The sequence below is a fragment of the Haemorhous mexicanus genome, chromosome 4, assembly GCF_027477595.1.
Source record: "Haemorhous mexicanus isolate bHaeMex1 chromosome 4, bHaeMex1.pri, whole genome shotgun sequence".
NCBI lineage: Eukaryota > Metazoa > Chordata > Aves > Passeriformes > Fringillidae > Haemorhous > Haemorhous mexicanus.
Genome location: NC_082344.1, coordinates 38,152,751 through 38,441,108, shown reverse-complemented (window position 1 = coordinate 38,441,108; position 288,358 = coordinate 38,152,751). Strand labels below are relative to the sequence as shown.

The 288,358-nt window shown below is 37.1% G+C and overlaps 1 protein-coding gene across 1 annotated transcript; it reads right to left on the bottom strand.

The window, feature by feature from the left end:
• Positions 1–156,382: 156,382 nt before the first annotated feature.
• On the bottom strand, positions 156,383–282,168 carry TLL1 (tolloid like 1). Its single transcript, XM_059844491.1, has 21 exons — positions 281,620–282,168; positions 226,574–226,684; positions 222,591–222,671; positions 220,319–220,471; positions 218,124–218,241; positions 210,845–211,023; positions 208,913–209,018; positions 205,844–205,968; positions 199,371–199,486; positions 194,647–194,749; positions 193,325–193,441; positions 192,252–192,397; positions 186,125–186,320; positions 184,555–184,680; positions 181,518–181,678; positions 178,379–178,559; positions 171,712–171,837; positions 170,226–170,353; positions 165,307–165,520; positions 160,024–160,274; positions 156,383–158,389 (listed from the first exon to the last, which is right to left on the bottom strand). The coding sequence occupies exons 1-21, from the start codon at positions 281,879–281,881 to the stop codon at positions 158,255–158,257; spliced, it is 3,135 nt and encodes a 1,044-aa protein (XP_059700474.1). The 5' UTR covers positions 281,882–282,168; the 3' UTR covers positions 156,383–158,254.
• Positions 282,169–288,358: the final 6,190 nt, after the last annotated feature.

The following is a 288,358-nucleotide window of genomic DNA, read 5'->3' as shown; positions in this document are numbered from 1 at the left end:
CATGCACTCTTAGGATCCCAAGCCAAAATACTTGCTAAAATTCCAACATAACTTTTACTCTCATCAGGTTTTATGTCTGTAACCCTGAAGTGTGCTGCCCATGGGAGGACAATGTGATTTCTGCCCCCTCTACCTCTGCCCACAGGATCTCCCTGATCTTCACATAAGGTAAAAAAAAATCCATGTTCTTAAAAGTTTGCCCCACATTTTGTTTTTCGACTAATGCAAGCAGCTTGTTTTTATATTTTCAATATATAATGATATTAAAGGAGCTATCTTTGAGTGCAAGTCTCTGGAAAGTGAAAGCAGGACACATTTCCTCTCCTCCAGCACTGATACTCTAAATAGGAGAAAAGCTTTACTGACTTAATCTTTTAAAAACTCAGGGATTAGAAGGAGGTGGAGTTTTTTAACCATTATTTGAATTTTTCTCCTGTGAAGTTCATGATGCTTTTCAAGAATCATGGTTCTTTAATTTTTTTTAGAACATCTACCTCTTTTACTTGTAATTATCAATAAGTAGAAATTTAAATGTGATGAGATGGGATGTAAATTCAGTTAACCCTTCCACATTGAAATGGACCTCAGAATAAAAGATTTATTCCATGTTTTAACATGGAAAACTAGAGGAGAGAATTACAAATGGAAGGGAGGTGATAATTATAAGGAACCAGCTGATGTTTTGTTCAAAGGTTGATGCAGTGAAATCATTAAGAAACTGCTCCATAAGGGAACAACTATCCCACTGTATAACTTGTAGTAACCAGACTTGTACCTTATCCCCACTCAGCCAAGCACAATTCAACATCATAAATTGGAACAGCAGTGTTCTTGCCAAAGGAAACAAGGAAGAAGAAATATCTCTTACATGTCTGTACAGATATCACCACTCGGTAGCATACATGTAATTGAATATTTGCTACCCAGAAGACATGGACATTGTCCATGGACATCCCAAAATGAAAATCCAAAAAGGTCAAAGGTTGTAGAATATGTCAATATTCTGTTAGGATTTGATTCAATAAGGTGAATGACACTTTAACCTGATTTCACTTTGACTGTCTTCTATTCCACACTCCCTTCATAAGGCTTTTTTGTATTCTACAGGAGCAACTGATACAATCTGGTCTGCTGTGGTAAAGCACATCATAGTCCTTCAAAGTATGCTTAATGAAAGCAAAAATAAAAAGGACTATTTACTTACTGAGAAAAAATATTTCTACAATTTTAAAAGTAAATATAAGTCTGTAATTCTTTTTGTACTCTTTCTTTCTTTTACTTATATAATTTTTCATTACTGGAGGGTCTAGGAGATTTTATTTTAGTACCATCAGATTGTCACTACCACAAAAATCAGTTTTTCATCAGCACTGATTGCAGGAAAGAGACCTGTCTGCTCAATCATGAAGCATAGATCAGCTCAGGATTTTTACCTACCACATGATGTGAATAGGAAGGCATTTACTTGACAGCTCCTTTTCCAAGGGTAAATTGCTGATAACTGTAGTGCTCCATAAAGGCACTGGAGAGCTTGAGAGTTCAGAAGTCTGTTTCTCACACACACACACTCTTCCTTTTCCTTTCCTCCCGTGCTTCTTCTCAAAACCCATCATTCTTCCTGACAGAAGAAAGGAAAAACTGGCCGTAACCTAAGCTTGCATTAGTGGCTCCAGCATATCTGGGCTAATATAATTTCTGGTCTACATTTATGAAATTGATGGTTCAGTAGTTTGTGTCTGTCAAGTCAGTTTCCCTTCTCTTTCTTGTGAGCTATGTGATGGTGGCTTTGTTAAGACTTCTGGTTCTGAGCTATAGAGCATAAGCACTACATAGAGAAAAGATGTATATTGTTGTGAAGGTTAGAAGTATAAGTAAAATTTACCAGTTGATATCTTACTGGGAATTGTTATGTTGTGCCTCAGTGAAGAGGCCACTGAAGTATCTTTACCTCAACCAGTAATCTGTGTAAGCCAATATGTGCGTGTCTGACTTGTCTGTCTCTTGAGCCCACTCATGCTTCTCAGCCTCTGCAAATACCTGGCTGGACCCTGGCCAGCCCAAATCACCCAGCAGTAGGCTCAGCTAGAGTGGGATGAGTGTCCCCTGCTGAGATCCCAAAATCATAAGAGCCACATCAGTGAATGGTGATGAAGTTCACCTGACCTGACCCTAACACTTACAGTTGGGAACCAGCTCAGCTGGTGATAAGGGACAAATCTCTGTCTGATTCTTTCCTCGGGGCAAATAGGATTTGAGGCCAATTATGATTTTTAGCTTTCATCTTCCAATGCTTCTTTTTTGAAATTGTAGCAAAGTTTCCCTCTTTTCTCAGCTGGCAGTCTGAAAACCCTTCATAAGAGGGTGACTACCACAGGTGTTTTCTTCAGCCCCTAAGAGAATGGAGTTCTAATATGGGGTGGAGCATGTATGCACTACCATGACTCAAATGCTACTGACTCTTCCCCAGCTCATTCTTCACCTCAGTTGTGCCATAACAACAGAGGCAATAAGTATCTGACATAACTGAGTACGGTTCAAAACACAAAACACCAAAGGAAATTTACTTCTATAAGGGTGGAAGCATCTTAACTAATATCTTCTTTCCAAACAAGGAAAGAGGCATATAAGCTAGATTTTGCTTTATTAATAATGAAAGGCAAGTAGCTGAAGCTGTACTGTAAACAGAGGGGTACCAAAATGCAGTGCTCACAAAATGTGTTAAGTGAAGTGTTATTGATTGGTCATAGTTAGAAAAAAACACAAAACTAAATTAATTCCTAAAGTAACACTGTTAAAGAGATTTGGGGGAAGCCAAATGATTATAAGCAGAATAAAATAATCTAAATCTGTTTGACTCATAAGACAATACAAGCTAATGAACAGTGTTTTCCAGCACTCTTTATAGAGATGATTAAAAAATGTGAGAGGGAATGAGGCAACAAACTCTGTCAGATAATTTGTTTTTGCTGCCCTTCTAATAGCTCTTTGTTTATAAATGTGCAGTAATTGTTGATCATTTGAGCCTGGATAACAAAATAAAAACCTAAACACTGGATTTTAGCCCCTTGTCTAGTTTCTTAGCATGTGTTTCAGTGTGTGATAGCTGATGATTATTGATCATGAATTTAAGTGATGTTTTCTATTCTGGGTTCCAAAGCAAAAAAAAACCAGGACCAAACTATTTTGTGCCAGACACATTTTGTGAATTTTGTTTTTTGCTTGTATTTCACTGTCATTGTTTTGTTGTTACAAGCTGCCCTGCTTTAATATAGCTTCACATGAGAAATACCATTTGTGTTTTCTTCTAGGGATGATGCTTCTCTCTTCATGATGTCTGTTTTCTCTGGATACTAATAAAAAATACCAATTATTGCAATATCCACACAAATATACCTCATTCACCATCTGAACCACCTATTAGATGATATCAAAGTGCTTTTTGATAAGGTCATGTGTATTAAGGCAGCCTCCAGAAGGTAACAATACTTTATACCTTGAAAGACTATCGTTAACTAGACATCTGTGTATGTGGTTTTCTTTATATATATATGTATCTCAGAATATTACAAAGTGTATCTGAAGTTGGAGAAGCTCTTTTTCTCCTCTAAACTGACCACAAACAATAAGCACTGGTGCACTGTTCAATGGTGCAGCCCTGGCTGGCTGGCCTTACTGCTTAAGCTGAGAAAAAGATACCAAATACATCTTGGATGGACAGGGGCATTGCATGTCAGTGGGCTTCATTTTGTCATACCATGTGGGCACAATAATTTTATTTCTGATAGAAATAAAGAAAGAAGGTGGGAGTAGTATCTGTGCCTTGGAAGGGGATGCAAATAGCTGGATCAAAGCATTCACTGTTGACAACTCATCTGCAGACCCTCAGTTTGACCATATGGATAAAATATGTTTTTGGTAAGGCCACTTAAGAAAAGTATGCATGGACCTCAAAATGTGGACTAGGCTGGTACACTCTGCTAACAGAACTGGCATTTCCCTTCAGTCTTAGAGGCTCCAGCTGGGCTGCCTTTGGGGCAGTATTGCATGTAGAGGCATAGAAGGAATGCTGCCGCAAATACTTGGAACAAATTGGGTCTTTTTCTTGGTCTATTTTGACCAGACATCTAGGATGCTTGGAATATTTCTTTGCACGTTTTCTACACAGTGGAAGAAAAATGATTCAGCATGAGTTCACCAAAACATACTCCTACTGTGTTGAACAAATCCTCCTAATCCTTGCTCTTTTTTTACCTCTTGAGATTTAAAGGACTGTCAGACCTTATATTGCACTGACATGTACAGCCACTTTACAGTCTCAGAACTTTACATTCACTGAGTTTCCATTAATCAGATGCATCCCATCAGCACAGTTTACATATTTTTAAAATACATTATATTCAGTAAGTAGCTTATAGCCTTATTTTTAATACAAGCAGTGTTTTCAAAGAAAGGGGTATTTTAAAGTGTTGCTATGATGATTGCTGCTAGTATATGCATAGTTTCTGAACCTTCAGTTATTTAAACCTTTAAATGACTTTCCACAGAAAAGAATCACTGCACACTGCATTACCCTCGGGATGAGTGAGTAATACATGAGAAAAAAATGGCTAATTCTCTTTGAAATGACATGGTTATCAATATTTAGTACTCCCTTTGTTTCACAAGTGTCAGAAACATTAGAGAAACTACTTAAAATATGAACTTATACTTGCTTTTATGTTTTCTGATTAATCTCTGCAAAGACAGGTATACTGATCAAAGACTGGTAAGGTAAATGGGATGCTTTCCATTCAGCAAAGATGAGAGAACTCGATTTCCAATTAATCTTACAATTACCTGTGTCATGTTTTCAGTAATATAATATTATCTACCTTTACACCTCTTCTGAAAGGGCCAAGGGAACTTCTGGAATATGTATGTCACCCATTACTGATTGCAAGCTCTATTTACTGTTAAATCAACTAATATTTGTGTTAGCTATCTTGTTTCTCAACTGAAAAAATGCTGAAATTTGTAATAATAATAATGAGTTGATAACTTAGGGTTATCAACTCATACCAGTGTAAACTAGGTTAGCAACACTGTGAGAGTGGCAAAACCCAAAAATGTAATTAAAAAGGGCATGCTCTCCTTTGTGTGCCTTCATTTAATTATTCATTTATTTTTAGTATATTAATGGTATCATGGAACTGGTGAAATGTATTTTTCTAGTTTCCCATAGCTTGAAGGCTGCTCCTAAGATAAACAAGGGAAGATAGAGGAAAGGTATCTAAATTCAAATGAAGCTATGAAATTTTATGTAATAACTACAGCTGAGAGCTTTAAGGGAAAATTGCTTTAGAAAATAGTTAGCCATCTTGTATCTGTACTTTAGCAGATACAGGTGTAAGTTGGATGGTAGTAGGAAGCATTTAAAACTTCTTACTGTTGCAGACCCTGCTGCAACAGGGTCTGCTATTAGCCTCAATTTGCAACCTGCAGAACAGATGATATTTCAACCAGATGGAGTGAATGTTAGAATATATACACCTCCATCATGGCATCTGTGGGGAGAGTTCAACACATTGTGCTTTTAGTCCTGAAGAAGAAGAGTTGCCTGCAGGGGCACGGAAGAGATTGAATATCAATTGAGAAAAGTTACTTTATTAGCAGTTCTTCAGTGTAACAGAAAAGTAAAATTAATGAGTTAAGAGGAAAAGGCACTGTCAGTCCCTTAAGGGGCACAGATGCTTGTGTGAATGAGTCATATCACTTAGGGGAGTAGCAGTCTGAATGTACATACATTCTCTTTATCTCTGCACAAAGAAGGGATAAAATACAAAAGGGACATTATTCTGCAGAGGTAAAAAGAATATCAGAACCCAGAGGACTGTATATATTTTTTTCAGAAAGGACAGTTCAGAAGAAAAATTGCTACCATCTAGTTGTTCTTTTTCTTTTATTATGCTACTTTATGGAAATGTAAGTGAGCAGCATAGCCTGCAAATTTAGCATCATAAATAGTGTGAAGATTCAGAGTTGAAGATAACCTTGTTATCTTGCTCTGTCTTCCTGTGCTCATTTCAAATCTCATTAAAATGTGTCATGAATAAAGAAGAAAAAAGTCCTGTTTATACCTGATTCTCTCTCTTCTTTTTTTTTTTTTTTTTTTTTTTCTTCCTGGAGAGATACAGCCAGAATGCTTAAAAAATTGTTTGCGTCATTTTATGCTTCTCTTTCATTTGCCTGCTCTCTTCTTATCACAGTTCTGAATCTTTAGCCCACTGGAATTCTGATGAGAGGGAGACCAGGCAAACTGCAAGGCTGAGGAGCCACAGCTTCCAGGTCTCTCGGTGTCCACATCCTTAGGAACCTGGACATGCAGCACAGTGACACGTGCTGTCTCTGCATTTGACCTGGGTTTGCCTCTGTTGTTGACTCACACACAGGCTGTTCTGTAAAAAGCAGTTGTTTGGCCCATGCCTGAGTGTGTTACATAATGAGAATTCACATCCAGTGCAGGAACTGCTGGGAGCCAGGTAGAGATGGGACTGCTGTGGCTCTGGCTGCAGCTGAATTGTGTTTTTCAGAAATGACAGTGAAAAAATCAGATAGATACAGCAGAAGATAGAGCTGTGAATGCTGCCATAGAAGGCTAGTTGAAGTTGGCAACTGATAATTATTTTCTGTTCCTTGAGACAAAGAAGACAGGGAAGAAAAGAAAACTGCCTTCAACTTCTATATTAATGGGAAGGAGCTTTAGATTTCAAATCTTCTTCAGAAAATTCCAAGGCAGCGCTACTGTGTTTTGCATTAGCTGATTTTGGTTTTATGCTTGAAGTCCTACACTTTTAAATTGCTTGAATGTTTAATCTTTGCAGTGCAGTGCCCATTACAAGAATATAAAGAGAAACAGATATTTTCTTGTAGAGTTACATCCTAATCCTTAATTCACAGAATTATGTAAAAACTGTGGTCCTTCCTAATATGCACTTTCAGAGGTAAAAACCCACATCCTTCTCTTTCAATAGCAGGATACTACAAACCAAGCACTGATTTTATTTTTTTTTTTCCTGAGGCTTACTGCCATGTATTGCTTCATGCCCTTTGATTTAACTGGCAGGACACTGAAGCCTGTGGATTGCTTGCCTGACTGACTAGATAATTCTCTTCTATTTGCTGCCTTTGTCTTTAGATACAGTCTATTCTCAAAGTATGGATAGCTAGTCTACTTTTAGTATATGAAGCCTAAGACATACGGGCAAGGCCAGCTAATTTCACAATCCTGCTCCATTTTGGTGATATTTGATTCAGATCTTCAAGAATTTGACTGATTTTGGAGGAGACTGTGTTCTGCTAATGCGTGCAGGCAGTAGAACATGCTGACTCAAAATAGAGGAAACACTCAAGTGAGGTGAGCAAACATCACGTCAAGTTTCTCTTCCCCAAACTCAGAGAGAAAGAAGTCAATAGGAGAAAGAGCATGAGACACAAAAATTCTTTGCAGTGGGGAATAGGAAGGGAAAGAGCAGATGACCTCCAACTGCCCTGCACTCTCTGCTCTTTGCAAGTCAAAAACCATCCCAAGAAGTGCCACTCAGATACTCATTTCTTTTTCTGGTCTCAGCATCACCAGTCAAACAGCCCTATGGCGCTCTGTTCACTGCCAAATGTTTCTGTCTCTTTCACTTTCAGCTGCCTCTGGAAATGTTTAATGTGGCACTGCAAAATGACTGGCAAAAAAATTCCACAGCATTATTTACTATGGTACTTTGATGTTTTATTGAATGAAACCATCTGTTCAGGAATGTTTTCCAACACTGTGGGCTAGATCTAGAATTTACTGCTGCAATATAGCTTGTCTGAGGGAGTTTCATAACAGGAATGCCACCCAATGTATCACAGATATGTGAGACTCTGAGTAAGAAGAATATTGAGAAAGCTCCTATTTCCTCCCATAAAACAGAGTCAATAGACTTCTTGATGGTAAAGATTCAAAACAGTTTCAATTTTTTCCATTACAGTCTGATAGCTATGTTCTATGTGCTCTGTAAACTTTGATTCAGGACATTTCTGAAATTACTGCAATGGCTCACAGGACATATACTTGTGGCTGATAGCAGAATGCACTATCAACAGATTTATGAGCATTTTATGAAAATATTGGTAGCAGACAGAATATGCAACAAGGTGGCATTTCATTAACTTTTTCTTTTATACTGATAGAAATGGGAGTTTTATACTGAGAAGAATAAGTTTTGGCCTTTTCCTCACCCTCTGAATTACTTGTTCCTTCAAAGTGAAACAAGAGACAGCTGCTGATAGAAGTCAACTGTTTGACTTATTCTGAGGCTTGGGAATTTAAGAATGAACAGCACAGCTCATATATGAACAAAATTAAATAAATTACATAAATAATCGAGTTTGCAGCCTGTCCCTTCCTCATCTAAATGTTTAAATACATCATTGATTTCTTGGACTTTCAAAAGTAAAGAGAAAAGTATACTCAAGTTAAACTCAGGAATTATGCAATATGTGCAATGAGATGGACACAGTCCCAAAGACTCCTGTTTTTCAGAAATGCCATGTACTATATACTCAAGTCAAAAGCTTATAAGTTTATAGATTCAGAATAAGAAACTTAGAACATTTCTTTGACCAAAGTCCTCTGCTAACCATCATAAGCATGAATACTTTAGCCTGGAAATGAATTACTTGCCAAGTCATAATACCTTAGTAGGTTAGTAAAAATGAATACCATGCTGTGTGAGCAGGCAGGATGTAGCTGATACAAAATATAGTCACATAACTATATATATACACACTTATAGCTGAAAAGATAAAACTGGTTTGGAATAGGAGATGATCAGTGCTTTCCCTTGAAACCTATCTATAAAAGAACAGTGGAAAGGTAAAATGGTGCATGGGTATGGCCTTTGCCTATTATTTAAACACTCAAATACCCAAGAAATGACCAAACATATTTGTAGTGAGCCTTTTCTGCAAATTGGCCCATGTAAGTATTAGCAGGGATTTCATAGGGCAAAGGAAAAGTTTGCAATTGTCTTTTTTTTCTGAATTTTTTTAAGAACAGAAGTACTCAAAAACTTAGTCCCAGTCCACCTGAAGCATGAAGCTGAGTTTTCTCCAGGTGAAAAAAGAGTTATGGAGATGATTTACTACCTACACAGAGGAAGCCAGAGGTTTCAGCAGCATTAAAATTTAGGTTGGTCTGCCTCTCCAAGCAGAGATTATTTTGAAATCACAGTTGGGTCGTTCAGGGCTCCTTTTCTTACAGCTTTGAAAATTTCCAAAGAGGATGCTGTGTTTGCATAGCATCTGTGGCACCTGGAGGCCCAGCATCTTCTTCCCATCCCCCCTAACCCCCATAATGGAGCACCAGCCTGACTTTCTGGGACACAGATCCCTGAACCCGTGACACTTTAGGAGGTCACTAAATTCATTGAATTGTTTAATTCACTGAGTTGTTGAACCAGCTCCCCTGTCCTCTTTTTTTTATTGGGTGGACCCAGCAGCTCATTATTCCAAAACTCTGATGTTTACAATGGGAATTTTGCAGCGATATTACCTTTAGAAATTCTTTCATTTTTTTCTCCTTCCTTTCATCCCACGTACAAAAGCCATTCCATCAGCAGCACCACTACAACAGTCTGTGGCACTGCAAGGCAAAACAACCCTGAAATAATTCCTTGGGTCATGGCAATTCACACTTGTATTATCATATGGGTCCCAAATGACTCGTGAATTAAAAAACTTAGATAGGTAAATTAAAAACTAGATAGGGAGGACAACCAAATACATCCTATTGTAAATTCAGTTTATGCACAATATTTTAATAAATTATATTAATATACACTTAATTTTAGGGGATCTTTTTAAGTACCTAACTCTGAAGAGGTCTGGACTTTTCATCAGCTTTAAGAACATGTTTTAAGTAGAATGTCCTAAATTTTAATCCCTTTGAAATTAATTTTTAAGTTGGTTAACTGTGTTTGCTATATTTGACTTTTGCCTTGATTTTGCCTTTCCGTCTTGGGAGTGTGAATAAATACAAGAACCATACACTCAAACCTACCCATCTTCCTTGAGCTGAGATTTCTCACAATGTTAACATGGTTCAAAAGTGGAGCTCCCAGGAGAAATTGTGTTAAATGCTTTGATAAAACTGAATTTTTTAAAACCATCCTGCATGATAGTGATGGCAATACTTAAGGGCAATGGGACATTAATGCAAGCAAAGTATCCAGAAGGCAATAGAGTATGCACTATAGAGTGTACATTTTTGGATACTTTAACAAAATCACTAAGCAAAGGTCATGATCAAAAAAAATTTATGAACCAACAGAAAAAATGCTGTTTCTGCAATCATTTTATGATGTATTAAACTAACAGGTTTGTAAAAATAGAACAGTAGTCATGGTAGTATTCAGGCAAATGCGGAGCTGAAAGCATTCCTTTAAAATATGCTAAACCTAATCCAGAAGCAATTAAAAGCTAAATATTTTCTTCAATAGAGAAAACAGTGAAAAGGGACTTTGATTGTGTGTGCATGTATACGGAAGAAGCATTTCAATCAAAATATATCTATATAGATGTGAATTTGGGATTCCATTACTAACAGGAGTACTTAATAAGTCTTTAATCAAAACAACTGGATACAATTACCTCACTCTCTGAAACAGAATACTTGGTCTACACTTCTGAATCTTTGGGTTTAAACAGTCTTTGTGTTTATATCTTTAAATGGAAATATTGGAAACATTTCCCTACATTTTAATGGATTTTAGGGAAATATTTATTTTACCTTGGATGAAAAACAACTTCTCATTTAACAAATAACAAAATCAATTAATGAATAAAACCACTATAAAATGTTCATAATATTCTTAGTAAGCCAGAACTATGCCTGTTTTACATATATATATATGTAAAGTTACATATATAACCTATTCTATGAAACTGTGGTAAAAGACTTTTCACCTTGGCCAAGTTATGAAATAGGGCTGCATTTGCAAATTGTGACCACATGGCAATGAAATTATTGTTTCTTATTTAATGCACTTGTGATGCTTCCCTACTTATTTGAAAATAGAATGTGCTTTAGAAATAATTTCTATTCTATAAAATCTGATACAATATGAAATAACATCAAAAATTATGTGTATTTATGTGCTTATTTTATTCATTAAGCACTCTAACATTTGTGAAAGATCAATTTACCATCTGCCCAACTACCTAAAATTGCTTTTATGATTCAATTGTTGGTCATAAACTATTAAGATCTGTAGAAAAGATACTCTGAAAAAATCTGAAGTGACCAGAAATAAACCTATGCACTATTTTCATGCAGTAAAATTAATATATTGGCAGATTATTTGAATTGTTGAAGCACTATAAAAGAAAAACAGAGAAAATATGGAATGTTTTTGCAATATTACAAAAGCATTAAAAGTTTTTTTAAAAAAATTAGTATTCTAATTTTACTACTTAGGAATCTCTGAGGGAAAAAGAAGTGAGGATACTACCAAACAATACTCTTGTTATTTTTATTTTTTTAAAATATTCCTTGGAGTCCATTTTGTTAGGCACTGGCATGGTCATTACTAATAACCTTAAAGCCAAGCAGCAAGCTCTGAAAATATCCCCTCTTTTAAATAAGGAAGCAATAGAAAAACCCATGTACTATGAATGTCCTTTAAACTTAGGTAGGACAGTTGACATCAGGTTGTTTGTTTCTCACAGAGCAGTGCAGGAAGGATTACCTGTTCACGTGTTTTTCCCCAAAGTTCATACTAGCCTAGGAAGATTATACTATATTTAAATGTCTCACATCTGAAGAATTAAGTCTGTAGCCATAATTTCTGTAATTTACAGAATTAAGTAGTAACAACACTTTGGTGTGATTGGGATGAGACATGGGGCAAAGTCTCTATTTCCCAAACTGCTTTTATTTACATATGAATAACTAAAGATTCATGGGACCAGACTTTTTAATCTGCTGATCAGGGAATGCACTTGAGTGTTGGAAACGCTCATTTCAGTTCCCAAGTTAATATTGTAAATTTAATGGTTGTCTGAAGGAGGAATTTGAATCCAGGTTTACCTTCTCATGTGAATAAGCACTTTTCAAGCTTGGAATCGATTTATTCCCTGAAAAGCATGAGAGGAGATGAGAACAGATTTCTGAATGTTCTCTAACTCAATGATTGAGATTTTCTGTAGGAAATGAAATACATAAATACTTGAGGTGCTTAGATAAAGAGCATAGTTATCTCGTTTCCCATTTTTTGTCAGGTGTTTGGTCTTCCAAGTGTACATTGAAAGTTCAATTTATCAAATTTTAACATCGCTGAAAAATTTTCATATTTTTTCAAGGAAAGTAAAAATTTGTGGTTTTGTTCCAACTGCAAATTATTTTCTCGATCCTGTTAGTAGTTGGAAGATGGCTGCTGAACCAAAAGAGAATGGTTCTAAAATTTTGAAGATGAATGACTGTATTAATAAGAGAATCTCTCTAATGTAAGCATTTATGTTTTGTTTACAGAAAGTTTAGTTCATTAAGGAACACATGGTGTTCATGCCAAAGACAACTCCTTACTACCCCAACCAGGGGTAGATGGACAGATGGACCGTGGAAAGGCGAAATGAGGTAACTTCTGTTATAATATTTTTTATCATGTTGAATTGTCTGGTGTCCTGTGCAGCAAAAGATTTGAAGCCATGCTGTGCTGTAGAGAAGACCAATACTGTTAAAACTGAGTCACAGACAATGTTTAGTATACAAAGAGAGAAACTAATGTTTACTTAGCCATAGCAGAGCTGGATGTGGCTCCATAAATGGGAAGGCTCTCCCTCATCCTTCTGACAGCCATGGCTCTTGCTTAGGACTATGTTAGCCTGTCAGTGTGAGCTGTTTTACAACCATGTAAAGATTTCATTTTCATACATGAAAAATAATATTTTAAGGGCATAGGATAGTCTTGTGACAAAAGTCAGGCATAATTTCTTATACCCCACTCAAACTAGTATAGGAATGTATCTTCCTCAATGTATACAACAATAGCTGAGTATTTTTTTCTCAGTCTTTCTCTGAAGTTACTTTTCAGAGGGTGTTTCTCATTCTAATTTTTTTTTTTTTTCACAGACACTCATTGTTCTCATGCTTTTGCTCTTTACAACTTAGTTACATCAGAAAATATAAATCACGGTAGGAAGATTAAAAAACACGTTCTAAGAATTTGCAAAACCAGATCTCACTGCATTCTAACACCTCTGCATGAATAATTCACCTCCCCTGACTGCACTGCCATCACAGTTGTCCCAAGCTTCATGTTGCCATGGCTGGACTCTTGCTCTCAGCCAGGCAATGACTCTGAATCTGGTTCAGATTTGTCTGAGGGCACACACAGAGGGCTCATGGTACTAGAGGGACAGACTTACCATGCACTGGGTTCAGTGCTGGTGTCTCAACAGCTGGAGACATGAGCACAGCCCAGGTAGCTGCAGCCTTGCTGGGAGAATCCTAGGGACTGTCCTTTCTCATGAGGTCAGTGTGTAGACTGCATAGGAAACAGCAGGATGCTACGGCTGCAGCTCAGCTCAGCTCAGAGTGTGTTTTCTAATGTCAGACCTAAATATATATTTATATGTAAATCTAAAACTATAAAGAACAATTTTAATAATCTAAAGTGTTCATTTAGCTCTTCATCTCAGTAATACTCTATATGGTTTTTCACTTTATTGATTCTTTGGCTTTGAGATGCAAAAAGTTCACATTAAAATGTCATTGCAAATAGTCATCAGTATAAAAGAAAGCATTCTGGCAATCTGAGAAAATATTTTTTCCCTCTAAGTCCATTCAGAAAATGTTGTTGTTCTTTGTTGTAGGTAAGATCCACATAGAACTGACAATGCTGAACACAGCATTTGGAACTAATAAATGAGGTAAATGAGTGCAATCATTATCTAACAATGAGTCAATGAGTCAATAATGACTTAAAAAATCTATGTGGTTTGAGTGTGACTGTGAATCAATGTAGACTCAATGCACATGCTAGGCAAGTGGACTGGTATTCTGGATAATGCTCCATCTATACATGGGTTAACATTTTTTGTAAATGATCCCAATTTATATCTGCCTATATTCTGTTGGTATATTGCATTTGTGTCAAAGAATACATATGTCAAACTTTGTTATTTCTATAAAAACTCTGCTTAATACTTTCAACACTGTTAATGTTATAGTCATTGTCTATATTCTGCTTTAAAGCAAGAAGATGTGAGTTTTCTTTATGAGTGTATTATTTTCTGCTACATCTTTGAAAAATGTTTTGGATGACTTTGGTGAAGATGGTTTGAAAAGGACGCTATAGAAAATATCCTAATTTCTTTTAGCATAAGGACAGGCTTTGGCTGTCAGGGTAGACATTACAATCGTTTTGTAGTTCCTGAAATATCAAAATATGTAATCATGCAGACTGCCTCGGCTGTGAAATAAATGTTGTGAGAGATGTAGTCAGAATTTAAAGAGTAATAGTAAAAAAAGTAGAGCTTCATCTGAGAAAATTACTCAAAACTTCTCAACAAGACCACATAAAACTCTGACTGCACTGAGACTGTGCCCATCTAGAAATGATGGGGTTATGGTATCTCTCACCATTTCTCTTCTGTCTTCTGTGTTAGAAGATTTGAAAAAAACTCCAGTTTACATAGTCTGGCTATATGGTTGCCTTTGTTTTACTGGCAACCCATTGTCAGGTCATTCTCTAATACCCACTAAGCTGCTTTGGATTTTAGCTTATTGCATTTGAATTTAGTGTACACTGAAGTGCAGAGCTAGCTTCCCTATTTATAATACAAACTACAGTAATACTTTTTAAAAAAAATACTCTCCTGACTGCACTTGTTGCTAACCAACTATTGTAACATTTCAAGTGAGAGACAGAAAGATTGACAAATCATTACCTCTTGAGAATCTGTGAAACTTCTATAAATTCATTGGCTTACCCACCTGTAACTCAGTTCCTACTTGTCTAAAACTATTATGCATCTAAAGATTAAATACCTTTTAAACCATAGTGCCAAGTTCTGGCCTACAATTTTAAGAGGGTTGTGCAACCTGTGTGGTTACAACATCACAGAGTACCAAGACTCACATGAACAGAATCAGCCACGTGCATTGAATTTTTTGTGGTTATTACAATGTGTTGGTTAAATATGGAGAGCAAGAGTGTTTCTGAAGAGGAAACTCTCTGTCTCCATGCAGCTGAATCATAGAAAAGATTCTTTTACTCAGAAGATCACAAAATGAAGACAGAAACAGTTTTCTTCCCAATCGCCCACAACATCTGCAGAAGTTAAAGTCCCTGGTATAGTTTCTGATGGTATGAAATTTTAAAAAATATATCACTTTTTAAAAAGCTATATTTTTACCTTCAAGGTTTGAGCTATTCCATGCATATTCTCCAGTGCTTTGCACCCACAAGCTACATGTATGATTCCCAGGCAGGGGTGATCCACAGACTCCATAGAACAAGAAGAGGAACAAATATCTGAGAGTGGGATTCTATGTGGGTGCATGAGTATGATCACACATAAAGCAGATGTTACTCATTCAAGAAATGACTGTGTGTCAAATGCATTTTCTTGCAATTAGAAACTTCCAAGAGAGGCATTTGGGACTGCCTGGTGGGAGCACCCACCTAAGTGTATGCACTAAGGCAGTAACTGTGCCTGTAACCAGTGGTCACAAAGTTTGCTTCAGCAGTAGAGTTTATATCTACTTTAAACTACTTTAAACATCTCACTTCTTACAAGTAGGACATGAATATAAAAGTTGGTATGAACATGCCCCATTTTTGGAAAACCCTTGAGCTCAGAGACTAGAAAAGCTAGACAAGGGAAGAGTTGCTGGTAATTTGAAAAGTACAAGAATCACTTTACACTATCTATATTTACACACTTTCAGGAAATATTCTTCCAAAAATCTAATTCACATTGAATATTTTCAGTGACATCTAGGAAAATGAATGCTCACCGTCATTCATCAGTGTACAAAATCTCCATTAATAAAGTCATTTAAACCAGTAGGATGATTACAGTGAAGGCCAGTTTTCTTGAAGCCAAGTTGAAAATGACATGCTGAAATATCTTAATGTTTCATTTAAAGAAGGGCATTAGTATGATTTTTACAGTGGATGCTAGTTTTTTCTCTTGAGAATGCTATAGACATATGCTAAGACTTCATCATCTAAATAAATTCCTTCTGGGTTAATTTTCAATCAGCTGTTAGGTTATCTATAAGCTCAAGGAATGTATAGTTGCTGAAAACTGTTTTAGTAAATGCTTTGCTCACAGCCAGTGAGCTTTTATAACTCCTTTCTAGTTGCTAACTTCTCTTTTCTCTGCCTAGAAATGATGGTCTTTCCCCCAGGTTTGACACCATATGTGCTCTCAGAGGTGAAATAAAGAGAACAAATGACGAGATCTGCCTAATCTCACAAAGAAAAGTCCTGAAGGGCTTACAATGACTAAGCACATCCTTGGCACAATGCTAGACAAGTCTCAGAAGTGTTGCTGACATTAGGTAAGTAGGTCTGCCTTAGTCATACCAACTTGAAGAAGTCTATGCTTAAATACACTTTAGCTTCCACTGAACACAAGACAAAAATCTCGGGGAGTCTTTGTGCCTTTTCTTTACAAGAGGGAAGAATTACAGTGGTTTAACCAATTCTTTTCTGCTAAGTCTTTAAAGTAATTCAGAGATTAAAAAAATCAGAGATTAATGGAATATACATACACAGCTGGCAGTTTTTCTTAAACTGGCACGTCCCAGTAAAAAGGCCTAAGGATGTTCAGATGACATCATCCATAGAAAGCTGAAAAATGTTTGTGAAGGCCTCAATAAGTTGCAAAATGAAATTGGAGGATCCAGCATGCCCGAGGCAGCATTTAGGTCAGCTCCATATTTCCCTGAAAGCCTACACCTGTAATTTTCCATGTATCCAGGACTGACCCAATGTGCTGCCTTAGCTCCTTAATAATTTTCCAGCTACATCAGACAAAGACCCTAAAGCTAACATCATGTTCTCTAAGCAAGCTTAGTCTTTTGATAATACTGAGTTCATGGACATTTAGTATAATTGTAATCACTAGTTTTTAGATTTCCACTCTTTACATAGCATTTAGTGTACTGGCTTCAAAGGCAGAAAATGTGGGTTCAATTAATTCCTGGAAGGAGTTGGTTGGGTTGACTGTGCTCCCCTCAGAAAAGATGTCAGGGTGTGAGATAGGCATTAGGCTGTTTGGGTGGGTGGACGGCTTTGGAAGTTTGCATTTCTTCTCCCTCTGCCTCTGCCTTCCTCTCCCAGTCTGCAATGTACACACTGTTCCTGTTTCTTCCAAAGTGATTTTTCCTAGTTTTCTTGTTTTTTTCCTGTGTCTATGAGATGTCATCCTCAATTAAAAAAAAAAAAATACTCAAATACTCCTTAAATAAAATTTTCACAGCTCAACATGTAGATTGAGAGACATAAACAAAATCTTACTACATCTCATACTGATTTGAACTGAACTTCATAGAATCCTGGAGTAGTTTGAGTTGGAAGTGATCTTTAAAGGTTATCTAGTTCAACCCCTTGCAATAAGCAGGGATATCTTCAAAAAGATAAGTTGCTTAAAGCCCTGTTCCACCTGACCTGGAATGTTTTCAGGGGTGGGGCATCTGCCACCTCTCTGAGCAACCATAGTTTCTTTACTGCTGTTCATTGATATATCTGTGTGTATTGTACTAGTACAACTGTTTGGGGCATTGTGCTACAAAAATATCATTCAAATGACTCTTGCTTAATAAAAGTCCCAAGGGGCTGTTTCCAGGGATAGGACATCTACAACCTTTCTTGGCAACCTGTTCTAGTGTTTTACCACCCACATGGTAAAAATATTCTTCCTCATATCTAGTCTGAAACTACCCTTTTTCAGTTTAAAGTAAATATCCCTTGTCCTGCTGCTACAGGCATAACTAAAAGGTCTGTCCCTGCCTTTAAGTTCCTTCAAGGTACTGGAAGGCCATAAAGAGGTCTCCTGGGAGCCTTTCTTCTCAAAGCTGAACAATTCCAACTCTCTTAGCCATTCATCACAGGAGTGGCGTTCCATTCCTCTCGTAAATTTGTGGTTTGAAACTGCAACGGTACACAGAGTGCACATGATGAATCCAAAACTGTGACTGTGATGAAGAACTGAAATTTTTGCTATCTAAATGAATTCTGTGCTTTAGTGACACTGCAGATGTTCTGCTAAATCATCCATGCAGTCCTGAATAATATAAATACAAAGAATAGATCCAGTGTTAACAGTCTTTCCTGCTATTCTCATGTGGAGTCTGCAAACTGAGGCTCACTCATAGAACATCATGCAAATATTTCCCTTAGGAGTACACTTGGGAATTGAAGAGTGACTCAAAAATCTTTGAATGAACTCCTTTGCTTAAAAAATCATAAAGAACGCAGGCTGTTGGGCACTAAGGTCAAAAAGCACGAGATTGCTGCCCCATCTATTACTGCCTTGTCTGCTTTCAGACTTAAATACATATATGGGAAACCCAACTACAAAACTATGGTTTATTTCAGAATAAAAAGGACCAGCCACTAACAGTAAGAACATTTAATCACTACGTGAGATATTAGAAACTGATGAATTATTTATATATAATATGTGGGCATCCATCCATCACCATTTTAATCTTTTTCTTTGTTTAAATATTATTTAATCAAAGTAAGTATGTTACAAAATAATCTGGGTGCCTGGCTTCCTTGCTGGAAGTAACAGTGATGATAGAAAACACAATTGTTTAGGCCACAGAAAAAGTCTTTCTAAAGACCATTAGGTTCTATCAATATTTTTTCAAAGGCAGTAATTAATTAATCAAAAACCTGGGCAAAAGCAACATCGAACTTTCATTTCTTTTGCACCTGGCAGGGACAAAATGGAAATACGTAGGAAAGCAGTCCTTTGAGTGTGAAGCAGGAAATGAAACTAGAAGCAGGATGGTGGCTTTGGTCCCCCACATCATTTTCTTTCTGTTTGGAGACAATAGAGGGAAGTTGTGCACAGACTGGTGGCCATGGCATAAGTGGTTAACACCCATTGCATTGCTCATACACACTTTTATTGCTCATGCTTGCATAGCAGAAATTATTAAAGCACTAATGCTAGACAGCCCAGGATTTTGACAGGAAAACTTTTGTCGTAACTATTCATACCAGACTTTTGTTCTTCTGTCTTGCATATAGCTACCATTAAATATAGGGATTCTTTCCTGCAGTATTTTGCATCAATGCTGTAGTTCTCAGTATGAATTTTAAACTAAATATATATTTTTTATTTAAAAAAATATTTGCCAAGGCCGGTTACATGAATGACTGGGAAGCATTATTAAATTGTTCTATGAACACAGCATCTATTTTAAAATATATATTTTTCATTTCATGAGCTCAACTTGATTGTACAGTGAAATTCTGTAAAGTCAAAACTAATCAAATACAATTTGTTAGATTCATGTAAACACTGTGTTTCACAGGAAGAAAATTTGTCCAATTTGATAGTGGATAACATGATTTGTGTTTATAAAATTTGCAGTTAAAGACATGGTTAAATGCCAACATACTACAATTATTTCACATGATGAAAATTTGTTCCTGAGAAAAATTAACTGGAGGTAAATTAAAATTAATGACTGGGAGCATGTCATATTTTTTCCTAATAATTTCTCCTAGTAAAGAGATAAACTTTGGGAACCTACTCTAAAATATGTGATATTATGTGCAGTATCAGATATTAAGAAAAAGGATTCTCAAACTGTACTCCATTTGGTACAGAAGTTAAAACACAATGCATTTCAGCACTGAAGTTTCTCTGCTGCAGTTTACTTCAATTGGATCAATTTGTTCAAAAAGTTTTGTTACTCAGGTATTCATGGGTACTTGAGAGTCATCTCAAGTATATATTCCATATTGGAATATATATTCCATAGTGGAAGCTATTAAAATATTACCTCTTTATTTCTAGCTGACATATAGCACAGGAAGCATTAAAAATTGAGCATTTTAACCTTCAATAATGAGGATAGCTTGAAATAGGGCTTCCTGCCCTCCCTATTCTCCTTTTTGCCATGGAATTTCAGAATGGTTTGGGTTGAAAGATCATTTAAAGATCATTTTGTTCAACCCTTCTGTGATGAGAAGGAACTACATCAACTGGATTTGGGTAATTCAAAGCTGCATCCAACCTGGCCTGGAATGTTTTCAGAGATGGAACACCTACCACTTCCCTAAGCAACCTGTTCCAACATTGCTTCTCTCAACTGCTACTGTTCACTATATTGCTGTGTATGTTTTACTAATACAACTGTGATATAAAATGTAATTTAAATGATCCCTGCTTAAAAACAACAACAAAAAATCCATTTATTTATGTAGATCAGCTAAGTGCTTTGTTTCACCGTGCCCCAAAGTAATATAGTTTTGTGAGAATGAATAGGGAGGAGGGTGAAGGTCTGAGTATGGGTGAGAGTGAGAAGAATGGGAGAAGGGAAAGTGTTTCTTGGGACATCTCTTTCCTGGGCCAAATGTGTCCCACAGCTATATGCTCAGTTTGCTCTCTGAACTGGCAGGCAAGGCGGTGTTGATAGAAGACTTTTTCACTCTGTCTTTGTCACTACCTCTTAAGTTTGAGATGCCTTTTCCCCCATTCACTGGGAAACCCCGATCTTTTAACTTAACAAAAATTCCTGAGATCCCTCAAAGTTGTTGCCTGGCAAGACTGCAGTGCCTGCCTGCATTTATTTCAGACATTTAAACGTGACATGCATGTCCTTGGCCTCTCATTTCATGCTAGCCCTAGTCCAACTTCACAGTAAGCAGTTAGTTTGGTTTAAAATGGTGTTGCAGGTGGATACTTATGACTGTAAATATGTCTCATTTTGGCCCTCTTTCAGAATTTAAGGATTTGACTATTCTCTGGAGTTGTTCCAAGCCCACTGTTATAGCCAGTTGTTTCAAGGCTATAGAGTAAGTGCACAACTTCAATGCTAAGCCAAAATAGAAGTTCAACTAAAAAGGTGTTGCTGTACAGCAGCATTAGTGGGATAAAATAAGTCTGTTGGCTACTTGGTCCTGCAGAGAGTTGCCTCATTCATTTGTATTTAACTGCACACTCTGCCTGTATTTTTCCATCACATTATCTGTGTGTTCAGCTACTGTATTTTTTGTTCAGCAGCTGTATTTTTTGTTCTTTGATGCATCTTCTTGACAGAAGTGGATGAAAGGTCACCAGTGATGAAGAATTTACACCAATATTTCTTCTCTGATTAGGACGAATGAACAATGGGAACTTTGGAGAAATTGGTCTTGATTCTTTTGTGTCATTTCTGCTGTCTTAAATCTCTACCCAAATCCTGCCATTCTCATTTCAGTTCCCATGAATGAAATTTATATTTTCAGGTTTATTTCTGGCTATTGTTCTGCACAAAATAACACTAAGAAATTATTTAGTTCATTTGATGAAAACAAAATTAAAGCAGTGTGTTCCCAGTAATATGATGGCATTCAATGTTCTTCCAAAAATGATGACTACTAACCATAAATCAAAGTGGATGCACCAAACTGCAGATAAAAATAAGGGAAATGGCTGTCAAACCTGTTCTCTGAAAATAGATCTTCTAGCTATAGTTTCAAATTATGTAAAAAAAATGAACATTCGATTTTCTTGTGTATTCCCAATCTTAAAATGGAATGTTGTTAAAGTGATTATCCTACCACGGCTGGCATCTTTCAAATAGCAATGTCTTTCATAAAAATAATACACTTGCATAATTGGACAGCCTGTCAGAAGTGGAAAGTCTTTTTTCCTGCAGAGATGAAGCAGGTGATCACTCACTCTTCCTATATTTCTTATTGATATTATTTTAATACTAATTTATTTTCTTTTTAAAGTGCCATTTTATTCTCTGAACCAATAATCTTCTCAAGCTGCAGATTAGAGAAAACTAAATTAATCTTCCATTAAAAAGGAAAAGCATTAATGCACTTTTTCACATACATTCAGAAAGTTTTCAGAAGAATGAAATTTCCTACCTAACACATATACCCAAATCTCAGAAACTTGGAAACTAGATGATCCTATTCTTTACCTCAATGATTTTTGAAGAATGTCATGTATTTATCATAAGACATTTGCTGGCAAAAGTCTGGTAGAATAGTAGCATTAGTTGTGAATATCCTACTTCTTGACATTTAAATGATACCATTTGGACATTATTCAAAATCTCTTGACATAGCTACAGCAGGTCCCATCCACTGAAATTAGATAGTTGGAAATTCAGTGACAGAAGAAAAAAGCACCTAAAATGTTTGATTACAATGATGTGTAGCTGCTTCAGTCATTAAAATGTCACAGCAAGGTTATGAGACATTTCCATTTTTAACAGTCTTAATGGGTTTGGGTCTGGAAGTCCTTATTAAATTACAGACTATTTGATTTGTCTGTCTTAGGCTTAGCCTATATATCTGGGATGGAGGAATAAATGGTAATGTGATCTATCTTGGGAATTGAAGTGGATGCTGCTAGTGGTACCAGTACTATTAATGCCTGTTGTACAACACATAAGTAATGTTCTCTCTGTAGAATTTTTATGTGTAATATTGTCACTGGCTGAAAGTTTCTGAAGCAGTGAAGCTGCTTACTTGTCATTTCCCCATAACAATAAACTGTGAATTATTGCCTAATTAACACTTACACAAAGCATGTGAAAAAAATAATTTCATAAGAAGGGTCAAAATTTGTCTAAGCTTAAGGAAAATATAGAAATAATTAATTTTAGACTTCTAAAATGTTTTCCAAACCTTAACACCTCTAAAGTTTTATAAGCAATCATGGAATATTTTTGTCGTGCTTTTTATGTGCATGCCTACACTTATTACCAAGTTACCTTGAGTTTGCCACTTTTTAGAAAATTGCCTGCAGAAAAGTAATAGCAGAGGAAAAAACAAGAAATTATTTTTTATCCTACTTATTTCAGTTCACCATTCTCATTGTGATAATCTTACACTGATTTAATAATAAAAAAAAAGTGAGATTTCTAAATGTTTCCTAAAATTTGTAAAAATAAACCCCAGAATGTTGAGTGTAAATCATATTTAAATACTTTTTAAGTATTTATACAAAAGGGTTTTAAGTCAACTTATCTAAATCAATTCTAAAATACTAAAATTTTATCACTTCAATATCAGAGCCCAAATTTATAAGCAATTTATATAGTACTCACTCTTCTGAATCTATATTGTCTTCTAACTTTCAAGATTAGAATCGTTAAGATTGATATAAGAATTGTTAAGATTCATATAATCCAATGTTTTGCACACAGTAAATTTCATTAATAGAAAATATAGAAGGCAATAATTTTCGGGCAGGGGTGATTGAACTATTAAATTTTTTTTTTCTTAACTTTTACATCACATGTCTCACTATGAATGTGTAAAACTGGTTAAAAAACAATTCTTAGAGAGAACTGAAACTATTTTAGGACTTAGAGAAATTACTTCCAAATGCACAAGTAATTCTAACTGTGATTGTTACTCATGATCTTTAACAACTTGCAAATCCTTTAAAATGTCCATTAATGAAATATGCTTTCAGAATAGTTTTCTGAGAAATAACTGTGCACTCTTATTTTGTGTAGGACTGACTGCTGGTAGTATCTCTAGGTGTACTTTCATTTCTAGCATTTCTGATTTTTGCCTTTGTTGTGTATTTTCATGCAGCTGTGTTTTTATATTGTTATTTTTTATATTCTTTTCTTGTCTTTAAGGAGACTAGCTGAGCTAAACTGTGTACCTTAAAAATACAATAACTAAGATGATAAAAGGCAAAGTGGTTTCTTACTAAAACTGTGTTTTTAATGTCTAGCTAAAGTACAATGGGACCATTAGGGAGGCTAGAATGTGTCTTTGACACCTCATAAAAATAAATCTCTTTATCTCAGAGCTCTATTCAGTAAGGTACATCTGGAGAAAAAAAATCCCTTCCGTGTTCTGCATCAGGAAAAGACTGTCATCCTAAGATCCTAAGAGTACAGAATTGAGCTACAAATTACCATGGGTTTTAGTTTTCTATTTTCCTGCTTTGAAACCTGTCTACTTACCTAGTGAATTCCTTTTAAGGAAAAAATAGTATAGCTAAGATAACCTACCTACACAGCCATGCATTTTTGAAGACCAAAATATATATGTATATATAATATGACATGTTAAGTCACCAAATTGAATTTAGGCATGGTAATATTGGCCACTGCCGCATCAAACCATGGGCATGGAAATGCCCACAAGCAATTCACAAACCATTTTTTGGTATTTGACCTTCTGTAATGAAGGAAAGTGAAAAACTGAAGGGATTTACAGAAGCCAATGTGCTGAGAGGAAAGACACCCTGAAACAACAGCTGGTGCAGATGGAATCTGAATTACATCTCAATGCTTGGAGAACTTAGATGTCTAATGCTGCACTGGACATAGGTGCTTATTTTAATTTGGCTTTTACAAGCCTTAACTTCTCCTGAATGAGAACCATAAATCTTAGAGTGACAACTTTGTTTCTACCACTAAACCATTTCCACACTACTTCATAACTCTCCTGTAGCATAACATTTCTCACACTGGTTCTTGGAAGAGAATTTCTGCTTCAGCAATGATCTGCTCATTTGTTAACTACAAACTTCTTAACAAAAAGAGACATGGAAAATGCAAAACTATACCATTAAATTTTCCTTACAAATATCATATACATTGTGTATGCTGTCATTCCACACTATGTTTTTTTTCACTGGATATCTTAAAATAACTTTTGCTGTAAACACAAACCTGATTTTTATTTTCAGAATATTTATAAATTGTTGCATGGTACCAAGATAACTGTAGACAAGGAATATGTGAGCAAAGTCAAATGCAGATTTTTGGCTTTCCCGTGGCTTTAGTCTAGATTTCAGAACATTTACTATTCTTAGGTTTAAAAAAAATGGATTTTGTGCATTTCTCTAAATATTACATAGCTAACTATCTCTGATTATCACTCTGCTTTTTGATGGGCCATATTTAGTTAAATGCCTTGTTACTTTAGGGGATTGTGGGGGGTTTCCCTTAATAATTCATAACCTGTGATTTACTTTACTTTCCATACATCTTTGAATGTCTGTGTTGATACCTGGATAAGTGTACGTTTCTTGTAGAAACTCTGAGGAAATATTCAATGAAATAAATATTAAAATCAATGGCTTTGGTCATGATGTCAGTTGCTTGACTGTCCTGTGAAAAATGACTTCAAACAGGCCTCCAGTCTGTGTGTGGGAAAACCTGCTTCCAGAACTAACAGCACTGAGGCCAAGGGCATGGAATCTGTCCTAGGATTTTGGCAGTGTCCAGCAGATATTGCTGAAAGATTTGTATGTTCCTGCTGGCTTATTCATTAGATCAGAATCTGAGCTTTTTTCCACTAAATGTGTCAGTGTCTGTGTTTATTTGGTGAGCTATGCCAATGGCACATTTAAATCTGTTCTTTATTATCTCCATACATTTATTCAATTACCAATGGATAATTTGTCTCCTGGTGACCTTTCTCCTAAAGACCATTTTCACTTCAGCACTTTATTGTTTTTCTTAATTTTTTTTTTAACTTTGGGCTATGAGCTTTGGGCACTTCTTACACCCCAAGACATTACAAATGCCCAAAATTACATGGATAGTAGGAAGTAAGGGTGGAATAGCATCAGGCCCTTCATTTCTCTGCTCACCTATTAGCAAGAAAGAATAAAATAAAGATGAAAAAATATATTCCTGTTCTTTCATACATACATTCTCTTTGCATAACACCACTTCTACTACAGTAGAGCTTTGAATAATTCATTATTTTGAATTGTGGGAATATACTATGAGCAAAATAGAAGAAACCAGTAGTACAAACCAAAATTTATGACTTTTTAAAAGGAATGCTTTAAATGGCTTCTCCAAGAAGGGCTAAGCATTTATTTTCATTTACAAATAGCAAGCACTTTGAGTTCTAATTATTCACCATTATGATAAAGGCTTTCTAAAATAAGACATAATAGTTTAAAATAGCAGTTTAAAGAGCAGCTTGATACATTGAAATGAAAAGTGAGAGTATGAAAAATGCATTTCATTACTTCCAGCTGCCTCAGTATCTTGGGGCACTATATTTACAAGGAGAAATATTAAAAATAAAGTAACCTGCAGAGCAATTTTATGGTGGACTTTTTCCCTTGGTGAATATAGTTATTTGACAACAACTTTTCCGTGTATTTGGATGCTGTACTGCTCTACATTTGAAAATCATTTAGTGAGGGAAATGAAGAATTACAAGAAAGGGCTGAGTCCCAGCAGACCTTAGAGAATCAGAGTGCAGAAGAGGAAGCAATTATTTACTTGCAATAAGTGGGGAATGCTATCTGCAATGTCAAGATTGGATTCCTGCATTCATGGGCAACCAATATGACATCTCTGATATGACATTGCCACAATTACAGCTCTGCCTTATTTGAACCATAATGAAGTTGCAGACTGAGCAGCTTAAAATGTTAAAAAACCTTCTGGTAGCCGGTCCTCTGAGAATAGACCGAACCAAAAGTTGCTATTTCTGCATTGTTGGGGTATTGCAGTAATTTTCTCAGCTGCATGGCATTACTTATGGCCTTGAAAGCCAAAGATTCAACTTCCACATTGAATTTCCACTTCCACATTGAAGATTCAACTTTCACATATAATTGTTGTTCTTTCCTCACAAAACAATGCTGCAATTCTTGTTGCCTTTTTCACAATGGCCATCATAGCAGTTCATAGGAGGTGGGAGATCTCCTTGCCATATTCTCTGGAATTATGTCATTGAATTATGGCCTTTTTCCAAGTACATTTCGTAACAACACCAGCAATGAGTCAGTCCCATGGATTGGAGATTTTTTTATACTGCTGTAATGCTGTGGTTCTTCTAGCTCTTCTGCTCTGTCAACCAACCCAGTTCCTAAGGACACCAGGCCTTTGTGAGCAGCAAAAACAGACTATGAGGAAGTCAGCTCAACTTGTATTTTGAACTTCATAAATTCAATGAGGAGCTATTTTTGTACATTGTAAAGAGACTCTTTAACCAAAGCCCCAAGAAAGAAATATTTACACTTTTAATGATATTATTATTTTCTCCTGCTGTATTCTTGGCTCCCTGTCAGGTGCTATTCAGATAGACATTTAAAATGGCTGGGTCTGCAGGTTGTTCCAGATTTATTTGGTACAGTTCCACTACTGCTTAAAGACATTATGAAGCAAATGTTCTTTCACTAACTATTCATAAAACATATATCTCCATCTGAGCCAAAATTGTCCTGCTGGAGGAAATGGCATGCTTATAGAATTAAAGCAATTTCTGATATATCTTCTCCTCTGTCTCAAAATCAATGGCAGAAAAGAAGCCAAAACAAAAAGGAAACACTGGAAGGAAAGTATTTGACAGAAATTGTGTTTCTGGCAACTTGGAACAAATGAGAATGAAAAATTATTTTTGCTGCTAGAGGAGGTTGCTTCAGTCTTACAGTTTGGAACTTTTTGAAAGGAAAAAAACCTCACAAACATAGAAGAAGGCCTGGGAGTGTGATCAAGGTTCCAGGTACACCTGGAACCATAAAAATACAGCACAACAAAAACATTAAACAGAATAGATGCAAGAACAACAGCATTTATTTGAAAATGAACTAGTAGAAATCAACTACATGGTAATCAGAGAAATATGAATAATGCATTTTCAAGCCTAATTGAAAACTAAAAGCTAAAACTTGGCACCGGATTTGAGCACAGGAGGCAGAAAACAATTCTAACATTTTACTGCATAATTTTCTGCCCTATAAATTCCATAACATTTTGTATCTGAATCATGGAAGTAGTGTGGATAATGTGTTTTTAGCATCTTTGATAAAGAGAAAAAAAAATAACTATTAACAATGTTCTATCATTTTTTTCACTGCTGGTGTCGACTTACAATGTCATAATTTAAATAAATTCTATTTTATTATGAGGAATTATGTTTGGCTCAGGGTAATGCTGTTTCTTATAGTTCCAGTTACTTATTAATGATTTCTAGTTCTTCAACTCTATGTATATATTAATGTCACTAAAGCAACCATTTTACAGCCTCTTAGAAATGTCATTTAAAAAATCATATCAGAAATGAGTAAAGCAACTCATATAAGATGAAAATAGACAGCTTGTGCCCTGACTTTTAATTTTCTATTTGCAGATTTTTAAAGGCAATCTTAGGAAGATTTAGGAAAATGAGCCTTTGATACTACTCAATTGTTAAACCAAGGCTGCAGTAATTCCCTGTCATTTTTATTTCGGTTTAACTTAAATTTAAGTGAAGTTTTCTGTTCTTAGTTATTATTTAGGAGTCCAACTCATCTCTGAAAAATCTCTTTCTCATCTCCATGGACAAATGTTATTTGGCAATTATTTTTACCAAATTCTTTCTGTAACTATTTTTTGCTGGTGAAAATCCCAGTGAATGATGACAGTGTGAGACTGAAAAGCATTTCACTTCTAGCAGTAGCAAAACTGTCTACATTTGGTTAATTTTCATTTTATTTTTCCCTAGAGAATTGCTATGTCTCTCCCCTGAAAGGCTATGAAGCTTATGTCTTAGAAGCATGCATAAAACCTTTCAGAAATGATAGATCTCTTACAGAAGTAAGAGGCAGTGAAATGATGATCCATGTATTCTGGGTCACCTTACAGATTGAGAACTCCCAAGAACCTTATCCCATCCTATATTAAATAAAATATAATGTCTTTTTAATTTATAGACAATTGTTCAGGAAGAAATTATAAGAGATTTTTATGCAGCAGAAACTGAGGAAAACATCTGTTATTTTATTACCTACCCTTATACATTTATCATTGGAATTTGGTGTCCTTTCTGCTTTGTAACAGGTACCTCAGCCTTCTGATCACCCTTACTATGCGAATGCCTTCCTTCTGCCTTTTCCATTATTTCTCACTAGGATCAGCCTGAGGGAAACAGTGCTGATAAGCACAGTTTAACTTGTTCAGGCTCCTTCTGTCTGAGATACCCTTCCAACTGTAAGTTCAGCATCATCACTTCCTCACAGCCCACCACTACAGACTCACATGCAGAAGAGAAGCACCTACGGGCACACTCAGGCTGCAAAAGCCCATCTTTAGGGCTGTGACACTGCCATATCATCATCTGGGGAACTCTGACCTGAGAAAACCCCACTACCTCCACTCAGAGAAAACACAGTGTCCAAGAGCTGGAAAGGTCCTGCAGAAGTCCTAGACCAAGAATTATGAGAGCTAGCTGGCTCCAGGCTGCTCCCACTGACAAGTGTGAGCATGGGCCAGCTGGCCCAAGGATTGTCATTTTCTCTCAAATGCTTTACAAAGCACAATCACAGAATGTTGCAAATTACACTGAAAATTAATTAAAGTAATTCAGGGCAGTGTTTATCAGTTTGTGGTCTCTTTGACAACCATAGATTGTAGATATCTATCTGGCTGCTTAAACTATATGATCATCCCTCTGTTCTTACTGTTATTAAATCAGCTCAATCATCAAATATTTTTTTACAGCTACATGATGGAGCAAGTATTTTGAATGAAAGCTATGAAGTCGTGATAGCAAGAAATTATGTAACTGAAATGCGAACAATGTCCATTTGCAGTTTAGAATTGGATTGAAAAACTGCATCCAGAATATGTATCTATGTCTTTTATAAAACAGACTTATTTTTATTAGATAGCGATAGGTACCAGAAGAAAACATTTGGAATATTTAAAAAACACAGAGAAAATTACTAGCAGCTTGATTATTCCCTTTTCTTGAATGGAGAAAGAAGAGAGACAAAAATAGATACTTGTCATACCTTTTCTAGAAGCTGAACCAAGTTGTACCTTCTTGAAAATTGAGAGTTCTTACTCCTTCTTGGCAGATTGCAAGCTACTGTCATGGATGAGAAACATGATGCACTTGAGCGTTCAGGTAACAGGTGGCACTGCAAAATTTCAGGAAGACAAATATCCAGGAGGCATCTAGCAAAAAAATTGAGAACAAGTGTCTAATTTTATTTGGTTATACAGCCAGTGCATTCAATTTGAAGACTGGGAAAATAGCAAAACAACTGTGCCCTAACAAAATTAAATGCTTTAATTGTCCTCTACCTTAACACAACTTTTACATTTCCATGATTCCTTTTATTTCTGTGTAATTTTTCAATTCATTTTCATGTAAAAAAGGAAAATCAGACTTTTTTTGTCTGTTTAGTTGGATGTGATAATACTTAGTTTATCCTCTGCCTTAATGATACTTTCTCTGTCATAAAGTTAAACAGAAAATTGGGCTAAAATCATTATTTGAATTTTATTGTTAGAGAGTTTCAATGGGGAAGAGCTTCCTGAAAATGACTTACTAGGCAGGTCCCAGACATGACACTTATCTACCCAAACCAGCTCAGCATTTCACAATGTCACCCATCTTCTCACATACAAAATGCACAGGGTTAATCATGAAAACCACTGCAGCAAGATTTGATCTCAGTCCCATTAAAGGCACTGTTTTTCTACCAATTCCAAAGAAATTGCTCCAAAAATGGTGTGACAAGTAAATAGCACTACTTCATTGTACTGGGTTATGGTGGCTGGCAGCCTGGGTTGTGCTCTGATGTCGTGGCACTTAGTCCTTCATACACTGCAAGCAGAGCTAATCCTGAAAGCCACATGAGATGTGACTGCGAGGACTGAACAGCCTGTGCACTTGGCAGTGCTTCTAACCTATTTTTTCACACTCTATTTCTCACTGAGAAAACAAACAAGCAAGCAAACAAGAATTTTCAGTCCATAACATAATAAAAAGCTTGTACAAGCTCAAGCAGCAAGATAAGGTGATTATTTTGCCCTTCAGTTCAAGTGTCAGCTTGTTTTCAGCTGCTGTCAAACACTTTGTCACACCAGATGCCTGTCATATTTGTTACATGGCAAAATGTTTCAGTACATAGAAAACAAGATGCATGATTTTCTCATTCTTATCTTTGAAATCTCCAAAGATATTTTCATTGTAGTAGTGTTTGCTTACAGCCACTGCAGTTCACTGCAGCTCCCTTTAAAATCCTTTATCATTTTTTTCTTGTGCTCATATATGTATGTGTTAAAGTTATTTTCAAGGGTAACAAAACCTTAGGCCACAATTTCTTTTTCACCCTCACATTCCTTCCTTTTTGCTAAATAAACTTACTCCAAAGTCCTTATTTCCAATTTACTCCAATGTCCTCAATATTATACACTCATGATACAAAGAGCACATGCTCCTCTTATTCAGTTTTGGTTTATTCTTTACTTCCCAGGACACCTACCTCAAGGAACTTGATTAAATAAAAATAGTGAATGCAAGTGTTCCTGTTGTCTCAACAGAAATATTTGCTTTGCAAAGGATTCCTTTACTCCAGAAATAGTTTTTTTTCAGATTCTCTTTTCCTTCTCTAATTTTTTTCCCTCTTTCCTCATGGCCACAAGAAGCATAATATAATGGCTCATGGCTTTTGCAGTCCATTATTTTGAAGCTAGTTTTGGACCAAGCTACTCCTTCTTTCAATTCTGAGATTACAGTGGCACTGTAAATATACCACTCAAAAACCATTAAAATTTTATTTAGGCAACTATGCAGTATTTTTCCTGCAGTGATTGTCTCTTCTGTCAGCTACAGAATTTTATACAAGCCTGTTCTAATAAAATATACAGCCTATATTGGATTTAAAGGTATTTCTAGAAATGCAACTCTGTTTTTCAAGCTACAGACTCAATATGACTTTCTATTATCCCAAGCAAAGCAATGGCATCAAGCTGAGACATTTCCATGCTGGGCTGGAGTATACATGGCAGAGTGAGCAGAGTCCTGCCCTCAGCTAGTTTTCAGTGGATGAAGGGAAAAGGAGTGTTTTATGCCTTCCCTTCCATCAGTGGAATTTAATGGGAAATGTATGCCTCAGCCAGGGGTCAAGCAAGCAGCCAAACATGATATTGGCTACAGCCAGGATGAGCCCTTCGTTTGGCTGCAGAGGAAAAGTTCTGCAGCACTTTGGAACAGCTGTGCCACAGCTTTTGGTGGGTTGCTCAACACAACAGCAAAGGCCCCCATGCGTTAGAAAACTGGGACAAACCAAACAAATGCAAAAGCAATTAATACCCCAGACGCACCTTTAGACACTAGTGAATTCAAAAAAGAGCAGTCATTTTGAAAACTACTGCTGCATTGTTTCTCCCAGGCCAAAGGACAAGCCAAATAATTTCATTAAATCTACTGCTACAAATTTTCCCCAGCATATTCATACAATAAGTGGGGTTTTTCAGTGTTTTAATTTGAAAACAATAGAAGGAATTCTTTAAAGGAATGAAATAAATTTTTGCATTTAAGTCATCAAAAATTAACATTAATAAGTTATCCATTGTATGCTTTTATGTCTAAGTTGTTAATTGATCTGCAGTTAAAATAAGCCAACTCGGAATGATTTGACTTTCTCTTAAATTCATACTGTGCATTGCTCCAAAAAATAGGGTTTATTCCAAGCATGGCACATAAACTGAGCAGAAGCAGGACTTTTGCTGTAAGCTAAGCTCAGTCTTTCAAAGAGAATTGCTTTCATGGGGATTCTGTTTATTTCCTCTGTTGACCTTACATGGGTCTACAGGCTCTTTTGGTTTGGATGAAGTGTGTCTGAATTCCTCAATTTGAAATACCCACAGAAAGGTTAGCAGAACATCTTTAAACCTTCACAGTAAGAAGGCACAAACAAGTCAAACAAATGCTAAATGACATAAACATAAGATGATGACTGGGTCATGACAGGGACCTTATTACATTGTGTAGTCGAGAAGAGAAGAGAAGAGAAGAGAAGAGAAGAGAAGATAAGAGAAGAGAAGAGAAGAGAAGAGAAGAGAAGAGAAGAGAAGAGAAGAGAAGAGAAGAGAAGAGAAGAGAAGAGAAGAGAAGAGAAGAGAAGAGAAGAGAAGAAGATAATATCTATATATAGCTATATAATATAAATATAAAAAATATCATTTAATCACTATATATTTTAATGATCTACTAGTTGCAGCAATAGTAATGGCATGCCAAAAGGTTGCTGTTATATTGAAAGCAATTTCATTAAAATGTAATGTGCTTTATTTTTTACCAGCAGACAAATATGAAACATTAAAAATGGAGCTCTTTTAATTTGAAGTAGAGAAAGCTTCTTATTTCACCTTAAAATAATCAGTCTTCTTTGTTACTAAGGTAAGAAACAAGTCTCAACTAACTTTAAAAACTTTTCACTACAGCAAATGAAAAGAGGAATATAAAATTAACTTATGTGAACTGTAGTTCTTATATAATGCTGTACTTGCAAAATGCTCATCATATTTTTCAAGAGTAAAAACTGAATTTTTACAAAATGCTTTTGTTCCTACAGGGAAAAAAAAAAAAAAAAAGGAGGAAAATATTTTCTGGGATATCTAACAAATATCTACCAGTTACCATAAATCTGAAGAAAATTGTACACAACTTCAGAGCATAACATGTGTTACCTATCTTCCTTCTAAAGCACAGAAAAGACTGGGTCAGGTGTGCATCTGGTGCACCATTTGATCCACATAGTTAATATCTTGCCCTAAGGTACCTTTTGAAATTCCCTATTCCATTAACTTCTGAACACAGCACAGCCTAAACATAGTCCTTGGAGACTGTCTTTGGTGACTTGGTAAATTATGGACAGTGATGCTGATGAAATTTTTCAATCTTTGCTCTTACCTCTCTGCTGCAGTCGCTCAACAAATGACAGTCTTGCCAACTCTTTTCATCTTGACTATTATGATGCACCAAAATAAAGGGAAATTAGAAGATCAGAAATTAAGACCTTTATTTGCTGATACTTATTTACATGAGATGAAAGTTTTCCATTCTAAAAAACCCAACTTTCAGTCATTAAATTCCAAAACTTTGTTCAGTCAGTTAGATGGACTCATCTCTAAGGACTGACACATTAACACTTATGTAGCAAGTAATGTGTAGCTCTGAAATTTTTATTTATTCTTTTTGATATGTATAGTAATTGAAATGTGTGAAGTGCTCTATAAACTATTTCCTTTCAATTTTTTAAAAACTTTCGATCTCACATTAAAGAATTTTTTAATATCTGAACCTTTCCTACATATTTTTTTGTTATTTTCAGCATCTTCATTTAAACAGTACAGGGGAGGAGTTGTTTTGTTCAAATACTATATAAATTAAGTATTTTGAACTACTTAATTATTTCATATTCTAGGAATAACTTAGAGTTAATTAAATGTCAGTATAATTTGAAATTAAGTCAGGTTTATGTGACACTAGTACTATCTTATGCAGTTCCACTCCTTAAGTATAACACTAAAAGCATATTTAGCATACTTACTATGTTCAGTGATAATGCATTTATGAAGACTTTGATGGTCACTGTATACCAGAAAAGGAGAATATTTTAAGAAATGTTGTTACATTTGTCAAATTAAAGTTTCAACTTCTTTTTAGAAACAGAAGAAATTAGAGTGAAAACTTGAAAAATTGATAAAATTATGCATCCAAGAAAATAATTACCTTTATAAAAAGAAAACTATATATTTATTGCTATAAAATTAATAACACACTATATATTTACCTTTTCACAGCAGTAAGGACAACTTTTAATTTCACTTTCATTTGTTCTCGACTTTGAATACAGTATATAATATAGTAAAAATGAATAGAATCTTTTCAGTAACACTACTTTTCAGAATCATCTGTAAGTTTACAAGAAGACTTACTAGAGTTATAGGAAAAAATTCTCCTGCTTCACAAACCAGTATTTTATAGAATAGAAAAATACTTAATTTCTGTGGGTCCATGAAGGACAAAAGTTACCTGATAGTACTGTGCTGAGCAGTATATCAATAATTACATACTCATTAAAAGAAGGACAAATTAATCTTGGAGTCAAGCAAGGTGCTCAGTACTCACTGCTCAAATTTCACATTATTTCATACTTAGACTATTTAGGTGCCTGTCAGTCACAGTCCAGTTTCTCAAACTAAATCACATTTCCATGATTCCTCTATGCCTTGAAATGAGGTCCCTGAGGAAGGGATTCATAGCAGGATATAAGCAATTAGGAAATTAGAGGTATAGTGGTTTACCCTAAAGCCTTATGCAGGGATGTGAGGGAGGCATTTCTCCTCATATCTAACATCCTATTTCTGAAAGCTGAAGACCTAAGTTATTTTTAAAAACCAAAAAACAACCTGAGGCACTTTCTTTTCAAAACACAGCAAGGACATTTCATCACATTAACAGCTGAGCCTGGGATGTAAATGTCATTGAGATGTATAAAACTTGCACACAATTCTTGCTCCAGCTTAACTTCCTTTCTCACAGATGTGTCCCCACACGTCAACTCAAAGGTCTGGTTTTGGAGTTTTAATGCAAAAGATTTACTGTAAATGATAATACAAAAACAAACAAAATTTTGCAGATTCTGTGATGATTTAATCAGGACACTGTCATTAAGTTAGGCAGCTCAGTCAAGAATGGAGACCCTCCTCAGCTTTCCAAGACAAAGATCTGTTGGGAGGAGGAGAGAGAATTTCAATATGGAAATCATGAATCCTGTTAGACAAGTAATATTGCAGAAGTCCCTCCACAGCTCAATCACCAAATGTTATTCTCTTTCTCATTAGGCCATTAAATTTCTCACTAATTAGAATGTGTAATGAAGGAGTCCAAGAGGGGATTTGGCCAGAGCTGAATATTTAATGAAAAAATCAACATAGAATCAGATAATTGATCTTAATGCCTACCTCTGCACTGATGATTTAGTTTTGAGATACAAACCCAAATTTCTTCTAACAATGAACCTTTTTGTGCAGCTTTAGCATTTTTTTCTTATATAGCATCTGTAAATCTCTCACACTGAATACAAAAGAGCTGTGCATTGCAAAGAGATACTAAAACAAAGAAACCATTGAAGACAAGGCAAAAAGGAATAAACTTAGAAAAAAAAAAGGCAATCACTGAAAGGCTTTATTTGTAGTTTCTCAAGTTCCTATGACATCTCTCTATTTTAATCATACCATTCACATGGTGATTGAGTTATTTGATTGATTTACTTTTGTCAGAGCTTTGGTGAAGGACTCAGTTCTTTCCAGGGAGCTTCTTTATGCATACTAAAATTTTGTGATTGAAAAATGGGATTTTTTAAAGGTAGTGTTAAGGTTTTATGGACATTTTGACCTTGTTTTAAGGTGTAGGTAAAACATCTCTACAATCCTTCAGCTGCCTACCCCTAAATTATAGAGTCACAGTGATTTGAGACAGTATTTCTGCACCTAAGAAACTACATGCAAGCAAGTTATGGGTTTAATCTTGATCATTAGAGGTCTAATCAGGACACCCTGATTACATTACACTTGGGGAAGTTTTCAGAAACCATTGAAAGAATTAGTGCATCCAGTTCTGAGGTCTTCAGTTTCAAAAAGGGCATTGGTAAATTTAAGGTGATTCAGAAGAGTATTCTGAGGTCTGCTGAGTGATATGTCCCATAAATACCAATTAAGTTTCATTTATTTAATTTACCATAAAATATTTAGGTGATGACTTGGAAACAGTGAACCAGTGCTTACAAGGGAAGATAGCTGATAGAAGTTTATTGTACTTAAATAAAGACACAAATAGTATAAAGGGATAAAACAGAAGGAAGCTAAAGCTGGGCAATCTACTTAGAAATAAAATGCAGACAGACAGTCACAGCAAGATTAGGTATCAATGGAACAACATGCTATCCATCAGTATTAGGTGTTCAGTCAAGTCTAATTTCTACTAGAAGACATAGATCCTTTACACTAATGCTATGGACTTGATGTTCTCAGCACATATAAAGGTTGGAAGGCTAAACAGAGCTACAGCCTGATCAGGGAAAAGGATGGACAGAAGCTTGACAAGACATCCAGCCCTGCAGGCAGACCTACTGGGGAGACAGCAGCCTATTTCCCCATGACACATTTTTAAAGGCTGCAACAATGAAGATTATGGAAAGAAAGCAGCTTCCCAGGAAGCTTTCTTGAGCAGTAGAGCCATAGAGTGCCTTTTACGAAGGAAAAAGTGTAAATTTTAAACAACTAATTGTGTACCTTTAATACAAATGTGTGAGGAAGACAGTGTATGATAAGCATCTTATTAGGTGTGTCATACCAACTGGTAGTTCATGGACAAGTTATGGACAAGACATCCCTTTTAAAGGCTGCTGCCTTCTCCAGTCATCATTTCAGCTTTTTTTGTTATCAGTGCATTGTAAGCATAGTTTTAGAGCCCTGTTTTCCTTTCTGTTCCTTTGCCTTTGGTAACCTGTATGAACTGCCATCAGACCACTGCTAATCCTGGTATGTTGGGAAGCAGTGCAAAGGAGAGAGAGGGAGAGAGAAAGGAAGGAAGAGTGAGGAAAAGAGACATTTCTCTCCCTCCTTCTGTCACTCTTCTTTCCACGTGTTCAGGCACAGAGTTGAACATCATTTGGGAAAAAAATGTCCTCTTTAATGAGAGCTGAATAAGGCATTGGAAAATCTGCCAGCATTGACTACTGGCTGGGTTTGAATGGCAAAAGAGCCTCACCATTCTCTTTGAGTTATCAATGGATGTATGAGCTTTTTATATTTATTCCAAACTAAATACAGACTTAATTCTTTCATTCCATCAAACTTGGAGACACCTGTTGGGAATTAGTAATGCACATAGTGTATTTGGTTTTAGAGACGGTGATGTTCTATTTAAAGGTGTCATCAGTACAGTTCTTTAAAAAAATTAAATAGAAACATAAATGTATTGTGTTTTGGTTTGGGTACTTTCTCCTAGCTCCTACAGCAGCTCCTGAGTGGTACTGCTTTTGCAGGCCTTACAGATGTGAAGATAGCAGTTTTGTTTTTAAAAGATTATTAACCACTTAATGAAGTGTAGCTTTAAAATTAATATCCAGTGCTGTGGAACACAACATTCTGACTGTGAAGAAAGTGGGAAATAATTTGTGATACCTGTATGCAGCAGACTGACTACTGCAGTGGGAATAGCCTCAGCTGTGCAGCCTGTTACACACAGCACAATTACTTAGGATCTGTTTGGCATGAGCGTGGGCAGTGTTGTGAAAATGAGCTGTAGAAGTACAGTTCATAAACCACAGAGAAACTAGACCTTATGACAGCTGAGCTATTCAAAAGATTGGTTTTGGGTTTTTTTTAAGAAACCCACAACTACATTGCTTGGCTTCAACACACACTGCACTTGAGATTCCTGTGTACTAATGAGAATCTCTAATCAGGAAGTGTATTTTGAATTAAGTACTTGTTGTTCCAGCTGTACTAGGTGCTTAAAATCACTACAGAAACCATTATCTTCATAACAGAAATACACATCTCTCTGGCACAACCCCTGTAGGCATTATGAAGTTTAAACTCCTAAGGGACTAATGCCCTTAAAACTTGTGAGCCATCCTTTCAGATGAGGCAGAGTACCTACTCTACAGGAGTGGCAATACCCCTTTAGTTGGGTATAGGAAATAAGCACAACATCTAAATTATACCTGTGTTTTGTGGACATGACTATGAGAATATCAGACAGAAGTCCTAAAGTGGTTTTGATTCGTATCTTGTCCCACAAAAATTCTTGAGTCTTTTTTCATATCGTCTTTTACTGCAGCCACACACAAAATGGAGCAGATCCACTGAGACTCTGGGATTCCCAATCCTGTTAAATGCAGAAGGAAACTTTATGTCTGAAACTTGATCTCTGTCTAATCTCTTGTGTAGGAAGTGATCTTCTCCTTTCTCACAGCTTGCAAAATGAGAAAACAATGAAAACTTTCATGTAGTCTTGACGAATACTTGGAAGAATTTATTTTTAATTTCATTGCCTGTAGTACAGCTGGTGAGGAGAGCTGGCCCTCAGGCCCAATTCATTTATCACTGCCCCTTACTTTAGCTAGTATCTTGTTTATCTGATACTGAATAATGCCCACACACAGTTGTGTACACAGTGACATGGGAGATATGCCATGAAGGCTGACCTGTCTACTGAAGGAAAACTAACCTGATTCAAAAGAAGCCTTGTCTGAATGTCATTTATGGAGATGCTAGCTGTGATGGCTGTGTTGCCATTACTTTCAGGAGGTCAGATTTAAGATTGTATTTTGATCAGCAAGTGAGCAATAATTGCTCTCCCTGGGACTGAGAAAGCAAAACAATCCTCATCCAGGTGCTTAGCTCCTATTAGGAAAGCGTGGCAGATGCTTGCATAACTCTTGGTACATGTCACTGAAGCATGCATGACATTGACACTGTCAGTAGCTAAAAGGAGAGAAGTTAGTCCCTAAAGTCCCATTTCCACTGATTGTCAAGAACCCCAAAGAGATTTCTTAAAAGCTGGGACAGTTCTCCAGAGGCGGTCATTCTACGGAGCTATGCAATGTTTTATTTTTCTTATTCTGAAAAAGTCCTGTCAATTATGCACAGCGAAACACTCATTCAATTAAAAATGTCATCTGAAAGTATTTAGAGATAACTTCAGCCCCTTGTAAGAAAGGCCTGTTTTTCACCTAAACTGCACCTAAACTGTAACCTTGTTGTTTTACACTCATATAGTTTATTTGCAGCATGAAATGAAATACCCATTAGCAGTCCCATTTAATTTTTAAATTCAATTTTTAAGGCAATTTCGGATATAATTCATTAATAAGGGCTAAATTAAGAGCCAGGGACTCTAATTCTGTCTTTCACTATGAAGTTTTCTGTGACTCCTGACTCAGTCAGCTTCCAGCTGTCCTATTTACAAACAATCTCTCTATTGACAAAACAGTCTGTCACTAGTTATTTAATGCATTGTGATGATGATCTATATGGTATTAAAAAACATTGCTGCTGGGAAAGTGACTGTTGTGGACTATAGTTCAGTCCTCATTATACAGAGTGTCTGGTTTCATTATTATAGTGCTCTTGCATGAATAAAAAATATAATCCATTCCTTACAAAGTGAATTTCCTGTGGTTGTATCCTGAAAAGTAGGAATTTCCTCATTAGGAAATCTTCAGATTACCTGTACTGTAAATTTTTGCATAACATTTCTGTATATAGTTTAGGACTTGTTCACTTCTACAACTAAGAACCAGATTTTCACTGGGCAGAAGACTGACTCCTTTCTTTGACTGCAATACTGAACAAAGCCAGAAGAGTTACTTTTTCCGGTCTCTGAAATTTTCAGACATATATTTTTTAGGGCAACTCTGCTAGCACATCTTAGAATAACGTCTCCTTTCCATGCTATAATATTACATTATTGAATGATGGTAATTATTTATCTGCCACCATGATTTTCTCCTGTGTACTACTGCTTCATTGGCTTGTTTTTCTAAGGGTGAATAACCTAATCCAAGCATTTAATTTGGCAAATCTTCTTGAATTTCATATTGTTCTAAGGTGAGGGCCAAGGTTTTCAAACTTCCTGACTGCTAAAATAGTTGCAGACTCTAATTTAAGCAGAGCAGTTTATCAGTATTCTGAATAGAATCTCTATGTACCCCTGGAGCATTGCCCTTGAGGTATCACACTGTTTTGGCAGGGTGCTCTTGATAAGTACACAGTAGTGATTTTATGCTTGTGCTCTTCTACTGTCATGGGAGGAAGTATCACAACATTGTTGGAAGACTGGTTAGTTCACACTGCTGTGCCTCATTATTCTAATCCCAGATCCCCAGAGATTGTTCTGTCAAAGGGAAATGTCCAATTTCAATAATTCTCTTCTGTTGATCAAATTATTGTCCTTTCTAATTTTTTTCTGCTCTGAGCTGTTTTTCTAAGAGTAATTTCCAGCAATTTATCTCTTTAAAAATAATAGCTACCTATTAAGGCAAAATATAATCCATACCAATCCTAGAAAAGTCTCTACATCATACTCATGTTTTTCTGCTGACATACCAGAGGCAGGCTGTCACCTAGTGAAATTGAGTGCATTTCACTGACAGGAGTCTTAATATGTGCAGAGCTGGAGGTGATGAACAGTCACCTTGTCCAAGCCCATTTAGGCTATGCAATATTGACAGCTGCTATGGAGCTTGTCCTGTTGTACTCCTAGGGAGCTATTTTTGACTGCTGTGAATATTTGGTATGAATTGGAATGTCATAAGATACATCAAAGCCTAAATTTATCCTCCATTTTTCTTAAAATCTCAAACTAAATGTTGGCATAGGTCTTACCCTCTGTCAGTGAGAAAATTTAAGAATTCCATTACTGTAGAAATAAATTAGAATAATACAACTACAAATATCTTTGTTACTCCAATGTTACACATTGGTCAGAGGTTAATAATGCTGTTTCTCGCTTCTAAATTGCTTTACTTGAACACAAACTGTGTCATATCAGAGTCTGGTAGTGAAGAAAATGGTAAGAATATTAGCAAAGATTGTAAAGTAGACCTTGATGAAGAAGGAAATAACAGTATCTTGCGTAAAAAAGTGGAGCTTTAGGGTACTTTGTGAAAACCAGTAAATTTGATAGACCACTTATGTACAAGAACAACAACAAAAAAAATTTAAAAAGTCATTTCTAATTACAGCAACAACTCCAGACTTTGAAACTCCCATCCCTTCCAACTAAAACAATTCTACGATTCTAAACTCCATTGTTTAAAATTGCTTGTTTAAGGCACGGCACAGCAATAATCTGGATTCTAAAGTGCATCTAACCTGCTGATGTAATTCATATTTACAGCTCTGTCCCAAGGCCCTTAAAAGAAAGTTTCCCATTTCTTTTTATATCTATCTTGAATAAATAGTTCCCTTTCACAGTTTAAATCTCATTGGCTCATTGTGCCAAAAATGTTAGTAAAGCATATCCTCTATGCAGTACTACATACATAAACAGACAGAATTTTGGTATTGATTTATTTCTGTACCACTCTGTTAGGTCACTGCCACAGAGCCAAGTCAGATTTTTCAGTTGCATCAGTTATACTCACAACCTTTTACTGCTTATGCTCTAACCAGGGCATTTATAGAATAATAGAATGGTTTGTGTTGGAAGTTCCTCCTAACATCTACTCTAAACCTACCCTCTGTTGGATTAAATCTACCCTCTTTCTTTGGTCCTATCATATGCTACACCAGATTTTGCAGCTGTCAGCAGAAGCAGTACATTTAGATCTAGGGTCAGCTAGGAACTTGTGATCTTGTGGTGTAGCACAGGTCAGACCATGAAAACTGGAGTTCAGCATCTCGGATTACATTGAAATCACAGAAGTCATCACAATTTTTAATCAGCACCTTGGCTCATTACCATACCTGTTGTACAACTGAGGGTTCACAGAGAGTTGCCATGAGCCCTGTAAGAGCTGTACACTTTGAATTAAGGAGTTCATTTCAGAGTTCCTGCTCTGAATGTATGCTCTTGGAAGAAGCTGGTGGCAAAATTATGGGAGCACAGTTCCCACCCTTCAGAACCCAGGAAAGTTGAAAGTACATTTCTATTTTTACAATACATGCTCTTTAGGAAATGCTGAGAGTGAACTCAGTGGGGTGCACTCCTTGCTGCACTCTGCTGCATTTACTCTGCTGAGTCTCAGCGACACATTTTGCTCCCTACAGAACTGAACCAGCATCTTTAGTCCTGGAGCAGTAATTCTGTCTGGTAGCTGAGAAAACTCATTAATCAGTTCAGAACAGCTGAAACAGAAATGCACGTATGCACACATCACATGGAAACATACACAGGAGATCCCTAGCAGTCTGCTGTTCAAGCTCTAAAACATTTCTCCCAGTTTTCTCCCAAATCCCTTAGAAGGGGACTAGCAGCTTTAGGGTCAGGATCATGCACTAGGTATTTTGCAGGCAGGATCAGGAGAACAACTTTCTAAGAGGAAGTGGTTCTAATTATTTCTTTGAATGTACACTAAATTTCATGAAGTTTTGAGCTTCTGGGGAAAACTAATCACAATTTGCAAATAAAGTTGATGCCATCTTCCAGCCGCTGGAACTTCTGAAGGGTCCATCTCATCAAGCACAAGTACACAGTGCATGCTCAGACATGAGCTATATTAAGACTGCAAGAGCATTACGAAGCTTTTAGGTATTTGACACAGCTCTATGTGTGCAGGGGGGATGAGCAGCACTTGTCTCTATTCAGCAAGGCCTCAGTGTGTCAGCTGGCCTAGTTACATTGTCTTTAGGGGAATTTGACTTACAGTGGTGCCTTTGTCTGTTCTCTTCATTAAAAACAACATAGAAAGCTCTCAGGGCATAAGTCTGTGATGTAAATATGAAACATCAGCTTGTGTGGCCCAAATGCCTTGGGAAATCTCTGAGACTTTTATTTTCGGAGCCAAAATTTTAAACAGATTCCTTTCTCATGTATATACACCACACTACATTCCATATCAGTAATACAAGCACTTGGCACAAGATCTGCAAATGTGCAGTACAAACTCACTTTCAATATACCATACACCTGCACCACTCCTCTCTTTTCAACTATTCCCATCTCAACCCCTTCCTGTCTGCCTACATGAATCCACTCTTACCTTTTATTTTTTCTTTCTTCATTGATTCCTAATGCCCTGGCCTTTGTCTGGGAGGCAGCTTTGTTGTAAGCACTAATATTTTTCTCTTCTGTGAAACCAATGTCAAATTAGTGACCATTTTGCATAGTGTTCCCTATTTGAACATGGTAACCATGGCAAACATTTTCTCCAGCTCTAATATAAAATCTATTTTTAAATGAGCTAAGTCTGTAAAGTCAGATGTTATTATGTATTTGTTTGCTGCGGTTTAAATACATCTGAACTGAGGTGAATACACGGCAAAGCATATCCCAGGTTATTGGTTCCTTGACTTGAAGTCTGAGACTAAAATATCTATCAATCTTTGTTTGCAGAACTAGAGACTTTCTGAGTTAGGGTCTTCTTAAAATTTGGTTGTGGCAGATGTAAATTCTGCCACAAATTTCATATTTGTTTTGCTGTGTAGCAAATTTAAGTCTATAAATATCACTATCATTTTGTACCAAAAAACCCAACCGAAAAATACCCAAACCAAACCAAACAAAAAAAGCAAATCAAGAACAAACAAAAAACCCAACAAAACAAAAAGACCCCAAACCAAAACAACAAAAAACAGTGAAAGAAATTCCAATACAATTTTGTGGATCTACACTTTTTGTCTTAGTTCTAGTGAAATTTTGAAAACTACTTTTTGGTATTGATTAGGTACAGGTAAGCATCTATTTAACTTATGTAATTATTATAATTATAATTAATTATTTTTTTTACTTGTTGAGACTAATATGATCCGGAATGGATTGTTACAACTCTGCATGACAGACCAGGCTGTTTGTTTTATTCCTGTTTATCAGTTTCCAACATGAATTCTAATTTCCTTCCACAACCACAAGATGATCTGAAGAATTGATATATGTCCTTTAATTGGAAACTGGAATTGCAGATGTCTACAAATGGTTTTGTCATTCCCCTTGCTCACTTAAGGAGATGTATTTGGGTAAACTGACAACAGAGACCTACCAAGTGTTCCCCTCTGTAATCTTTTCCATCAGACTTTTGAGTGTTTTGTTAATTTTTATCCATAAAAGGTCAAGAGGTCTAAATGTGTCAAAATTGTTTTCTCTTACTTGACAAATTCATAGCTGAAGCATTTTGCTGAAGGTTACAAGTTTTTCATGTACATTGAAAACTTTCAGCTCTAATTTGAAGTCAGTAAATCATGAGAAAATATCAAGGATGTAAATGATAGCAAGGCCATGACTCATTTTCAATATGAAGTAATGAAGAAATATGACAATCAAGAAGTCAAACAGCCTGTATGAAGATGTAAACTTGGTTGGCTGTTGAATAAAACTAAAGACTTCAGTACCTTCACTGCTGAACTATTCCTAGAGACACACATCATACTTTTCATGCTCAAAAGTACTTTTTTTACCTGGAAGTGCTTTATGTTGGAGACTGGAATACTCCTTGTGGATATTGATATTTTACACATTTGGTAGATAAGACTACCAAGTTTAGGTGTCCCTGAACATGCAACATCCAGGCAACTTCTAAGGTCTCTGGGGAGACATGGTAGCTCAGGGATTCCTCTGCAACATCAGAACAGTGGAAGAAAATGTGCTTTTTTTTTTTTCCCCAAGGCGTGGATTTTGTAATTTGTGTGTCTGTGCAGCTTCATAAAACAAATTTAAGGACCAAGAAAACTCCTGGACAACTATGGGAGACAACAGGCGGCTAAATTAGTACCTCTTGGTACCTTATCTTTAGCCAGAGAAGTTTACTTTCATTCTAGTTAGTTTTGGGAAATTTGTGAAAACACATTCTTTATCCCACAAGACACAAATTTATGAGTGAAGAAAAAAAGTTACACCAGTGTCAAGGTTTTAAAGGAAGAAACTTGATTAAAATAAAGGTACCCTATTCATTTAAAAGCTGGGAAAGGCCAATAGATGCATAAATCCATTTATAATCATATTATGTGATTCTTGTGTCAATTACAGGCAAAAAAGATAAACAGAGAAGGGATTTGAGTTTCAAGTAGGTTCAATGATTGTTTCTAATTATCCTTTGCTATGGATCTCTACAAAGAAGCTTGGTGCCTGCTAAGATCCAGTGCATATTTTTTATTACAAAATAATATGCTGCTGATTTCTCCATTTAAGTTTGAATCTACATCATTGAGTAGTCTCAAGTCATTGATAATTGTAATGATCCACAGCTCTGCTTTAAAGATTGCACAAAGTTCAGGAGCAAGTATTTAGAAAGGAAGCAAACAGACTTCACACGAAGGGAAAAATACCAATGGCAAAGCATTAAATGTACAAAAATCGCACCTATGAAAATAACCTGTGATTGTTTACAGAGCGGAAATGACAAAATGTTTGTCATGACAAAATAAACAATGACAAAATTAAACAATGAAAAGATCCCAAAGGTTTCTTCATTTTAAAGTGGAACTAGAGAGCTGCAGACAGAAATTCAAAGTTAATTCAGTACCTGGCTAAAATGTTGGTAAGGAATGAGCAGGAAAGCGATGCCCATTTCAACCATGAAATGGAACTACTTTTTCTTTAAGAATATCTGTAAAGTTATCTGACAACGTTGGAGCAAAAGTTCAAGACCTACAAACATTCAGCCCAAGATCAGGAAAAAGGTGCCCACGTGTCAGTGGTCTGGCATGCAAAATCAGAGCGTACCTTCAAACGTACTGCCATGGTAGTGCATCGTGTGCATGATGCTAAACACATCTGAATGCATTTCTTACTGAGAAGCAGCACATCATGTTATCTGAACTGCTTAAGGCAAGTCAGACTTTATGTTTTATTTCAAACTAGACTCACTACTTGACATTTTTGTATTTGAGCTGTTTAGAACTTGGAACACACTACAGAATACTGAGATAAAAAGCTTAAGGTTTGTTGGCAAAATTAATTGCTTTCGTATACCTGCTTCTGTTGACTCATAAACTGACTAAAAATACTTTGACTATCCAGCTTACTTAAATGAAAATATGTAAAATTATCTATCCCATAACATGTGACTACATTTTCGTTTTGAAAACCATGTAAAAGTCACATTTATTTTTGGCCCAGGTTACTCTGCTTTTATAGTGTGCAAAAGAATAGTTTCATATATGAAACAAGGTGGGAGATTCACACTTTAGTTGTAAAACCACTCTTCTGATTTGCCCGAGAGTTTAAAAAATGCTATTTTAAGAATTTTAAGTCCTGATGCAATGGTGGAATGTATGATGAGAAGTGCTTATCAGTTTATTTAAGAAGGTATTCTGCAACACTGCTTCAAGTGTTTGTAATATCTCACCCATGCATTTAACTGGCCTTTTTTTGTGGCTTTTGGTTGCGGTTTAGCTTGGGTTTTGTTTGGTCATGTTTTTATAAACAAAAACAGATTAAAGAATTGCCAACCTGATGCAGGGAACTAACTCTACCTGGATTATAGAAAATGATTTTTCCTTGTCAGTCAACAAGGTATTTTGAAAACTTCTACACCATTTTAGCATTTAAAACATAGTAAACAACTCTTTTGGTATTGGCATTATGCAAATGTCATAAAAAGTGAAGTTGCTTTGTGGTGAGAGCTACAGTAGAGTCTGTTACCAAATAGGTTTAAATTCTTACCAATTACCTTGCTTCTGCACCTATACAAATATTCACAGGTGTGAGATCAACAGAAGCATAAATCATTTGAAGAACTGAAAGCTAGCATTTGCAAAATTGTTATGTAGATCTTATTTTGTGGAGTTTTTAAAATGGAAGATACGAGACATCACTTTTTCTTATATTTTTGTGCTAAAACATCAGTGATGTACATGGAAGTACAAAGTCTCAAGAAAGAGTTTTTTTAATTTGCCTAAAAGTGGTTCAGATATTTGTTGAATAAATGAAAGAAGATTATGCTAGTTTAGGGCTGTCAAAATCTATGCTGTCTAGACAAAAAACTTAAATTGAAAGACAAAAATTGGGAAATAATTAAGCTTCAAATCTGCAAACATGTATGCACATGCCTAATATTACTAATAAACCAGTCCACTGGTTCATTTGCATACACAAATTTAAATACATGATTGTTTTAAGGAACTGATCATAGATCTGCAATATTAGATAACTGTTTTGATTCATAGATTTAATATATAATGTAATACTTCACTATGAATCCTTTTCCACTCACAAACTAGAGATCTCCAGTGCCAAAAACTGATCTTTCCTCAGTTCTATTATTGGTTAAAAAATAATATTCTTTAAGACCAATTAAAAATTTGACAACTAATTCTCCAGCAAAATATGTGAGTTTCAAATTTCATATATGGAGAGGCACACCAATCTTTTAATATGTACTTTCAGAAAGGTATTGAAAAACATTGAAGGTATTAAAAGGTGTGACCTTCTATAATATCTTCATATGATTTACCAAGACAGCATTTCAATCAGTCTTTAATAATATTTTCCAAAATGTTAACTGCATCAAGATGTCAGGTCAGGACTAGGCATTGCTCCTGATTTCAGATGGTACTGTGGCACTAAAATGCACAGTAATTTAATTAATGAAAGAACTCAGACGTCTGTTGTACAAAATGATAAACACTACTAAATGTTCTACCAACTTTATTTCCCTAGACAGCGCTCTCTATGGCAAATAATTTTGCCATTAATTAATTCACAGACATTTTAAAAGCTGATTGAAAAGGCAGCTTTTCAACGTCTTCAAATTTCAGTTTATCTTTCTGTAGCTTCGCTTATTTCTATGTCCTCTCACACAATTTTTATCTTCATGTCTTACATTCCTCTCTCAGGTTTCCCATTATTCACTGGTTTCATCGGCTCTTTTTTCCACTCGGTGTTTTCTTTCCTTACATTCTTTGTTTCATAACATCCGTGTTTTAGATGTATTTGGAATGTGGCAATGACTGTGCGCATTATTCACTTCTAAGCTCCTCCGGTCACACCATCCCAATCTGTCTCCAGAGCCCAGAAAACAGCAGCTCTGTCTCCCCATAACAAAAAGCAGCATTAAAGACACAATCTTCTTCAACAGCTCTGCCCTCCACAGCTAACCTGTCATCCTCTTTGGGACCAGTTTTTGGCATCTACCTCTGTGATTTAACTCTGAGACAATAAAACCCTGAGGCATCTCTACTTACACCAGTTCAGGGCTGTATTATCCCAAAACAGACTCCTGAGCTACAAATCTATGGGTTTTCCCTAAAGGGCTTCTTGCCTCTCCTTGAAGCTGTATGTCATTGTGTGAGAATGATGAACTTTATGCTCCTGGCTAGGGGGAAAGTGATACACTTCCATTGGGATGCTTAGTTCAGTGAAGAGGACAGCACTGCACAAACAGGCAGGATGCAAGATGCAATACCCAATGAGAGGCAATGCTTGTGTTGCCCTCGGGCATGCCCTTGAGGCCAAAAGCCATCCAGTACCTGTGCTTGTGACCAAATTGGAGAAACCTTCAGGTCCATTGGGAGTTCACAAACTGCATCTTAGCTCACATGAAGAGGTACTCCTGCCCCGGGTATTGTAAATTCCCCTGTACCTCACATAAACCCTCTTACCTGGTGCATAAGTTCCTTCAGTTCCTATCCCATGAAGCTTCTCCCATTACTTACCTTGGACACCTCACTTAAAGGTTTTCACCACAGTCTTGTGGTGACAACTCCAACACTGCTGACAGAAGCATTGCATGTTGAGCCTGGCAAGGTAAGAAAAGTGCCACCGCGTGCAATCAAGAGACAAGGAGTCACATTGGCTGTAGTTCTCTCAATGGCATAGTCTGTCCTGTGCCAGTTCATAACTTTCTGTCATTCTCCCCTTTACCTCTTCTCTCCTTTTCTGGATGTGTACCTGGCTGTGTTCAAGAGTGATAAAGCACAACTGTATGTGTTTAGATCTGAGTGCCATAGAAACAGTGAAGCTGTGGGAAGTCTTAACTGGGACCCCAACCCATGCGACCTCCTGAGCACTAATTCAGAAGTTGCAGCTGCACTCAGTCTCTGGCTCTAGCCTGAGTTAGCGTGGAGGTGTGCTGTGCCTAGAATTGCATTTTTCTTTGCCTTCCTGACTGGCCATTCTGGCCTGACCTCAGGCATGCCTCTTCACTACAGACTTGCCCCTTCAACACTGGGCCGTTAGCTGAATCTGGTTATTGAACCCTTTCTTTCCTCTTTTTTTAGTGTGCTGTGGGAAAGACTTCAGCCCGGAGTGAGAGCACTGCCTTTCTGGCCTGGCTGTCACCACTGGCTCCTGGCTTGCATTTCCTAATAGAGCAGACTGCTCTGTTTCCTGACAAAACCCTTCAGGGTAAGAAACCCACTCTTGGAGCCTTGAGACAGGCATTATTTTGTCTGTACAGGTAGTGACATCCTTCAATCTGTCCCAGTATTCATGTGCCCCATCCATCCTTTGAAGCATGAGCACCGAGGTACAAGGCAGGAGGTAGATGTATAAAGCCATCAATCATCCTGCCTGCTGTAACTGGAAGGCCTCAGGCAGGTTTTCCCAATCCCACACATATTGAGATGTCAGACCCTTGTAGGTATCCAATATCTGTCATCCAGGTACTTGGCTATGTGCAGGAATGGTTTTTCCTCTCACACAAGAGGCTCGGTCCTCTTGCAGGTTCTTTGCAATGTTGAGGACAGTGGCTGGGTCACTTCAATCAAAGCATGAACTTACTCCAAGGAGAAAATTTATTGTCATGCTGGCTACAGGATGGCATTTTGGGCTCCTTAACAAGCAGCCAACCCAGCGGTATCTTCAGCATCATGATCTATTGAAGTCCCTGGAAACCTGGGAGTGGCTCACTCTCCGAGGAATCAGGAATAGTTCCATCAGGAGCAGAAGTTGTAAGAAATTATTACATGCAATAACTAGTTTTGCTTTGACCAGTACTGTTGGAGGAAATAGACCCAAGATCCATAAGGAAAAAATAAATGTGGCATCAGAGATTGAGCAATAATGTTGCCAGGTGAGTTAATTTCAGCACATATTATTAAGGAACTTACTGTTTCAAAATTTCCTTTAATTTTTAGGTTTATGACACTGAAATTTGGAAATAGATGGAAATAAGTCACTTCTAAGAAGTCCTAAAAAACATTTTCCATTTTTCATTTGTGCAGATTGTTTCTAGTATATTCTGATTAGTTTCTAGTATATTCTTCAGTATTTTAAATTGAACTGGAGGTGAAGTAAAAAAGAAATCTATTATTCACTTGGCAACTACCATTACCATAAGAGCTATTATATCTCACTACTTCCAATGGATATATAAAATACAGTTCCCGATACAACTGAAACCTTTGATCCTTTGACAGAGACTGGAGCTGTTATTTACATAAATGTAACAGCTCAGAAAGCAGAAGAAAATTGATTTTCCTGCAATGTACCATGCACATTAGGATTATCAAGGAGTTTTCAAAAGAAAAAAACAAGAACAGAAATTCAAAGGAAGAAAAGCCTCCTCACACCGTATTTCCAGCTATCCACAAGCAGGTGCATGTATAGAGATACACATACAGTTCAGAGTTGCCTTACTGCATTCATATAGGAAAGGCAAAAACTGCTGCTGGAAACAAGGAAAGAAAAATAATTTCACACTGGGCAGTTTTTTACAATTCAGTTTAAATGAACAAATCTGAGGCAAAATATATTAACTTGGCACTCATTTATTCCCCCCATCTTTATGTTTCTTTATGTTTCATCTTTATTATGTTATCGTCATAAACTGAAAGAGAAATAAGCTCCTTTTTAAACTAGTGATTATGAGAGCTTGCCAGTGAATGTGATATTGCATGAGTTGTGGCAATCTGTGTCCTAGGGCTTTATGCACTTGCAATGGGGTATGATAGTCTCAAAAAGGGCTGTAAAAAAAGCAGGGTATCATGCTAAGAAAATAAATTACCATAATTACCATTACAATCTCCATTGTAAATGGAGACACAGCCACAAGGGCCAACAGCCTAGGGATTGCTAAATTATGAGCTTGTGCCTGAAAATTCAAACACTAAAATGCAGCTGCCAGGTATAACGTACAGGAACATTTCACTCAGTCTCAATCTTCTATTGCAAAGCACGTCTCCTTATGTCAAGCATGCAGGTACATAGCTTGCCTGATTAAAGATGCATTCAATTACCTTCTGAAATTGTATCAAGGAGAAATATAAAATTACAGAGAAACACTTGAAGAGCTGTAGAATTTCAGAAACCAACCATTTAACAAAGCAAAGCATAGATTTGTAAGTGTGCCATTTGCGACTTCAAATACATTTTAAAGCTTGTCTTTTCTTTGGAGTAATTGCCCTGGTTTTTTTTTGTTTTGTTTTGTTTTTCAGTCAACAGGTGTATTACACCTGTTTTCAGGTATAAAAACTTGCTTTTGACATAAACAAATTAGCTTTATTTTGCTTTATTTTGTATTTGGTTAAAAATATAAAGAGACAGTACTTGACAACTACTTGATACAATACTGACAAGTATAAAAAATATTTATTTGTCTTTCTTAAGTGATTAATACTTCACGTGGAGGTACATGATTAACCAAGTGCTTTTTGGTTAAAGCATCTGGAGTTGAAGGGATTGTGCAGTTATACAGCCAGTATTAATTAATGAATGTTTTTTACTGTGAGATCCAATGTTGCATTTCAGTTAGGGACATCTTACAGGCACTCGTATTCTAAAGGCAAAAGTTATTTGCTGAATTGAAAAGATAAATTCTGTATTGCATGCATTTCCCTCACAACCTGAAGTGCAAATCTAGCCATGCTCTGTCTTCTATTGATGCACTGTAAAAGTTCTCTGTTTTACCTCCCACTCCTCAGACTTCCCTAGTAAATTTCTCATGTCAAGAAAGAAAAAACAGAAAAGACCACTGACTTTTAATTGTGATTCTTCAAAATTATAAGCCCTAAGCTTTGAAGGTCCTTTCTTAAAAATTCTGAAAACTTCTAAAGACTAAAGATATTTCTGGAAAAATTTATGTCTTCATCATGTAAATTCATTCAAGCAGAAAAAATTAGCTTTATCAGGGAACCTGGGGTTTTAAATGTACACCAAGAGGTAAAATGAATTGTCCTAATTACTTACAACTGTAAAATCATTGACGTGCTAGGTCAGAGAAAAGGTCTGTCTAACGAAAGGTGCTGTTTTCAGCAGTGGTCATAACAGATGTTCAAAAGCACCAGGGTAAGAAACTGCAAGCCTTCATGAATCTTCCCTGTGACACCTTGCCAGGTGCCCTGACTATCACTGGGGCACTGTGCTGAGGGGTATGCTAAAGACAAATCTACTCTCTAGCTTAGAATCCAAGGTATAAACTCACTGCTGTTCTTGGAGAAGTGGCATTCCTTGCTTTGGAATAAAAGGATGCCTCCTACTTTTATTCCACCAAGGCCCTGGGGTGTTTTTTGCTGATATTATACATTAGTATGTTGGTGGCAGACAGGAACTTGATCTACCCGTGATCTGAACAGATGCAAGTTCTCTTTGGTACACCAAGAAAAGACCAAAAGCCTACTGAGAAGGAAGGCACACTGGCACAGGATCAATGCCAAAATATCTGCATTTGCATGACTCCCTGATGTCTTGGACTGTGAACAGTGACTGTGGCTTGGCTGCAAAAGGCCAAGACGCACTTTTCTGTTTGCTTTAAAGAGAAATTCTGAATTTCCTATCTCTGTGGAAATCTTTGAAGGCAAGTTGGGGGATGGAGGCTGGGGCTGTTGCGAGGAGAGAATTTTTTTACTGAAATACAAGGGCATAAAAGCAAAGACCTCCAGGGCGTATCAATGAAGTTCAATCATTTGATCAGGTGATTACCGCCAGAAAAAGATGGCATTGTGTTTTACAGAGAAAAAATTCCACTAATATTCTTCTTAGACAACAAGAATAGATAGTTAGTTTGCCCAAGGAAAACAAGAAATCTGTGGCAACATCTGAAAAGTAAAGATTTTATGTAAAGTTCCTGAGTTTAATAGCAGACAGTCCTCTATGTCTTATTCAATGTGACTGAAGTATTCTTTAAGAACTGACAAACTGAAATCCTCTGAAACATTAAAAATGTTATTATTTTGTTTACAGTTAATGAAATATCCTTCATACTGAATTATTCAAACATCATCAAGAAATTGGTTAAAATGTAGTTTCATCTACCCATGAGATTTCAGATTATATGGAAAATGACAATATTTTCACTCCTCTTTTCTTTCCTCTGCCAAACTACCAAAAATGCAGCACCATGGGAGAAGCAGAGTGACAGGGGAGTGCTTAACTATGGCCCATATGTAGGAGGTGAAAATAGCCAGAAAGATATTGGTTAGGTGCACTTACTTTGGAGTGGAGCACAGCATAGAACACGGGTTGTGAATTCTTCACCGTTCGTGGTGCAGCCTTTGTCTGGGGGAGCAGAGCAGCAGTTCCTTGCTTGGGGCAGAGCCAGAGTTGAGTCCACAGCCAGCAAAGTCCATCTGTCATATCTGCAACAGATTGGCCAAGTTTGTAGCACAGATTTGCACCATGGGCTACATCTGTGAAGAAACACAGAATTACAGTAATTTTCACTGATTTAAAATTGAAACTTTCTTAAATAGAGGCGCACCATTATTTTTTTCAGTGTGGGAAAAATAAATACAGATATAATCAAGTCTCATTGGAAAAGCTGCAAAAGTGGAATTAGACTGGAATATGATTCCCACCTTTAGTTTCTTGGCTGTAGAATCATGTTGATTGTTACTCAATTTCTGCCCTAGTAAATCTCACCATTTATCCATTTTTAATGAGACAATTTTAAAAGAGGCATAGGGACACACCTAGTTCCTCTCTTAGAACGAGTTTCAGAATAAACAGCAGAACTCTGTGGAGAAGAGCTATGTGGTTGAAATTTTTATAAAAGAGCAATTGGTAAGTCAACTCACAGCAGTAAATAATTCACTGAGGAGCCAAGGGAGTTTGCCTATTTCTATTCCATTTCAGCTTCTAAAGGAAAGGTTACTCTTGCCTCCCTAAATCAGCAGCTTTAGGAAAACCTCACGACAGTCTTGAAATCATACCTCCACCCTAGAAAGCAGCAACCTAAAGTCAGACTGGCATTAGCTGAAGTGCCCTAAAAAAGCCAAATTTTTCTAATTTGAGGTAGCCCCTTACTCAGTCTAAAGCCCCATGCACTGAGTGATATTGACAACAGGGTTTCAGAATTAATCACTTTGTGTTCCAACACCTGTGTGTGACAAAGTGCCTCTTTGAATCTACTTTTAAACCTGACCTATGCTGAAATGATGAACATTTTCAATGATCAGCTATGCAATTATTAAGGATGGTTTATCTGAATATAATTTTAAGTAAATTCTGAGAAGATATCTTTAAATAGTCAATCTTTTTTTCCACTGCAATGCACGTACATTAATTTATGTTATTTAAAATTCTATAAAATTATTCTGTTATACCATATATTAAGAACGTAATTGAATCAGTAAAATTCTACATCATCATTTGTTTATTCACAAATGTGGAAAGGATTAATTAATTTTGAGTAAAGTCATTGTAGATTTGTGATATCCACTCTTTGTGGATATTATTACTTTTCCTGATATTTTTCCTGACATTTTCCTTTCAGTTCTTAATTTTTCACATAATTTGTGCTTATCTTTATTTGGAAGAGGTATTTCCACAACTGAACCCACCATCCATGTGCAGTCTGAATCTCTTATTTTATGTGTTTATCCCAGCAAATACTCCACAAAGCACTCTGACTCCTCTTACATATTTTAATTTCTTCTGTTATTTTAAGAAATATGCTTCAACAATGTTGTTATTAAGATTTTTCTTGTCTGATTTTCCTGTCTATTCTTATAGCACCTGAAATACCATACAAATACGTTTCCCCAGTTCCCAATTTCTATCTGTTCCTGGCAATTAATTTCCTACATCTGATTTACTGTCAATCATTTCTGCTTAACACCTGCCTGTTTCATTTTAGATGGTATTCCTGGGCACCTCTAATACTCTTTTTTCTTATGATTGCTAATGAAGTCTAGACTTCTCTAAAGGAGAGGATGATAAAATGGGAGAAATTATATTCAAGCTCTGTTAGCAGCTGCTACCATTCAAGAAGACAGCTGCAGAAAGGTACTACAACCAGTCTAAGGCCACATAGACTGAAAGAATAACCACATTTTTTTCTCTGCCTTATTTCTCTCCAGATTTTTTCTTTTTTGCATCTGTTCTACCCCATGGGATCACCTGCCCTTCTCTCCTTCCTTACAGGTCTATATTCTATTTCTGTACTTACTTGCCACATCCTTCACTATTGTAAGGTTATTTTGCTACTCTATTTGTCACTAGCAGACTTTTTCAGAGAATCATAGGTTGACTTGGGTTGGACAGGACCTAAAAGATCATCTAGTTTAAGGATAGCTCACTTTCAGCATGTTGTACATCTCAGCATCCTATGACCTTCCTGTGCCCTTTCATTTCTGTTGATGCCGAGCCCCTGTCTACCATATTCTATACCTAGCCCATCTCCAAAAAAATTCACAAAAACTCTCTTTATTAACGGGGTCATTGGGCTGGATGCCATGGCTGAAACTCTCAGCTTTGGTCAACAAAAGGAGCATTAACCATCCATCAACTGTGAGCAGAGATTTCCCCCAGCAATAAGTCCACTGTCACTAAATGCAGACTGTACAAAGCCCAACCAAGTTCTGCCATCATAGATATTCACTTTAGAAAAAGAAAAAAATAAGCTATATCCATATCCAGGAGAAGATTCAATTATGCTATTTTTTTAAAGTGAGGTGTTGGCGTTTTTCCCTTCAAGGCAGGATCTTCCCTTTATTTAAGTTGTTGACTATCATATCCCACTAAGTCTATGATCAAAGCTAGGAATTCTGTTTACTGTCACATGAACCACACAGAGCTTGACAGAGACTTTGTCAAAATCTGACAGGCTCTGCAATGGAAAGTATTACACACTGTGAACAGAGAAATCTAGCGTAGCACTAGGGAAAAGCAGAAATAAAAACCCATACAAGGCTTTGACTGAATTGTATAAACCAGCCCACTCTTGCCATTAGGCTTTCAGCTTTGATTTCAGCATGCATGTTGTTTGTGGGGTGCAGCTGGGGGATGCACCTCACCGGCAGCTCACCTCTGGTGACTTCCATCTGTAAGTGTGCTCCAGCTGATGGTGCAAAATGAAATCAATACCAAAGTATTTCAAATGATGAGAATAAAGTTTCAACTTGTATCTACCCTACTATCTACCTGTATGTAGCTCTATATCTATAAAGGCAAATAACCTAACTACTTCCTAAAATTTTAATATGCATCTTTCTTAATAGCACATGCCATTACAAGCTTTAGTGAAAATGCAGAAGAAGAAAAATGAAGGCAATGCTTTTATTGCTCTTAACACACTGTTCTGCAAGCCATTATTTGGTCGACAAACCTCCAGCGTGTTGAAATTAATATTGTTCTGAAGAACTTATGTGGCCCCTAGTCTTTGAATTCAGCTGAAGTATTAAACAATACTGTACAAGAAACAAATTATGATTGGGGGGAAAAAAGGGAAGAAATTAGAAAAAAACCACATGAATTGTTTCCTCATTGAACTCCATGCACTTTATTAATGATTTCAGCAGAAACAGGATTATACTTGAGGGAAAAAGTTTTGTCCCTTTGGTCAGGTACAAAAGGGGTCACGAATATGAACAGCTATTGCACTAACATTTTATCTGACATTATTCAGTGCCATTTATGCCTTATCTTATGCCAGAAACAGTTCCAAGGAGCTTTCCCAGGGCAGCCCTATTAGCCCATACAAACACAGCTGTACCATTTTCAGGTGGAGTGACAGAGTGCTTTGTAAGCTTGCTGTCTCAGGTGCACTGAGTTGAGGTTCCTTTCTCCAGGGAAAATGCATAAAGTAACGAACATGTTCTGAGTGCAAAGTCCTCTCAGGATTTTGGAGACAACTAAAGGAAAAAGAAGCAGCTGCACAACAACAATCACAAAGCATTTCTCAGAGTGTGTGATTACAGCTTTCCAAATGTGTCAGATAGAGAAATAGTCAAGGTCATCGATAGAAATGCAAGGAAGAAGTACAATGGCAAAGGAAAAATGGGCTTGGTGTCATCAAAGGGATTTAGGTGAAGCTCATGGGAGAGCACAATGGAGAAGACGCAGGAAGCTGGGCTGACAAAGAGAAAGATGTGTTCACCAATAAACTAGAAGGATAAAAGGACTGGAGTTTTACTGAGGAATAGCCTTAAGACCATAGTGTTAAAATTAAAGCTAAGAGAGGACAGATAAAATCTCTGACAGAGAAAGGAAATCCTAAAGGCCTCTACCTATTCAAATGTCACACTGAGGAGAGCAGAGGCCACAGAAGTAATGCTTCTGTCTCACATACAGACTCCAGAATAAAACCAGAGGTATCTTCATCGAGAAAAAAGTTAAATTTATTTATGAAAAGCTAGTACTGTGTTTAGACAGAATATTATTACTAAGAGGCCTAAATTATTGGTGATTTACTTATAACTACATGTAGAAAATATACGATAATCTGCCTCTAATATCAGGTGAGTGGCAGAAGCATGGAAAGCAGCTACTACTAAAAATTTCCACAGGTTTTGACTTTCTTAAAAGCAGTAACAAAATTCTAATGTCATTAATGTTGGATTTCCTAAATGAGAATATTTATCAGATTTTCAGTACAAGGCCAACCTGCTCAGACAACATCTAATTTAAATCCTGAAACCACGGAGATGAGAGCTATAAAGTAAATGAGGAAAAAAAACCCCACCCCAAAAATAACATCCTGGGCTTTCACTGGACACAGATTTTTTCATGTTTTCACTCTGATTTGTATGAATAGCAAGAGAACAATCAATATTAGGATATGAATCGTGTAGAGCTAATTGTTAACAGTAATGTTAAAGGCTTTATCACAAGATTGTGAGCAACAATAAATGGCTTTTGTTGCTTGTTATATGTTAATGTGCAGCTGAACTATTTAAGAATCTCATATGGTCATTACAACTACACTCCATTTCCAAGAACACTCTCCCAGGTATTTAAACTGAAAAAAGAGACAACACAATGAATATAACAGATTAATATTTCTTCTTTTATGAAAAAGGTGTTACTTAAGAATTATCTTCTTGAAATATTTAGTATATCTTGCAAATCAGCATATTACAAACTATCCTCCAAAACCTGACTCTGCAAGAAGCATTTTCATTTCAGTTCAGGTTTACTCTAAGTGGTGCAGATTTGAAAAGGCCCAAGATGCTGAGTATGAAGACAGATAAAGTCATTCCTTTTCTTGAAAGAGTCCTATCACTAGTAAAGATTACAAGCAAATATTACAAGTTTTATATCCTTTCACAGATGCCTTCCGTGATATCCATCCAACTGTTAAAGCTTTCTCCTGAGGCTTTGTGCCTTTTGATATTTCAATCACATTTTAAGAATTGAAACTCTTACATCTCCCATACTAAAAGTTTAGCATCTTTCAAGGCATCTGTGTAACAGTCTGGATTTGTACAGAGAGAGAATCAGCAGCTGGATTTGTTCTGGTGAGACAAGTACATTTAGAGGTTGAGATCAGAGATTTGATTCACAGCTATCTGATTTAGATAGGTTTCCAGTCCAGAAATAAGAAAGATGGATATTGGCTGCCTACCAGCTAAAAAATCCATGAATGGATGGTCATTGGGGTGGGCCATAAATACAGGTGGCTGTCCTTTTAGCAATTTGGGAGAATATTTATGCTGATGAGAAGGAGGGCAGAAAGTCACTTTGCTCTGTTCTTCAGCTGCAGTGAGCCAGTGTGACTGCCAGTCACTTCTAGTCCTGCCTGGCACCACCTAGCTGTTTACATGAATATGGAGGCAAAACACACAGACATAAGCCCTTAAATACATACCCACATTTTCTGATATTCATTCTCCTGGTGGGCTTTGTTAAGTTGGTATTCTAAATGTTCATGAAGTACAAGCCTTCCAACACAGAAAACATATTGTGTACAAAGCCCAGAGACAACAGCATGATTTAGTGTCCATCACTGTGCCTTTATTTAACTAGAAATAATATTGACTCTCTTTAGTATAATCTTGCAGTCACACATATTTCTGTTAATGCTGGGAGTCAGATGACCATATCACTCCAGAAAAAATAAAGGTATGCTCACCCTAGTAAGATTTACTCTTTGGCCTGCTCTGGCATAATCAGTGTTGTGGTTTTACTCCCTCAGAAAAACTCAATGTTGCAAATTTTGTGCAGATGACCACTACCAGTGACATTCAGGCTGTTCTCACAGCTCATTTCCAGGAGTAAATGTCCTGGAATGCATGGGGAATAGTGTTTGTGCCTTTAGTAGCACTGCCTCTCTCTCTTTTCACACCCAACTACAAGACAGGTCACAGTGGGACAGTGGTGATGCCCTAAATTAGTTAAATTCAGAGTATACAGGATTCAAGCTAAGCCTTCTATTTTGCTGCATAAGACAGGGGAATTAATGCACAATCTTTTAGTTATTCAAATTACAGTTATTTGATTAAAATTACAATCACTCCATAAGCTTACCAATAAGAGTGGAAGTGAACATAATGGAAAGTAGCTTGAACAAAAATAAAAACTGCACACATGAAGAGACAGTAAAAAATGGTTGCAATTAAAATCAAATGAAAACATAATTGAATTTCAGGAAGCCTGAATATGACTTATTACAGGAACTTTGTTTGACATTGGAACATGTGCTTTCGTTCAACAATCAGCATCCATAATGCACATCGCCATTTAAGTTCATATGAGTTGAAGAAAAGATTCACACTGCTATTTTAAAATTAGCTAAACTATGTAGAAAATATTTATTTTGTGTTTTTCCTTCAGAAATGGCTGGGCAAAAAAACTGGCAAAGGCTTCATGATTTTCAGAGGTGCAATTAGCTCCAGGGCATGCCTTTGTAAAATATCAACCACTGTGAATGTGATAAACCCCAGATAAGGATTTACATTAAGAAAAGGCAGATGCAATAGTTAGAGATTCATGATGGAACAGCTAACATGAACATAGATAAAAACAAGCTACAATGTACCTGTGCTAAAGGATCTTTTAATTCCCAATTAATTTATTTTATCCCCTACCGTCAGAAAAAAATGCATATTTATTTGAAGAGCAGCATAATTTCTTATATAGGCCATACAATAATTTTTCAGACACAAGGGATTGGAAAAAAAATAGAGTTTTGTTATTTAAAAGAACTGGTTTTTTCTCCCTTTTCCACAAAATTTTTTCTGCATCAGCTGTGTACAACTTCAATATTACATACGTACCTTCTTTTTTGCAGGAGAAAATTTGTCAGGAAGAAGACACGCTGTGTTCTTCCTCTTCATATGTAAATTTGCTGTAACTCCATAATTTACTGACATCACATCTGGCATGACAACCAAAACTACCTTCCCACAGAACATCTGACCAGAGAGAGGTACACAAGGGAGTGGAGAAAAAATAAAAAAAAGAAAACCTCCTTGCCAGAAAAGATAAAGAAATTGCATTTCTGCTATGTGTAATTCAAAGAATACAAGAATGCAAAATCCATTTAGAAGACAGTATTCTGGATGCTAAACATCATCACACATGAAACTGCAATTTAAAATATATACAGAATCAATGTTTAAACAGGTGAGTAAATTCTAGGTGAAAATACCTTCTTGAAAACTAAGATGTACATATAAAGGGGTCTAATCTGACAAACAGATTAATTACAAACCTGTTTTTTTTTCAGGTTTTGTTAAAACACAAACACTGTGGTGGAGTTGGAAAAAGAAATAAAACTGGCCAGAAAGATGGAAATTTGAGAAGCTCAACCACTAGTAAACTGTCAGCAAAGATGTACAAGAATATTCTAAACCAAGGCAATGAAAAACTGGTTTCTTTACTGTGAAGGTATATTACTGGTGGTGTTATAACATTGTTACAGTGATAGCTGTGTCACTACTGACAGATGAACTCCTAAACTCAGAGCAATTGGTGATCTTATTCCATGGCACTTGGCAAAACAAAACCACAAGTATTACATAATAAATGCAAATCCTTTTCTTCTTGAGTGCGAAAAAAGCAATGATTACATAACTGAAAAAAGAAAGCAGAAGGATGTGTCACAGTAAATCTTAAAGCTTTTAAAGTCTGTAAGGTAACAGAATAAAATATTTTAAGGAAACAAACAGATATTGTGATAAAAGTAACTGTTGCCTGTGAACGATCTGAAGTGTGAAATCTGATCTGACACAACATTTTGAGCCAAGAACCCATTAGCTCTTGGGTGAAAATGTGTTATTTTTCCTTTTACAAGTTAAATCTTAATCTAAAAATTACTTAAAATCATAAGAATGCAAAAAAGTCATAGGCATAAAGTATCTATACACAAGCATAATTCTGTTGTTCTCTAAGGATAATTTATACAGTTACTCATGCATACTAGCATTTCCAGAATCATTAATTCTGCACCATTTGGGGGTATCTTTCACTTTCTGCCTTAAATGATTTTAAAGGCAATTTAACTTGGATCTCTCATATTCAAAACTGAGTCTCAAAATTTTCAGGCAGTAACCTCCTCATGGTAAAACAGTCCTTTTCTACTTCAGATTTTCCCATATTGAGATACTTTCCCATACTGAGACACTGGTCTAGGTACCTAGCTTATGTCCAAAAGAAGCCTCAAAGGAATGCTGCCTGCCTGTCTTTTCTCCATCTTTTATAGCTCTCACGCAGTATCAGGAAGACAGACATTTAGTTCTATTTTCTGGATAGTGAAGTTGAAACTGAAATATTTTTCTACAGCAGGATAATGAAGCTCAAACACCACTCAGACTACGCTCCAGTTAACTCCTGCCATAGTATCTCAGTACTTTTAGGTCTCTCCTGATACACAGGGAAAACCAAACCCTTCATTTCCTAATGTAGTAAGGCATCAATATAAAGATTTTCAGCTCGATTTCATAGTTACTATCAGTTCACAATAAATAATACATGACTGTCTTTTAAATAGAAGCTTATACCTTTGTGCCATGCTTCAAGTTTGACTCAGAAAGCCCCTTAGAACATCCTCAGTGCAATTGATGCAAATAAGCAACTCTTTAATGAGGAGCTTTTACTGGTTATTTCTGCTAGTCAGCAAGTTTATGTCAAGCACAGTTGGATTACATGAAGAATAAAAGTGGTTCTGACCGTGAATAAAGATTTTCAGTTCATGTCTATGGCTTAATTTTGGTATCCTCACTAGCACTAAGCCATTCTTCATCCTGCTAGTAGTCTCACTAGCATGAAGATGATTCATGTCTTCATGTTCACAACTAAAGGTACAACTGACTGTACACAAAAGTTCATAAAGAGAGAATGACCTATTCACTCCATACCCTGAAAACTATATGAACCCGTTCAAAAATAGCTGCTATTAACTGAAAGGGAAAAGTTTATTGTATTTTATAACACCAACTGCCCTGGTGTTTTTAACTTTGAAATACTAATTTTACAATTGTGCAAGTTAATACAAGTTGATACAAGTCTTTCATTCTGTATGGACAGGGACTACAAAAAGGTTATAGGAGGTGCAATAGTCTATCAAAGTTGATTCCCAAAAGCTTTAGAAAAACCCCAAGGCTATGGAGAGGAAATGCAGAGATAGATGAGAAAATACAACCCAGATTAGTTCTGAGATCTATTTTTTTTTAAGCCCCAGGAAAAGACACATTATTCTATAAGCAATTTTTCAAGCTAATTTTCAATGAATGAAAAAGTGAAACTAAATGAAATTGCCTGTATGTTTTCACATTAGAAAAACCCCACCAAACTTAGAAAGGACATAAAATCTCACCAAACTTATAAAGGACATAAAATTTCAGCACTATAATCAAACTATCTGAATACCTTGAAGACAATTTGATGTTAGGATATGATTCAGCAAATTTAGCAAACTATAATGCATTGCTCAATTAGTACATCTTGATAATGCATATTGTATTGAAGATCATAGTTTTTAATGAAGTTGCTTTAAATAAAATAAAAATTCCTCAGGGGATCTTCTCTTTTTTTAATTGGAATTTAGTTTTAAATTAAAAACAAATAATAACCAAATAATGCCTTGATAAAAATTCTTGAAATCTATGTTCTTTTACACAATTATTTATACATTTATGTGTTTCTGTTTCTATACTAAATATATCATTTCAGCCCCACAAATGAAACATGCAAAAAGCAGTATTTAATCATTAAGTCTACAAACCAACTTTTTACCAGCATCCAGAGAGACTATATTAATTCTTTCACATTTTTTGTTTTCTCATAATAACCTTCCCAGATTTTGGTCAGTTCCTGAATGTATTCATTGCATTTTGTCATATTTGATCTCCTAGTGACTCCTCCCTTACGGTGAAATGAAAAAAGAATTTTTTCACTCTTTGAATTTCATCATATTTTATTGGACAGTACACCAGATACTTTCAAGACTGAAATAATTATTTTTCAGGTTTAGCTGCTAGATACGTAGAAAGTGAATCCTTTATCACTGCATTTTATCAACCTCAAGATAGTGCCTCTTTCAGACTTTCTCACAAACCATCAGCTTTAGAAATGTGAAAGATTTATGGGTCCATACCTGAGAAAATTTTCTTCTTCAACCCCAAGGTGTGCAGGGTCTTCAGTCAAGATTCATCTCTTGTCTAAATAATTGCAGTGCTGTTTACCAGTACTTTATGGCCTTGAGTAGAGAAAGCTGTGTTTTTCCCTTGTTCCAGTAGGGTTGGGAGAAGTTTCTGTTCTAAACAACCTTTGCAAAAGCTCTGTTATGAAATAAATCATGCTGCCTCATATGTTCTCCACAGAGATGACAATTATCCACAAATTGGATCTCTGGCTGTGTTTTACAAGACTTTCGGTCATGTTCACAACCTCTTAATTATGCCCTTGGAGATATTGTCTTCAATTCTCCTGTCCTTATCAAACCCAAATTTTTCACATGATGTGTCACTCCTATGCCCTCAAATGCTGATTTTCATAAGTTAGAATTTTTTCCCATTTCATCATTTGATGTTTTTGTGTACAGCTGTTGTGAAAACCATGCTTCTTTGTAGCAGCTATTACTGGGGAGGAGAGTGTTTGTCTTGCACTGGCTTCCTTAGCCGAAACGGAAAGCTTGTCTACAGTGCTGGGAGAGTTTTCCATAGCTCACAGCTTTTTCCATGACCTGAATGCACACTGGACTATCAGTACATGCTAATCCCAGCTACCCTGGTCAGCCAGTTGAGAGTTTGTAACAAGCAATTGAGGGAGCAGCAGCTTCTTGACCCACCTCTGACTGGTAGACCCTTTGAAGCCATTCTTCAGCAGACAGCTCAGCTGTTCAGTTTTACATTGGCCCTACAATATACCAAAAACTTGGCACTGTCACACACAAATTTTGGTGGAGCACAGGAAGTACAGGTCTGGTCACAGTACAAATTTCTGATCCCCATCAACCACCTCCTATTTTGTGAGGCTTAAATTGAACTTAAACCTACCTTGTTTCCCTTGCACATATGTGGTGTGTTAAAACGTTGTCAAAGGCTGCTAACAGGTACATGCTTTCAGACAAAACATCATTTTCTATTGCCAATATGTGATCACTTACTAACTTCCTTAATTTTTTGCTTAACCTTTTAATTCAAGTAAAGTTTTGATTTTGATTCACGTAATTTAACTGGAAAAGATTACAAAAAATGTGCAGGCTTCCTATTTAGCTCTCTCACTTAAATAAAATTTGTCACGTGACAGCAACAGTGTCATTCTTATTAGTTAGGCTCAGCCTCAGTTGGTATCTCATGAGACCAAATCCCTGCACTCATTCAGAAAATCCACAGATAAAGCACTTGGCTGTGGTGAACAAACTTGTGTTTGGGTTCAACTCCTTCAATAGGCAGAGTAGTGAATGATAAAGGAGCTCTAAAAATTATGTTTTATGCTATTACTATTTTCTATAGTAATTATTTCTGTGCATTAAAAAAAACCAAGGAACTATCACAAAGTAAATTGTCCCTGTTCATTAGGTGTGTTTTGGAATAAAAACTTGTTTTCTTGTGTCTCATTTTGGACAGGCTCTGGACTAAAAACATTTCCTTATCATATAAGCAATCTACTCTACGACTGTACATTCATCTACAGTGCAAAAAGGTCATGATTTTTAGTTCAAAGAAAGCCACTAAAACAACATTTTTGTTATAGTGAATGAAGATTGTTTCATCAAAATTAAATCTTTAGCACAGGTGAATGAGGCAAAGTATAATCAACAGAGGAGGTTCAGAAATGCACTATAGTTTATCTACAGGCAACTAAATCAAAGTTTCTTTTTGCAATTTGAACACAAGGAAAGAAAAGTTGTATCCTTGTAACTAAATGTGGAGGAAGGATATAATATTGGTTTTCATAATGAAATCAATGCAAATCTGGTTAGAGGGGGAATTAATAACATTAAGCAGTAATGGGAGAGGAGAAGTAATGGACATTTCCCCTTAGCTTTATGTGAACATTCATTTTAAAACCAGACTAGTAACATTGACACATGTATCCACTGGCAGATAAATTCTGGACATAATACATAAATTGCATTATCAGGTTGGACATCAGCTTCCTAAACCTAATCACAAGAAGTTAGACTACTTATTTTCTTATGTTGCTGGGTCCATAGCAGCACTGGTATAATCTTTTTCCAGTGAACCATTATGGAAGCTAGCATATTTTATAGCCACAAAGACAGCTAGATGATCTCCTCTCTGTGTGTTCACACATATGTATTGATGGGAGAAACTATTCCATACCTGCTGTAATTTTTTTCAGAAATGTACCACATTGTTAGTATCTGTTTTTTATGCAAATAAATATTGAAATTTTCTATTCTACTCTCTCCAGTTTGTTTCTCAGGGTATTCTTGTGCTGAATGGCCTCTTCTAATGAACCTTATAAATGTTCTTGGCAGCTAACTGGGAAATGTTAATCAAGGGTTTCACTTAACAAGGAGCTGCAAATTATCCAACTTGTTAAGTTTTCCGATAGCCATCTTTCGAATTTAATTATTGGCACTATTTTTCACCCACCACTCAAAGACAATGATTTGGCTATTTTATAAATTGCATTATCAAGGATTTTGCATCACTTTAATAAATAATAATTCTGCCAAATTCTTACAGAACATCACCCTAGTGAGCTATTAACAAGCTCTAAATGGTTATCATTTCAATACATCTGATAAGTATCATAAGTCTTAATACAGAAGAATTATGTGAAGAGAGAAAACCCCCATGGGCCTTGCTGCAGCCATGATGATGTTGGTAATATATACAGAAACAGAACATGCCTTCCTACTCTTTCAGCTGTTTAAGCAAGTACTGCCTGTACGACAGGTAATAATTATTTTGTGAAATCATCACAGCAGGAGAGTACAGCTCTCCCACAGACTAGAGGCAGATGATGAAATTCTGGGGCAAGATGGGATTTAAGGCACTCCCACATCTTCACTGAATTTCATTAACTAGCTTGCCCCTTGGTATGTTGTTTTAAGTATTATTTTGATGACTTTGGTGTTACTGCACAGTTAGTAAGTGGTCTAGCTTGGATATTGTTAAATCATCTGGGACATGGTTCAAGCACAGTGTGACCAACATTGTGGCATTTGATTCCAGTTTACTGATTAGTCTGAAAACTGAATAAGCATTAATCTTTTGTTCAGTGTTGGGTATGTATTCTGATTATTCAGAGCTTCTCTTCCTAAAAAAGAGACTTAATATCCTTGGAAACTCCCATGACACCAAATGAGTTAACCAGAAACCAAAAAACCTGAAGGCTCTACTTCTGACATAGCATAGGTCAGTAATTTATGGAAAATGGGGGGTTTAGTGAAGCAGAATTTATATTTTACTGGAAGCAAGCTACTATTGAGCAGTCCCTTTTTCCAATTTTTTCATTTGTGTCTCAATGTAGCTGCAATGAACTTAATTTCATTTTCTTTCTTCTTAATGTCTAGGAATATAATTATCCCTCAGAGAAAAGCTTTCAACCAAACCACATAAAAGCACTTTTGCTGCAACACTGGTGTCTATGAACCATTGTTTTAGCATGTTAATGTGCTGCTGTAGCAATAGATAAGGATAGAACTGTGTGGTCAGAGAGGCCAGAGTTGTTTATAAAGACTCTTTGGGGACTAAGAAACAATCTATTCACTAATATAAATCATGAGCTGTTAAAGTGAAAAATAAAATCTCCTTTGCAGGAATGAAGAAATCACCAGACATCAATGGAATTACATTTGGGGCACTTATGTATTATTCAGTAGACAATAGAGAATGTAGTAATTGATTTTGGAGTGGATAAGATTTGTCCAGATGAATCTTTCAAAGCCAGCTAAAGTCTTTTTCACCCCATTAGTATCCCCAGAAGCTAAGTCATGGCCAGAAAAAAGAAACACTAAAAGGAAGATAAGTTAAAAAAACCCTGACTAGGGATTAAGACATTCATAACAGTGCTGGTGCAGTGTTTTAAATGTTTTTCTACCAAAAATCAAACTTTCTTTCTATTTTTAAATATTCTGTTTAATCACACTTACCATAGGCATTTCAGACAAATCCAATTTGACTTGACTTTCTTGGATGTTTAGAAGATACTTCTGCCTATAGACAGTGTCTGTAGCTTATTTGTTTTTCTTTAGAAAAGGAGGATTTCCAAAGAAAATATCAGTGTTCCTGTAATAAAGAAAAAAAAATCATCTGTCATAAAAAAGAAAATCTTCTCTCTAAAAGGGAGCCTTTTTCTGCAGGGCTTAATTGGACAGAATTGGATATTAACACTCACTTTAGATTAACTTGTGATATTAACACTCACAAGTCTATTAGATTCAGTATTTTTCTGTCATATTAAATATAATGCAAGACTGAAATCCACTGTTAAACAAAGTGTAGAAAAATAAATAAAAATCCCCAAAATATAGTGAAGAAAAATCTAAGAGAAATTAACACCTAACTCTCTTTTGACATATATGTACTGTAGGCTATTACACTTGAGCTATGGCAAAGTGATTTCTTTATCCATTTCTCGATACTAGAGAAGCAATTCTTTTCCTCTATGATTTCTCTTTTTATTTCCAAATACACAACAATGTTCCCCCTGAGCCTCCTTTTCTCCAGATTGAGCAACCCCAGTTCCCTCAGTCACTCCTCACAGAAGTCTTTCTAGACCCTTCACTACCTTTGCTGTCCTTGTCTGGACACACTCCAGCACCTCAGTGACCGTTCTGTGGTCAAGGTTCCAGAGCAGATCACAGGATTCAAGGTGAGGCCTCACCAGTGCAGAGCACAGGGGACAATCTGGTCCTGCTGGCCACAGTAATTCTTCATATAGGCCAAGTAGCCACTGACCTTCTTGGTCACCTGTCACAACTCCTGGCTCATATCCAGCTGGTTGTACACCAGCGCCCGGAGCCCCCATTCCTTGTCCTTGCCAAGGCTGAGGTGGATTTTATCTTCACAGCCATCTCCCAGCCCTCAAGTGTCCTTCCAGATTTTTGCCAGTATTCTGTCTTCTCAGAATGCAGTTTTGAAAATGAAGATTTGAGAATGATTTTTATTTTGACTTTTGTGTCAGAAAGATCTAGATGTTTATGACACTGTGAACTTCATTTTCTCTAACTTTGTAAGACTGGCTTTTGTGAAGTTTCTGTGAGATTTGGCTTGAAGCTTTGGCTTGAAGGCCAATTCTCTTGCCCTGTTTGAAACTACATAACCAATGCATAGATAAATGTTTTGTAGATGAAATGGAAAGTCTTGCAGTTTGGATTGGACAGGAACAGAGTGTTATGCATTTGACTAAGGAGTATTTAGTATTTGTTGGTCCAACTACTTGTGTTACAGAACAGGTCAGTTCCTCTACAAGTCATTGCCTTCTTGCCCTTTCTCATGCACTACAAAACAGCTTTGCCACGAGAAACTGTTTAATTCTAGATGATTTTTATGCTCTATATTAATATTAATCAGTGCATTTATTTTTATAACTTGTTTTTCACTGTACTCATTACATCCCTTTTTTGTTTTAAGCAGGGTTGGACAGAAAATATCGATCATGAAACCGGAAAGTCAAATGACAAGGTTCTAGAAGAATCTGAGGGGAAGGTTTTTTTTTTTTTCTTTTTTTTTTGTTTTGCTGCTAACATTTTGACAACTATTGTTTCCTGCTTGATGTGTGTTATTGTATGTTCTCTGCACTTGAAGCAAGATAGTATGGTGATTTCACTAGTAACAGTAAGTATCCCATCGGAATTGGAACTATGTTATGTAACTATTTCCACCTTAAAAAAGAAGGCAGTATACCCAACCTATAATTCCAGAAACACTTGGATAAATTTATTCATTTAAATAATGTAGAAATATTGCAATTTGCCATATAAATAATTTTTTAAAGAATTGCACTCGTGAGCAGTCAATGAGTTTGTCTATGAAACGCAGTAATAGCTGCAGAGGATTACTTACTGTGAACTAAGTAGTGCTGCCTTTTGAACACCATGCATTATAAAAAAGGTTTAGCCTCAGGCTGGTACTGCACAATCACTATAGCTCTTACATTATGCACATACTTTAATTATGCTAATATGGTTATTCTGTCCATTGAATCCATATAATAAATTCAGATGATTAAAGTCATTAGCAGGATAAAAAACTCAGATAAAACTATGGGATGAATATGAAAAAGCATAAAAGATAATGTTTACTTTCCCAAATGTTGACCTGCAAACTGTTTTTGATGTATAAAGATACTCTAAGTATTACACATGCTTTTAAAAATTTCAATTTCTCTTAGAGGTTTGTGGAAGAAGACTAAATAATTTTCCTGTGAATTTTCAAACCTTAGCTTTGGATGTGAATGTACTAAATTACAGGCTTTTGCAGGCCTCTTCCTTCTTACCCTCTCAGTTGTCACTTTGTCTCTCATTATTCTCCAAATGTACTAGTTTTACCATAGAGGCAAATCTTTTCAACAGGGAAGAAAAAGGAACAGAGAAACAAGACCACACTGAACATGAATACATAGAACAAATCAATCAATACCAGCCCACTGTCCTGGAAATACTACTTTTTGTTTCTGTTTTCACCTGCATTTCTTAACTTCTTCACAAATACACTAATTACAGCGGTGGAAGTTTTTGAAATTGGGCATGGAAAGTTGTGATTTTATCTTAGATTTTGAACTGAAGGGCAGTGTGGAGTTACAAGAAAATTATACCTTTTGTTTCATAGCATTTAGAAGACAGAACTGGTAAGAAAGTCAAAGACAAAAGAAAAGAGAGAAAACAAGCCAGCAATAATTGCTCCTGACAACCATAGGTAGGCCGCTGTTAATAGATGTGATTTTTCAGCCCATCTTTAATTGTTGTTCAGATTGAATGAATGATCATTTTTTTCTCTTTAAAACTAAATAAAAAATAATTGGCATTCGTTATTAACGATGTTACATTGCCATACAACACTTATGTTTCTGAGGAGCTTGATTTTTGAGATTGTCAAAGTAATAGAAGTAAGGCTGCGTCAATGGACAATCATCTAGACGAGTAATACAAATTTGAAACATTTTGTCACTCCCACTGAGAAATGGGAGTGCCTCTGCCTCCTGCTTATAGTGTCACCAAATATCAGCAGTGTTTCCAGCCTATCTTTTCAAGCATTAATATTCTTTTTAAGGTAGGATCTTATGGCACTGTTCAAATTTTTTTTATGATGACTCTTGACATGTCTAGTCAACTGTTCTGTGAATACTCACTAGTTTCTTGCATTGAAGTCAGCCTTTGGTGTATCACTGATATAAAGAGCAGAGGAATAGTATGTGAGTAAGGACAAGGTTAAGGATATTAATAGGTACTCATGATTAATCTGCTTTTCTACTCTGTTTCTCTCAAAATCATTTGTCTTAGCAAAGTGACGAATGAAGCAAGTGAAATGGCATTCCCTGAGATCTGTTTGCCTCTTTAAACCAACACCCTCTCTGGCTTTTTATCATCTATTTCCCTGGCCTTAAAATAGCCTTGGAATATCAGATAGCCCTTGCAAAGATGAACCAGTATGGAGCTTCTTCTCTCCCTGGCTGCTTTGGTGGTGGAGCTACAACACTGACTGCACTTCTTCAGCAGCCAGACCTCAGGGAACAGAGACCAGCCTCTCTGCAATGAGTGCTCAAGTCTCCTGTTTACCACGTTTGGTAGTGACTCTTAAAAATTCTTATAGGAGATAAAAGACTGAGGTTGTATCAATATTTAAATATTAATACTACAGTCTTTAAAAAGACTCTCTCAGCAATGGATATATGATGCTTTTAAGACAAAATAATTTCAACAAAACAATAGAGATTACACCTACCCTGGAATTTGTGATATGAGATACACATACTGCATCCTTGTGTAAATAGTCCTCTTGGTTTTAACACTTGCAGGAGAAGTATGACAGTGGCCAACTTGAACCTATCAGATCCTCAGTTGACCTAAATTATGAAGCTCCATCCAGATCAAGACGGGGCTGTCATAAAAATTTGCAGCTAGTGAAGATCTGGAAGGGCAAATCAACTCAGCAGACTGCAAATATGAAAGGCAACAAAGGATCTAGGTCACACTGGTGTTTGACAGCAGCAGTCAAGGTTTTTTGCAAGCTCCCCAGTTTCAAAAAACTTTGTAGTATGCAGAAAAACAGGAATAAGGAGCCTGGCTACCCTCACACCTTGTAACTTGTGTACGTGCAATATGCTGGCCCAGGTGTGCAAGCCAGCTCTCTCAGCATTACCCTGTGAAAGTGACAAAAGAATTCCCTTTAGTCTCTTCCTTCAGTCAACAGGAATTATAGCCCTGCTGTCTCCTCTGCTGTTCTGCTCTGGAATGCTATTTCCTAGAGTTCATGTGACATAGCACAACAAAAAGTTACATTTATTCTGATACTGTCTCCTTTTGTCCCCCACCATTTACAGTCTGTAGATTTTCATAGATAATATTGTGCTTATTCAACTCAGGCATTTTTCTCAAGGGAATATTTGTTTATCATCTATGTAATTAGAAGTTAAACAAACTAAGGTCAAAAAATCTGACAAAGACCACAGAGAGAAAAATAGAAACAAGTCTATGCAGTTTCAAGCAAACCAAAATCAAACGTTTTGTATCAGTTATGAGGTTTGATTTCATCAATTAAATTTTTAGAACTGAAGTAAAATTTCAATGAACAAAATTCTCAAATTAAGGAAATTGAGATTTTTGAGTCTGCTAGATGTTGTTTGGCTTCATCACAATTTTTCAGCTATATATTGTAGATGGTAAAATGTTCCAGTGAACCTGAATCTTTTAAATGATTTCATGGCATTTTTTTCCTAGAGAAGGCAAGAGAAAGATTATACCCTAGTCTAAAATCAACATCTATTTATTCTTAGCTTTCTAGGCACTGAAGACACAGACCATATATTTCTTTCCACATACACCAGATGTGAAAAACTGCATGTGGAAAATGAACCAAAAAAAAAAAAAAACTTGTCAGGTTTTCTATGTAGTTGTGTAATTTCACTCTTCAAAAATGCTTTTGTGAAGCTCATTTGAGCAGCCTAGTGTTAGAAGTAAAGCAGTGACAGATCAGAGAGTACAGAAAAAGGAAGGAAGCCAAACTTGGGTGAAAGCAGGCAGTCACATGTTCAAACAGAGCTCCATAAAATTTTAATACTGCATATTACATGCAAGACAGTGATTTGTACACACATTTTCATATGATCCTTTATATAGAATATTTTAAAATGTTCAAGTTGGAAAAGACCTCTAAGATCATTGAGTCCAACTATTAGCCTAACACTGCCAAATGCACCACTAAACCACAGCTCTGAGTACCACATGCACTTATCTTTTAAATACCACTACAGATGTGTACATAACCCACTCCTCAAGACTGGCTATTTTAAAACTGTCCTTATGGATATTTATACTTGATTCTTCCACCTTTTTGTGCAAAGTAACACTATCTTTCAATTAAATACTCCTCTGTACTAAGTGGTAGGAACAAATGATTTCTCAGACACTTGATCACTGTGTGCATACAGGTGTTTGGATATTAAAAGTTACATTAAACATTTCATTTATCACAGCTGAATAGGAAAAGTGGGTAACATTTAGATAAGGTAAAGACAGCAGTTCAGAAGGTTGCTGAAATATAGCATACTAAAACATTGCATATGAAATATAGCATACTAAAACATTTGAAGCCTTTCATTTACCTCTGTGCAAGGCTCCTTTAAGATCAATGAAAGTTGCCTTCTGTTCCAGATACTGTTTGAATATAAGTGGATGCCCAAGTGAATTTCCTTTATAACCAGCAGATGACAACTGTAAAAGAGAGAAATATTTTACAATCTAGACTTTTGATTGTTTGGGGATGGGAGGCTGGGGGTGGTGATGTTTATAAACCTGTGTTTACCTTCCTACCACAACCAAGGTGCAAGTAACCTGTTTGATAAATGGACATCTTCATTGCAAACATCGACTGACCTTTCTGTCTATGGCAGAGACAATAAGCACTTTTTGCAACAAACCCGTGAGAGAGAAAGAATCTTAAAGACACCCTTGTAAAGAAGAAGATAAGCTTTTAATGGGGGAGGGCCATAAGAGCTGAATTTCAGTGTGTAATCAATAACTTCAAATTCATTACTGACTTTTCTGAAGATTAGAAAAGTGGAACAATATTGTAAATTTAAGACTGAAAACAGCCTCCACAGAAGTATTGCAGTTTATTCCATTGATAGCAATCCCAATTCATCTTCTCTGAATTTTAATGCAGCTCAGGTTCTGGAAACAGGATCTGTAGCAGTAATATAATTTTAATAATCAGCCTGTGTTTGGGTTGATAAGTTTATAATTTGCCTGTGAGCAATCAGAGGTACATGTAGGGCCATTCAATTTTTCAACCAAGTCAGGCTACGTGAGGAAAGCAGTCGTTCCAAAAGGCAAACTGACAGGGAGTGGATGAAAACAAATGAAACCTTCACCATGATTTTTCGGTTTTGTAGAACCCCCCTTCCTCAGGCTACAGAAGGTCAGCAGGAACCCACAGCCATACCTCTTGTTGGTTTGTGACTCTCTCTCTGCTCTAAACTCTCTAGTTCCCACTGCTGCTCAATCAGATTGGAACCCCTCAGAAAACTGAAAGCAATCCAAACAAGTACTTTCCTTTTTTATTACATAATTTTCTCAGGAATGAAAAGCTTACTTCTATTTTTATGGCCTGAACCCCACAGCCCAAACCCCCACCATGGATCCCAGATCATGCATAGATCAAGTCCTAATTTCTAATGTCAAATCAAAGGCAATTCTGTTCTTTTATATCCTTTAAAGTTCTGATATTTCCTGACTTTTACTCCCCATGCAGCTCAGCTCTCAGTATAAATGAAAATTCCACTTTAAAGAGCATAGAATTGGCAGCCTGGCATGTAGATGAAGTTACAGATCTCAAGGACACTTTCAAGTTGCAAGAGGTGAATGAACACCCAGTAGATTATGAGTCAGAAAATGTCAGAATAATCATACGAGGATACTCCTATGGCTTACTTGACCTTTTTTCCTTTTTTTTTTTAGGGAAAAAACCTTCAACTTTCCTACACTTGTTTTCTTCCCCTTATTCAAAAATTAAAAACATGTTCTTGAAGCCAAGAAAGCAATAGTAATCTGTTCATGCTGTTAATATTTTATACCTTGATAGTGGAATGAGTGCCAAAAAAAGATTGAATTTTCAAATGACAATATATGTACTTCAGGATATTTATAATTAAGTCTTGTAGAGCTCTTTAAAAGTAGAGAACAAAGTGAAATAAAAGTTTTGTGTAGGGAGGGATAGACAGGAAATAACTGTTTTTCTGAAATACTTTTTTTCTCTGTGTAATGCACAATAGCAAAACAAACACATATCCTCAGAAAATTTTGTCTCGGGGATACTGAGCTGAAGCATATTGACTCAGACTGTTTCTGAGATAAATATGTTATTTTTGGCAAAAAGGTGGACTAGCAACAGTCTTTAGTTCTGGTGAGGCTGTTGTGAGCTGATTGTTCAGGTTCCTTGCTTCCCTGCTAGCCCCACAGCCAGGCTGAAAATGTCTGCAGAGATGAGGATATTCATTTGCCATCAGCTACCCCAAAATCAGAAGACTTCACTCCACATTCATTCTTCAGCAGGTCTGAAGGTTTCTTCTGCAATCCTAGAGCTGGCTGACCAGGAAAGCCTGTTCATGCCAGCCTGTGGGAATGGTTCTTCACCGGTAAGCTCGAGTGAGGTTCTCACTATTTTGGAAAGCATTGATCAGTTTAGTTCTCTTCCAACAGGAGAAAATATTCTCCTATGGAAAAATCCAGAATATGACTGCAATTTGAGTACTGAGGCAAAAAATGAGGCTTTTTTTTTAGACTGAAATTATCCTGTAAGGTGAATAAAAACGATTCAGCAAAAAGATCCTTTTACTATCAAAAAATTATTCCAGAGATGTGATTTCAAGTATTTCCTGTATATTACTGAGGAATATTATAAAAACATGCTCTCACTTCCTAGGATAAACTTCATGAATGCTATATAATGGCTGAGATTAACATATGCATGAAAATACTATGTAAACAGAAAATAAATTTCTATGTTTTGCCTATAGAAATAAGCAGCCTTTTTGTCTGCTTAAAAAAAAATACAAACTATTTGCTCACAGAAAATTATTGTTTCACAGAAAGTCCTGCAATCCTTATCCAAGTGTCAGTTAACTCCATGAAGAACTTGTCAGAAGGCCCTGTGACCGCCACCTCAGCCACAAGGGGACCAGGACACAGACACCTCCTATCCAGGCTCCAGTCCATAGCACCAAGGTCCACCTCCTTCAGCATGACTGGGCCCAAATTCCCTGGCCATATTTTGCCACAGCTTTTGAGTGCATCTTCTGGCATCACAAAAAGTTGATGTGGAATGGCAAAGGAACGTGTCCTTGGGATTATATTACTGCACCCATGGGCTACTTTGCAGTCAACATCTCATTCCTGCTGACTTCCCACCCGAATCCCTAGCTAGCTAACACAATGTGCAATCCCTTGTCTGCATGAGGAAGATGACTATATAAATTTCAGGAAACCCTTCTTATCACTCAGATGTCCAATCTTAACACAGAAATAGCTTTTGCCTTCAAGGAGGTTGTGTAGAACTGGTGGATCCTCTTTAGGATTCCTAGCAGGGAGCCATGATATGAGAAGATGCAGCATGTCAGTTCCCAGTAAGATGCTGGCCTGACATTGCTAATAAGGAATAGCTACCAAATATCTTGATCTACCCAAGAACCCATCAGGATGACACTCAGCAATAGCTATGACCCTATACCCTTTTCCAATACAGATCTTCATTACTGACAGCCCTCTGTGTGTCAGTAATGGTACCTACCAGCCTCCTCCTCACTGGGGTGTCTTCATTAAGCCCATGGTGTGCCTGATCTAACAAAAAGAAGCAACAAAAATTCCCATTGAATCATTAATTTTCCAACAGAACTTTCTTTCTTTCAGTTTAAAATCAGTAACAAAACGTATATTAATATTTGCGGAAAAAGAATTATATCTTAAAATATTACCCTGGGGTTCATTAGAAGCAAAATAAAAATAAGAGCCACCATTACATATTTTTCCAGCCTGTTAACACCAAATTCCCACTTTTTTTTTTGTAATTCTATGTTATCTTTTCTAGATATACTCTTCAGTCTTCCCTTTGCAAGACAGATGTCACAATTTTAAATGAAACTGTTGGAATTTTACAGTGAAAAATATTTTTAAGCAATAACATGAAATTGCTTGCTATTCCATTTACTTATGAACTGCAGATTGTATTTATCATTAACAAACATTTTGTGGCAAAAATCTGTGATTACAAGTGAAAACTTAGAAATATTAAAATAAAGACTTAGAAATAATAGGCTTCACATATTACTTTGCCTGAAGTGTTTGTCTTTTTTGTACTTTAGTATGTGACTACAAATTTTAACAGTAGAAGATAATAACCTTCCAGGGAACAGACAGACCTCACCACCACAGTGGATCAAACATTAAACTTGTGTGGTTAAAAGTGTAGGAACTGATGTTTTCCCATTGGTATTCACTTTGCCTATTTTTTCTGTATCTCACTAGTGGGCTTTAAAAAAAAAAAAATTTAAAAAAAAAATATATATAGTCTGCCTGTAGTGGAAAAAAGGGGAAAAGTAAATGGACAAATGAGGAAGAGAAGGATGTTCTTCCCTCCTCCTTGGCCAAAAGCAGCCTGTTTGCTTTCACCAGCAGGTCAGGAGAAAGACTGTTGTGTAACACAGGCAGTCATCAAGCAGCCAGTGGTTGCCAGCAGTGACTCCAGCCCCACTGACTGCATTTGCATCGTCAGAAATGGAAGGAAGATGTGTCATCACACAGCCAGTGGTGGTCAGGTCAGGCAGGGGTAGGTGCACACAAGGCCTGCAAGCAAATGGTGCTTCCTGCAAAGGCACACATGACAAATTAAAGCTGAGGCTTTGCTGCTGGGCTTTTTCTTTTTGAAAGGATCCATAAAAAAAGGAATCTTGATTACATTCTATCAACATGAAGGAAGGGAAGTAACAAAATGTAAGAAGGTTTTCACAAGGAAGTGCACACAGCTTTATAACTACATTGCTTATATTTTGCCTTATATTTCCTTATTGTTATATTAAATACATAAAATTAAATGCTTTTCTTCACCACCTGTCTACTCAATATTTGGTTTTTGGATGCAATGCAAATAAGAGGAATTTTGAAACAGTTTTGCAGGAACAAAGCCAATGGCTTTGTATTTTATAATCACAATGGTCCCAAATGACAAAACGACAGCATGGGAGAAAGAATAAAACTGTCTATCAAGCATGTAAGAACCATGTTGTTAGCTAGCAACTTAGTGAATATCAGGAGGACTGAGATTAAACAGCAAGGAGAAAATATGGTACATGGTACTGTAAAGGGAATTCAAAGGGAAAGAATGACAAGATCAGAGGAAGGAGTCATAAATTCTTTTGACATCTTCAAAGCAAGCAGAGTTGAGAGGAGGAGATGTACGGAAAAAGTTTTCTTTTTAGTGCACTGTATTAATTTTCACAGCCTTTTCCAGTTATGCCCTACTTATTTTCTATCTGTAAATGCATTACCAGCCCGAAAATCCCAGTTACTGTGGGAATTGCAGATATCTCGATTACTACAGAAACTTGTTAAAATTACTTTTCTACACCCATGTCTATGATACCAAGACACATTAGTCCCCAAGCAGAGCAAAAGCCTGAGGTTGGAAATAGTGCAGATCACAGTGTTTGCAGGACTCAGACCATTTAAATGCACATCTATTATGTTTATAATGAACAGCAATTCGCTTTACTATACTGGAGAAAGAAAAATATCTGAGGTGTGATATTCAAGATATGAGGTCAGTCAGCAAAAGAGATGATAGGTGGTTTTTTTCTACTCTCTTGAAAGAGGAAGGAGGGTTTGGGTAAAATAATGACCATGCTTCCATTCCCTGCTCCTCTGTTTTCTGTTTTCCTTTTCCTGTTTTCTGTTTTTATGGCTTCTGTTCAGATTATTACTTACATTTTAAATGAGAGATGCTAAATGGAGTCTTTCCCAGGAAGTGCAAGAAGATAGATGTCTCCTACATTATTTAAATGCTGTTGAATAAAGAATGCACGATTTATGCTGAAGTAGATAGAATGATACAGGTCAGACTCCCTCATGTGGCTGTCCATGGCTGTACAGAAACTCTTTCTTCCCTGATGACTCAGATGTGTCTGTGCTGCTGTCCGGTTTTCTGGCAGAAATAGCCCAGGGGACAGAACTGAGATAAGAGATATTTAACTCTACTTTTTCATATCAAATATCTGTATATTTGTCTCTAAGTGCAGTAGTGAAACCCAACAGCTTCCTGATGGCAAAACAGATAAAGAAGAATTAAAGGGAGAAAACCAGAAATGAGTCCTGCATTTGTTTCCAAAATTATAAATACAGCTATATAGAGTGTATGGAAATACATAGGTGTGTGTTCATATATGCCTATACTAAATATGTACAATCATCTGGGCAGTTGCTTAGAATAAGATGAAATGAATGCTAGGATTTTAGGGGAGGACTCCAGTATAAAATTCCCAGAGGAAATTTGAATAACAGTAATAAACCTGGTGGATTAGGCTCCATTACTCTTATGTTTCTTAAACTATGTACAAGAAAAACACATGAGCATTCATCATTAAAACATCTTGTGCAGTGAGTACAGAATAAGAAATTAAATGTAATTCTTCATATTTTGTTTACCTACAGATGGTGGCTAATTTTTTTTCAAGCATCAGTGGTGCTTCAAAATGAGTTTGGCAGTGGGGAAACATTTGACCCAGCCTGACACAGCCTGAGTCCTAAGGACCAGGAGAGCATGCCCACCCCTGTTGGATGAGATACAGAGTGCTGTAATTCTTGTCTTTGCTCTGTTGGCAGAAGTCTACAAGTTGGCATGCATTCATGTGTACGTCATACCACCTGATAAACACAATTGCAGAGCAAGAGGCTTGAACTGCTTTTACTCTAAAGTTCAAAATCTTTTATATCTGAAGACTTAATAGGGTTTTTTGCAATGAATATGTATCATGATAAGATTACAATTACTTCCACCTCTTTTGTATTGAGAAAAGCAAAAGTAATTTTATTGCCATTCCTAACTTCAGTTCTGAATCAATTACACTGTACAGAATCATATTGTTCATGTTGGGAAAGACCTCTAAAATCACCAAGTCAACAGATAAATACCACTGCCAAGTCCACCACTAAACATGGCTCTAAGTGACATATTTGCAGATCTTATAAAAATCTCCAGGAATAGTGACTCAACAGCTTCCCTGTTCCAATGCTTCTTTTTGTGAGGAAATTTTTCCTAATATCCAGTCTAAATCTTTCCCTGGCCCAACTTGAGGCCATTTCCCCTTATCTTATAATTTGCTACTTGGGAGAAGAAACTGACCCCCACCTGGGTACAGCCTCCTTTCAGGCAGTTGTAGAGAGCCAAGCCATAAGGTCTCCTGTGAGATGCCTTTCCTCCAGTCTGAACAATCCCAGCTTCCTCATCTGTTCCTTATAAAACCTGTGCTCCAGAGCCTTCACCAGCTCTGCTGCCCTTCTTGGAACATGGTCCAGCACCCCAACGTCCTTCTTGCAATGTCAGGTCCCAGACTGTATTTCCTATCTGTGCAATACAAAGGCAAAAATCAAAGAAAAGTTGTGGAGTTCCAGCATATCTCTTTTGCTTTCTCGTAGATAATATCATCTCTACAACTGAGTCCAGACTGAAGATGAGTGAGAAGTAGAAAATTTAAGAAATCAGTTTGTCAAACTTTATGTTCAATTATCATTTCATTTGCCTTAACTATTTTTTTTAAGTTAATAAATAAGAACTAAATTTTCTGTTCTGTTCATGTAAATAGTGGTTTTAGACTTGTTTTTCTACTGGAGGAAAAAAGGACTGTGTGTTAAGAAGCACAGCTACCTCTGGCTTATATTAAGAGGCTAACATGGCTAATTTTATCAATTAATGTATTCAGTGTTACTGCTTTTTTCATATTATACAAGTATAACAAATATTTATACTTCCAAGGCTATGGCAGTACTGGTCAAACAAATTAAGTACACCATGAACTTCCAAAATTAAGTGCTGGCTTCTTTATCAGTAACAGTGCATGCAATGGAACCAAAAAAAGTATTAATAAGGTCAATGCACTCTGGATAGTAAAGAACCTTCAAATTATAAAATTAAAATTAGTATATATATATATATATATATATATAAACTTTGTACTGACTTTACAAAAATGACATAATGGATTAAATGATAGCAGAATGTGATGATGGATGAATGTGTTAAATATGCCAAGGCTACCATATGCCTTTAATTCCATTTCTTAGCAGCTTGTCATGATGTTACTTAGTAAATGGCAATTTAAAAAAATATGGTACATAATTGCCAAAATATTTATTTTATTGGGTTTTCCAGGGAGTACTTAGGACTGCAGTCTTAGTACCACTTTATAAAGAGGAAGCAATAGTTTTGAAAAGAAGGGTATACTACACAGGTAAATAAGACACTTAAATAAAAACAGAGAAATGAGTTTTGATAGTAACTACACAAGTGAAATGTGCCCACGACAACTTCTCCCTATCTTTCTTTAAACAGATGCAGCAGCATGGTTTTTTCAGGTACACTAAGCATATGGGTGTCTCTCTCCCAGATGCTTACAAGAATACAAGCCCATTTTCTTTTATGTTTATAGTAGGAACATACTGAAAACAGTTTGAAAATAATGTTTTGCTCACTGTTCTAATAATATAAAAGATGTGTGATTTGTCAGACTTCATGAATGGTAACTTACTGTGTATGAAAGAGTATGACAATCCATTTTCAGATGGTTCTACTTTCCCTTCAATCTCCAAACTTCATCTGAGAGACAAAGTAGGCCCCACTAAAAATCACTACAGGATGACCTGGGAAGAGATCAGACATTATGCTAAGGATTTCTTACCACCTCTTTCAACTGCTGAACTGCAGAAGCCATAGGAAATCATGATGCAAAAGCAGCAAAGGAAATATAAAATATTTCACTGTTTTCTGCAAACATTGCCAGTAGGTGGGCCAGATAACCAAGTTGGTCATTTCCAAGAATGCTACAGGATGGTTTTTCACATGTCCTTTCTCTCATCTCTTTCCTGCAAAGTGCCTTTTCCCTGGCCAGGTCAAAGTTAGGGAGTGTCAGTGAGCAGCTCTGCTGGGCAGCTGCCCAGTGGCAAGAGCCAGACCTCTGGCTTGAGCTTAGGAACCTGCCAATTATTTCAAAGTGAATTTTATGTTCAATTAGGGACATTAAATCATGCAACACTTTTCACATGAGCCTTTTCCTTGGAACAGTGGGATACCTCTCAGGTCAACAGAAAGCAGATGAATGCAGCATCCCCTTTAGGATCAGAAGGATGTCTGCATGTTGCTCACAACAAACACTGTCAATGACCTTTGTCAAGGTTTGGTCATCAATTTTTCTAACATTCAGAGGATACCCACATGAAGAGCCAACACATAGTTTCACTTGTGTGAAATGATATTTCAGGACAAATACATGCATAAATACATAGGTATGATACATGTAAAATATACAGGTGAGGGGAAGGAATCACTTTTTGAGAGGAAAATCTTTAGTTGCAACTCACTTGAAAACTTTTATATAATTTCAAAAATGCCAGATAAAAATAAACACACTGTGATTAGTATATGCCCCAAGTTACAGTACAGCAGGGAATATATTTTCCCTCTGTTGTAAATTGTGCTTTGGAGGAAAATTGCTTCTTTTACTTTCTCAATGTTCCTGTTCCTCTCTCTCTCTCCCCATGCAGGAACCTTAGAAAAGTTGGTGCCTAAAAGCAAGGGCTAAGTCTGCACAAAAATCCCTCTTTTGGCTCCCTCCAGTTACATTTCTCAGCGTGTCCCATGCAGGATGCAGAGCACGCTGGAGACTGAGGGCCAATTACATCTCCTTCCTATCCTCTCACTTCTCAAGTGGTATGTCAGCACATGCTTGTCCTATTTCCCCTAAACCCCCCTCCACCCTCTATGTAGCTACACCCTTACATTTCCTGTGACACACAACATTGCACACCCTTTCATACTTCTATCTGATAATTGCATCTAGTGAAAAGGTGAGGAGGGTTGCATGTTACAGGAAATTTATTGAAAGCTCATGACTATTCAAAATAGTCCCCTACAAAAAGCACAAGACAACACCCCACTCCCAGCCTCTTGACATTGAGAACAAAACCAATTTCTCAACATAGTATCTGCTGCTCTTTCTGTGCTCTGTCCATCTATAATTTATCAGCATGAGACCCTCCAGCCATATAAATTTCTCATAAATTCTCCATCAAGAGGAGAATCTGAGATATAGATTTGATTCCGGTGAGGTGTGTCACCATTCATTTTTCCTTTTATGAGTGCTTTGGGAAAGCACTGTGGACCTTACTCTTTTTTTGTTGTTTTTCTATTTTGATCTTAGTAGGAATAAATGAGCTCCAGGTAATGGTCTCACTGGGCATAATGCACAAAATTCTAGGTATAGATCAGTAAAAATGCTCTTGTGTTTTAGGACTTCAAAACAGTTTCATGTTCAAGAAAATCTAGAGAATCTCTTGGGTTTGGGGAGTGCAATGCCAAAACAAGCTGCAGAAAAGTTTTGTCAAGTGTAGATATGTATCTGAAAATGCCTGAATTTCCTTGTATAAGGTATAGAGTTCCACTAGATATAGATTAGCCCAATTTCAGATACTCAATGGTAACAAGGAAAAGCACAAATACATAAACTATACAGAAAGAGGGAGAGAGAAAACCAAATGAGTCTTCTACAGAAATAGGATTGTAACTGCCTCAATTATCATATAAAGACAGAAAGCAGAACTCAAGAAATAGAAGCTGTCATGAAACATTTATCTCTGAATAACTGAAGAGTCTAGAAGGAAAAAAAGCGAACTGAATACACTGCAATATTTGATTTATGCAAAATGTTGATAAATGTTTTTTAAGACTTTATGGTAAGAATGTTCCACAAGAATTCAGAGCTGTCACTCTGTGTAGAAAAACAATAAAGGATAGTAGACTTGAAGAGAACAGCCTTCATCAATTAAATGTAAAATTATTAAATAATTACTTTGTTTGTGTCTAGTTTTGATCAATAATAAATAACTCATTTTATCCTGCTGTGGATTATTACCTCCACCTCATCTACTTTTCAATAATTTCACCAGTAACAAGATATTTAGTTAGTCATTAGTGAGAGCAGACATTTTGAATGACAAGTATTTTTCTGCATGTGTTTCTTCATTGCTTTCTCCAATGCTTCTAGAGATTTGTTTTAGAGTTTTCTATGCCCAGATGCAGATGAAATTTGGCATTATTTTATATTTTTTGATGTCACAGTAGCTAATCATTGCAACATAACAGATTCTCTTGAAAAGTCACAGAAAAAGATCTCTTCTCCTCTTTTAAATACATTTAATTTGTTCTAATCTAATGACATTTACTAGTGAGAATTGGCCTCTGATAAGTATGCCACTCTGATAAGTTGTGCAGGAAGTCACATCAATCTCCCATGAAATGCACTCATATTCTTACTACGTGTACATTACCTGAATTATGGAAAAATGGGACAGTTTGGACTCTTTTCTTAACATCCTCCTCACATAACACACAAGAGTTAAGACACCACTTTTTTCTATGGCCAACATAACACATTGCATTTGTCCTTTCAGTCATTCTTCAAAATGTTGGAGTGTGTTTTTATTTAGACAGGTATTTCCCCAATGTAACAGCACAAAATATTGAGTGTCAGCCAACAGAGCATGCAATTTTTGGGGCCTGTAAGACTCCTTATTATCCCAAACAAACAAGACTAGAGAGAGGGTTTATTCACTAAGGTCAACAGAAATCTTAGTTTGATTCTATGTGGGAATTACAGACATCAGTAGTTCCATAAAATCATAGAATGGTTTGTGCTGGAAGGGACCAAAAGGCTTACCTTGTTCCACCTCCCCCACTATGGGAAGGGACAACTTCCACTAGACCAGATTGCTCAAGCCCCATCCAACCTGACCTGGAACACTTCCAGGGATGGAGCATCCACCACTTCTCAGGGCAACGCATTCCAGTGCCTCACCACCCTCACAGGAAAGGTTTTCTTCCTAATATCTAACCTAAACCTAGCCTCCTTCCTCTTAAGGCTGCCCCCTTCTTGTCCTATCAGTCCATGCCCTGGTGAAAAGTCCCTCTCCAGCTCTTGCAGCCTCCTTTTGGTAATAGGAGGCTGCTGTAAGGTCCCCTAGGGCCTTCTCTCCTCCAATTTGAGCAACTCCAAGTCTCAGCCTTTGAGAGAGGTGCTTCAGCTCTTGGATCATCCTTATGATTTTGATATAATGAAGTTTCAATCAGTTCTAATATTGTTCAGTTTCTTCATGCTAATGAGTTAAATTCCAATGAATGATAGCCTCCTAAAGTGGTCACTGCTTTTAAGCAACCAGATTAACATGTTCCAATACTTCAGATAAATTTGATTTAAATATTTTTATTTACATTGTGTATCTAGCTAACATGAAATAGGGAAACACTTTTTCTAATGATAAACAATATATTCAAAGGATATAGAGTGAATGACATTAGTCAACTAAACTGATAATAAAGAACCATCAGAAGAAACTTTGTAAAACTAACACTGGTTTTGGCCTGAAAAAACCTTTAAAACAAGAACTACTCTGGATTAGGAAGATTTGTACATAGACCATAGTTGAGGCTGAAGAGAATTGTCCTTTAGTCTAAAATAAAAATACTTGCCTAATTTGGACAATCCAGTTAATTTTTTTCTCAGTTGTAAAATGAGAACAGCATTTGAATGTTGCACAGAATCCTCTGAGCTTGAAGTACTAGAGTCCAATGCTGTGTGTGCTATAAGCAAGCCTGTCTGCATCTAAAAGATCAACTCCATGTGAGAGACAATGAGAGCATTGCCTAATAATCCTGTTCATGGGCAGGATGGAGCGAGCATTTACTCTGAGCTAGGCCATCTGGATTTGTGGTTCAGTTGGTAAAGTTTTATCAGTAATATATATTTTCCCAAGTATGGATATCTTACCAGATTGTAGAACTACTTTGAAGTAAGGAGAAACACAGATGGCAATTTGACTCCTAACTAACTAAGCTTTGTAATATTCCCATGAGATATTTATTACTGAGAAATTGAAAGTGTGCTGCTCATCTTCATGTTAAGTATTGTAGATGCTCTGGACCTTGAAAATAAGATCTTGCCCTTTGATGCCTGAAGTTGCTATGATGATTTTAGCCATAGTGTCTCTCTGAGACATACATTGAGTTACTGGGAGAAACAAAAATACCCACCCACGAAACTCCACATACTCCAGGTTCATCCTTACCTTTGTGTTTTAATATGAAAACTTACCTTTTCTTCATTCATCAGCTTTGCATTTAAGCATTCTGTCAATATATCCACTGAAAATACATGAGGAGCTGTAGAATGAGAACGTCCCATCTCAAGAGCTCTGGAAAGTGTGTTAGGAACTGAGTTGTCCTAGCACATCTTAACATGCTTAGAACATAGCTCTGCATTTTCCTGCCACTGCTGGAAATTGACAGATTCTGTTCCTGGGAGCAAGGTGGAAGCCAAAGCAGTGTCTGCCAGCTGGTTCACAAAGATGCTGCAGTGTCAGCACATTCCAGAGCCAAAAGGCCAGATGGTGAGAGACCCAACCATAACTGCAGTAGATTCCTATTCTCACTGCTGCAACCACCCACAGCTGTAGCTGGGGCAAGCCAGCTCTTTTCTGTCCATCTTTCCAAGTGCAGCTGATCAATCCTTTACTACTACTCAGAAGTAAAAGGGAATGAAGAACTAATAAGCTTTATGAAGTGAAATCTGTATTTCGCCTTAGCACTGCTGGATCCAGCACGTATTGATCCCACTCAGACAATATTTCAGTTTGTTGTTTACAATGCTATTCTTTTTTATATTCTCTATTTCCTTTCCAAAGCAGCTGTTTGCAGCCCCACTTCTAATGAGCTTGGTATCCACCTGTTTCTCATTGAAGCTGATAATAAAACTTTGCTCTGGATGAGAGGGTAGGGAAAGATGCAATTACAGCCTTTTTCTACGTGAAATTCAGTTTTCTCCCCCATACAGTGTTCTGTGTACTCACCATAAAAACAGATTCAAATTGCATCCACAGCCAGCTCCACCAAGATGACTCCAAGAACTGTGACAATAGGAAAAAGTGGAGACAACTAACAGCATAAGCATGGAAAAGCTGAGTCTTTTCCTCACAGTGCCTTTCTCCTCTGCTGAAAATGATCTGCGAGAAATGTTTTCACTTTAAATCATCTTACATTTGTTCTTCTGACACACTTAAGCCTCCGTAACTGCATAAGTGTTATTATGATGTCCCTCTTTCTGAGAAGTCCACAGGATTTCTTGAGGATTACATCTACTCACTGCTACAGGATCAGGAGGCAGCTCCCGGGATTGCACTGAGCTCAGACAACTTCCTTCACAGGCACACACCTCATACTGCCTTCTGAAAATTTGTTCAACTCCCCCTTAAAAACAAATAATCTTCTTGGCTTTTACTTCACTTATTTGTAGCTGTAACTTCTCCCTCTGATGCGAAGAAACCTTCTGCAGTTTTCAGTTCTCACATAATTATGTTTGCTGGCTTTGATGCAGTCTTTGTTCCTTACCTTATACAGCTGTTTACCCTTCATGATGTTTATCCATTTGCAGTAGCTACAGAAGCAATGATACCTCCCTTTTACTTCTGCAAACTCAGTTTTCTATTGCTTTAAACTTCACCCTCTAAGGCTGATTTTGTTTTCTTTTTTCTTAAGAAATGAATAGTACAGGAAAATTATTAGTTCCATAATCAATAGAGGCTGCAGTCCCCGATCTTCAGTGGAGATACTTCACACGTGATATGTCTTAGGGTCATATTTCATTTTTCTCAGCCTAGATCCAATTGTTGACTCCCAGATGCATTAGGAAAGCCAGCCTTTTTTCCTTGAGGCATTCCCTCTTAAATAAATTGTGGTACTTTATCTTATATTCTGTGAAATTCTATCCCATCACCATTCTTTTAGGCATAATTCTCCTAAGGCGTATTCTGGTTGCCCTGTATAAATAATATAGGAATATAATTTCAACAGTATAATGGACCCAAAAATAGGAAAAAACCAACCAACCAACCAAAAAAAACCACAAAAAAACCCAACCAAATAAAACCCAACCAAAAAAAAAAAATAGCCAAAAAAAGGAGGCTTAAAAAAGTCCCAAAAATGGAAGTTAGAACTGAGGTATTTGTTCAAACAACTGCATTATTAGCACAACCTGTAGCTGGTTCCATACCTGCAGATCTAACACTCATGCCTTCTTCTTCCATCTAAATTAAGAAATTTTAAAATATCAAATATTGTTTTCTTAAAAAAGCGGCAGATCATTTTCTCATTGAAAAATCAAAAACTGTCAGGTGGTTCTATTACAATCTTTCCTTGATACACAGTCAGTGCAACATTTTAAAGCATTTCCAATTTACTGTTTGTGAGATTGACAAAGTAATCAGAAGTCTATTACTTTATTCCTAATATTTCAGCCTATCCATTAGGTTTCACTGCATGAGATGGACTTCAGTACACATGAGAAACTGGTTAAAAGTTTATCTCATGCTTTGGCAAAACAGCATAGGAATTCTTTTCTTTATACTTCTTATTTCTTTATTGGTCACCCATTACCTACTAAAGCTGTCACACAGATTTTGTTTTTTCAGAGATCTCTTAATTCCAAAATTACAGCAAAAAGGTCAAATGACATTCCAGATATTTGCTGCTTGTTTTCTGTGCTTTGGATGTGCAATTTCTCCATCTAATATTACATATTCTAGTTTTTATCCAGCACACACAGGTGTCCCATTATGTTTAGCATAAATTAAATCAGATTTGCTCAAGAGAGATGCAAAAGAGCTAACATTAAAGGGTTGTTTTATATTCAAAGAATGAAGTCATTTAAATAAACAATGTTTGCTCCTAGAACTATAATAGAAACATTTATATTTACCTGTTTCTGGATGAAGTAGTCTAGTGAAATATAGTTTCCAATGCCTCAAACACAGAAAGCAGTTTCAAGAGGCAAAATTAATGATCCCTTCAAGTTAAAGAGAGTCAAAGGTCTTAAAACAAAAGGATTTTTATATGCAGATACAAGAGATCTGTGAGGAGCATAAGGTCAAAATAAAGGTTAGAAATGTGTTTCTGGAAAAAAGAAGCTGCAAATTCTTTGTAGACTCTGTGGCACACTAAACCTTCCCAGAGTCCCTTGCCTACTCTCTGCCAAGCCAGCAGGAATGCAACTTTGAAATTTAATATTTCAATTTAAATATAATGGGGAAAAAAAGGTCCAATTCTTTTCTGAACTTTCAGAGTAGAGGGCATAGCTTCAGCTCACAAATCCACTGATCTGAGACGTACCCCTTCTGCATGAAAATAAGTGTGATCTTTGTTAATCTAATTGCTGGAAATACAGCATTCCAAAGAATTCCAATACATCACATAAAGAAAACATAACCATAGAAAAAACTAAACCACTTATATGCCCTTATGTTCCTGTCACCTTAGAATAGTACACATAAAATCCCCAAAACAAAAATACTGAGAAGCAGTATTGTTACAAATAGACACTAATAGATGGTAGCATTTTTATAATTTTCCTAATAAAACCCCTAGCCCTCCTTTCTCCATACCATTTTGTCATTAATGAACAATTACATAAAGTCATGAGTGATTATTGAAATGATGGACATTTAGGAAAGGATTTCTCCTTTCTTAGATCAATAGATAGGAATATAATCCCAGTATTAAGAACTAAAAACCAAAAAACCTTTACCACAATACTGGAGTATATCTGATTTTCAAATACACGTGCCTTGAAATGTAGTTTTTCTGAAGATAATCTGAAAAACAAATAAAGTGCTTGATTAGTTATCAGAGAATTAATTTAATTTTTGGCTGTTTTGGCCAATATTATTAATGTATAATATTGACCAACATTCATCAGAAATCCAGACATCCATGGTAGTTAAGATCTATTTTCTTCCAAGGAAATGCCTGCAAAAACATTACAGAGACGGCTATCTAAAACTAAAACCTGCTGGGTGACTGCCTTGGGTTTATGTATTAGCTACAGACAAGGTTTAAATTTAAAAATATTAAAAAGATTTTTTTCATGGTCACAATGCACACAGGCATGAGGTTCTTCTGACAAAAGAACAGGTTCTAACTAATGTTCAAAATCTAATTAACCCCCAGGCTACCCAGCTCACTAGCACTAGGTAAAACTTAAGAATTACAATACTGATGTCATGGAAACAATTATGCTATCAGAAACTCGAGTATATTGGAGATTTCCCTACAGAGTTAAATCACTATTAAGTGTTTAAATAATGCTGTTATTTTAAAAGTTGCAAAGGATCAAAGAAATTATAAGAAAAAAAAATAACCTTAAATGAGAGAATCAATAATAATTGGTTTTGTGTTTAAGGATGTATGCTTTGACAGAAATGTCAAGGCATAAATCAAAGTGCTGAATCTCTCACACAACAGGATTTTAGGAATAAGTTTACCAAGCTCCAAAAAACATAACTTTCATCACAGAAAGACTGCAGAGCTTTCAGGGTGGTGCAATAAGCTGGTTGGATGGTTATCATGGCAGCTCCTTTAGTGTCTGAAAAGTCTGTTGTTGCAGAAAAGCCAAGCCCTGAATACAGGGTGCTAAGACATGAAACAAAAATAGCAACAGTCTTTTGTCTAGCATGAACCTGTAAACATGGATTGAAATTGCTCCAGGAGAAAGTGAGAAATACCTTCCTCTGCAAAGCAGCCCAGAGCCCCAGGAACATCAAACTCCAGGAATGTGAACTTCTTGATATTTCATGATATTTCTTTGTCTACAGTCAGATCTACCCTACACAAAATATTGACTATCTCTTAATAACTCTTTGACACTTCTATCAAGTGTGTCTGTTTTGGTGGCACTTCTTGGCTGCTTTGAAAGGTTAGCTCTCCTTACAGGGTGACAGGACCATTTTGTTTTCTGCTCCCTCAAGGTCAGCAGCATCTTTTCCCTCCACAATTCAAAGTCTCTAAGAAGTAGAAAGCAAATATACTAAAACAGTTTCCTTTCCCCCTATTCTTTCTTTAGTCATACTTTCTTAGAGATGTTTGAAACTGATATAAATGCATTTGAACCCTTAAATTAAAAAACAAACAACAAAAACTGAATCAAAAACCAAAACTTAACCCCCCAAAAATGTCTCAGGAATTTTATCTACAGAAATTTCATATATTAAATACTAGTCATCCATTCATTCAATTATCTTAAGCAAATAATTTTTCTCAATAGAGAAGGTGAGAAAATTGGCATGAATTGTGGCCAGTATCCCCATAAAACCTTTCCTTACCTTCCACTCCACGGTGAAACAGAACATTTCTGGTTAAGAGAAGATCACTGCAGTGACTTTTTTCTTTGAAGCTTCAATAGTAAGAATACTGGTGAAATCATTCTATATATAACTTCAAGCTATCTGAATTTAAAATCCTACTCTCTGAAATAAAAAAAATTATTTAGTGATTTAGAGCTGCCATTTTTTCCTTCTTTACCATCTCCATCAGAACTGTTTTCATTTACTAAGCAACAATAGAATCTGTGTTTTGCACAGGGATACAACCATGTTTTTTAAAGTTAAGAGATGTACCTAGAAAATGAAAAATACACAAGAAATATTGCAATATTTTAAAGATAGAAGAACCAACTAAAGCTACATAACAGGGAAAACCAAAAGCAAAAACACCAAAAAAAATTAAACAGAGCCAAGCACATTGTCCCTCCTGAACTGAAAAGGCCAAAAACAATGAGAAAAAAACCAGACCTGAGACAACATGCTGCAGAATATAAACAAAAGTCAGGGTTCTTGGAACAAGAAAAAATCTCAAAGGCAGTTATGTTACACTGATTTTGTGATTTTTCCATATTTTCTTCAAAGTGAAACTGATTTGTGAGCATTTAGCAGAATTTATGAGACTTGCTTATGTTTTAGAAACTTTGCTTCCAACTTATATGCATAGGGAATGAAGCGGAAGGGGAAGGAGAGGCAAGGAAATCAGCTGAACCTTCCCAGGCAATTAGTTATGCATCAGATAAGTTGTTTGCTGCAGCTGCACAACTGCACTTCTTTTTTTTTTTTTTTCTTTTTTTTTTTTTTTTTTTTTGATTTGGGATTCAAATCAGCTCATAAATATTGAAATTATAAGCTTAAGGAAACGGTACTATTTGATGCATGATCTATTTCTAAGAATTATTCTAACAGAGAAATCATGGCTGAAGTGTCACCATTTCAGTGTGCTATTCTACTGACACTTTCTGCCCCTTTCAGTAAAAGGCCTGTGTAGAGATTATGGGGCTACTGTGCACTCTTGTCTACATCTTACTGCTATCAGATCCTGGAAGTGAATTTGGTTGGATTTTCATTCCTAATTGCTCTCCTCACTGTTAGCTGTTGCAGTGCTAAAGGGCCTGGCACCAGTCTACTCCACAGACCACTTCTACAGAATCCTCAGCACTTGTTTCTATACTGCCTTAAACTATTTTAGGATTTATACCATCCTTGCTATAAAACTAGCTATGTAACTCAGTCTTCCTCCTTCAGCTCACTTTTCTTTTTACTTCTACGGCTTCCTGAACACAGGTTTTCTGCACAGCATAATTGATATTCTGCTTTCTGAGAGCAGGCTGTCCCCAGGCTGCAGTGGTTACAGCTTTAGAAGGAAACCAAAATATTTCAGCTGTTTTCATCCAAAGCATAGCAAGGGAGAGGGAGTTATACAGAAGTAAGACACAGATTCCCTCTAGACCGACTGCAAGTTGTGGTGCTTTGAGTCCTCATCTGTATGACTGCAGCAATAACAATAATCAAAATCACTCTTCTATATCCTGACAACTTCCCTTTTTTTTTTTTTTTTTAATTTTGGGCTGGAACAAATCTCATAGAATTATTTCAATACAATTAAAACAAAATTTCTTTTTTTTCCCTTAAAACAAGCTGGAATGCAGGATTAAGTAGCCTTCTTTATGACTAAAAGTCATAATCTAAAAGTCAAATCTCTTCTCCATCTTACACCCCCAGGATTGCTTTCCATTAAACAGAGGAAAAAGAAAGGGCTTGGATTTCCATCTCTTTTACAAAAGCCATTTTTCATGCTATGAAATCTTGCATACACTTATTATTCCTTACCAAAAACTGCATTAATCATTAATATCCATAGCAACCATTAATACCATCAACAATCATTAAAGCAAAAATTCAGATGGGAACATTCTAACCTGTTTGGTTGGGTTTTTTATAACATGCAAGCATTCCACATACTTTTGCTGAGCCCCTTTGCCAATTACATTCACAGTTTTATGGCATTCATGTGTAATTCCCTATTGTTTGATGAGAACAATTTACTTTTTTTTTTAGCTATCAAGTTATCACACGGCTGATGTTAATGTCATCATTACCTGTTGCAAGGTCCTTCACAAGCACTTCCATAAACTCCTAGAATTCAAGGCTGTGGTCCCCCCCATGCACTATGTTGGAGTGTGGGTCAGACTGCAATTGAAAGGTACAATTGATCTCTACTTTTCCATCCCTGCATTTAAAAATCCTTAATTTCTTATTTCTCCTATTTCAGATCACTTCTTCCCCTTGACTCTGAGAATGCAGGACTCTGGTAAGGTTTCTCTCTAGATCTTTCTAGCACTGCTTCTGCCAGCTGTTTTGATATTAGGTTCCTTTTTTTGAGCATACTGATTTTTTTTTTTTTTTTTTTTTTTTTGCCCAGAGCATACAAGATTAACTGTTGAGGTTTCTTTCTAAGCTATCAAATTTCTTAAACTCTCACCACTCTTGAGCATCCAGTTCTCAGACACATCCATTTTTCTCATTGATCTTTGAGTATCTCTTGCTCTGTGCTGTCACCTGCCTCACTGAATCCTGCTTAGAGAGATGTGTCACAAATTGTAACATAGGTGAATAGCAGAATCTGTTTAGGTATGCCACTATTTCCCCAACATATCTTTGCTCTACAAGGACTTACTTTTCTCACTATGTTAAACGTTTAACTGTTTCAACTATCTCCTTTGATCACACTTGCTCTTTAACAAGTGTTTTATTTTACTACTCTTGGTAGCTGCTATCAACATTGCATGGCAGCAGATGTGAGGGCATTGTTAAAATACATCATTTACAAAATTCTGGAAAAAATGATCTTTACTATATTACAGCTTGTAGCAAACATGACAGTTACAAAAAAAAATTGTAATTCATCTACAAGTAATTCAGTAGTTTTTTTTCTGTCCCCAACATCCTGTTAATCAACTTACTTTAATTACTTAAAAACAATCTCTATGGTGGGAACAGTAACTCAGCTATCATATGTGACCACAAAAGTCAGTTGCATTAAGATATGTCATCACATGGTTGCTTGTTCCCTGCAGTACTTTGTTGGAAGTTTATTGGGAGTCTAATAGTTAATTACTGGAAAACCTTAGACTACTGAAAGTCTGAGTAAAGAGACAGGTAACAGGAAATTTGAACACTGTGTTCAAATCACTTCCAGCAGCAGCCTGTTTTTGTCAAGCTGTCACCTACATCTAAATTAGGGATAGCCCAGACTGACTGAACACTCATAAGGGCTCAAACCTGCTGGTGTGAGGAGACTGGGTCCTATCAGAATCCAACAAGGAATGAATACAGCTTAAGCCGGTATCAGCAATGTTAGAAGCATTGAAGTCTTCAGCAGTTTCACCTGTGCTGTTTTTTTCTCTAATAACATCTGATACATTTATAAAAATCACATTACATAAGCACAGAGGGAAGAATTTTGAAAGACAAGCAAGAAAGAATGATCTAAGAATGTCAAAGAATGATCTTCACACTGCAGGGTGGTATTTTTATATTTTGGAAGTTTGAACATTTCAGAAATCCATGTTTTGTGAATCAGGCATGCATGAAATTAAGAACTAAAATAAACTATCTGGACATTGGAATGAGACAAAGGAATAAAGACAATTAAATGAAGACACAATTTTGTAGTCAAACATAGCTACAATACTGAATCTTTCAGCTCAGAATAAATTCCTAGTTACTGACTACTGCATTTACAAGTAAATGTATTCCTGTTGCTAAAAGATTTCCCAGAGATTTAAAGGATGACACAGTACTTTAATCCAAGACATTCTATACTTGCTATGGGCAAAAATGGAGGAGAATTCTGAAGAAAGCTGGGTTCAGAATGACCTAGCAGCATCATTAAGGTTGAGAAATTGAAATCAGAAGATGCGAACACAGATTGAGACAGACTATTGTAATTGTAATTAACAAAAGGAAGTAGGCAGAAGAACCAAAAATATGACCAGGGTAACAAATACCCTTCATTTAGGAACGCAAGAAATGATACATATTTAAAAACATGGATTTAGAATGTCTTAGGCTGAGGGCCTAAACACAAGACCAGATCAAACCGGTTTTACCACTTAGAAAACATGACCTGGTTTCAGTAAGAATTTGTCTTACCTTAAGATTCACAGCTTTTTACATGTGCTAAACATTGACTTCCTATTGTAATTAATGAAACTCAAATATGTTCTGTTTGTAATTTTGGTCTAGCAACTGACATGATCTTTTCACAAAGGAACTGTTCTGAGACTAAAAGAATACATTTAAAAAGTGTTCCTCTCTAAAGTGTTCTTTTTGTGTGGTACAGCCTACAACTTTGAAAATAAAGACTGTAGAGCTGGACCAGTAGACCACATGGAACACTTCACACAAAAGAGAAGGTGGATGTGCATCTGTCTGAAAGGAAGAAAAGCTCCAAAGCTAAACAGAACTTTTCTCCTCACAAATCATTCAGACTGGAACCATGCAAGCTACTTTATTCAGAGATGGAAGACCATATAGGCTGCAGAATTTTTTCTTTTCTTTCAACAATCTTTTTTCCTGTATCCACAAAAAAACACTTTAATCTAAACTTGATGCAGCTACCATGATAAATAAAGTTTTTAGGCAATTTCACACAGACTTTAGAGGACAGAGGGAGCAATGGTGATGGTTGCAGAAAAACAAAGATGGGTATTTACCACGCATTCATCCTCAAGTAAAAGGAAAAAAATAATAAGATGGCTTCTTCTACAGTCATCTGGAGCCTCAGAAATACCTAGTGCTCAAGGAAGACAAGCATGTTCAAAGATTTGAAAAAATATTAAATAGTTAGGCAGTTGTTTTCAGATGTATGCTGGAAAGCATCAGGACTTCACAAAAGGTTGTTATATATGTGTGTGCATATATATATATGTGTGTGTGTGTATATATATATATATATATATATATATATATATATATATATACAAAATTATTTTCTTTTTAACATCTGGGTGCTTTCATGCTTGCATGTCTGCATCATAAACTTTTGAAAATGGCTTATAACAGCAATAATACCAAAGAGATTTATCATTACTGCAGCTCCTCCTCCCTGCTTTGGAAGAATGTCTTCTACCTTTAGTCTTGCCTCAGGCCACTAAATAATAAACCAAAAATTATCAGAAAATTCACTGCAAGCTCTTGCTTCATTATTAAAGCAAGATATTGTTAAAAGCCAGAAGACAAACAAAAAAGGTGTAATTTTCATTAATTACTTGCATAAAAATATTAAACAAAAGATTATTTCTTTCCGATGCAAATTTTGTACTTGTAGCTCAATTCGTATGCTACAAAGGCAAAATAACTTAAAACATGATGTGCAATATTAAAACAAGGCTTGAAGCCTGGGGAAAAGAAATGTCAGTTGGAAAAAGCTTTCTAAATAACCAGGGATTCCAATATGGATAAACAGCAGGCAGCCTGCAAATGGACATCCATTCTTGCTAGGTCTTAGGAAAGCACCATCTTGCACAGTCCCTTTCCAATTTGTCCCTCCAGCTGCCCTTTAACTCACTGTGGCACAAATTCCCAGTGTGTATTTTACAAAGAGAAGGTGTTTGGACTCAGCTATCCCCTGGCACCTTCACGAGGTCACCTGAGACACCTGGAAAGGTGCAGGCCTCCACTACTCATCTGCCTGCCTACCATGCAGATTTCTTGGCTGTGTGAGCATCCTGAATGACACCAAATGTCTCTGTTTAGGCCTCTGAACTGTGCCAAGGGCACTCAGTCCCAGTTCCTCAGTGAGGCAAGAGGTTCCCAGAGGAATCAGACAGCCAGGCAGCTGAATAGCAGGCTGGACTGTACTGACACCAGGGGATGAAAGACAAGATGTTTTGAGATGGCTCTTCCCAACATTGTCAGTGCTGGGAAGTGCTCCTGACACATTCCTAAGGGTCAGGAGCACTTCTGAAATGGCTGTTTGACCATTCCAAGCACAACACAAGTGCGTCCCAGTTTCTACATTTATTATAACCACTTCTAATCAAATATTCTTAATCACAGAAAACATACAAAGACCTACTAGATCAGTCAAAACACAGTCTAAGAGGCGAGCATATGAGCACTTTGATACAAAGAGAAACCTGCTGTAGATAATAATCTCAGGTGAAACTTTGCAAATTAGGGAAACCATTGAAGTCTAAACTGTAAATTATACACTGAGTCTGAGTAAATGGAAGCCAGGTAAAGATAAGAAACTTGGCTGGCCAAAATTAACACAGAAACATTGTGTTATAAAGGTTGCAAAAAAGAAAATAAAAGACATGAAATATAAGATTTTCCATAGTGTTGCATGATGGCCTAGCTCCCTGCTCTTGAATTCTGCACGAGTCTTTCTGTTTCCTTGGTGTAAACAGTGTGCTCAGAGCTATTAATCTTTTAGGGATCACAGATTTGTTTCAATCTAAATGTAATGTGAATTAGAATACTAATGATTTGTAATTGTATTACTGCATTAGAATTGTTCAGTAACAAAATTAACAATATTGTGACCTCCTTCTCATTAAGTTCTTAGCTTAAAACACAAAGAATTTAGTGCTGTCATTATAATAATCTGAGCATCATTGAGAAAAACCACAGTAAGTGATTCACAGCAGAATTATAAGGGCTAAACACCTACTGATATCATACTCTGCCACTTTCTTCATGTCCATGTGTATTTATAAACCTACCATAAGGAAGAAAAAATGAATTTACTGGAATATTTCCAATACACATACAAAGATGAAATTGGTTTCCTACTCATACTTAAACTGATCAAAATGCTTCTGAAAATATAGTAGCTAAGGAAAGCTACCCTTGCATATAAGCTGACTAGAAACAGTTTATTAGACAAATTACCATATTCATCTGAGATGTTTGCCCAAGAATACCCAACCACATAAGAAATTGTTCTAATGTGTTCTGTAGTTTGTGAATGAGCTCTCTCTATATAGCATCACACTTCACAATTAAAGCTATTACTGTAAAATGCAGGAAATTGCATTCATGGTTAATTGCATAATTCATTAACTCAGGCAAAGTGTGAGCTTGGTAAATATGTAAAACTTTTCAATCAACTCAAGTAGAGTGAAAGAGGAAAACACGTTATTGCTGAAGCTTTATATAGCAAATAAATGTTGAGTTGAGGAATGCATTTGGTTTTATGTACTCAGCTAGTATTAAAAAGGAATAATTCATGAGCACAAAAAAACAAGTGGGACCTACCTTAATATTTTGGAGGTTTTTTTCTTGTGGTTGAGACAGAAAGATTCAAAGATTTCAACTAGTTATTCAATCTAATGTTGATTTTCTTGACATACAGAGCGCCTAACTGAAAATGACGATAGCACTGTGCACTTATTTACATTTTTATTACTTTGGATAGGACCAAAGGGTAAAATAGGAAGAGATACTATCTTTGAGGTATAAATATCTTTGAAAGACCAGAATTCAATATTAAATGAAATTTGCAGGTCTGAGCCTCTAAATTGTTCTTCTGTAATAACCCTGGTTTCTGTTCCATTTAAAGACATCATACACAAACACAGAGAAATAAATATTTATACAAAGGGGAGTTAATGTATTGTTAAAATTAATTTTTACCTTGTGAATCATGGCCTACTTTAACAAGCTCTTCATGTTCTTTCTTGTCTTGGTCATTCCAGCATTATGGTATATGCTTGTGACTATTAATATAGGGCTTACTGGTATTATTTGACCATGCTTGCAATTTATATAATATCTGCTGTTCTCCCATCTATCCCTCTAGAACAAAACTGAATAACTACTATAATTTAGAGAAAGGTTTTGAATCCAAGCAAAAGGAACATTTTCAGAGTATCTTTATTCACATTTTCTTCCCATTTTTGCCATCCTTCCTCATTCTCTTTTGGATTCACCAGGAATGCACTAGTAGGCAATCTTGCTCTTTTGATATATATCTTGATCTAGTCTTAAAACAAACAGGTGGATATCAAGGCCTTAAGAGGAGTGTACTAACCTCTTTGAAACAGATTCTTGCTTCAGATGAAGATGGAAACACTCTAGCAATAACCTAGGAACGAAAGAAATTGCCCCTTGGTTTTATATCCAGATCAACACTTTATTCCTAGAAGGGTTGCTGAAGCCTATTGCCTTAAATATCAAACTACAGACTGAGGTAATTAAACATGGAGTGAAGATCTTTGAGAATGAATCCCATCATCCCTGCAGAAAATAATGATCTAGGAAAAAAAGGGCACTAAAGCTAAATGTAGAGTTTCTGGTAATCTGTAACTCAGCTCTGTTGAGCAACTTTGTTATTTGGAACATTGTTTTGAAAACATTATCAGTAATGAGCACAGCTGTGTTTTGCAGCAGATTGTTCTCTGTCAATGCATTACAAATAAGAGCCTCCTACATGGAGTCACTGGAAGAGCACAGATTTTACAGCTGAAAAGAATTTTCTTTCTCTTGATCCAGCAAGACTAAGGAATTCACACGGGAAAACACTGACAGCTATAAATTAATATGCCATAGTTAATAGTCACTTGCAGTACTTCTGCACACTATCTGTACATGTATATTTATTTGCACTGTGCTTGACATTTAAAATGCAATTCACGCCCTGCAGAAGAACACAGGAGATTCCAGTAAACCACTGCTGGGCCACACCATAAAAGTGAATTACAATCATGTTATCTGTGACATGGCACAGATAAGAGCTGCCATATAAGCAACACAGTAATGGTTTTTACTGCTAATAGTTGCAAGAATGTGTTCTATTGATGGTGCAATATTCTGTAGCAGATGTGAAATCTTCAGTATCAACAAATTAGTTGAAGACTTTTTTTATCTAATGACATTTTAGTCTAACAAAATAAAATTCTGATTGATGTCAGCATAGCAGCCCAACCAGCAGAATAGTTGATTTTACAAGATGTCCTAATCAACTGTCAGCTTTTCAATTGCATTAAAACCTTAGCGCTATCTCTCTCAGCAGCTGAAATTTGAGCACTTGATAAAAATAGTAGCAGAATATCTGGCATGATAAAAAATAAGGGCAAAATACTAGAATGACTTTTCCTATACAAGGAGTTCATGCACTGGATATAGTTCATTAGGGACAAACTGTCTGCACATCTTAGGGGCAGGAATGCTGAGGGAGCTTAGTGTACTCTCTAAGGGAGACATGAATCAAAGGAATGATCCAAATGGTTATTGAAACCTGAACTCTGCTTCATTAACATTGAAATACCTATTACTTTTCATACCCCTATATTTGTTAAAGACTTAAGTTATTCAAACTCCACTTAAACATGAAATGACACCACCTGCAACTTTACCTTTTCCCCTCCCTCAAAACATAAAAAAAAATCTGTCATGAAAGGTTTTTACTTAAAGGAAAAATGTATATTTTTACAATCATACCTTGATTCTTGTAAAAAAAATGCTTTTTAACATCCATTAATAAAATGACATGAATTTAAGAAATTTGGAAAAGTGGTTATAAAAGGAAAACATTTATTGATCCAAGTGAAGAGCCACATAAAATGAATTATCTCAAATACCTACTGAGTGGTTCAACATGTTGCAGAAACTGGGCTTTTCCTTCTTTTCATTCAGTCTGAACCCAAGGTTCGGTCACAGAATATCCTTGTTCTGCTTGGAATTTGCTTACCTGGGCTTCCAGTGCTAAGATGTGAAGTGATTTTCTAGTTGATCTTTGAGCTCTGAAGGGCATCTCATGTTCTTTTCCTGCTGCAGTCAGAGCAGCTAGTTTTCATATGAAGCTGTACTCAGCTTGGGTTACAAAAAAGTTTGCTGTTTTCTCGTGCATCCTTATAATTTATTAAATGGCCACCTGTCCACTACCACAGAAGATGTAAATGAAAACTGTCCTAGTGTAAAGATTTTTCAGTCTAGAATTGTTAATGCAGTCCCAATAGAGAATTATTCTCTAGATAATGCCACAGCCTGAGAGACACTACCAACTGTTTGATGAGCCTTAGGTATTCTACAGAAAATGTTGTTAATTGTAAGCCATCTAATCAGAAGTTTAGAGTTGACAGTGGTCGTTCTGCCTAAAGGTGTTTTTCCAGAGAGAGAGAGGATTTACAGTTTTGGGCTTCAATCTTAACAACAGAGACTACATTCAGGCACAGGAGAAACAGGGTATTGGAAATTCCATTCAAGGCATATGGAAAAGGTGAGATGTTGACAGGTGAGAGAGGAAACAGCAGTGGCTATGGTGAAGACAACGGACAAAAACAGAGACAAACTGACAAAGACATAGCCAGTAGAGTGAAAAATGATTTTTTAATACATGTGCATAGAGAGAAAGAACCTACAGTACACTAAATGGAGGACTAAATGAAATCAAAAGCTTGATGTGACTTCAGATTGAAGTATGCACAACAATTGTTGTGTTAAATATGTAGTCTAAAATACAACCTATGGGTTCATATTAGTTATAATATTCCATAGTGTTATCAAGCTTAATAATTCCTTAAAAATATTCTTTTTTTTTTGCATTCTTTCTAATTCATGTGGCATAGCACCACGTCTATTCTTACCCTCCCTCACATAAAAGCAGAAATGTAAATTAGCAGAATACAATCTACAGATGGATGAACATCTGAAGCTAATGTACTTGAAAGAGATCAACAGTTTGGAAAGCAGACCTGTGTCATTTACTGGGTCATCAAATGGTAACCTTTCCAATGAAATGCAAATAAGTTGCTATTTCAAATGCATTTTATCCAACTGAAGCAAGGACTAAAGTTCACTGTGTTAATTGCTCAAATTCTGAAAACATTTATGAAGTCAAAGTTCATCATGTAAATGACAAGGCCTGCAATTTTTCCTTAACAGGACATAATGAGTTTACATCTGGAGGTTCCTTCACAAATAGAAACCTCATTGAAGATACTAAGTGTGTTATTTTATGTCCTATGAATCTACAATTAAATTCTTCAAAAATTAATTTTTCAGTGGAACTTGGTGCTATCCTTTACTTGGCCTCTTCATATTGAATGATTAGCACACAGATTTTAGAACTGTATTTGTAACCATATTTGTTTTTAATAACTTATTTTGATGAAAATTTATTATCCTCTATTTCCTACACATCTTTTAAGCTGGAAATTAAATCATAACTTTTTTTTGTACGTGACCTATTAGACAACTCAAGATTCTTTAAAGGTTAACCATCTCATGTTATAAAAGGGTAGAAACAAAAAAATGTGGACAATAAACCTCATGCAGAAATAAACTTGAATTACAGCCTACATTTTAAATTAAGAGATTACATGCAAAGCATACATAACATGTAACTGAGACACTCCACTTACGCACACTTTCAAAATACGTAAAATGTTTTAAAACTTCTGGACCACATGTCTGGTAGACTTTATTATGTGACCCACCACGACATTCCAGTCAGTGACTCTTTAAATTTCAGTATCATTTCTCTGAGTTTATCAACAAACAGAATGTTGTGATTTATGAAAGAAAGGAAAATTCTTAAACTGGTAAATTATGCAGTCAAATTCAGTAAGAATTCTTTGTAGAATCCTTGTATAGGTGATTAGGAAGTAAATTTTTTTTTTTTTTCCACTGTTTACATTTCCAAATAGCCTCAAGAATATACCAAGACTGCCTCTAACTGAAAGCAACATACCAGTGTAGATCTGTATGTGGAAGTAGTTTTAACACCATGAGGCAAGCTCCTGGGAAGAACAAGCCAGTGGGAGTTTACCAAAAGCAAAGCATTTTGACACAGCAAGATCACAGTCGTAGAATATCTTCTTCCCAGAGCAAATATCTGCATTGGAAGTTGTTGCTGTAAGTTATAATTATGGGAACTTTGAAAATCAAAACTCAAGGTCAATAAGTTATTGGCACTATTTCTGTGGAAACAGGAAAATACAGTCCTGTTTATTTCCACCTAACATTTAATTTCAGGCAATTTTTCTAATATGAATTGATCATGACTTGTTTTCCTTTACAAGGTGAAGAGTAAGACCCTTGCCATCCTTGCATTTTATTCTACCATCTCCAATTCTGAATTTCCCAAATACATATTGTATACTCCTAACAATTAAATTGGCTTATTACTGCACCAGTGGACTTCAGAATGCTTAGACCCATGTAAATGACACTGTAACTGTTCCCTAGCAACTCTTCCATAGTAACTAGTGTACTTCAGATGGAAAACAGCAGGGGAAAACTAGAAAAGAAGAAACTGAAAAACAGGTAATCAACTTTCCACTGTTATGCTGTATTTCTGCTCCACTGTTATGCTGTATGTCTGCAAAGTGTGCCTTTTGCCCCTGGTTCAGCATAAAGCTGCTTCCCTCATCTGTTTAATTACCTTGTCAGAAAACTTATTCTGGAAGGGAAGGTGCTGCACTGCAGTCTGTCTGCTTTCTAGAACAGTGGCATGACCAAAGTTTGCTAGTTAGTGTCATCATGCCTCCATTTCCATATCTGTATTTTGCAGTAAGAAGGAATTCACTGCTCTTTTGCCAATGGTTTCATGGAAGACAGCTCAAGTGGTCTGCCTGGATATTGTATCTCTCAAAGAGCTAGAAGGGGAAAGGGAAGGCAAATGAAGGGGAAAGAGATGAACATTGGAACAAGGCCATCTTTTATTGCAAAGAGAATCTGCAGTAGGTGTCCCACACTGCAGCCTGCTGAGAGTGCATTTTAGTTTAAGGACATACTGAATTGCCATTAGCTTGCCAGTCCTGAACAGAAACCAAGTTGGGGCAACTCAGGGCAGAAGGAAAAAATGCCAGTTCAAGCATCTGGACGAACAGAACACCGGCTTCTGGTCAAAGCTCCTAAAACACTTACTGGATGTAGTACAGCATTCCCAACAGCCTCTAAAGTTAAATATTTCCAGGCATGTAAATGCCTTGCCAGTAGAAAGGAAGCAGGAATCTACTGACAGAAATTAAGCACTGAAAGAGCACCTGAATATTAAACACAGCAGCTACATCAACATTACACAACCATCAGAAATAGCTGAAAGTTGGAAACAAACCTGCAGAGATCCAGTTAATAAACATGTTCCCTTCAGAAATTTGCCTTCAAAGTTGATCATAATTAGAGCTCATCTAATGTGTTGCATTGAGATGAACCTCTTTTTAACATCAGATCTACACCCCTGTTAGAAGCTTTGCCACAATATTTTCTAAACAATCCAGTAGTGGAGTTGCAAAAACTGAGAACAGACCAGCATTTACAAATCCTTTTACCTGTTCATTCTAAAAGCTTGTGATGAGTGCAAGATAAATTCAAGGCAATTTAGACAATTTAGAGAGGAATGCAAAAATGTCCCAGAGAAAGGAATGAGAAAGGACATTGGTTTAATTCACTGAGAATTACTTTAAGAAAAAACTTTTGGAGTCTTGTATTTGGAAGAGATTCATCCATGCTTAATTTTTAATCTGTAGAACTTTGATTAAATTTTATACACATAAAATGAGGTCTAGAAGGGGAACTAGCAATACAGATGTTATAGAGGATCTGTACAGAACATTCTCCTAACTAATTTACATAAGTCATGTCAATTTTCTTTAGCTAAAGTAAACACTACAAATGTTTATAGTACAACTATAAGAGCAATAACAATTAGATTTATTCTACACTCCAAGAAGCTAGGACAAAATAGCCCAGCAGATTTACATATTCTTTATTACCTTTTAGTAATATCTATTCAAAAGAAAAAGGAACCTCTGAGTTGAAAGGGAATGTAAATTACAATGCAAATTTAAGGGGGAGGATTAAAATTAGAAACAGCTAGAACTGATACACAATGTTATTTGCCCCCTGAGTCCTCCTGCTAGGCTTCCATGAAGATGTGATTGACACAAATAATTGACAGTGACATTCTGTTTACCATCACTTTGTGGTTTTTCTTATCTACAAAATGAAGTTAGCTGGAAGATGTAATTTTAGAAATCACACAAAAATCACAGGAGTTTTGCATACAAATAATAAATATTAATGTTTAAGGTTATAGATATTCTTAGTCTGCTTGTACATGAGGTGAACACATCCAAGTATTTCAGGGTGCTTAGGCAGTACACTGAAGAAACTCTGGTCTGGCCATACGTCATTGCACCTCTTTATCAAGTAGGTAATTTTCATTAAATATCTTCAATAAAGAATGATTACAAAAGGATGACTAATTTAAGAATTATCTGGTTTCTTCCATGCAATAAAATACGTATGCATGGATATCTCTATGATTCCATATAGGTTGTTAATGAGAGACTGTTGATATCATACACAGTATGACACTATGACTGTGATTTCCTCACAGATATTTCTTTTAATGGCAATTCTTTCAAGACTGACCAGAAATAGCTTAAACAAACCACATCTCTGCAGTTTTTACAGCACATTAACCACATTTTGAAATAGCTACCTGAAGTCCAGAATGCCAAATGATTGCTAGGGGGCTTCACTGAAGTAAAATGGTGTTAAATGTAAGCATCAGAGCTTACACTGTAAACTCTGTGCATTGCAAGCTTGTAAAAAGTGAGCATAGAATGTGCACTGGTGCTGTTCATCAAACAGGTCTGATATCAAGAGATAATGAGCACAGGTCTACTAAGATATTTTTATTTTATCTGTCTAGAAACAGATGAGATAATCAAATGCTGTGCATTAAAGATGATATCCTAAACCAGAAGAAAGAATCTTTTAGGAAAGGGGTATCAAACAAAATATAAGATAGTGAAAAGATACTTCTCTTTTCCAAATCCTGTGAGTTTTATAAAAATGTTCTGGACAATTCTGAAACATGCATATTTCTCTGGCCATATGACTATCATGATCTATGTCAGTATCACTAGAATCAAGAATTGGGCTTTTCCACAGATATTTCTGAAAAGCCTATTCACTTTTTAAGCTAAACATCAGAGTACCAGTATTATGAGTCACAGTTCTAAATCTCAGATAGGTTTCCCATCAAAGTTCAACTGCTTTATTAGTGGGTTTACTTGTTAATATTCTCTGTTTAGAGAACCACCCATGAGATAAAGTTGGCTTTCTGAAACATACAGAATTACCTTGCCACACAAAAAGAGAGAACGTGGGAAGTATTTTCTCAAGTTCTTTCTCAGTGTGTAAATAAACTGGCCCTTAATATGATGATTTAATTGATTGATCAATAATGAAAAGCTACTTCATGGAATAAAATTGGAAATGAAAGGCCAACTGTTCACAATGAAATGTCACTGTTGCTTTCTGTGCTTCAGCTGTCCAATATCTCAGACTCTTCAAGAAGAGTCAGATTACTTTAAGTATTAGCCTCACCTTTATTCTGTTGTACAACCTTTCAAGTACTTTCATTTGAACACATAGGTCATGATGGCTACTGAAAAACTAGAGAGAAACGTGTTTTGTCATCTCATGCTCTAAAAGATTTTATGAGTCAGTGAGAGACCTCATGCTTCAGCAAAATAAACATTTCATTGAATAAACATCAAACATAAGAATGCAATTCAGAAAGTCTGTTCTATATTAAGTATATAACATGCACAGGTTTATATATGAGCTTCTTCTGTGTTCTCTGGTTTAAATTAAAATTTCTAAAATATATAGTACCAAGTTAGGGAAAAAAACATTCAGAACGTTGGCTGCAACTTAGTTCCAGCAGCTAAAACTTGATGAAAATATTTTAATTATTTTATGAGGGCCATATGACTACAAAGTGAAGTAATTAGAAAAGGGTTTCCTAAAACAGCTCCCATCTTTTCTGATATTTCTTTTCGGTTTAACTACTAAACATATACATGCAGTATGATTTACTTACATTACGAGTAACTTAAGCTGCCATAATTTTCTTTCTCCTCTGCATTACACATCAGTGCACCCATCCCAATTTATTTGACCTTTCCTGTAATGGCATAAATATGCATTTAGCAAAGTACTCCTCTCCTGGTCCCTCCAGCACTGCCTTCCCATCCCCTGCCTCCCCCCACGCCCAATAATCTGGATAATGGCCAGCACAAAATAATAAATCTGACACATTACTGGAGTGCCCCTCCCAGTCCTGACAGGATTAATCTGAAAACCTATTATTATTTGCAGGAACACAGTAGGGACATGATCCAGTTTGCAAGGAATTAATGGAATTCTTTAAACCCAAATTTATAAGCTGTAATAGAAACTTCTAGAAGGAGTCAGCTTCTAGAAGATTTCCCAAGTGATTAGAAATTCAAAATCAAATGAAAATAATTATGCAACTGTCTTCTAACACCACAGTTTTTTTGCTTGGTAGATTTTGGTCACTGGGGTCATGCCTTTTGTCTAAGCTTTCTAAAACTTGTAGTATGAATTTCTGGACTACTTGGTATTTTTTCCTAATTAGAGAAAAAGAATATATACCCCTTGTTAAAAAATGCATGCCCAGGTTCAGTACAAAGTAGAATACTGAGTACAGCTCTAGCCTTATTTTCCACTAACATAATTTTACTATAATTGAAAATTTAAATGTATTGATATTTAAAACAACCATGACTAAATTTAGTAGCTGTGTAATCTTCTGAAAGAATGTTCACCTCAATTGTCCCTCGAAGGATTTGGTTTAGCAGTACCTGGAACTCAGAACTTGCTACTCTCATCACAATTACTACCTAAATAGAGTAAATTACTGAGATATTAATCTGAAAAAGGTCATGCAAATATGTTCATTTTCCTCTACTGTATTTCAGCTAAAATGATGTGATCCAATAATTTACAGCTGGCCTGGTTTAAAGCAAGATGCCAAGGTCTGACACAAATACTGAAATAAAGGATCACTTACTTTCTAAGGTAGGAGCTGCATGTTCATTGTCAAAGTAGTTAACAACACAAATGTCAGAATTCAATGTCATCTTGATGTTTCAGTCAGAAAAATGATGAGTACTTTAAAAAACTGAATAGTTGGTAGCTTTTTAACATATCCATGTGCAAAATGAGGAATAGAAAAACGTGTAAGGCAAATCTTCAAATAATAGAAATAACAAAACCAAATATTGACGTAGATGCAAAACTGCAGATTTATGTCTGGTCATGAAGAAAAGGTTGAAGCATACTGCTGATTAATGGTGGTTAGCATGCAACTTGGCAGTAGCACGAAAATTTTTGCCAAATATTTGTTAATCTGCACCTGAACTATCATGATAAAATGTGTTTAACTTCATAGGGAGATATTATTTACCTTCGCTCATTTATTTTATTATGCCATCTTATTTCATGACAGTAACTTTGGCTTGTCATTACACCTAAAATGTACCTGGACAAAGGTAGAATGCAGCTTGCTAAACATCTGAAACCTGGTTCTACATATTTACTAACAACACTGGAAGAAGTCTTGGTACTCAAAGTCATCAGAAAGATAGAGAAGCCTGGAAATAGAAGATTTTTTTTTTAAGTACCAATATTCAGTGTGTCCAACCTGATGCTTAGGGGAATAATAAGCAATTGTGCATCTTCAATCACCACACTCAGATTGGCCTCCCAGGAAAAAAATCAGGAAAACTAGATCACAGTTCGAGCAGTAAAAGGAATCAGGTAAAAGAAGTGGTGAAAACTTCCCTTCCCTTTTCACAGAACAAATACTATTTGAAAACAAGTTTACCCTTCAGCAACTCTTTCTACATCAAAATTTCCTTTCTTTTCGATTTTTCATTATTTACTGATTGGTTCGTGTTACAGACTGAAAACAGAAGTCTTTGTTTGAAAGAGAGATGTCATGAAATGCTCAACAATAATGCTAGGATGAGATAGTCTGTAAAAGATCTTTGAAGCACTTTTCAGAGAAGTCTTATGTCTCAGATATATTACTTTCATAAAATTCTTGTATGTATTTATATCTGAAAACCAATACAGAAATGAAATTTTAAGACAGACATAAAATTACTGCCTTAATAATAGAAAATTGGTATATAATATTCAGAATATCTATGGTAACATTTTCTAGCTAACAATCTCCCTATGTCTAGACAAATAGTCCATCACAGTTACAGAGTATTTCCAGAACACTACTGGATTGAAACTGCTGTTCTCTGGTTAAGTGATTCACCAAGATTTGCACTGAGATTGAGAAATAAATCCTCCTGAAAATACTATTTCTCTTATTTTAGCAAACAAGTAATTTATACTCATTAACTGCATCTCACTATAACAATGTATTCAATAGGTCTCTTTAATAGAATCTGTGTTGGTCCTGAATTATCTGCTATGCTGAGTTTCATTTTGTGAACACAGATGGTCTATCTTGGTAAATTATAGGCATTATAAAAATATTCATTTGGAACTCAATTATTTTTTCTGGTAAATTTAATCTGATATTCCATGATGCTAGGTGCCTCCCAAGAAGTCATGGCAGATATAAAATAAATTAATATTCATATTTTCACAACCAAGGTCCTACATAATACTGGAAATGTAAGAGAAGCCAACTGCACACATGCTGTCTGGAACTAACATAACATGGTTGAGCTGACAAAAAGGGAGCATTTCTGTTTTCTGTGAATAACAAAAAAACCCCCACTTCTAATATTAATATTACTCATGATAAAACCTCATGACTATTTGTCCAATTTTCAAATGGATAGTTCTGTCTACATCTATAACTCCTAAATATGATTCAACACAGAATGTGGCAATAATTTTCTTTATACCACTACAGAGAAAAACCTTAGTAATGTTTTTCCTATGATCCTTCATATCCTAGGTATAAAAGCAGTTTTCAAAACTATTTTAAAGGAAGAGAAAAAAAAAACCCAACAAATTGCTCAGAAAGAAAATATAGCTGTGCAAAATGATGGTGATTCACATTTTATAATATAAGGGAAGAGCAAAATACTCCAAGTTTCATTTTACCTTCCTGGGACTGAAGACATTTTTTTTTTGTTTCCTGACAGAATAAATCAATGTAAAACTGAGAAATGGCTCCTTCTAATCACCCCACAAGAGCCAGACTGAAGATCAATTGTGAAGACACAGTGGTCAAGTGAGGTTATCAGGGAAAAGCTTTTTCTCTACTTTGTGTTGTGCTGTTTTAGTCTACACAGGTGGCTCCCTGGATGGTAGCAAGAACCCTAGCATTATTATGCCTGCATTTCAACAAGTTTTATTTCCATGGGAAATTTTGTCCTTGGTAAATTAATGTAAAGATTTGATGTTGTAAGACAAAACAGTAATGGGAATTTGCAATCATATTCTCCATATCCTTTAATTAGCATCAATGTTGAGATGTCATTTGACAAATATTTCAGCTTTTCTGTCAAAATGATGACAAATACAGCTGGTTTTATTAGGAAGAAAGACATATTTCTGAAACTGCAGATATCTTTTCATATGCAGAATTGGCACAAAGAGACAGATGTCACCACCCTAAAGTGTACTTTGGGTGGCCAGCTTTCTGCAGCAAGGTCTCCACAGCCAAGGAGGAGAGAATAACTATTATACCACATCATCTGAGCAGGCAGCATCCCTCTGACCTGGAAATGAGAAATTAGCCTGCACCCTATAATGATTAATGTCAGGACAGGAACTCCTAACCTAATTTTCACTACATCCCTATATTGGTTTTTTTTTATTGTACACCTGACTGGAGAGTGGGAAAAGAAGAAATCCAAAGAAAACATCGGAAATGAGTGGTGATTGTTTTCTTTCTTTTTTTGACCTTTGTTTGTATTTGCTGGTGTAGAGAGAGGAAGAGAAGAGATAATGAAGGATTTTTATTTCCTTTCCCTGATACAGAATGAGACACTTTGTAGATGCAAATTTCCCAGACAGCAATTTCTGTGTGATGAAGTTGTTAACTGCAGAAAAGTTAGCTAGAAGGTAAGGAGATTGGGGCATACCTTGTTCTGCTTATTCAAGGCTGACAGTCCCTTGGAAATAATATCTGTTATCTTCAACTTTATTGCATGTTATCACCAGCTTCAGAGCAACCAAGAAGTATATATATTTACCCCCTCAGCTTCTGCACCGCTGAGCTCACTTTAGTGCAAAAGAAAATCCATTTTTCAGGACCTTTGAAGAAATATTCCAAAATGCCCGAAGTGCTAAAAACCAAAAAATTGGTGCAGAAAATATCCATTCTGGCATGCTAGTCACTTTTGATCACTACCCACAGGCAAATGCTAGTGAACCAAACTGTCAGAGCTACTGCTTTCTGCTCACACTCCCAAAAGGACAGTCCTCTTTATGATACAAAGCAGACACCTTCATTTGCAAGTGCTGAAATTGGACAATTCAACTTTTTTGCTGAGATTGAACCTTGCTGTACTTTTACATATTTAGGAAATATTGAGTCCTACCTTTTCCACACAGCAATGATAGAAAAGAAAAACATACAATGTTACTGCAACATATCTGTTGATATGTTAATGCAACATCTGTTCATCCTTAGATTAACTGAAACAATCAGGGCTCTGTTGTACATTCTTTACAGTCCCTCCCACTGTAGTTTTCTGACAGTCAAAGTCTCCACCAGAGTCTTTGTAAAGACATCAGGGATCAGTGATAGCCTTTGTCTTGATATTAAAAGTGAATATAAACTCTCTGAGGAAAAGAATGCTAATATTTTATCTGATAGTGACTGAAAATTCTTGTTGTTCCTGTAAAAGAAACCATAACTGCTAACAGCACCAAGAACCAAGGGGCTTACTCTAGGTTAATGCAGAGAAAAATTAAAACTGACTCAAAAATACAGTGCATAAAACTGGTCTGAGTATAAACATTTTGTCACAAAGGAATCCACAGCTACTTTCTGAGAAGCATTTTATGTTTTCTCCCTGCCATTTTTGTTCTTGCACCACTTTTCTTTTTTTTTTTTTTTTGTGGCAACCCAGTGTTTGCTGCAACCACTAAACTCTTACCAGAGAAGAACAACCATTAGAGCCATAATAATTCATACCAGTAAAAGATTTCCTTCTGCCTCCTAAATTTTAAGGAAAATTTTTTAGAGGGAAAAACATACTCAAATGCATCCTATACCTTTCTTTCCCCTTCACACTAGCCCGCAAAAATGAGTCCTCTCGTACGTGGTACAACTCCTCTTTGAGGTCTTACATGCCAGAGCCAGCTGCCAGATTATGAAGGTGGCAGAAGATCAGCATCAAGCCCTCTTGAACAGATGACACCATTTCATTCCTTGCCCTGGAGCCCAGTTTCATCTATGCTGTGCTACTACATCCAAATACAATCGTTATGCTGGCTCGTCATGAAAGAGTTCCCACGTGCAACAAAAACTGAAAACAACCTAAATTTGCTTCTACCATCTAAAATACAAAATCAGATTTGCATTTCAAAGCTCAGGGTTCAAATCAGTCAGGGAAAAAAGTATTTCTCCCCATTCCCAAACTGGTTCAGAGCATTGTCCTAGAACATTACTACTTTTAAAATAAATAAAACTTGTAGCTAAAAAAAAAGCTTTACAAGTCTTTTTTTATATATTTAAAACTCCAGGCAAACAGCTGCTTTCTAAAAGAAGTTTTCTGGAAGGTGGAGAGAGCAGAAGCAGAAAATGTGTGGCACACTCTGGGAACTGCCAAGTTTAAAATTACAATGTCTCAAAGCTTGCATATAGGAGAGTTCAAATGAATTAATGCTCAATATACTCTTACTAATGTTAACAAAGAATCACAGAATATCTTAGGGCCTATAGCACCATGGTAAAAAATAGATAAATGATAAACTGAAGCACTGCTGATTGTGAAACAGATTGGCTGTGCTGAGATACGATACAATGTTCAATTTATCACAGAAAGGGCTTTCAAGAGACCAAGAGTGGCAGACCACACCTTATATTTTGTACCACTTACCAAAATTTATTACTATTCTAAAATGCTGGGAGAGGAAGGATATCTGAATCCTATGTAAAGACTGACTTTGGTTTGGATTATTTAATTAGGAAAATGTTATAGCTAGTCTGCTGGCACCTCTTTCTCAGGAAAAGACTTTGAAAGAGATACCTAAGGACATACTAACAGTTTTTCATCTAAAATATTTAGTAATCAAAGCACAGCATATGTGTATGTTACACACATGAATGTCCAGAGGACCCTTCAGTTGCTACTTAGTAATGTTTTTGAAAAAAGATTGCATTATGCTTAGCTTATTATTATTATATGCATAATTACAGGAATCTCACTGGACACCCTTGATATGATTTTATAATATTACTGTTCAACACCTGTTTCTCAACCATATATATAATTCTGAATATAAGTAGCTGATTGCAGCTCATTTGATAATAATAGAATATGGATATTGCTTGTCTGTACATAAAGATAGTCCAAAGCTTAGTTATTCGGAATGGAAGCAATTTACTCCTTATTTGATTTACCTTGAAAGTATTCCTGTAAACATCTCTGACTAATTCCAGGTGGGGATAGGGTCTTGGAATTTTATGCAAAGGCAATTTTTCTCGTGAAAGGACTGCACAATTAATTAAGTCTTGGAATATTTCCAGCATCTGGAAGTTGTAGGTTTTCTTATCTCTGTGCTAAGGATGAATAATTTCAAGCACAGACGAACAACTCACTGAATTTCACGCAGCAAATTGCAAGTAGCAGCAGAATCACATCTGAGGGATTTTTAGCTTCTAGCACTTGTTTGACCTCATTGTGCCTTTGAAGTACATTTACCTGTAAAATGGCAGCTGGAGGCTGAGGAAGCTGTAAGCTCTTATAATAGATTTCCAAGGCTCTTAAGTGTCCTATATAGCAAAGCCCTCTTTCTCTCATTAAAGTGCAGATATCCACCTGGATTCCTTCCAGTAACATGTGTCTCCTGTGTGTCCCACGAATGGAAGCTGTACCTAAACCACAACACCTCTTTTAAGTTGTGTGTGAATGGAGAGCTCTGTAAAACATCAGATGTCTGAAGGGTTCTAAAAGGCTTTACAAACAGCAAGCACATACTTTAGGAAAATAATTTTTCCAATTGAAGATGACTGAAAAAAGAACATGAGGACTGGGACATTTTGATCACCTTCAATGAAAATAAATAACCCCTAAGTCTAATCACCTCAGAGTTTAGTTAGAAAATAATAAAATACAAATAATAAAAGAACAGTGGTATGGCTATTTCACACTAACATTGAAATTTTTACTTACTGTATAAATCCCCCATGATTCCCAGTGAATAAATTATTGGCATTCCTCTCTAGTAGGTGTCTACCAGTCTGCTGTTGAACGTTCCATCCCTACACTTTAATAGTTTTGGATTTCCTCGGCCAAAATCAGCTGGGCTAGACTTCAAAATTTAATTATTTTATACTAACCCAGATTATTTTCCCTAAAATGTGTGAGAAAATGCTTATAAACACTCCTTTACATTTCAGTATGAGACAGACAAGCAGAGAGGACCAAGATTCCATTTATTATATAAAATAAATGAATTTGCACAGCCTACCAGCCTCTATTGTCAAGAGACTACTCTTAGTTCCACAATTGAGAATTTTCATTGTTTCATTGGGTTATTTTTTTGATTCATAAAATTTTGATAAGAGTGCAAAAAAATCCAGAACACTGCTAGAAAATGTGGAATGTGTAGGAATTCAAAGACAGTAAAAGGCAAAACCAGAAAAAAGATTACCTCGCATTACTTCATCTCTTTCTTAGCTTCATTACGTCTTTAAATACAATGATACCTTCACATCTAGATACCTTGGAAAATCATACACAAAGCAGAAAGTAATTTCCCTCAAAACCAGAAAATTTTAGAAAATTGTTAAAACAATGTAATTGGTGACACAGTAGCACTGAATGCTTTAACATCCATTAATGACATTTCCTTCCTTAGAAAAAGAATCATTAATTTTTAGTCCTGGCATTGCACAGGTATAGGAGGCAGAAAGATTAGGTAGAAAAATTTGTCAGTGAACATTAGAGACAGGCTATTTCCTCTGTCAGTAGATATATTCTTCTGCTGAAGTTTCCAGGACAGAAATATTTGCCCCTATCTGATTAGTACAGGAAACTTGTACTGTTTTCACCAGCTGTGAATGGTAAAATATACTCACGTACCACTCTAGCTGCAGCCAGGCATGTGGTGACTGCATGCTCTGAACCTTTATCACCACAATATGTTCATTTTCTTAATCATAGAACTAATACAAATATGTTCTTATTTTCCATTTTCCAATGTGCCAAATGTACTGAAATGTACTTTGGGTAGAGCCTAAGGGGGTTAACCCTCAGAGTTTATTTTAATCCAAATACTGTCTTACTCTCCCAATAAATTCAGCCAATGCCATCCTTAATAATTATTAAAGTGATTTCAGAGTCATGTGGAACAGGGAAGGATGTGACTGACAGTTGTCCAGAAGTACTTTCAAGGGCAGTATTTCCTAACCTTAGTCCGAAGTCTACTTGGCTTTCCTGAAAATATCCAAAGGCCACACCCTGTCATTAATGCCATACAAAAACATTGTCATTATGACTTCCACTAACTTAACCGAATAATGTTTAAGCTAAATTTGAAATAATTGTTTGCTACTGTTCCTTTTGATCTTGTGAGAAAAACTGTGCACATTGCCATGACTTTTTCACTCACATTCTGATACCAGATAACTCATCAGCAGTTCCCTGATCAAGGGCATCTTTCTGTCTCTCACTTGGCAACTCTTACCTGGTCTGCATAGGCTGCTGGCATGCCAGCAATAGCCACACCACATTAACAGGAGCTGCAGCTCATCAGAACTGGATCTGAAGAACAGCAGAGATGGTGCTGATGACCACTTCAGCTACACAGCTTTGGGCTGTGGCTGGGGTTGCAGATTGAACATTAATTTTAATGTGCTGGGCTTGCACTACAGAACTTCAAGCACATTCTCCTCTGAAGGGATCAGATTTATGCAGTCAATCACCTTTTCCTGATGCCAAAACAAGCCATAGGTTGTGTGGCTGATCAAGAGACTAGGTTTGAAAACACAGTGCTAGTGTAAGCACTACTGCTACAGCAGGTAAAATTAAGTGTTTCTTCATCATCATTACAAAGACAACTAATCTCGTAAAAGAGCAATCCAAGCCAGACCTGAAACTGTGCTGTGAAAAGCACTGTCTTACCAGATGACCAACACAGAGATGATGGGAAAGCCATAGAAAATACCAACTAAAACACTAATTCAATTAATCTAAATAAAAAATTCCTCTCCTATTGTTGCAGTAAGGAAGAAGGTTCTTTTATTATTTTCAGCACACTGTGTTTTCTGCTTTATTTCTTTTAGGGAGTACAATGCAGATCTCTGCAAAGCAAAGGCTTTTGATGTAAATACATACCACTGAGTACCAAGTAACTACTGGACAAGATGCTTCTTGTTAACAACCTGGATATCAGATTTTCAATAAGAAAGGCTGTCAGGACAAGGTCCTTCACCATCTAAGTGTATTAAATGACCAAATAAAAAAGAACAGTGTCTCTGTAAACAAGCTAACATATGTGGAGCAAATTAATATGTCTGAAAAAACAGCTTTGATTAAAAGGATTTTCAACAGAATTCTCTACTTTTAAACTATCAGATCTAAGTAAATTACAGAGACTCATTCTCCTACTTAAAAACAGAGGGTATTTTGTTCATGAGGACTTTAATTTTTGACTGAGCCTAACTCTTTAGGTATCATTGAAAGAGCTTTACAATGGGAAAAAGATTTTTTTCCTTCTCAAAGTAGAGTGACGACATATACATGAGTGATCATGATGATTTTTTAATTAGAAATCCTTTTTATTATACAATAAGGCAGTGATACAAGGCAAGGACCTTGAGGAAGGACTCACTCAAATCCATACTTCAGTTAGCATCAATATTAAATAGGGCTTAATGTGCAGCTGTTTCTTTCAGCTTTAATTTAATTTTATTTTGGTTAGAACAGACACTCTACAGTTGTAACCCCAAAATGCCATCTTTAATTATTCTCTGTTCATATTTTTTCCTTTGTGGATGCCCAATTTCAACTCAGCACCTTCGCAGTTGCAGAGAAACCACAGCACACACCACCCCCCTCTCCTTTTTCTCCCTCTCTTTAGCCCAGTCCCAGAATTCAGGGCAGCTTTGGAATGAGCTGACATGCAAAACAGTAATTATCTCTCAGCCTGCATGAGGAATTAAGACATCAGTAGAAGACTGGAAATCCAGCATTAACTTAACTATCAATTTGTGCCCAAGCACAAGACCCAGCTGTAGCACACGAAGAATATGCTATGCATTACAATATCCATTCGTGTTTCAGTTGTGCTGATTGACAACCAAGCCTTTTGTGATTCAGTTGATCTTTGGTATGCACACACAAAAAAATATTACTTTGACATTTCTATTAATTGATTTAATGTTATTTAAAATGTTGGTTTGGAAAAAAAAAAAAGAAAGGCAAAAAAAAAAAGGCAGAAAAGGTAAAGCCTTCTTAGTGGAATCTTTTGTGTGTCATTCGAAGTGACATATGTGTGGGGCTGGGTGGTAGAGAGTGTTTTTAACATTTTCTCTAATTACTCTATTCTTTCCTGAGTGACTGCATGTTTCAATTTCTTTCAAGGAATCACAGCCTTTATTTTACTGCTCTCAAGTTTTTCTGGCTCATGGTAACTGTTGGCAATTGTCTTGCTTGAGACATCAGCCCCAAGATCCTTTATAACAAGATACTAAGTGAGGCCACAGATAGCAGGAGGAACACTTACTGCTGGGAATGCTGAAATTGGTTAGTGATTGATACGAATAATACTTCAATATTCTAATACAAAAGAGGTGTAAATAGATCTGCTAAAAAAATGAGCTGCATTTCAACAGCCTCCAACCTTACACAAAAACATGTATGCAATTATTATATTGTCTGAGCAGTTTCTGGGATGGTGTATTCAGAGTCCCTGTGATAAGCCACGATGAGGAATTATAATCAGACACATGAATCAATCTTAATCAAGAGTTTCTTTTCTACAACAAAAGAAAACCCAGAAAGATGTTTTCATGCAAAATACAGACTGCTTTAGGTTCCTAAATAAAATTATAAAACAAAGACTTTTCAAATAGGAAGAGAAGCAAACCTTAGTCCTATCCTCAAAAGTGTATCTACTTGATGCCAGTGGGACAAGGGTTTTATCCCAGATATTTTACCACTGAGCAGGTGGACAAAATGTCATAACAGTGTGACAGCACAGATCTTCTCCACAGTTATAGGTATTAACTAAAATCACTTGAAGATACATAAACTGCCCAGGCAAGAAACATTTAATTTTACATCCTTTAGCTGCCAATTCTAATTTGTTTGCTTATGAGTACAAGTTGGTAATGGTTTTTTTTTGTGGACAAAAATAAGTTCAGGGAAATTAACGCAGCACATGCCTTGCAGTGGTACTCAAGAGAAGAAGATGGAATTTCAACACATTAGTTTGACAGTCACAAATAAATTTGGGGTTTCTGGTTCGTGTATCATCAAATACATCTGTATGGTACTTTTCTGGAAACTTTAAATTCTTATGTATCTTCTTGAAATTAGAGTTTATACTTATAAAAATATTTCTGAGATTTTCATTGTTTTCTTTTTTTTCTTCTTCTTGTTTTTTTTTTTTTTAATTTATTTTTAGTACTTCTGTGGCTTATTATCCTATTGCTGACTTCCTCACTTATAAAACTGCAGATTTTGCAGTTTGCTTGCTCTATCTCATGTGTTAGCATCTAAAAATGATTTGGTATTACAAGAGTTTTGTTTGGATTCTTTCCTTTGTTTTAATTTATGAAATAAGACCTGCTGATACAGCATTATGCTATTTTAGTATTAATGCATATATTGGCCTTTTAGTTGATATTTTATGAGCTTCATAAGGAAAAAAGGAATTAAAAAAATAGCTATTTAGCTACCACGCAGACACAAAGAAGCATTAACACATAGCTAGGACTTTACACATAATAAATTAGAAAAATAAAATACAGCATCACTGTTGTTATGTAATTGCTAATAAGTTTTTCTTTAAGAGATGGGGGTTTGCACTATAATGAAATAGGCCATAATAATGAAAATGGAAGTGCTTATCCTGCCACAAAGAAAGAATCAATGTCCTGAAGATACCTTATGCATTTTCAGGTATTTCTTTAACAATAATAACTAGAAGAAACAAAATTATATATAAGGCTCAATACATGTTTTTCAGAAAGCCTTCAGATCTGATTCCAAGTAAATCCTGTATCTGCAGCTAAAGACACGTGGTTTCCTACCAGGGAAATTCTTAATCATGTATATGGCATACCATAAATACAGTAACAGTTCAGGGCCATTTCCTGAGAAGACTGAAAAGAACCCATGCATTAATAAATGCATGACTTTGGTGCTGTAGTGCAATTAAGAGTGACTGTTAAGCCTAGGTCAGGACTTCCAAAAACTTTGTGGCTGTTCCAGTAGGCAGCAGAGACTGTGTTGTGTTAGATAGGAAACTTAAAAACAGAGGAGGCATGGTTCATCTCTTACACACAGAAAACCTCCCTTCCTATTAAATGTCACTTGAAGTACTAACATTTCAATCCTTACTACACAGCAACTTCTTCAAACTCCCAATCTGCAGAAAATTAATGCCAGAGAACACTGTGAGTTTTTATGTATGCCTATAAAACACAAGATGCTGCAGTGATGAAGAACATATAAATGACTGGGTATATAAATTTGCTATGAGTCCTGCATGTCCTAAGAATAAGAAATACTCATACTTTTCCCAGACACAGCAAGCTGTTTTGCTCATCGCTACGTGGCTGATGAACAGCTCCCAGCTAGATTTTGATCAGGCTGTACCTAACTGATTAAATCCAGATAGTTTCAGTCTAAATTAACTGAAAGATATGTAATTAAATGTACCACCCAAGATGACTGATATCAGCTAACAATTGCTTAACACCCAAGGCCTTGGAAAAGGGCTTGAAGGGCACAGTAAGAAGGAAAAAAACTCCAACCTAATTTCTAGTTCATGGGCTAGTAGGGATTTAGGGAGATGTCCTCTTCTAAGAGGATCTTTACTATTTCCATGACTTCCTCTCTTTCACGGTGTCTTGTTTTCCCTGGTCACCCCAAGGTTAATACTAAAGTGTTACAAACAGCACGAAGGAAGAGCTGAAATCAACGGCAGAGCAGAAATGCCAAGGCAGTTGTTTCATCCAACTGAGAAAATTAAAGCTTCCTGATTGAAGAGAAAGGCCTTATTTCAGTGGGAGGGTCACAACTAGTGAGCATACCAGACAGCACAGTGATGGCATATGGAGCATTTTAGTTCTGGGTCATTGGGCTCAAATCTGACCTAGCTTTTAGTAGCCAGTAGTAATTACCATCTGTTGACTATTAGTGGCTATATGAATTCGTCTTCTGTCTAAACCCTAGAAAAATTATTCTCTTTCACAGATAGACAGTATTCCAGATTTGTTTGGCATGCCTCCACCATTTTGTCCTCCTGCAGGATGGACACATCTCAAGAAATCACCCTCTTTCCCACAGAATTTTACCCTACAAGAAGTTTTTGGGGTTATTATGAGGGATGTGTGCGCTGGAGTTCATTGTGTGGTCCCTGTTCTGCAAACAAAGGGAAATGCTCATGCTCCAGGGCTGCCAGTCTGGCCACCTTTTATAAAGTCAGAATTGTTAAAGCTGAAGAGGAGAATGAAAACCATTTCATCTAACCTGCACTTCATGTGCTGTACAGAAAACAAGAATCAAATGAGATCCACACTCTTGAATACTGTTCTGAGCTATAGCACTCCTGAGCTGTATTCTTTTTCTCCACTAACCCAAGATATTATACTTTTCTAGGTAAGTTGATAAACAAAATCATGTTACCATTGACAACCTGCACCTTCTTTTGAGTCTGAATTTCTTCAACTGCAGATTTCAATTAGGTCATTAGCTATCAAGAACCAAATAACAGCAGAGATATCTTTGTAAGGTAGGTAGTACATGCCACAATCAACTCCACGAGTTTATAGCTTCTAAACACAAGTGGCTTTCAAAGTTCAAAGCCTCCCTGTGTGCTTTGGAAAGAATTTAAACAATACAAAGAAATTTTTTGATTTTTATTCTGAAGATGGCTGGGATTCATATTGCTATAATAAGAGAAAAAATATATTGCTTACTTTATGCTTCCTGCCTTTCTTTTTAGGGCTCTTATGTCAGCATCTTAGCATCTGTGAATTAGAAATTATTTCACATCTTTAAAGCCTTTATTTTATTGCAATTCATGTTGCAAGTTATGCAACAGTCTTAATTCATAGATACCTTAATTTTCATTTAGCCTCCTTAATATTCATCAATTGAGGTCCCTGTATCAAGAAATCCAAATGTATAGACTCTCTGCATTACTTTTCACCCTTTCTCTGTCACATGAATCAGTCTGGGATTATGGCTTTTCCAAATAAAAAGTGGCTTTTCAGTGGCAATAGACATCTGGATGATTCGTGCTGGTCCTTTCTTTTGTTCACTGTCCTCCTAGAAAAAAAAAATACCTCTGCTTATTTTAAAATACTAACTTCAAAATGACAGGGAAAAAAAATATCTTTTTGTGAAAGTTTTCTCCTTCCCCTTAATTCTTCATCTCTACAACTGGCAATTAAACCACAGAAAAAATTCCTTAGTGCTTTCTTTGCATTCTACATAGTTATGAGCTATCTACAGGATATTGCAGAGTCTCTTTTAAAACTCATGCTACTGAACTCCAGAGAGAACTAACAGCCCAAACTTTTTCTCTGTGGCCCAAAAGCCACTGTGGTGGTTCTCAAGAGATTCTATGGCTTGTGGAGGCTTGGAGACCTGGCAAAAGGTCTCCTTCAGCACCAGGGGAGTGAAGGGAAGTCCCAGAAACTCAAGTGACCAGAACTGTCAGCCCTCTAGAGCAAAGATTAACAATTACCAGTTCCAGGTCCTGCTAGTTCCCCCAGCCCATCCTACAGATGCATGCAGAAACAAGAAATATTTCTGTGTCTATTCTGGGACCACCATAGCATTAAAGGCAGAACAATTTGTGCTGGCCTGTCTTCTCCTTCAGGTCTTTTCATCCCTTACAGACCCTTCCCTCAGCAAGTCTCTGGGCATCTCCAACCTAGTGCATCACCCAGAAGACAGGTCCATCCACCATACATTTTCTCCACTCTCTCTCTCCAATTCCTCATCATGAAAAGGCACATCTGTAGTTTGGCATCAAAAACTTCTTTCTTCTTTCCTAGATTAAGCACTATTTTTCCCCAGTCTTCTAGTTGCACAAATAGCTGAGAGTCTTAATATCATCACAAGAATTTTCCTCATCTTTATGTCCCTACTGAAGCCATTGATGATCTCTTAATCAAGGTAATTTGTGCCATGGCTTTCAGTCATCAACATGATTTTTACCATGCTATTCAGACTCCCGTCAGCCCTCTGTGTGATCTATGCTTTTATTGCTTCAACAAAACACTACGCACACTTTCTGTCCTTTTGCCCTCTACTCAATGTCTTTTCTGCTGTTCTTAATGTCAGGAATGTTGAATTCATAATTTTTTTTTAAAAAACGAGAAACATTCTATGCCCTATGAATGTTGATGCTGAGTGTTCCTGAAAAACGCTGATGTGCTCTTCTAAGTGATACCTTTTAACCATCAAATATCTACACACATATTAAATTAGCTCTCTGTTTGCTTTCATGCCAGTTTGGAGACAAGCTTGCTTTGAAGTGTTTTAAAATACATGCTTTTATGTGTTGCAGTATTAAAAATGCAATGCTTTACCTTTAAAAGATGAGGAGCTTTCTGAAAACTGTCTGGGGGCTTTGGGGGTGTTTGTGTTTATGGCAATTGTTCCTGTCAATGTGTAATGCCAACTAAGTATTTTCTCCAGTGACTTTCACAACCAGAATCAATCAGGTAGCAGCATGAATACACAGCAGTACATACTCAGACATAAATTGATTTACGGGGTCATTACTTTTCTCACTAACTTAAGGGAGCAGCTCCTGTTAGTGACACCAGGAGATGCTTGACATTCAACTGCTCATAAAATAATAAGACAAAAAACAAGACTGAATCTTTCAAACTGATGCTAGCAGCAAGTGGAAAATTACATTTAAAGCTACACTAATATAACAATGCAAGATTCTGGGGTGACCCTAATAAAACAGCACAGCTAATCTCTCTGGAGCATGTATTGTAGAATTAAGCTTTCAATGGGCTACAATTACCATGAAATTACTTCACATGTATGCGTACCTGAAAAAAAAAAAATTAGGAATAAAAAAGCAATTCCTTAGGGCAAACATTTTAACTATGCATTGTTTATATAAAATAGCAAATTCCATTAAATTTTACACACATATATATATAGATCTCTAGATATATAATACTAAGACATTGTTTCATTTGTGTCTTAGTTTTGTGTCTTATTCTATTTCTATCTATCAGAATTCCTTCTGATAGACAGAAATATCAATGCTATGTCAACTCTGCATTCCAAGATTTTTTTAAAGCCAAAATGTATAAGTGATATTTTTCTGTTCAACAATGCTCATGCCACTTAATACCTGTCATCACCACTCTCAGACTACTAAGTTTTGCATGTTCTACCACCAAACCTATGTTCTGTACTTCAGCTTGAAAGGGGAGTCTGTCTCCTGAACATCAAAGGCTGACACTTCAGAGCTTTTATGTTACTGCCTGTGCTCTGCCTGGAACAGTTGAATAGACATTGTACTGAGAGCTCACCTGAATCAGCTTTAACACAGCAGCCCTGCACAAGCGATGTTCCTTTATTCTGCTAGCCCAAAACCAGTACCTCTTCCCCAGTTCTGACTTTGCTTTTAGCTTAACTCCATTCAGAACTTGCCACTGCTCTCAGATAGATGCAATGGAAATTGTAGGGCCACATCCATGGGGCACATTCCCTCTTTCTGCTTTAACTTGATGCTTAGTGATGTCTCATGATAGACAGGTAACAAGCATAATGTAGTCTGAATGCTCAGCTCCCCTTCCTGGCTGTGCAGTAATATTTGAAATTATTTTTTAAGGAAATTAATGCATTCATTCTTCAGGAATGAGTTGTTTTAGGACTAGAATGACTTTTCTGAACAAGTTGTATTTACCCAATATTTACCTTCTTTAGTTTTCTGGATAAGTCCAGGGACTTGATAAAATCCATTTGAAGTTTTTGTAAAACAGAAATTAAAAAAGCAGCTCAATGTACTTACGTTTAAATTTTCCTCTGAAACTTCAAGTTTAAGGAAGCACCACCACTTTATATAATTCAATTTTGTATCAGCAGAGAAGATTACTGAAGAAGTTGAAGGCTTCATGTGTTTACAGGTTTCTTTCATGGTTACTTTCATGTTAGGACTTTTTCCTTCGCTGCTCGCCATCTTCACCTCCTGCCTTATCCTACTTCTATTTTTTCCCTGTGTTTAGATAGCATCTTTATAAGTTGTGTTTTCTTTTCAAGAATTGTCCTTTAGCTCAGTCAAGTTTATTGAAATATATTTTAATCATTCTGTGGGCATTAAAATAACTAAAATTTATCTGTGTTAGGGCTGTATGAGTTTGTCCTCTGTATTAGAATAGCACTGTGGAGGAAAGGTTGATGCAAAAGCATAGAAAACCAGAGCTTGAATTCCATTTTTCTGGCAGTAGAGCAGCCACTGGGGACTTTCAGAGAGCTTACCTTGGTCTGTTTGGGAGAATGGCTGGCAGGGTTCCTTAAGAGGCAGTCCTGAGGGCAGAGGAATCCAGGAAGGCTGGATATCCTTCAAGAAAATCTTTAAGGCACAGGAGAAGGGTGTCCCCATCAGAAGAGTGTCTCCCAGGTGAAAGATGAGCTGGCAGCCAAGAAGACTGGACTGGCTGGAATTCAGGAAAAAAAGAGGTGAGTTTATGTCCTTTGGAAGAAATGGTAGGCAACTTGGAACATCAAGGATGTTTGTGAGGTTATGCAGGTTAAGAAATTAAAAGGGCCAAAGATCAGCTAAAAATTTATCTGGCTACTGCTGTGAAAAACAGCAAAAAATGTTTCCATGAATACATCAGTAATTAAAAAGAGGGCTAAGGAGAATCTCTATCCTTTACTGGATGCCAAGGGAACACAGTGACTGAAGAGGAGAAAAAGGCTGAGGTACTCAATGCTCTCTTTGCTTCAGTCTTTAATAGCAACACCAGTTGTTCTTTGGGTACCCAGCCCCCCAGGATAGAAGACAGGATCTTAAAGTCTATGTGTCACAATTAATAGAGAATGGCAGAATAAAGCAACATAATTATTTTGTTATTTCTCACTTATATTGTCTCTATGAATAAAATCTTTTGTCAAGAACCAACCCACTAATGTGCTACAGTCTGTGCAAACCCAACTTAGAAAAACTGTCTCTGGCACAAAAATTCCACAACCAGATAGACAACAGATAACAGGTGGATACTGCGAAAAATAATGGACATTTCAAAGAAACAGAACTTGCTGTTTCCTGGTTAGACAAAGAAATGATTCCTGGATTAGATAGAAATGGAATTCTACTGACCAGGATTAACAATCACCCTCCTGTATCAGGAACACGTTTTGTTCAAGATTTTCTGTGAGTAGAGGGGAATTTTAAGGATTATAATGAAGCAGCTTCGTGGCTATTTATGACACATCTCCAGAGTAGGAGACACATCATGAGTCAAGGTTTAAGGGTAGCTTTTAAAAAATTTACAAGTGGAGAGTAAAGGCTGTTGCTACGATATGATTGACACTGATGAAAGAGAAAGCTCTTGTTTGCACTGAATGCTTCTGCTGCAAGGAAAACAGAATTGTCTTTGTGACTCTATTTTATGTCATAAGGTAGAAAGTTTCTGCGTGAGAAAATCTTTCTCCTTGCTGTGTGTCCTTGCTATTTCCACAAATAAACAAGAGAATTTCTTAACTCAGCTAAATGTACTTGTTACATGACTGTGTTCAAAATTACACGTATTTCATGTTACCTATTCATAAAAAACCAGGCCCATCTTCAACGTGGGTAATTTTCTTTTTCTAGTTTAAAGAATACAGCCCAGGATTTTATTGTTCTCAAATTCTTAGTTCCCTGCATTTGATATCTATTAAGAAAAATGCTGTTTCTCTTCTCTGAGGCTCCACCTTCCTTCTACACCATGCACAAGCTTAAAAAAAGTTAAGCAGTGTAATAGGCAAAGGGTACACAGTTCCCCTTTTGAGCCCCTGCCTCCTCCCCCTAATTGGATTGTGCTTAGACAATATTACCATTATCAATTAGCACTTTGACAATTAGCCAAGCACAAGGCCTACACCTCCTGCAGCAGGTGATTCAGAACTTTCAATTTCATCTTTCTATTTCCCACTGCTCAGCACTGAATTATTAAAACACTTAGGGAACTCTAAAGGCAGGTGGCTAGAATTTAAAATATGAATTAGATACAGTAAAAAAGCAGAGAGAAAACTTAGGCAAGCAGTAAAAGACCCTTATATATACAGCAGTACATCCTGTGAGACAACATTAAGGGAGAAGTAGCCTCCAAGTTAGGATACCCTGGATCTTGTTTATGTATTTGCCACACAAATTTTCATAGCTATGCTTGCAGAGCTTTCAGGTAGCTCTTGAATTCTTGCCTGATTAGTTGTTGGTATGCATTCAAAGTAGGTACTGATTTTTCTAATTTAGCACACAGCTGTTTCTGTGAGACCTCTTTGCCACAAACCTATTCCCTCCTATCATGGTAGAGACAGCTTCAATCCCTGAGCCCTCAAGTCCTTGTGAGTTAGCAAGATTTTTGCTGGTTTAACTGTAGAACATAAATGATTACTTGGGGAAGCAGGCTACTGGTCTGTAGCTTTTAGATTTTAGCCAATTTGTGCTTAATACAGGGAATTCACACAACACCCTTTTTTCTTAGAGATAAGAGGGAGATCCACAGGAAAACCACACAGAAATGGCCAGTCTCACCAGGACAGAGCTGAGTTCATTCCTTTTGTCGTGGGAGCTCTCGTGACACTGCTGGAAACCATCGCATTGCCTCTGCACCTAAGGAAGGCAGAGCTGCTGGATGGATTAGCAGCAAGATGAGGAAAACATCCCTGGAACTTCTGTCACAGTGTGTTGCTACAATGTCATTTAAAAGCAGTTCCTGAAGGCAAGAAGCACGTGTGAGAAAGGATTGTTGCTGTCGTGCACTGCCACAGCCTCGGAGTAGAGTGGTTTGAGAGCTCTCAGCAGAATGGGGCCCGTGGTGCTGGGCAGCAGCCAGCTGGATGTGAGGTGGCAGCGTGCCCAGCTGGGCTGGAAGGCCAGGGGCATCTGCTGCTGTCCACCAGCACTCCCAGGTCCTTTTCTGCTGGGCATCTTTCCAGCCTCTCTTTTCCAAGCCTGCAGTACTGCTTGCCTTTTTGTGACCCAGGGGCAGGACCTGGCAATGGCGCTGTTGAACATCATATGGCTGCTCATTGATTCAGCCTGTCCAGACCCCTTTATTATGCACTCTATTCCCTCCCTACATCTAGTAATTTCCCATCATTGTCCTGAAATGTAAATGCCAATACAACAGATGAAATATGCAAAATGGAAACAAGAGGTATCTTGGTTTAAAAAAGAAAACAAATTTCCCCGTTTGCTCTGCATTGTCCATTTCTGGCACATTTACCTACTTCAGCTATAAGAAAGAAATGTGCTGCCTTATAATTTCAATTTTTCATATACTCTACATGTGTACTGTAACTTAACACCCCTTTCTTCTCCTCAGTCTTCTGCCATAGGCATGAGCTTGTAACAAATTCCTTAATGAAAGATATGGAACATTATGGGAAAAGAGCAAAAAGGGATCACTAAATAGAAATCTGGGCCCTGACATGTTTCTGGATCCCATTTTTCTTTTCTTTTCTTTGAAGGAAATTTCAGATCCCCAGACAAACATATCTAAAAGCTGTAGACTTCCTTCCTGCCATTTACTGATAATCTTTCTTCCTTGTGCAGATGGATCCTGATAGAGGTAATAAATATCTGTTACCCACATAAAAAAAACTAAGACAACAAAATATAAATCATCAAGTGCCAAAGAAGCTGTGCAAACAGTATGAAACAGGAACATTTGTTGCTGTATTTCTCCCATTCCTGCTAGACTGATAATTTTAGCATAGCACTCTTCCCTCAATAATGAAATAGGAAAAAAAAAAATCCATCTTTTTTGGGGTTGGTAAAGTCTTTTAAAGCTGCAATAAAAACATAAAAACATTGTGTATGCAGGAAGAGGCCTCTATCTTTCCAGGCACATCTATTGAGTCCTCAGAAATATGACAAGTGGTTCTTGATATTTGTCTCCTGTTGCTAATCCTGGTAAGGATGTATTCAACATCAATCTGAAGTTAAACTTCATGACTGCTAGGAAGTGGCTGATCAAATACACTTCAGGAGCTCAAGCATCCCTCCTTCTCAACCCACCAGAGCTATAGCCTATGTACTCTCAAACCCAGGAGGTTTCTCCCATCCCAGCCTGACAGATGCAGTTGCTGCTGTTCCCATGGGCAGGTCTGGCCAAGCAGCAAGATGCAGGCACTTTCAATATTGTCATTTTCTCACATGGCTAACGCAGTGCCTTTTCCAGCATCCACATAAACCCCAGTTTTACAGACAGGTAAGCACAGAGAGCCAAGGCTTGTATCACCCCTCCAGCTTCACTCTCTAGATTCATAAGACTGCCACTTTTTTATGGGTAATAAAGGCTTAAATTCCTTCCAACCATAAAATTAAAGAATTATAGAATGTTCTGGGTTGGAAGGGACCTTAAAAATCATCTAGATCCAAACCCCCTTGTCATGGGCTGGGACAGCTTCCACTAGGAACAGGGTGCTCAAAGCCCCATCCAACCTGGCCTTCTCTGGGCAACTTGTTTGGGTGACTCACCACCCTCACAGGGAAGAATTTCTTCCTGATATCTAATCTAAAACTACCCTCTGTCCATTTAAAACCATTTCCCCTTGTCCTATCACTACATGCCCTTGTAAAGAGTCCCTCTCTAGCTTTCCCTTATCCCTGCCTAACCACTGTGCCCCTTCCTTCGTCACTAACTCAGGGCTTGGGATTTTCCAGGACCAGGCTGCCTCTACTCACCCACCAGCTGGGGCTGAAGTTGCCTAGCAAATGACACCTAGATACACACACAGGCAGAGGGCTGGCCTTCCATGGGTGTCCTGGTTTAACCCCAGCCAGCAGCCAAGCCCCCCACTGCCACTCACTCACTCCTTCACCAGCGGGATCAGGGAGAGAGCCAGAAGGGTAAAAGGGAGAAAATTCATGGGCTGAGATTAAGACAGTTTGATAGGGAAAGAAAAAGCTGCACACAAGCAAAGCAAAACAGGGAATGAATTCACTGCTTCCCATGGGCAGGCAGGTGTTCAGCTGTCCCCAGGAAAGCAGGGCCCCATCACATTAATTGGTTACTTGAAAAGACAAACACTATCACTCCAAATATCCTCCCCTTCCTCCTTCTTCCCCCCCTCTTTCTTTCTTGAGTATGATGCCATTTGGTCTGAAACATCCCTGTGGTCATTTTGGATCACCTGTTCTGGCTGTGTCTCCTCCTAGCCTTGCATACATCCCCACCTTCCTCACCAGAGAAGCAGAAAAGGCCTTGGCTCTGTGTAAGCCCTGCTCAGCAGGAACAAAATCAAAGCATCTCTGACATCAACTCTGCTCAGCACAGATCCAAACCATACCCCTTTCACTATACCAGTGAATAAAATTAACCCTACCCCAGCCAAAACCAGCACACATAGATACACACACATACACAGTCTAAAGGTACCTGTGGTCCCTCGCCCAGTTTCCAGCCCTTGGATCTCCTCAATGTTTCTTACACATGAAAGTACAGAGAGTGAAAAATAACAGGACAATAGCAAGAAAAGTCCTCAGTCATCAAGATTTGGCTCAGCATGGTGAGCATGCTGCTTGTCTTACTGGCAGGAGACTAGCTTCTTTTATCCCCCTGTCTCTCCATAGCTCTGTGCTGGGTCATCTCTCATCAACCTTAAACCCTCTCTAGGTCTCCTCTTAACTTAAACAGTTACATCTAGGTGTGTTTGGCCTTGCACGAGTGAACTCTCCAAAATGCCCCCAATGCTCCTCTCACATTGTGTGTGGAGTGTGGCAGTCTCTCATATCACTTCCACTTAACTAGTTGTGAAATCTTGTCCTTCCTCAAGGTCCTAGATGCAATTTTGTGAGACTCTTGTTCTGTTATTTATGCTCAGCAGTTTCTCATGTCACATCCAGCAGTTTCTTGTGGTTCTCTCAGCCAGCCAATTCACGTGCCAGGACCTGGACACCTTAACAATTATTAATTGACAAGGTGCACATCTCTATGCATATGTTTAACTGTATGCCTAAGTTTCACTGGTTTCCTCAGTGCCTACTTTTTACCTACAAAAGAAAACACAAATACTATCTGTATATACAACATATACTATCTGTATATGTTGTCTTTGAAGAATCATTGCAAGATGATTGCTATTAATCATAACTCCACAAAATCACTTATGTCCCGTTACCTCTCTTCATGTAGGGGCACCACTATTTTATCAATCTTATGAAGAACACCCACAGACATAGCTTCTAATAAATCATAATGATGGTCGTATTCTTATATCTGAAAACATCCAACCTAAGAACCCAGTAAGACTACATCTAAGATTAGAAAAAAATTTTCATACTTCACACGGAAGTTTAGATATACTCGAAGGCAAAAATGTACATATATATATATAGATAGAGAGATTTATGTTTGTATGTATTTAGTTTAGTCAGCATTTCTTCATAGCAGGCATAATTTTTCCCAACAGTTTCCTGTTTAAATTATACAACAATGCAAAAGCAGCCCTGGACTACAAGTATACTGTAAGCTGATAGGAAGATACTATTATCTTCTCTTAAAGAGGAATGTCAGTTAGAGTTTTGGCAACTTAAAATTTACATTTTTTTGAGACAGACACCTTCATACTAGAGTCTGGAAATAAGTTTACTGCAATGGCAACACATTTACTTGTCTTCATCAGTAGTATTCAGCAGGATGTTCTTTATTTTGCCGTGGTCTTTGGTTTTTTAAAATATGATCAAGAACACTGAACTCCTTCAAATGCTTGTTGCAGGAGCCATCTGGTGTGTGGGCATAAGGAAAAAATAAACATATACAAGGGCATACGCAGTCTACAGCAGCATGAGCAACTTCCAGTGACAACCCACTTGTTTCCCTCAGCAAGGATGGGGCAAGACAGGATTTAATCAAGAAGGACATCTAGCTTGTATGGTATTTAGGTAAAAAACAGACCTTCAAATCTGCATGCATTTACACTATTTGCAAGATTGTTATAGATTTAGCAGTCTATAAAGAAAAAAATTTTAAGTGAGAAAATCAAACTGTCTAAACACAGAGGCAAAACCATCAACAAAAAAAGGTTTCCTCTCTCACAGAATATTGGAGCTGTAAACTTGCTGCAGTTATGGATTTTCATACTGCTGGAGCAGCTTGAAATGAAATCACTTATACACCAACTGAGCTAGGAAATTTGTGGGTCATTTTAAAAATCCTCCTCCTTATGTAAACACTGCATATGGTAAAGATGAAACAAGTGACCTAGTCAAGTGAAAGCTTGCCCTCTGGCTCTGGCCTGTGCACTCAGCTGGCTGAATAATAGACTGTCTGCCTGGAAAGATTTCCTTTCCTAATGGTTCAGACATGCAGTTCAGAATTCACATAAGGAGAAGACAGAGTTTAATTCTCTGCAGCCTGTTTTTGCTCAGGATAATTGTAAGATGGCATAACACCTGTAGGAAAAGTGTCTATTTCTCACTAGGAATGTCGTTACTCTGCTGTACACTGCAAATAAGGATGGAAAATGTTCTTGAAAGTCAATATAGTGAAACCTTAACTGTAGAAATCACTCCAATTTAAACAAAGTCAAGCATAATTAAGTATAATACTTTCTATAATTTAGATCAATATGCTTTTTATAATAAGAGTTGGGGTTTTTTTTTAGCTGAAGAAGAGCCTACATTGCCTGGCAATAACATTGAAAGATATTAAGAATTCAGTTATCCAACTGGTGGAACAGATAATGTCCTTATATCTTCCTGGGTGATTTTGCAATAAGAAAAGTTTAAAGCTAAAAATGCCTATGCCTTTGCTCAGATGACAACAAGGCAAGACTCCCTGAACATTTAGACAAACAAATAAATATTTCTTACATTATTAATTTCTTCCATGTACAAAATTATTTATTTTCTTTAATATGGAAAAATTAAATTACTATGAAACAATTCAGAGGCATTATGTTCTCTTTTTAAATTATAATTTTGGATATCTACCTAACAACACTAAAGACCAGTTTTCTCTGCACGTGAACTGCTGAGCTAGGAAGGAAAAAGGAATTTAAAGGAGAAGTCTAGCGGTGGTTAAAAATGCAGTTCACATATGAATGATAATGAAGTAGCAGATGCAAAGGCTTCAGGTAAATTTGAACCAGACAGAAAAAATGATTGGAGATTGTCAAGTAAGGCATATATGGAAAGACAATGAAAATTTTTATACGCAGGCTCTCAAGCATGTAAGAAATCTAAACAGGTGCTTGGGAGTAACTTTGCTCCAAGCAGCATGGGAACTACTTGTTCTCCCTGATTTTCTGTCAATGTACTGTATAAACAGAGCAGGCAGGATAAACTGAAATATTATTTCAGACCCTGTTGGAAAAATTGACATCTTACTTTCATTAAATATTTTCTTTCTCACACATGTGGGACACACCCACAGAGATGCTCCACTGTCCCTAAGCACAGGCAAGGTAAGCTCTTTCCTGGAAATGCATCCTGGGAGGCAAGTAGCTGTGGTCTGCTATACATGCTGTAGTGTCAGAAATTTTACGCAGCAAAGACTGTCTGATGTAGCTCCAAAATTCAGCCTGCAACTGCTTTCTCTTGCAACAGCTAGCTAGTCCTAGCTTATCTCATCTCCTTTGGCATGCCAAAATGAATTGATGTCTGCCTGTTGAGAAGTACAGAGATTGTTCAGCAGCCACTCACAGAACTGATATACCATTTGATCCACTTGATCTAATAGGCTGCAAAGGAAGAAAGAGAGGAGGCTGTTTGTATTGGTTTTGAATACTCTAAAGTGGTGGCCTTCTCCTCCTTTTGAGGAGAACCCAGAAAGAGCACACACACATCACTCAAAGGCAGCTCTGCTTACATCCTTGAATTTTTTTTTTTCTCTGAACGTTAAGACACTTTAACCTTGAATCTAATTAATCTTGTCAATTACTGTGTATCAAACAAATCTAATAATGTTTCTCAGATATTGGAAGTAATGTTCATGCTGGACTGACATCTACCAGGTTTTTACTCCCTCACATGGAAGATAAGCCGAAGAGGAAGCCAGGTACAAGTATTCATCTGCTCAAATATTACTCATTTCAGTCAGTAAAATGGCTTTGCATTTCTTTTGCATTTTCTTTTAAAAAGCAGAGAGATGAAGATGAGCTTCCACTTCTCATTAGTCAATATGCCAATTGCTATATTATTTCTCAGTATCATTCACTGCTAAAAATCAGCTTTTGTAGACTAAAATGCATTTGCACTGAGATTGTTTGAAGAGCATTCACATCCACAGCAGTTAGAGTGGCTTTGGCTATAAAGAGAAGAAATGTTTTCCATTCTGTATTCAGGAAGAGTGGCTTATACAAAAAAAATCGAAACAAAACAGTACTTTCAGGTAGCACCATGCTATTGAATACTTTCCTGGTCACACCTTCTCATACACAGCAGACGTTAAGGCATGAGGTTATATTGCATTTATATGAACACCATCATTCTAAGTGGTATAACAGTGACATCTAGTGCAATAAAGTTGCATGGCAGGGCCCAGAAATGGCTTTGGTACTTTATTTTCATTTTTTCAAATACCGAGGCAAAATTCATTGCCAGTCAAATTTCCGAAAACTAAATTTACTACATGAACTTTGATGCTATATTTTATCAGGCTGATGTTAATATCTGAAGTCTTGGTCAGTCAAACAAAGATAAACACTTATGACATAGAAGGGAACAAACTGTAAAGGAAGAAATGCTCAACTTTAGTTCTGATATGCTCTTAAAGAAAAAGGGACCCACCATGTGGTCCTGACAGGCGGTTTTGTACCAGGGTCACTGATTTCAGGTGTCTCTTATGCAAAGGAAAAGGAGAAAGCTAAAAAAAAAAAACTGTTTAGGTAAAAGAGAGAATGAAAATATTGCCTTGGGAGGGAAAAAATATGGAAGGCTACCTGAAGAGTCGCTCAGCAAAGCAAAAGAGAAAATAAGATATTTGAAAAGGAAAAGGGAGAACAACTACAAGACATCTGAAGAAGGTAAGAAAAATAAGAGAATGACCATGTAATCTGATATTAGTACAGGGGAAAAATCCTTAAATACCACAATGCCAAGTCTAACAATATTGGGGGAGGGTGTGGAGGGGGAAGGAAGAAATAAATGTGGGAAATTACATTAAATAAATTGTGCTATTTCAATTTTTTTCGTACCAAAAATAGGACCCTAAGCTTTTATATTTTGAGTGTTCAAAATTCACATTTTATTGAATAATACTGCTTAAATGGGTGAAAGAAAGTCAATTGTATCTCAGTTTCAGACCCAGCAGAAATTTCAGAATGATCTGCCACCAGCATTACAAAAACTAAAACTGTGCTGCTGAGTCTGAATAAAGCATTTGCTCAGTTGTGGTTAATCATTCTGTTAGAATGAGGAAAGGAGAGAATGACAACACTGTCCTATTATTTGCTGTTAAAATGGCATGAAAGGGACAGGAATGAAGATGATAATTCTGAGACATTATAATAGTGGTACAGCAGAGGATTAAATGCTTTGATTACATTTGTTCAGCTCCTGTTGGCTAAATATTAGTTTTACTTGAGATGAATCATGGGTGAAGGCGCAAAATATATCTTGTCCTATTACCCTGAAATAAATGCTATAGCTACCTTCTCCCACTTGTGATTTTACAGTGTCACTTCACACTGTGGCCACTTTTCCAAGGAAGACAGTCCTACACAAAGTGCCTTACTCATACTAAACACATTTGCATTTTCTTGAAGTATCCCTGGCTGTCTTCTACTGTCAGTTTTGATGGCTGAAGAACTTTTTGGATCCTTATGGCTCAAGAAAGGAGAAAGGCTATTTAGAAAAAGACAATTAGAACTGCTCTATTTCTTTCAAGGAGTTCCAATACAGAGAACATGGTGACCTACTGTGTTGCATGTGTGCAGCAGATCCAAAGCCTTCAGGACATTTGTGTGTCAATACACTGTTCAACATGTGCACAGTAAAGCCAACATTTTCCAGGACTATGGTGCTGACTCTGTGTGTGTATGCCGTGGAAATTTCCAGACTTTCCAAAGTCACAATTGCTCTGTCAGCTACTATACAGTAATTCCAAAAGGACTGAATCATGGTCAGGAATTGTAAGGAAATTAATTGCTCTGAATTGTTTTGAACAGTTTTGAATTCTGTTCTATTTATTATTCAGTTGTGGGGTAAAATCCTTCAAACCTGGAATCAAGACAGGAGAGTCTGATTTCTCTCCCATTTGCCACTGTCTTTTTGACCATTTTATAACTTAAGGCAAAGCAGCCAATAAGACCTGTATGAAAATGGTGGTGACTTTATGGGGAGCAAAGAACTTAGATTCCTTCTCCTGAGCCAGTCTCAAGCAAGGATTCTTCTTCCAGACATCAAGAAATGCCAGGGAAATGCAGCAAAACCAGCCCAAGGGACAAACAAAAAATCATTCAGTGACATCTGGAGGTTTGTAGTCAAAAAAAGATTAGAAATACTTAATCTAGAGAAGAAATTAACAAGAGGAGAAAAGAGAACTATATCAATAGCATAGCAAAAAGGAATCACATACTTACCCATCATCTCAGAGTACAAATGGGCTGTCACAAATGCAAACCCAAATTAACAAGCGCAGCCTTAAAAATCACAGATAAATACAATCAAGCAGATTTTTGACTGAAAGGGTCATATTACACTCTGACAAGTTTGCCACCGGAGTTATTAAAATGCTGTGTCTCAAGCCAAACCAAAACCAGATCTCTTGTTTTCAATGGAGCAAGAGCCAGTAAATCACACTTACAGGAGGCCTGCGACACATGCTGCCCCCATGGACAGCAGATCCTGCCCACACGTGGCTGCCAGCTGGGCAGGAACCTCTCACCTCAGGCAGAACTTTCACCTCAAAAGAAATTTTAAATTAAACCACAAGTGTCCTCTCCCTGAATTCACCACTGTGTCTGCTTTCCCTGCTCATGACTGATTAAAACTATGCTCAGCAGGAACCATGAAACCTTGCATGGGCCCCTCAGTTCTTTCTGAGTTTGAAGTTTGCACTTTTTTTTTGCTTATATAACTGATTTTTTAAAGCTTTCACTTTTTGAGTCCTGTTATGCCTGAACTTACATTTTTTAAAAGGTAGTCTCTCCCATCAAGTATGATGTTGGTTAATGATTAAGGCTACATATTTAAATGCCTTAAACCCAGAAAAAGCTGCTCTTCTCATTATTTTCTGTCTCTAATGTGATCCTAGAATGCAGCCACAATCTCTTCTTTCTACTTCTATTGTCATATTACATATAGTTTGATTTCTCAGCTGACTGTGCAAGATTTCTCTGCCTGGCACAAATCCACTCTCTAAATCTTCTTCATCTCCTGTTGCAGTTACAGCCTCAAGTCCTGTCATCAGCTCATTGTGGACTCAGGGGCAAGTTACTGTACTGTCTCCTCCTTCATCATCATCCTGGTATTACCAGGATCTCCATGGATTGTTCACCTCCTAATTCAAATAACGCATTATCTTCACATCTTTAAAAAAAGATCTGAAGAGCTGCTTTTTTTTTCCTCTTTAACTATGCTTAGAACCAGATTTATTTTTCTTACTTCTTGTGTACCTCTCGTCCTCATATACTCTGAAGTTATCTTCCATTTTCGGATAGTCTTCATCTTCTTAGACACTCGCTGACCTTCCTCTTCCCATCCAGTATTTTCTTACAGCGCCTGCTGGTTTCACTACACTTTCAAAGGTTTGTGGAGAATGTGCACCCTGAAGCCTCCTGTGCTCAGAAGCCACACCAGGCCTCACTGGGGCTCTCTGTACCTGCAGTCAAAAATTGGCTGGAATGATCCAGGAGGGGATTAAAACAAACTTTATGAAGGCTTTGCCACATTTCTGAGCCAGTCAAGAAAGAGAAGCTTTTGTGGGAATTGGCTCTTGACAGAAGACTAGCTGTTTTTATGGGATTTGATGCAACAGCAGGTCCACCTCCTACAAACTCCTATGTAAACTCTGCCCCCCATGAAGAAGTTGAAGAGTGTGTAATAGTGCCAGCTGTGGGTCAATTGCCAGTATCACATTTGCTTGTCTAAGGCATAAAATATTTTCCAAAGAGTATAATTTTGCCCCTGAATCTTCTGCATGACTCCGAGCAACCTGCACCTGGCTTATTTGCATTATTCAAGGGCAATGTGAATGCTGGTTTGGGTATGAGGCAGCAATGTGCTTTGTCTGACCTGAGGCTGGAGCTGTTTTCATAGGGGAAAATATTTCTCAGATATGGAGGGGCAACTGCATTTTGTAGTTCATGCTCCATGTTTGGTCTTGGCCTACAGTTACCAGCCAAGGCTTTAAGTACTTGTCTCAGAGATATAGTTTTTCTCCTCTATGCTTACACAAGGGTTACAGGTCCTCAGATGCTTCAGATGCCTGGTTCTTCCATCTTCAGTCTGCTCCTGCAACAATTTCCTTTTTGGGGGGGGCTGTTTTACAGATCAATAACTTACAGTAAGTAATTGTCTCTAAATTCAACCAGTCATTGAAAATGGTTGTCTGCATAGTCTCACCACTGTGAGCTCTAATAAAGTCTTTTAAAGGATTTTAAGTACAGGGAGTTCAGCTGGGACCCCGGATTTGCAGCAAAGTATGTAAAATACACAGCATACTATATTCACCTTCTTCTCCAGCCTCTCCACAAAGAGGTCACAGGCATAGTAGATTTATGTTTTGTACACTGCAATGGAACAGAGAATACAGACATTTGTAGTAAACCCAAGAATGCATAAATGATACAACTGAACTCAGTATGAACAACTCAGACCTAAAAGTGGTAGATAGATGAGTTTGCTTTCAGAGCATTTGTGTACAACAGCTAAAAACCCCAGACCTTTTGTTTTCTTGGCCACAATTTTCTAATGCTTCCTGTTCTAAGAAATTACTTCAGCACACCCATACCAGTATGACTTTAGAGGTAAAGCATCATAAAATCAAAGGTTATCACACAAAGATATTTAGCAATTTTTAAGGCTCCAAAAAAGGAACTAGTTTTCCATAACGGGTAGTTAACAACAGAAGTCTGGCAATATGGAATTCAATTTACATTGAAATAAAAGCATATCCAATTTATATTGATCAAAAGCAGATTAAACCAGCTCCCTTTGCAGTAACTAAACAGTATGCTTAAACCTTCACCTTTTCATTTTAGATTTTAATTTTTATAGGGCTTTTAAATACAAATCCCCATGGGAGATATTTAATTTTGGAATATATTTTCGATAGCTTACATTCAAGTGCTTTTGAAAAATTGAAAATTTTAAAGCAAAATTGAAAAATTGAAAATTCATGTCTCTTCCAATAGAGAGAAAATAGGTTCATCTTCTGCTCATATTTACAAACCCCACTGAGGAATCATTCCCATTAACAGTTTGCAAAGTGAAGTGAGGTAAGGTAACTCTTCAGACTTTGTGCTTTCAGTCCCATCTCCACAGCACTTCACAGGCCAGTGAAAGAATTTTGCTCATTTATTGCAGTCTCAATCTCTCACATGAAAAAAAAATTGCTATTTCACAGACACCACAAGACCAAAAAGGCATGTGGAGATTGGTAAAGAAAATAAGAATAACACTGTTTATCATTAACGATTTTGCACCTCAGACCTCAGTACTCCTTGACATAGCACTATATATGTACAAAGCACCAACCAATGCTGTGAGGTAAATTAACCTGCAATCAGAAAAAAAAATTAAGAATACAGTTCTTAGTTCTTCTTAAGTTTAAAGATTGGTTCGAAGCCTCATTGGAATTTTATCCAGAAAAAAAGGTTTGAAGGTGTACCTAATCCACATCAATTAAAACCAGGCACATTCCTATTTTCAGAGCACATTCATTTGTGATTTTACATTGGTGGTAGGGCTACAAATCTTTAGCTGCTTCAGCAACTAAAGCTGCTGTGTTCAGAAGCTAACAGTAGCTAGAAGTAATAAATATTATATGGCACACAGCTGAGGAACCTCATTCAACAGAGGTGCTAAAACTACATTAATAATTTTATCATTGTAGATTTATGATGATTAACTTAGATAAAAAACCATTTTGGAAGATTTCTTATATTACTTTTCTCCGTGGTCCAGTTGTTGCACTTGAAGTGATATCAAAGAATTTAAAAAAATTTTTTAAAAAAAAACTCATATTTCTAAATGGCTGCTGAAAGCCCATGGGCATTTATCCTAGGGCTATTTTAAAGCAATGTGCTCTTGACTGCAGAATTCAGGAGATATGATGTGTATACAGAAAGCTGGAAAAGAAAGGAGTTGTGGAAGAATAAAGATGGAATAATCTGAATAATGCCTCTGGTAACCAATAATTCTGACACGCCTGGTTTTGCATTCTGTTGTCATCTACCCATAAAGGGAATGGAGTACATCTCATTTCACTTAATAGGAGCAGATGGATGCAGTACTGTTCAGCAACATCTACAACTAGTAATTGTATTGCCATCTCATTGACATACAGTCTACATCACTTCTCTTTTTCAGGCATGCACATATTTTACAAAAATGCCCCAAAGATGAAGCAGTGGTACATTAAGAGCTACTACAGGGAAAGATGAGGCATTCCCACCTGTTCCATCTTTTATGGTCCTCAATCTCACAAAGCCTTTGGGCTGTCATCCCAAACCCCTGCAGAACAAACAAATGTTTCAAAATTTCAAATGTGGCAAAGCTGAGAAAGTGCTTGTGTGCCCTAGTAATTTGCCCTGCTCCATTTGTTTTTAAATCAAATCACAAAGGTCATTCTCAACATTAAAAATGTGAGCAATCTCTTACTTCCCAAACAAATAAAAAATGAGCAAAAAAAACACAGCAAGAATCAAAATTTTCTATGGTTTTATATATGTTAAATTTAGTATTCACAGAAGTAATACTTGTAAAAGGTGTCGTAAAAGGTGTCCTTTTCCTCCCTTAAGAACTTTTTACTGGGGTTTATTTTAAAATTATCTAAAGCAACTCAGGTCATAAGAAAAGCGCACATAGCTCAAAACTATGATTTTCCTCTGAGCTGTAAACATGGGATCAATATTTTACTTCTCCAAACCCAAAGAAAAAGGAAGCAATTGTCTCAAACACAGAGAAGGATTCAGCCCCCAGTCCTATATGACACCACAAGTCAATGCAAAAGTCTGAATGGTCTCAACTGCATCCAGTGCAGGCTGCTAAACCATGAAATGACCTGATGGCCTCTTCCCCTCCTTGAAAAATAAAATACCTCTTTCCGTTTTTCCTGCTTCTCATCACAACCACCTACCTCTGCTCATCTGGCCAGGAAGAATATAAAGAGGGTGTAATTGCTACCCCTGCCTGTTTGGGACTGCTGAAGGGCTGGCTGCTGCTTACCTTTAATCACTAACAGAAGCATGATTCTTTGAGACAGGAGTGTGTGACACACACACACACCACAGCTTCTCACTTCCCTTATACAGCTAAGGTTTTTTTCTGTTAAAGGAGAATGCACTAAGAAAGCTGTGCTCAAAAGAAAGCCATCCTTTCAAAAGTCTTTCCAAATGCAAAAAAAGATGAAATGGAAAACGTAGATCATGAAGAAATCTGTTAAAGCTTTTCAGAGAACAACTGAAACAGGAAATAAGTGTTGGGTTGCACAGGGGAGCAAAAAAGTCACGCACATGATATGAGAACTTTCTCTTCTTTTCAGTGAGTAGGAAAGGACCTGTAATCATGATAATTACAGGTTTAACCAAAAGCACATGCAAATGGATGGGGGAAAGTGGCAATTCAGTGTTATTGAATCAAATGTCAAGTCTGACAGTTTCCATTTCACTTTTACACGTACTTAAACATATATATGTTATATACATTGTCTAAAAATATTTACAATTATCTGGAAATTTTGGGAAACTGTTAAATTTTTAAATTACCTTTCTGTCTCAAAAATCAGGTTCAGACTGTGTCTCAGGTGTTTAGTCAACCCAACTTCTAAACACCAATAAAATATATAAGTTATCAATATTGGAACTTCTTTGTTATTTGTCTTATCACAAAGTTTTCTGATGATTATATATTGTCACAGTCTTTTCAGACTTGGAGGTATATGATAGAATCTTTTAATAGGCATAACAAAAAGAGAAGTTCCCTTTATATCAACTCAAGACCATAAGGAAATCAGTTTCATTCTACTTTTAAGAAAAAGGAAGCATTCCAATTACTTTGTGGATACCATCATTATTTTTACTAATTTTTAAATTGAAGTTATGCCATACTAAATTATTACAATATCCATTTTAGGGTATACTTCTGTATCACTGGTATCAGTTTCTTTGGAACATAGCTCAGATCACCCACTGCTCAAATAAAACCTTTGCCTGAAGTGTTGGCCAAAAGGGACTGCACAGAGCTGTGACTGATAGATAAACTGTTTACACAAGATCAAAGTGCTAGCAAGGTCAGGAGAATGTTACAAAATACACACTCCTGTCAGAAGAAAGTAATTGAGATCAATTTATTAATCACAGGATGCTGCACGGCCAAGGATAAGGGAGGAAGGTGAACATGGGGATCAGAGGACAGGTCATGACCAGTGCTCGTGGAGGGCTGCACTGAAGGTGGTTTGGGTCACATGCACAGGTTTAGGTCAGCATGTACCTTCTGATCACTGGAGAGAGAAATCACATAACACTGCACTGACCAAAAGAGCACTGCTTTCTGCCAGGCGTACAGACACTGATACCTCAGCAGGACATCAACCCAAGCAGCATCCTCGTGATAAGAAAGCTTGCCAAGCCTAAGTCAAAATTGTCAATTCTCTTAAAACAGAAGAGCAAGACTGTTGCTTTCCAGCTGGCATCATGCTAGCACCAGTGTCCTGTTAGACCATAAAAATACTACCAACAAAGGACACCAACAGCTTTTACAGTGCTTAAAAGTCAGTAAGCTCTAAACTAAAGAAAGGAGAGACCCTTTAATGTCAGTGTTTGCCATATAGAAGACAACATAAAAGAAATTACCTTAGCAAATCTTATAAAATACCAAGTTTGCTATTACATATTAAAAACCATATCTGTATATGTAACAGTGCATTGCTACTGCTTTGAGGGAAGCAGAGCCACTCACTTGGAGGAAGACACTGACTAATCACCCTAGAGCAGAAGCTGTTGAAGTGTTAAACTAGCTTTTAGCCCCAGCAGTTCCTTCTGCTGTCTGGTTATTACAGTTCGATAACTCATTTGCTCAAGCTGAAAACCATCTAGGAGCTGAAAAAAGAGCAAGGGTTGTTTTCTTCATGCAGAAGAAGACAATAGAATAGTAGGATAAAAATGGTGTGATAGCTGATAAGGTCTGCTACTTCTGAAATGTTAGGTATGTACTAACCAGAACTAACAGTTAATTAATTGCAGATAGCATTGCATTATAAAATTTAACTTCTTCTCGAGTGTTGGACATATTTAAGGTAGGTTTAAATGACAAATAAAAACACCATATAACTCATAAGCACTTTCATCTCCTGAGTAAATTCTATCCAAATGTAGTCTCAAATAAAACACCAAAAAGAAGCCTAAAATAAATTACATTCTTTACTTTCTTCTATCTAAGAGACAAAAAGTGAAATTGAAACCAGAACTGAATACTTGATGTGTATCAAATTATTTCAGTACACACATTCACTGCTTTATCTCTAATCCATCACCATCGTATTTTCAAAGACAAAAAAAACCACTCTAGGTAAATATGAGAAACACTTTTTGATTTGGAGGAGGGGGAGTGGGGTTAATCCAAAATAATGTTTTTATCTTATTTGCAACAGCCCTTCTATCCCTTTCATGCCTGCAGCAGCTGATCACAATATTTAGTAATTCTTAACCCAGCCAACACTGTTAGCTCATCTACATGCTGTCTAGTGTAAAAGTGATTGAGCCACTGGCTGCTGGCTCCCCTTTCCTGAAATGCCCTCAGTAAACTGCTTTCTCCACAGAAAACAATCAGACGTGAACAGCAGGGCACCCAGGCCATTTGGAGCTTGTCCAATCCAGCCGCACATGGAGAAGGGGGAAGTCACTATTCATTTTAATGCTGGCTGCTTCAGAGATGACAACAAACTATTTATTATCTGAAAGCTGTCAGCATATGTAAGGAAGAGAAATAGGAAGCTGCAGCTCTGTATGTGTTTTGTAAGCCATAGTCACTGCTAGGGAAGCAATATATTCCTACATTGTTTAAGCAGTGCATGCAGCTTAAGGCTGGAGTGATTGTTTATGCATTTGTAATAGCATTACACACAGGATTACAAGCTAAGTGGTTAACAGATGGAGGGACAGAAATTTCCAAATCCTTTTGTTAAAATTACCTAGGTTATTCACAGTAGCCAAAGAGATGTTTGTAAAAATAAAATTACATACTTCAGGCCAAGGTTTATAAACTTGCACTTCAATCTACTATCCTGTTTACAAATACATGAGAAAAACATTAAGAGACTGCACGTCTGAAGATGCCTCCAAAAGTGATCTCTCTTACATTTATTCATAAATTGACTTAAATCTTTTGCACTGATTCAATGGTAAAATTCATATTATTTTCACTGAGAACAAAAGGGAAAGGAGTGTTGCTATCATGGAGTGACCTAAATCCCACCTAAAGTCTCCACAATAATGCAGTGCATTTATCTATTCTGAAATGAATCATTTACAGATGACTTTTCCTATAAATTCATGGATGATTTCTGGGAGAGACCCACTGATCTAATTTGTGCCTACAGAATGAGTAGTAAAGTTGCATCATTGTCTAGATTAGACTTTATGTGCAAAAACCACATCACCACAAAACAATTTATGCAAGAGTGGTTATTTATTTGACCAACTCCATCTTATAAGACAATAAGTATCTACTATGAAAAGAACATCAAAAAGTATGTGTTTGGAAGATGTACTTATTATTTCTTGGAATTTGACTGTAAGTCAATTGTGGGTCTTTCTCCATCTATTTATTTGTGTTATATAGCTTATGGTTATGAGATGCTGGCCCCCAGTTTACCTGCTCAGGCAATACTGCAGGTGTAACAGAAATATTGCCTGCCACTGTGCTACAAAAGGTGAAGGTGATAGGAAGACTTGTATTTGCTTTCAGGGTGGCACGCCAAAGGAGCAATCCCTGTTGCCAGAGCACACAAGTAGGGAGATTTTGAGAGTCCCTCATTACAGAAGTTACTTGACTGCTATGCAAAAGTAAACAACTGAATTTTTATATTCTGAGGGCAATCTGCAGCTGAAATAAGAGCAACAACTACTGGTGTATTAATACTTGTTTTTTTATGGAAGGTCTGCAAGTGTGGCCATCAACACCTTCCAGAGGAAAATAATCTCAAATAGATCTCAATCATACCGTTTACAAATAAGATCAGTAAAAAAAATCCTTTTATTTTATTTTCACCTTGCCTAGGAGTAAGGCCAAAACCCAAAGGCTGTTTCTGAAAGAGATTTCCCTTTAATGAGTGGCAGCGTAGGATGCTTTGAGACACCAAAGGAAAGAAGATACTAGAAAGAGTGGAGAGCACTTCACTAGGAGAGTAAAGGCAGCTTGTCTAAGGAGGCAGCAACAGTGCAAGAAGACTTGTCTGTGCTGATGTTCTCAGTTCTTTAAAAATGAGGAACACTCTTGAACAGCTTAATCCTTGCTTCATATCATTATTTTCTCCTGACAAGACTTTTCCCTTTTCTCTTTGCATATCCAAACAGAACATCCAGCCAAGACCACTAGTTGTGTTCATTTGCTCATCTCATGCTGCAGAAGAAAATCAACTGTCTTCCCACCCTGACCCTACATGAGCATGAGCCAAGGCTGCTCCTTTGTGCGTCGGTGTAAACAGATGTTTAACTCAGTAACTGGTGTCCTTGAGTCTTGTAATTCATTTGCCTCTTCCTGTGGGGATGTGATTCATAATACCCTCTCTCTCTTCCTTTCATATTTATCCAAATACTTCAGCAGAAGCAGCCCTACAGGCCGCTGGCCAGCAGAGTTGCAGACCCCTTCCTGTAACCATTAGAGTCCAAAGGACTAGGTGGAAATGACATTAAAATGAAGGTTAGAAGGTTAGTCCACTTGGTATCTCACCATCTCCCTCACCAGCTGAAAAGGGAGCAGTTTCTTTTAAGCAGGAGTGTGGGGACAAAAATTCCTCTTCATGCTGGGCACAAAACCCACAACATAATCCTAAAGAGAAAAGAGTGCATTTAGATGCTGGACTAACATGCAGAAAGCAGAAGACAACTCACCCATCTACTCATTTAAATGATAACAAGTTGCAGTTAATTAGCACAAATTCATTATCCCAAAACATTAAAGCAAATAAAGATGAAATACAATCACAAATCCCTCTAGAAATTAAAATTCCTTACTTTGGAGCATATTACTCTGGTCAGCGGACTAAACCACAAAAGTCAACATTGTTTTACTTTAGTTTGGCAAAGAATTTTGAGTGAAGTTGCAAACTCCCTACATGGATTGAGCTGCACAGCCCTTTGGATCCTTACCATATGACCCTTCAAATCCCTTCTCTCCCTGGGACATGACTTTCTCATTCTTTCTTCCAAATACACTGCTGGAGGTGTTGATTTATATAAATGGTAGGGGTTTGTGCCTTCTAGCCCCTTTCCTGGCAGGTTGCTGGGGCCCAAGAATGGTATATGAGTATATGATTTTTCATTTGTGCCAGGTGCAGAAAGGCAACAAGAAACTGAGGCAATGCTCCACAGCTAAACCACATCAAGTTTCTTGTCATTTTCTGCTTTAATGGTCCCCTCCCTGTGCAGCTGGAAAAGAGGCTGCATCAATCCCATTCACTTCTTGCATCCAGCATAATACAGGCACTGTTCTACTTCTTTCTCTCCCAATCCACTGCCAGGACAGCCAGTAAATAAAGACCATGTTTGAATGAGAAGTCCAAACCATTGCAAGGGCATAATGAGAACTTCTTTCTATTAATGATGGTGGACTTCAAACAGCCCTTCCCACCTCAGCCTTGTTCCTCCACGTTGCTGATACCCCAAGAGCACCCCAGTCCCCTGTCCACATACTGCCAATAGCAGTTGTACAAAAACTTATTTAAGGAATTGTAAGGGAATGGGATACAGGAGGTGAAGAGTCCCTTCCAACAAAAGGAAGATTATTGTCTCAGTCGAGTATGTATTTTAATTTGAGTCTTCTTAATGCCTTTATAAGTACCTTCTGCAAATGACTTGCCATCTTTTTTCCTTTAGAACTTAAAGGTTACACTAAATTTCAGAGATGCCTGATATTAACTTTCATTTGTGTGTTAAAAATAAGTAGATAAATGGTGCTAAAATCTTTTCATTCCGGAAGGATGTTGGCTGATAAACTGCAAGGGTCAAAATCTGACCTGCACAACTCCAGAACAGAACTTCATTACCTAAGCTATACAGAGAGCTTAAAAGACCTGATTTCCTAGGGGTCCCAAGAGACATAATGATTGACAGGCCAATAAATAAGGAAGTAGAGTTATAAGAAATATGGACTATCTTTGAATTTAGAGGAAATGAGAAAAGCAGAAGGACCTTTTGCAGTCCAAGTTAAGTGAAAGGTTAAGAATAAAAGGCATAACATTAATAAATCTTCAGATTAAATAAATATTTAAGACAAGAGAAAAGCAAATTGCTGAATCATAAAGTGCTCTAAATTCTTATTAAAAAAGATTGCTTTTCAGATAAAAATATGTCTTCCTTGAAAACTGTATGCAAGTGAAATTGGAGGAAAGACAGACTGGCTTCCAGTAAGAAAAATGTTTTTGCTTCTAGAGATACAAATGGGTAAACTGCATTTTGGGAAAAAGGCAGAGTGAACTGATAGGCTGAAACATAGAAAAATAAAAGAAATATTCCTAAAATTTTGCCCTGTAGGAAATAAAATTTTTAAAATCCAACAACCTCCAAAACCACATGACCACTTTTACTTATATTTAATAATTTACATTTATCAACACACAAGCAAAAAATTATTTTTCCTTCTAATAGCAGCTTTAAAGACAAATGTGCAGTGGTAGAAAGCACACAAATGTGTTTCTCTGTCCAGCACTTGTCAAAGAAAATTCCAAAGGAGAGCTGCTGGTGATTCATTTTATAATAGATATGAAAAATATGGAATCCAGTGGAAGGTGTTTTCCCATTTCTTACTTCCATAGATGTCACAACAACTACAGTATTCCATTTTTGTATGTGTGTCTATCTATTCTTAGACATGGTATGTCTTCTGAAGGAATAGCAAATAATTTCAGAATTCCACATGCTCTTTGGGTTAAATCCATCACATAAAGTAGTAAAAGTTAATAGCATTTCAGGAAAAAATGTTGTATCTTTGTTATTAGTGTTTTTTCAGCACATAATAAAGTTGTTTCAAATCATTTTAGTTGTGGGAACAAATTTTCTTACAAGCTTTAATTAATGACTTGATACTATTTCTTTTTTTGAGTCACATACAGGTATTTTGGATAAGGTTGTAGGATGAAAAACAGACCTTGGCAAAACAGAGATTGCTGGGGTATGGCCATTAGGCCCTGCTATGGTATAGAGCAATAAAGTTACTGAAGAAGTCTGATGCTTATTAACAGCAATCATCAGCTCTATAAATCAGACTGGACATTACCTGTGTTGAACACATGATCCCAAATGAATGACACATGGTCCTGTTACAGCTATGAGAAGAGTGCTGTAGTCTGTAGAATTCATAAAAATAAGGTAAAAGGCACTAAAACCATTCTGAACAGAACAAAAACAAAGTGATAATAAAGTTTGTTTCAAAACTGGAAAGGTTTGCTATTCAACCACTAATCTAAGACAAATGCACTTAGGTGATATGTTGTGATAAATAGAAAAATGTGGAAAATATCAACATGACTGACATATAAAGAAACCTCAGTGAAATGCTTTTACCTCTATAAATGTCACTGAAGTTTTTGTGGAGTTCCTGGCCACAACCACTATTTCCACCTCCAATTTCCATGAAATGCACTCTTGGTGCAGAATTTAAAAGCCATCACTGCAAATGTCTTCCCCTTGCTTCTTCTCCCAGCTTTTACTGCTGAGCATGATGCCTTACAGTGTGGAATATCCCTTTGGTCAGCTGGGATCAGCTGTTCCAGCTGTGTCCCCTCTCAACTCCTGGTGCACCCCCAGCCTCCTCACTGGCTGGGCAGGGTGAGGAGCAGAAGAGGCCTTGACTCTGTGCAAGCCCTGCTTAGCAATGACAAAAACATCCCTGTGTCATCAACACTGTTTCCAGAACAAATCCAAATGACAGCAACTCTGAAGAAAATTAACTCTATTATAGCTAAACCCACCACAAATCTCTTCACGTTTTTCTTAGCCTTGGTTTTGTCCTGCTAATCACTTATTCTTTACTACAGAAAAGGAACAGCTTAAGAAAGTAAGGTTTTCTACTTTCCATTTCCTCCTGTATTCATTAGATTTCTCTCACTCCTTGATTAATTTTCCATTTCTTTATTTGTCCTTTTTTTCTTCTTTACAAAAACTTGCTTTTTAATCTTGTTCTTTATGTAATTTTTGCTTCTTGTTAGTAACTGGTGACTGAAGACTCTCCTTATCAGAGCCTTTATCTTACAAAGAAGATAGTGAGACTGGCCATTTACAACTTGCAGTGCTGTGTACAAGGGCAGGGGCATGCTAGAGAATGAAATAGTAGTTGGTGAGCTACTCTTGCACTGAAATATATTTGAGACATGCAGGAATAGAATGGAAAATGCTGCATTTTAATGAAATAAGAGAAGCCAGCTAACCAACACAAAACTCACTCATACTCAGTCACTCCAACATATCCTCTTCAAAGCACTCACAATTTATTTCAGAGTCCATTTGGGAATAATCAAAAGAAACAATGTCACAAACTATGCCATGTTAGCCGCTAAGATTTAGCTGAAATGAGGATAAACAAAGTCTCTCCCTTCTTCATGCCTAATTAAAGAGCAGTTAATTATGATTGTCTAGAAGAGACAATTTCCCTCAAAAGAAATTGCTAGTGGGAAAGATGAAACCAACTTTTAAAAAGCATCTTGATAAATGATTTTCTGGGCGGGAATTCAGTTCAGTGAAGAAATATGACAAAATACAAAACAGGCAAGATGTGATGTAGGCTGGGGTAACTGTAGGTCTCTTTCAGAACTCTACTGTTCATGCCAGGGATCCATTTCAAAATGCAATCCTGATGTTATTCTACCATAAATTTTGCTACAAGCTCATGTCTGATTTCCACTGTGTTTCTTACACTTTGAATAAATGAAGTGGGAAACAGAACAACAAATTCTGAAGTATTCCTCAGGTGACTTGTATCAGAACACAGTATTTAATGAAGTGCCATAACAGGCAACTGTAGTCCTCCTTTCTGGAAGGACATCAAGCACTGGGGATGTTGGCAATAGCATACATTTTTCACTTGAACACTATTTCCAGAGTCCTTTTTTTTTTCCACTTGAAACAATCAATCTCATTTAGGATGCAAACAGCTGTTCTTCATTCAACAACTTCACACAGAATAAGGGATTTTACACAGAATAGGGATTTTAAAGGACACATCTGGGGTATTTTCTGTATTCATATGCAAACATCTATGAAGATCATGACCAAAAGTAAAAATAAAAAAAATAAAGGTGCTCCCTTATGCACAGAAGCAATAATACCACTGTATTTTATATTTTATCATAACATTTCAGGTTTTCTGTTCTTCCTCAGTCATTCTACACTGTAGTCAAATCCTATTTTCAGATTCAGGAGGTCCTTATGAAGGCACATTGTGACAATGTTAAATTGTTTTTAGCAATTGCAGCTTAGAGATTCAAAACCCTTCTTTCTCCAACTTGCTCTTGCAATGGCATTTGTTTTGAGATTTTATATAAAAGCAGTGAATTTGTGGCTTCTCAAAAGAGACAGGATATATGCTGTTTTCAAGGAAAGAAGAGAGGCAACTGCACATCTTATTTCTTAATTCTTATTTCTGACAAACGTCTTTGCTGCCGGTTGACTTTGGTTAAATAGTCTCAGTATAAAGTAAACAAATTTAATCCAATTTATATTTCTAAGTATTTTTCCACTGTTTTCAGTGTGATACACTGAATCCAACAAACTATCCAAGTTTTTTTGGGTAAAACCCAGCAACTGTATGGATTGCCAACTCTCTTTTCAAGGGGAAAACTAACCATCTTCTCTGCTTGTCTCCTCAGGAAAGGAGATCCTCAGGCTAAGGATCTTTTAAAAAGACAAACCTAATAGCCTTTCATTCCTAGTTCTGCCAAACCAACACTAAGAAAGACTTGGAATCAATGCTTCTAAAATAAATTTGAAGAAAATATAATAATAAAAGTCTGATTTTTATTCATACAGCTATTCTAATTAGAATCAATATTTTCTCAAGGCTTCCTGAAACAAAAGTACCTTGAAAAATTCTCAGCAGAACTTTCATGGTGGCTACACATAAATATTACACTAACATGCCCTTTGCAATAGAGAATTTGGGAGCCAGATTTTGTGTAAACAACATTGAGAGCTGCCCCTCCCTGTTTGTGTCACTCCCTTCCCCACCATTAACAGACATAATGGTGGGTTACCACATATTAAATTCATTTAGCCTTCACTAAATTTCCAAAGTGTTAAGAACCTCCTTTGTAGCATTAAAAAAAGAAAAAGCCAACAAAACAACTCCTTCCAATGATATCATGAATCAGCCCATACTTTAAACAGTTGTACACTAAAATTAACACTAACGTAATTTTATGCCGGGCAAACTGACTAAGAAAATTCAGGATTTATCTGCTCTAAAATACACATTTGAAAAGGTATTATGCCAATGGTGCAGCAATCTCAAGGAAGTTTCACATTAATTGGATAAAAATTGAGTTACTACTGTGATTAGCTAGAAATATTCCAAAGACGTTTTATTCAATATCTTCACGATAACATTGCCTTTGCTGACATAATAATTAGAAGTTTTAAGTAACCCTTTAAATGTCAAGAGATAATATTTTCAGCTCTGTATGGTCTTCCTATACAACATAGTCAAGGCTCTGGATTTTAGTAATTAAAACTGTTTGTCTCATGACCATCAGAAGAAATAGCAACAATGTAAGAAAGGCAAGAATATTGGTGAAGATGTCTCAAAAAAGTCAGCTTTTGTCCCTGCAGCTCTTCAGAATATCAATTCTGTAGAGGCATCTAAACAACTGTCAACACCTGTTATATATTAATATTCTACTTGAGAATTATTACTCAAGATGTCCAGGTTGCAGATGTGAGTCATTATTATATTTATATTCTATCTATTGAAATAGAAGTGTTTTCCTCTTCACTAGCTACATTTCTTTCAATTACAAAAGTGTATTGTTGTTATTATCTAATTAATTGAACGTATAGCAAATGTTTTGCACAAATTTGAGCAGAGTTTCATAACTGAAAGGCACCCTTGGGAATTGCTCTCTCTCCACTAGTCAACATGCTGTACGATATGGCTCCTGATATTTGAGAGATGGGACCATCATCCCTGGGAAACTATTCTGTCTCTAACACTAAAGAGGTCTCCTGACACTCAGCTTAAATATTGTATTGTTCAGATTCGTTTTTTCACTCCCACATGTATTCTTGCAACATGTTCTAAACAATCTGACTCCACGTCAAAAATGACATGCCATATTCAAGCCAAAATGTCTTTTTCATCTTTCCTTTTTCACTACAATTTCCCTTCATTGCATTTCATTGTGTGGACACTTACCTGACACATCCCTAGAAAACATTACTGTGGAAGGAGAGAAAGGTCATTGAGCATGCTCTGAAAGATTTATATTCCTAACGATTATTAGCATTCCTTGTATTTCAGATATTGCTATCACACAGTAAACATCCTCTAACATACATGCATAAATTCAGGGATCCTTTCCAGGATGTGTAACAACACAGCAAGAATTACTGCAACTGAAGGCTATTGAAGACATTCACAGGCACAAAAAAAACCCATCATCTGTTTTTTTGTCTGTCATATCACTTAATCTTGCATTATATGAGATTTGATAGGTTACAAATAAAAACCAGGGAAAACGATTTCAGAAATGGGATCCAAACAGAGAGACTTGAGGCTTGCTAATGCTTCCTTTTGCTGACCACCCAATACCACTAAATATTTTTTGCCACTGCCATAGCTTGTGTTCTTTGTGAACTCAGACTGAAAAATCAGAGGAAATGAGAACATTTTCTAACTTTTAAAATGTGGTTTCCTTTGTTCTTTTTGTTTTAATCAGACTTCATTCATCCCAATTCCATGAAACAATATTAAGCAGCTGCTTATTGTTTTGATTAATTGAATTAAATCAAGCAGAGTAACATTAAAATGTTGTCCCAAGTATACAGTTTAGAGTAGAAATACTTGATAGTGCTAGAGGGGAAAAAAACCTCATCCTGTAAGAGCTATAGCCCAGTGTTACCCCCTCTCACAAATGGGTTACTCTAGATATACGTGATTAGGAACCAGAACAAGCCATTTCTTTTGTTGCCTCCCGTTCTCTGTTTGAAAAATTCACTAATCAATGCAATTAATCATCTAACTGTTCCCTAGGTAGGTGACAGCAACACATCATAAAGCATTTTTAAAGAATAGTAAGGATGCATTGAAAAAATAATATACCAGTAACAGTGCTGACTTTAGAGACTCCCTTTTTAAAATGTAATGCAGTTGTATCTGTGATAGCTTTATATTTTGTTTTTTCAGGCACTTTGTTTTTTCTGGCTCTTTTTTTTTTTTTTTTTTTTTTTGACTGGCCAATTAATAATCAAATCATAATCAGCTATGGTAAAATAAAAATTAGAGCAAGTCCTTTGGTAAGGTTCTGCCAATCTGTATGATAAGGTATGTTAATGTGATATAAACCATCTCCTCCTATTACTCATTTAGACCCAACTTCAGACCTAAGTCAAAGCAAAATTGTCCTCTGGTTACTGGCCAGGTCTATTTTAAGATGGAATACTTTCCTGAAATTGCATATCAGGTCTCTAAACTCTGAGATATGTACATTTTGGCAGAACATAACCATTTAATTATAAAAGTTCCATTGAGCCTCGGCAGTGACCACTCTCTGTGGTGGTGCAGCACACACACAGCCTGTGAGGTCAACAACAATTTCCTCTGTTAGAACAACTTGGGTGTGCCACTTGCACCCCAACAGCATAGCAAGAGTGCAGAACTGATTCCCCAGGTGGATAAAGCTTCCATCCAATGAATTTCATTTTTACAGTGGTTCAAAAGCAATCTGCTTTAAATGAAAAAGTAACGCTGCAATATTGTGTTAAGGATCTGGTTTGGCTCTCACCCATGCTTAGGTCAACTCATCATTTCATGGGTCTCACAGCAAGGCAATATTACTCAAATATGTTGTAGACTATAACAAAAGGCCAGCAAAGAACAGAAAATCTGCTGTGTGTGCACCTACCTTGCTTTATTCACTTCAGCTTGACCTCCACAGCTTGTATGTAAGGCAACCATTTTAACTGCTTTCAATGATGACTTTTACTCTTTTAACCTTTTTCTCTCTTTTATTTGTTTTGGGGGGGTTTTTTAAGGACACAAGGAAAGCCTCTCACAAACATACCTTACCTTCCCTCTCATCTGAGTGTGATATTGATCACAGGATTTAGTCTGCCACAGACTTAAATTCTCCAAGAGCCTGTCAGCCATGCAAACCAGTACATTCCATAAAAATAACACTTTATGCTAAATTTAACATTAAAGAATAATATTCAGCACATCAGAAGCTTTTTAGGTAGTTGAGAAGAAAACTTTATGATATGCTCCAGGAAAAGTAATTTAAATTCAGTGACTTAGCCACAGTCAAAAAAGTTTGTGTCCAATAGGAAGCAGAACAAGTATCATCTTCACCCTGATGGGAATGTTGTCAGTAAATGCACTGTAACTAGATCTCAAAGCTGGAACTGCACATGTGGATAACCCACACTGCTTTTCACAATTTAAAAAAAAAAAAATTTTTTTTCATTGTTTTCTTATTGTTAGGCTAGTTATAAGGCATACTTCCCCTATAAGGGAGGAGTTCATTGCATATGTCATTTTTCATTACATCAGGAAAAACCTCCTAGGACTTGTAAATGGCTGTGTTTTTAATAGCATCTGATAGCACCACGAGGCACTGACTAGGATCATGGCCAGTGAGAAGATGGAACCCATATGGTCCATTTATCAGCAAGACAATCATTAAGAACACCTTCTGCATTTTCACCACTCTGAAGCACATGAGATCTACAAAGCAATAACCAATCAGAGAAGTAAAACTAAACTTTGTATTTAAAGTTATGGCAACTACTCTCTTCTGACTTCTACATATTCCATGTGAAAAAAGCTCAGCAACACTGTGCTCAAAAGCAATACTTTGACATGACCATTAAGAATCACCTTCCACAGGGCTTTGGAAACACACCATAACGTGTTGCCCCCAATCCAACCTCTTCTCCATCCATTTCTGCTGCACTATTTAATATAGGACAGCAGGATTTATACAGGGGCCTGTATGAATCAACAACAACAAAAGAAACCTTTCCAAAAAGTAATGATCTTGGCTCAACTCTGTGGTCATTAGAGAAATCCTGAGGGGAATAAGAAAGCCAAATTTAGCAAAAAGGAAGGCTTTAGCAAACAGAGAGATAATATTATGGGGAGATGAGAACAGAAAAGTGGAAAATAAGATAGCATGGAAACTTGCATTTGCTTTCAGCCTCAGATTTTCCCAGTGCCTTTTGATTAACCATGCTAGGGAGACACTGCTTCTGCTGCTGCTTGCTTTTCTTTCAGAAATTCAAGCATTGGAATTCCACCCAGCTGATAAATTATGTAACAACATCAAGAATACACATTTTATTTTTTTAACTTTGGTAATATCTCTGCCTGAACTTTGTAGTAAAAGACCTTGGAGAAAATGTTTGTAGTTCATTTCTTGATCAAACAACTTGAAAAATGAGCCAAAAAGACAGTGGAGCAGCATTATAAAACCACAGAAATGATTACGTTTTTGAACTTCACACACATCAGCTATCTAAAAAGAAAAATATATATGAGTAGTAACAGAACTGTTAAAACAAGCAAAGAGATCTATACAGACATTCAGTTTTTATTTTTATAAAAAAAGGTCAGATTTATTAGTGCCAACGTATGTTCATAGAAGGAAACAAAAACTAAGCTAATTTAAGTAGCAACTTACATCAAAGGATATCAAAATAATATTTCTTGTAAGTGAAACATAATACTTCATTTAAACTTGATTCTTGCAAACTAGAAGTTCTTGTTATCTGTCTATGAAGCCTTTAAAGAAAAGTTGCTACAGTCAAACAGGGGTCCTGATAGAACTTGGCACATAAAGAAACAATTCCATATTCACCCACACAATACCTCTCACTCTCCTGGAGCACTCATTCATACAATACTTACATAATGCATATACATTATGACTAGAGCCATGTATGGCCTAAAGCACATAGAATATCTCAGTTCTAAATGAAACATAACTACATCAAAAGCAGGTCTCTGTATTTACAGCAGATGATCTCTCTCTGCAGATGGGGCTTTTGCTTGAAGACCCTTTTGTTAGTGTATGCTGAGATGCTCGAGATGTCAAATTATTTATCAAATTAGGAGTGTATCTACAGGAAGATCTGTCTGATTGTGTGCGAGGATTCTAAGGCAATAATAGTAGTTGTTCCACAGGAATAGCACTGCCATTGCAACCCACTTTCCATTGGAGCAGTAAAGCCTTCTTCTCCAGATGCAGCCAGGTATAGTGAGACATTCATGATCTGCAAACTGTTGGCTCAAAAGTCTAAAACTTCTTGGTTTGCTTCTTTTTAATGTTCATGGAATAGCACCATAGGAATTCACACTTGATATCAAAAAGATCCCGGGTCTGTTGTTTCATTTTGCTTTTTTCGCCATCATGGATAGTCTTACTCTTAGGAAAAAAAAAAACTAACAAAAACCTCTTTGGGAAACTTGTCTTTTGGACACTACTGCAGCTTCATTTCTGAGTAATTGAATCAGGCAAATAGCTCATTCACAAAAAGGTCCAAAGAAATAAAGCTTAGCAGTGGTTTCAAATGTACTGCTGAAAAAAAATTCAGTAGGAGGAGTTTCAGGTGATCCTTGACCATTTCTCTTTCTCATGGATACAGATTTTGATTCAGGACAGGTTTTCATTTCAGTCTCTTTCTATATTCAGTGCAAAATAAGAGCACATCATCGGAGATAGCTTACTTAACTAGTAAACCAAACATTTTCAGATGCTTACACCATTAAAATTCAGTCAGGTAGTGACTGGTCACTACTGATGACTGATGTAACAGTTCAGACTTCTCAGTCATTAGTAAAACAAAATACTCTATAGATCAGTTATGTTTCAGAAGTAGGATTTTCCAGTTTCAAAACACTGATAACCTGATATGACAGGTGAATTTGTAAAAAATACAGAACAATGCAGGAAGGCCTTCCCATTTCATACCTTCTTCCAAGTCCTTGTACACACCATATGCAGGATTCAAAGTCAAAGCAACTAGGTAGAAGGACAGTATTTGAGTGTGTGACCTAAAAGAGCTCCTTTTCCTTCTAGACACCATACAATTGTCAGAAGGAAGAATGATCTAGAGGGTCACTTCCCCTGAAAGAAACTGATTGAATCCACACACGGTTCTAGCAAATACTGGACCATGAACAAAAGCTTTTCTATTCTCCCTGCATGCCAAGTCCTTTCACAAGCTCTGCAGAGACAGTCAAGTATAGAGCCTGCACATCGTCCTCTTGACTATTCCACTGGGATAGGTGATTTTCTTCTTTTATTTCATTTCAGTCTATAAGCCAGCATTTCAACTGAACTTATATTAATCATTTGTGCTAATAACTTCAGTTTTTTTAAAAAATTACATGCTTTTCTTCCTTTTCACTGTGTGTTCTTTCCTTCTCACTCTTCTTTTCTGGCATAGAGGTTCTTGTGTTATTTTTTGGTGTGCACACTATCTGGATATTTTATACTTCTGTATCGTATATGAAATCCTTTCTTGTTGATTGTATCATCAGTGTGAAAGTGAAGTAAAAGAGATTCTCCAGCTGAATAAATTTCTTCTGGTGGCTAAAATAAATTAACAAAAAGAAAAAATATTATCTGTCCATTCTGTAGTCATACATTATTTTTCTCCTTATGACTATTTCTCTTTTCCTGCTACACCTCATCATGTAATTCCACTGTGTCTCTGATACAATGCCATCTGACATCAGCAGACAGAACGGTTCTATCTCATTGTGCTCTCAGTTATAGGTTAGAGGCAGACTGAGGAAATAACCTAACTCCTAGTTTTTCTCTAGTTCTGCTGGAGAAAGAAAGTGACTGGGCAAGACCATACACATTTAGATAAAAAACAGAGGCCAATACCTATTTTCTATCTTATTCTTCACAGCCTTCACAATGTCCTGTTTTATTAGTGAAGCACATTGATCAGAAGTATCAGCTGAACTACCAAATCCTTCTTCTAAGTTTGAGAAGGTGGCAATATGTGCTAACATACATATTTTTCCCACTCCAGTTTGGATCATTTTGCTTTTTATTTTCAATAGCTCTTCTATTTAATTGTATTGATCCTATGTGGCACCTGAAGCCATTCATTTACATCTTATCTGAACTAAACCACCATCATCAATGTGCAACCCTTCCACCCCAAGCCCCCAAAAGGAGAAAATAATTCAGCCCATTTTCTAGTTCACTGCCCTTCTACTTGTAAAATACAGTAACTTGCAAAGAAAAATATTGTTTTGTGTAAATTAGTAGATTGTAGCATTTCCCTTAGAATACATCCCCTAGAGCTCAAGTGGAAGCACCTTTTGTGCATCATTAATTAGCGTTCAAAAATGCACTAAAAGGATTTAAGCCAGTTTACAGGTAACTTGTCTGTATGACTAAGATGTTTGATCCAGCTGAGAGGCTGAAAAAAGTGACACATAATTAAATACTTAAGAGCTCCTGTCATCTTATGCAGTCTTTGAAACCTTTTATCTAGGCAAAGAGTATATGTACCAAAGTGTGCTTGCACTGGCACATATATAAAGAATTGATGAGGACTTGAGGGATCATTGCACCAGTTTTCCCAAGGCAGGCAGCCAGCAGACCACTGCAAGTCTAAAATGAGAAATAGGATACAGCATTTTCAGGGTGTCCTCTGGCCAACTTCCTCATGTCTTACAGTTAAAACATGCCAGAATGCATATAGGATTTCATGGTTTTCTTAAGGCTCATATTAATCACTCAAGTTAGGAGCACTTTTTTTTCCCAAATCAGACTTAAAAGTTGATGAGCATACTATAAATACTTCCCAGCTGTGCCTCCTACCTTAAAATGTGGCTTCTTTCCAATTCAAAGAACTTTAATGTAATAATTTTTAACACTGGTGCATTTCCCTCTATATAAGGAAAAAAAGCTGCTAGCTTTTATTTGTGTGCTGATAGACATGCCACTGCCAGCTACTTAAAGCTTAACATAACATTATAATACTTTGGTCAAAAAATATATAAGAATTTATTGATGAAAATATTTCAAGGGAGTGATTGTAATACAAGCCTGCAAATTTATTCATTAAAATATGATGTGGATAATCTAGTACCTTTACAATGAGGTGTAACTGAATCTCATGACCCTCACCTTCCTCTGCCCTGCCTTTCTTAATCTGTTTGTAGAAAGGAAAAATAAAAAAAAGTTTCTACCTATTTACTTACCCCAGATCCACAAAATCGACCAAGTCTCACTGCTGTCTTATCATGACCATCAAAAAGCTCCACGTAATCGTAGCCACAGTCTGCCTCTTCCTCCACCTCGAAAGTCTGGAACATCAACTCGACGCGGGCGCCGCGCTCGGCCACCAGCAGCCAGTCGCAGTCCGCCTGAACCGGGTAGTTGTTATCACCAAACTGAGCATGAGAGTACAGGTCCTTGGGCTTCAGTTCAGCTTTCAAACGACCACCACACTCTAAATGGAGGGGGGAAAAGATGAAGAAGCTTATTTGGTGCAAATTTGTGTTTTCTTTCCATAGATGCCCAGTCTCATTCAGGCTGAGTGCATTTTAATGTCGCAGGCAGGTTAATCAAACAAGCTGAGAGAGAACTACTACACAGTATGAATAGAACTCTATCATTCTGAGTTTTCTGATATAAATTCTCTTTTATAACTAGAGACACTTGAATATAGTTCATAATTTTCTAGTGAAAAACAAAGGCAGGGAACACCAAAGGAATGTGGCTTAAGCAGTATGACAGTCTTTGAGTAGGCACTGGAAAGATTCCTGTGGCCAGCAAGACAATTGCTGTAAGGGTATCCACATTTCTGCTGTGGTGCTTCTACAGGAGTTAATGACACCATTTTCAAGTGACAGGGGAGGATCAGATCCAGCACACTCGTAGTCAAGTGTGCAAAACTTTTTTGTTTCACAGTAGTGTCAGCTTTAAGCATAACGTGGCACCTGGAGAGCCAGCTCAATACTAAACACCACTGAAAGATTGCTGCCTTGTTTGCTGTGTAGTTCATGGGCAGGCCTTTCTCTCCAAAAGAGTGGGCCAGGAGAAAGCTGCTGCTACCAGAGAATGTCTTGTAGCTGAAAGCCTGTTCTTGAGGCAAGCCTTTGGCAGGAGATACCTGCCTTTGGTCAAAACCATTATTTTAGCATAAAATCTCTATTTGTGCACAGTTGCAAAATGGATGTGGGGCTTTAGAGTTTGTTTATAACTGCTCAAAGAGTTCAGAATTTAAATATGAATTAGCTCTAGTGTAAAGGTGTATAAGGTGTAAAACAAATACGTAAAAGTGTTATTAAAACCCAATGAAGAACAGACAAAAATTGTACTTAAGAGAAGAAAATGCATTGTTTCCAAAATGCATCATATTTCTAAAAGGTGGGTGCAGGCTTTTTTACTTTACATGTATGAAGATATCAATGCAAACAGAATAATTTTGTTTTGGTTTCTCATCAAGAACAAATCATCTCTTCCAGTACTTGATAAAAACATCAAGTGTAAATGAGCTTGAACAAAATACTGAGAATCACAAGTTTAGATTTAATTTTTATAAATAAACAGATGATTTTACCTGCATTTAAATATATGTAGAAATTTTTGATTGATCATTTTAGAGTAACCTGAAACAAAGAGCAAGATTCAAATCTTTCTAAGCTTTGGTGAAGAGGCACTTGGAATTTTACTTCATGGACTCCACCCACACTAAACATGATCAATTGCACTATTATATTGCAAGGAGTCACATTTAGCTAAGAGTTAACAATGGTAATGACCAAATCCTTACTTTTTATAGAGAATGGGTTTTTTCTTAGTAGGGTAATGAAGGAACAAAACCAGGAAATATAATTTATAAGTAATTCATTATGCATGATCAGATCAAGCTGAAATTTCATTTTTTTGCTCGTAAAGAACAAATAAGAGCACATGATAAAACATTGGCAAGAAAGACAGTTCAAACAGTTATTTTTCATTGATATTCTAATTTACTGTTTTTTCTCCCTATTCTGAATTTCATTTGGGTTTTTTTTTTGTTGTTGTTGTTGTTGTTTTGGGGGGTTTTGAGGGTTTTTTGTTGAGGGGAGAGGGGGTTGTTTTGGGTTTATTTTTTGTTTGACTGGACTCTTGCCAACATTAGGAACATCTCACTGCCTCAGACACCAAACAGCTGCAAACAAGAAAACATTTAATGAACTGTCTGCATTCCTTCCCTCTGCTTGCTACAGAGGACAGGAGCTTAAAGGAAAGTTCTAGCCATACAACCACAGAAAATGGCAATTCTTGTTCCCCTGCCCTTCTCTCACAGATTACAGCCTCATACTTTAGAATAGAAATTACAAGCCAAATTTTCAGTTTCTTAAGAATTAGGCTGTAGTTTCAGAAGCCTACATCCAGCCTGCCCAACAAGGCAGTGCACTGGGACAGGCACAGAGCAGAGCCTTGCAGCACTGCTTGCTTGGCCTTGGTACCAGAGCTGACCCACTGTGGTTTCCATTGTGCAGGCATGGCTGCTCTGCTGTAGGCAGGGTGTTTGCTCCTGACTGTAAGGAAATATGTCCAACTTGTAAAACCATGGTCATCTGGTACCTTCAGTGAAAGACTCTTTCTAGATCATCTAAGGCACAAAAACCCTCACATGTTTCATGACCTTTCTGGGGAATTAGGCTTCTTACAAACATAAGAACAAATCAAGCAGTAGTTTCCTGATTGTTTAACAAGCCAGACATTTGGGAAAAACTTAAACCCACACCATCTGAACTAATGAAACAAGATTACAAATTTGTTTCAGCACTCCCATACTGAATTATTACAGCTATTTTGGAAGCAACACAGGCATTTAAACTGAGTGACATCTGAGATATCCAGATTTGTTTGAGACATCCTCCCAGCATTGACAGATATGAATAGGACCTACAGTAGATCTGCAACCTCCTAGAGCAGTGGCTGGAAGCCAGGCACCATAAATGAAGCTGTCCAGGAGAACTAGATGCCTGAGTTAGGGCAGACAGATCACTCCCTGAGCAGTGATGTTTAATGTTCTGTCAGGGGCATTTTTATGAATTCCTCTTGGATGGGTTATGCCTTTTCTGAGAGGGGAAAATATGACAGAATCTCCTTCTAAAACTGCGTTGCACTTTCAAAACAGCATTTTATAAGTTTTGCTCCACCCAAGGAAGCCTTTTTAGCCAGTTTATTTTTTAAGCTTTAATGTATTTGCTGCTTCATTTTTATCCTGTTTTCTGAAATATTAAATGGAAATTTTGAAATTGGATAGCACTTCAAGCCAAAAAGAGTCATAGAAGGGAAATCATCATTGACAGCATCCACTGGAATAATAAGGGGCCATTAAATGGTGAAGATGCCAAGAATGCAGCAACAGAGACAGCTCTGGGCACAGAATCCAGCTACTTGCTCTCTGGTCTGGTGATAGACCAGGTCCTTTCACTGAGTGAGTTTTGCTAACATGTTAGAAGTGACGGGAGCAGCCTCCTCAGCACCCCCTGAATGTTTACACATGTATACAAGACCAAACAGAACCCTGTCTACTTCCATTGCACGCCATCAATCTTTTTTTTCCTAGAAAAGTTGAAGTAAGGAATTACAATCCTCTGCCCATACACTTGTTAGGTATCTATTCATGGACATGTGCCCATAGCACAGGGGTAAAATTCTCACAGAGAGTCTGTGTTTGGCTCAAGGCTGGAGGAGCAGACTGTGAGACCCGAGCTGCCCCTCATTCCAACACTAGCTCCAGGTATGTGCCAGGGCTCATCTCAGGGAGAAGTCTGTGCAACAGCAGCTGACAGAAGTAAATGTCCTCTCAAGGAGGTAAATTTGTAGTTTTTTATTGCATTCTTAAAAACTGGATAGATTTTATTTTCCTCAGAAAAGCACATGCTTGTCCATGCTATAAATGTTTTCATATTTAAGGCACATAAAACTCAGCAGGTCATAACAAAACTTGCAATCTTCAGAATTTAGGGAGTGTACATCTGTACATTTAGGGAGTGTACATCTGTACATTTTTCACATATTGACTGCTCCAGTTCTGCAAACTGAAAGTGAGGACAGTAAATGAGACAGCAGTTTTACAACACCTGTCCTAGCAAGAGGTCTGACCTTTAACTATATACTCTCAGGTAATTAAAAATGGGTAATTATTACTTCTATCCAATTTTGCACCTAAGGGAAAATATTACTGTAGTAGGGAACACAAAACATTGCATGCTTGTAAAATTGGATTTTTCACAAGAAAAACAAACTGAATTACAAGTAACTAAACTTTTCACTTTCAAGGCCCTGATCACAAAGATTTCATACAGTGTTGTCTACTGTCCTTCTCTGAAAGGGAAAATAAATTACTCAATATTTTGAATTATTTGGAATAAATCAGGAGGGAAAAAACCCAAAATTACAGCATTGATATATATGAGGATTTTTAAGCTGAGCATTACACATCAACTTGATGGATACTTTGGGTAATATCATATTACATCAACCTTGTAATATCACAATTATATAGTATATTATTATATATTATATAGACAATATATTATTAATATAATAATATTTTATATAATATGTTTTGTATATTATTATATATTATTAAATTTTATTACAATGTAATAAAACTCATTGCCTTGATAATTCTATTCATAACTATTAGCTGTCATTAAAACTTATCCCCTAGAAGATATATTTATGAAATGTTTTCTGAATTATTTATTGCCTGGATAAATAAGAATCAACTCTGGGAAGTAAAGAGGACATTATAATTTAAGAGTAAAATAAAGGTCAAAAAGCCCCAAATCTTCTTGTTTTACTGCAGGCTCTGGATGTTCAGAGCTTTAGCACTAGAGGCCACTGTAAGCCAAGCAACATCACAGGAAAAAGCTATACACTGACAATGTCCCAAAAACTCTATAAATGCAATTACAAACCACTGTTTCCAACTTCAGTGACTTCTGCCAAACAAGAAAATTGAATGGTGAATATGAAGAACATTATATTCTAACAGTCCTGAGAAATTCTTTAATGTTGTTTTTTCCTTATTCTTCTTTGGTTTGTCTTTCCTTTTCAGCACTACAGGAAAGAAACATCTGTTTACACAAAACCCAGATTTTTGTTTAAGTTAGAACAGGAAAGTAACGGAGGTGCATCAGATGTCCCAGTTAAGTGTTGTTATTACAAATACAGTGAAAACATATTCAATCTTTTATCATCTCAAGTCATGAATCCTGAGCAACCTCATTTCTTATTTGACTCTGTTTGAATACCTTTTAATTTCTCACCTAAGAAAGGGAGAAAGGAATATCTAGAAATTAGAGAACACTTTCTGCAATCTCAGACTTTTCCTACTGGGCTTAAGGCTTCATTAGATACAGCTGTTACATCTGTGAACTCATCCCAATCCTACAACAAAAAAGTCTGCACATCTGCCACTGAAGAGCAATGGGTAAGTTATTAGTAAAAAACACATCCTGATCTCTGACCTGTAGAGTGAGTTGCTTGGAAGCCTTTTCTTTGAACTGAAGCATCAGAAATAAAGCGGAGGAACATTTTGTTTCCAGTAGCAATGAGAGGATCTGGTATTTTATTGCCACATAAGCGTCCCAGGATTGGCGATTTTTCACTTTCACCATCAAACACTTCCAAGTGGTCATAAGCACATTCTTGATGTTGCTCTATTTCAAATTCATTGAATGTCTAGGGGAAGGAAAAGTAAAATTACCCATTGTGGGACTATATTTACACGGTACATAAATAGATATGTTAATATGTTGTAGAATACAAGGATGCAGTTAAAATGACAGATTTAACATTACTGCTTCTACAAGCCCATAGATTTGAATAACATATTGATCTTATTAAACTTTTACTGGAATAAAAGTTGACACTGAACTTCAAGAGTACATCATCCTTTATACAGAAAGGCATTAGCATCTTAATAACAACTACTACCTATAAGAGAATATTAAATCTAGAATACTGCTGCCTTTCTGCTGAATTTTCACTGTTTTTAGGATTATTCCAAATTTCACAGAGCATTCAAAACAGCTAAAAAGTCAGAAATTACTGTTCCTTGCATTGTTGAGGACTGATAGAAACATCTGCAAAGCATAATGGCTCCCCCCCGCCCTTTTCTAAAACCTACATCACACTGCAAATAAAGCCTCTGAGAATGACTTTTCTGCATGAAGGTTTATGCATGAAAGTTATATTTGCTAATCTATTATTTAGAAATCTATTTTTTTATTCTTACAACTTAATGATGTTTCAGACTTCACCCTTCATGCTAAGGTCACATTTTTGTTAGCAAAAGCATTGTGAAAAACAACAAAATTGTGTTAACTGTTTATTAGAACAAACTTCAGGCATTTCTAAAAAGTGTATGCCATGCCTGACAGAAACTGTTAACACACATGCAACTAATACCCACATTTCAGATCTGGTAGATTGTCTTCCAAGACCAGAACGATGTAAACAAATTTATTTCAAGGGAACAGCTAAGATTTTTCAGATAAGACTTTTCGACCAGGGCTAAATTCAACAACCCTGAAGCTTAATATCTGGTAATTTCTCATCATGTAAACACTGTGAAAGCAATATACATCTTTGTGAATTTTGTATAGAGTAAGCTACAATTTAAGGTGGAATTCAAAATCTATTTTGTTCAACAAAACAGCAAAAAGCCACCAAGTACACAGCCTTCCATGAGTAGTCATGTAGATGACTGTTTATGAAAAAAAAAAAAAAACAGAAGGCCCCAAACAAAACCCCATAAACCAAATAGAAGATTGAGAAACAATAATTAAAAGGAATAGAACTGAACTATCAAATACCGAGCAAATATCACAATGAAGCATTCTCTCAGGTACACCAAAACAAATCTGAGCCACCAAATCACTTGTGGAACCCTGAGAGTGTGAAATGCAATGGTGATTTATATTAAAAGCTGACCTAAAGAGCTAACACAAAGGGTTTTTTCCCCAGAAAACTTCAATATTCAGAAAAACACTCATTTCATGTGAAGATCTGTGTGATGCAGCGGATGCAGGTTCATTTCACTGTGAAAGTTTGGGGTTTACATTAAGGGAGTGAAACTGCAGAGGCAATGAAAACAGCTGTACAGCAGTCACTCCTGCTGCTCTTAAATTGTGGTCAGCCATCCTACTTTTATGATGCCAACTATGTGTTGCCATTTATACCAAAATAAAATCTGAAGGATTAAGAAAACCCCAGAAAGCTGAGAGACTTAAGTCTCAGTAAGGGAGTTACTTAAACACAGTGTTGAGGCAAGCCAAATCGGAATCAATGGGAGCAATAGGCAAGATCCAAGAGCAGCCTGCAGAAATTCATTTTTTTTAGAGGAAAATTAGATCTGTTTTGTACACTTCTCACCAGCATGAAAAAACCCCCAACAGAACCAACCCTCTCCAGGAAGCATATCTCATTATGAACTGTAAGGCACACCTATTATTTTCAATATTTGACTTCTCACTGGGATTCCCAAGCCTGCAGAAGCACAGTACATGTTATATTGGGTCCCTCAAACATGACCAGAAAAATTTCTAAATCTGTTGTGGGTATAGCAATCTATTCTAGCAATTCCAAAGAGAATGTAAGGAAACATGCTTTTTAAAGGAAAATCAGATCTTAATGTGCACAGTACTTTAAAATCTAAAAATGTCTGACATTTTAAAGTACCCAAAGACAGCCTCGGTTTTTTAAAGGTCAACCAGTTCCTTGCAGGTTTTGAAAGAGGAGAACTGACATCAATTTCCCTTAACCATAACTGAATAGTTCCTGCCAACGGAGTTCACAAATGATCTAATAAATTTTGTACTATAATTAAATCACACCCTCTCTTCCTGGGACAAATACTTTTGAATTCCCACTCCCCCATGACTATTTTAACTCCATGTGATTTGTCTCCTTAGTGGGAATGGTGCTCAGAAATGTTACATATAGCTTCTGACCGTCCAGCCCTTTCTATCTACACCACTCAACCGAGTAGATACGTTGGTGGCACTTATGGACAGCTGCCTGGAGGGGACACTTAAGTCTGTCTCTTATAAACATCCGGCTGATTAGCTCATGGAAATCAGTCTCTCTGCCATGTACATTTTCAAAGCCATCTTTATCTACATGCTTCAGTTAAAAGTTCTATGCTCTTTTTTTTCATAGGCTTAACAGCACCAAATACTTGAATTTACCCCGTTCAGGAAGACACTTTTCAATGGTTAGCAGAGTGAGGGCAATCACAACAAACATTAGTTTCTATACACACATCCCTCTCAAAAAAGACAGCACAGCCTCACAATTCTTGTGGTTTGTTACCATAAAGTAACTAATTCACTTCTTCAATTTGAACAAGAAAACTATCAAAAGTAAACTTAAACGCACTGTAAAAGAAAAAAAAATCACCCAATGTGGAATTAGGTATTAATAATATTGACATGGGACCTTGCTGTTCTACACAACTTAAAGTTATTGTACACACAGAATTTAGTAATTGATCCTACTGGTTTGCACAGAAGAGCAGACTCAGACTAAATCATGGAAGTATTGTTGAAAATTTTATCTAGTAAAATTCTGTCTATTTTTCCAGTTCCACTGGCAAAAGCCAATTAAAAAAAACCCTTTTCTTTGTAAAGTAGACCATGGAATATTTGGCTGAAGATATCTGAATGTTGGAATTTTTCCTGCTGTGGGTATAAGTATTGGAAAAGCTTTTACAGCAACATGCCTGTACCTGTCTGGTTTTAGTTTATTCAGCCAGTATGAAGAATACTTGCTCAGAAGCAGCAGCAGCAAGAAGGCTGCCTGAATTAGAAACTTATTTTTCACCCTTGGAATGGACAGAGCATGCTCCACTCATTCTCCACCACCATCCCCTCCAGTACAGTTCAACTGTTTTACTTTTGGCAAAGAGGGATCAATACACAATCCCACATCAGCACCAGTAACACGAGCGGTTTAACCCCAGGCAGCAGCCAAGCCCCACACAGCTGCTTGCTCACTGCCCCACCAGTAGGACTGGAGAGAGAGTTGGAAGTGTGAAAGACAGAAAACTTGTGGGCTGAGATGAAGACATTTTAATAGGCAAAGCAAAAGCTGCACATGAGTAAAGCAAAAGAAGGAATGAATTCACTGCTTCCCATGGGCAGGCAGGTGTTCAGCCATCACATGGGCCCCACTATCACTCCAAATACCATCCCCTTCCTCCTTCTTCCCCCGGTTTGATATCCTGAGCATGATGTCATATAATCTGGAATATCCCTGTGGTCAGTTTGGGCCACCTGTCCTGGCAGTGTCTCCCCCCAACCTCCCAGGCAACCCCCACCTTCCTTGCCAGCAGAAAAAGCCTTGGTTCTGTGTAAGCCCTGCTTAGCAATAGCAAAAACATCTCTGTATTATCAACATTGTTCAGCACAAATCCAAAACACAGGCTCATATCAGCCACTATGAATAAAATTAATTCTACCCCAGCCAAAACCAGGACAGGGGGTTAGGGTTTGCTAAGACCAGCAGTTATGAGATTGGAATACACCTTTCATCCCTGCACGAGTGCTGCCTATTGCTTCTACCTCTGAAGCAGAGACATCTCTCTCCTTAACTTTATTTGCTCCAAAACAGTTGAAAAATCAATTTAAGAAGTTTAAATACCTGTAAGGCCAGCTTTTGTTGTGGCTGTCCTGCAAGTAAGCTGCAGAAGAAATGCTGGGGCTGAGCTCAAAGCAAAAACCCTATGGGCAGGACTGTGCCTTTGGCCTCGTACAGAGGCTACATAACCTCAGTAAACCTGCAAAGCTATCTAAGCTCTGCTAGGCCTGTCTTTGGACACCAGCACTGTCCTCAGCCAGCTGGACACAAAAATCACAAATCTACTCCAGGCTGCTCTTCTACTTAGGTTAAAATGTGAAACCACTTTAAAATGAGAAATCCAGATTCTCAGGGGTTTTTGTATCCTTTTTCCTCCTCAAAAAAAAACCAAAAAAACAACAGAACAGGAAAAGGTGTGTGTAGAGGACTGCTCATAACTCAAAACCTTGCTTTTTCTATATATTGGAATTTGTGTAAATGGCCTCTGCCATATTTGCCAAAAATTTGCACAAGTTTTATGAGTTGCAACAATGATATAGTAAAGTCTGACAGGAGGAAAGCGTTCCTCCTGCCTTTGCTGTACAGAGTATTTCCAATCACTATAAACTTAAATCACAACTCTATGATATTGAGTAGTCCCTGTTGGCCAGAAATGGACAAGATTCAGCAAGTTTTTAAAATAGTTTACCTCTGGGATGGCAAACTGACAGTAAAGTTTAGTAACAGTTTCATATCATTGAGCAGTCATTTGAGAAGCTGATTTGATGGAAGAAAAGCTGAAAAGGAAGGGAAGGCAAAGACTCACCAGTTTGACCCTCTGCCCAGGGGTGGCACTAATTTCCCAGGTGCACTCCTTCCTGCTGGGATACTTGTCAGGCCAGTTGGGGCTCGTGATGATTCCGTTGGGACTGTGGATCCTCTGCTCACACTCAGCTGTGCCAAGAGGGACAGCATCAGTTAGTCTGGGGTCAACATTCAGAAGTAGTCAACAAAGTACTTTTTTTTGTCAGGGCAGCCACCAAGTGGAAAGGATTTTTAGGAAGATGGGTAAGCATGCTTTTCAGAGTGCACAGTCATGTTATCCCCCTCAGGCATGTGCTTTAGAGCATTAACCCAGCACGTCTCTTTATGGATTGTTGTGAAACACACACTGTTGTTTACAATGGATGGCTTCTTTTCAGAAAAAATCTTATACAGGAATAAACATAAGATAAATATTAAATGTTAAATCAAGTACTTTCCCATTCTCCCTATCCTACATACAAGTAAATGTGTAAATCCATATGAAAATCTCACTAGCTTCAAAAGAAATTTCTCAAACAATTTATTTTTTTCTCTTCTTGATAATTTTCACTGCAGCTATAGAGCAATCAATTTGATTTGTAAACCACAGTTTCTAGGTAAACATATACACAATGTGAGAACAGCTAAGACTAAACTGTAAGTATGCACAAAGAGCAGCTTAGTCACTGACTTTGCAACTAAATCACTAGCACCCAGAACTAAAAGAAGGCATTTTTGTATTTACTTTTAACAATCTCAATTTGCTTTCTAAATATCAGAGAATTATTTGAAAAAAAAACCTTTTAGAGTAGGCAAGTAGCATTCCAAAACCAGTGTAAATGCAAATGACTCTCAAAGGGCATGCCTCTCAGATTAAATCCATGCTAGAAAACATTGAGACATTACAGCATCTCTCATGATATTGCACACTTGAGGTTCATCTGCAAAGAATTTAAATTCTACTTAAGTCCCAAAGCCTATTGTTTTCTTGAAGGTAGGCACACCTCAAGAGAGCCAAGAGGAAGAAAGATGTGCAGGGCTTTGACTGGAACTTAAGATTGTCTAAATATGTCACCTAAAACAAACATAGAAAGGGTAGATGTGGTTTCAACCTGGCTGTGAGGACACTAACTGCTACTGATAGCAGCTAATCACACCTTTACCAGGCTTCTCCCCAGAAACTCTATCCCTGTGTTTAATACAGCCTTAGATAAATACTTTATCAGAGCTTTATTTATTCTACACTTCACAGAACTGTTGAAAGTAGCACTCTGTGCCAACGATCCCAAGTTTTCCAAACTTCATTCCTGTGGACCTCAAACTCAGCCCGCACAAATGCTGGGGACGGAGGGGATGGGAAAGGGGAGGGATGTTGTTGTGTTTAAGCCCAAACGTCTAAAACCCCATTACCAAGAACTTTTTTCCTTTCTTTTGTTTGAAAGGAGAGCTGCAGAAAGCTTTCTGCGAGGCAGTTGTGTAACCAACCACTCCACTGCCTCCCTGCTCACCTTCCTTGCAGTCATGTTTATTTTCGTGCAGCACGAATCCGTTCCGGCACTGGCAGACGTAGCTTCCTACAGTGTTGATGCACTCGTGCTGGCAGCCCCCGTTGTCCTTGGAACACTCATCCTTGTCTACAAAATACACAACAAGCTCAGGTGAGCCCACAGCTCCCAGCAGACCTTGCTACCAAGAGAAGCACGGAGCCTGAGGCCAGAGCAGGATAAGCCACAGCACAGTCACTCTTCCCAGTGAGGCACTTTTGTGGTGTCTTAGTTTTAGGTCACTCTTTGCTCAGCCTGTAGCCTTGCACTGTGGCAAGAGTCTGTCTCATCTTTCTAGGAATTGAGCATTAGTTCCTAAGGAAGAAGAGGACTAGTAAAACAAACAAGCTAGAACAAAGGAGGAAAGAGATCGACCAGCTTTTACTCTTTCAAGTGGTCTAGCTGGTAAAAGTTTCATAAATATCCAGTTTTATCTTAGTAAACAACTGTAGTGTAGTTTATGGACAACACATATAATTCCAGCTTTGTGCAAATTCCATAATTTAACGGTGATATCTTGAAAGGGACACATAGATCAAAAAAGACTTCAACTTCTACACATTAAACATGTAAGAAGAGAAAGATTTCATATAAGCTTTTCTAATAAGTTGGGCTTTTTTCCCCAGCAGAGTGCTAGTGTGCTTTACTTTTAATGAATCTGGACATTATAGACCATCACAAAAAGAAAAACATTTCATTGAAAGCAAAAAAAAGAATTTGGCATTAGTTAGTTTAAGAGCTACAATGTAGCACGCAGTTCTGTTTATTAACATATAATCCTTCAAAAGAGCTTTTAGTGTGTTAGAAATAAAGCAGAGAGTAGTGGAGGAAATATGACCTGCATTAAACAGCTACAAATTCATTGCATGGAAAAAAGCCAAACTAGATTAACAGGCTGTCATTGTAGCAAGAGGCCTCTGCTGCCATGCTTCTATGTCATTCAGCTGTTCTTGCTTTAGGTGAGGCTGGTCCCTTTAAAAGAGGCAGACTGCTCCTGACATGTATATACACATACATGCATATATGTGTGCACATGTATATAACTATAAATGTACATACACACACATATATACATTCTTAGATGTAAAAATATATGCATATAAATATATATTATATATTTATATACACACGCATATTAAACCTCCCCTGTATTTTACTAAATATGACATTTCAACATGCAAAAGAGAGGAGGAAAAAGAGCAAAGGAATTTTGGTCATCCCAGAGGTCTGGTAGTTGTGGGTTGGAATGCAGACCATTTTTACCCCCTTCAGTCTTATTTACCTTGGAAAGCAACAGGTAACATTATCTCCAAACAAGGCAATGTGATATTTCCCACTTTGGCAGGTAGAGCAAGAATTTCTATAGATTAGAAGCCACAAAGGATAATTTAAGTCTCTTTTCATTGTCTTACTCAGGCATTTTTTCCCTGCCCTTACTGATGCTCATATTCAGTAAGACAACAAAGGAAGTTTGCATGGTAATTGCATACTCATCATCTTCCTCTGCTAAAATGTATTCAGCACTTGACCTGTTGACTTGCAGGTCTGTCCATAAAAATCAGTTTCTACTTGTAATACAAGATGATAATTTGCATTTGTAGGTAAATTCTGCAAGTCAAACCCAAGCACCCTCTGCATTTTGTACTATAACTCTCAAATCTGTTTGCACTGAAAGTTTTTGGAAGCTTTCTGCAAATATGAGCAGATCTGAAGGTTAAAAAACACTTGAAAACATAGATACCTCTTGGAACCATACTTTCAAAGAGATACTACTTGTTATTTTGATGATGAAAGGAAGGACAGAAGCTCCACAATACACTATTTATGCACATTGCAAAGCAAGTCTCTGACTGAGGTAGCAGATCAATGCAATTTCGAACTAAAGTCATAATTTTGCAAAAGCAAGCACTATCATAAATTAATTCCACATTGCGAGTGAAGAACAGTAGCAAGCAACTAAGAAATTAGAACTAATATGAATATTTCCCACCCAGACATTCATTTGTAATTTTCCACCAGAATAACAAAATGAAAGGAAGGCAAGTTCAAAATGCATTCAAGTTAGGCTTTCAAGTACAGAGTAGATGCACAGATTCTAAATAAATAAAAGCCCTGACCATTTCCATCATCCACCAAACTCTGTGAAAACACTTAAAATTATTTTAACATTAGATATTCTTATATTCTGTAAAATAATCTCCTAAGAGACAAGTGCATAACCAAATAGTCTCATGTTAGATGTCCTCAAAAATAAAATAATGGACAGAAGGTAGAAAGGAGAAGTTTTGGAACATATTTGAACTACAATAATTACTTGTACATAGTTAATCAAGGATGCAACTGTTGAACAAGCCTTCCTCACACTTCATAATTGAGAACAGACTTTCTGTCAAATTGATTGCCCAGTTTAAAAATTTGTGAAAAAAAAAAAAAAAAACAACCCAACAATTAGTCTGTATTAGTTACGAGAACAAATGTTTTGCCATGTAAAAACAAAGCCATTTGTTATGCTGACAGATGGAAATGAGTACCCCAATTTTAAATGGATACTTTCTTTCTTTTCTCATTTCAGTACTCAGAAGAAGGAAAGATCCATTCTCGAGAAAATAATAGATTGAATCATTCTGAGGACAAATGGTCGTACCTCTGAGACCCTCAGAGGCCACCAGTCTGTGAATAATGTGTACTTGGCCTGAAGGGACCTGTACCAACTCCTTGCAAGATTCAAAAACAAAAATTTTCTCTTTGCAGGCAGCTTTCTTGTCTGTGGAAAAAAATGTACCAGGATGGCACGAGAGATGAGTTTTTGTTCAAGGCTAGAAACGTTCCAGCTTTCACTTTTTAACTGCTAAATGAATCACCACCCAAGAAGAGATGTCCCAGCAAACCTCATTTTTACATTATAGCAAAACCCACATATATTTTGAATGATTATGCAAAGAATCTGTCATATTTATTTAAAACACTGAAGTAAGTCTGAAACTTATGATAAATGGTAGCAGTTTAATGACAAACTAACTATGACTATGACTAATCCTTAGGGCATCTTCTCAGAAAGATCACAGAAAAAAAAAAGGGTATTTAAATATATATATTTTATGGTTATCTTTTTGGAATTATTTAGTACTACTCTAGTCTTACAGGCCCAGTAGTGTGCGCTGAGTCCTGCAGGGACTTACTCCTAGGTCTTGGTCTTATAACAAAAGTGGGAGACAGAGGAGGACAGAAGAAAGACAGAGGGAGAAGAATAAAAAACTAATTATTGGAAGTTTTTTTGGTTTTTTGTTTTTTTTTTTTTTTTGTTTAGAAGCCTAATATCCAATTCAAAGAAGTTCTATTATTTTCTTTTTTAAATAATATATAGTCACCCCATGGTTTCCTCTCTTTATATGAGAAACTTGATTATAAATATACAATAGAGTCTCTGTAGTTCAGCTAGATCCCTGCAGACACTCCTAACACAGCTTTCTTCAGAACTGTCCCATCAGATGTAAATTCTACAGAATGCTGAAAAAAAAAAAATTCTCACTTTCCAGTAGCACCTGTCTGGCTGTTAACACTATTTTACAGCCAAAAATATAATTACATGTTGTCTTGTATCAACATAAATACCTTCCTAATGCAGGTCATCTGTTGCCCTATGTCACTGTTTGCTTTCACAGTTTATCACAGCAGGTTTCAACCACCCAAAAACTGCTTTCTGTCGTCTGAGCTGGAGCTGGGCCATGCTTCCTCATCTCTAGCTGTGGTGCAGAATTCACCACCAAAAGAGTTGCTGAAGAAAAGAGTAGTTCTTTGGCTGTGCTTAAGGAACATTTTTCAGTTCCTAATCTCCACACTAATTTTACTTATCCACCTTTCTATCTTGCTGAGCATTGCATATGGCCTTTACTGGTGAACAGAGTGAAAGATGCAGTGTTTAACTCATTAAATTTTTTGTCATTATTTATGTCTTTATAAATAAGTGCTTCCACGTCTATTGCGATTCAATTAATGAACCTGCAATCAAGTGTCAGAGTATTTCTACCAAGATATCATTCTAAAATTATTGTATTCTGAAGATTAATATACATATAAACAGCAAAAAACCAGCACTTCATCAGGTGAAAAATTATGCCATCAACTCCCAAAAGTCAAAATACTTGAAGTCTCAAGTCTGTTCTTCATTGAGAGATCAATAGCATATTGTGCCCATATTAAGGAATTCAGGGATAAGAAAGTAACAGTGTTTTCTGACAGTCCTAAGATGTCTGATTAATTATTTGGAGATGATGTATTCTTTTTTAGATACTTTAAGTTCAGAAGTTTGATTTTTGTCAAGCATTACAAAATTTCTGTTTTAATCAGAAAACATTGTCAAACAGGGAAAGCCAGATGACATGGAAGGATGAAATCTGCTAGAAATTAGAACAAATGGAAGATAGTTGAGAAAGAATAAAAAAAAACCCCTGATACTATATTCAGATATTTGAACTCATATGAAATGCTGGCAGGAATGTGTTATGAAGCACTCAGTAAATTAACATACTTACAGATTCAAAGGCTTTTTATACCAAACTATCTTTTTTTCTTTTTTTAAAGGGATCAGATATGTACAATATCTAGGACACAACACATTTCTATTCATTGAAAAATACATTAGTTCAAACTTATCCCTGACTAAAGAATTTATTCTGTGATCAATGACATCACTTAAACATTTCTTTTTGAAATTACCTTCTGAGGGAAAGATAATATTTCATTCAGAACTGAAATATAGAAGGGAAAACTAGTTCTGAAGAATAACAACCTGATGCTTTGTAATCCATGACCTTCAGTCTAGTCTTTCCTCAAGATACAGCATTGGTAGAACCCACTCATTTAAAGAAAGTCATTTGAGCAAAATAAATAAATTCATATGTGTAGATAAACTATGACCTTAATGAAACCCAAAATTCAACTGACTATAGCTGTTTAAATGACCAGGATGTCCAGGAAACAGCTTCTGAACCATGGAGCTTACATAAGTTACTGCACAATCATTGCCACTCTTCTCTGAAATATCTGTGAGATCTTAAAAAGATTTAACAAACTTCATTTGCAATATTTAGAACTTGCACGTGTCAATATATATTCCTGTAAAAATCCTATGTGACAACTCCTGGTGGCACAACTAGACCAACATAAAATGACTAGTTGTGTGCTTCTAGGAGGAAGCTCTGTTGTGTGCACATATGTATTTACTACAAATAATGAGTAAACCTTGAACGCTTCTTGCAAATGTAAATTATAAATTTAAAAGTAGAAAGTCTTACTATAAGTAAAGATAGATCCTTGGAACATTATGACCAGAGAAATGTGGTTACTAAGGAAGAGATATACTTAAAAGAGATCAAACGTTTTTTATGTCTTTGTATGAGACAAAACACCTCTTTCCATATTTCACAGTTGCTTAATAAAAACATCAAAATAGTCTTAAAAGAAAATACTGAAAGTATAATGTGTTTGCCTTGGTAGATATTTTTTCACTTTCCAAACTGCATTCCTTGCACATTATGCAGATTCTTATTAGTCATAATTATTAGTTATTAGCAGTAACCAATGAAATACCATTTTATTTCAGTTTTGATAAAATATTTTAAGCAAACAAATGCTAATAATGGTAGTATATTTTACTACATGCTAAGCGTAAACTAGACTGTCCAGATTCAGCTTTTTCACTGCTATCAAAATATCTGGAGCACAATTCAACTCCCAAATTCTTCTGTTTGACATCTGGTTTAGGGAGGTGAGCAGATGGAACTGGTGTTTTTTTATTGTTTTAGACAAGGTTAGTTACCTGTCCCTATGTGTGTGTGTGTGTACACACGCAGGAAAAACACAAAGCAAACTTTTCCTACAAACACTGAGTGGTCTCCTGCCAGAGCCAGATTTCTATATTCCAAACTCAATGGATAATTGCAGAGGCCACTGTTGAGCAAATATTTCCTCACATCTTAAGCTTCACTCATGTGTAACTTCATTCAACAGTATAAGTCCTCACACGATATAAACTTCCACCGCTCTGATCTCCCTCAGTAAAATTACACTCATAAATAAAAAGACATAGGTTTTTTTTTGCAAGATCAAGATCTTAAACCCAGTTCTTCTGCAAAACATTAAGAAGTGCAAAGTTTGGCACAGATGTAGCCATAATGTTAAACAAATGTTGTACCACAAAGTGGTAATTTCCCAACAAATGGAAGATATTAAGAGACTTGAGTAGAAAAAATACAAGAGTACACAGTGTGAAATTCGTATCGCTTTACAACTGGGATTTGAAACAAAAAATAGCAACAAAACTTAGGATAAAAGAAATCTAATAAAAATATAGAAATACAGTAAATTTTCTTTTCTCACAAACTTTACTTGCTTCTGCTGTTATTTAAGTACATAAAGATATGTTCCATATATTTTCTACAAACATTACAATTCAGAATGGTATTTTGAGACAGGAGAGTGGTTTATGTTTATGTAAATAAAACTAATTCAAAGCTACCAGGAAAACCATAAGCAAAGAAGCCACTCATCTTCATACCAAAACTGTGGTCACTCCTCCTAGTCAGTGGACACCCAGAGGCACTTAGAGATATTCAAGGGTACTTTTCCATACCTGAGAAGAAGTGTGCCTTGAAGCCTTTTTTTGAGACGGTGTTGTCAGACCGAAACTCGATGCGCATGTTGTTGTACTGAGAGGTGATAACTTCAGGCACTTCTGTACCGCAGAATTTACCGTGCAGCTTGGATTCAGAAGAAAGGCCACTGCGAATCTCCACATAATCGTACTTGCACACCTGAGAACAGAAAGCAAGAAAAAATATTTGGCTAATCGAAATAAAAGCATGAAGCTATTTACAAATGCCAGAATTCTGATTAGTATATATATATTGCTGCTGAATAATAAATGACCAACATCCTTCTTCACTTTCTCCTGATACTGAAAGCATTTGTAAATTCTTACATTCTTTGATTATAGATGAGAATGTTTTAAGGTCACTAACACATAGCTATACTATAAAATATGTTCCAACTTGTATTTTTATAGATGCTGATCTGTGTTTAATATCAAAATTTCAAGATGCTTAGAAGCATTTCCACTTCATTTAAAAGGCAAATATTCCATTGACAGGAAAGTAAAATCTAGAAACATTCATCCTAAAAATTATACCTATCTGCATGCTATAAACCACATACCCAAACCTACAAACCTACTACTTGCATCTCAAAGATGGTTTTAAATATTAATTTTCACCTAGAAACTTACAAGGTAAGTTTTCATCATTACATATTTAAGACATATTCATTTATTTCCAAATATATAACTTTCCACTATAAAAACCATGCAACTTTCACCAACAGTAGCACAGCTATAATTTGGAACACGATGCATGCCATTTTTATTAAAAGGTTAAAAATAAAGTAATAAAAAAGCCTCATGCAAGGCCTAGTTCTAATGATAATACTTTCAATGCATAATCCCTTGGCCAACTTAAAGCCATCCAGCCAAAAACTTCTAAGCTTCTTAGGCTCAACTACCAATCACTTAATCAAAAATGTCCCAGTTGTCTGCAATTAATAGCTAAAGAGAGAGCATTGGCCAAAAGGATTCATACAGAGCTTGTATTGGTCCATTAAATCCAAGCTGCATTTGAAAAATTGCAATTTCTAGTCAAAAAAAGTGTCAGGGGAGCTGGAAGGGAACAACAGAAAAGGATGTTTTGGCCTTTGTTGTTCTCTCTCTCTCTATGAAAAATTGTCATAATTTTCAGTTGGTTTGAACAGAATACACTAAAGATGAAGATTAAGCTTTTATTGTTACCGGAAGAATTTTCACATGTGGCAGAGTTGAAAAGTAACTAATTCAGTTGAAACTCTTTCTGTACAGCATAAAGAAAACAAAGATACATAAAACTTGAGTTACTGCCACATGTTGATCCATACTAATTGGAAGACATATTTCTGATTTTCAAATATAGCTCACTGCATTGATAAATCCCATCAATTCCAGCAATATAATAGTGGTGAGTTTTTATGGTTGCCTAGGTTTAGATCAGAAATCAAATGTAACTTCAGATAGGTCTAATTTCCTCTATACTACACTGCACTGAAAAAAAAAATTACAAGTTAAACTGCACAATGTGAATGTAAAATATTAAAATTGTAATAGTCTAAAAGACATATTAAACTTGGTCGTAAATGGAGGACCTACAACAAATAAAATAAATTTGAAAACAATTCATCTGATAAAAAATTTAAAAAATAGAGTACTTGATAAATGTATACATTTCATGTCTGCACTCAAACAATATATTAGAATTTTCCAGATATTATATGCTTCTTCTGATTTTCACAGGCATCTATCCTTAGTGCTACTATATAACAGTACGAAGCCAAGATTTAGTAGCACCTGAGATGATCAAACTCCAGTTCTGATTGTTGAAACACATTTAGTATTTTTCTGTCTCCTTATGTTGAACGTCTTTTATGACCTTAGAGAAGTGATTTAACTTCATTACATGCCGGTGTTTTCCTTGCAAATCTTGCCCATGTACCAAGAAAATGCAAGAAAAAGGTTTTTAAGACTTGTTCAAATGGCAATTAAATTTTAATTCTTTGGGACTTTTAAGCTTTTATTACATCTCTTGCACTTCTAGTCAAAATGATTACAGGACATGAGCGTAACGCATTTATCATTAAAAATCGGAATTTCATGGACTTGAGAACCCACTCCAAAACATTATGGGGATTAAAAAATCTGACATTGCTGCCTCTGAAAATAATATTGAGGTATTTTGGAGAAGTCATGGATGGTTTGGTTCTTAGTTATAAATCAAACTCTGGCTTTTGTACCTTTGAATACCTCTGCCCTAAAGGTGGGTCATCTTTATACTAAATACATTGCTACAAATTTATTTAGAAATAAATGGACATGTCAGAAATAACATCCTGGGATTTTTGTTCTTAAGGCCATGTAAAAAACCTGCATATAAACTCAGTGGTTACACCATGTTATGGCTAGAGTGTGGTGAGGGAATTGAATGATATGACAGAGAATTGCCTACAAAGCCGAACAAAAACTGAAAAGGATGTTGAAACCCACATTTTACTGCTTCTCATCCAAAAAAGCACTGCAACACCCACCACTTGTTTAAAGCTGTAAGGAGCATCCTTTAGCACATGGAGGGCTCTGCTCTGTTCCTCCTTCTACCCTGGCAGAAGATCCCCTATGCCTCTGGGGGCTGCCCAGCTCAAAAACTGCTGCTGTTCTACTGTGACTTATTTCTGGTACTGCTCATTTCAAAGTATTCCCCCAGTGAGATACTTGTAAGTGATTTAAATGCTCCCTCACTCCATCACTAACCACAGCTTATGTGTATTCTTTGTAGTCAGCCTGTAAAGATGATTTGGTTTCTCCAGATTTTCTTCTCTTGAATTCTTTCCAATACACTTCAGCCCCATTTGCTCTGTTTTATTTTGTTGATAAAAAAGTCAGCTGAGACTCAGCAGAGAACATTTTTTAAAATTTCTTGTAATACATATACATTTAGATGATATGTAAAAGAGAGCTATTCTTTCCATGTTTGTTTTGAAAGAATCCAGAAACAGTCTCAAAACGAAAACAAGAATATCCATGCTTATTGTCAGCATATGAAAGGTCAGCAAGGGTTTTTTAAGACAATATCTATTTTGAATGCTTGTGAAACCATTTAGAGAGCAAGAGATTGTGCAGCCCTTGGTTCATGGTTACTTACTTCATTCCCTTCTAACTCAAAAAACTCAAACTTCATTGAAATTCGGTATTGCGTTGGGGCAACCACCTGCCACACACAGTTTTTGTTTGGAGGATATTCTTTTGGCCACCCTGGTGTGGTTATAGTCCCATTTAGCTTTGTCAGGAGTCCTCCACAAGCAGCTGTAAAATTAAAAGAGAACATCATTTCTTGACTGCCAGTGTGTTTTACTATAAACAGAAACATGCTAAGAAGAATCAGTCCTCTCATTACTTATATGCTGCAATGCCCAGACAGACTAATCAGAATCTTGCTTTATCATGCTTGGTGCAAACAAAGAGAAAGAGACAGCCCCTATCTTGAACAGCTTGCAGGTTTGTGGGCAGAGATAAGTTTCAGGACTACACAAGGCGTTATCATATTCATTCTTTTCCCCTCCCTCCAGAGACTCTGGTTATTCTCTCACAGCTTTTCCCATGCAAGTCCTGTGACCTCACTGTCCTCCCCAAGACCTTGACCACTCCTTTTCTGACAGAGGGATACTTAGGAGGTGCTTCTCTCTTTGATTATTGATGCAGAATCAGCCCTACCTGTCTCAGCTCATATGGCTGTGCATGCCTCCCATAACCCACTAAGTAGGGTCACTTCTTTGGAAGAGCAGTCACGTACACTTCAATCACAATTACTTTTGCTGAATCATGGATGTTCAATTAAAAGAGAAAAGGCCTCTTAATTCCAAGTATATGCCAAATAATCACCTCCATAAAACAGAAAAATACTGTACTATGTTCTTGAATGCAGTTCAACTAGCAAAGGATAAACTCATTAATCTTTTCCATCTGTGCATTTTTTTTTTTTTTTAAGGGAAGTAAAGGGATTTAGAGAAGCTCTCAATCACACTCTGCTACATTGATAACCATTACAGCACTGAGACAGCCCTGGAAATCATCCACAAATCTCCTTCCAAAGAGCTGAAGGAAGGAGCTCTACTCAACTACTCTCTGCTAACACTGAATGCTTTAAAAACTGGCTATTCCAGTCTAGCTGATGATCTCACATACTGCATCTACTCCATCTAACACAGCTGGGAGAATTCACCAGTTGCTGTGTCAAGGCTCATTTTGTCAACTCAGACACACACCAGTGTTTCTCCTGGTCCCTAGTTTCCCATGCAGCACACTTCTTGGTATACATGTAAAAGTAATCTGATGGGAACGGGTGGACTACGACCCTGGGTCACACCCTGGTGTATGAAAAAAGACCAGACACAGGTTTAAAGACTGCACCCAGGTGACACAAGCTGTCCCCTCAAATGATCCAATCTGGGTCAGAGAAACTACTGCCAGATTTCAATTTCTGCTTTTGAACATTGCTCTACTGATCCTTGAGGCAAGGGCAGAAAATGTGGAAATAGAGAAAAAAGAAAATCTTAACCCTTTCTCATATGCTACCATTGGTGGAGACTTGGATTAGAAGATCATAAAGCAAATTTCTGTGCATGTCAACACTGCAGTGAAGTATAAGGCAAAGTTTCTGACTAGAGGCTTCCACTCAGGTATGAATTAATACAGCAGCTCACACAAAAGACCCAAACTATAACGAGGAAGTAATGTTCACTGTGACTACACAGTAATTTTGATTCAACAGTTCCAAGTACTATCTACATACATTGAGTGCCACCTCAGCTGGAACAAACACATACATTTTTAGGGATAGCTCAGGGCTTTTGCTCTACTCTGCACTGCAGTGCTTAGAGTGACTTCTTTTGACAGAGTTGTTTTACTGTTTGGGTGCCAGGAATGTATCTCCTTTCTATTTTTCAGAGGCAGAGAGAAGAGTCTTCTGAAAGACTTCTCTAATATTCTGACTTGAGTCAGCAAGCAGACTAAACTCAATTCCTTACAGAAATTTGGGCTGATGATCAAAAGCCCAGAGATCAAACCTTTGTCTTCATGGCTCCCCCTTTGATTGAACTAATTTTCTTATAGTCTACCTAATGTGCAGACATCAAAATAAATTGTTTTTCCAATGTTCTCTTTACTAAAGGTCCATGAGAGAGGAAAAACAACCAAAAAAAAAACCCCAACCAGCTTGATGAGAGCCACAATCTAACATGCCTTTAATCTAGGATTTCCACCAGCTCACACAAACATACAATAAACAAAAAAACAGAACCAACCCTGCAGATCCAAAAGCAAAATAACTAGAAATAATTGCAAAGAAACTAGGCAAAACTACCCCAAACTGTGAAAAATAATAATTTAAAGACAGGAAACTAGAAAAAAGAGAGACCAGTGAATTGCACTAGAAGAAAACCAGGACTCCAAGCATCCCAATTTTCAAAATCCATTCACTGGTCAAACAGATGAGCTAAGAATAAATTTGCGCCATCCTTTGATTTATTGGTGTCTGTGAGTAAAAATATCAAGCAATAGTTGGTGCATAATGATCAAGAGCTTATGGTTCTTTCCTTTGATACGAAATATGCATAGAACACAAAATCTTATCTCAGTTCAGTCCTATGTTTACACAGACTTCGCTTATCTCTTTCTTTTTTCTCCAAATGATTATTTGAACACACTTTGCTCACCCTGAAAAGTAAGAACATTCCACAGTGTGACTAGGAGTGGGGAGGATTCCTCTGAGCTTTGAGCTAAAATAGAAGATTTGGCTCTTGCAGACCTGCCAGCTTCCCAGGCACATCCCAGCCAGAGGTGCTCAGAGGCATCGTTAAACACTCTGATTCTGAGAAAGTGGCACATTACTCTGCTAGTAATTGTCTCCTTGAGAGACTTTGCTTTAGTGAGTATGAATAGTGTAATAAGTGGTATGAAGCCCTACTTGGCACCATTCCTGATTGACTAACAGCAAAATCTGCAAAATTAAATTGCTGACAGACATGGGACAAACATGGCTAGCAAAGGAGAGCACTGGTTTTCTGGGTTGAGTTCCACAGATCTCATGCTGCTCAGACAGAGCCTAAGAAATGTGGAGCATTTCATTCAGGCCATGGCACTCTGAGAGCTTTAAGAGCCCATAAGACAGCAGCACTCTGTACCTTCACAACTCTTCTTGTCAGGACCAAGCTCGTAGCCAGGATCGCAGGCGCACTGATAGCTGCCCAGGGTATTCACACAGCGCTGCTCACAGCCACCATTGTCAGGTTTGGCACATTCATCTTCCTCTGCCAAGACAGGCAAGAATGCAAAAATATGTTAAATCATTACCTTCCTCAGCTGTAACTGCTGGATCAATATTAACCCAGAGAGCTGTATGCATGCCATCATAAGATGCACTGCACAAACCACTGTGGTTGCTGACTAGAGGATTTTCAAATGCTAAGGAGACCTGCAATGGAGAAAATAAATATATTTCCTTTGTAGGGTGTGGGGTTTTTTGCTGGGTTGTTTTGTTGGTGTTTTTTTTTTTTAACAATGTCTACTAACAGCTGCAGAACTAATTAATAAGCACTTTGTGTGCATAATACAGTAATTCAGGCAGCCATAATCTAAAGATTGTACAAAGTATTGAAGGAAAGATTGAAAATCCACAGTAGGGTCACTTGAAGGGCATTTTATCTCCCTCAGAATCAATCTGTACATTATCCTGAATTCATACTCAAAACCAGATTAACAGAATCCTCAAATCCTAGGTTTTTATTCTACTAATATTAAAAGGAACAAGATGAATCAGGGCTGGGGGAGGGAAAGGAATTGTGTGTTCTCTCTGCAAGCTCTGAAATATACACATAAGATTCATTAAATATTCCTCAGATTGCTGGAAATATTGTTTTCTTACACCAGGACAAGGAACTTCTCCTACTCTCATGCCTATAGCCTTCAAAGTTATAATTGTCTACAATGAAAACTATCAGTTAGGATTAGAAAAACCATGGCTTCTTTTCAAAAGAGCAAAAAGGTCATTTCGGTCGCATGACCTGTATTTCAGGTGTCACCATGGCCACACCACTGCTGGTGGTTTTAACTGTGCCACGGGCAGCACCCTGTGCAAATTACCAACTTTCCATGTACCAAATGCTTCAGCCATTTGTGCAGTTGTATAACACCCTCCTCTCCCCAAAAAACACCATTTCTTGCACCTAAGCTTCACAGAAGACTAAGAGGTTATTGCTCAATATGATTTCTGATCTGGTTTTTGGTTTTTTTCCCCTCCTTACAGAGATTAATAAATTGATAAAGCAGACGAGCCCAGAAAATAGATTAGAAGAAAACTGACAATATTTAGACAAAGAAGAGGGAAAAAAACTTAAACAGGAAAAAAAAAAGCCATTTGCAATTACACTGTTTGACTCTATATTTGAAAACACAATATAAAAATGTGACATTTTACAAAATTAGACATGTTTCAGAACTAAGTTGATTAACTGAACCTGAAGAGAGTAGAAAGTTGTGCTGAACATGTTCCTTCATTCCTTGGACAAATTTTACTAGGAAATTCAAAAATCCCTATTGTTTTGTTTTGAATAAATTTAATGCCCAGTAAAAATTATTCTATTCAGTCTAGTAGTAAAAAAGATTGAGAAATATTTTTAATACCCCTTCATAATTTTCAGTCCAAGAAGAAGTGATAAGCTGTTCATAACTCCCAAAATATGTTTTAACACTTACCTTTAAAAAAGTTAGCTGCAAACCCTGCTTTATTAACAGTTCCATCAGAAACAAACTTCATCCACAGGGTATTAGAGGTAGATCTAATGTCTTCTGGCTTGTCATAGCCACAAAAGTGACCGATCAAAGGACTGTTCTCATTTGTTCCATCTCGGATTTCCAAGTAGTCATACGCACAGTTGTCATGTCTTTCAATCTGTAAAACATAATTTTCAAAATGACCTGTCTGAACTTGACCATAAATATCAGTCAGATATAATAAAAAGAATTTAAATTTTTCAAAGTTAAGGTCTCTGATTAGGGTTCGAGCAGCAGGAAGATGAACGAACATCATTGAATGGATTTCAACTATACTTGTTTTCTTCACAAAAAAATATATTGAAATGTTACTAAGGACACAACAGTCTAACTGGGAAAAAAACTATAAAAGACATGCTCACCTCTAAGCTTCCTAGTGCTCTGTTAAACTTCTACTCTCATCTCAAGTAAAGTCCTCTTTTCTCATGTACACTCAACTAAAGAAGATTAATGGCTCAGCAACTAAACAGGCCAGAAAAATTCACCATTTTAGCAATATTAAAAAAGCTCAATTTTCAACAATATGATAAGACTTTTAGAATCTCCCTTTATCCTCCAGACAGAGTAAAATTTTGCGTTTGTCACTGTTCACTGATGTTGCAGAATAAAGGCAAAAAATCACAGTGCGTAAGGAATTTGATGCATCTGAAAAATTAGATCCAAACACGCATCTAAAATGATCAGCTCTTAAGTAGAACAGAGGACAAAAAGAAACTAATTTTTCTGTGGCAGATGTGTCCAGTTTCTCTTGCACAATTCCTGATTTCAGGTGTCCTCTTTTGATTTTCTGGGTCAATGAGTGAATCTTCACTGTACTGATGAAGAAACCTACTGAAACCAGAAGAACTGAAAATTTCCCTTTCTATTTAAACTTTCTGCTGGATGACATTCAAACAGAGACTAATATGTGAGTGGGCATGTGTGCATGTCTGCTTGAGTAGTGAGCCTTGTGCTCTTTACATAATAGTATTTGCAGAGTAGATCAGAATGGGAATTGCACCAGAGAGAAAAGCAGTAGCAGCCCAAATGTGACTTTGTTCAGAAGCTAGATAATTTACAATGCTTGTCTTTATTGAGAGTGGGTCTTTCTCAACAAAATTAAAAACCCTCTTGAGCTGGGTCATTTTACTGCTGGAATACTTCACATCGCTCAGTCTTATTTATAAAAGAATTAACTAGATCCAAGCATTCAAAAATAATTCCTATAACAACACTCTTGTTAAACTAACTAGCTGAGCTGGGAGAGGCAAGCTTAGGGATGGAGAGGATGGGGAGGGTAGCAGGATCACAGTCAAGTAGAAGTTGGAGAAAGCCTCATATCTAGTTCAGCACATACACATTCTGTTAAATCAGTCTAAACTAAGCCCAGAAAAATCTACATTTGATCTCCAGAGAGAGTTTTTCTTACACCTAAGCTTCACAGTAAGCAGAAGTACCCACTGGTTCTCTGCTCTAATTGTGCATCACGACCAACACGAAGCTCAGAAATGACCACAGACTAAAGGGGCTTCCACTTAGCACATTAAGATTTCTTATTTAAGAGAGATGATTGGGGGGAAGGAGCTGTTTGATTTTATGCCATTTTAGTGGCATCAAAATATGGCATTTACACACAACATTTCTCTGTCTTCTTTCCAACTTCCCAATTCTCCAGGCATTTACATGCATAATTTTCTCCCACCCACTCCTCTGTCACAAACCATATTGCTATTTACTGTAATTTCCTAGATTTTTAATCAGGAATTGCTCTGGGACAGAGTCTGGGAATGAGTGAGGAAAGCCAGGAAGATTTGGGATGCAACCACCTATTGCTGATTTTAGTGGCAATTGTATGCAACTAATGCAGTACATGAGCACTGGTAAGTTTTTTACAATACCAATTCCAAATTTTCATTAATCTAAATAATAAATTAATGACATCATATTCTAATCTAAAAAAAAGTCTGCCTTGTTATCTCAGTAAAAATTGAGAAGTGAACTGGTCCAAAGCTCACTAATATCAATGAAGCAATTGTGCATTTTCCCCACATATCTGTGGTAATTTCAGTACTTAAGAAATTTAATTAACATCAGTTTTTTTCCATGCTTCCATTTTTTATGGGCAATATGGAAATTATGATTATCCACCAGCCTGGTGTGGCTCTGAGTTACATGTGCCAAATTTCCATTGAGGTGAATTAGTAATTTCTTTTCTGAGGATCTCTTTATTTTGGGCAGAAGAGAACAGCTAAAAACACATTTTGTATAGGAGTAAGTTTCTAAACTTGCTAAGACTATAAGAATCAACCAACTTGCAACGTTTCAAAAAAAAGACTGAGTTTCTAAAAACCCATTTGAAAGGTGACTGTTCTACCATATTCACTGATATTTAGTTTATGACTACTGCAAGTGATGCCAGCATTATCAATATTAAAGGATTAAAGTGTTTGTTACACCTATATAAGACCTAACAGATAATTATTGTGGTTTTGAGAAATAACTGGTACTTGGTAATCAATGAAAGAAAATATTCCAAAATGTGGGGTTTTTTCTATACCTTAAGTTTTAAGATTGTGTGGTACTATCACCTGGGAACCCTACCATAAAAAGTCTATTACACTTGTAATAGTTTCTTATTCCTCCTGCTTCCTCCTATATTTTCTATTTTTCTTATTCTTCCTCCTTCCTATGTGTTCCTTGAGGAAAATCTCTTCCAGTTAATGAAAAGACCCCTGGTGAATTTGGCTGTAACTGGACTGATCCCATAAATCTTGTTTACTGGAGCACTAAAATTTCACAAGGTATTTACACAATGTTATGAGAAGAAATACACAGATGAGAAGAAATACACAGAATATTAGCAAATTAAAAAAAAATCATAACTAAACATTTTTTACAGAAAAATGCATTTCCTACAGGAAGCTGAAAGATAACCTCAGCTCCTGAAGGCCTTGGAGGAAATTTTGAATTTGAATGGCATCAGAGAACTAAGCTGAGAAAATGTCAGAAAAATTACTAAAGCAGGCACAGAAGAGCAGGAAAACACTATGAAACATCCCAGAGAAATGGCAAGCCAGAGACATTCACTACATCCCTTCTCAAAAAAATGCCACATACATAGTTGAGGCATGTTGTTTTTCTGGTTTAGAAAAACAACAACAAACCAACCAAACCAAAAACCCAAACAAAAACCCACATAAAAACAAACAAATACACATCCAGAGTATCTTTGTTCTAGGAAAAAATGGAGATAAAAAATAAAAATTAAAACAAACAAACAAACAAAAAAACCCCTAAAACTGAACCAAAAAAAAAAAAAAGAGAGAGAAAAAAGGATATGAAGGGCAAATCTGGGAGCAATTCTATTGCAGTAAAAATCTTTTCACTATTTTTTGTCATTGTTAATTTCTTTGTTCATCAAATTGCAATACAGGTGAATACAATATCTGCCTTGGGTTTTAGACTTCAGTCATAAAAGGTGGTATATATGCCTAGTGAAATCAGAAGATCAGATAAATTTTATTCCCTGATTGATGTAAAAATAATTTAAATGATCACTATCTGCACAGAGTTTAACAAGGTCACTCAAATGAGGAATTAATATGAATCTGCTCTACAAACCCTCTGGAATTTTTTTAGCTGGTGAGACTGCATGCCAAAAAACAGTTCTTAATTAAAAAAGCAAACAAACTAACAAAAAAACCCCTGGTAATTTTCAAAGAACAATACTATAAAGGTGACCGTTACAATGAAAAATATGGAGTTCCCAGTCCCAACATCTCTACTCTCACACAGGCACTGGAAATTATAGCAGCCAAATAAAGTGTAATCCTGCACTCAGTGGAAAATGTGTTGCCCACAGCAGGCAAAACAAGATGACTCATTGATACAGTTTGAAATTCTCAGTTTCCCTAGTGCTTTCATTTCAAAATGAAGGTTATTTATATAGGGGTTTTTTTCTAGTATTACATAGGGATAATGAGAATTCCTCTTACTTAACTGTACCTTTCAGAAGGCAGAGAAGTAATTTTCTCACAAATGCACTGCAATAACTCTCTGGCCTGACATTTACTTTTTTCTATCTCAGCTGGCACCAAGAACAGTGATTTTTAAGCAACTTTTTGTTTTACTGGGCACTGCACCAAGGATTCAGTCCAGAGAGGGACTCAGTACCAAAACCCAGAACACCTACCTTCAAGAGCTGGGAGCAGAAATGGAAATTGGACCCAGAGGTCAATGTCCAGACACTCCAGAGCAGCTCCCAAAGCAACTCCCATCCTCAGCAGGGAGCCCAGTGGATGAGCCAGTAAGAGATGGCACAAAGACAGATATGAGTCTTGTGCCTGCCTGGGGTGCCTCATTTGGTGCTCAAGGGCATCTTGCCACTCTGGAATTACAGCTCAGACTCTCCCTGGAAAAGTATTTTAAGTCCCTACTGCTGGAATTTATTTTATTTTTCAAAACACACGAAGTATAAGCCCCAACTTGAGACCGCCCTCTGACTGTATTTCTGCTCAATTTCCTCTTTCTTCTTATGAGGTGTTAGTCCACATGTCTCACCTCTAGAGAGTGCCATAATACTAAACAGTCTGGAGGAAAAACTGGACATTTCTTCCTAAGGCCTTAATGACTTGTCTATTAAAATGTTCTGTTGTTTGCTGGTCCTTTACTTCTGGTTATTTCCTGTACAGTGAGGCATAAGAATGTCATATTCACACATATTCACATATTCACTTATAAATAGTCCCTAACTTGGTGATTAGAAAAAGGTCCTGAAAGATGGGGAGAGATGTTTGATTCTCCCAGCGATGATATTGAACATGCATGTCAGTTCATGCACATGTAGACCACTGCTGATCAACTGCATCCAGACCAAATATTGCAGCAAGTGTCTTTTGCAGAGGAATAGGGCCATTTCCCTTGTCATCACAATAAAAAATGCTGAGCACCAATGGCAAACTAGAAAAGCTCCATACCTAGTCAGTAAATTATATAAAAGGTACTTGAAACATTCATTTTCAACAGGGCTTAAATAAAGACACTAACAGACAATGGTAAGTAATCTTGAGCCAGACCATGCAGATTCAGAAGATCAGGGGAAGCTGATCTTGTCTGCCCTAGAACTGACATTAATTCAGGATTGGAAAAAAAAAAAAAAGCAAAAAGGGAAACTTAAGTAGAATCTATGAAAATATTAAAACTTCTATATTTTACATTCATAATTGCTGATAAAGTCCCAATCCCTTATTGTCTCATACTCAAATCTTTCCACCAGTCATTGCAAAAATGTGCCATAATCCTGAAGTCCGTCTGCAAGACTAAAGTGTCAGGCTGGAAATTACAGCTCTGTTTACTATACCTGTGTTTATATCTATGTACAACATAAAATTAAAAAGTCTAGATTTTTAAAAAATGTTCTTCATGCCCTTACTGCTAAAGAATATTCAAATAAAACAAATTAACTCAAAGCATGCTACTAAATTTATCTACAAAGTTCAAGCCAGTGTATTGTGTAGGAATGAAACAGACATAAATATTACTTTTTCTATTTTATGTAATAGTTTACCACAGTTTAGAAATGTTATACACAGTGTGAGGTACACTAAAGACATACAGGTATGACAACTCACTGCATCTTTTTTTCTTTCCTCACTAAATATAGGTTTTTGATCTGAATATTAGTTTTAGGGTTTTTTCCTTTTCAGAGCAGAGGCCAAAGATCACAGTGTTTTTTTCTCCAGCCACGCATTCATTTTTGACAATAAGGTTTAGCAAAAATAAAAAGTCCCTGTCATTTAACAGAATATTGAAGTAACCTTGCTGAGCTGGATGATGTACTTGGTAAAATGTGACTATCTTCAGTAATTTTAACATTCAATTAAAACATTAGAGATAAAATAAAAAACCTATAATTTTGAAAATTTCTGGGGAAGGGAAACTTTCATGGGTTATGGAGTTAATTTTTCATAGAGAACGTGCAAATTCATTCACAGGTTTAATAAATATTCCCTTAAATTTCACTGTCACTTAGCCACTAGATGCTTCTCTGAAATTAGTTAAAAGGCTTTACCTCAAATGCTTGAAAGGTTAATCCTACATTGTAGTTTTCTGACACTGTTATTTTCCACACACATTCCTTCATTGGTCTGTAGTCATCAGGATAATTGGGAGACTGGATCTGGCCTTCATTTTTGTGAATTTCACCTCCACAAATAGCTGATAAAAGCATAAAATTTTACTGTCAATAATGACATTTTCTGTAATTTCCCCATGCCCAAAGTGACATTATATGCTCCCATTTTCAAAACGAATAATAAAATTGTTCTGGATAATACTTAAATCTACCAAGGATAAATTATTGAAAACACAATTGGTTTAAATCATTACATGTACTTTAGTTAGCAAATATAATTTAGCATTTCTAATAGCTCTAAACATGTCTGCAGTGTTGAGAATGAATTCGTAATTATGGATAATCTGAATCTATGTGTTTTACAGAATATATTTAAAGGGTCAAAATAATTAAATTTTTGTTCACCCTTGAAACATACTTAATAAATGTTCTTCATTGATATTTACTAACCTTTAGAAAGAGACAAATTAAAGCAAAATCTCATATTTTATAATGATCTATGCATTTTAACCTACAGTTTATCACTTCAAGCTTGCATTCAGTTTGAGGAAACAGCTAATATAAATTAAAAAATATTTTCATGAAAAGTACAGGTTCTATTTTAAACAGGAAATGTTGACTTGCTAATATACCCCATGGGCATGGGTGTCTTTGTTAACTATTCTCAGAGTATATGGAAAATATAAGACAGACTTTTCTAAAGGATAAACAAAAGTACACACAGAAGTCTTTGCAAACACTAAGCACAAGAACATGCATATTTAGAAAACTGGCTGGAAAAAAAATGTTTATGATTATTATAAGTGATTTCCCTGAAAAAAACTCGGCTGAAATCTGATCACAGGAGGAGTTTCAAATTCCCTGTCTAGTAATTTAGCACCTACTGTCTCTTAGCGATAAAATACAAATTTCATATGTTAGTTTTGGTGGGGGGTGGTTAATTTTGAAAGATATCTGGTTAATATTATTCTTCCTTAACCAAATTATTTTTAATGCTGTAAGAGGCTTACCTTCATAAACTGCTGCAAAACCCTTCCCAACCCAGTTGCTGCTGCTGCGGAACTCAATCCACATCCTGCTGTCGGTGGATGTGAGCACTTCTGGCAGTTTGTCACCACAAAACCTGCCTAAAAACATGCAACCAGTAACTGCATTTTCTGCCGCCTCTGAAGCCAAATGCTGCAAACATTTATACAAGTGTTTAACATTATGGGCAGAAGTAGCAGAACCAGCTCAGTGGAACTATTCATATGCTTATGGTTAAGCACATGTGTTTCTGCAGATCAGGACCTAACACACAAAGATTTTATTATAAAGCTTTCAGAACTTTTTATTGCAGTCAGCCTCACAAGTCTAAGCATAAAAAACCTTAGGAGAATTAATGAAAAAAATTATTGTTAGAGATTTTTTATATACATACAAACACATGCATTTTGGGAGGGGAAACTGAGTGTTAATCTTAAAAAAAGAACAAATGTAGGTCACAGTAATACAACTGATTGTGCCTAAGTTCCAAAGAGATTTAAAAAGTAACATCTAAATGACCTATTCTACATTATCCTCTTAAAGTCTGCCTAGGCAGGTAAAATTTCAGTTTTTCTAGTTGATAGAGAACAGAAGAGGATAATTACTGTCTGGTCTTAACTGTTTCTTCTTTATTTACTGTTCAAGGCCAAGAAAATAGACATTCATTGTTAGAGAGCTGTCCTCTGTATCTGGGCACTAGCATCATGGGAGGTGAAATCTTCCCACCAACCGTCTGAATTAAAATAGGGTGACTGCAGCTTTTACATTTCAGTCACAACTCAAACTTAATTCATTGTTGCTTTGCATTTCTCTTCTCTGCAGGAGCAGGGAAGGTCACACAAGGAACAAAGAGCAGCAGTCTGCCCCAAATCTTAAAGGTACAGGCAGGCACAGAGCTCATAAGAACAGCTCTACAGCAGGTGCATGTTCTCATCACATGACCTATGAATCTCCCATCACATGCTCTATAGATTTGTCTGTAAACTTCTTCCTTATTTCTCTGGAAAAAAAACCAAAAAAACTATGGCAGCTTCATAATTCAATATCCATAAGCAAAGCAAAATTTTGCACATTTTGTAGTTGTCATCTTTCCACACTTGCAGCTGAATAATGGCAAGCTGCAGCGAAAGGAAGGCTTGAGGCTTGAAGTCAAGGCTGCCATTTAGAGGGATTTTTTTCCCATCCCCAAGTTTAGATCCATTCTAGACACCTGAAACCCAAGAAGTTTGTTGTGGGTTCAACAGCAGGTCCACTGAGCCCAATGAGTGCGGGGCAGTGGACGGTGCAGTGTTTAACAGTTGCATACCAAGCAGGGAGGATTTTCTCCAGTAGCCATCTCTTACTTCAATATAGTCGTACCAACAGAGACTGCTCTTGTAAAGGTCCATGGTGGTAAAGTTTAAAACGATCTGCAATCAGATGAGAAGGCCTAAATAAATCATGTGTGGTAAATAAAAGAAAACCAATCTTGACAACATTCTGAAGAACTGAAGCCAGACTGGCCACCTGTAATGGAATTCCAACCGTCCAGACATTTAATTACCCTCTCCTCAATTATTTCTTTGACTAAGTACAAGTTTACTGGGAACATGAAATCTTTATTTGATTTAATCTTATATATTTCTGCAAATTCAAGACAAACTACTCACATTTAATTGCTCACAGGGAGTTTTTCACTGAGAAATAAAAATTTGAGAATGCTAATCATGTAAAATACTAGAGTAACATAATTTTAAGTATGTTACTTGATAATTATACTGTCAATTCCTCTTCCATTAAATTTTGACTATAACCAGCACTGACTATAATCAGCAACAACAAAAAAAAAAAATTAAAATAATAATTTCATTTTGATTTGTCCTTCTCCTACTACTGTTTTGACAAGATATTTTACTTTCAGACACATAAACATTGACAATGTTGGACAGTAATTCTAAAAGAGATATCTGTAATAAGAAACAGTATACAGTCCCTTAATGATTCTTAATGAACCTATAATAAAGCTTTTTACACAGAAATCTGAAATCTGAGCATTTCTGGAACTTTTGAACTTGGACTCCAAGTGTTATTGAGAGTATCTGTAAACAAACATATTTTCAAACATATTTTCAATATTTACTGCAAGGAATACTCTTATATTAAATTACATTATTCCTATTTTAGAAATATTAATCCTAAACTGCCATAAACTTACACTTTTAACACAAGAATTGGACTTTTCCTGATCACACATTGACACAAATAACTACAGTTCAAACCCTGACTGACTGGGATAGTCTTAGCATTATGTCCTGCAATTAATTACAGGGATAAATCCAAACAAGCAGATTAAAAGTTATATTTTGTATTATGAAATTATTACCAATTAATGCATTTTTACTGGATTTAGGTATACTTGGTAAAACAATTCATCTTCTTCAGAATCAGTTCCTCAGTGTACATAAATAAATATTTCAAACTAACTGAAACTCTTCTCTATTCACATCTGAGCGTAGAACTGGTATTATCTTAGCTTTGATCCTAGAAACTCGCAATTGAAACCTGCCATTATAGAGCAAACACAAATTGCTGCACAGCACCAGGTACCTCACACTGCAAAAATACATCTCCATGGCAGCCTATGGAGCAGCTGTGAGTGTCAGTTGAAAGGAGAGGAATTTACCCTTAGTCCTGATGCAAGGTAAAAATTTTAACACCATAACTGGAAAAAGGAACCCAGAGAGTCAGATAAGATGGTTTAGTTCCATCTCAAACTTCTTGGTCTCACGCACCCTTTTCATGGATATTTAACCCACAGGACATTTTGGCTTTACTACTCAGGCAGTCCTTCAGGAAGATGTACTGAACAAAATAAATGCACGAATATTGCCAGAATTCCAAATCCACCTATTTACCATGAGAAATATGAAGAGCTGGCTAAAAGTAAAAACATTCAGATGCTTTACTCTGCTTCAGTTTTTAATAAATTTCCAAATTCTATTTGAATCTTCTTCAGAGGGTGGCAGAGATCATTCTCTCATTCACAAAGAAATTGCCTGCCCTTGGCAGAATTTTTCTCCTTCAAATAAAGAGACCACAGCAACTTACAAACCTTTTGTTCTCCTCAAATCATCCACTTTGCAGTTCAGATTCCCTCTAAACCCCTACCTTCTTTTTTTTCTCAAAAGGTAAGTAGGTATTAAGCCATACTGCCTGGAAAGCCTGCTGCCCTCACAAGTTTTGTCCTTTCCCAGCCATGCCAAGTTTACCCCCCATCTGTGCAGTCAGAGGGGCTCACAAGGGGGAGCCCCTTTTCCTTGCCCTGATGAGATGCAGACAGCTTCTTACTCTAACCCAGCTGGCTCTGCTGGAAGCAAGCTACAGAAGCCACAAGCTGTACCTCCTCCACTGCTTCAGCTCCTTAGAGCCTGGAGGTCTCTCACCAGTCTAACCACAAGTTTTCCTTTTTCCATGACACAGCTGAAACATCAGATTTCTTCTCTGTTTTTTGTTTGGAAATTCACCTTTTTCCAAACCTTAGTTGCCAGGATAGGGTAGGGAAATGGATGGTTTCACTTAGCTGTGACCATGTCAATGTCTCAAAGTGCTGCTATCTAAATGGAAACAGTTAAAATTTAATGAGCCTCCTCAATGGCCCCTGCTTTTGAAACTCCATGAAATAACCTTCACAGCCTTTTCTCACTCTGACATGCCAAGGTATTTGATGATACAGCAATTTCTTAACACTGACCAGAATTCATTAGCTGTACATAGGCAGAACCCCCAATCTGTCACAGCATGATTTCTGGTCATCAACCAAACAAGTTTAAATACATTTAAGATTCCAATTTACTATTCTGCAAAGTACTAAATAGAGCTACAGACAAGGCAGAGCTTGTTCAAGGGGACAGGAGGGCTGAGAGGCTTCCCAGGAAAAGCAATCAATGGGTATTTGTCAGCACAATTAAAGAATTATTGATTACACAGCAGATGAGATTGTGCTACTGCAGCTTCCAAGAGAATATATCATACCTCCTACTGCCTGAGATAAGAAAGCACAAAATAGAAAACAAATACCAGCAATATGAACCAAGGTTTTTGCAGGTGGCATTTTTTTACCCATATCAATCAAGTATTTTACTGGCCTATTTTATCTTTCATGCAAAACATTAAGGAAAACTGAAAAGTAGTGTAAACTATTCAAAAAGGCAGATTCAAATAAAAAACTGGCACAGTTGCAACTCTCCCTATGCTACACACCAGAAGGCAGGATTCTCCCTGGCTGGGGGCACACAACATTGATAACACCATCCTCCCTCCAAGACCTTTCTGTGTACAGATATACTGAGTACAGCTCTCACAGCTACAGTTTACCATGTAGCCTTAAGTCTCAAAAGTAAAAGGGAAAAGAGTAAATTGGGAAAGGAGCCAGTCCTCTCACATTGCTGACCTCAACAGAGGGGCTTCCCCCATTAAGATTTTGTCCAGTATAATGCAGCTTCAGTGGTGATTACAAACTCAAGACTATTTTTTTGTTATATTACAAACATATTAATATTACACTGGTGCCTATAGATAGGCTTACCCAAAGTTGGAGTATGCTATAAATACTTAAACATCAATATTAACTCAGACATTGGAATTTTTTTCAAGAGCAAATAGTTGTAGATGAACATGCTTTTATTATTATTTTTTAATGGAGCTGAGGAAAAAAAACTGAAGCCATTTTTGTTGTTTTCACAGTCATGTCTAAAATGCAACACAAATAATGGGGATATAAATTTACTATCTATAGTAATTTTCATCTTTTGCACAAACATTCTCTTTTTCATTTCTTCTTTTTTTTTTTTTTCCCTGACAACCTGCTGAGCCACCCTTTTCCTCCCAGCAGACAGTGTTTAGTTTTCCTCCTGGCTCTGGCTCTTGCCCAAAGGAAGGCAAACACTCTCCAAATGACTTTTCTTTCATTCCCCACAGTAGCAAATGCCCTTACAGCTCCTCAGGATCTATTAGAACAACAAGAGAATATATTCTTGGTGTCTACTCTGACCTGAAAGAAACATGGAACAAAGTAATAAAATCAGGAGAAAGGAATGTCCAATTCATACATAGTGAGAGATTTCTGAGACAAATTACTGAACTATCTGGGGGCAAGTGCTGGCTCTTCCTATTTGAACTTGCCAGTACTGAATCTGTTAGATTCCATATTTCAGTCCTTGGATTGTGTATTCTAGTCTTTAGTACTTGACTGCTTGATACTAGCCACTACTTCATGTAAGGAAACTTGCACCCTTTTTCCTGCATATTTTGTCTCAGATGAAGCTTTTTCTCACTGCTTCTATTCTTAGTTGGTTTGAAGCATCCCGGTATTTGAGCCAATAATTTAAAATGAGATTTAGCTAGCATATTTTGAAAGTGTACACAAGAAGGACAGGTTTTGCTTTCACTAGGACAGCACACTTCTCTCTCCAAACTGCTCTCACCAAGCCCATTCCCCCCCTCCCCCCCTTCTTTTCCCCATAAAATTGATCCCCAGAAAGTAAAACTATGTGCACTATATCCAATTCCAGGGAACATCCACAGTGACACATTCTTTACTCATGTTATTATGGTTGCATTTTAGAAACATCTTATTGAACACACTAGGAACTTCCTTAGTCACAGCCCAAGCTACCAGTCCCATACAGCTCAGTCAGCTTGCCCAAGCCCATGCTGGAAAATGGACCACTCAGGAGCCTGAATCACCTCTTCTACTTTTATATTGAACCATACATTGAACTGGGAGCCAGTTTTAAAGAGAGTTCATGGTGCAAACATACTGCAGATTGAAATCATGTCTTCATTTCACAAGCACATCCATTGAATTGATAATATGGTTCTAATGCCACAGATCAAAGGAAGGTCAATAGTACATAACCCATGGTCCCATTTTTTATGACACTCCATTATTTTCAATTAATATGCATCTTTTAAATTTAAACAAAAAGCTAAAAAAATCACAGTTTACATTGAAAATAGCATCTGTGTCTAGCTAAAGGAACATTAAAATACCTTCTCTCCCGGGGTCACAGAGATTCTCCATATGCAGTGTGTGTAGGAAGGATAACCATTTGGAAACCCAGGAGAAGAAAAGTTGCCTGTAGATTCCTGCAGTGTTTCTCCACAGGCTGAAAGAAACAAATTACAGTAAAAATATAAAATTTAATATGCCTAACAGAGAAAAATGCATCTTTCCAATATCTACTCAGAATACATTTAACTCATTGCAGATGCAGAATGGAAAATAAACTAGTTAGTTTACAATTTATTAAAAGCCATGGTTTTAAGCCAGTCTGACATTCATTCCATTTCATGCAGAATGTTTTTATTCCATGAACTATTTCACTTGTGTGCTGTCTGCTGACATAACCAAAATTATGGCAGCCTTAAAAATATCATTGCTGTCAATCAACTGCAATATTATACATAGAATTCTTTTGGTAATTAAAAAAAAAAGTTAGACAGCCTTTAAGAACTAAAAGAAATGCTAGCACAACATGACTTGCATCAAACTGAAAATTTTTTCAGTGGTTTCATTTAATTTAGTCCCTTACCCACACGAAAAACTGATCTGACCTAAACTTATTTATGTTGGTATAGAAAACTAAATCCTGTATTTGACAAACTCTCTTAGCAAGAGTGATTTGTAGAGATACAAGTAATAAAAGCAAAGCAAATTTAAGGTCTTAAAATACTAAAGGCTTTTATAGTCCTTATTATTGCAGCTTTTAACACCCTTCTCTCACCTGTCAATCATGCTGCTAGATGCTGGCTAAGAAATCATCATCATACTAAAATATAACATTGGAAGTTACTGCCACTCTCCACCATTAAAACTGATTTTGGCAGGGTGTTGCATCTTAGTCATCTTTTTTGATAATAATCAATTTTTTTCTCCCACTGATTTTGCAGGTGTGATACAAGATATGAATTTGATATTATCTCATGGCTAACAGTGTAATCAGATCTGCAGTGCTTTCAAATTACCATTGCCGGCAGGTGAACAACAGTGTCATCAAAATATCGATGAATTATAAATGTTCTGGAAAATCTTTAAATAAAAGAGAACATAGGAAATGATTGCCTATGACAAAGGCAGACAACACAGCTATAAAGCTCTTTTGTTAAAATGCAGCTAAGATGTGACTGGACAGCTACACTGTTATATCAGTTGGAAATTATATTCAAGGCATTAAATATGCTCTCTGACACAAATGGTTATCATGATGACAAGAGAAAGGGAAGAGTGGCATGGCTCTCAAGAAGTGTAACAGCTGAAGCCATTATCATCGTGTCCTTTGGGAATGAAACACGAAAATAAAATACTTTCCTCCCTTCATTTAAAAAATGCAGTTTCATCTTTAAAAAATTGCAGGGAGCTGCAGCAAGTGACATTTTTTCCACAAAGCCCTTTCAATGAGAAGGCTATATCTATCATTAACCACAATTTATTTTTAACACATCAACAAATGCAAAGTCATTTAAGTTGCAGAGTCCTGTACTGGGCTCCCCTGGAGCTGGTGAACTGTGCCAGAGCTTACAGTGCATAAGTAAAGCACTTCAGAAAAAATGAAATTGTTGGAGTAGAGGACAGCAGGGCCTAAAGATGAGACATGCACGAGAACCCAAGTACTCTTCTCACCCCTTTTAGAGCCCTCTTTTATTCTTCCTCTCATCCATGGTTTCATTAAGTCTGTGTTGGAACATTCCATGCTCCATATACAGAAGATGTGTACAGACATAAAACAATGGCTTTTAAGGTGCAAAATGAGTCATGGAACTCTTTTTTTTCCCCCCAGGAATTAAAGAATAAAGCTATTTAATATGAAAATTTACCTTCTATTCTTATTAAATTCCTGGAAGATCTCTATGAAATTAAAATTGTTTTCAGAAATATCTCTAAATTTAACAGAAGCATAAAAATTGTAAGTAGATAGCTTCTACTAAGAATTAACACAATCAGAATTTATAAAATGCAGTTGGGCTTCATGTGTTTTGCCATATTTATCTTTTAATTGTAAATTCTTGATTAATCAAGGGAGCTATAACAGGAACAGCTTATACCAATCAATAGTTGAATTAATTTTCTATGGGATTTGAGCTCTAGGCTGGCTTCCAAAGCTGCAGTGGACAGGGTGATATTAGGGAATTTCTTGTTGAAAAGTGCATTTCTAGGCAATGGGAAACAGTTAAAATTCTATCACTAGAGAATGTAAAGATTTTCTTTGTATTTGGACTGTAGCAACTGCAGTACTCATGACTAGGTTTATAAGACAGAATATTACAATTTTTTTTTTTTTTTTTTTTTACTGTATAATGATCCACTAGTAATGAAATCCACTTTGGGAGAGAAATGTGGAAGGAAAATGAGTGGTAAGGGCCACTTATTTAAATTTCATTTTATACTTATTTTGGTATATTTCAAGTCAGAGGATATCAATTACAACTTCAATCTTACATGGCTCTGCTTTATAAAGCATTTGTACATTTTTATTCCTTTGTTAATCATTAACATTTGCCAAGGTTTTCTCTGATGCTTTTTCCCTCCTTCCAAATGTCATGCCTTATATCAATTTTACTAGGCTAGACCACTTGCAGAAATGCCACTTTAGCTTTCCCCACACACTACTCTAGCCATAAAAGCCACTCTCCTCTGCTTTACAGCTTGAGAAGGTTAGACATCTAATAAGACTTTCCATGGTTAGGAGAGGAAAACTATTTTTACTCCTCCTTGTAAAGATTAGCACTGGGTGTAGGCAGCAGGTAGATTATGTGCTTATACAAAGCCACTCCCACCAGTGTACTCTGCAGCAGTGTTTAATTACACAGCCTGAGCATGACACCTCTCTGGGCTGGCCTACACACACGGCCAAGTCCCATCAAGGATTACAGTGAAATCTGCAAATGAGGAAGCCCAGATCCCCCAGGACACTTAGGGAACCAAGTCTCATTCCCTTGCACATAGCACTAGCAAATGTATAGTATCATTTATAGCTAATTTGAGTTTACCCTTTTTCTTTAAGTTCTTTAACACTTAGACACAAGTCTGTACAACTACACATATATAGCATATAAAGCTGCCACAGAGCCCTAAAAATATCTACTGCTGAGCATATTCTCATTAAATCAAAAACTTAAATCATTTTACTGCAGGTCTTTACTTGCAGTATTGACTTGATTCCTCTTTATAGTTATAAGTTATAAGGGTTTAATCTAAAAACCCTAATTCTCCTTTTACAGTAAGCAAAGACTGACTTCTGAAGGTGAACATTCTTTTCAAACCTAATCCAGGGAATTCGTAAATTTGCTGAACTTTTTCCATCCACCTTCTCTTCCTCTAAACAGATTTCTCCCACCAGTCTGAGACTTTCCTACCCATTATGCAGTCCCACTCTACACACTTTTTTTGTTCCTTTGGCATATGAGTATCTTTCTCCATCATTTTCCTTTCTTATTCTTCTGCTCCTATTAAACTACATATAAACATTAACTACAATTTCTATATAAAACTATAGAGGCAGACCAGCGTTGAAATTTTAGCAGCTAGAAGAAAACACATTTTATCACTCAATTGGACTGTCTGAAAACACTGATACACATCCAACCTTGAACTTCAAGTTTTATTCTCAAATACCAAGACACTCAAAATTCAAAATCAGATGGACAGAGTAAGGACTTGAACTTAGTTGTTTTCTTTCCCCTCATTATTCCATCACATAACAATTTAATTTGGTTTAAAATGTAACAGATCCCTATCAGCAATTACAGTTTCCTTTTACAAAAATCCTAAGGAAAAGTTAAAAACAAACCAAAATTGCTGTTGCAACATTTTAGAGACCTGGCACTTACCCTGCTGCAGAAAAGCAGGTTATCAAATCTCACTCTGGCTTCACCATTCTCAAAACTGTTCCTTGGTCAGTAAGCACCTTCTTGAATAATGACCCTGAATATCCTGACTATCTAAAACACCCTGGAAGGCTCAGCTTCTTCCCTGCTGTGAGGATCACCTGCATTTTCCAGCAACCCTGAGCTCAACTTCATGTTCATGGGCCCCAGAAAAGGACTTGGGCCTGCAGCTGTTTGCAGAAATAATTAGAACTCCAAACAAAACACACAGAACACTATAAAATCCTTTATCACAGAAGTGTGGGTCTCTGGAAAATGCTGATTAAGTCATTGGTTTCTGCATTTTCATTGCATTTCATTTAAGGCAGCACAAATGAACACATAAAGCAAAGCAGATATTATTAAGGATTGAAATATTCACTGCTGTTTTATAATAAGCAGGCATCATGATTAATAACTTTTGTCTGAAATAGGAAATAAAATATACCTCAAAAACCAACACAGTATCAGGGATTTTATTGCTATGTACTACAATGAACATTTGATTCTTTACATAAAAACAAAAGCTTTATGCCTGTCTGAATTTTCAGTTTCAGTATTTGCTGCAAAATTTATTAGAAAAAAAGTGCTATATAACTTTCAGAGATTTGCTTTCTTTATTGGATTCAGTCTGGGTTGCTTTATTCAGCTATGCAGCTTCTATTAAAAAGATTAACTGAAAAAATAGCATTTTAAACTGTATGCTATTTAACATTTGTAGAAAAAACTTCTGCCTTTTTCTCTCTCTTAAAACTCACTTTCTTTTATGGCATGGCTCATTTAAGTAAGGTTGGAAAGCCAATACACTTTATCCCAAATTTTGCAAAGCCAGGTGCCAAAAAAGGAGCATAATCCTTCAACCACCATTCATTTTTATTGTTCATGTGACCCATGTTCACTGGTGCTGCAAAAAATATCTTACTTTTCAAATGCAAACTGCTACTGAACAACAACAGTGGTTTAACAATACTGTGAAATGAACTTTCAGCAAGACTTTCATGACATTGAAAGAAATTATAACTCTCAGTCCATTTTCATGACACACATGAAAAGGATATTTTCTCTGAACAACTGTTTGAACATTAGCTCTAAATGTACATTGCACCTTTATAGTTTTGAAAGCGTATATTAGAATATTGTATACATACTAAACAGACTAGTTTATAATTTCTTTCCATTTTTTTCTTTCTTAAGTCAATATGATCATGAGATCCTACCTCCTTGCCCAGTAATTTTACTTTTATATACTTTTTTCCTCCGAAACTTGTCTTTTATCAAAATATATACATATTCTTTGTGTTCATGAAGTTGTTGCTCTCTGTATGCTTTCATTAGAAATACTGCTGCCAAGCATGTCATTATCAAAGTACTTTCTGTACCAAAAGGAAAGAGCAGCAATTGTTCCCAAAGGAACATTTGTTAAAGAAAAGGTGTTTAAGTGGTTTCTGCTCTGGCTGGCCCAGAATCTCTGTGCCTGTTCTCAGTATATACAAGACTATGATTCAGCGTGCTCACAGCACAAAGGAAAGGCACATTTCAGCTGTGCAGTGTACACCAAATACATATTAGAACCTCCAGATCTCCAGTAGATCTCATTGCTGCTAGTACAAACTTGAAGCAACTCCATTACTTTAACACAGATTGCTTTCTTTAGTCCTTTTGTTTTGATCAGTTGGTTAAAAGTGGCAATGTATCTAAGCTAAAACAGTTCCTGAGATGTCATTCATTCCCAGCAGGAGCAGAATGGCTGAAAGCCTACGTGGCACAGAGCTGGGATGTCCAGCCTCCCACAAGGATCTTGCTGGTAAATTCGGACTGAGAAACGGCACTTCTGAACTTCCTTGGTGGACACTAAAGGTTAACAGTGGTATCAGCAGTGATTAGAGCCAGGAGATTAAAACCTTTTCCTTTGAGATCTCCACCATTCTGGCAGCACTTAGTGAAGAAAGAGCACTAGAGAGCAACATGAACCATAGGGTTGACTCTGGGTTACTCCAGGCTTGCCACTGATGTCTCTGAGACAGACAGCAACTCAACCACACTAATTTGAGATAAAAAATCAATATGCATTCAAATTATAGGATGACAGAATTAGGCAGAAGATATTTTAATTATAAATGTATCTGTTAAAACTATAGAAATTTTGTATAAAGATCTAACCATCTCATCCACACAAGAGTTTACAATTTGGTTGTCCTCGCTTCTTTCACTGACACATTTTAAAAAAATTTAATGGATTCACAGCCAAGCGCAGTAATTCATTTTGCTCCCTCTGCACTCAACTTGAATTCAAATAAAGGCCTCCAGCCAGTATGCAAACCAGAAGTGATATCAAACATATTTTTCTAGTTGTTGAACAGCTAAGAAAAGCAGATTGAAATGTCATTTTGTTTCATACAGTTCATCTGTCCTTAGGTACTTTGCATTCCAGTGACCTTATCCATAAGATTCTTTTTATGATTCAGTTCCTCAGCAGCCTATGTCAGTTGCCAACACAGAAAGAGAATACTGAGCAGCTGACTCAAAAAGTTTATCATTCCTCTTGAACAACAAGTCAAACAGTTGCTAGTATTGGTTTTTGTTTGTTTGTGGTGCAATACCTGGACATCTATACAGCTTTCTTGCCTGTGCAATATCTCCTTTACTTAGACGGGTACGCTGGCCAATGGCAGGTCGTATACCATTGTCATCACGGGAAGGGAGAATGGTATCCAGAAACATGCCCCTAAAAAAAATAAAAATAAAAATAGACCCCAAAGACCCCTATCAGGTTTCTCTCATAAAACTGTCTGAGTTCCATGAATGTATACCTGTTTTGTAAATGTGGTTTTTATATTTGGCATAAATAAGAGGATAATATACAGAACTTTAAATGCAGACAACATGCCATAAAATTCCTCAGGTTGACAAACTTTATGCAAAGTTGCCAAAAAAGAATCTTCTCTCAGTACATCAATTAACATATCAGCTTTTATATTTCTGCTAAAAAAGAGGAAGGTCTCTAAATACTATTAAGACTATACAGGGAAAAGATGCTGCCATTAAGCTATTGCTATGTTGGAAAAAAAGATACAAAATTTCATTAAAATACATAACTTAATCTCTAGCACAAAATTCTTAATCATAAAGCTCCTATTTCTAAAGTTTCTATAAGAAATCCTACAGTCTAACTTACATGTGAGAGCAGGTAAAGTCAAACACATTTGCCAATCATGATTCTGTCAAGTGTTGTAAGACATTTAACTCCACTCTAGCTGCTGACACTTTCAAAACAGAAATGCTTACTTGCCAGCCTTTACTTGCCTCACAATAAAATATATCAACTTACCATATGTGATTTTAGTGAAATTAACCTTAAATGACAAGACATCACAGAAGTACACTTGTTCCAAACGTGCAATTTATTCAAAATTTCCCAGATTTTAAATATGATCTAAAACATTTTGCTATTCTCAAATAAATTTTAATAGACTAAGATACAAAACTACATTCTGTTACCATGTTGAGAATTTAAAATCTTTCAAATCCCATAAAACAGCAATTAAGAGAAGAATATGTTTCTATAGTCTCTTTTTATTTAATTATTTATAATAACTCATATACCTGTAGGGGTTTTATTGAAAAGTAAAACCAGTACTTTCAGACATAACAGAGATCCAAAAACTAATGAATGGTAAGGATCCTTGTAGTTTAGAATACCATTTATAAACACATATTGGTTTTTAAATTATAATTGATGAACCATTTTGAGTATTGCAAATACATATTGCTCTCTTTATCCAGTTAGATTTTTTGAGGCATCACTAGAAATTTTGTAAAGACAGAATAATCTCAGGATGTTACCCTAAGCATTCAAATAAACTACATATGGCATTAATAATTTTCTAGAACAAAGGCATGTTATTCTTTAGAAAGTGATTGCATCTGTAAATTATAATTCTATTTTCCACTCAATTTGAGCACAACATCAAACTGATGCTTTTCATACATTCAAAAATTTTGAAAATAATCCTCTCTTGAATGCCTTAGCATTTTAATAAAGGAACATACTGTACGTTTAAATACAGCATGAACAAAATCAATGTGCACAACAAGAACTTTATGATGTTTTGTGATTCCTAATACTTATCTGGGTGAGCAAAGTCTAACAAACAGCTGGCAGCACACTTCATTGGGCATCACTCATGCTTGCAGGATGAATTAGTGCAAATCAATATCCAGCCTCAGGGCTTTGCTGGCTATTTTTAGTCAGTATGAAGTAACAAGCCCTTGTACCTTGGGGCAGGGCATGCCTATTCATGGCACTATCAGGTTTTGCCAGCTTGGAAAGTGGTGAAATCAGGGCCAACAAATCAAATTACCTTGATGTTGTCATTGCCCTAGGACTCGGGGGGGGTTCTGTCTTGTTCAATTACTCTATTTTATACAGGTTCTCATAATCTCTTCCTTAAGGTAATGGTATGTGTAACTGGATTAAGCAATGTGACTAATAGCTACCTCATGTGGCTCATTCCCATGCTCTTCCAGGGGTGAATTATGTGTATGCTGAATAATAGAGCCTTTGGTTGGATTTTTATATAATAATAGAATTTATACTGAGAGAACAAGCCAAACAAATTTGCAGGGGCTGGTGAGGTTTTAGTAGCCCTCAGTTTATTTCAAAGTGTCAGACTGTCTAGTATTTTTGCATTAAAATGCATGAATTGGAAAAATATTTTAAAAAAATCAACCAAACAACAATAACAAAAAAAAAAAAACCACACACGCACACCAAAAAAAAACAAACCAACAAAAAAAAAATCCAAGAATATATCTTTCCAAACTAAAAAAATTTTAGGGTGTTTTTGGAAGGTTTCTTTTAATTTCTTTTCTTTTAATCTTTCTTGGTATTTTTGGAGAATAATTAGCTGATGAAATGCAATAGGAGACTGGATGAATGCCTCCTTCACTTCCTATCCAGGGTAGGGCTGACTTATGGGACCAGCTCCTTGTACAGCTCCCACATCCCTGGCACCCTTTCAGAGAGAACCCCACTGAGTCACTAAGGAGCTGATAAAGGATCAGCCTGCAAAAGGACAGAGCAAAAACAGCAGAAGTCTTCACTATAAGGTTTTGATGACAGTAAAAATCTGTACAAATAAAGAGAGGGGGCTGCAGCCTCTCTTATAAATGCTTGACTGCAGTCCTTAACAAAGGCTGTGGCTTGTGTGGTAGATGTCCAAATAACCTGTGCTCTACCTGCATAATCCATGGTTATGAAGCTCCATGGATCAAAGGAGATTTATTTTTCTTTTAGAGAACAGATCACGTTACACATAACATTCCTAGCCATTTCACTCATTTGATTTTTCTAAATTCAAATTTTTGTGGACACAAAAAGAAAGTGTGTATCAAATAAAATGATGTTTTCAGTTTATCTTGTCTGAAAATCTAAAGAACTGAGGCAAGATCAAAAGGCTGCTTTGAAACTGAACAGAAAAGAAATGCATTTTCAAATATAATTAAATTATTTTGACTTAAAATAAACAAGCTGTGCTTTGACTGCTGTAGGAATATTATGTCGCAAGGGACATTTTAAGGGATTTAAAAATACTTCAAAAAGCATAGTTCTTAGCATTCACAGACAGGAAGAGAATTAAAAGTCAAAAGGTATAACCTGAGACTCCAACCTTGAGAAGGTGTTCCTGGCATAGTGCATTATGCTGTCAAAGTCATATGGTTCCCCCAGGGAGTTCACCTCTCCAGGCTCCATCTTCAAAAAGTTGTATTCCTGACCTACAAATGATTGATAATTATAGATTCTTTAATATCTTTTTCTGTAAAGATAAAAACCAAACATGAAAAGAAAACCAACAAAGATCCTAACCAAATTACTCCCTGACATTCATAAATCTTTGCAATTTGGGAGAAAGTGTGTGACTTTATTACGCCCTCCTAACTGATAGGGCAGACATCTTCTGAAACACACATCAAATTTGTGTATTTGGATTTAGAAAGACTAGTTTTCATGCAACTAACACATTAAGGCCCCACACATCATGATGTGCTTTATGTACACTCCATACAAATTTCTGGTTTGGTTCTTAATTCCTAAAAGAAATCGTTTTGACAGCAAAGACTCCAGAAGAACCCTTCTCACTCATTAGACTGGATACTAAGGGTCTAACTGGTTACTAAATCCAGCACTAAACTACTGGATACTAGAGACTCGGCTTCAGCAAAGTCTGAAGCTTTCTCTGTGAAGCTTCATGTAATGCAGACACTACAAAGTCACATTTTCAAGATCCAGCTGTTGCAAATTAACAAGAGCAGAACAGGAGAAATGGAATTATACTTAGTTCATAATTCCATCCCCTAAGTTCTTTGACCTAATCAGTACATCAGCAATACAAAGCACCCCTTACTCTAGTTTATATTCCCACTGGAGTCTTGCAAAAACACCCTGCAGTGACATTAACAGTTTAACCAACATAAGCTGCATAATATAACAAAAACCAAATGTGTCAGTGGCTTCTTGATCCCACTTAGTGATGCTTAAGCTCATGCCACACCACAAGAAGTAGTTTCAGTCAGAAACCAGAGAGACTAGTGGAAGGGAGAGCATGCTGCTGAGGACGGCACTCCGGCTGATTTTCTCATCATAGCAAAAGAAAAGGGGATCGCGTTCTTATGGCATCTGTGCAAGTCAATAATACACCAAGACAAGAAAGAAGGCTCAAACAGGCCATTTCAGGACTTTAGAGACTTAATGGAGCGTGTATCAGCTGCTAGTCTCCTCCCAAGTCCTAGATGAAGCGGCAAAGCTTCATTGTATTTCAAATATTTTAAAATATTTTCTGAAGAAACAGACAAATACTCCAAGCTATCATTTGACAATTTCTGATTTCACCTTTTTTGAGTACAGAATTCCTGTAAGTCAGTGTGTCGCAAAGACCATACACATTTATGAGCATTGCAAATGAAACACGCCTACTTCCCTCCCATCTTGCCTACCCAACACAAGCAAGGGCACAAACAGCTAGGGTGGCAAAGAGCTGACAATCATAGTTTAAAGTTCTCAAGTTCCTCAGATGCTTTATCTCAACAACACCAAGGTCACTGACTGAAGCTGCATGTTCTTAGAGAGTGAGGTGAACAAGGTGTAAGCTGCAGGACCTGTGCCTGTCTGCCACAGATTGAAAATTCTTCACCTTATCCTCCCAGGTCAAAGCCTCTTGAGCAGCTACAGACATATTTCTACTTATCATTCACTAAAGCCTATAAGAGAAACGCCCTTCCCTCAAGCACAGAAATATGACTTGTAAAGAGCCTTAAGAGCAGTGGCTTCTTTCAAAGTTTTTGAGCATGATTGTTATTTTGCTCTTTCTAGCCCTCTCTATTAATGGCTTGCTACTTGGCCAGACCTTTGGAAAATACTATACTATAATTTCAGTATTTTATTTGTCAATCAATTTGAGATCAGTCAAGGTAAGAAGAATAGCAGGTATAATTGCTGTTTCAGCTATTCAGCCCTCAGTTCCAACAGAGTTGAGCAGATGAAGGAAACACCAAAAACAAACACATGAGTTTTGCTTTCCAAAATACTTGTCAGAATATCTCACCAGGTTGGATGTTCTCTCTAATGATGGTGACATGGTCATCTCGGTCTGGTCTTGTATGTTCATGCCAAAAACCTATCACGTGCCCCAACTCATGGACAACTATGCCAAATTTATCACAGTTCTTGCCAATAGATATAGCCTGAGGACCATTTCCCCTTCGACCCACATAAGAACAGCACCTGTAATTAAAATTGAAATACAAACACAGATGAAGGTTTTTATACATGTCTACAAACCACACAGCAAATTCAGTTAAAACTTGAGAAAATACTGTATTCAACAGTTAAATGCACAATGTAATTTCAGATGTTTCACAAACTCTAGATCTTCTACAAGAACAGTTGATTATTCAAAATACACATGAGTGGGGCATTTTTTGTTATTATTCAAGGTCTTAAAAGATGTCACCTTTAATCAATAGAATTTTCACTGTCATGACAGTCTATTCAGTCATTCTATAGAATGGCACAGGAACTTGTTTTCAGCAAAAGAATAAAAAAAAGCAATGCTCTGATGGCAGCATGCACCATCATCTCATTGTGGGTCATGGATAGAAATGCTAATATTGACAAGTCGCAGAATAAGCCCATGATACTGCACTTTCAGTCACAGCTTGAGTCCAATCCATTTACCACAACCCTTCAAACCCAACCATGCAACCACTTCTAACCTATTTAGTTTTACATTCACCTATAATCCTGCAAAATCACCTTGAAGAGTCAATACATTTAAACACATTTAAGCCCTGGAATTCAATTAGTAGTTAAAAACCTTTATGATCTTAATACAACACATGATGGCAGAGCAAGGGATTGATGAGAATAAACTTAGGATAAGCACATATAATTGTGAAAAGGCAGAAAGAATAATTTTATTTAAAACAGTTTAAACATTTCTGCAGAGCCTTCATGTTTGCCACTGTGTGGAAACTCTATAGAGAAAAATTGCAATGCAGAACTAAAGAACATTAATGATTATTTATGGCTTAAAACAAATCAATAGGTTATTGAGACCTAAAGTCATAGACTATTTAACACATTTTCAATAGTTTTAACATGCCTATTTTATTGACTTCATATACATTACTTGCTTCAGCTAGAAAAGATATATTTGGTAAGCAAAAAATTTATCTATATGTTGAATAGTTTTTTTTCACAGTGATACTTTGGAGATGAACAGATATAAAGGAAAAACTGAAAAAGAAATTACTATAATTAGTACCTTCTGTGGCATCTCCTGCTTTGCTTTTATTGACACTATTGACAACAAGGGCAAAATAATAAAATAGGATTTTAACTACAGTTTCTCTTCCTGTCCTTCTTACTTCTTTTGGACCAAATGAGGGTCTAACTTTTTAAGACTGTGTTTTAGATCACCTCTGAAAGCTTTTAGTGGTATTTCATAAATCAGATGGATTTTTAGGTGTCTAACAAAATAATTTAATTTTCATAGTAATGAAAAAGAAAGATTGAGCATTCTCAAATGTGTTTAATGACTTAGGGCACCTCATCTGACAGATCTTAAGGCTTTTTTTCAGAAGAAAAAAATTAATTGCAATCTTTTACATAATATTCCTCTAGGTTGTCTAACACTGCACATCTAAACCCCAACATATTGGGAATTATTTTTTAATGCTAACCTGCTCCTAAAAAGTAAGCAGCCAGAGGGTGAGAGTTCCCTTACACTGGTTACTTGACAGATTTCAAGTACTCCCTAGAAAATATAAAGACATTTCTTTAGTGTTTCTTTACATGCCAAGGAAAACAGAATTAACACCAAGTCTTAAAATAACAGCAGCAGTTCACACTTACAGAGGGTCATTAGGATTTGTTACGTTGAATGTCTTGTCAAGCACACCAGATACATCCAATTAAACTACAACAATTTACTGCAACAACTGCACTGAGACAATGAATAAGGAAAACTAAAATTTAAAAAAATCTATGAAGTACATTAATTTGTAATATTATGGGTTTGACCCCAAGTGTGCTTGACAAAAAAACAAGATCTCTGTGCTGTATGAGCACTTGTCACACCCCTTAAATTGAATCAACTGTCAGGTTTTAAAGCTTATCTCTTTAATCTTTATTGCACCAGACAGCATTTGGAGACAGTAACTATTTATGAATCTCTAATTCCATTTAATCAGTCTAGCTGATGAATGATAGTGAGCAATGAGAAACAAGTGACATAGAGAAAGTGAAATGAATGGAACAATAAGCTCACTCTTTTAAATAGTACTCTTTTGCAACCACTGTCAAAAATACTCTTGATACAAAGGAAAAGAGAATCAGGTAGGATCAATGTTGTCCTTTTTTTAAAAAGCTACACTCTTCAAAATGTGACAATATAAAAATCATAGACCACATCATCAGCTTGCCATGGCACTGACTGTATGAAGGTGTGAATGCATTTCATAAGCATACTAGGATCCCGTATAATCACCTGTATGTTACACAAAGCAAGAAAAAGAGGTTCACAACATTTCCAGACAGAATCTCACACAGGAAGCAGAGTGTTTTTCTTGGTGAAAACACCTCTTTCAATCACAGATATAACTCCACCTATACAAAGAAGATACTGGCTATGACCTGGCTTGATGAATTTGCCTTTTGTCAGGAACTGAGATACAGCTGTGGTTACTAAATGTTCTGATTCACTGCCCTAAGAGGGTTTCTTGTGATGGCAGAAGGTGTCTCCTTTATCTGATCAGTGATGTCCACCCCAATACTACAACCAGCATTCCTCAGCTAACAGCTGCCTATCCCAGTGTATTTATATAAATCACCCCTCACCATCTGTGTCAGCACACCATGCTCTACGGTGGCAACCTGTGCCTTGATCACACCCCTCCTGCACAGAGGAGCCATGCCACAGCCAGCAGGGAAGCTGTGCCAGCTGCCAGGGTTATTTAACTCCTGAGAGCATGAGTCAGCCCTCCCCCATGCACAGATTATTAAGCACAATTCTGGTTTCTTCTCATTTTATAAGAGTGATCAAGCACCTTTTATAACATGTTCTTTAGGTGAAGCATGCCACAAAGGTGCACCTCAGACAATGAATTTACCTGTTTCACCAACTTAAAACTTGCCTGCAATGCCTTTTGAACACACTTTCAAGTTCAAAGAGGCTAAAATATTCATCTGTTCACTCTACAATGTTTGGAGAAGCATATGAAAGAGATTTTATTTTACTGTATCTCAAATGGATCTGTCAAATGCTTAAACAAGAGGATACAGTAAAGATTGCAATAAGTCATCTGAATTTAATCAAAATAATTGCTTAAGTCTTCTAATGGAGAACAAATTAAGATCAAAGGCATGCTGAGCTACCAGAACAATATGAATAATAAGTTCCTTTCTTTTTTGTTCTACTATGTAGAAAGAAATTTGATTTTGTACTCAATAACACTTGTTAACAGATAGTGACTAGATGCCATCCCAATATGCTGACCCTTTTTTGGGTCATGTAGAGAAGTGAACTGACAAAGTCTTTGGGCCCTTCCAATTTGACAGGAAGAAACACAAGGATAGAGAAAGAGCAGTGAACAAAGAGCATTTTGAACCTGTTATCCATTAGAGTTTTGCTTGCCTTAATCAACTAGATGCATAAATACTTGCTGTAATTGATATTTATGCCAGTGTACACTGCTTGATAGTAGAATCACAAACACTAGTATCAATACTATATTCTTACTTTCACATCTGCAGCTTATGGACACAAATGACTATCATTAATTAGAAAATTTCAAAGTAGCGAGTTAGTGAATCAGCTATATTATTAAACCATATTTTAATAATTAACTGTTATCAAACTCAGGTTAAATAAAGCAGACATGATGAAAAATAATTATAGCTTATGACTTCAGCAGATTAATTTATTCTCATGGAAAGAAGGGATGTGGCCATAAAGCTTTTGACATTTTTCCGAACTGCCTGTAAGCAAACTAGAGAAGTTGATATCTAGGGGGATATAAAGCTGGTTGGAATATTCCATGAAGTTAGACAGAGAAGGCACTTTTTAAGCTTGCTGTCATAGAAAACACTGCTAAAAGCCATGAAGACAAGCAACTTTAGGAAATTATACAAGAGATCTGGAAAGGGAAATATGGAATTTCTTGACATCTTAAGATGCGCAAAACCTGGTAAAGACTGGAACCAATGACAGGGTATCTGTGTTGTGGAAAGAGCTCTGGCTCTTTTTTGGAAGAACATCCCAACCAACCATGTGCTGAACATGGCAGCTGTTGAGAAGCAGGGAGGCACTGTGCTTAGGTAGCTAAGAGGAAGAAGAGGCTACAAGTTATATCAATGAGCTCTTGCACTGGCTCTGCAGAAGTGATGACTCATGTGGACAAATATACTTTAGTTTGGGGGCTATCAATTTCAAGAATTATGTGGACTAGCTGAAAAGAATCTCAAAGAGCAGTGTGATTAAAGGCCTAGAAAACATTATTTACCAGGAAAGATTAAAGCAATGAGGTGTTTTCTAGCCCACAACAATATAGAATGGAGGGGGGATTTATTAACAGTATCAAACTACACAACAGATTTCTTCAAAAAGTAAAAGGAATTCATTTTCTATGACTATAGGGAAAAAAGTTAACATCCTTTAATTGCAATAAGAAATAACTTGTTTAGCTATGACAAAAAATGCTGCCCAAACTTCCTACAATTCTTATATTAAGGATGCTGAAGCAATACAACTCCTAGAAGGCTGTGAAATATTAATTTCTGCAGGTTTTTAGAACCCAGTTAGCTGAGCATATACCAGGAATGATATAGGAATAACTGTTTCTGTCTTAAGAATACATTAGACATCTTTCTGAGATCCCTTGCAGTCCTATGGGTCTATGATAATCAAAACTTATCTCTCTTTGCTTGCTGATATGGAACCTCTCAACTTTAAGAAAGTCATGTATCTCTTATGACCAGCTGCTATATTTCAAATATGCTTTTTTAATCACTGCCCTTCTGGGATGATCTTCCCATGAACTGCTTCAAGATGTGATGCATTACACTCCAAAATATCCTTACTGTTTACAAAGGCTCAGTAACACTTCACTTGCTAGTGGGCTAATGCTGTCATATGAGCCTTTTGTAGATACTACCACCTGAATTTCCACATATATGACTCTCCACTTTGTTTCAGTTAATGTGTTATGTTTTGACTGTGTGCTCTTTGGGGCAGGGTTTATCATTGAGCTTTTAATTTCAACAGTGCTAAGTACAATAAAGTCTCCACCATCTGTGAATGTTAGCTGCCATGGTAGTACAAACAATACTGACACAATGTGCTAACAAACCAACACAGCAGGGTGCCATGGGAAAGAACTGAAGATCAGTTTCAATGCGACTGGCCATGCAGCAGAGAGTGTTTGCAGTTGGTTTGGTGTCACTTCAGTCTGGGCTCTTTCCGTGGAAAATCCTGCGTCAGCACTGGATGCTGGTGGGTAGTGCACAGTTCCTGCTCACCCAGAGAATGCATGTCCCTATTTATCTGGGTCTTCCTGAAACGACTTGTGGGCCCCCAGAAAAATCATTCAGCTGTCCGTTCTCTTTGGCCTGGCTTTATTTCATGGACTTTTCATGGCCACACTCTTCTTTGGTTTTATTTTAAACTTGTTACAGCCCTGGTAAATTATTTGTATTTTGCAAAGTACCCTTCAATCAAGCAACATTAATGACAAAGAGTAATATAGACTTTGGGGGGTGCATACTGAGTATATTCCAACCTTCTGGTTAAAGCTGCTTATAATCCCGCCTTCCCCTGAAGTGATTTGATCTCATGAAACATCAAGCAGCCTAAGGAACAGTTTTTTGGCTGGAGAGATTTTTTGTCATTTGGCTTTGGGCATTTTGAAGTTGTAGCATTTACATTTGGCAGATACACCCATAGATCTCTTTCTAAAGTGCCTGAAAACACTTATGATTTTCACACTCTTCTGTTTAAATCGCTTTCTGCCTCTGTGAGTGCAAGGGAACCATCATGATTATTCCCTGCTTTCCATTTTTCTTCCAGCTGTGCGTCAGTATCCCTGAGTCTTACTTAATGGGTGAATCCTATCTCAGGGATGCCATTAACTAAAATAATACTCATGCTGGCTCAGAACAAAAGTCCATTTCATTTGGCAGTGTTTCTAAGGGGGCAGTGCCTACAGTGGCACAAGAACATGACAGGAAACCATAGAATAAGCTCCCCTGCTGCAAGGATCTGAGGCTCAGAGACTTTCAGGTGCAAAGGCAATGCTTTTTTTATACTTTCAAAAGTAGCCCAGGAGTAGATTTTATTATGCTGTCCTACACCTTAAGAAAAATACAATGGGTGCTTCAAACAGAAAATTCTACATGTAATTTTAGAGGCTATAAATTAAATACATCCAGGATCATTCCTACAACACAAGGAGGTCCCAAAATTTTTTTCACTACCCTATCCTATTATGATTCAAAAGTAGACATGCAAAGGCTCAATGATCAGGAAGTCAGTTAGATAGAGAGCTGTTCACTGCAGAGCCTACAACTCAAACAGGAGGTGATTGTCAGAAGTACAGAATTTCCACAGGCAGTGTGCGCTCTTCTCTGGAAATGAGCATGGTGCACTCAGGAAGTTCTCTAAGCACCATATAAAATTAAGAATTCTGAGTAGAATAAATAGCAAATAGAGCTGTCAGAGGCGTTTGCGAGCAGTAATATCTGAATATGGAACAGGGTGATTAATGGAAAGCTGCACTCCTGAGCAATAAAACCTGTTCAGTTCGCTTTTACACATCAGTGATCCAGAAGAAGGAATCTGCAAAATGGCCATAAATTTGGTGATTAAACAAATCTGGGCAAGGACATTCTAGCAATATGAGAGTTAAAATTACAACAGACAACAATTTAGCTGGAAAAGGGGTTTGGGGTAGATGCCCATATTTAACTCAGCAGTAAACAGGTGACAGGGAGAAAGCTAAGAATAAACAAATAATAAATCTAAAACACCTTTAGGACAACACATATGAATACTGGAAGAGTGACAGAAAGCAAAAAATAAGTCTTACAGGTGTATATATTTAGATAATTTTATCTAGAAATAGACCAAAGAGGTGCAACTTCACAAAGTTACCACACATACCTGTTTCAATGAACTCAGAAGCCAGGCAGAACACATGCATCAGTAATGCAGTAATTACCGATTTTCCTGTGAAGTTTATATTCCCTTATGTGTGCAAAGCCGACAGACGTGGCCGAGAGCCAAAGGCTGAGAGCAGGACTGTGTGTTCCCACAGGTGCACACTTACCCACAGGGCCTGTAGGTGAAGACAATGTAGCTCTCCTCGTCGCTGCGCTCGATGAAGGTGACGCAGGTGTACTTCTCCCAGTGCCGCATGGCCTGCTTGAACATGGCGCGCTGCGTGCCTGCAACGGCAATCGCAGCAGATGAAACCACAGCACCCTCCCCAATGCACCTGCCTCCTCACAACCAGTACCAGGCACATGGGCCTGGAAGTAGCCAGTGAATCTCGAAGCCCTGTGTGTCCCAGTAGTCCCAGGTATGGCAGGATTCCAGCTAAAGGGATACTAAAGGCCGTCAGTTCATCATAACAGATGTGCCTGCAAGGGGGCTAAGGCTGCCTGACACACCCCAGTAAATATAAATCCAGATGTGCCTGCAAGGGGGCTAACGCTGCCTGACACACCCCAGTAAATATAAATCCTGCCATAAAGATCACGACTATGTTACACCAGAGGAAGACAGCAAAAGAAATACAGCGTTGCTCATGTGCCTGCGTCAGCACAACATCCACTAAGCAATTTCCCAGATGAAACTATCAAGTGAACCACATTGGGGAAGAGGGAAAAAAGAAAAAAAAATAACCACAGAAAAAAGAAAACACAGAAAAAAAGAAAAACCAAGAAATATTGACTAACTTTACATCATAGCTATCTATCTAGTAGAAACAAAAAAATTTTAAAAAAATCCTACAGCCTTCAAGTCTGGACACCAGTTTAAACTAAGCCATGCAAATAGGCATACTGGTAAAAACATCTGATTAAAATAAGGCTGTCATGAACAGGGACCAGTCTCCCCTTCTTTGCATCAAAATCTCTCAGAAAACAAATGATCCACCAAAAGTGGGAAATTCAGAATTTGGTAAAAGCACACCTTTGATTTTAAAGCACAGATTTGATTTTAAAATGAGAAATACATTCAGAAAAGGTCAGAACTATCCTCTAGATGCAGAATCATCCAGGACAACTCTGAGCACAAAACAAAACCTCAGAGAGCAGAGCAATGTAATTTCATTGTGTGACAAAAGATAAAGCTTACTGACATAGAGGCAACATGTGAGAATATATCTGTATTTCTTCTGAGCTGAAAATCCACCAATAGTATTATCTAGCAAGAATGTGCTAGCAGAAATACACTCACCTTGCAGGTTAAAACATAGGATAATTAAACAAACAAAAAAATCTACCCTTTTTAAAACTTTCAGACAACAAAACCTGAAACTTTGTAAAAATAACAAGTTCAAATCACACCAGATTCTAAAAAATAAAGGTTATTCCATCCCATCTTGCCCTTTTCTTTTATCTTTAAGACATTTCTTCTAAGCTTTAGAATTTATCTTTCATTATGAAAAAGGCAAAATCTTTAATATGGTGTTTTCATTTAGTTTCCTACAGTTATTTCAGAAGACTAATCCTAATGCAAAGGTCACATTTGGCACAGTACTATGTAAATACCCAAACTGAAAGCCTGACTGTAGCAGTCAGCTTGAAAGGAATGGCTCTGGTTTCTCCATATACGATGCAGGAGCATTTACATGTTTCTTTTGGTTCCCTGTATTATCATATACAATAAATAACAATTTTCTCTTTGCTTTCCTTGCTCCATTTTTGTTTTAAATTATCTCTTACATCCACATTGATATTGACCTGTTTACCTTTTCCAAGGATAACAAATGTTTTAACTTTTTTTACAGTTTTCTGCTAAGAATTTTATATGTAGAGCAGCCAGTCTTTCTTTTTGTTATATACTGTGTCTGTGTGTATCCCTCTGAAAAACCAAATTGAGGAAGGACAAAACACATTTTAGTCAGTTTGTTAAGTGAAATCAGTTTAGAAGACTACATGTCACACCAGTTAAAATGAAGATATTCTCATACTAAATACACTGCATTAAAAAAAAAAAAATCCTTGACATTCCATCACTTAGGCTCATGGAAACAAATGTGCAACAAGAAATATTAGGTAAAGAAATAGAGCTTTCCCTCTCTAAAATGTTGCTATACATTTTTTGTTATGTAGCTTGCCTTTGAAAACAATTAAGTATGACTAATATTTTCAAAACAGATGTACTTCAGGCCTGTTCCAACAGAAACCCTTCTACTGACTTCCATTGCATGACTTCACTTTTAAAAATTAAAAAAAAAGCGGCAGGCAATTTTGAAAAAATTATCTTTCTTCTTTTCACGCAAAGCACAGAGCTTACCAGTGAAATTTCCACCTATTACATATGGAATGACACCACCTGGCCATATTCTTTCTGTTCGTGATGTAGCAGCTCTGGGAAATCGGTTTTTCTCATTTTTCCCTGAGAATTTTACAGTAGTTCTTCCTTTAGATGTATTATTTTGCTCAAAACCTGCAATGATAATTAAAACACTGAATGAGATCACACACACATGAAAAAGGAGAGCAATTCTTTTCTAGCAGGTCAAACTCAGATTTCTTTATACCCTTTCAATGCAGGACATGGCTGTTACATGACAGTCTGTTATTACATAGTTTTCTAAGAAAGACATGAAGTCTGAATCTTCATACTTTTGGAATATATCTAGAGTAACAATCTTGCACATATGTTTATCAACTGGAATGTGCATTGCGTAAGTGCAACTAAATTTCCTCATTTAATAAAAATATTTAAGAAATCACACTCCCTGTGGCTTTGGTGGTGTTTCATGCATTTAATTTTCTCTGGATTTTGTTTTGGTCTGGTTTTTTTTCAAATAAATGAGGATTTTTCCAGCAAAGAATGTCAGAGTTTGGACAGACTCAAACTAATCAAGACATTCACTATCCCTTTCATTTTTATAGTATGATCTGGAAAAAGCAAGTGCAATGACCATCTTTAAAGTGCTGGACAGTAAGAAATCATACATTTTTCATCAACTAACATTTGGAACCCCATGGGTAGGTTTTACTCATGGCTGGAATTTCTTTACAAGAGAAAAAAGTGTCAACGATTTTCAGGGATACTACCACCATTCATCCCATTACAGGCAAATCTTTCTAAATCAGCTGAAACTTACTGTGAGAACAGAAAAGGAAAAGGGGTGTTAGACAAGGACTTGGACACCAGAACAGCTGAACCATTTGTAAGCTGCTTTGTAGATCTGGCCAGTTGATCCAAATGGATCCCTCGAAAAGTGGTTAACAAACCCTGCTCAGTGCAGTTGAAGCCTTTTTTCCTATTCCTGGTGGAAGATTACATTTTCCCTCTGTGAGAATCCCCTGTGGTACCAGCTGCACTTGACTGTTAATGACCATGTCAGAACTGGGGAGGATTCCAGGGCAGAGTCATGGTAAGGAATGTCGGCATTGCCCCAAGGCTGAGAGAGCAGCAATAGGAAGACAGGGAAGAAGCTACAGCACAAGGCAGGGAGGAAGCTCTGATAACTGGGAAGAAAACCTGTCTTTGTGACAACCAACATGTAACTTGAATTACACCAGGAATTATACAGAAAATTCCAGGGTTAAAAAAAAAAAAAAAAACAAACCAAAAACCAAAACCAGGTAAAGCAAATGGCTCATCATTGTAATTAAATGAGTGTGTAAATGAGAATTACACAACAAATTACACACAAAGTGCCTACAGTATAGGCAGACTCTTTACCAAAAACTATTTTTATACTTAGCATGCAGTCATTACTGAACCACAGCACACAGTTTATTTAAATATTTTACCATTCCAAATTATTTTCATTTGTGCTTTTTAGAGGTCTAAGCAAGAAATTTATTCCAAACTGCACCCAAAAGATTACAAGAATTTATGCAATACTAAAATTTTAATTCTCCTTTAAAGAACAAAGATTATATATCAAAGCACCTCTGCAGAGGCAGTTACCATGCTCTGTTTAACCCAATGTGGTGCAATTACAATGGAGTTGCACATAATTTCCTTTTTGAAGTGAGGTTTCACACAACATTAAAGTGATGTCTTCTTGCATCAAATACCCAGTGTAAACTCAGCCAGAGTTAGGGGGAATTCCACTTCTATGTGCTGCTCAATTCAACTACATTCCTACTGACAAGAGTATGATTAATGTAAAAATATGCTTGTTCAGCACAACACACCACAAATCCTTCACAGTATGAATCATCAGAATGCCCCACCTGGAGCCAGAAAAAAGTAGGAAAGAAACTAAATTAGCAGCTTTGCAGCATAGTCTGCTTGCAGTGAAAAGACACTGTATTGACATTAGTTAAGTCCATAACTGTGAACACAGTCATAAAACAAAGAATTTTTAATATAACATTTAAAACTATGTGGTTTAGCTTTCAGATTTCATGCTGGAAGAAGAACTCTAAGAAAGAGGCAAAAAGAGCTAATCTTTTCATGGCTATTCTTGCACTAATAACTTTCTAATTTGTTTATGCCAATAGTAATACAGAAAGGATTTAAAGTGTTAAAGTACTATCATCATAATGTTCACGATACACTATCACATCAGGCAACTTGCTAATTTAAACAGTGAAAATACCAGAGCCAAATCTTCTTATCCTCTCTATAAGCTGATAGAGGGCTCCACGTTTTTTTGACATTCCATGCTCTCCAAAGCCACCTTTAAAAAGAAAAGAAAAAAAAAGAAAGGAATTTCCAAAAGTGAAAATTGTGGAATTTTACACATACAGAAACCATATTAGCCAAGAGAGGCATCCTGAAGGAAGCTTCATATCTTTGATAATTTCCATAAAAACATTTCAAGTACTCTCGACAATGCGATAAAAACACATGATTAGCTGAAAATTTTTCTAATATGCATTCCATGAATATAAGCCAACATGTCTTTGTTATTCAGGCAAGTCATGACAATTACATCATCTAATTATTATTTGGAGCTTTTTTCTTCCTGGTGACCTTGACATCCTCAGAGCCATATTGATTGACAGCTAAAAGGGTTACTCTCAAAGAAATTTCCTGAATGCATTCCATAATTTTCTCATTTCAAGGGAGGGGAAGGAGACAAAGCAAACAGCCAAAGTTTCATCAGAAAACAAACAAACAAACCAACCCAGCAAAACTTAATATGGTTGGTTTTGCCATGAAGGATTTGTTTTTCTCTGCTAGCATGCAAATAGAGCTGTCAATGTGCTTTTAAGGCCTTGAAACATCACATGCTGATGTATATGGCAGTAAGACTGGGCAGGTATAGATAAATATATGTCTGTGTAATTACAGCAGTCAATGAAAACCTAAGGTAGGAAGTAGTTTATTTTAACATTTACCATGCCATTTACAGAAATAAACCACATTTCTGGGTTTACTGCATCTGGGTCTGTTACATCCCCCCTTCACACATAAACCTTCTGCAGCTACAGGTGGCTTTTCAAACACCAGTAAACCAGAAGCAATAACACTGACTACACTACATGAGTCAGTTAAATAATTCAGAATTGTTCTGAAAGTTTTGTGATTTTAGAGGTTTGCAGTAAGCTGCATTTTACAAGTCACTACTTGTTATAGGACAAGAGAGTTTCTAAACTACTTTAACAACTGAAAAAGTAAAAAGATACAAAAAACCAGACCATTGAAACCTCCAACACCACTGAAAAGGGCTTTCCCAACTTTCTATTAAAAATTTTAATATCTACGTGGAAAATATATTTTTTACACAGACTCCTAAATTCATATTACAGATGAGAAAATTCCATATAAGGCAAGTGAGTGTGTGGCTGCTCAGTGAATAACAACGTGCCTAATTATTTGCATTATGCTGTCACATAGCTGCTGGCTCCCTTGAGAAAAATTTTCCAAATTTTTAAAAACATTTTAAATAGATGAGGTAATAGATTCCTTTCCTACAAGTTACAGGGTAACTATAACATAAAGTGCAGAGGATAGAACATTGATCATCATTAATGTAATTGTCTCTCATGTTCTCATTCATCTTATAAAATAAGGCTTATAGCTAAGCATTCCAAATAAATATTTAAAAAAATCATTATAAGCATCAACTGTCAAACATAATAGAAAAGCCCTAAAGAATCCTTTAGTTACTTAAGAGTTATACCATATTTTTAGGGGAAAAAAAACCCCAAAACACTCTTCTGTCTTATTGCAGTCTATCTATTTCATTTAGTGAAAAACCAAAGAGAAAGTCTCTCAACTAAGCTGTCTCTAAGCTGTCTAACATGCAGCCTTGCCAAACCATATAGACTAAAGAAGTTTTAATTCCTATTTGCTGCATCTTCTCATAATTCAGGCAGGATATGGAGGATACTTTTGGCAGTTTGGACTTATAAAACTATACACATAAATGTTATCAGCTTTAGTGGTTTTTTCTGTTCACAGTAATTATGCATTTTGCTTGTACAAAATGAAAAATAAAATGACAGAGCCATACACCAAGAAGCTCACAGATTATCTGACCCTACAAATCCAGGCAGATAATCCTCACGAAAAGGAGCAGTCACATAATGTGAATCACAGCCTGTGAGCATCAGGATTTTAATTAGAGTTGCAATAACAACTGTGACTCCATCACTTCCTCTTGATGGTTAACAAACAAGTGTCTAATCCTTTTACCTGATGTCACCTTTAGTCCGTGAAAATCTACAATAGAAAGTGCCCAGAAATCAAGCTTACAATTCATTGCCATTGTGTCTGTAACTAAGACTAAATTTTGTTTTCTAGATTACAGATATCTAGCATTGCTTTTATTCCTTTTCCAGTTGCTACCTAATACTAATGAGCTAGCTGGCATTTTGCTCTTTTGGAATTAGGAGAGATGAGCACACAATTCCTAGTTTACACACTAAGAATGCTGTAAATTTAGGAAAGTAAATTACATATGTGAAATGCAAAGTTGACTTCTCTAATGCTCTTTTTGGAAAGACCAAGAATGTTGAGGGTTCATGGAGAGCAGTTATGAAGTCATTAACTTAGGAGAGTTTTTCTCCAAAGTTTTTCTCTCACTGATCATCACAATTACATCGACTCTTTTTGTGCCATAAAGGTAGAAAAAACTGATGCAAATGCATTGGCAGTACTTAACAGGGTGATTCAATATCTTGAACAGGATACCATCCACAAGAAAAATCATGTGCGTGCCACAACACATGTAAGAAAGGAAAAACTAAGTATTAGAAAATTAAATATAATTTTAAAAATACTTAAAAATGTGTAATTTTGTGTGGAAATCAAAAAATAATAATAACTTTGCAGTTAAAAAGAAAAAGTAGAAAAGCAAAAAGAAGTGGGAGTCAGCAAGCCAAAGAAATCCCTTGACTGGATCCACTTTAAAGGGGAAATGACTAATGTTGTTCTACATTTTTTCAACAAAACTAGTGCCTGAGATATCTTCAAAGGCAATTAAAACTATTTGTTTGGAGGAGAGGTGAGCAGAGAGACCACTAATTCTAAGATCCAGTCCAGATCTAGATGTGAGCAAAAGTTTTTCTGTTTTGGAAAAATGAGTGGATGTAAAAGGAGATAAATTTTCAAGTTGTCATAAAAATACTTTAATCACAGCATCTACTTAAAATGAACAAAATTATTTCTAAATATATCGATATTGAATGCTTAAATTCAAAATTGCTTCTTTGGTCTGAAAATTTTTTCCACATATCAGGAATAAGTTATGGTAGCTCAGTTCAGGCATAAATAAAGCATGCTTAACAGCAAACAAATTCCAGTAATGAATTTTTACATTTTCTAATAACACTTTTTCCAGACTTTTCTCAGTAAGTTGGCTTTTTTTGTACCATAACCTGAAAGTTTACAAATTCTCAGTTATCAATTTACTAATCACAGCCTGAAAGCATAATTTTTAGACATTAGACAGACATCAATTTAGGCATGGATTATGTTTTCTCTCTTGCAAACAGACATTTACACATTAAAAAAATCTCTTTATCTATCTGTCTGAATACCCAGCTGCCTCTTTTAATCAGATTGCAGCTTCTGGTGCTAATGCATTGTATGTTAACAATAGCATAGAAATGTGTATTAAAATGTCAAATAAAAAGTTGGTTTTTTAGACAAGGCATATCGAGCAAGGATGAAGAACACATTCTAGTGTTTCCTCTAGGTCTGGGTACAGAACTGGGTGAAACAGTAAAAAAAAAAAACAAAAGGAGGGGTTGCAATGCCAGGCTTCCAATTTTGCCTCCAGGATACCACATACGTTCTCCATGGTGTGTTTGGGCTCTGCTATCAGGAACTTTCAGTGATGAAATCAAAGCTTTGTACAATTTCCTTTCCCACATGACCACCTGCAGAGCAGACTCTAATCTTCCTACCAGTTCCTGCTCCTCAATTCAACAAGACATTTTTCAACAGAAATACTGGAATAAAATTAAATGCTTTACTTCTCTTTTGCCTAATGTGAATCTACAGCTTTTGTTTAATAACTTTTCTAAGTGTAAGCTAATGTTATCCAAGACATGATACTGACTTTGCACATTTAAAACACAGAATTAACTAACAGGAAAAATAAATTAAAACAAGGTTGAAGTAGCATACCTGTGTTATGGCCAAGTCTTTCGTTGGAGTGCTGTGTAAGGTCAATCGTCCTGTCAATTTGAAAGATTTTTAAGTCTTCATCATCTAAGGCAATATCTCCCCAAAAGACAGCTTTAAATAAAAAAGAGCTCAATTTAATTAAAGAATTATTTGGACAATAAAGCCAATCTGAAGAATATAATGCCATGTTTACAACCTTTGGGAATGTTTATGACAAATATATTTATATCACACATATTTCCTTACTGATCTACATTTTTATATGGAGAAAATAAGAAAACTACCCAGTAAAAGACTAGTAACTTATTCCAGAATCTTCATCTATTTGGTTTCTTTGTACATTACCTAAAGGCAGCTACTTAAATCTGGAGTCATTCTAGTAATAATTTTTTAGTATGTAGTTTTCTCTATTTAAATACAACAAAGCAGAAAAGACCCTGAGATGTGAATATTTGAACTATGAAGTAAAATATGTACATTTCTGAGAAGACTGAACCTTTACATTTCCTAACAACTCTCTAAAAATACTAATTATTGAAGGAGTTTTTATTATGATTCAGTTGCTTTATATATTGCATTATGTTTTGCTCAGATAATTAAATCTGTTTTCTGTTAAACTGAGAAAAGAAAAACCCTTTATTTTTTATTTTCCTCTCCGTTTATTTGTATGCTTTCCTTTTATATTTAATCTCACAAAGGATGCTTTCAAATTCTTTACTTTTCAAATCTCCAATCTCTTTTTAACCTTCCTTTGGTCTTTTTGGTGTATTTCTTCTTCTCTCTTTGCTTTTTCTTGGGCTGTATTTTCTTTCAGTTTTTTTCTTTTTCACTTCTTCATAGGTAACTCATCTTCCCTAAGCTGTCTCTACAACTTAGTGGACCATGATACAATCCCACTTCCAGGAATTCGGGATCTATAACCTCAAACTTTCATTTCCACCTATTTTTGCTGAGATTTTATCCTGAGATCTCCCTGCCAATTCAAAGGTAGCATTAAAGCTGAACTCAGCAGCCATATTCTCAACTGCTGGCAATGAAGTCAACAGAGCATGTACCAATTACCAGGAGCTGAAAGTGGTTGTTTATCATCTTTATCCAAATTCTTCCTTTTCCTGTTCCTTCAGAGTCACAAAACCCCTGGATTCAATCTTGGTTTCATCTTCAACTCCTTTCCTTCTTTCCCCCATTGAGGGAGACATCAGTAACTGCTTGATTTTTTGTTACACAGCTCAACAGCAGACTTTCTTCACTTCTACCCAAATAAACCCTAGTCCCAAGTCCAGCTGTTACCAAATCAACCTCTCTAGTATTCCCTTCATTCACACTGATCCTAAACATTGCTGTTAAATGTATTCCTCTTCTCTGTTTGCTTTTTATATCACACTTTAAAGACCACTCATCAGAAAATATTCTCATCACAGCAGTTTCATGTTGCTGCAAAAGTTACCCATTTCTCAGAATATGATGCTCACATTCATTGGTGTTTAATTAAATCCACTTTAAAAAGTTTTTTACTTAAAAGATAGGTATTTTTAAATAACTCCAAGATATTGTATTGCCTCCTCCAACTTACATGATTTTTCCTGAACAAAAGGCAGCTATGAGAAATTATGTTGAATATGCTTCTAGCTTGCCCTGTAAAATACCTTTGAAACATCCCCAGATCATCTTCACAGTGCTAATAATGAAATTATTAGTGAAGTTAAAAATTAACCTTTTCAATTCAAAACACAACCAATATTTTATGTCTCCTCCAAATATTAATATTTCTACACACATCATTTTTTTACACAAGATAATGGTTCTTAGAAACCACAAGCACTTGAGGTAATTACTGAAATTGTTCAGTCTAGCACATTGTGAAACACTATCCTGCCAAGGATCACTGTTCTCATGCTCATGTTGGTCACACTGGGGACATCATTCCTCTAGCTAACCTGCTCTCACCGGGGATGGTTTTACCATCACATCCATCAAGACACAAAGCCAGTAACAGCTCAAGATGTTTGTGTCTCTTTTCCCTTAAGCTCCTAGGAAAAAAAAAAATCTCAAATTATCAGGGTTTTGAACAGTGAAAGAAAAAAGTCAGTAGGCTCCATCTGCTTGAGCTAAACATTATTTACTTTTATAAACATCTTCTGGAGTTCTCTCTTGAATGCCATTCATAATGGGGACCTCTGTATAAGCACATGAACAGATTGCAAACTTGAATAATCAGAACAAAGTTGTAAAAGGAAGAAACTATTAACATTTCTGTCTGTAGAGACACGAGGTGCCCCAGCAGAAGCCACACAGACTGCCCACACCAAAATCAATGAAGTGTTAAAGCTTAGTAGCAAGGCCATTTTCCTTTCCTGGTGATATTGAGAGTTAACAAAAGGAAGATTCAAAATTAACAGCGGATGATGCAAAAGACAGCCCACTGACAGAAATGCATTAGCAGAAATCACTGGTTTCTGTGTGTAATACTGATGTATAAATAGGAAAACACAAGGCAAATCAAACTTCCTACTAACAATAAAGTAGAAAAAAAAAAGGAAAATATCTGCCCTAGTCCTGGTGATGCATCTTTATCACTTTTACCACTTCACTGTGGAAACATTCACTCAAAGATGAAAATACCAAGAGAAATACTAATTCCTTTGAATTTGTCTGACATAAAAGTATCAAATTTTTGGGTATTTAGGTAAAACATACCATAGTGTTCAGGCAGTGTGGAGCAACTTTGTTGCCTTAGACATGAAATTTTTGTTAAACACCTGGAGCATTAGCTAGGTTTTGATTAGCAACCAAGGACCAGGTTGAGTTTACCAATAATATAACCACAGTAATTTAATAATAAGTCCTAATACAAGTGTCACGTAACCATAAACAAGTAAAGTATGTGACCAATAGCAGCCACATTCTCTGACATACTAAAGAAATATGAGTAACCACTAACATCAGAAATAGATAAGATTATTTAATTAAAATACAATGGGAAATTTGGAACTTTCTTCAGCCCACTAGCTCATTTTACTCAAGGGAATTCTGTTTTGCAGAAGACAATAAACATGCCAAAACACAGCAACCTTGATAAAATGATCTCATTTGACTTTAGAAACAGCCTAATAAGTGTCACTTTATTTCTACTGAACTAAACCTCTGATCATCTGAATTAATTTTACTTTACCTAGCAAAAGAAACAACAGTTGACTGGATGTTCTTTAATTTCAATGCAGTCCAAGCAATCAGCAACTGAGACAAAAAGGGAGGTGATAACTGATTTTTAAAATTTCACCTGTTTTTCCAATTAAAGGTCTGCACTGGATATTCTGCCCTTAATTCTGCCCTTCAAAGCCAAAATCACAACCCTGACAGAATTATCAAAAAAGTTTAAAAATTATCCCCCAAACCTATTAAAAGTATCCTTTAATTTTTGGGAATGCCAGTTAAAGTGTCAAAATACTTTGTAACAAGAGAAGACCGTAGTTTTATCTCCTGCCTTAAAGCTTTTATGGCCTGAAACCATCTGAAGAAGTCACTTGGTATACTTCATCATGTCACAAACCAATGTTAACGTTACCGAAAGCAAGCAGAGGATTGTTTGGGTATGCAAGGCATGATGTTAAAGGCTTTGCTAAGAGCACGTTAGGATTAAGAGCTTTAGTAGCTCCCTCCAAGGAACTTCTGACAGACTTGATCAGTTCAGCTGTTCACTCATTTTTCACATGTATTTAAGTCATTTGTTTCATCTGGAAAATTAACAAGAAACTGATAATCAATTGACTAGGCAAGGAAACAAGACTGAAACAAATGGATAGAAAAACTTAAAAAGTGATCCAAACAGAACTTAATGTACCTCTACTGTGTCATACTATCTATTTCTTCAGTGATCACAAAAACTTGATATTACAGATGGCTTTTTTGTTTCTTTTGAAAATGGAAGACTGCCAATGAACTTAAGAAATATCTGTTGTATATCTGAGACAGTATTAATTGCAGAGAAAAAGTAATTCAAATAGCTTTTATTATATAAAGGTTCTTAAGAAAAAAGAAAATGGACCTTTTTGTCCAGTATTTGATAGAGACAATACGCTATCACACCAGATTTCACGCCAGGTAGTTTTTGTTTTCTCTTTTCATATGTTTTATATGGCCCCACCATGATGCACTTAAACAAATCCAACAGAGAGAATACACACAGCTGATTCTGAAAGGTGGACAAAACCTGGTTATGCAGTAAAGGCATGTTTTTGTGTAACAGTCGAGAAGGATTTTTGTAGAGCTGTTAAAATAGAGAAGACACTTAACCAGCAGATGCAGTTCTGCTTTCACACAACTCAAAAGCTCCCAGTTAAACAGCACCTTCAAAAAGGTCTAAAAAAAAAAAACCAAAACACTGCCACGAAGGCAGACAAGTTTGCAACCTGTAGCCAATTAGCTCACCAGCACAAAACAAACAGGAAAATAAGTAGGATGTATAATTTTCAAATAAGAGAGTTGAACTATTTTATCTTTATAGATATACACACATGGTATGAGTCAATGAGCATATACAATGTCAATAAAAACATCTTTCACAACTTTCAAGATGTCTGGAAGAAAGAAATTATTTGCTAAATACCATAGGGCTGCAATATGTAGTAGGATGGCTTATTCTAGGATTTGAAATACCAATTAACATGTAAGTCTGCAAAAAATAGACAGGAGTATATTCTTATTATTGGAATAACAGAATTATCTACTTTAAGCTTCCTCACAATTCCTCCTACAATTTTGCTTTTTAAAACTCAAATCATAAGCAGCCATTTTTTAATAAAATATATTCCTGCTAGCATTCATACCAATATTGACAACAACATAAAATGCAAGTAGGCTGGGATTGCTGGTGTTTGTCCCTACAGCACAGCAGCACAGCCCAAGAAAACCAACTTGACCATGGGGTAGGTTGGGACCACTCAGCTACCCCTCAGAGACCAACACCACTCCAAGACCATTCCCAGGGCCTGATTTGGTCTGATGACTCCTCAGAGAAACATGTTCAACTGAGACCTTCCCAAACTGAGACGTAAACTGAGATGCAAACTGTGATCTTGTCCTGTTAGTAGACACAGAATTTTGACAGAGGGATTACTCCTGTACTGAGAAGATACCAATGAAAGGATTCAGGCAATACTAGAAGACATTTCAAAAGCAAAGCCTCATATTTTGGTATGCTACTGGGAGGGCAAAGCACATACAGCTTCATCCCCTTTGCAGAAGCTGCCAAGAATGGACAACAAAAAATATTAAGTAAATAGAAAACTGCAAGGCATAACAAGGAAATCTGAAGAGCTCCTTTAACATCCTTAAAGGTGATATGCCCAACACAAAGCAAAGCCTGCCCAGTAATTCATGCAGTAGGAGGTGTCAGAAAGTGTGCTGGACAGCTTCAGGGCAGATATTCATCTAAATCCACATGCACAGCAGTTCCAATTAGCAGACTCTTCTATAGCTGAGTCATTGAGCACTTCCCTGTAACAACACAGCTACGAGCACTATGCTATCTTGGTGAGTCACTCTATTCCATACAATCCGTTCACAACTTATATAACTGCCTCTAAATCTGAACAGAAAATGGAAAGATTAAAGCTAAGTAAATAAAGACAATTTTACCTCATTACAAGGACAGCAACATACACTACTGTAACTAACCTTATTCTCTATTACCATTGTCTTCAAATTATTTCAGTCTTTCTAAGATTTTCAGGTGCAATACACTTCTTTTTAGAAATTATCAAACTGAGAACAAGACAGGGCAAATAAACAGCAAAAGATCTTGTGTACAACCATGAGCATAACACTGCACACCATATCCTGAACTCTTTCCATCATTGTTCATCACAAGTGCTGCCTTCAGCTGTAACTGTGCAATAAATTTCTGCATTGCCATACACTGCCCACAAAACTTTCAAGCAAAAGTTAATTTAATCAAGTGTTAAATAATTACCCAAATCAATTTGCCCTTTTATTGGACAAAAGTATGTCAGAGAAGGGAAGTTAAGTGAAACTTTAACTGCATAAAATAGAAGAGCAAGGTAACCTATTTTCAAAGACACATCAAAAATTAGCTATTTCATGATTTTCAGCATGCAGCATTTGCAAATCTGCACAACTCTAAACAATTGCCATGGAAATAATAGATATATACTGAAAAAACTTACATACTTGAAAAAGCTCACATAGGCACACCTGAAAAGGGATGTAACACCTCTGACAGGCTGCTTCCATGTTTCCACATAAATGATATAAAATAGCAAGTTCATCAACACTCATACCAATTTTTTTTTTCAAACTCACAATCAGAAAACAATTTTCCCTAAGCAATGTATCATTTCCACTTCTATCAGAAAACAAAGTAATGATGACTGAATACTTTAAACATCTCCAGACTGTACACCAGTAGGAAATTCATTCCTCCATACTTCTGAATGTGGCATCCCTTGACAACAGCTCACACGGACACACAAAGCTATCCAGAAATCAGCTAGCTTGTATGTGGTAGTGATGTGGCCTTAGAAGAACAAATTGTAATGCAATTTACTAGAAACTTTTATGACTCTATTTCCATGTTGACAGCATTATCTGCAACTCACCAATGTCTCACATCATCCACCCCTAGAAATCCTCCCAGCATTCCCCACACACAACACTTTGGGCTTCCTTCCTTCGACCATGTGTTCAGATTTATAGGTAAAATGTTGGCAAGGCAACATCCCTACTGGGATATTCAGGTACAATATACTTTTCTCAGAAATCATTGAAACAAGACAGGGCAACTCACAGGGAACCAACTCCTTATTGCTGCTCCCATGTTTCACTTAGGGAGCCCCATCTGAGGTGTGCTGCTTTTCACTACAGCCACTCCACACTATTTCCAGGAAGTGACTACCAAACTGACCCGACTAGGACAGAAAAATAACCAGGTAGGACCTGACTGGGGACACAGAAACATCTGTAGAGCCAAAGGCAGGAGAAGAGAAATAATTGCTGGAAAGCCATCCACCATCCCACAGAGTCAGCTCGTTCCAGACAGCCCTTCCAGGAGCACAGCAGTCACATCACAGGCCACACTGGGAGTGGCACTGGGGCATGCCATGCTTTTTCAAAGCAGGAAACACCTCATATAAAGCAATACTCGTGAGGAAAATGGAATAGCTGCGACATCCTTTATCTGAGTAGAACCTTCACTGACCAAAAGAGACACTTGTAGAGCTTGATCTTTTTGAAAGGGGGCACTAAATTCCTAAATATGGCACAGATAAACCTCAATTTACAAATATCCATTTACTCTGAGCTAATTCCAGTTTTTATTTTGTTCTTAATTTAAAAATAGTGATTTTTTTCAATTCCATTTTTCTTCTGCTTTGTTTTTTAGTGACAATTTTCATATTTCTTTAAAATCAGTAAAATAAAAATAAAAACTTCAAAAAAGCAAAGACAATTCTGACAGAAGTTGCAACCTTGGGTAAAAGCACAAGCCTTACTCCTAAACTTACTGCAGTGTGTTTTGAGGACAGTGTGTTTTGCTCCTCAATATTGCAACAGCTACTCTGTGAAAGGTTTTGTTCTTGGTTAAGCTGCTCAACCTGGCAAGTTTCTTGCCTTTCAGTAACTATTTTCTTTTTTTGTGTGAGACCATCATCAACACCACACATGCTCTGTAGCTGGTAAAATTGATTGCTCATATAATGGGTTAACCACTGAACTGAGGGCAGAGGAGACTGCTCAGAAAACAGCAAAGGTGCCTGCACACTGTTGGTGAAACAAGCAGCTACACAGAGAACTTCTCTTTGCCACTCATAACTGCCTCAGGCCAGGTATTGGCAAAACAATGCTACAGAGAAATCATCTCAAGGAGACCCACTTATCCATCCTACTATTAATATGTCTTACTACAATTTTCTACTATTTCAAGTTTTTAGTACGCAGAAACAGAAGCTTAAGAAAAAATAAAACGAAACACGAGGCTTTCTTCAGAGCAATGAACCACTGTGAAAGGAAAGCCACAGCAAGAAACCCGTGACTCTTGGGAAGATCCATGAGTGCCAAAAATATAGGGCAATCACAGATAATGTTGGTTACCACAGCAAATGCTGAACTGCTTTATGTGAAACCACATGCAAGAAAAACCATCATTTCCTGGCCCTGTTACTCCTTCTGCCACTGAACAGCAGAGTGGAGAAGACAATTCTCCATCTTCCTGGGAAAGTTGCTCATCACCCCTAGCAGAAACCATTGCAGCAGTATTAGCTGGACTTCAGTTTAGGGAGAACTGACTGAGACTTCTGGCACAGGAAAAGAAGCTGACAGGTCATGAAGGCTTTTTTGCTGTTCCCAGACACCTGCAAATACTGACTTCTGCTATAGCTAGCTTTATTAAGGAGGTCAGAAAAATTCACCAGGGGACAAATTCAGATCAATATTACTACAACAGTCATAATTACCCCAGATAGTCCTGTGCGACCACTATGATGCTATAATATTCACCTTCATTTTACTCTGAAACTCCATTACCCTGGATGACCTTTGGGTCAAGATCTCCAAAATCAATTATATGGCTACACTTTCTTATAATTAAAAAAAAAAAAAAAGACTCCATGAGGCAAAATAGTGAAATCTTTTTTAAAAATATTGAAAACCCAGACATTTAAGACTGGAAAGGAAAAACTCTAATTTCTTCTGAAATTAAGAACAGATTTTAATGATTTTAATTATTTCAGTTACTTAGAGAATAGGGAAATGGATAACTTCAGAAATAAGCCACACACAGATGACTGGAGAAAAATCCTTGTTGTAAAGAAAGTTGTCAGTCTGAATGTGCCACCTACATGGAACAGCTGTTAGGGCTGAGACAGACACAGCAGCTGCACAAGGCCTCCCCAAAGATGCAAGTCTTAGACATTTTCATTCAAACACCAAGAAAATAGAATATCAGCACCAAACCAAGTGAATTACAAGCTAACAGATAATGCATGGCACAAGTCAAAAGATTAGTTTAAGTAGCTAAAAAGATAGAGGTAAAATCTTTTATATGCTTTTCCAACTTGCAGACTTAGAAAAAAGGTAACTTCCAAACCATTCCATGGAATTGAGGTATTATTGAATTGTAAGGATTTCAGAGAATAAAATCCCTTTCAAAGATGAAGAACAAAATTAAGAAAAGATTTATACAGAAATAGACTACTGCTGGTATGTGGCACATCAGATTTGATCTCAACTTCAATTTAACATCCCAGCATTTCAGTGACAGTAAGTCACAAAATTAAGTAAAAAAATTATTATTTCTGATAAGATGAAGAATTATATTTATAAACACTACAGGAGAGTAGTAGTTTCCTGGTCATACACCTTTGTAAGCATATTTCCCTGGGTGCTGTCATCTTCCACAACACCCAGGCAAGTCAGATATGAATGGCTCCCCCTGAAAGAATCCTGGTACAAGGACAGCACACTCATGGCCAAAGACAGCAGAGCATAAGCACTGCACAGCAGCTCTGAGGGGGAAGCAGCAGCAGCAATCTGGGGAGAGGAATCATAATAAAAAAATAAAAAGGAATAACTACTTAGATAAGCTATCTGGCTCTGGCAATACCAGTCTTCAAGAAATTCCACAACCATAACATCTTTCCTCTAGTGTTACAGGTTGTTACTATGGAGTAGAACAGAATAAGGAATTCAGTAATTAGGGAGAGAACTCCCCTGGTAATTTTGCTCTGCAACGACAAGAAGCCACAGCAACACTTCCTTTATAGCTTGGCATTAGAACATAAGGAGCATGTCACAATAATGTTACAATAAAGCAGCACTGATATATGTGGAAACCCTCCCCTTCTGTACCTTTTCCTCATCTATGGGAAATGAAAAAAATGTTCATTTTCTCACAGACATGAAATCCCAAGTAGGCTAAAGTAAGTAGTACCTCGAAAACAGAAAATCCTGAATAATCATTAAATGCAACCAAAGATTTATACAGAAAGCCAAATGGCACAGAAAGGAAAGTGCATATCTAAGGGATTATCTGGCATTCAGGATCAAGGTTGTCATCATACCACATGAAATAAATATTGCTCCATTTACATCATTTTATATTTAAACATGGAGAATTATTAAACTGTATCTAAATAAACCCCTATTATAGGTTTCAGAAGTGATTTTCATTATCAGCTGCAGCTTCCTGTTTCCATCATTTTAGTCATGAACCTCACTTAAGTCATTCCATCTCATATTTTAGCACATCATTCTGTGACTTGGCTCTGTGAAAAAGACAAGGAAAGAGACTAAATAGCTCTTAATGCTGCTTTTTTTGGCAGTGGTCCAGTGCTTAATACAGTCAGTTCTGGGTATTGGACCAAGGCAATTCTACATTTCTGTCTTCATATTCAGTAGCTGTCTCCTACCACATTTTTTTCCTTACCAGAGTACAAATTTTAGTCAATAAAGCTAAAAAGTTGAAGCCTGATTCCTTAACTCTGTATCATGCAATTCATGTAATCGTTTAAAACAGAAATGATGAGTCCCATGCATCACAACTATTTTCCTTGCTTGCCTCTGAATACTGTTTCCTCCCTCTCCCTCCCCCCTTTGTAATTTAAGTGGTTGGGTTTTATTTTCCCATGGAGACTCTGTACAGCTGCTGATTATTTTTTGGACACAGCAAGTAAAAGAGAAAGTGAAAAATTATCCTTAGAGTTAGTGAGGTGACAGTAAATGTACAGTGGAAAAGTATTGATGTTATCCAATGCCTAATACCAAGTTAATGTGTAGAATTTAATATTTGATACATCTGATTCTTACATAGTTTATTTTTCTGAGCAATTTTAGCCATGAGAATACTTGAGACAGAACTTATTCCATTGTTGAAGTATTTTTCCTCTTGATGGAAACAATGAAACCTCATTTCATCTTTGCACTTATTTGTTTGCTCTTGAAAAGCACTATCCAGCATAACTGTTAAAAGCTTTTTTAAATCCTTGTTTCTAACCAGTGAAGACTACTAGCTTTCTGCAAGTACTCTGCTGCAAGCCAGCAGAATCTCCGCCCCGCTCCAAAGAGAATTATGGCACTGAGTCCACACTTACTCATTTCCTAGTTTTTGGCACGGTGGCAATTCAAGTGTCATCCACAGAGCTTCAGCGGGGGAGGCAGGGGAGAGGACAATAAAAAAATGCACAACTTCAGCTTTCTCCTGTGCCTATGATTTCTTTGCAAGACTGTACTTATCCCCAGACTTGTGAGGCTGCAACCACTATTGCCGCCCCCAGGCTGCCACAAATTGATTAGGTTAAATTGTGCAAATTTGCAGTGGGATTTTCATAAGGACTTACAGTTTCCTACTTGTTTGCAGCCGATTATCAGGCTGATGCATCACAAGCAAAATAAAATAAAATCAATCCTCTGGTGAGAAACACCTGGGTCCATGAATCTAAATACAGACCATTCTGTGGTGTAAAACGGTAGCTATGTGAAGGTTCAAGAATTTCACAAATCTTAAAAGAAAGCAAACAGTTATACCTTGGTTAGGCTTTCTATTTCCATAAAGTCAGCCTCATGCTGATCCTCATTTTATAGAGCATTTTAGCTTGCATGTCAAACTGAAACACCAAAGGGCCAATTCAAATAACAGATCCCGACTTGTTCTCCGTGTCAATTATTCTTCTCTTCTTGCCTTCATTAAGTCCCTGCAGCTCCTTATGCACTGCTCACCACCAGATTTCTTGTGCTCCTCTCTAATAGCAGCCCATATGTTAGCAGGAACAGTGTCCCGGGGTCCATTTGCCATCCCACTCGCAGACACTGCTTCTCCCCTTTCAGCTACAACAGCCTTAATTGCAGCTGCTGTTTGCACGAATACAGAGAAGACAGATACTAAGTATTTCTTTTTTTTTTTAATGGAGTTGTTTCTTAATTAATAAAGATGTTACTGCCTAAATTATTCTCAGAGTATATTTTCAGATGTCTTTCAGTACAATTCAGGAGCTGAAACAAAGTGCATGAGCCAAACACGATGTTTCTAGCCAGCTCACCCTGGGCTAGCTTGGTCTGCTGGCTGGGAGGGCTGTGTCTTTTGACAGCAACACAGTGGTGACCTTAAATAACCTCTTAATATATCTCTGGAAATAGGAATTACACAAGATGCTGAAAATACTAAGCTTCTTTCAAGCTCAGAGAAAATACAAATATTTAATATAGCTAACATTCAGAGCAAATATGCCAAATTAAATATTAACCTTTTCAGAGGACTGCTGTTTAGCCTATGGCACCAAGGATCTAATATTTCAAATTTCCTTGACTATTAACATTTTAGAAATGGAGAACGGTAGTAGGTTCTTTAACTCCTAAGTGATCTTCTTTCTTTATTCTTTTATGCTTCCAAAGCAAACAGTTCAAAAATAAACATGAATATGTAGAAAACCAAGGAAAAGCACTTGACCAAGTAAAGAGCAGTCAGAAAACATGCTACTGTATCACTTACCTCTTAAGCAGACCATACATATTATTACTGTGTTTAAAAAGTATTTTCATTTAACTCTTGGACATGGTGCTGGAGACAAATCCTAAACCATCAAAAAGCATACCCCTGTAAATATTTGAGAGATTTGTGTTCCACATGTGGGAGGAAAAAAAAGCCAGGCATACAAAACATGCTTTCTTCTACGCACTATCTCTGCTCATAGGAATCCTGCTCTGTAAATCACAATCCTCCATGTCCACGTTTCTCACGTACAAACTGTGCCAGTGCACACACTTGTTGTAACTATTTCCCCAAGTTAATACAAGAGTAACTGAAAATAGACTTCCTAATAAAGAACCAAACAGAAGGATTTGCTGAGCCAGTGCTCTAGAGCAGAGCTCTTTAAGGCATTGGTCTTTGAATAATAATACAGTGTATTTTGGGACAGATAAGATTTCAGGTGAATGATCCTGGGTCACTCCCTATGTTTGGAAATGAATGCTTTAAATTTTCTGTTCATAACTGAAATATCCACAGATTGTCATTTTATAAAAACTGATCTGTTTGGAGCTCTTTTAGGAAGACAAGAGTTCAGACTGTGGATTGGGGGCATGAATACTGCTTCAGTTATTAGAGAGCCGTACTATCACAGCCCTCTTGTGAAAATCATGAGTTATTCAGTTACTAGATATTCCCAAAAACTCAGATCCCAAAAAGAAAAAAAATTTATCATAACATGACTATTACTGGAATAAATACATTCATGTGGAAAATCATCCAAATGGCATATAAAAACTAATCTATAAAAGTGTCAACTAGAAGCGCCTTCACTATTGTGAAAATGAGTGACCTGATTTATAAATTATTCTTGCACTAGTTCCTAAAGTACAGGAAAAAAATAACCATATTTAAAGATAGTCAGATTTTTAGTACAATCAATACAAATATATCACCAGAACCTCATGCTCATTTTCAACTGAAAGACTGACATATTAATCTTAGAACTAACAAATACCAAAAAAAGATATAAGGCAGAATGGGGATAGACAGGAAATTGTCATGTAATCTACAAGACAATGTTGAAAAAAAAAGAAAAAATAAAAATCCTGTGCTACATGACCTAATTGTTATTTTCATGGCAGACAAAAGAAAGAAGCATAGCTATGGGTTGTGCATATACCAAAAACTGTCTTTGTGGCACCCCAAAAGCTATTAGCTTTGATGAATGTGTTAGAAAATCATGAATGCACAAGGGACACTTCAGAGAGCAGTAAATGACCTAACACAAAGGTTGAGAACAGAAGACATCTTCATGTGCTAAAATTACTTCATTTGTTTTCATAAAACATGGGAGGAACATCTGTCAGGACAGGAAAGCATTCTGGAGCAACTTCAGGCATCAGAGCTGAAATTGGCAGAAGGGATTTGGGGGTTGGATTTTTTTTCTGAATGCTCGTTTGGCTTTGACAAAGGGCACTTCACATTTCTGTGACCTAGAGAAAGTGAGCTAGAACCTTAGAGCTCACGACTGCTGAGAAAAGATTGCAAGGTTCCTAGAAATCTTGAGAAAATACAGTCAGTTAAAGATCTATCGATTATGGATTTCAGGAGATTAAAAGAAAACTTAACAAATGCATATCAGTGCTACTCCACCTGCAACAGTTCAGTCCATTTGGAAGAAAACACCAAAAAGCTTCCGAGTTTCCAAAACCAATACTTCTATTCCCAGTCCTATGCCTGAGTGACTTGATTGATCCCACCTATTTTTGTCAGTCTGTGATATCTCAAGAGGCATTTTTTGGATTTGCACTGAAATAAGTTATCTTGATAAAATGAGACAAACACCTCAAGGAAATAATGCACTCTGCTAACTCCACAGATCTTTCAGTACTAACAAAAACCTGAAAGGCAAAATGCAACAGATATTGCTGGTTCCCCACCCTGTGCTGCACAAAGAGCTGTGCTAACTACCCCTGAGCTGATGGGGACAACCAGCCTGTCCCCCACCTGGCAGGTGTTGCGCAGCATCTCTCCTGCAGCACTGCACTGATGCTCTCTACAGAGCACCCACAGCCCCCAGCCTGAGCAAAGCTTCATGTGCCACCACAGAAACATCATCTGCCTGACTATTGTCACTAGATCAACAAATATGGTATTTTCAATTTGGAATCGAATGTTAGTGCCAGCATGGGAGTATGAAAATAACTTTTCTTTCTAATGATTACACTGTTTTCCATTAGGTACATGGATTTTTCCCATTCTCCTTGTTTCAGAAATAGAACTAAAATCAAAGTCACTGTTTTTGGTTAGTCTGTCTTATTGGAATTTTCTTTTATTTAAATTGCAAAATAGAAACAATGAAATTACAAAACACAATAACCTAGGTCATGAACAATATACCTTTTATTTTCGTTTTCATGTCACTTTCAGTTTCTCTGAATAATAGTCCAAAATAAAAGTTCAGCCATACATTCACTCAAAATTTTCATGGAATACCCAGGAGTTCACTGTTTTTACAATGCAGTACTTAGCAATACAATAAAAAGATTTGACTTTGAAGTTCTGTTAACATTAATATGCAGCTGGTTGAGCTACTAAATTCAGATCCCTGCTGGCACACCAACTTTATTGCATGAAGCTTCCCATAACTTATCAAGAACCACTTTGAAAACAGTATATTTCTTTCCCTGTTCCTACTGAAAAATTTTCCTGTGAGTCTTTCAATTTGAAGCGGACCTTTCTTACTTGGCTTTAGACCTATTTTTTGAAAAATAGATTTGGTTAGCACTACCACTCAATTTTCATAAACCAATACCACTATTACAAATGTAGAGACCATTCCTACCATAAGAGTTTAAAATACATCAAGCCAGAGAGTAAAATTTTGTGACAGTATCACTGGAATTCCTACCATGCAATAAAATTCTGTATGAACATTTAACTGATAACATCCTTCAATAATAATAATAATAATAATAATAATCATTATCTTATGTTATAATAATGATAACAATAATAACAGTAATAACAATAACAATATATTAGGATTGAAGTCTTACTGTACAGCAAGATACAGATAGCTTAAAATTACTTGCAAATTAATGAAGATAAGTGGACTTTTAGAGAAAGGCATGATGCCAGCTGGAGTCAACTTATCAGAAAAACTTTACACTCAAAGATAAAAATAATTACTCTAATACTTCTAAATCTCTAGCTGAATAAAACAGAGAGGGATGACCTAACTATGTCTCTAATTTGGAAGCTATATCACACTTTTATGTCAGAAACTACATGTTTCTTCTATACACAAGTGAAGTTGTTATCTTCATATTACAACCATTAGTTAGAATCATTAAAATGGCCTTTGGATAAAAGAAGGCACAATTATGTACAAAGAATTATCATTCATCTGCATCTATTTTCTTGCAAGTCATCTCTCTGCTTAAAGCTATACAACTATTTTTCAACTAGAAAAAATAGAGAAACATTTATGAAAAAAGTCAGCATTTAGCATGGGGCTACATTAGCTGTATACAATGAGAGAGACAAGTCCTAAATGCAGAGTGACCTGGACTTCTTGCTAAACTGAAACCACAACTGTCCAAACCAAGAGTTCACAGCTAACTCAGGTGCATTTTAAAAAAACTCATGCACTCAGAACAGGGTGCATGTACCTGTGAAGAATGTAGATCACATAATAGGAAGCAGATGTATCCTAGAAAACAGAAATTCCCCAAAAGGTTGTGAGTTTGCATGACATACAGCCTGAAAATCAACAGTTTGGTTCAACAGCAGCCAAGAAGCAGAGCATGCCTTGACTGACAACTGAGAGGCCACCCTTTCACTGTTCATACCTCTGTCCACCTCATCAGAGAAATATTAGGCACGTGGATCAAACAAAACCTGCCTGATATCTTATCAAGTTGGCAAGCAATGGAAAACAACAAGGGAGAGAGCTGGGGAAAAGGCCAGGGCTCACTCGGGATGAAGTTGGACAGAAACAAGAGAAATTGCTAATGACCCACTCACCAATACATGGCATTAGCAGAATGGTGATCCACCAGGCAAACACCATTTTCAGGGCAGCACTGTGGCCCCAGAAGTGCAAGCTATTTGAACAGACAAATGGTACAAAAGAACCAGAAGAAAGTAGATATTTCACCAGGCAAACAAACTTAGCAGGCCATTGGCAGAACAGTTAGTTCAGCTTTCGTGTATGCTCTCTCAAGAACACTGACAGGCTGGAACAGGTTCATATGGGATTCAGGCTAATGATTTTTCAAGGTACAATGACAGACCTGAGAAAATCACTATATATAAACATAACAGAAAAAATGTTAAATTATTTTATCACCATTAAAAAAGTAAAGAGAAGAAGCTTACTCACTGTACGACTTCTCTTAGTTCAACTGACAAACAGCAAAGAAAACAGAAATTGATAACAGGACAGATCAAACTGGACATAACACATTGCTATGGAATAAGGCATGCTGGAGCTGGGAAGGCACGTACAGTATAGCAATGATCATTAGCTTTATTAATCATTAATCATCACTCCACTTATTTTTATCTGTAGCTCATCAAGAATGAGACTTCTGGAGTATTGCACACTCCAGAAAAAAAGTGAGTTGTTAATACACCCTTTGCCACCTTAAGATAATAGAAAGCAAGGAGCTGGACAGAACTGTAGTAGGCAGTCAAAAATGTAAGTACTGGATGTGATGGTTACAATATGTGAACCATGAATTCAAAATATTCATTTTATGGTTACTGAACTCCAATCCCCGAGTATAAAGGTAAGAGAAACAACTGTCATTGCTCTACAGATCTCACAGAAGCAGAAAGCCTACCCTTGGAGGCAGGACAAAAGACACAATATCTGGAAAAGAGAATGAGAAAACAAAATCACTCTTATATGAGTTTATCAGAAGTAGTAGCCAACAAAAGTTAAGTAGTTTCTCTCACCAACATTATCAAGTTCTGGAACAGCAAATTATCTCAATTTCAAGAAAGCTGTATGTAAAACATATCTAGCATGGGCAATCAAAATAACAGAGAGCTCTAATAAGCTTCATCTCTGAAGACCATGTGGAACTTCTTTTATCTTGCAGAGGATAAATTTCACACCTTTTTTTTTATTATTATTAAGGTCAAATATACACTTTCCAGTGCTCTCAGAAAACCTGCTCTTTACTGTCCATGCCTTATAAGTAAACTTCTTGTTGCAGAATATTTTGATGTTTAACAAATTTAGAAAATGCATGCCAGCAGTCACAAAAGGCAGTTTTCATATGATGCCTTAATTGACACACACAAACTGACAGAACATTTTCCTTCTCACTGCTCAGTGAGAGGTCAGTACAAACACATTAACAAGACAGCCTGTGTTTCATGAGTTTGGCTTCTTTTGGCTGTCCTTGATCCCTGATGGTTTGCAGAAAAACTTCACCCAAAAACTTTTTAGGGCATTTGTGGCAAGCAGAGAGTGTGTGAGCATTCTACAGCTGACAACAAAAGCTGTTGCCACCAAGATGTGGCTGTGCCACTTCAGACCACTTTTGGTACCAGCTGGAGTAATTTTGTATGATATAATCAGCATGCTTCCCACCACTTTCTACCATGGATCTACAAAATACCTTAAAAACCCTATATAAATTCTGAATTGAAGAGACAGGACAAATTCCTATCATCTGGTTTGAGTTGGTTCAGATGCCTTGACAGAAATATACATTATTTTTCTGAATGGCATAGGAAATGACAGTAAAGACTCACAGTAATCTTGTGATCCTTGAGTTTAAGGTAATCACAAAAAAAACCACATATAACAAGATCTGACTTGTGGTAAAGTTATCTGAAAAGCAAAAATCTCTTGGCTATACATGATGGACAGATAAATGAACAGTTTTGATCTTGTGTTTTTCCTATCATCCTATTTGATCTAGCAAAGTCATCTGTCAGTGAAGCAAAAGCAGCTTTGAGGAATGGAATCTTTGGTATTTTCCACTGGGGCAGAACTAAACTTCTGAGGCAATTCTGTATTATGATAATCAATGAGGTGAAATTTAACATGGAGCACTGTACAAACGACATTAACAACGCACCACTGAAGAAGGTATTTACTGAAATTGCAACTCCCAGAAGCACCCTCATCTTCAGCGGAGAAATAGTAAAACAAAGCAAAAATCTCATGTCTGCACTTGGCAGGAAAAAGAGAAAGACTGAGCCTTTGGTCTGATTCATTTGAAAGAGAAGGGAGCTTAGGTTTGGAGGGAAAAAAAGAAAAGAAAATCCTTAACAGAAATTTGTGTCACCATTAAAAAAAAAAAAAAATCAGACAAAAGAGAAAATATGTTGAACAAGTTTCAAAACATAATAAATACTTAGGGATAGTAGTTACTTAGTAGTCACTGGAGAGAAATGCTTGATTTCCCACCAATAAATATCAGCTAGAGTACACTAGTGTGCAGCTATGTACACATCTTTTCCAACACTTGCATCCTACACTCCTAGCTTCTGTAACAGTCAAAAGCACACTATTATCACATGTAGGGATGCTGTGCTATTGAATATTATGATTTTGACATTCTTCAGAATAATGTAAAGGCAGTTTGCTTTCACAATAAGATGCTTTGGGGGTTTTGTTGGGTTGAGTTCTTCTCCCCCTCTGAGTACATGGAATTTCTCCCCTGCTATGGAAACATTTTGAAAATTGTCTTTGACTTGGTTTGGGACAAAATAACATTTTTTTCTACTCTTACACAGTATCTTCTGTGTGGATGTATAACAAGATTTTACTTGCAGTAAAATGTCCTAAAAAGCCGAACACTCTTGGAGATTTATAGTGAAGTATTATTCAGAGGTACCAAGGAGTTGGTTTGATGGTGTACTTCACAGTGTAGTTTCAATCTATCAGCAGATCAGAGAGTTAAAAGGAGCATATCCAGCAACCAGTTAAATGGTAACAATTTTTTAGCATTTTGTGTACTGACTTCTATTCTGTTTCTGTTATTTCTGTCCTCTCTTTAATTACAGGGAAAGATTATATCTGAAAAATGTAGCTAAAATGCAGCTGAAATACGGAAGTAAATTTAGGTATGTGTTATGCAAATACAGTAAAAAGACTAGTCCACATTAATTATGCTTTAAGGTATCAGAATAAATTTTTTTAATCTTCTACCTTTGGACTTTTTTTATGGGGTTTTTTCCCATTTTTCCACTCACCAGACAGGGTACAACCATCAAGAACAGTATTTTTTACCTCTTCCCTACAGAAGTCTTCTCAGCTGCACCTTCAGCTAGAATAAATTTAATTTTTCTCCCCTGCCCACTTGCATATTTCTGCACACAATTTCAATAAAACTAACTCTTAGTAGGAAGCATGAATGAAGAGGAGTGTGTGACATTTACAGCTAAGTGGCAGGATGCAGACTACCAGGAAAAGATAACTAAAGTCCATGGTGAGCACTTAACAAACGTAAGCCAGTTTGGCAGAGCCCGACGCTGCGCTGCAGTCGGGAAACCAGATAACAAAAGGTTGGCAATGTGCATTCTGCTCTTTAATAGAAAAGATAGTATCAGATGAGCTGACAGCCAAATATTCACATCGTGTCTTTCCTCACAATAACATGGACAGGAATACCTGGCAATACTAAAATTTAATGGTATTTTGTTTGGAAGAAAAATTAATCTGAACTGTACGCTCAGATGACCTTTCATTTAGATAAAATTGAATTTAAAAACTACTCTTTCTGAAAAGAAAGAGATAGTGTAACTCATTAAGACAATTTTCTGTAAAGATGATAAGTATCTAGCCATTGTTATACATTTCACCACTATAAAATGTAAGACTATCTCACTAGTAAAACTCATAGAGTTTTCTGCCAAAAGACCTTAAATAATGAATTCAACAGATATAACAAACAGATTATATTATAACAAACTTATATTATAAGTATAAGTATATATAAGTATATAATATAATATATTATATTATTATAACAAAATTATATTATAACAAACAGATATAACACTAAGGCTGTTTTGCAAATACAGCAGTCTTCACGGTAATGTTTCATTTTCCTTGTACCTAAACTTCACTGGAAGTGCACATTTGAAACAAACCCTTTGGAGGAGCTGAAATTCTTCCATTCCTCCCAAGATATTTCACATAAAACAATCCCTTAAAAGAAAGGTAAAATTAAAGTACTGCACTATGCTTCCTGTTTTAGGGCCTCGTATTATGATATACTTTGGTAAGGGGGAAAAACCTCTACAGCAAAAGAATCTAAATTTAAACATAATTACATGTACAGGCACTTTATTTTCTATTGTAGGATTATTTTTTAAAACAAAATAATTTGCACCACCCAGGATTGTGTCATAATATGCTTCTATTACCTATAGTTGCAAAACAGGAAAAAATTATTTTAAAGTCATTTCCTAGCTTTTGCTTTAAAAAGTGGAAAGTCAGTTTCTAGTAGGGCCAGCAATAAGGACCATGCACCCATCACTATGGGTCTCAGCCTGAAATTACAGCAGAGACTTCTGTCAGCTGAGATGCAGGAATTCAATTGGCCATAGAGGAAGGCCTAATCCCAGAGAGGGAGATGGCTCATGGAGCTGAGTGCTACTTCCTACGTCAGTCAGGGGAGCCAGGGCTCCATTTATCCCACTCTTTTTTCTCCCATTTTCGAGGTGGGATCTGTGCCACATATTTGTGCCCCCAGAGGGAAAAGAGACTATGGTTTAATGGAGATAGCCTGGTCAGGCTGTCTGCTTCTCCAAGTTTCCCACAATTGTGAGAACCTTTTCTCCCAAGAGGTATTCTAGAGAGGCTGATGGAGCTAAGGATAGGAGGCAGGACTTCCCTAACTTGCTTCCCTCCAAATCATCTTGCTCTGTCAGCTCCCAGCATAATGTAGTCTAGTGCTTTTGTGGCGGCCTGGGACCCGTGCCCTGGAACAGCCACGTTCAGATGTGGATTTGGCAGGCTGAAACCAGTTTCCTGAGGAAAAAAATCAAGGGAAGGGTGTCTAAACTGAACTGTTTAAACTCAATTAAATCTCAATAAAATTGGATGGGAATTACGTAAAAGTGGGTTTTTAGCTCCAGGGCCTTTTTCCCTCCAAATTTCAAAGATTTGCAATGTAATAGCTTTTCTCTATCCCATCCTCCAGCAACAGTCAAAATAATCTTAAAATACCAAAGACAACATCAAATCTACAGATGAGTGTAGTAATCCTCTCCAATTATAAAATTATGGCAGTTGTAGGAAATTGCATTTGAGGATTGTGGCCCCCATTCTTAAACTCTGCAATAAGGCAGAGAGGGCAAAATGGACAAATGCCAAAACACAGACTGAGGCAGGTGACAGTTCAAGAGAGATCTCTTCAGCATCAAAGCCCAACCTTGTTCTGAAATCAGTAGCTAAATTCCAGCCATGATTAGCAGACATTACTCCTTAACAATGAGGAAGCTTACATGAAGTGCATTTGTGAAGCTCAGCCCGCACTAACCAGTACATGTGTTAACACTATAAATAATTGGGGGGTTGTATTGGCAGGTTCAGCAGAATCTTCATCACAACAGCCTAGAATTGCCATGTAGGGCACTTCATGCTCTGCATCACTCCCTAACACCTATAAACATATGAAAAAAACCAAGCTACATTGAGAAATTTATTTGCCATACCTTTTGTGTACCTGGTCTGGAACCATAAAGTAATTAATATTTTATCAATGAGAATTCTTGTACAAAAGTCTGAGGAAACTGAATGGGTTCGTTCATATTTATTGGATTATATCTACTTGATAGCCTGAAACTCTTGTAAGCAGAGTCAAAAAAATTTTGCCATTTATTTAAGCCACAAATGAATGTAAGCATGATTCCTGTCCTTGGCTTGCTCTCTTCTAAATGTTAACTATGAAGTTCAGTTGGTGATTTACACAGTGTTTGTAGATTCATACAGATTTTGCAGATTTGTCTTTGTTGTCCAAAGTGAAATTATGATCCAAGTAACTGGTGAATGGAAGAACAGACAGGCAGGCATGTGGCTGTGAAAGCCCAGAGGACTGAAAGCAGTATCATCCAACTGACATGTAGCCTTTCCTCAACTTTCACTATGTCCTAATATTTGTTTTGTGCAAACTTTTTTTCTACACAATTTTGACTTTGTGCTTCAGTTTGCTGCTTCCATCAACTCTTTTTTCTGAAACTTTAGAAGCAAATACTCAGCTTCTTGAATTATCTGAAAATATTAAAATACATACTTGATCAGTTATTCAAAATACCATCTTTCTTGAATCTAAAATAGATTTGAAATCAAGGAAAACAGTAGTTGCTACCTATTACACAAAAAGAATATTGTTCACCAACCACAAATGAATAATACACAGTTTTGCCTATTACTTGCTTTCTATGCTTTAGTAAAACATATTTTGGAACTCCCATACTGCTGTTACTTCCCCTATCCCACAGTCCCACCCCACCAGCCACACCACTGAACACCTTACGGACTTTAAAACGCTATCAGCTGTTTCAAAGAGCTCTTTGCTTCCCATCTGCTTCTCAGGATGAGGAGTTGGCACTACTTTTTTTTTGTTTTTTAAGTCTTGGGTTGTCTCCTTTTTAAAATAAAACATTGGCTATTTTTATAAAAATAAGTGCTTGTTTTCCTTCTTTGTAAGCAAGGAAAAGTGTTTAGCTTCTGCCATATGTTTACTTTTGCTATGAGGACAAAGCTAGTGTTGGAGCCAAGAAGAAATACATAATACAAAGGAAAGCTATTGAGGAATAAATTTGTAATGTTTTCTTTTCTTTAACAGCATTATCTGTTTCCAAAATGGAATATATTTATTTTTCATAAGTGAGTGTGGTTGTGAAGCACATGAGCCAGGACTTACTTCCACTGACTTCAGAATACCCTCAGAAAGTCTCTAATGCTAAACCTCTGCTAAACTACTGAACAGGAAGTAGATGAAAAGGGGAACATTCAGAAGACCTATTTGAACATCTCCTCTCCATTTGTGTGAATTCCAGTAACTGAACAAACTCCAAAGTACCCCTCCAGTTTTGCAACAGTTCATCTCAACCATTGATGAAAGACTTGACTCTCAAAACGGACATTTTACAGATCAGGAAATCCTTGGAAAGAGTGTCTCAATACCATTCTTATGTCTTGTAGCCCATTCTTCAATGTACAAATATCAAGACCTACCAAACATGCAAAAACAGGGAAAAATGAAACCAGGGAAAAAAAAAAAAGGGGGGCCACCATGCCTGCAAAGTGAAGAAGCATCCAGTACACAAATACTGTACTTCCAAACTATTGTCCTTTACAAGGAAAACTCTGAGAAGAATAGAAGTATCTGTCTGCATAGACTAAAATCAAACACCAGTTATGTGAATCCACTAGGCAAACAGGCATTTGCACAGACAATTTTAATGAAATTAATATTTGACCACTTACTTGGGAAGTTTAGCTATTCCTCCCAAACCCAAGAGTATCCAAAGTGCCTCTCACTGGATCATTCACATCTATACCCACTTTTCCAGCAAGAAGAAAGATTAAAAAAGGCATTTCAGGCCCAGGCCATGCACTCATGTCTAATGCAGATGCCTAACACAGGCAGACCTAGTGACTGACAGATAATGCCACATCTCTCTTCAACTCATTACAGCAGGATGAGAGATTACCAGATTAAGCTAAACATCTGTCTCTTATAAGGCTGCCCTTAAGGGGGATAAATTCTACCTTGAGTGTTAATAATGTTTTACCACATTTCTTCCCCAGTATTTTTCAGATGCAATAGAGAAAATGGATGCAGAGTGTTGTACCTTATTCATTCTTGCAGCATAATTACATTCTCCAATGAAGGCACAACTGGCAAGTGTGGCATGTGTGCAAATCAGAAAATACAAGGCTATAGATACATGAGCAGGTGATTTTTGAAATGAAAATACAAAACACCCTAAAATATTGGGTTCGAGTTCAAAAAATATCACTGCATAAGTTCCTATAAAACAATTCTGCACATTTCAAGATACAAGTTACCTCTGTTTTGTCTACTTAAATGATGTTTGTAGGATTTGAAATGTTAACCTAACAGTGTACTTAAACTAAGGAGACAAATCAATAGCTTAATTTGTTATTATTATTGCAGCAGCCTAAATACTCAAATGTGTTTGCCAAAATTTTGTCTTAATCTCCATCAGAAGATTAAGACATAATTTGCACAGGGGACTGTGCAATTACCACTTACTTAGGTAATTAGTAATTCTGGCATAACAGTTCCACATGGGATAGAATCTTCCCTGTAGATTCTTAGACTAATTATACAAAAGTTAAAGACCAAACAATTACAAACTCAAAAAAATACTGAGTATAAAAAAGTATCACAGTTAACTACTTTTATTCTTATTTCTGTAATTACTGTAAAGCAAAGTTTAGTGTAGTTTTTATTTTAAGGCCATATCTTGATTTAACTCTGAAATTAATTAAACCACACATAAAACTCTGTCCATTAAAAAAGTTTTTTCTAAGGGTCTGTCAAAAGTTTTACCAATTACTCCAGAAGTCTCAGAGATGTGAAGAAATAGTGCTCTCATGGTCTTACATTAATTGCTAAGCAAAAAGGGGACCAAAGCAAATAAATCCGAGCATGGGGCATGGGATTATCCATTCTTCCTGTCATTCCCTCACTGTTTCAAATTGCTCCAACTTGCTGTTTTCCAGACAAAATTTAAGGATGCTAAACATTCACTCCAGGGTCCACTTCCAAACAAAACTGCAAACGTTCAGATGCCACCAGCTCAGCTCCCAAGAGGCTGTCTGGTCTCTCCTGACACGCCCCAGGGCTGGCAATGCATGCCCACATACATCCTTCATCTCTTGAATAAAACCCATCACTTCAGTAGAACACAGCACAGCCCCTGCCCTGTTTTCACACTTCGAGCCAACAAGTGTACACACAATCATCAGTTTGTCCCCAAACCAATGCTGGGACTCATGATGAAGCTGAAAGATGATAAAAATGGCATTTTCTTCAGTTCTCAAGACTTCTACATAAGGGTCTGAACAGCAGCATTATGGCAAAGTTTAAACAGGGCTTCAGGGCCCAGAGTATTTCTCACAAGACTTAATAGAATCCTTTGGTATCTCTGGGTACTAGACTGCATTTTTCCAAAAAATGAGCTATATGTTTTCAAAGGAACACTGCTCAGCCTAATTAACATTTAAGAAAGTCTTTAAGGTCCTTGGACAAAAAGCAAGATCCCATGTAATTTATGATATCACACCAACTCTTAATTGACAATACTTCAATTACTTTAACTTAGAGAATAACTTAACCTACCTACTAAATTACTAATTTGCCTAATTGCAAGGAAGAATCATTCACTATCCCCTAATGGAAGACAGATTTTCAAATGACACATTCTTGTAGGTGAGACCATTTTGTTTACCTGTAAACTATCTCCAGGAGTGAAGTACTTCAAGCCAGAGCACATAACACTAGTTGTTGGTCTTTTTTTTTTCTCTCCAGAAAGGTATTCAAAGGTGTTCTGCAATTAAGTGCAAAGGCCAGAAGCTAAAATGCTTAATCCTCTTACAATTGAGTAATCCATTTAATTAACAACAATGAAGATATCACTACTTTTTTTTTTTTCTTAAGCATATCAGGTAGGAAAAAGCTAGTGCTTAACAAACAACAGAGTTCAATAAACCTACATTTTCAGCTAAAAGTAAAACAAAACCACTTTACACAGTGCCTTAAGGCAACAGTCTCCGAAACATTTACTTAATCAGCACTCTTAAACAAACTCAACTGTATTTCTCCATTACCATCTACTGTGAGAACCCTTAACTCAATAATACTGTAAATCCCTGAAAAGAAAGAACCAAGTTGAAAGGCAAATAGACTAGTGCATAATTGACAAAGGGACTAACATTGAAAGAAAGGTAACACCAAAATCAGGAAAGCTAGGTATAATCTCTAGTCCCTCAAAGCAACAAAGCATCCTCACTGCTCCAGGAGTGAGAGAATTAAAATAAATAAATGAGAATAGCCAAAACACAAAGAACAAAAATCCAAAGGAAAACAACAAAGCTCTGAAAGTTTCCATCAGTTCAAACTCAGTGTTGATAAGGAAGATAGAAGAAAATCCTTACTTTTAGGAATGTTGCTGTGATCTGTTCCTTGAAAAAATGACAGCTATGGAATGAATCAAGTAACTGCTGTGAAAAAATCATCTGTTCTGCAAAAGGCAACTTCTCTGCCAGCTGGTATTTAGGAGACAATTTTATGTGAAGAGAAACAAAACAATTTACAGAATACATTTATCCCAATTCACGAAAAGGTAAAATGTGTTTATTTTCCTGACTGTAAACAATTTCTTCTCTTAAACACACAAACCCACCAGTATCACAGTGATGGCAATTCTAAATCTGAAAAATATTCTTAGAAATCACATGCGGATTATCAGTGTCAAAATCCATCATGCGTATCCATGAGAAAAAACCTCACCCACTAGCTTATTTTCCAGGAATTCTTTCAAATGTATTCCTTGGTGAATGCCTAATCAGAGTGGTATACAGATGCGACACAGAAAGGGCCAGATCCTTCTAAGATGCACCTTCAGTGACATTTGAAAGATGTTCAAATGTCACTGAACATCATCACTGAAACCATTTCTAGTTTCATATTTTAATATTGATCCTTCAATTTAGTTGGGTTGGTCCCTGAGCAACTTGAACTAGTGGGTGACATTCCTGACTACAGCAGGAAGTTTGAAATGATGTGATCTTTAAGGTCCCTTCTAACCCAAGATATTCTAAGATTCGGTGATTAATAGTTACCTTCCAACCCATTTAACAATTAAAACTTGGTCTAGTTTGTTCTTTAAAAAAACAAACAAACAAAAAAAAAAAAAACCCACAACAAAACCCAGAAAAACCCAACGAAGAAAAAAAAAATCAGGATTACAACGGTGACATTTGCACATATTAATATAAACTGATTTTATTTTTATCCTCTAAATACACAAATAAATTGAGCTCTATGTATAGCTATAAAGCATTAATTTTACAGCTACAAAGCTCAAATTAAAAATTTGGTCATGGAAATAGTTACTTTACATTCCCACTAACTGCAGAAATTTATTCCTTAAGCTGTTAATCAGTGGTTCCAAAACAAAGATGATTTCAAGCCTGATTTGAGAAACACAATGCAGAGAGGGATGTGTAATCTCTCTTCGAACCAAACACCGCACATCCAACTAAAGTACTGAGATAAACTGTGTTCCTGCAAATATTTAGTTACAAGAGCATCCAATGGAACTGGCCAAGGATGTCAACAGAAGCTTTATTTATTGACTTTAGCTAAGTGTCCACAAGACAAAAATCTGCTTATCTTCATTGATAACATGCTTAGAAAGTCAGAGGAACCCGACCACGCCTACCACTTCAATTTAAAAGCACTCACCAGGCCCACCTTAGCTGCTCAGATAATTTGACTACAGCTGCAGAGCAAGTGGGAGAATGGCCACAAGCACAAGCTTAGCAAACATACAACTATAAGCTTCACTTAACATGGTTAGGAACAGAGACTTTTGAAGTATCTTATCTCACCTGGCCCTTATTCACAGCAAAAACTTCTGTTTTGTCAGCTAAACTGGATCAAAAAGTGTTTGACAAACAAAAGTCTTCACTGCAAAAATCAAGGGGGTTGCTGAAAGGACCCATGTAATCAAAAGAATTAGACTTCTTTCTCATACTTACAGAAAACCAGATTTAACTTAAAGCACATACTTAAGAGTTTTTATAATGAGTTTCTTCAATATTTAAATATTTCAGATGCTGTCTGCAATCTTTCTTTGAGTTTGTATAACTAATTCAGCCTCGTTAACATTTCACACACTGTCTTATTCAGATTTCCTCTCGTTCCACACATGGAAGCACTGCTGATAGAAATCAGACACCTAAACAGAAGCTCAGATCAGTGTTTAGTCAGCATGCTTTCAAAATATCTCAATTCTGAGATGCACTCTTTACAAAGCATTTAATTCAATCCAAAACCAAACTAATTTAAATTTCAGTGGAATCACTATCTATGTTATCTTATTCTCTAGTCTGCCAAATCAAGTCACCTCAGTCGTAGCATTCAGTCAGTCTTTTCTCTTGGCTTATTCCAAAACAAAAACCTCTGTATGTCCTAAATGGTAAGCAGATATATAACCAAATACTACAAAGCTCAGCTGAGAATGGTATCTCACAAATTACACCAATGGATTTTCAACATGTGTTTTATTGCTCATATGTTCTAAAATCGAAAAAACTCATAAAACTAAATGCTTGTGGTAAATTAGACATTAAAAAAATGCATACTTGATAAGAGACGCTTTTAAATTCAGCTGGGTTGACAAAAATAAACATATTTCTTCACAGATTCTACTTCAGAAAAATCTTCCCCACCAGAAAATAAGCCATGTATGATGTCACTGTGATTTCACTATAATGACCTAGCGCTTCACATTAGGGAAAAATAATAAATTTCCAAACTATAGAAACTAAAATAACATTTGATTATGTACTACTTCTTCTCTCATGTAAAGCCATTTAGTGGCAACCAGTTGATTACCATTCCCATTAACTTTTCAGATGTTTTGTCTTTCCCCCATCCTCTACAGAGCCCCTCAGCACATAAATGTACAAAGAAGGATGCAGCACTTGGCACCACTGACCAGTAAGGGGGAGGTGGGCTGGCAACCTCTTCTTTCATGCCAGACCTATCCTTGCTTGTTCTATCAAGGTAGAGCTAACAAACCTATCTTAATCCATAATTTCCTACCGTGTTTTCAATAGATCATTAAGGAGAAGAAACTTCATAGAAGAACCTTCAATTGTATCTGAGAACATTTTTTTAGCAACTGATTAGACTAATTAATGCTGTTTACACACCAGGTTTGCTGGAGTTCTTTGCTTTAAGAATGTTTTCTGTTGATTTAACTTGGAAACATTACCATGAGGTGCTCTTAAATTGAACAAAGAATGTCTAAAGAAGGCAATGCCCTGTTTAAACTGATCTCTAAACTTAAGTGATTTAATCACTACACTTTTCTTGTGTACACAAGGCCTTTGTGTTGCAGCAGCCCCTTGAAAAGGGGCTTCCAGGACACTGAGAGAAGCTTGATGGACCAGGAATCCAAAACAAGCTGCAGATTAGGTACACAAGGCTTTGTTTGATTACTCCCTCCTAACCAGCTTGCCCTATGCTGACAGCTCCTAGGATAGTTGTATTTGCATGTCAAGGAAGAAGAGATTTTTAACTAGTCTGTGTGTAGAAGGAGAAGAAGTGGGTACCTATTATCCCACTACACTGAACTAAAACATTATAACTCAGGCAAGCCAAAGCTAGATAGGCTAATATTTTTTTCCAAAATCTATGCAACACCACATAAACACACACACAGAAAAAGAAAATAAAGGCATTACTCAGAAAATAATTTACATTTAGCAAAAGGGATTTCATTTACCACAGTCTATGCCTGAGCAAAACAAAAGAATATCTTTGTGAAAGGGAATTTCACATACAAGCAATCTGCATAATGAACTTTTCTCCAGCAGCACTTGCCTTTTTCCATGTAATACAAGCCTGTGTGGATGACAGTGCACGTGCTCCTGTCACAGTGCCTTGGGAGAAAACCATAATTCAGGGAGGCAGGGCCCCACCCCACTTCCTTCGCTGACAGGTGCTTGACAGTCCTTGTGCCCAGGGCATGCAGCTGTGGCTTCCCCTCTCCTCCTGCAACACTTAACACTATTCTCACCAGCAGCTGGATAACCCAGGGCAGCTTGAAGAGACCCCTACAAAACTTTTCAAGATGTTTAGGCGTTTGAATCTCACAGTGGTTTGCTTTCAGGCTGCCCTATAGCCTCATTTCCAATTCTTTTAATAGCTTCTTCAGATTTTGTACTTGTATAAAGTATGAGAGATGGATTTGTTCATCTGTTGTTTTCTGTTCTGTTCACTTGCTTGACTTTCCACATCCAGATCAATAAAGATAAAAGTAAGACTTCTCTCCCTTTTTCCTATACCTTCATGTTTTCTCACAGATCTTTCTCTCATGCTTTTAATTTTCCCCCTTTCACCTCACCTTCCTTGGTAATCAATAAAAAACATCTAGAATGCCTAACAGCAGAGGGGAACCTCCTTTCTTCATGCAGGAGACAGAACACTGATTTAAGTGTAAGGACACACATAAAATGCAATTTAGCACCTGCACAAGTTAATGGGCACAAATGCCAAATCTTCTTGCTATATCAGATCATTACATATTTATTATCAGAGTACATTCCAGCCCTATGTCTCTTCCAGCAGATTTTCAGAGGCAAGACAGCTTTCTCTAGTACAGAGCCATACTTTACCTGGGTCTAGATGAAAACTGAACATGTAAAAAAACCTAGGCTAAAGTCTAACATTTTTCTCCTAAAGTATTAATGCATTAAATATGTGAAGTGTTCTCTGTGCATCACGGCTGCCTCATTTGTCTTCATTTCCAGAAGAGAGCTGCGTCAGAAGAAGGGAAGATGTAGCCAACTCAAAAAATGAAGCTCCCTGGGACAATGGACAGCATTAACAAAGGATCTGACATAATTTTTTGCAGGTTTTCCTACTTTGCCAGTTATCCTACATCAACTGAGAGAGGCCAGAGATACCATTCCACCAACACATTCCTGGTGTGACTGGGAAATCATCTCGCCTTCTGCAGACTATCTCTTACACACGAGGAAATCAACAAACTTCTGCAAAAAGATTTTCTAAAAGTCAGTAGAGGTTTCATTGCCTCCTGTGTGATTTCCACATGGGCAAACTACAGTTCTTTTGGTGGAGGTAAAAATCCCAGTTCATTTTTGGCTCTTCCCCGAGCTCCACACCCACCTCTGGTGTCAGCTGCGGTTGTGGGCGTTCAGTTTGATCCAGGGTTTGGCACTGATCTTCTATACTCTTCAGTACTAGCATATTTGGGTATTTTCCATCACCTTATTATTGCTCTGAAATACTCATTTGGCTTTTAACATGAGAAAATTCTCATTTCATTTACTGCCAGAGTAAAAAACTCAAGAACCTGGACTACTATTTATTTTTTATTTGCACTGACCACTTCCCACAGATGGGCAAGGTGCTCTACAGATAAACAGCACATCGTGCCTTAAACAGGTCAAGGGGAGAGGCAGTAAGATTTTCTTGCTTTCACACTTGATTTCATATATGTAGCATTTTGTTTTCTTTTGTTCTCTCTTGTGTCTTAGGTGTAGTTAAAAAGAGTTTTCTTCATTGTGAAAAGCTGGTTCTCAAGCTAAGGAAGACTGGGAGGAGGGAGTTCTGAGAAACTAGAAGGAAAATAAGTGAGCAACTCACAGTGATTTCAAGAATATTGGATAAACATCCCTCTTATGGAAGGATGTAAAGCAAAGCATCCAAACCCTATCCTGTAACTGGCATAATGCATCTTTCTAAAGCGACAAACATACAAAAGCAGAAAACCACAGCATTTGTGAGCTCCATTTACTTCATTAAACCAACAGAAAAACTATTAACATCAGTTTCATGGAAACTGCTGAGAAACTTGTCTGTCTTTTCCTTTATGTTTTGCAGCCAATACATCTGCCCACAAGACCAACATGACTTATAAAACAATTCTATTCACTCACTATTTTACCAACCTGAGGATCTTAGAGAGCATCACCCTGTATTTTCAAACAGCAGTGGAACTGGGAATTTCTGGAATAAAGTATACAATAACTGACATCGTTCATGGAAGTTTTGTTTCCCACCTAGAACCAGTATTGGAATACTGTCACAAGAATGGTAAATATAATTTGAGCTTATGAGGCCAAATCCTAACAGAGTCCCTGGAAGAAATATTCTAGCCAGAATTTCCATTTTTGTCAACAGCAACATATTGGCATATGCACTGAGTCATCAAAGATGATCATCCAGGCCAAATACCCATCTATACAAATATAGAATTTGCCTGGACAGAATTTGCAAGAGATCATTTTTCCAGATGGAGTGCATTATACATTTCATTTGAAGCCCTCAGGTGCTATAGAAACAAAACCATTTTTAAAAGGTCCTATTTTTATCCCCGTAATGGCATGAATAAGGTAGAATAAATAACTAGGATAAGATTATAGACAATGTACTTCACATCAAAAAACAGAGCCACTGGGAAACTGCTGTTCTCCCTTTGAGCCTTCAAATCTCATGTCAGCAATCATTTTCTTCTCAAAATTGTTCTTTCATCCACTACTTTGAATTTCTTGGACTCAAGTCAGACCTAACTGTGAAGTTATAAGTAGCAGCTCTCTGACCACAAAGTTAGTTAAAATGACCAAAAGAAACCCCAAACAACTCCACTGACACACATTACCACCTGGCTCACCATGTATTTTAGGCAGTATTACCTATGTATGCCTATAATGATTTAAACTGCAATCCAGTGACACCCAGTATGTTACAAACAGTGAGGCTGACCACCATAAATTTTTATACTATGTTAGAACAAAACTATTTAGGACAATTCCTTAGTTACGAGCAAAACAAAAGGACAATTTCTGGCTGTATAGAAGCCCATAGTAAAAGCTAAGACTAAAAGTGAAGTAGTAAATGGACATCTGACCAGAGCTTCTGCCTCACCACACTACTTGTATTGTTTCACCCCATATAAGCCAGTCATCCTTTATGCAAGTGCTTTCCTCAAAAATATCTTCCTGACTCAGGATTCTGACTTTTCAGGAGCTCCAAAAATCTATCACTTCCATAGACTCTCCAAAAACAAGAAAGAAAAAGAATCTTTTTTTGTTTCACACTTTCTTCCCTGCCACCATGATGGGAAAGGTCCCCCATGACAATTTCCCTATCTGCTAGCAGTTCCTCATGGCCATGCAGGCAACAGATCATCCTGCAGCCCTTAGGGATGGTGACATCAGCAGGAAGGAGTTTTTCAGGATTTAACAGGCAGTAATAGTTAGCACCTGCCTGCATTAATCTGTTTATTGCAGAACCAGCTGTGTGAAAACCAGTTCACTTCTGAAAAGAGAAGATGATGTAGTAGGGCTATCTAACAGATCCTTGTGACTAAGGGCACATCAAGTCTTGCCAAATTTAATTTAAACCCTCGGGGCTTAAAGCAGGGAACAAGTTTCCCCTGTGATACAGACGAATCAATTCTCCCCTTCTGTTTTGGAAAGAATAAGAGGCAGCTCCCCAGGCAGACTCCACATACCAGGTACCCTCTTACACTCCAAAGTGGACAGAAGAGAGAAAGCATCCTTAGTCAGCAAGGTGCACTAGAGAGAGAGAGACAGGAGAGAGCACTGGCTAAGAGGCTGACAGCAGTAGCCACCAGGTCTGCAAACTCTGTTGAGTGCTGATCCAATGCTCGCAGTTGCACTCCTGTTTCTCCCAGCAGCTGCCCCAGGCACGCTGGGAAAGAAAGAACCACCTGCCTTTAACTGTCAGGAAACACTAAAGGCTGACTCAGGAAGATGTAAGGAATGAAAGTGCAGCATTTCTCCTCCTGGTTTTGTCTACCATGATCACATCACTGGGCCTGGAAACACCATGAAAAGCTGATTTGCCAACACACATTAGTAAATTCACTCTTTTTTTTAAGTTTAGAAGATGTTTTAGACTCCATCAGCTTCCTCTCCAGTACAGACAGCTGAATATTACATTCTATTTTAGTGGTCAAAGGAAAACACTTCTATCCATAGTTATTTTTGAAAGTGAAAGCAAGATAAAATTTAAACCAAAAAATCTGTCATATACACTTCTGCTGTAAATATGTCTAGTTTACACAATAGCTCTGAGACAGCAAAAAGCACTAGTGGGATATATAAAAGAGTTGTCTGAAAGGAAACTAAGAGCTTGTGTAGAAGGCAGGTTCAGTAAATGGATAACATAAAGATTTTTAATAAACCACTTTTTTGTTCAATAATCTTTTTCACTGTTAAAGTTATTAAAAAGCTTTTACATGGTAAGTTGTCAACATTCTATATGAAAAAAACCCCTGCTAATTCAATAGGAGGCTGTCATAAATGTCAGTGCTAGGCTGACACAGGACTATTACCTTTTTTCCCCCTACCATTAATTAAATTCTTAGTATGACAAAATGTACATTGCAAGAGCAAGTGAAAAAAAAAATACAAGGAAAGCACTGAATGAATCAATTCATTATGCATGTATTCACTACTAAGGTCTTTTTTCTTCTGTTACTTCCCCTTCTAAACCTTCTGATTAAGCTTTACATTAAGTCAGACAAGCTGTCTCCTATGAGTAACGAATACAGGGCTTTTGCTATAATGATATGCCTTTTGGTGCACCAGCACTACACAACTACAATTACATTTTCACCAGCTAGATGATGAGGGAAACTTTGATTGTGCTTTCTGTAAAAAAAAAAAAAAAAAAAAAGAAAAAAAATCCACAGATAAGAGGTGAAAAACGCTGTGAAATGGCAAACACATTTGAAAGTGAAATACGTAAGTAAGCAGACAGTGATGTATAAGTGTGATTTTTTTTTTTTTTAATATAGAGTGCTGGTTAGCAGCTTAATCACTTGAGAGCAAATGATTATTTAGCATCAATGACCCCTCCTATGAGTTGTGATTTTTTTTTAAAGTTAAAAGTGTTTAAATAACATAAGTATTTGTTACTGGGAAAAAACTTAATAAAAGCTTTTTAATAAATCTAATTTCACATGCATTCATACACTTTTTTCTGTAACCAAGAGGACTTTAATTTGAAAAGTTCATTAGATTAAAAAAATATTTTCCTTAGCCCTTGCAACATGTTTAATTTCATAGATTTGTTGGTTTCAGGTTAGAGTAGTGTATACAGCTCTAGGTTAAATCTTTGGACACCTGTGAGGGAGGAAGAACAAAGGAATACTCAATGCCTCAGGGAATTGCCATATTCTCTCTTTTAGCAAAGAGATAAAATCCTGGAAGATTCTGCCAGAGATGCAGAACAGCACCTGCATCCAACCCCATACCCTCAGAAAATTCAGTGATGTTTTCACTTATTTGCAATTGTTGCTGGTGAATTGGGGCTTGAAGAAGAAACTGCAGCATAAAGGAGCAGATGGAAACCCCAGAACAGCAGATGAAGAACTGCCAAGAGTGACTGAGGTGAAACAGAGCCAAATATTTTTATCAACTCCTAAAAGAAGACGTTTTTGGTAGTGAGATCAGAAGCTGAGCAATCACACCAAATTATGCTCCAACCTAAGATGAAAGTTTTAGTCTTGTTCTTCCAGCCAGTATAAACAACAAAAGAAAAGAAAAACATAATAGGAACTTTTCTAAATATATTGAACAAAACCAGAGACTACCTTATAACTTGCAAGCTCTAGAAGGGAAGTCCACTGGAAAACAAAATAATACTGGATAAATACACAGCAATTCTGTTTCACAAAGGTGAATGTGGTTTGTAAGATTAAAGTTATTTTTCTGTTACTGTTTTTGGTTGTGTTTTTTGTGCTGATGGAAGGCAAAGGTCAAATCTACACTAAAGAAACTTTACCTGATTATTCAGAAGTCAGGGTTCAAGCTTTTATTTGTTGCTGTTTCCATTAACAAAACCACGTCTTGGGCAAACTGAAAGGTGATGCCTGGTTCCAGACTACTGGTGCACAACAGCCTGACTCCATGAGGTGCACTCCTGGGAAGGATGTCTGTGATGGGCTGAGAGGGCAATAAAAGCTCTCAGAGACTGTTCAGGAATTAATGTGCCTAACTAGAAAAGAAACAAACAAAATTGACCTGTCCAAATTCTCATTCACCAAAAGCAAATTTAAAAGATTCTGTTCCAGCAATATTCCCCTAAAAGATGAGGAGACAGAAATCCTGGAATTCATTAATACCTCTGTTAAACATTTTAACAGACAAACCTAAAAGGGCTCTGTATATAGACAAGAGCCTTTTAATAATTAAAAAAAAAATAAGTATTTATTGTTTGTCAACAACAAAACTACATATTGTCCTGAGTGGAAAAGGAGGAGGACCAGTGTGGAAGAAAAAATGTCTTTTGAAACTGAGAAGCTGTAACAGTCAAATTTGAACATGAAACTGTCTGGAAAAGTGATTAAACCATAGGGAGAGACCCGTATGCTTTAGAATATGCCATTTGTACCAAAACCTGTCCCTGACATGCAAAAAGAGGGACCAGCTGTGTGTGGAACCATTTAACTGGGCTATAACAAATTCTAGCTTTTCTAGGAATTACCCAGCAACTGCACAGCAAAGGCATCATTTCATTTTCCCTCTGCCATCCAGCTTCTCACCCTCCTACAGCTCATCCCAGCCTGTTACTCAGTCCACACCTTTTTTCCATGCTCAAGCTTTAAGAGGCTGAGCAACAGGAACTGCTTTCCACAGTGCCAAACCCTCACAGCTGCCACAAAGCCTCAGATTTACGGTGATTTCTTCTTACTCCATTTTAACCTCTGTATATCAGGGAACTGGAGTCCCCTGAGAGCATTTTCATGGGGCACTGGCAGCAGGCAGCACAGGCATGTTGCGTGCTGCTGCTGAAAGCCAAGACACACAGCTAGATCTGAGAGCAAGACCCTAAGTGACAGATATGACACAGGAACAGGCAGCTGTTTCACTGGTTACCTTGCTTCCCATACTGCAACTGAAGTTTTTGCAGAATCAGAGTTGGAAGGGACCCACAAAGACTGAGTCCAACTCCTGGTGCTGCACAGGAACACCCTAAGAACCACACCACGGATCTGAGACCACCGTCCAGGCTTGGTGCTCTGACCACTTCCCTGGGGAGCCTGTCCCAGTGCCCAGCCACCCTCTGGGTGAGAAAGCTTTTCCTAAACCAACCGAAAGCTACCCTGACACAAGCTCAGGCCATTCCCTCTGGTTCTGTCACTGGTCACCAAGAGCAGAGACCAGTGCCTGGCCTTCCCCTCACCAGGAGGTTGTAACTGCAGCAAGGTCTCTCAGTCTCCTCTTCTCCAGGCTGAACAGACCAAGGGGCCTCAGCTACTTGGAACACTGAAACAGCTTGTTCAGGTGACCAAGTAATTTATATCCTTCTCCCTTTATGAACATTTTCACTAGTACTTGCAGGTCACTTTGGAATGGCTTGTTTTGTAATAACACAAGCTTCTATACCACAAACATTTCTGCAAGTACAGAAAATGGTTTGAAAAACATAAAAAGACATACTTTGTTCCTAGGAAAAATCTGCATAGTGCGTAGATCAGTAAGCTTTTAAAGCAAGTCATCTTCAAATATAAAGTACCCCCATACAGATTTTATTTCCCTAAATTTAATATTAGATTGTTCCAGTAAAGTGGCTGGCAAACGCTTCTGTAAGATTTTACCTACTTTTCATTTACCTTACCAAATTACATTAAACCTTCACAATTAAAACTCGAGTTCATGCACTTCTTCAGGTTACAGTTTATCTATCACACTGCATCCATGTCAACATATACTGCAGCTAGATGTTCCAGCACCCTCAGTTTAAATGACCTTATGGAGCTGACTGAGAGTGAAGTCTTGCTTTGTAACTACATTACGTTCATTTTGACAGCACAAATTAAGCAGACATTTTATAACCAAGACTTGCTGATGCTTTAGTACAATAAGTATCTCAAGTCTAAGTTGATGATCTAAAAAAAATTCAAACTGCCACAGCTACCCAAATATATAAGAATTTAAACAAAACGTCATTTATATAAGAAACAACTGGAAAAAGAATTTGAGAATTATCCAGTTTCTTGCTATTCTTCTAGCTTTGCTGCTGAACAGAAACTTGACAGATCTAGTCAGGGCAAACTTTAACAACCTCCTTCAGGCAGTCCTCTTTGGGAATATTTTTAACTCAGTTTATACCTACAAGCCTGTGATGCACTGGCAAGCTTTCCTCACAGTCACGTCACTGGGTGCACCAATGTTGCATTTTATTGCTAGCTATATCCACACCAAATCAATCTATAGGCCAGACTACATAAAGAAACACTACTCCCTCTCACACACTGGCAGTACCCTTTGTCTATTAAAGACCTACTTTCTCCCACATTAGTGTCAGAAAAACATCAAGAAGAAACTCTGTACAAACTTTATCTCAGAGAACGCTTTGAGGGAAAAAAACAAAAAAAAGTAAAACACAAAAAACTTAGGAAAGCAAAACTCCATGGAGTAAATCATAGATGTGATATGAAATCCTTAGACAAATGTTACATAGTGAATAGAGATATTAAACAGCTAAATAATATGATGATATGCAATAGTGGTAAAACATAAATACACTGGAGTCCTTAAAAGAAACCTTCAATACTGGACCCAAATCCTTACTTCAAAAGTCAGGATGAAAATAATATAAGTAGTTGAGCCAAATTCTGTCCTGTTTGAAGGACAACAGCAGAATCTGCTAGCTTCTAACTTTTTCTCAGAAAGAACATCTACATTTAACTATAGGAATTCATTTAGACCACAGAAGGTGAGAGGAATTCCTCTTGCACAAAAAATAAAAATACAGTGAATTAAATAAACACAGAATCAAAAGAACTTGGAAATACATATTTACAGTGCCTTCTGCACCATTAGTGTTGCCTCTCCTCAAAAAATCCTCTTATGCAGGAGGGTGGGGCTTTTTTTTTGTTTTTCATTTGTCATGTGTAGCTACATACCCTTCTTAAAATAACCAGAAATTCTTAACTACAGACACTGAAATACACACCCGTGTTAACAATACAAATCAGTGTTTCTGCACTGTGTTAGTTGAAATCTTACATTTTGTGCTATGAGTGCAAAGGATGAGGAACTTTGGGTGGCATCCTAACAGTGACTCCCTGAAAACTGTGGCCAGGCACAGCAGTCTCTCCTTCTTCTTCTGAATCAGGAGGAGATAGGAAAAGGATATCTGGGAGAGAACTCTTAGGTGCAACAGAAAGAACAAGGTTGTATTGCTGCTCAGGGAGGGGAAGCAACGGGAATAAATGAGATCTCCCAACTTTCAGCCTTCAAAATCATGACCTTAATATCAATAAACTGCCATAAAAAAGGAACTCCCTGCTTTCCTCCTGCAGCCAACAGATAGAAAAGTCCATCCACTATGCCTCTACTAGTGCCAAGTCTCAAAATGCACAGGTATCAAATCTGGGACCACTGATTGTCAGACATGGGCATTAAAAAAAAAATTAGAAAGCATTTAGCTGCCTATACAAAGGAGTCTGAAGATAGACTACAGGATAGATTGGCATGATGAGCATAACCCAGCACTTCTGCTCCCTTGGTAAAAAAAAAAAATCAGTGAGCTCAGCATCAAGCCTGTATGGCACAATTGCATCCCCACAGATGAAGCTGACAGCTGTTTCAGTGGCAGAAGCATTGTTTCACACCACCCTCTGTGCTGGTACACCATCAAAGTCATGCAGAGTAAATTCAGGAAAGCCTGAACAAGGAATACACAGTAAAAACTATGAGACAAACTAACAGGGGAAAACAAAACAAAAAGAAGCTGAACAAACCAGAGCCTGATCAATATTTTCTTGTTGAAATATACCAGTGTCATTAAGCATTTTCTGTACTTTTTTCCAAGTATGCCCAACATTTCCAGCTGGACAGCTGCTTGTCACCCTTGAAAAATGACAGATACAGAACACTAACTATGGTAAGCATTTCCCTGATCCAGAGAGCTAAGAATATATTTCTTCTTGGATGCAAAACAAGACAAAATTTATTAAACACTGTCCCATATATCTTCTGTTATAGAGAAAGGCTATTGGGAAATGGTGTATATTTTGCCAAGTTTCCTTTGAGTCAGCTGCGAGGTTCTTACTTGCCAAATGTAGTTAAGATAGAAAGTATAGAAACTGACAGTTACTATAGTATAGTAACAACTGAAGCAAAAGTTTGGTGCTGCAGCTTTAATTAAAATCAGAGCTAAGAGAAGATAGTGAAAGTTTTGGGGGCTAATATGTATGTTAAAGAAACGTACCAAAGACCAGAAATAAAAAAAAGAAAAATTCTTTAAACTCCTCTCTATGCATAGAAGATGCATCATCTACCACACTTAGTAAGATATCTGAAATTTGTTTTATTCTATACACAAAAATCTTTACTACCTTATTTTTATACTTTGGAATAAAAGTAATAAAATAATTTTGGCACATAAACACTAGTTGATGTGCTAAAACTGTTGGAAAGAAACATAAAATTAGTTATTTAGTTGAATGCATGTCTAAAAGTGTCTTACTTTACACATGTTTCTGGTAGATTTTACAAGGCTTGCCACGCTGTTTTCATTGTAGTAAAATCATTTACCAAATAGGAAAATCCTAACATACTTGCAGTTCTTTAGCATCCCATGGAAGCTTAAATTAATAAAATGTAAACGCATCGCTTGGTCTCTATCACAAAAAGATTTTTTCAAGATGTACAAAAGGACACCTGAAGCATTACAGTATTCCTGGACTTCCTAAAATTCTCTCCACCAGCCCCAAGGAACTACAGCAAGTACCCTCCAGACTCAGGGGGGAGCTGCAGGATTTATTCCGGAGCATGGTGTGGCATGCAGCCAAAGGAGTAATTTAGCAGAGTTTTTGGCCAAGCAGGAAAGTGTTCCACTTCTTCTGCCATTCATTGAGACCCACGAGGAAACTGAGACAGGAAGTCAGACTTCCAGATAATCGGAGTGTTCCTAATGATGTCCTTTGGCTCACAGCACAGAACAGTTCCTCTATGCTCCCCCTTGCTACAACATCTTCTCTCCATATAATTTCCTACTGTAAAGGGGGAATGACAACAACAGCTTTTAAAATTAGTTTTTCTTTACACCCAATTCAAAGAGCCTGGTTAAACTACATGGATTATCTGCTTCTAATTGTGTATTAACAACAACTATTTGTTTGCTTTAAAACAGCTGATTATGCTTGGGAATTCACTTTAATATGATTCTCCCATTGCAATACCTGCACATATAGATAGACAGATAAAACAAAACACCAAAACTAACAGTTACCGCCATAATTACCCAGTTATCTCTTGACTTCACTGTAATGGATTGTTGAAAAAATACACCTCCAGTAAGTTTCAGTAAAGTGACCCTAAATACAATTTTTCTTCAGCCTTAAGTTCTGATTTCATTAAGGTGAACGCCACCACGCCATTCATCTCACTAGAAGTAACAAGAGATCCTAAGAGGAAGTACAGCCTGAGTGAAGAGTTCAGCCTCATAGGTTGCAGCACATAAAGCATTTAGTATTCGTACATAAATGTGCCAGGACACAAAAATCAGATAAAAAATGAAAACACTACTTTATCACAAAGGGAAAGAAACCCAAAACACAGCACCTTCACTGGCTGCTGTGGGTCCCTGCCCAGTGTACAGTGCACATCATGGCCTATCCAACACAACCCAAGCTCTGTAACACATCATTGCTGCAAGGTTCTTCCACATCCCACCTGCTGGATCTGCTGTATCCCACAGAAGGATACAAGGCAGTGCTATTTTAGCTAGGACAGTCCAAAGAGACAAAATTGAAAGTCTGCAAGGAAGGTAGCTACCTTTTCTTAGACTAATCTCACAGAAAGAAAAAGCATAACAAACTTTCTGACACAAAATCTTTATAAGCCAAGGCATTTCACCAGGTGTAAGAGCTACTGAACAATCCACAGCAGTGTCCAAAAGCAATAAACAAAAGATCTGTGCAAGAGCAATTAATCCATATTTAACTGAACAAGAGGTTGGAACAAACTACCACTAGGAATTTCAATATGTGTATCACTAATTAAAAGTTACTACTTTAGCAGCAGATAAACTACAGGGAGCAGTTTGATCTGCAAGAAAAAAGTCCTCACAGAAATTTCTGCTGGAAATCCTCCATGGCTGCAGAAGTCTCAGTACAGTATAATTTACCTATCATTTGCATCTCATTTTTCCCTGATTACCTGGCTTTCCCTGACAAATAACCCATTCTCTATGATTTCTCTAAGCACCTATCCAGCCTTAAACACAGATACCTGTGACTCCTCAGGCAACAAGCAGGAAGGGAAACTAAGTCCAGAAGCGATTCTCAAGAGGGCAGGAAGGAAAGATGCAGTGTTTGTTTGGCTGTGCCCTTGGGGGCAAGGAATCCCAGTAGCTCCTTTAGTGCAGGAGCAAATCTTGCACATTGTCCTTTCCAATGGACAGCCAGCTGTACAAAGGATTTATTTCCATATCAGTACAGCATAAAATGAATCACAATTGAGGAATCACACAAAGAATGGGAATATTAGCTATTTTCATTAGCACTTGCAAGTGCATCCAAAATCTTATCTAGGACTTCGCTAATTTTGGTGACACATTATCTGCTTGTTGGAAGGAGAAAAAACATTTCTCCACCGATAAAACCTAGGATACTTTAGGTCAATGAAGACAAGCCAGATTATGTGAGCAGAAACCAAGGATCAAATAATTTTTCTTCTTCTATAAGATCATGTAGTTAGAATTAAGGATTACTATTTATGTTTATTTTTGTTGATTTTTTTTCCTTGTGGCTGTTAATTATTACCTTGTTCATAATTAGGAAAGACAAAATATTTGGAAAGATTTGATTGTAAGTGTGAGTAATTCAGGAAATTATTCATTTTCTTATACAAACTTGAACCTAGAATGTCTAGATCAATAAATCAGTAAAAATACATTATTGGTGATGGAATGCTATACCATAGACCAAATAAATCTAAGACACTTTATTAAAAATCTCAAAAAATAGCCAAGAAAAATTAATTTTGTCCAAGTTGATAAAGATTGTCATGACTTGAGCTGGGGCTCCACATTTTTGATTTAAAGCACCATAGAATAGCTTGCATTTCTCCCTAACATTCTAACTTTAGCTAAAAGATCTGCATATATCCATAAACACATTACTGATCTAGGAGGCATCTTTGTGTTTGGCTCTCTTCCATAATGCAAAGGGAAGCGTATGTTATAAATTCTCTTTACTCATGCTTCACTTGCGTAGACACACTGACTGTGATCCATCAGCACTACAATTCATATTTAATTCAGCTTCTTCCAAATTAAAGGTATTATGAATGAAAACATACAAAAGGCTTGGACTAGGTTTCTGTATTTTCACCTGTATTTCATGTGTGAAAATGTTTCATCCTCAAGAAAGCAGATAAAAAAATGGAAAAAAAACAGGACACCCCTCTCCTCCTCTCACTGCTCTCTACTGCACCTGCAATTTACTGATCAAAGCATCAAAAAGCTGTAGAAAGTTAATCTTTTCATGAGGGGGAAAGATTTTTCTCCTTACTTCTTTCCCTTACCTAGTTACTCCAGAAAACTCCATAACTAAAGCCAAGAACTTTCTTCAACAAGAATCGTCAGACAAATCTAGACTCATTTATCACCTGCAATTCTGACTCTGGCCATGATTTAAGTTCAACACACTGAAGAAACAACATCAGAAAGAAAACACAAGTTTTCAAAACACGAAAGTAACAAACAATGTGGTTAAATGCAAGATTTGCATAGAGTTAGGCTGTGTTGTAAGGTTACTTAGTTCTATACCACAACCTAGAGCTTTTCCAATCCATCCAAACTACACACAGCTGTGGAGGAAAAAAATACTTTCTGCTCCCTTCTTATTTTGCCATTAGCTAATTCTTCAATTTAATAAATAAACGGGAACACTAGTACACCTGTGTTGTCATCGTATTGCAAAGCTCTCATAGGTTCTCGGTAATTTCTCATGGGCAGCTCCTCACAGCACTGACTCCTTCACAGCACAGCCAACAAACTGCAGCTCTCCTCACAGCACAATAAACAAACCCCAACTCTCTCCTCAACCAGCTAGCCTGCTCTTCTTACTGGACACAGCTCTGGCCTGTTAAGGGCAGGCCTGTTCCTAATCTTTGGTGATTAGTACAGCTGCAACTCCCCAGGTGTGAGACTACCTTCTGCACTATCTTTATTTTCTTACATTCTATCCCTCCACACACTTGATCCTCCTAGTTTTCTAAGATCTCTTTCTCTCCTAGCAGCCTCTGGATTAGAAAATGTGTTAAATTGGGGATATTGCAAATCACTCAAGATTTCAGTGCTTTGATTGTAATTGAAGATTTCAGGACTTGTCAAACTACACCTAATGGTACATGATTGACACCAGTTTCACATGCCTGCTGTATTTTGTAACAAATGGCTTCTTATCTTTGCCTTTACATTTCTTGAAATTATACAGATAAGGAACTGTATATGCAACTGCAACCATCATGTTTATCAGCATCTTGAGCCATTTATCAGATTGCCCAATTAATAGAGTATTCAGCTGTGACAGGAAGAAACCTAAGTCTAAAGGTTGAGAAATTGTTGCAGTAATCAAAATCCAGTCTTATCCTGCAGCTTCTCATAAAGGGAAAAAAGAGAAAATCAGATGCTCTTCAAGCTGCTGGATTTTTTCACACCCCAGTCCAGCAAGAAAGAACCTGTAATCACAAGGTCACTGAATGCAAGATTTCATGATAGTCTCGTGTTAGTGATGACAACTTCAGAAACTGGGGCAAAAATCCAAGTGCCTTCGTTGATGTGCCTGCAAAGCATGTGAGCACATGCATACAAGTACACAGAAGTGAATTAGTCAGCTCTGCCTATTACTTATTCACCTATAAACAGTACCTCTAAAGTAATTGGAAACACTCACACTGAGTCCAATGGCCTCTAGGTCAGATTTACAGACAAGTTACCTTGGCATTTATAAGTGGGGGAAAAGCAAAAAGAAGAAAAGCATCCACACAATCTGTACACATGACTTCAAAGAGCCTCTCTAGATAGTTCTACAGGCATGTAGAACTACATGCTTCCATGGTAGCTCCTAAGGTAGTCAGGTGACTGTGTGCACATGTGGTTTACAGATAAATGTGTACAAGTGCTCCACTGGATCCATACTGACAATCTACAAACACAGCTAAATGCAGTTTTCTTCTTCTATGCCTGCATATATTCATTTTCACCAGCTATAGTTGGTCAGTGTGTTTACAGTGATATTGAGCTTTGAAATTCATTCACATCCCAAAATAGCTAAATTGCATTTATCTTTTAGGCATGCTACAAGACATGAGTTTTTGAAATGGCACTTAGGGAGGGCTGAGGAACAAAGGAACTGCAACACTGGATCATATCCAAGGTCCTGTCTTTGACAGCAGTCACCACCAGCTGCTTCACAGAAAGAAACAAGAATTTGCACTAGGTAGACAGCATAATCTTGCCACATGTTGGGGTTCATCCTTGTTTCAAGCTACTAAATACTGGCTTGAACTCTGAAGCCTGAGGTATATATTCACTTGAAAATCATTATTGTTACCATTACTAAATATCAGCCCTCCAGATACCCCTGCTACCTATGTAAATGTCACATCATATATCCAAATACTGACTCCATGGAATTCTTTAGCAGATTTCAATCTAAAAAAAAGTTGCATAAAATCCCCACATCTCCTAGTCTCTGTTTTGAATTTTCTACTTCAGAATTAAACAGACTAATAGAAGTAGAAACAAATATCTTCTATTTTATCCTCTTGTAGAATTTCTGAAATTGTTCATGTTTATCATATTCTTTCTCTTTAATTTTCTCTTTGCTAACTTGAACATCTTTTTACCCTGTTTTCATTAAACAGTGTTTCCAATAATGCAACCTTGGAGGAAATAAATCCCCATGCAAGCCTAAAGGTTTATTGCCTGTTTTTCTTTAAGATCTTCTTTTCCAAGCATAAAAGATTAATCTCTGTAAGTTATCAGAACACAATGCAGTTATGGCATATCAGTAACAAGAGAAAAAGGATTCCACAACCCAGTCCTGAATCAATAGTCTTGAAGAGTTCCATAGTTAAAGACTGAGTAGTTTATATTATGACAAAGGGATGGACTGATGGACATATCAAAGATCCTGGTACTAAAATGAAGGTCATAAAAAATGGGTAACATGCCTTCAACATGGTGCTGGCAATTTTTCATAGAACACCATGCTCTTCATTAGAAAAGGGCTAAGCATATTGCCTTAACATAAGATACCTAATTTATCCATTTGCCTATACATATATACAAGGAATGAATTATAAGTATGGAAACAGCTGTAAAGTAAAACAGTTGTAAAGTGTGGCATAACCTACCTACAAATAAAGCTGAAGTAAGAGCACAATTGTAAGAGTAATGTTGAGTAAGGGAAAAAAGCAAGTACAAGTGAAAAAGAAGATGTATGCTAATTTGTTATAAATATAAGGACATTTTACCAGATGGAGAAATTGGGCAGTTCATCGTCATGTTCTCACACCCGTAGAGTTGTTCTAAAACTACTCCTCATGAAAGCAAATATAATTCACTATGCAAGTAAACTGTTTAAATAAATCTTGGTATTATATAAGAGCCATCTCAAATTATTTTCTTTGCTTATCTGAATACATCATCTGGAAACATGAGAAGTTCTGCCTTTTGGCCACTCTTTGGACAATCACTGTGCCCTAAGCAAAATTCTTTATCGACTTTTGGGAAAGTGGAAAAGTGTTGAAAGTCTTTAGTGCTACAATGCCCATGACAGCAAGAACGCACCTAACTAGCACCTATTAAAATATCAGACACCAATAAAATGTATTTATTTTTTTTATAACAATTACACTTTTTATTAGGAATATATTTAACTGCTGCTATCAGCATGAAAATCATGTCATTCATCTGCGCAACTACTGCGATACAACCTCCCCAGCTGATGTCCTTGTCCCCTCACTTCTTACAAGCACTGATACTAAAGTTCCACCATGCAATTTACAATATCCAGGAATCACAACGTGGCTGGAGGTACTGGCCCCTTTCAAATGCAGCAATGTGTCTCTGTCATTCAATTTTTGTAGGAAAAGACATGAAATTCACAAGGACAGCAAGACAGAGAATTTCCAAAGTCAGATTTAAATGTGCTGAAAATGAATTTTAAAATAAAAATACTTCCTTTGCAATTTTGCGTCCTGATTTTGCTGATTATTTCCTGATCAGGCACCACTAATGACCATCAAAATGAAGGAAAAAACTTCAAAATCAATTCTAGTCAATTATTGATGGACCTTTTTATCATTAGAGTATATATAGCAAAGAAACTGGTTTAATAAACACTGCATATCCTATCAGGCATCGTATTTCACACACCTCAAGAAAAAATTAGGAGTTATTTTAGAATAATATTGATTTTTTGGCACTTTGGTCTTGAGAATCTCTGTTTCGTAATATTGAAGAGAAAACCCACAAACCTACATTTTGGAGCGTTATTGCTCCATAAGAGCTGTCTGATTGTGCTCAAATATTTTCAAACACCTGATACTCATAGTCACTCAACATTTGCACTTGCAGACCATTACTCGGGAAAAGCTTCCCCCAAAAACCCAAAAGTAAAAAAAAAAAAAAAGCCTTCTGGGAGTGTCTGAGTGGGAGCTGGCAGCCTGCAGGAGCAATCAGTCACATGGGTCACACACCAGCACTCTCTGCATATGTCCACAGCACAGCCTCCACCTTCACACTCCCCAGCTCAACCTGTTCTGCTGTGCTACTATTTATACAAAAGTAAAAACAAAAAGCCTTTACACTTCAAGTACTTAGAGTACTCCTGCTCCTGTTGGTCAGCAAGGGACTGTCTTCCCATCAAATCTTGATATTTAGGTAGCCCAAGCTAGGGAGCCCAGCAGAGAAAGAAGGTTCACGAATGCTTTCTGTGTAAACATTTGTAGCTGGATATTTCAGGACCGGCTGTGCAGTGCCTAACAGATCATGGCAGCCCACTGAGCATCCAGCACAGGGAGTCTGAGAACATGCTGGTCACACACAGCCCACTCATCTTTCTCCTCCTCCTCGTTTCCAGCTGTGCTCACAGGTGCCCAGTTTCTATCAGAGCTATCAAAGCACTAGAGGACAATGTTACAGAAAGCCTGACGATGAGCTAGAAGTTCTATTTGGAGGGAATAACTGATAATTGTAAGCAAGAGAATAACACATTGAGGGAAGAAAACAGGGAGGAGAAGAAGACCTGTCAGGCAGCACAAGGAAAAGCTGAAAAACAAGTGAAAAGTGGAGGGGGAATCCAGAAGCAAGCAAACTTGCCATAGTAACAATGAAAGAAGTTATAGGAAAAGAAGTAGAAGATACACAGCAGACACAGCGAATGAATATGCATTAAAACACATTAACAGATTGGCCATTAGCTCTCAGCCAAGAAAAATATCCTGACAAGACAGAACTAAAAATACACAAAGATTTCTCTAGTCACACTTTCACTTCTGTTACTCTGAAGAGATGTAGTAGGGAGGTGGAGAGAGGCTGCTTCTGGTTAAGAATGGGGGGTATAGACTGCATTCACTAATGACTGAAACAAGTAGGTTAGAAAGGTCCTAGAGGCTGAGAAAACTCTGAAAAACCCTATGAAATGCTGCTCATCCAACTGTAAGCTTTGAAAGGCCAAAACTTCTGTAGAAAAGATAAATTCTAACAGCAGTCTTACAGAGCATAATTTTGCTCTGTAAGTCTGCTGTTAGAATTTATCTTTTCTACAGATACATATTAAAGCCAAAAAATAAATATGAGAATATTTTTCTTAAATTAAAAGCCAGACTATAAAAAGCTATTTCAGTTTGAGCATAAACACATCTTGTCTAAACAAAGACTAGAGATTTCTTCCATTGTTCATTCACTGTTATTAAACTTAGACTACTATAATGCATCCAGGAAGGGAAAAAAGAAGTCTTCCTCTCCACAAGGTCCACTGTGCTTGTGAAAACCAGAAGTTAAGTCTCCAGTCTTACAGCTCTTCCATTTCACAGACCATCTGTCACCACCATGCACCACAGACATGACCTTCTCTCCAAAAAGAAGTGAATGAAATTATGTCATAAGCCTATCAACCCTATTGTCCAGAGGGGCAATCAGAATGACATAATGCAGATATCCAGGTGTGGTGAGTGTTTCAGAGTTTGCCTTGGGGACTTGATTCCAAGCTCAATTAGGTTTGTCAATTAGACTTGTTTTGCAGTGATGTAACACTGCTCCTTGCAGGTCACTCGTTCGACACACCGGATATGTATTCAGAAACAGACGCCTGTGGAAATTGGTCTGGACATGAAATTGAGCCTTTGGTGTGGAAGGACATTCACAAAGCTAGAACATAAAACATATTCATTTAATGTAGTTTTCCCAGAGTTTCATATTGAATTAATATTTTACATGAAGCTGAGGAGGAAAAGAACTTTTATGTTCTCACAAATCTCTTTCAAAGGTGTTGAGATACTACATTTAAGGGCATAAAAGATAAAGTAATGGTGGAGAATTCTGGAGGAAAAAAATATTTAAAAGCTAAATTTGTCGATAGTTTTATTTACCCTATAAGTTTATCCACAGCAGGATGAAAACCAGTTGGGAAGACTATTCAGAAAACTTGTTTCTCTTTCAGCTGCCTACACTATGCATTTACTACATGAACAGTCACAGTTCTGTCAATCTGGCAAGTGATATTAGCAGCACAACCCCTATATTAGTACAAACTGCACAACATAGCTTTAAGACTCTACTACAAGACTGAACTATAAATATGAAAGATCTTGATTACCTAAATCATGCAACAGATTCAAAATATAGAATCAGAGGTTTTAAGAATTCTCCTATTACCAGAATGCACAATTAGAATGCTTACAACTGAACACACGTCCCAGAGCACAAGAGGGGAACTAAAATAAAAATGGAGCAGTATAGAAAGCTGCTGCTACAATATCAGGAAACAATAGTTAGACTGCAGTTACAGATGACATTGTATAATAATTGTACTCAACATTTACCATCAATCTTTCCTGTTCAGCTATTTTACCAACAAAATATATTCTTAGGTTAGATGCTTCAGTGATGTGGGAAATACTAATTTCCCTGCTACATACAGTTCAAACTTGTACTATTATTATTATTGATAAAAGTGCAAAGTAAACAAACCAGCTCCTTAGATTCTCACAGGAGGGAGAAATGGACATATAAGGAGAGTCTGTCTTAATTTTCTCTCATTCTCAAGCAGGCAGGCATACACACATACAGAATTTGTTCTTAGTCAAATAACTGCATGCTAACCAACTTTCAAGGTATAAAGCCGTAAATTTAATTGCTTGCTTGCAATATTTTTTTTTTGACATTTTTATTTAGCTTCACTGAGGGGAAAAAAAATAAGAGCAATTCATGCATCATTTGAAAGGATAAAAATCCCAATTAACTGGGTTTTGGCAGGGGTAGTAATCCAAGCTAATAGCAGTGAAAACTGTAAAAGTTTCAGCAACATTCTCCTTGGGAGAATTTCTCCTAGTACAAGACAAAATTTCTAGTGCAAAGAAACTCCCCTTAAAAACAGGCCCACAAAAGGGAAAAATAATAGCCCAAGGAACTCAACTTCAAGCTTATTCTCCAAACCTTTAACATTTGTTTTAGGAAGTGAAATACCTCACAGAAGAAATGCTAAAAGAGACTTATCTGAGGACAGTCAGCTGTCCAGAGGCTGAAACAGACCTCAGCACTGTAGCTATACAACAGAACTGACTTCTTGCCTAATCTCCCACAGCTCATAGTATTTTAATTGGAAGACCACACCAGAGTACACCCACCTTTTTATTTGCTTTGCTTTGTTTTAGGAAAACAAAGTTGCTGAGAAAACAAAACAAAAGCCTTCAAAAAACCTTGAATATCAACTTAGTGCAGGCTATGAACAAGTATTAGAGGACGGAAAATTATTTTTCTAGCCATCTCACTCTCTATGTTTCTCAGCAGATATCCTGAATAAGTCATAAACTGTGTCAAGAATAGGAAAAAAAAAAAAAAAAAACTTCAAGAATCCACAAATAAATGCAGGTGCATGCAATCTGAAAAGTCTGGTGATGCCCCTTGAAATCTAACCCAGGATTTTCTTCTTTGGAATGATATCTGATTATACAAATGCTGATCTCTGTCCTTCTAGTACGGCATTCCCAGTTTCACATCTTCTGGCAAATTGCATCTTGAAGATGAACTAAGAATGCCTTACACTTGAACTCACAACGGTAAACACTGAGGGCAATATCCTGCAGAGAGACACAAGGAAATATCCGAGACATCAGAAGCTCAGAAACTGTGTTACATCACATCCCGCTGCTACAGTGTGCCAGGATTCTTGCTGGAAGGAGGAGTAGCGTGACCCAAAATTCACACACAGGTTAAAGGTCTGCAGACAAACCTACGGGAAACCACACAGCTCATCAAGTTCTTCTGCACAATGTCAACAGCTTCCTTCCAATGGTTGTCTCCCAACAGCACCACAGCATTTCTCCAGGCCCTTCTTTTCCCTGAAGCTCCAGGGCTCCCAGTGTGCTGGCTTTACTACTGTGACTGTGCTTTGGGGTTGCTGCATAAAATATCTGCTGTTTTAGATGCAAATGTCAACATCAGCTCCAGAAACACCTCCTAGTTCTACAGGGCATCTGACAAACATCGGTTATCTGTGGATTTTTCACAAAGCTGGAAATACTGTAAGAAAATGTACTTTTCAGCCTCTGTAGCATCCTGCACTGTGCTGCTCCTGGGAGTTTTAAGTCAAAGCAACAGTGTGATTCCAGGCACGTTCACTAAAATGATCCCTTCCTTGTGAAAAAGTTAAAACACACATATAGTACCTACAAAAAACCCCACAGAATACCCATAAATAACGCCTCAGAGGCTGTCACATTGTGTTTCTGGTAAACTCCTTCAGTTTTTTCTCAATAAAACAGGGAGAAAGGGACCTAGCAAGAGAACATTTATTCAACAGAAATAGGTATCTATAAGGAGCTATAGAATTGTAACTTCATCTAACTAAGGATCTCACTGCCTCATGTGCAGTGCTTTCTGTCACAAGATTGCAAATGTAGTGTACTCACTAAAAAACTAAGCAGCAAACACCACTCACTGGAGAAAATTTGAATGCAAATAACTTTGAAAATACAGGTGAAACAATCTTGCATCAGCATATTTGGGGTAGGTCAAATTATTCTAACATGTCTAAGTTTTGCACTGGTATCGCTGAAGTTTTTGAACTAGGTAAAACTATAAATTACTTTGGGCATTTGCTAAGCTGCAGAAACTCACTTATATCTGGTTCCTAACAGAAAACACTGACCCAACTGACCAGCCTGAACAGCTTAAAGAAAAAGCACTTTTACAGGCTCAGCTGCAGGCCCTCAAGATGCAGTAAAAGCAGGTGTTAATTATATCTACAAAGCCTGCATACCTTATCTCAGCAAGAATTCTCTTATTTTATCCTGTTTCCTTGCGCATAGAGTGACACACCAATTTGAGTGTGAACGTCTCACACCCCTGAGTGTGAAGCCTGGCTTTGTCCTTCTATAGGGCCTCACTGTGGAACCCATCCTAATGGCAGACATCAGTGAATTTACTCCTGGGAGCCCAAAACCCACCCCAGACGATGAGAGCTGACCTGGGGAGAACACACACTTGGGCTGTGCTGCTAAAAGAGGCTGAGCACCCACTGCTCCCAGCATCTTTGATCAGGCACTTTACAGGCTGAGATTAATGGAGCCTTTAAGGAAAGTCTAGCAGGAAAAGTAAACTGGGAAATACTCTTGGAGAATCAGTTTCATTGATATATACAGCTTTCAATTTTTTATTAAAAAATGATGGGTACATACCCAGTGTGCAGCATTGAGGTGCATTTTTATTTCTGAAGAACTACCACACACTAAGAAGCAAACCAAAAAAAAAAAAAAAGGCTTTTTTACTGGATAGACATCCTCAAAGTGACAGCTTTTAAGACTATGAGGAGCCACACACAGGTAACTCTTCATACACCTACCTATCTCTTGTCCCTAAGCGGCACAAGTAAGAACTTCAATAAAATGTTTCCATGGGCCAAATTTTCCAAACAAATGCCTCTTTCTCCAGGCAAAACAAAGTGATGGCAGAGAATTGGCAATGCAGATCAAATTGCAGTCTCCTACTGTTGTCTTTCTCTCATGCATAACCTCAAAACACTTAGTATCATGAATTATAATTGCTAATTATTCCCACTATGAAACAAGAATCCCACAGCAAACTGAGAGTAAACAGTCATTTCTCATTATATGAAATGATGCATATGAATCTTCTTAAATAATTACAAGCCAGAAGAAAAGAGTTCAGGTTAACAATGACCAGTTACTTATACTTATTTGTGAGTGTTAATTGAGGGAAAAATAATGTTTTGATTACAGTTGCTTCTGTTCTTTTTGAACTTGAACATTCTTCAGTTGTAAGCAAGTCAGACCTAACAATTCACACTTAGGAACCAAATATTTTTGTGATTAGAAAAACAGACTGTCTGCATATTTGGCATATATGTACACCACACATTCTCTTCAATAAATTAAAGAAAACCACATAGATATAGAGAACACAACCTTTGGCTGAACTAGTTTTCAGAATATAAAATAACTAATTAATGCAAAGGAGGCTGCTAGAAAACTTGATCACTTGTTTAACAGTAGAGCTGTTGGGAATGGACAACCAGTGTTGTTGATAACACCTTGGGGAGGATAAAAAAGCATCACCGAGATACACATGTCTACTGAAATACCAGTGAACCCGGTTCCTGAGGTCAGTTCTTGTTACTGATAACTTTAATGGGCGAAGAATTGTAAATGGCATTAAAGAAGCTGCAGTCCTAAATCAGCAGGATAAACATTCTAGAAAACCACTATACAAAGCGAGAAGAGGCTGTACCTCAGCTCTTCCCGCACAGTCTATCAGGCACCGAGCAGGCGGGAGGCACCACGGCACAGGCTGTGGAACACCAGCGCGCAGCACCACCAGCCGGGTTCTGGGAGCGGGACGCGCGGGCTGAAAGCCCGGCAGATAGTCACCACCCCCGCGCAACCCTCCCGCACTTATGGCATCCACCTCCACGGGGCGGCCGGCGGCCCACGGGAAGGGGTGCCCGGCCGGGGAGCGACAGGTTGGGAGGGAAGAAGGCGAGAGGGAGGCGGAGGCGGCACCCGCTCCCGCCGCGGGGGCGGGCAGGGAGGGCCCCGGGAGAAGCCACCACCCTCCGGAGGAGCCCGGCCGGCCGCTCCGTGTCCCCGGCTGGTGCTGTGGGGCGCAGTCCCGCCTCGACACCTTCGAGCCCCGCCGAAATGCTCTCTGCAACTTCCGCGGCTCCGGCGGCGCCGCGACCCGAGGGCTCCTCGGCCGGCACGACGCCCCCGGGACCGCGGAGCGCTGGCGGCCGGTCCAGCCCTGCCCGCCGCCGCGCCTCTCCCAGCCCAGCCGGAGACCGTAGGGAAGTAAGTGGGAAGTCCCAGAAAAGCAGGTCCCGGGTACCTCACCCAGCGAGGGCGGCTGGATGCAGGGCTCCGGCTGCGCTCGCCGCTGCTGCCCCGGGAGGGAGCAGGTGAGCCCGGGACTCCCCCCACACGCACCCCGCGTAAATAAAGCCGAGACAAAGTCACCATCTGGGGAGGGGGCGGGGAGCTGCATTAGACGTGGAAGTCACTTACCAGCTTTGCAAGGATCCTTATAATCTATCGCCTCGGCTTTATCCTCTTCAGTGAAATCGTAAGTGTAGTCATAATCGAGGCCAGAGCAGGAAGAAGGCTTCCCGCAGACAGTCCACCCGGCCAGCCACAGTGCCATCCTCCAGCAAAGCATCTTCATCCTCCCTCGGGCGGAGAGGTGGCGAGCAGGGCAAGGGTGAACTAGGCGGCCGGCTCTGCTGTCCACGCCGGCTTGGGAAAGGAGGGTAAGGGATGGAGAAACCATAGGTTTTGGGGGAGGTTGGTGTGTTTTTCCTTCTCCACCTGGAGGCTCTTCCAAGAGACGGTGCTCCCTAGGTAGCCCCAGTCAGACGGGTGCGACACAGAGTGAGGAGCATGAGCGTCGCTGCCCCCCCCTGCCCCCTCGCCGGGGTAAAGTCGCTGGGTGTGTGGGTGGGCGCAGGGGGTGGACTCAGTCCGGGAGATCCTGTCTGTCAGGGCTTCCCCTTGCCTCTGTCAAAACCCAGCCAAACTTCCCGCGGAGGAGGAGGCGGCTGCGGCGGCGGCTGCTGCTGCCCGCGTCCCGCTCCGCGCCCGGCCCGCGCCCCCCTGCGCGCCCGCCGACCGCCGCGCCACCGATCCCGGTCCCGCTGGTGCTGCCAGAAGATGGATCCGGGCTGCACATCAGCAAACTACCTCGGGGAGAGGGGGGAAAAGAGAAAGGAAAAAAAAAAAAAAAAAAAAGGAGGAAGGGAAGAAAAGGGAGCGGGGAGGAGGGAGAGGGAGGTGGGGTGCACTACAGCAAACCGCGGAGCTCTACTGATGGGAGGCAGCAGCTATGCTGGAAGGAGCAAAGTGTCAGAGTTTCGCCCCCCTCTGCACAAATACTCTAAGCGCTGTCTCTGTCCTGTCCCCCCTCCTCCGTCCCCCTTTAACTTACGAAAACCTTACAGGCAACTAACACACAGTCGTCAGCATCCTGCTTACTTATTCATACAGTCAGGGTCAGGATCCGGGCTGCTTCTGATCTGCTCCCTTGATAGTGTGTCTTATGGAAACACACGCGCATTCACTATACGCCTCTATCTCCATATAGCTTTCTCTCTAGATAAGCAGGGCATGGCATTTAAACAACAACAACAAAAGAATCGAGATCAGATAAAACAATGCACAGATCGACACCCGGCAGCCGAAAAAGCGCGAGAAAATGGGTGCTGAGGAGGACGATAAGAAGAATTAACTACAATTTAGGAGACAGGAAAATAAATCAGTGTCTGTATATTTCCCCCTCTGCTGCTGCTGCTTTGCAGTGTTAGCCCCATGAGCTGAAGGGTGGGGGTTAAGGAGCGAGGGGGAGGGGGAAAGAGAAAAGTTTAAGAGCCCACAGTTTGTTTAAAACAGAAGAAGGCATTATAAAAGGTCCACTGGTCTCCAGAAGTTCAGCCAAGCAGCTGGGAGCCGGTTCCAAAATGAAAGTAAGAACAAACAAACAAACAGGAAAAAAAAATAATCAAGGCAAACAAAAAGTAAAATTGCAGCATGCAGCAGCAGCGCAGAGATCTTGCAGTCGGGCTTTCCTGCTCTCACGTGGATCTCCAGGAAAGTGGTGGAGGTTTATTTTCCAAGCGAAGTTTCCGCGGGAGCCACCGCCCCGCTCCGCGGTGTCCTGCCTCGCCTCGCCCGGCCCCGCCGCGCTTCAGCGCCGAGGCGCCCCGAGCTGCCGCCGGCTGCGCGGGGCCGGGTTTTGTTTTAAAGCCCGAGAAGGGATCAGTGCGCAAAGCCTCATTTCAGCCGATCAACCTGGAGAGGGAGGGGGAGGAGGGGTAGAGATACGTGCTGCTGGAATAAAATAAGATCAAGCGGGGGGAAAATATATGTATACATGTATAGGTAGCTAGAGATCTCCCTGCCTGCCTCCTCCCCTCCCCCGAAACGGGCAGCTCCGATCCTGCAGAAACGCTTGAAAAACTGTTTCAGACCAAGGTGAGACTTTTCCGTAGCAAACTCTACTCCTCCTACTTTTACGAGTTTCCATGGAAAAGGGCGGGGGGGACGACGAGGGGCGGGTAGAGGGGTGTTTCTTTTGCTCCCGTGTCGCCGGGGTGTCACATTTAACACAGGCTTTTGAAAGCGCTGCCGCGAAGAAGCGACTGCGTCTTTCTCTCACGTCCAAGCCCGCACAGGCTCGCTCTCTCCGCAGCACTTCCCGGTAGCCTTCCCTCTGTGGCAGGGGTGGAAATCCGGAGCCAGTCCCTTCCCCCGGCTGTGCCAGGAGCGCAGGCAGCGCCGTGGGCGCGCCCCTTAGCCCCGCGGGCCGCTCCAGGTTCCGCGGGGCATGCCGAAAGCACTTAGGCAAACTCCGGGTGGGCACACTGTGCTATCGCAGCTTTCGAGGGAAGGAAGGACGGGACACGACTTCCTATCGCCGCTGTCAAGACTTAGCTGCCCCCAAAATACGGGGGTCGGGTGGGGGCAAGGTGCCTTTCGGATGACGAAACCTGTAGTGCCTACCCGGACAGTCTGCGTCTGCCCCTGCCGTCCGGCGAATGAAGGGTTAGTGCTGCTATAGATAGGCACTCTCGGCAGGTCATAATATTAAAACTGGAAAGGTCGGTTAAGACAGAGCTAATAGGCGTTTAACAATATTAAGAAGTCTGGCACCGAGTAGCGTCAGTGTCTTTGAAGCATCCATGTGCTTCCTTATATTTTTGGCATGCAGGTTGTGTCTACATTGCTCCTAACTCAGTCTTTCTGCTGCAAACTTGAAAGCCAAAGAATGGGTAGCTGCCACTGAAAAGGTGCAACCTTCACTAGGCAATCTTTGTCCCAGCAGTTCAGTTTGCTGTGTTTCATAAAGCCCTCAAAAAGCACCATATCCCAGATGAAAGAAAAGCCTGGGAAACTTGTGGCCTGCTCTTTTCCTCTCTTCCTCAATATACTTTGTATGACCGGCCACCTCAGACACTTGGAACTGACTCCAAGGAAGTTATCAGACCCTTTCTTTCGGCCCCTCAGAGCAGTGTCAGGGATGATGACTACCTCTGTTTGCAGTGTCATGGTTTGGCGGGCTGTTTTGCCAATCTGAAATATGGTTTCTGTTATTTTTTTCTGCCCACAAAGGAGGCAGCTTATTTTGCAGTGTTATTAATTGCATGCTCATTTGAAAAAGTGGGTCCCCCTAAGCTGGTTTTGTTGCTTTGCTTCATATATACACACCTTTAAAAAGTTCATTTTCTTTCCTGTGCCTTTGCACCTCCAGCCCAAAAAGGGAGCAGTCTCTGTCTAGCAGGCACATGTTTGTCAACAGAGCTTTAGAAACACTGGTTTTGCTGATTGCTTTACAGCCCAAGAAGAGGAATGTACAACATGCAATCCTCAGCATGCTAGTCTCCCAAGTGATGAGATTATTAGAGCCTCTGCAGCAGGAGATTAACTCTCCCAGCAAGGTAGGCACTGACGTCACCTTCAGCCTCAATCTGCCCCCGACCTCAGCATCCCCAGCACAGGCAGAGCAGCACCAAGCACTCACAGCCTTGAGGACAGCTGGCCTTGCAGAGCCCTGTCTAAGACAGGAAACAAACCCAGAAACGCTAGATGGGAGTCATGCAGAAATCTGGGCACATGAGTGCTGTAACAAATGTGTGTATGTGTCAGGGTAAAAGCTGTTTTCTGCTTGTAACCCAGAGCAGCTACACATTAGAATTACTCTTTAAAATATGCATTGCAGCTCTGCAGAAACTATTCAACATTACTTAGGTATTAATATTCCCATCAGTCGCATTAGTAAAAAGCTTTCTTTATATTAAAAGAATTTTTTCCTAGTAACCAAACTGTTCCACATTAAAAAAACTTTTTTCCAGAAGTAACCTGTTAATTATTCAACCTAACTCCTTTCATGATGCAAATTTTTGAAACATTTTAAGTAAAAAATATTTTTTCCTTATCACACATTCATGTCTACCATTCCAAAAAGCTCACAACTCTGATAATCCATCTGACAACACAGTCAATCAAAAATCCATCCTACAGCCGTTTCCAAAGAAACGAATACATAGCCAGGAAGACAGAATGCTTAAGCTGGAAGGAAACCAACCAAAAGAACACAACAACAGTAACAACAAAACCATTTTCCCTTTTCTTTTAAATCTCCTGGTTTGTGGGTATATTACAGGGACAGAGATGATGGTAAATGTAGTTATGTTAAAAGTGGTGGTGGTATTTTTATATATATATTTATTTGTTACTAATTTTTTCTAATCCAGAATGCTGGAGGCTTTTCAGCTCTTCCTACACAAAAAAGAAACAACCAAAACCAAAAAAACTTTAAAAAAGGGACAAGTATGTACGAAAGACAAACACAATCACAGAACTAAAAAAAAAAAAAAATACATATGAAACATCGTTGCTCACACCTCCTCCTCATTCTTTGGCTATCTGTCTGCTGCTTAGGCCTCCATCTAGTGTGGAGTTTTAGGTGGGTGGACACAATGGGCTTATTCACAAACATCAAGCTCAGCACATGCCTAAGGCTTTGAAGGCTGAAGACCGTGGTGGGTCAGCTCCTTGGGACCAGGACTCATGGGACTTTTCAGGAGGCTAAAACAGAGAAGTTCTGCAGAAGCTGGTTACCTTCTTGCCTTATCTCCTGATAAATATGTTCACTCTGAGCTACCTAGAGCACGTCTGAGACAGCTGTCTTTATGTTTAAGTATTTTCCCACTCCCCAGGTGGTCATTCTGTAGGGAAATACTGAAGCTGAAAGCACATTGTGACAAATAAAGTGTCTACAGGTAACAAACATGCACATACACAATTGTAACACTATACTGAGTGAATCTATAAACCAAAATCAAACTTTTGAAGTTAAAAATCAAGCACTCATGATCATAACAGCAGTGAGCTCACCAGAGAAACCATACTTCTCCCTTCTCTCCTACATGTACTCGTATATTATGAAAGCTGCTCACTGCATGTTCACATATAATTTTTCCTGCAAACCTCTGTGCTTAATTAACAAAAAGCCCTTCAATGTTTTGTTTTGTGTTTTACTTTTGAAAGCATGCCCCATGCTTTATTCATTATGTATTTATTCAGATCCTGTTCTGCATACAGGGTTATTAATTTCCTCATGGGCATTTTATGGAGCTTGTTGCTACAGTATTCATGGGCTTCAAAAATTTAAACTATTTTAGTTTTATAATACACCTCTCAGATGAGGGGATATTATGACAGGATATTAATATTATATTTGAGAAACAGTTACAGATTACCTGGTTTGATATCTTGTAGACCTGTCAGGACTTGGCACTATAGAAAAGCTTATTTCTTCAAGGCCTGATTCCCACTGCTTTCAGCTGTAGCAATTTCAGTCAGTGACTAACTAATCAAACTCTGGAGTTTTCAAGCATCTGAAAATGAGAAGCAAACTATCAAGAAGTGTAATTTAAAAGCCTTGAACCAACTCTATCAAGGAACTCTGTGGCAGAGACAAGAGCTAAGACACGAATTTCAAACTGCTCAGCTCTCTCAAGACTTTTGACACCGCTTGTCTTCCCATAATTCTTTTTCTTCAATGCTTCCTTCAGTTTCTAGAATAAACACAGTCAGATTCCTGCCAGCAACAGCCCCATCATTAATAATACCCACATAATTCATCCACTGCTTTGAATCTCCTGCTCCTCAACACATTACCTGTTAGCATGAATATGTCATGCTGTGTTTGGCCCAGCACTTGAAAAGATGTTTCTCTCTTCACCACTGGATTTCATGGCAGAAGAGAATCTTGGGATTCCTTCCAAACTCTGGGAGAGGGTGTTTTTAAATAGCACACTCCCATCTGCTTGCTTCCCATGTCCATGCTTTGCCTTATCTTTTCTTGTTATTTCAAACCTGTCTTTATTCTCTCTTCAGTCTTGGCTGATCCCACTTTTGTTTTTCTTATCTAGTTAATGCTTGTGTTTGATTCTCATCCCAATTCCAGCTGCCCTTGTTGCACTTTTCTTTAATCTTGTTCTGGGACTTCTCACTCAGATTCATCTTTAGCTATGCAGGGTACTTTTGTTGTTGTTTTCGCTATTGTTTTGTTTTCACTCCCTCTACCGAGTTGATCTTTCTCTTCTGTCTTCTCTCCTGATTTAACTTTTAGTTATGTTGACATCCACCCTCCTTGTCTATTCTTTACTCCAGGTGTGCACCACAAAGCTGCTCATGCTCCTTGACCGTATTTCCCAGTTGCAGAGAAAAAGTCCTTGCTCCAGTCCTTACATTGCTGTTGAGGCAGTGTTTACTTTTTTGCTACCTTCCATCTACCTCTTCACTCTGTTACTTCTCAGGCACAGTTTCCTTACATGAAAAATTTTGTTGTCCCAAAATACGTCTGTCACTCCCACTGCTGATTTCTCCTGATCACACCCTGCATTCTTTCTCAGGAGCTCTGTGCTGGCTCTACTATGCTGCAAAATCAGTTCTTCCTCCCCATCTATTCAAGTGAGACAACCTTCCCCTCTCCATCCCACAGGTATGGCTGAGGTGGATGAAGCATCTGGAATTATGGCTTCTTCTCAGTTAAGTTACAGATCCAAGCAAGGCACTGCTCAAAATGATCACTTGCAGGTGGCACACTTGAGTAAGGGAGCTGTTAAAACTGCATCTGTTCAAGGCTGGCTGTGGTCATGTGTAAGTCCATACCAATGTTAACAGGAAAAAAAAGGATACATCTCTTTACATAAGGATGGATATTCTTCTTCTTTCTATTCTGCTCAAG

Bases quoted from the DNA above. Each gene is read 5' to 3' on its own strand.
- TLL1 (XM_059844491.1), bottom strand. From the start codon at position 281,881: ATGGTTTCTCCATCCCTTACCCTCCTTTCCCAAGCCGGCGTGGACAGC. The intron at 226,685-281,619 runs GTAAGTGACTTC...TTTTATTTAAAG, and splicing joins TAAGGATCCTTGCAAAGCTG to CTGTCTTTTGGGGAGATATT. The intron at 170,354-171,711 runs GTGAGCAGGGAG...CTCTTGGCACAG, and splicing joins TAAACATGACTGCAAGGAAG to CTGAGTGTGAGCAGAGGATC.